The 288,358-nt window shown below is 40.5% G+C and overlaps 2 protein-coding genes and 6 long non-coding RNA genes across 17 annotated transcripts in view; 6 read left to right on the top strand and 2 right to left on the bottom strand.

The window, feature by feature from the left end:
- Nucleotides 1–7,393, top strand: part of LOC135291422 (uncharacterized) — a 22,726-nt gene extending 15,333 nt beyond the window's left edge. The window contains exon 5 of the long non-coding RNA XR_010354220.1: nucleotides 6,919–7,393. This is a non-coding gene — a long non-coding RNA (uncharacterized LOC135291422). The remainder of the gene's footprint in view (nucleotides 1–6,918) is intronic.
- Nucleotides 7,394–50,741: 43,348 nt separating this feature from the next.
- On the top strand, nucleotides 50,742–54,671 carry ENOSF1 (enolase superfamily member 1). The gene is given in 3 exon segments (XM_064405246.1): nucleotides 50,742–51,308; nucleotides 52,054–53,790; nucleotides 53,793–54,671. Coding segments are annotated over 3 exon segments (3,183 nt in total).
- Nucleotides 54,672–73,177: 18,506 nt separating this feature from the next.
- LOC135290470 (uncharacterized) lies at nucleotides 73,178–88,676 on the top strand. 3 transcript variants are annotated; one of them, XR_010353246.1, is made up of 3 exons: nucleotides 73,178–76,979; nucleotides 77,832–77,931; nucleotides 88,316–88,676. It is a non-coding gene; the product is annotated as an uncharacterized LOC135290470 (long non-coding RNA). The 3 variants fall into 3 exon arrangements; XR_010353247.1 differs by having other exon boundaries at nucleotides 86,722–88,676; XR_010353245.1 differs by lacking the exon at nucleotides 88,316–88,676 and adding an exon at nucleotides 79,609–82,425.
- A 2,930-nt stretch (nucleotides 88,677–91,606) lies between these two features.
- On the top strand, nucleotides 91,607–199,382 carry CPLX1 (complexin 1). The gene is made up of 4 exons (XM_064402670.1): nucleotides 91,607–91,828; nucleotides 92,626–92,728; nucleotides 157,528–157,703; nucleotides 194,576–199,382. The coding sequence occupies exons 2-4, from the start codon at nucleotides 92,698–92,700 to the stop codon at nucleotides 194,771–194,773; spliced, it is 405 nt and encodes a 134-aa protein (XP_064258740.1). The 5' UTR covers nucleotides 91,607–91,828; nucleotides 92,626–92,697; the 3' UTR covers nucleotides 194,774–199,382.
- Nucleotides 199,383–203,199: 3,817 nt separating this feature from the next.
- On the bottom strand, nucleotides 203,200–205,611 carry LOC135289225 (uncharacterized). The gene is made up of 3 exons (XR_010352006.1): nucleotides 204,936–205,611; nucleotides 203,878–204,169; nucleotides 203,200–203,611 (listed from the first exon to the last, which is right to left on the bottom strand). It is a non-coding gene; the product is annotated as an uncharacterized LOC135289225 (long non-coding RNA).
- Nucleotides 205,612–244,807: 39,196 nt separating this feature from the next.
- LOC135289227 (uncharacterized) lies at nucleotides 244,808–251,640 on the top strand. The gene is made up of 3 exons (XR_010352008.1): nucleotides 244,808–244,873; nucleotides 251,025–251,110; nucleotides 251,406–251,640. It is a non-coding gene; the product is annotated as an uncharacterized LOC135289227 (long non-coding RNA).
- A 534-nt stretch (nucleotides 251,641–252,174) lies between these two features.
- Nucleotides 252,175–258,377, top strand: LOC135289226 (uncharacterized). Its single transcript, XR_010352007.1, has 2 exons — nucleotides 252,175–252,313; nucleotides 254,148–258,377. It is a non-coding gene; the product is annotated as an uncharacterized LOC135289226 (long non-coding RNA).
- A 6,202-nt stretch (nucleotides 258,378–264,579) lies between these two features.
- Nucleotides 264,580–272,563, bottom strand: LOC135289223 (uncharacterized). Of its 8 annotated transcripts, none has more exons than XR_010352005.1 (4): nucleotides 272,215–272,563; nucleotides 271,128–271,233; nucleotides 270,684–270,775; nucleotides 264,580–266,763 (listed from the first exon to the last, which is right to left on the bottom strand). It is a non-coding gene; the product is annotated as an uncharacterized LOC135289223 (long non-coding RNA). The 8 variants fall into 8 exon arrangements; XR_010352004.1 differs by lacking the exon at nucleotides 272,215–272,563 and having other exon boundaries at nucleotides 264,580–265,473; nucleotides 265,837–266,763; nucleotides 271,128–271,811; XR_010352003.1 differs by lacking the exon at nucleotides 272,215–272,563 and having other exon boundaries at nucleotides 264,580–266,434; nucleotides 266,665–266,763; nucleotides 271,128–271,811.
- Nucleotides 272,564–288,358: the final 15,795 nt, after the last annotated feature.

The following is a 288,358-nucleotide window of genomic DNA, read 5'->3' as shown; positions in this document are numbered from 1 at the left end:
GCGTTGAGGGAAGTGAAAGAGCCCTTACAGCATGGAAGAAAAAAATCAGGGTAATGATGGATGCTGAATCAGCGTCTCTTATAACTGCAGATGTTCAGGTGTGCTCTGCACTATAGAGCTGTGTAGCAGGGCCACAGGAGTGTTGGTGTTAAGAGACAAATTCCAATACTTAGGAATCTGGAGGAAGGTTGACTAAGTACGTCTTTAACTGTCTTGATATTCAGAGTAATTAAGATCACTGCTTAATCAAAGGTTTTTGAGATAACAATGAAGCCAGCATAATTTAAAGAACACAGGATGGTTAGATCCAGATGGGGGTGTTCAGGATGGCTAGAGGGCAATTCTCTCCAGATTGCAGGATTAAGAAATCCCATAGGAGTAAGAAGGATCATAGAATAATAGCAAATTTAGAGTTGTAAGAGACATTAAAGACCATCTAGTTCCAATTTCCCCACCATGGGCAGAGACATCTTCCACTAATCCAGGTTAATCAGAGCCCACATCCAACCCAGCCTTGAACACCTACAAGAACAGGGAGTGTCCAGCTTCTCTGCACAATCTGTTCATTGTCTCACCACTCTAAGAGAAAATAATTTCTTCCTAACCTCTAATCTAAAACTAATATATCTTAGTTTAAAGCCCTTCCACCTTGTCCTGTCACTATGTGTCCTCTCGAGCTCCTGTAAAAGCCCCTCTCGAGCCTTCCAGTAAAGCCTCTTTAGATACTCTATGGGTCAGGAAGATTTTCATGACTTTGCTTAAATCTAGGTATGTCTGTTGCTGCAAGGCATCAGTAGAGGAAGAGGCATTTTGATTTCTTCCTTTTTTAGAAGCGATGTTGAAACCATGCTAGAGGTCTTCCTGCCTCTTACCTGCAGCTTCCCCAAGTCACTTCCCCCACTTCACTGCCCTGCAGGAGCATGTGGCATTGCAAACAGCTATCTGTGCCTCATCCAGCCTTCTGGACTTTCCATCCCAGACCCTTATTCTTCAAGAGAGGAAGGCTGGTCTGAGAGCTGCCAAAGATTGTTTTATGCACCATATAATTTGTTCAGCAGAGAAATTGTGATGGAAGGTACAGTGTACAAAACAATCTAGCTGTTTTATGCTGTTCTGTGGCTGTTAGGGAGTGAACTTTCCTTAGAGAAGGGAAGAAATCTGGGACCCCCTTGTCTTCATTTGAGCATCCCAGATTAAGAACTCTCCAAAACATCTGTAAATACAAGTATGTACCTGCGCACCTTTAAATCCCAATTGCAGGCATTGTTGAGTCTGCAAGATTTTCTCAAATCTGGCATTGCTTCCAGATTATCGTTGGATTTGGCAGCAGGCCAGGTAGATGTGTTTAGTGGAGGAAGATGTCTGCAAGGCTGCAGCAAGGCTGTTACATAAAACCACAAATTCCCATGCAAGGAAGTGGAGTCTGCAAGCCCCAGTTAGGGTGCTGCATTTAAAATGAAGTCTGCACTGCCTTGTGTGCATGGGATCCTCCTAGTAGTGTTCCCACTGAGGAACATGGATCTGTGCTGCTGTCAAAAGAAATAGAGACGTGGCTGAATGCTGAAATTCATTTGGGGGGCTCCCTGGGGAGTCCCCAGAGAGCTCCCTAAGCTGTGAATTTGCTGACAGCAGCAGGCAGGCAAGGAGACTCCACACGGCTTCTGAGGGTGCTAATTAGGTGAGGGTTTATTAGGGGTCCCACCCCCAGGTGCAGCATGGATTCTGAGGGAGAAGGAGGGAAGGGAGAGGGAGCGGGGAGAGAGGGGGGGAGAGCCTAGGGAGAGAAGGGCCAAGAGAGCGTCTTGTCTCCCTCGCACAGCTTAACAGGGAGATTCAAAGTGGGTGCGGAATAAGACTTGTGCCAATGGGATTACAGATACATGATACTTCAGGGGAGGATCACATGCATAGAATAAACTGTCCATTTTCAAGGGGTGAGACAGAGCACACCATTTACCTAAAATGTAACACCACAATTCACCCTTTTTTCATTAGAAAGAAAAGATAAAGACAAATATGACAATTAATTTAAAAAATGAAGCAGTAATTACAGAGTTTTGCAGCATAAAAATAAATACCATTGCAGTAAGGATTATGTCCATTTGACTTGATATTTGCCTTTGGTGGTAGGTATTAAGATAAAATGAGCATTTAATTGTGATAAATGGGTTATATGAGTCTATATTGCAGTTTTTAAATGAATTTAAAGCATGGGCGAGTGCTTAAAGGCTTCAGCCTTTGGCACTAAGCTCATGTGGGAGTTTTGGGATTGGCCTTTTTAGCGTGACTAGCCCAGTGGTGTCTAACCTTTTCCAACTGGCTTTTCAGACCACCACAGCCCCCAGTTTAGGCTGAAGTGCCGACTGCTGCTCCCCGTCTCGAGCACCCTGGACTCCAGGCAGGTTTGCAGCCTCAGATTCTCACCCTTGGATCTGAGCTTTAACACTGCTTTCACCTTTCAACCAGTTTAACACAGAAGACCTCCAGTTTTTTAGGTCATTAAAAGAAAAACAAAAAGAAAAAAAGAAATTTGGCTTCAGCTACTACCTATACCCAGGGAGCATTCACCACAAAAACCATCAAAATACTTTCCTAGACACTATTTTATGTTATCAGTCACCCTCAGAACCCATTGAGGACAGCATAAACCCAACAGTGATATGATTCAGCAGTCTAATACTGTCTGAACACTTGCTATTAAAGAAACAATCGAAAACTGCTTCTCGTTGGATTTATCCTTGTGACCTGACAGGCCCCTGCTTTCTAAAACTGAAAAAAGGACAATCTGCAATATGAACATACATTTAAACTAGACAAGCATAGCTGTAAAAACTACTTCATGGGGATGGGAGAGAAATGGAGAGAAGACAGGTACTGGATAAGAATGATAAAAAGGGTTAGAGGATTTTAGGATAAAAGTTCTAGCTGATGAGCTAGAACAAGTGGATAGGGATTGGGAATTGGGGAGGTTACAGGGAGCCAGAGACTCTGCGAAAGAACAACCTTTTCGGGGTACCCAGCGCCTTCCAGCAGTTTGCTCCTGGTGAACTACCCAAAATAAGGAAAAAAGGGGTATGGATTGCAGAGAAGGATATTATCCTGCTCTTGGAGTAACAGGGGAAGAAGATCATAAAGTAGAACTTTCAATTCAGTGAATGTTGAGGATTAGCCGTGTGGCCGCTGTGCTGGGTTTAGCAGGACTGAGTGGACTCCCGGGGGTTTGTTAAGGGGAAGGAGGGTTAGGGATGGAGTTAGGGAGAAGGAGCAGTGAGGGGAGAGAGAGTAAGACCGAGGAAGGAGGTCATTGAACTCACAAAAGCAGTTTTGCGGGGGTGCGGGGCTCGGGCAAAGTTGATAACTGCGTCTTGGTGGTCTGGTGGCTCCCCAAAGAAACTGGGGGGCTTGGGTTCCTTCTTTCGCCGCTGCTGTGGTCCAGGGCATCGGCTGCTGGGGCTCGGTGATCCTCATGGCTGCTCGCTCTGCGGTGTCCCCTGCTACCTCTGGGCAGGCTCGGCCTGCCACGGCGGCAGCTCCCAGCTCCCGGCAGTGGCTCCGAGCAGCCATGTGGCGGCCACGCGGTGTGGGAGTCTGCGATCTCGAAAGCTGCGAGGGCTGCGATGGTGGGATGGCGGCACGGTGCCTCGTGGGGTCTCTGCGCGGTGGTGGCAGGGCTGCCCAGGGCTGTGAACGCGGCCCACGCGGCCGCCCCATGGTGCTAAAGGCGGCGCTAAAGTGGTGTTCCGTGGGGTTCTGCGATGTGCCGGCAGGGTGATGGTGACTTTTGTCTCAGGGCTGTTGGTGCTCTTGCTGCACATTGAGAGCCATTTGTTGCTGTTCGTTTGGCGGGCTCTCTGGGGAGTCCCTGGAGGGTTCCCTAAGCTGAGTGTTTGCTGATATCAGCCAGCAGGCAAGGAGACTCGACAGAGCTTCTGAGGGTGCTAATTAGGTGAGGATTTATTGGGGGTCCCACTGCCGGGAGCAGCATGGATTCTGAGGGAGAAGGAGGGAAGGGAGAGGGAGGGGGGAGAGAGGGAGGGGGAGCCTAGGGAGAGAAGGGCCAAGAGAGCGTTTTGTCTCCCTCGCACAGCTTACGAGGAAAATTCAAAGTGGACGCAGAATAAGACCTGGGCCAATAGGATTACAGAAACATGATACTTCAGGGGAGGATCACATCTTGGAATAAACTGTCCATTTTCAAGGGGTGGGACAGAGCACACCATTTACCTGATGTGTAACACCACAGCTGAACTGTTTGTAGTTCTTTCTCCAGGACCACACCTATGCTTAAATTATGGGCAGGAAATGAGCAGAGAAGCTTAATTTGTATCTCAGGTGTTGGGTGGTGTACATCACAGAGCATAGGTCAAGGTTGCTGCTCCAGCTGCTGTCTCAGTTCTGTATTGAGATGAACTGTGCTGAATTCAGAACAAAGGTGTTGCTTCTGCTCTTGTGGAAAACCTATGCCTTCCCTTTGGGCACAAATGGCTGAAAGTGTGTGGGGAAGGATGTGCCTTTGCACACCTTCCTTCTCAGTCTTCTCTCCCACTGCACAGTGGACTTTACACAGATTCCTTGCATCATTCCTTTAATCCTCCTTTTACTGTACCATCTGTTTCTGAGATGTAAAATTTCATGAATCTTTTAGAAGACTCTGGTTCCATATTCCAGGAGATACCTGCTGTAAATTTAATTAGCATATGACATAGCTTTTTCTTAACCGTCCAGAATAAAATAAGATCTTGATCCTGAACAACTGTTGCCACCTTCATAATACAGTTTTAAATCTATTTTAAAAAATGGCTAGAAAACAGATTTTTTTTTTCAAAGTCTGTTGTAATTTTATAATGTTGCATGCTTGGCAAGTGTGATTGTGTTGCTATAGTGATCTTAAATTATGACCAGAATGAATTTTTACTCAAGGCTTATTTAGAACTCATCTGGCTCAAAGCCATCTTATCTGGTTCTCTGAGCCCTGGAAGAAACATTTGAATCTCCACAAACATTTTTTCTGAGTCTTCAGTTTTACAGTAATCTTATTGGTATAATTTTGAAATAATAGTCTTTAAGTGGGTTCCTGAAATGCATTTGAATTAATCAAAATTAAAACTTCTGAGAGGTACAATACCAACTTCGAAAGTGTAGCAATCAAGGAGTTTTTCTCCTCTTGTTTACAGAGACCATGAGATGTTAGTCACATCTTCAGATAGTTCTGAAGTCAGAGCAGTCAATCATTTCATTGGACAATAGGAAGTGGAAATAAGAAGAGTCCTGTTTTTTTATAGAGCCTTGGTTCTTAACTGTATAATATAGAGGGACTGTCTGTATCCATGTGTAAGGATCCTCTCTTTCATGGGACAAGGGAGTGAAAATAAGTCAGACCTGCTCTTATAAACTCCATGCAACTGTGTCCTTGGCTTATCATCCAACACTGAGATCCCTGTCTCCCTTCGTGACAGTGATAACTGGATTGTACCCGGAGTATTGGATGCTTGACTTTCACTATCATAAAATCCTTGTATGAAATCTCAAATGCAGAGTCTGGCAGCTGTTGGCCTTTGGAAAATAGGGAGGACTAAGGAGGGTTGTACCTGCCGGTGTATTGGCATGGACCTGGACAGTTCTTTAAGTCTTACTGTTCAGAAAATGCTTTTTTACATGGGATAGAGACCATCTGAAAGAAGTTTTATATCACAGGGCTTTTCGTCAGATGGAGGTCTCACTTATATTTTTACTGCAGTGCTTTATGATGCTGTACACTGAAATAATCTTTTCTGTTCAACAGGCTTTTTAAATTTCCTTCTTGAGCTGTAGGCTGTTTGCTTCCTAGGCCAGAGCTTCTGGCAATAACTCTGTTCTGCATGGCTGCACTGCTGAGTGTATCAAGGTGTCATTAGTTCTGCTAAATTCTGCGCATAACATTGTGCTTGTTACCATGTTGGAAAGGTCAGTTTGACAATATGGGATTTGTGAGGGATAAAATGCAGAAACTATTGACTCCTACCACTTCTAAACAAATGTATTCAATCAAGCATACCTTGCAAGGAATACCAAATACATTGGCTTACTTACAGAAGCTGCATACCTGATAATGTCATTGATTGCAATTTGGGTTTGGTCTTTATTTGTGTGTTCTGTAGTATATCTGTAGGACATGAAGTAGCAACAGATTATGTACAGATACAGGACCACTTACAGCCCACAGTAAGTTTAAATGTGCATTTAACAGACTGTATATCCCTAAAGTCCCTGGCATGGAAAGGAATTAGTTAAACACTGTATAATATATGGGAATACTGTTAGCTTTCTTAGCTGGACTTAGCTACATTCCCCTTTTCATCAATTAATATTCATATAATATAATTTATGATCATTGAAAGGAATAACTTCAGCAGAAACAACATTATTTTGTACTAATGCTGTTTCTTCTGTTTCTTTAGTTAAGTTCTAACACTGAAACTGATTGACTGTGAGTGAACTTGACCATTTATGGGTAGATTGAAAAATCAATCAAACAATCATTAATGGTTTTGTGAAGAAATAAAATTGGAGATGTGGAGTGTTAGACTTGGCTGGCTGCCTCATGCCCACAAAGACACTCTTTCACTCTTCCATATCAAGAGGACAGAAGGAGAAAACAAATAAAAAATCTTGTGTGTGGCAGTGGGGGTTTGAAGATATTTGGTCTCTCCCTGCTGTAGCAGTAGGGGTTTGAAGAATATGTTTGGTCTGTGTCTGGAGTTGTTTATCCCCTGTGTCACCATGGCAGTTATGAGAATTCCAGATTTTTCCCTGTCTGTTCTCAAAAATCCTACCCTTGTGGATTATCTGTCATTGTCTGTCACACTCCTTTATCTAGAGAATTCCCTGTCAATTATGATTTTTCCTTTCTGCCATTGGTCTATGCCTTTCCCACTCCAGGTTATGTTTACAGTTGTCATCCCAGGCCACTCCTATCCAGCCACTGATTTGCTACATTTGTCCTCCCGGGATTCCACCCGCTCCTCCATAAAAGACGCTGTTTTTCACTGTTTCCCTGCTCTTTTGCTGCTGCCCGCTTTGAGCTTGCGTCTCGCCCGGCGCAGCACAGTGGTCTGTAGCTTCGGCGTGCTCCTCCACTGCAAGAGAAAAAACACCCACGCAGCGCAGCATCAGCAGCCGTGGCTCCTGCCACAGGAGAAAGCTTTGCCACTGCCTGCACTGCCCTGCTCCTCCCGTGGGAGAAAGCTGCACCACTGCCCGCGCTGCCCCACTCCTGCTGCAGTAAAGATAGCGGCCGCTGCCTGCACAACTCCTGCTGTGATAAGGATCACCTGCGTGGCCAGTCCCGCCTGCGCTGCCTCTGCTGCCACCACTGCCCATGTGCTGTTGTGTCACCTGCCTCGCTTTAGCGCTGCTCCCGCCACAGGAAAGAATAACTCCTGTGCTGCACTGCCGATCCCGCGTGGCACCACCCCGGCACCGCTTCTGCACGGGAAAGAAATAAAGGCAGCTTGGAGAAACAAGCATAGAGCCCTTCCTTTTCCTTTGTCCTGTTCCTTTGGTGTGGGTCCACATTTATTGGCCACTTCTGGTGGCCTGGGATCCCAGCCAGTGGCTGAACTGCGATCCCACCTGCTGGCAGCAGTGGTAGGGTGCGACCACACCTGGCTGCATGTGCCATTTGCCTCCCGCGACCGGGATGCAATGTCACTTGTGTGTTAAGACAAAGACAAGGAGAGATCACTTAGCAATTAGCCCTAAACCCACCACAGAAGGAAACGAAATATTTAAAAGTAGATGTTTAGAACTCTCCTTCTTGTTTTGCTGTTTTTTTAACTGGCACCTTCAATAATTTTAGGTTCTAGTGTCAGAATTGGTATTGCCTTACATGCTCATGCTTAAGTAAATGGTGAAATACAACAATTTTAGATGAAAATAGGGGCTGGATTTTCCTCTTTTAAATGCAGAAAATTTGGCTTTTGGTGGATTGTAAGATCATGTTTTGGACAGGCTCTTTTGGTCCACTCTGGCTAGCTATTGACCCTAGCCCACACGATCTTATGTGGACAAAAGCAAAAGAATGAGAAGCGCTCTTCTCCGTATGGAACATTCTCTCTTTATTCCAAGAGACACACCAGGCACACAGACACAAAGGAGAAAGAGGGCGTTCACCAGTGGCAGGGGACTTTTAACCGGGGGGAATGGGGGGGGCGGAGGAAGAGGCCCACAGCCAATGGGATACCAGTGAGGAATGGTGAGGAGAGGGGTAACCCAGGAGGAGACCACCGGGGTGGGTGAGGGAAAGACCATGTGATGGGAGAAGGGAATAACAAACCACGTGATATAACATAAACTATTCAGTGCAATATAAAGACTGCCCAGTGCAAACTCCTAATCACCCAGTGCAAAACAGCAACTAAATAAACTATTTAGTGCAACACAACACTGGATCTTTTGGTGAAGCTTTACCAGTTACCACCTAAAACGTAGCTTTATGTAATTTAATATATTACTTTATGTAATGTTTAAACTGAGGACCCAGACAGTCCAAAGAGGTGTGTGCCATGGAGAGAAGCAACAGTGCTCATGTTTTGGATAATGAGGAAGTCTGGGCTCTGAGACATGCAAAGTGCACGCAGCTTAGACATACCCTACAACCAGCAGACAGAAAGGTTTAAGCTTAAAGGTCTTGTCCAGGTTGAAATATGAATTGTATTACTACTGTCCCAGCACAGACTGCTGCAGGCCTAAAAATGGTGTAGCAAAGACTTCACAATTCAAGCTCAAGCAAGCAATACATGAACCAAGAGGCATGCAGAAATTAAGTGACTAATCAAGGTCATCTTGGAAGTTGGTTTTAGAGCCAGGGATTGTAGCCAGTTCAACAGACTGAATTGCAATGCCCCTGGCAAAGTTCTTGAGTTTGTTGGCTGAAGTCTAGACAAGGACACTGCTCCCATGCAGTCTCCTTCATCAATATCACACATAAACTGTCGGCCTGGTGAGAGGTCAAATGGTGGATCTCTACCAGCTCTTGCCAGGTAACCCGCTGGTTCAAGAGGTGTCCCCTGAGGTATTATTTACCCTGAAGACCAAAGCCACTGCTTTTGTTACTTGTTCTTGCTAGCTGCTACCTGCCATCTCATCTTTGCACTTGCTTTACTCTTAACTTCTTAGTGAAGGAAGCATCTGTGGATAGCAATAGCTCAATAATGATTGTTGTTTGTGCCTTTCAAGCAAAGAGTCTCATCAACAGCTCATTCAGGCACTTTCAGACTGGAAGCTTGTAGTTGTATAACACCCATTTTACAAGTCGGGGAAGAAGTGTGGGTGTTGAATAGGGAAATCAATGCCTTGACAAGAAAGTATTTTTTCCCAATGCACCAAGAAACTCCCATTTGAGTCTGTGCTTGGTATAAGAAGCTGCCTTGTGTCAGACAGGTCAATCACGTCCCTTCTTTGAGAACACTGAGCAGCTGTGCTGGTCCTACTCACCATTTTGGACAGTTTGACTGCTACTTATTCTCATGTCAATCTGAGGTAAAAGGGGGAGACAGAGAAGTAGAAGAAATGCCCCTATCAACAGAGAAACAGTTCCTATCTGAAACCCCAAGGTAGAGAAATACTCAAACATTTTGGTATCTCACTTTAAACCCTGCTATCACTTTCATATTTTGCAGAAAATATGAAGGAAGAAAGTTGCACAATGAACAAAACACAACAAATGATGAGCTATTAACTGAGGAACTTGGCACATCCTAGTAAATTGTTGAGCAACTTTTTCCTAAGAGTATGTTCATATTGCGACTTGTTGTAGTGCCTTTGCTCTATTATCAAATGGCTTACTTTAGTTTTGCCTCTTAATTATCATTGTAAATTGTTATTGGATGTTTACAATGTTTATTTAACTAGCAGATTGAAAAGATATGTAAGGTCTGCAATGCTTGGGTAGGTGAAGATTATTCTTCTGTAAGAGTATCCCACTTAATTATCTACTGTTAAAAAACTTTTACCAATAGAAAAGCTAATTGCTAAATGAGGACAGAAAATGAGCAATTTTTTTACTGAAGGAAATGCAAACTGTGTGGAGGCCTCCTGTAGGGGCAGTTTGCTTTCAAAGTGTCTGCCTTTCATCAGAGATGGGACAGTGAATAACAGTACCATGTGCCTGTCCTGTGTCCATCCCTCTGTCTAGAAGGCAATGGATTGTCTGTCTTTGGACATTTAAGTGTGAGGTAACCACAAGAACAAAACCACACCATCTGTGACATATACTTAGATTTTCAAATGGGATGCAAAAAGCAGAAATTGTTAACAGTTTCTCTTCTTGGCACTGCTATTCTGTCATAGACACACACAACTGTGTAGGTGTTGTGCCCTCCATTCCAGGCTAGGCTGACACCACAGGGGAATTGATGCTTGTGATGATATTCCATATGCTTGGACAATGCTGGGCAGCACTGTGGGAACAGCCCTATGTGTGATGCTGAAGGTCTCTGTTGTCCACTGGAGGCTCTTGATTTCACTGGGTCTTGTTTTCTGATGTAGTGGGCCTTGATCTCTAGAAGCTTCTTCAGTAAAATCCTGTACTCATAACTGGATTAAAAGTAATTGTCTGGCTGTGTCCTTGTAACCTCTAAATTCTGGTGAGCAGGTATCCTTACCTCTGTTTTCTTGAGACATATTTCCAATTTTGTCCAACAGTGCAATAAGAAAAATATAAACATGGCAAATCTCACTTAATCCCATTAATGCATCAGCTGTGACTTTAAAGAAAAGCAACCAAAAAAAAAAGAAAAAAAAGAAAAAGAAAAAGAAAAAGAAAAAGAAAAAGAAAAAGAAAAAGAAAAAGAAAAAGAAAAAGAAAAAGAAAAAGAAAAAGAAAAAGAAAAAGAAAAAGAAAAAGAAAAAAAAAGAAGACACATAATGAAGAGCTGAGAAATTAATAGCCCATCTACCACTACCGCTCACAGAAAGCATGGGGATGTTTTCCAGCTAACTGGTCTACAGAAAAATCTACTGTCTAGGTCAATTTTTTTAGGGCTAGATTCTCACTAAAAACATACATTCTCTTTAAAATTAATTAGATTTCTTTTTTTCCCCCTGGATAATAATCTTAACTTTTATTGTGATAACCAATATTTATGTTCTCTAAATTTATGAGTTTTACACCTCTGGGACTAATGGATTATTTTGTTCTAGTGGCAAACACAGAAACACTGAAAAATAATTGTTTTCTGTGTGTCATATGCATTTTCTTCATCATAAACTCTACTATTCTATTCCCTTTTTCAAAGTATTCTACAGTATTTTCCTTATCCCTTTCTCCATTCAAATTTGTTTTAAAAGCAAAATTGTTTGCTCAAAATCAATGTCTGGAATATTTCCAGTATGTTAAGAGTATGTTAAGACAATTATGATTTCAACCAGAATTGTGATGTAATTTCAAGCTATACTTAAAAAATACTCAGAAAAGCTGTGTATTTCTAAGAATGTACTTTGCATTAAATTCTCTCTTTACAAATTCTTGCCCAGCTGTTCTCTGTGCTCTCTGACCTTAGAAGGGAAAATGGAATCGTCAACATTGCTGTAAAGTGTGACTGCAGTGTGGTTTACAGTGCAAGAAGAGGTCCTCAGCATAGTGTTGAAGGGACACAAGGACATCCAGCTGGTGAGGTATGGAGCAGGGTTGTAACCCCATGAGTCATCTATAAATCTGCAGCACCAAGTTATTGTTGCTTGATAAGTTACAAATGCTGTCATGGAAAATGCATTGCCTCAACAAGGATAATAAAACTATTCCCTCTATGTCCTTAAGGGAAGATCTTTTGCTCTGTGATGTCTTGGTATGTAAACATGGCTTTGGGATGGGGCACGTCTCTAGCACTCCAAAGTGTTGGGAAGAGTGTTTCCTTGAGAAGAAGCCTGTCACTCAAGACTTTGAATGCTTTCTGTCTCAAATAAATGAGCATTCTTCATCACTGCTTTGTTTTTGGCAGTGCTGTCTCTTACAAAGCCATAAAGAAAATCAACCTCTTCTGCACCAACAGAAATAATGTGACCTATTACATGAGAAGATAGAAATTAAGTGTTTACATATAGCGTAAGAGAAATGAGTTAATCCCTGGAAAAGTTGATGATGTGTCTGTTCCAAGACTTGGGGTCTCAACTGTGAAAATCACTAGGTGAACACATTTAATCATTTGACTATATAGATGCTCAAACTTAAAGACAAATCCTCAGCAGACACAGCAGTAAAATAATGCTTGGTAAAAGAACAAAGCTGCAGCTTTGTGGGCTGCAGCATTCCCTGCTGCAACACTGAGCTGCAAGAACCAGTTTGGAGTATACCATTACCTTAAGGCCCTTCCCCAGGCAGAACTGGAATATCCTGCAAAATTTTTACCCTGTCCAGTGCTTATCTTTTCTCAAATATTTCTAAATTATATCAGAGGGGTAGTGTTTATTCTCTTCTAAAGAAGAAATCTGAAATGAGGGATGTTTGGCATACTGTATATGGTCTTTACTTAGGAAAGTTTTGAATAAAACTGGCTGATATGTTGTGCTTTTAGCTTTTATATAAAGGGAAAGAAGCAAAAATGAAGTAAGAGAAGGAAAATTAATGTGGAGTGATTGTAGTCATATTAGTCAAACTGGAAATCATAGGAGATTTGTATATATGCCTGCATGAAGAATCTTCTCTTCAAATTTATTCAAAGGAAAAGCATTAAATCATGCAAAATGAGAGATGTGGAAATGGCTGAAATTACACTCCTTGTCTATTTTGCTTTCTTTCTTAAGAGAGAAACCATATGTTATGTCAGACAGTGAAAGCTAACTTAATATATACCAAAGAGTAAAATATGACTGCTGTAAAAACCAATAGATTATGAATTGTATTTTATAATGTGATATGAAGAAAGTAATTGCTTTATATAAACTACAGAAACATCAGACACTATGGTAAACAGTACATAATCTGTTAAAGGGAAGAATCACTTAGGGTTCTGTAGCTGGGATGTAGTTATTTACCCCTGGTGGCGCTGGCAAATTTGTATGGATTTAACCACAATGCATCACCCTATCAGGTGCACAGGGCAAAGAGCAGAACACCTGGATAAAAGCCACAAAAGTGCTTCAACTTGGGGCGTTGTCTGTCTCTCCCCTTTTATGTTGCTTCCACCATCTCTCCTAGCTCTGGAAGGCTCTATTGGCACATACAGCACATTCCCTCCAGGCACTCTTGAATCAAAATGGTTCCCTTGTCAGTTGCTGGACAGCTATAGAAGTAGGTCTTCTGGCTTTATGTTTGCTGATGTTATCCGGGGAAATCATCACAGGGCACCTGCACCTTGGACATCCTGCGTCCACAAAGGCCATTCACAGCAATATCACAAAGTCCTAGCAATCGTCAGCCTCCAGCTCTCCTTTTTGTCTTTCAGCTGCTGATAAGCAACATCAGAGGTGATCAGTGTTCTCCTCTGACAGGAGCACTGTGCTCTTTCTAGAAGGTCTTTGGTGCTGTCCACTGCCAGAGCAGCTAAAATTTATTTTCCTCACAAGAAGAACTAAGCCTCTCTGAGAGAAAGAGCTGTGTGAGCCAGCATGCTGGCAGTCTTGAATTCATGTTGTTCCTGGAACAATAGGAAAAGCAACTTGGTGGGTTCTAATCTGATTTCTCTCCATGGGTATTACTGGAAAAAGCGATCCATCAGGAATCTAGGAGCATTATGATTACAGCAAATGATCTGTCATGACTTCCCCAAAGGACTGGATAGGCAGTGACTGCCAGCTTCTCTTGCTACATTCTTCCAAGGTCAAACTATCTTATTGCAAGAAAAGGACAGGTTTTCATCTTGCTCAGATTTCAACTTCTTCTGAGTTGAAATGTGGACCAGAAAGATAATCACCAAAGCACACGGCTGAACAAAGATATGAATCCACATTCTTGAGTATGAGGCTTCCAGATAAACCTCAGACCAATTTACCTTTTCTTTAACATATCTAATATAAATTAAAATTATATATTTTGTGAAAATAATACAGGTATTTATTTAAAAATTAAATCATGTGGTCTCATCAGGAACATTCACAATATGAAGAGCAGGGCTAATTGTTATGGAACTAGCTCAAAGTCACTTTGGTAGAAGAGTTAGAGTTCACTGTTAAAAACACCAGGTTTGTTCTTTTTCTGCTGTTCTCATGATTCAGATGCATCTTCCTGTGGAAGTAACAGAAGAAAATTAATTCCAAAAACCAGGAAAAATATTTTTACCGCATGACAGTGCTGCAAAGAGACAAAAAAATAGCAGTAAGATGCAGTTTTTCTTCTGTGGTATGATGGTGTTGGTGACCTGCAGTAACAATTGCTGAATCCCAGTGGTCAAATTAGCACTGCCTGATGCAAATCCCACCTTGCTTATTTGGGTGACTGAGTGTTGACCTGAGGGGAGACACTATAACTTGCTGAATCATTGTATATTCCTTACAAATCTTCATCATGGGGACCCACAATGGGTCCCCACTTTTCCAGACATTTATGGCCATAGACTGGTCTTCTTTGGTACAACATTGCAGTGGTCATTTACACTACCATAGGTTCTTACAAATTATTTTGACCTTTTGCATTCTCTGTGACACTCCTGAGAGTGTGGAGATTGGCTGTTCCCTTTTTTCAGTTTTTGAAATGCCCTGCTTAGTTATTAGGTAGTGAGCCTCAATGGTAAAGACAAGCTAGAGTAACTTTTTATAGCTGTTGAATTTTTAGAACGACCAGTATTACACCAGTCCCAGGCTCAGGAAACAGGAACATTTCTAGCTTCAGTTCTTAGTTTAAAAATGACCGAATGTCCCTCAATTCAATAGAAGTTGTCAAACCTAGTAGCAGATCAAAAAGAAATGGAAATCAGGATGACTGTTTTATGTTCTGACTTAGGCAATGAACGACAGTGGATATATCGTGATTCACATAATGGATTTTTACTCTTAGTCATCAACACCTTGCATTATCCATACTATGTTTTTTGATCCTTGGCTCTGATCTACAGTGAACGTAATTGTTCTGCATCTGTGAATTTTGGCATAGTCTGAGCCATCACAGTCCAGACAAAAAGATGGATGCACCTCATATTGTATTGGCCCTTGCTGCAAGTGAATGGTGCCTCTCCTCTCCTCTCCTCATTATCCCCTTGGAGCTAATTATGCTCATTTATTTGTATGGTCACAGTTCTGCAACAGTCCATCTGTTACACAGACATGCTCATATTAAACAACCTGCTCTCCTGCATTGCCTGGGAGAAATTTAGGACTCATGATTCTTTACCAGAAGTTATGTTCTGATTTGAGAAGAGCCCATGTGCTTTGTATCTTTAAGAGAGAGGACATAGAAACAAATGAAAATCTTGTGTGGAGCCCACTACAGCATAACCAGTAAAACACCTTCCTGAAGGTCAGCAGATGCTTTCTAATGAAATATGGTAGTGAAAGGAAAATGTTGCAGCAGAAAACTGCTGAGAAAAGAAAGAAGGATTTTTCTTTCTCTGTGGATAATGGCAAGCAGGATGGGGAGAAAGATCTTTCAGACATTCTACTGGCAGGAAGATTTGAAATAAAAAAATATTATATATGAAAATTTAGTGCAAATGAGTATGTGGGGACTAAGAGGGTGGTGAAAATGGGGCTTTTAACAGTTACCAATATATATTGATAGGGGTTTCACAGGGGCAAGTGACATATTACATTGACGTCTTTAATAGGTCACCTATGGGCTGGTATGATTTCTGCACAGGCCAGGTTGATTAACAGTGAACAACACTGGTAGGGTGGATAACACAACAGGACTGACCCCATTTGCTTCCAAATCATAGTCAAGGTCACCACAAAATAGCAGGTCACTGTTTAAAACCAAGAAAATGGTGTATTAGTTAATTAAAAAAATTACTAACAAAGTTATTATTTTCAAAGCATGCATTCCTGTGCTGTTCTGTTAATTATTCCAGGACTCTCAGGGCTAGAAATAACCTTTGTCAAATGGAAGTACATAGTCTCATATAGCTTCAGGAATCTAGAATCTGGGTTAGAGAAAGGAGCAATAAACATTGTAAAGTTGATGACACATCATAAATCCTGACAGAAGAAAAATTCTCACCAGGAGAAGTAATACTAAAATTATTCCAATACTCGCTGTCAATTAAGGTGAGGCCTCCACCTACACAGAATTTCAGGCTGCTGCTTTGTAAACACCTCTTCTCCAGATGTTAATGCAATCTGGAATGTCAAAATCAAGTAGGTATTATGGACATCGTCAGACATATTCTTGCAAAGGCCAATGCTTGTATTGCCTTGAATGCCCATTGCCTGTAAAATTCAGCATGAAATGAGATCATGTGACAATATCCAGGGGCAGGATACCAAGACCTTTATGGTAGCTCAGGCATTAGATCCTATGCAACGAAGAGAAAGGATGATGCTCTCCACCACCCAGTGCTGGCCACAATACATTCCCATGAGCAGTATGGAAAAGTTTCTATTTAAGTGTAGATACAGAATTCTCTCAGACAGAACAGACTTGTTTTTGGACTGTGTCCTCAATAATACAGCCCATGATTTTCCTGCCTTGAAGATGGTAATGCATGGAATAAATATCCAAGATGATGGAAAAAGACCCACTGCTTAAATGACTTTTAAAGTAAACCTGCTTGAGGTAAAGCTGCAGATTCCTACCATCAAAATGCTTTGCTAGAGGACCGTTGTGGCTTGACATGTGCTCTGGTCCCAAGTGCTGGGACCAGCAATCATCACCTCACAGTTCCTATTAGTACTAGCTCCGATTCCTGTAAGGATATGTGGACGTGATGTTGGCTGTTGAATTGTAGTCACTCTTCTCCTTTATCTTGGTGATGATTTTAAAGACAAATTAGTATCTGAAACTAAAAATACATAGTTCATTTTGTCATGACTGCAAGCGGACCAGCAAAAAACCATTTTTTATGAATGTTCTAAGTGGACATCATTTTTCTGTTCCTCTTTTTGACATCTTGTTCAGAAATATCTGTATTTCATAAATAAACAATAAAATTTATAGATTAATATCTAATAGGTAACAGCAAAAGATGCGTGCAAGCGATAAATGTTGTGTCTCTCCAGTGTGGAGGGAAGGTGTGGTGTCTCCCAGTGCATCCACTTTAACATGCAAGATCTTCTTCTCCCCTTTCCATATTAATCATATTGGAGTTTCTTGTTTGTTTTCTGATTAAAATGTATGTAGAAAATCCAGGTTCAATGCTAAAAAAAAATTCAGTCTTATATTTTTATGCTACCTCCCTTCAACAAAAAACACCCCATAAAATGAAAACCAAATAACAAAAGCTTGACAAGCTGAAAACATACAAATATTTTCCTAAAAGTATTTAATTTCATTGTACACTTCTGGTCCTTGTGTCCATGCAGGAGGTGCTGAATACAATTTATAATTTAGGGGATGCACAAATAAAAGTCATTAAATCTGTTTGGACACTGCCAAGTTGTGCCCATGCTTCACCTGCTGGTGTGGGCCCATTTCTTGTTGTGGCTCTCTGCTGCTCTCAGGCTGCTGCACGCAAAAGCGTGTCATGCACAGCAAACAGCTTTCTTACGAGACAGATTGGCCTGCTCTGGCTAGCTGCAAAGCGCAGTATGGTCAAACCAGCTGTGCACTATAATTCTAGCTGTGTTCCAGCACATCAATGAGAAACTTATGCAAGCTCTCTCATGATGTTCTATTTATAGTTGAAATCTCTTTTATGAAGGTCTTTTTGCAGCCCACGTTGCAAATCTGACACTAAATACCTCTATCTCCGCACTAATATTTCAGCTGCTTTTAGAATGCAAACCAGCTCCAATTCATCCAGATATCTGTGTTTCTGTCCTGTGAGAACAGAGAAACAGGGACTGTGCCTAGGGCTTGCGGAACATATTAAGACATTCCTGTTCTTGCCTTGAGTATATCTACTTGAATATTGAGTGTCATTGTGGTCTCTCAAGTGAAGTGGGAAGGTGTTTGTGGTCTTCCTCAGACTTCCACTTGATTGTGCAGACTTTGTTTCCTGTGAGGTAAGAAGACCTCATCTTTGCATCCTGATTTTTACTGTCTTCAGTCTGGGATGTAGCTGAAAGGCTGGCTTTTCACAGCAAGCCTTGACGAGGTGACAAAAACTAGTAGCTATGAGCTAAGATAGCCACTGGTTTATGACCCACATACTAGAATGCCATGGCAAACGCTGTCCTTTGGAAACAACTAATTTTCCTCAATGTCTGAATTAGCCTTTCCTTTCTGTCAGCTAATAATTAGGCAGAATTTTTCTCACCTTGTTCTCACAGAATAAAGGCTAACGAGAAGAAATTATTTCACTTTTGCAAGGTATATGCTAATCTTCTTTTTGTAGTTTAGGAAGTAATAACTATACTGATGTCTGGTTACTTTAATCTCTTACAATAGGAGTAGAATTAGTTCATACTGCACTAAAATGAGATTTCCAAATTCTCAATATCGTGCCTGGGAAGGAGAAGGCGTTTGCAGAAGAGGCTGCTAGAGCAATCTTTTCCTCACTTCCTAAGGGACTTCGGAGAGGACAGAAGGTGAAGCATTTTTTTTTACCTACTGAGGTTATGATGCTTCAAGAGCAAAACCAACCCAAATCCCAGCTGTGGAAATTGGCATGCAAAGGCTGTGTGTGCGCCTGACTTTGCATTTTCTAGATGAAATGCGTGGCCTACTCAGCCATAGTAGGAAATGTCAGGTATTTAGTACCTGAATAATGCACTAGGAAAAGAAAGAAAGAAAGAAAGAAAGAAAGAAAGAAAGAAAGAAAGAAAGAAAGAAAGAAAGAAAGAAAGAGAGAGAGAGAGAGAGAAAGAGAGAAAAAAAAAGAAAAAGAAAAAAAGCCATAGTTGACATGTTTCGCATTCACAAGGGACTGCAGGAATATTTAGTTAGAGCTGTGTGGAAAGGGGACCATGATTGGATTTGTAAGTAGATTACACTTTTTTTTTTTTGGTCAGAGTACTTCCTGATGCTTTCATGGTGACTTGCCACCTCCAGGCAGAGGCAGTCCCACATCAGAGTACCTAGTGGTGGTGTTACGCCTGTGAGACCTGGCTGGCAAGGGACCTAGCTGCCTGGAACTCTTGTCACCACTGTAGCCAATGGACAGGTAAGTGTCATCAGGATCTTGTAGGTGGGACATCAGTGCCAGTGGGAACCCATAACTGCTCTTTTACAGCCATGGAGAATTGTGAGTCTAGGTCTGGATGATCTTTTGCTAGAGATGAAGTTTTACATTATATTCGCCTACAGTGAAGCTTAGACACCACTTTTTTGTACAGCTCTGTTGTGGTGTCGTGGTGTCCTTCTGGATCTCCTTACTATGGGATCAGCATTTGTCCACTAAGTGTTGCTGTTTTTCTCTATCAAACATATATATTTTCATAAAATAAAGCTTTGGGTAGTGTGGACACCCTGGAGGGGGGGGAATTCCCTGTTTTTTAGGAGACACAAAAAGCTTCCCTCAAAAAGCTGTTAGACCCCATTGGCTTCTTCCCCTGTTCCTATGTCTTGTTCCTATGTCCCTGAGCCACTCCTCCCTATTCCCTGATTGGCCCTCATCTTTGTACTGGCCAGAGACCAAGTTCATCCCCAGGCACCTTGGCCGTCAGGAACTGAGACCCTCTCTGTGTGGGTGCTGGGACATGAATATGTCACCGTGCGGCTGAATTAAGCACCTGTGGATATTATGCAAAGGTCCTTTTTGCTTCCTTACCCTGGACTGTGCTAGCAGCAATTCAGCCTGCTACAGTGTAGTGCTTTCCTTCTTGGCTGTTGCATCACTCAGAGATAAATCTGAAGTGAGCTGCCTGTCTCCAGAAGGAATAGGCAAGAGGAAGATTTGATAGACAGATGGACACAGAAACAACCTCACTTTATTCTATTATTAGAGAAATAGTAAGACTATATCTGAGTAAGTTTAAGATGAAAGGAACTTCTTGGGAATGCTTGGTGTAGAATGTATTTTTAGCAAGCGTCCTCTTACAGAAACAACTATTTTCTGCTGTTGAGATTCCAAGAATAGCTACGGGTAAAACCCATTGGATTTTATGCTGTCTGCAAAACAGGCAAAATATTAGTTTTTCCCCTTTGATTCATCTAACAAGTTAAAGAAAATGCACTCTCTGGATCTAGAGAAAATTAATTTATTATTGTTCCCCCGATGTTATAACAGCTGAAGGGAGGAAGCTAATTGGAAGAAAATTAATACTGCTCAAATTTCCGCAAGAAAAGTCAATTTTTAAGTGAAAATACAGCAGAAGCTAGTTAAGTTTCAGTCCTTTAAGACACACGTTTTTCCTGAGGCAATAAATGCATAATTAATATTAATTTTCATTAGCTGTGTAGTAGGTTGGTGCAGGAGCCAAACACCCACTGAACCACTTGCTCACCCAGCTGGAAAAGAAGGGAGAGAGAAGGAAGAATGGAAGTGAAGCTCATGAGTGAAGTAAAATCAGGGGTAGTTTTCACCAGTTGCCATTATGGGAAAAACCAACTCAGTCTGAGAAAATGAGCTTAATTGATTGCCAATGTAAATAGATTTGCTTGGTTTTTTATATGCACATACCTGCAATATTTATATTGATATATAAATTAGAAATAATTTATATAGATGTATATTATTATTATAAATACAAAAATACATACCTCATGCAACTCTGTAGTATATATAATTATTTGACTATAACATTGCTATTAGAATACAATTTTGTATCTATGAAATATATAAATAAACAGTTATGGAATTATTGATTTGACCATTGGAAAACAAACATGAAAAAGAATCAAGCATTTACCAGACTGGGGAAAACTCTAGTCTTTCTCCCTTTCCCTGACTCACCTTCATTCCTTGACCTGTGTCCTGGAGTGGGTCTGTTGGAGTTGCTTGCAAGTGCCTAAGTCTGGGACAGGGCAGCCCTGGTCTCTCCTCTCACCAATCGTGTTGCAGGCCACTGCTGCTGCCAAAACTTGGACACCTGCATCCAATACTCTTGGCAATGTAAAGAAAGTTAAAACAGACACATTTCCTCCTATAAAGCTCCAGCAAAAGCTTTTAGTTCTCCAAAGATTATGGAGGTTCTATGGAGAGATACATGGACCTGTTTGTTATAAAAATTGCTAAAAAGGTCCAAGTATTTAAAAAACTGGTAATTGCTAATAAATCTGTAAAAGAAAGAGGAAAATATGGTTTACATAGCAACTTCATTCCCTAACAAGTTTAATTAAACTCATAGACTAGCCAAAATTTGTCCTTTTTTCTTTGAATATATTTTCAAAACATAAACTTCCACATACAATCAGAAATATTGGAAAGAAGTGTGTGCACAAACTGATTAGATTGAGCAGAGATTAATAGAAGTAATAAGCCTACTGCACAACTTCTAACTTAATTAGATTTTTGGCAAGATTGAGTTTCAAGGGAGAGAATAATAGAAGAGGATTGGAGATTTTTGAGAAACAAGCAGAGGTAATATTAAGCGCTCCAGGAAAATAATTGACTCAGGTTTTCCTTGCTGTTATTTTTGATAGGGAAGAATGTAGTATGCATTTGAGGAGCTGTTGTTTTCCACCCATATCAACCAAAATTTAAGCCTCTTCAGCTTGCTTATTCCTTGACTGGCACTGGAGGGTGGAAACTAAAAATTGTGTGGTAGGGGAGTGGTGTGGAGTTTGAGCACAAGCTGGATCAAAGCATAAAACTGATATTCAGAGACAATGAGGGGGGAGGAAAAAAAATAAACAGGAAAGAGAGACAGACAGCAGGATAAAAGCAAGGGATAATGTTGTGGAGGACATCTTTTACTGTGGCAGCTGAATATTACAATATGAAGTTCAAAGGTGAGCAATGTTACCTTACTCAGGATGCTGCTGTCAACACATGGAACCAAGAATAGCTTGGATTTTCATTCTTCCTTGAAACTTAGCAAAGCAGGCTCCTCCATGCAAGTGTCTAGGCTTTGGTGGGAATTGCATTCTCTTTCTCTGAATGCTTATATGTCCTAGAGGTACCACTCCAGGTACCTGCCCAGGACAGGCACAATTATTTGATGTTTCATGGAGGGTATGCTTTAACCCTTTGCCAAAGGAAGAGTATTCTGTGCTCTTTGGGACTCCAAGTGCACGTGCACTCACAGGTTTCAGGGATGCTTCAGGACTATCTGATTTTACAGTGGTGTGGGTTGTTGGCCAATGAGATCTGAGCCAGGGCTGAAACTCCAATATTATCTTGGATATCCTAGTGGAAATAAATGTGCAGTGTAGAGAGATTATTTATCCAATGTAAAATGACTTCCTATCATGTGGCTACATCCAAGAGGTGTCTGAGAATTATATAATTCAGGCGTACTGGAAGTCCTTAGTGTTGAACAAAAAAACTTTTCTGTGCCTCTCACTGATATGTCATTTAAGTATCCAAATTTTGCATCTGAAAATGTAAGATGGTAAATTTGTTAATTTTCTTTTCTGCTGATGAGTTCTGCACAATGTTAAAACAAACCCATCCCAAAGCACTGTTTCCTAAGCTGGAGTTACTTATGCAGTGATGAAGTTATTACTCACTCTTAGGCACTTTTTAAAACTCTCAAATGCATGTTTCCCCTTATTTGTCAATATATTTGAACAAGCAGAATGTTTCCTTTTATTCAGATCGATTCTTATCTGTTCCCTTTTATTTATTACAGGCAAATCTGTAATATGTCAGATGAATTACTTTAGCCATTGCTATTTCCAACCACGCCTCCAATAGGACACATATTTTTAATGGAAAATTATTTATTCCAAGAAGATTTCAGCATCTTAGAGACAATCTTGTACAGGCCCTTCCAATTATTTTGCCTGTATTTTCCATAAAAAGACAGATTCTCTTCTCTGCAGGAGTTTTAGACTATGTCTCTAAATAAAAGATACTGCTCTCTAAGGCCTGGCAGCCTAGTTCATGTACACATAGGCACTATCCTCTCATCCCAAACCAGTGAGCATTCAATCCTTGCTAATGGTACATTTCTCACAGTCCTTCAGACTGGTTTGTACATACCATCTGCCCTACCACTGACTGCCACAGACCATTCTGTACCCTGAGCAGGAAGACTGGCAGACAGTGTGCAGCTCCTGTCATTTTTTTTCTGGCACCTTCTTGTGATGTTCCTGTTTCTGGCCTTTGAGCCAGTCTCTGAGCCTGGCCACCAATGCTAGTCCTGTTGGGCAGCCCCAAACTAGGGTCTTGGCCTATCATGCTGCTGAATGCCCATGGAGGTGACAGGAGCATGCCAAGCCTGGCTTGAGCATGTATCCAGGAGGCAGAGGGCTCTGGGGTCTGCTGTCTTCAGGATCTTGTGGCTGTGAGCTGTTGGTTTGCAGAGCAGGCATCCAGCAGAACTGCCTTTCCTGTTCTCATAGAGGAGACACAGAGGGAATGTCTCAGTAGTCTCCCAAGAAAGTAAACATGTGCTGTAAACAGCTCTACTGAAGACTCCTCCTCTTCTCCACATCATTGCTGTGTTAATCCAAGTATTTTGGTCTTTGTCAAAACAAAAGTGAGTACAATGAAATGCAAATGTATTCCTGACATTGGATAAGACACCACTGTAGGAAACTTGTCTAGCATTAGCACCGCAACAGGTTAATTGTTCTGCTTTCAGTCAGAACTGATGACACCATGTAGGTTTTGTGGCTGTTCTGTGTTGGGGTACTCCAGTATTTAGGAGTACTTGCAGCTACAGGGAGAAATTCCTCTCAAGGAAGGCATTATGATTCTCCTCAGAACTTGTTCACACAGCTTCATTAGTGAACACAGTGAACATTTTCAGGACGACAGCTTGACTTTGAGAAATGTGAGGTAATTCAATTGAATTGAATGTGGAAATGTGCAGTTAGTTTCTAACAACTATAAGTACTTTTTTCTTTTTTTTGCCTTTTCTTAGCATTATTAAGGTTAGTGCTAAGTCATCAAACTCTATATTTCTTATATTTCATCTACTTACTCTTTTTCCATGGTAATTAAGTGAAAGCCACCTGTGTCTAAGGAATGATTGGAATTCATACTTCTGTTGTGGAACTCACTGTCACAGGATTTGGTCAGAATTGTAAGACATCTGAGAATGGGATTTAAAACTCTTTGTTCCTGAGTACCCAGGAATATGCTTATTCCTGTATACTTTAACAAATGTATTATGATAGTCCAGGTATTTCAGTGCAAGAAAAATTTTTAAGGCTCTTCTCAGCAGAGGTTTAGGATATATAATGAAATAGTCACTTTGCCCTTCACTTATGGAGCTATTGTAGGCTGCAAGTGGGGACAGGATGCCCAGGTAGCAGTATTAATTTGATTCAAGAAGGCTGGTTTTGTGTTCACAGATGGGTGGTCGCAGCCCATTACTTTTTTACTGCAATATATTCCTTTCCTGAGTGTGTTACATTATGGCTACGTATTTTGAACTGATATTACAGAGGATTGTCTCTGTGCTCTGCGAGCTTTAGGTTTGTTAGAATTCTTCTCAATGCAGACTTGGCATTTAAATTTTTATATCAGTATCTCTCTGTACTATGGCTCTTTCACAGTCTGGATAGTGCATGGAATTTCATAGCTCATGGATATTTGCTACTGCAATAAAGCAGGAAATAGTCTTCACCTAGTCAGGAACAGTGTTATTATGATATTTTCATACTCAAAGTTCAAAAAAGGGATCTGCTTCTTTTTCCTCTGAAACAATCAGCTGAAAAAAGGGTAACTTTTCTTCAGGTTTGGTTTGGGTGTAGTGCAAAGAAAGAATGCAGTGGAAACAGTGAGATCTTTCATAATTTCCATCATTGCTCAGACCTTCTCATCAAACGGAATTGACAGTAGGCTGAAAATTGTATAGATATATGGAAGCGGCCTCTCAGAATTGTTATCAATGTTGATCACATATTTCATTTATTTTTTCAACACCAGAAAGAAACAGAGGAAATTCAAGGGTACAGGACTAAAAAAAGCCCCAGAAGATTTTGGTTTCTGATAAAGAAAATAAATATGATGGTGACATTCATAAAGTAAATAATGAGGCATCAAACAATTTTCTCATTTATTATTTAGATATAATCTCTCTCTGTGATGAACTTAACATTTGTCCTGTCAGGTAGAAAGACAAGGTGTCCTGAAAGAGTTTTCTGATTTTGGTTGCTCCATGTGGTAAGATAAACTTGCTCTGGACCCACAGGAAATCCCCCAAATATTCAATAGTCTTCCTGCCATCTTCAGTACTTTAGGAAAAACATATTTATTATACTTCTTCTTCATGGGCATGGTTTGTCTTTACTGTGAGTCCTTGAAATAAAGTAATTCTGAGGCCTTTTTGGGAGAGGAAAAATAATATATTTCTTTTTGTGTTTGATCTCTATAGCAAAACATCAAAAATATTAAAACCTGAGAATTACAGGGACATCTATCTCTTCAACACATTAATATGAATTGTTTTTACTGTTCAATTCCCCAAAATCAATTAATGCTTTTCATGAAAGACTCTTTATTTCCTCCCCAAAATATAGATCCCACTGCAAAAAAGTGAGTTAAGCTTCAGTTTTCACCTTGGAGAAATGATGCAGAAGATTCTGCAGTAAGAAAAGGCTCCAGTTAGAAGTGTAAGATTCTTAGTTTCAAAGTGCTCAAAAAACCCCATATTGAACTAATGCAAATGCTTTTTTTAGATTTTTATTCAAGACTATTTATTCTTCACCCTGAAAGTGTCTGCATGTATGCATCACATGTCTGCATGTCATGGTTTTGCTTCTAACACTTTGATCATTCAAAGGCATTTGCTTGGAGATTTTCCTGACAAACTTCAGTCCACTTATTCTATTCTGTGTCCCTTTGCTTGTTCTTCACAGGATGTAGCCACAGCTCTGCTGTTGAGAGGATGTTCTGCTGACTGTCACTGCTTTCCTACCCTTATGCTGTACAGAAGAGGTGATTTTCTAGAAGCATATGACTGAACTGGGTTAGGGAAGGTATGCTGCATAGGAAAACCCAGATCTGAGGTGCTAAGCCTCTTCGTTGGCCTTTCTAACGTGCTTTGTCCATGTCCTTTCAGACAGTGATAGCTCCAGCAGCTACAAACATCTTCATGAATCAGTGGTATTTAAAACATATGTCATTTGATTTGGTAGGGGGAAAAGAAACTGCGCAGGCAAGAGAACTGTCTTGGGGATCACAGTGTAAGCCAGAAAAGCATAGGGGTGGGAGGAGAAAGTATAGTCAGCTATGCAAGAGAAAACTTGGAGTAGAAAGCAGGGCACCAGTACCCCAAATTAAATAGGATTGTAGGCAGCCTGCTGCATAATCTATTCATTTTTCAGCTACATCCACAAAGATCTCTCCTTTTGGGCTAGGTCAAGTTTTACAGGACTGCACAAGGTCTGCAAAACTGGACAAGGTAGCGTACAAAAGACTATGAAAGGGACTGGCCAGTGCAGAATTCAAGTGCACTCAGTAATTCCGGTGCAGAATGACCAGAGAACAATAAGAAAGTCTGTACTGAATTATGAGAAGATTTTCTGGGCTGGGAATCAGAAGGCAAAAGAAACCAGAAATCTGTCATCCGCAGAAATCTCTGCACATGGGAAATAGCTGATATGTAGTGAAGCTGCATTACCAGTTGCCAAACTAGATGACTGACCAGATCTGTTGCTAATACCCTTCACAGCTCTTACTATTTTCTCTCTGCCAAAATGTAAGCTGGGACCCCAAGCTGCTTGCTCAAGGAAGGATCTTCATTCCTACTTCTCAATAGCACAAAAACCACAAGAACTCTGATAAACAGCAATATGTCTTTGGGAATTTTTTTAACTTCCATCATACCTATGTCTGTGCTACTGACAAAATTATTACTGACAAAAGGAAGAGGTGGTATTTTTACTCTAGCCTGTTATCAGACTTTTTAAAGAAGTTGCTTGTTTTTATTTTCATGAGGAAACTCAGATTTTACATAGGATTTTTATATCCTTTCCACTTCAGATTCAGATCCTTGCAGGAACCACATGATAAGAATATGTTCTCCTTGGCTTTAACTAGAACTGGACACCTCTAGTTCTACACCAGAGGACCCAGACTGGTGTACACTCTGAACAGTTCTGCTGTAAATTTTCTATGCCTTGTGTCTGCATCTGCCTGTGCCCTCTTTTGTCCTCGGAAGGCAGAGCATATGTGTATGTATAGGCAAGTGTGTTCTAATGGTAGATATAGGTGCAGCTGCTACAAAGGCAAAGAGAACACGCCAGCCATCCTCACATGGTGCTTTTGCCCTGTTTGCCATGTCCATTTAGTGGCTTAGCTGATCTGAGGGACAGCATCAGAGCAGCCTGCTTAGATGCTAAGCTGTTCAGTCATTTGTGAGGAAGTGTGAAACAAAATTGGCTTAATCAAAACTGAGGGATATTTTCCTTTGTGATTTTAATAGATCTAGACTTCTTTCAGGAATAAAAATAATTTCAAGGATATTTCCCATGGGACACTGGATTTAGGCAATGGGAGGGAAACGTTTCCTGCTTCTTTGAACTTTGCTTTTTTCCCTGAAGTTTCCCATTCTATCTTTCAGAGAGTAGTTTTTGAGAGCTTATCATCCACAGTGAAAGACTCATATTCCTGAGTGATGCCTGGTCTGAAAGATCTTTGACATTTTTCCATAGTTGCTTTTTAAGATTTTTTTTTTTTTACTTAGATTGCTTGTGGTTTATATGGAATGACAGCATGGGCTTTTTCCATCTAGATCACTATCCCAGTCTGTCTTGTGTCAGGGCAAAGACTGTGTGATATTTTTTGAAAATATTCTTTTCTGCTTACATCTGTTGCTCTACTAGTGGATCAGATTCCACCTGACAGCTGTGTGTCAATGACATCACTCTATCCCAGCAAAGTCTCTATTGCTTTGAGTTCTTCATTACTGGATTAAGAATAATGGCCATTTGATTAAGAACAACGAATATTTTTGGTTTCATTATGGCAGTAAGTGCTGCTTCTGTAGTTTCTGTTTTCCTTCACTTTCTAATTTTTTGAGCAATTTCCCATATTTTTGCTGAAGACTTTAAAGGGTATTTTTCAGAAAGAATGGCTTCCAGCCTAACTTCGCCTTCCCAATGAAAAATTCCTTTCTTCTGGCATGAATTGATTAAATACTTCCCAATGACAAGAGTCACCGATGGTTTGGGAAAAACTCATGAACTCAGAAAAAGGAAAATTGTGCCTGTTTTTGAGTCTTTAGATAGCTCTGAGAAGCATTTCTTTTTTCATATTTTTGTTAGACAGAAAAAAGCTGCAATATACAAAGCAGCATAGATTGAGTTATTAGATGTACTGACTCTAAAGTAAAGACCTTGATTTCAAAGACCTTACCATCTTCTTTGTATCAGAACTGGTCCTTTAATGTTGAGATTCCTTGAGCTGTACTTAGTGGACTTTACAGGACTGGTTGTACAACTGTTTCAGTACTCTCATCTGACTTGTCAGACAGCTCTTTACATTTCAAACTGTTTGAATTGTATTTAGGGAGAAACAGTCAGAACTTGTAAACACTCTTTTAATAGAAATTTCCAGTATTCAACTTCTTGCTCTCCACCTTCACAAGAACATTACAAAGTCATATAGAAAATATAAAACATATAAAGCAGAAGGAGGTATGACACTTGGAAACTACTCCTTTCCTGAGTCACCAGGTTTCCTTACAGACAGCTCTCTAAAGAATGCTCATAAAATGTCTGTGAGTTATATCAGCTGACTTAGAGTGTTTTGTTTCTTTTTCTTAAATCATGTGTCTTCAGAGTTCATTCCAAGATTAACCAGCAAACAGCTACAGCTGGGGAAGAAGAGTGACTATGGGGAGGTTGTGAGCTCACTAAAGAGGAAAAAGTTGAATTGTATGGAATGCATCATCCCATGTCTTGTCACCACAAACTTAAAACTTTGAAAGAAGCTGAAAATAAAAAGAGTTAGTTATCATGGACTGGCAGAAAGCTGGCAGATAAAGCTTTGTGATTCCTAACACTCCTGCTTGCTGGTGGAGGGATCAAAGGCTGTCTAATGATGATACAGGAATAAACTTAGGACAAGACATTTAAAAAGTTAAAATTTCTTCTTTATAATCTGTATGTCCTTTGTGTGCTTCTTTTGTGCTTGTTCCCATTTGGTGTAAACGTCTGTCACAACCCTCCTATTGGCAGAGTAAAATGCACTTTAAACCTTCAAGCCTTATGAAGAATAAAATTCCCTCCTTGAGACAAGACACACTAAGTGCCCCACTTCCTACAAAGTGGCAAAAATAATGAGCAGATACTGAAGTACTCAGGAATGCTATACACTCTCCCAGCAATTGCATATTCCCAGGAGTTAAAATTGCATGCACATCATATGGAGAATTGATAACATAGATTTCCAGGTGTAGGGAAAGAGATTCATTAGTAAATACTATCTGGCAAACAGAAGAAAAAGGGGAAGATGTCTCATAATTTCCACTGCAAGTCTGTGGAAGGGACTGAGAGCAGGACAGATTAGAGAGATGTCTGAAAAAAAAGAAAAGCTCTTGATCAGCCTATAAATGAGGATGTGAAGGGTAGCTTGTATTGCTTCTAATCTGAATCTGGACAGATATCTCAATGGAAAGCTGGTCAGTCTACCTAATTTTAACCAAAGAAAATCCAAGTGGTTTATTGATTTATTAAGTACACATAATTAATGAGGAAATTATCCATTCAGAATCCAGCCTTGAGCTTCTGGAAGGCTTTTTAAAGTACATAGTGACAAAAGGAAGGCCAGTAAAAATGTGGGCCCAGCTCTGAATGACACGGGAGTCCTGCTATGATTGGTCATTGCAAAATGTGAGTACTTAATGCCCTCTTTGTCTCAGACTTTACTGGTGACACTGCCCTTTGGGAATCCCAGGGCCCAGAGACCAGGCAAAATCTGGAAGAAAGAATGTGTGAAAAGGTGATCGAGTCGGGGAATACTCATGCAAACTGGACAAAGATAAATCCTGATGTGATGGAAACACCTGCAAGTAGGTGGAAGCTGGCTCAGTACTGTTGAGACCATACCAGTGCTGGAACTGGGTGCCAGTTGTGGTACCACCAGTAATAGAGAGACACAGACATATTGGGAGGGTCCAGCAAAGGACCACTGTAGCATTAAGGGACTGGGGTATTTCTCATGCAAGGAAAACTTTAGAAAGCTGAGACTGTTCAGCTGGAGAGATGGTTCAGGGGGAAATCTTACCAATGAAAGCAGAGACTGGAAGGGAGGTTGAAAAGAGGTGAAGTCAAGCTCTGTGCTGCCCAGTGAGAGGCAGTGGGTACTAAATGAAACACAGGAAGTTCCTCCTGAATACTGGGAAATAATTTTTTCACTGTAGGGGTGATAAAACATTGGCACAGATCACACAGAGAGACTGTGCATTATGCCTCCTTGGAAATCTTCAAAAGCCACTTGACATGGTCCTGGACACTTGACTCTTCCTGGCCCTGCTTGAGGACAGGGAGTTGGACCAGATGAACTCCAGAGATCCATTCCAGCCACCCTCAGCCATCCTGTGAGTCTATGATACTGTTATCAGCATTACAACAGATAAACTACTAAATGTGTAGAAACACTTTCCAACCTCCAAAATAAGAACCTCCAAAAGCCCTCTCCTACTCCAATATTCACAGAGTTATATGCAATTCCCTCCTCCACTTTTAGCATGTCAGTTTCATGCATTTCTCTTTCCTGGCAAGGTGAGTCTCATACCACAGTTCTCTTCTGTGCCATAGAAGATACGACACTCAAAGTTCAAAAGTGCTTGGGCTGCTCCTTAAAGTCCACCTATCCTGCTCCAGTGGGAAAGGTGTCTTGTGGTCCCAGTGCATACCCAGGGCTGGGGCTGCATGCTCTTGAGGCCCAGCCAGCTGGAGTGTAGCTGCTGGCAGTGGGGAGGGGATGTTCCAGGCTATGGAGATGCCTTCATCTGTGATGGAGGGTGTGACACCAGCAGTGCTGTTTCTTACAATGCCAAATTGGCATGACTGCTGCTCTGACCTCACTGCTCCCCTCCAGGGGTGCTCCCTGTCCAGCTGTGGTGCTCCAACTCCACCACAGTTCCATGCCCCTTTTCTGTTTTTCTATTTGGCTCTCCCTCTGTTCAAAAGTTGCTTGGTAATCTCCGGGTTAAGGTTTGATCTGTCTGAAGGTCATCCTTCTCTTCAACACCATCAGCTGGGGCTCAAGCCATGTCAGGCAATTTTGAGTGTGTCGTGCATGCACTTTACACTCATGTTTGCATGTTTCGACTTTTGCTAGGGTAGTGTGTGGTCCTGTGTGATCCACTGTCACAGAAAAATATAGAGAAGATGGGGCAGGCTTTTTCTGGATGGTGAGAAAATAAAAGATGATGACCATAAATATACAGGAAATCCTAATCTAAAATGTGGAAAAACTTCTTTCCCTTGGCAGCTGTGCAGCCCACAAGAGGGCTGGGGAGATCCCTGAAGATATTTAAAATTTTTGCTGCAGAAGTGCCTTAGCAAGTTTATGCAGTTGACCCTGCTTTAAGCAAAGGGAGAGTAGTGGAAATTGCTAGAAACATCAACCAGGCTATGTTTTTTGTGTAAATTGCAAACCTGTGGAAAATGTCAATGTTGTGAAATATTATTCTACAGCAAATGATAGTGATGGGTCAAAATATTTTTCTGCTTAAAAAGAAGATTTTCAGCATTTCATTTTATAATTGATTCAATATTTGGATTTGATTTGAACAGAGAACGTGTACTGTCAGACTCCTTTCTGTGCAATCTGCCAAAACACCCCATTCTGAAATTCTGAAAAGAAGGGTTCCCAAGATGAATAATGCCTTTTTCTTAGAGTTAGGTATCCATAATCCAGGTGGAGAACTCAAATCAGACTGTGCGAGAGAGGCAGGGCAGAGTAACAAGCAAACTAAAGGTCTGAAAAATTGCCATACTCATACAAAAACAAACAGAGCAAGCAGAACTGGCTCAGACAGAAAAAATTTGGCTTGCTGAAGCAAGCCAGAACATTTTCATGTTACTTGGAACCCTATGTAAGAGACATTTTTTTATCCTTTTTGAAAGAGAGTTGATAGGAGAATGGAGTTTTCTGAATAATTACACTGTTATTTTTTTTCACCTTCCATGATGGAAAAAATCCTGAGTATATCCTGCAGTATATACATCACCCTCTTAAATTGTTTATTAATGTGTCATAATTTTAAGAGCTTAAATGCATTCTAGCAGTCTAACAAGAAATGTTAAAATATCTTCATCAGACTGCATAATACATAAAATGTGCAGGGCTTCCAGATGATTATTAATGCCTCCAGAAGAGTTGTGACCGATGTCAGACTGGATTTGTCAACACAGAAAATTGTCCTGTGTTTTTAAAGCTGAAATTAAAATGAAAAATAAAAAAAAAACCTACTCAGCTTTTAAAAAGCATTAATTAGCACCAATTTTCTCACATGCTGAAAGACCTTGGAAATTGCCACTTGACATAAATGTAAGCCAGTGTGAAGAGCAAAGCCCCTGTCAGAGCTGGCATACATGTTAAATGTAATCTGCAAGGAATTTAATCTTCCTGAGTCCCTTGTAAAATCTTTTTCAGGATTTGAAAGTAAAAATTTAACGTGTCTTTGTGTCAAATTAAAGCACAAATAATCACTTTCCCATTTTGAAATCTCAAAAAATATTTCATAAAAATAAATTCCTATAAGTTTTTCTATAGTGGGGTTTTTTTGTGTTGTTGGGGTTTTCTGTTAGTTTGTTATTGTGGGATTTTTTGGTTGGTTTGGGTTATTTTTTTTTCTTTTCTTTTTTTTTTTTTTTTTGAAAAAGCACTCATTTTTTTTGTCATCATTGTATTGAAGGTTTTGCTTGCAATAAGAAATAGCCTTAAATTCTATCTTCTAAACCATGAAGTCAATCTCTGGTGCAATGAGTACCAGCCATTCCATAAGAAGCTGGTGTTTGTTTCACAAAAATTCAACACACTTGCTATGCATGGATCTCTGTGATGCTTTGAATCTGCTCGATATCTTCTCAGTAATGGAACTGAACCAGAATTTTCTATTTATGTAGAAAGTCACTGTTGCAGAAAACCTCTGACTCACACAAAAACAAACCAGAATTTTTAGCTCAACATGTTGGTGTTTACTTTCTCTCTTTTAGGATGAAATCTCAGAGAATTCAGAGTTGCCCAGAAAGGATTTCCATAAAATTTAATGTATCAGTCTCCAGCATTGCAGTAAGAGCAAAAGTATTTTTATAAATATCTGCTGAGCTGTCTTCATTTACATTATGGGAGAGTTGGATTCATTCTCTAAGGACAATGTGGCAGTTTGTCTCCAATCTTAACTTCCTTGAAAAGAGAAAGTCCTGTATATTTGGAGTTTGGGAAAATTACAAAGGAAGACTCAAGTCAATCTTCTCAAACATTACAACGCTGTCAGTTGATGTCTTCTACGAAGAGAAATCAATCTATGAGTGGTGTGTTGTGCTTGTGTAACTTCATGTATGCCCATCATTCTCCTTCTTCCTCCCTTTTTTCCTTCCCCCTTCTTCCTCCCTCCCTCTTCTTCTCTATACTTTCACCTTTATCTTTCCTGTCAGATAAGCCAATATGTATTTCTCAACCTATATTTACCCATGTGTGTGTTTGTATGTGTTTGTTTTCACACTATGCCTTTGAACAGAAGCACAAGAGCAAACCTGGTCCTGAAGACCAATTTCTATTGCCAGGGTATGCCCTGGTTTCCTGTTTCCTTCGGTCCTGACCACCTGTTTTCTTGTACTGAAAGAAAAGGTTTTTCCTTTATCTAGCACAAGCACTGCGTGTCAGTGGCTTTGAAGAGTTAATGATGTCCTAAATGTTAGGCAGACCTGACTGAAGTACTGTCTTTTGTAGCAACATGCTTGTGGATTATTGTAGGACACACTGTCTTTTGTATTTGAGGCTTGTCTTGTTTTCAGATAAGTGTTTAATGCTGGATGTCCCCAGGACCGTGATGCAGTAAGTGTGAGCTGAAGGCTGCACATTGTCTGCCTCGTAGGAGAAGAAAGCTTTGTTCTACACTGCTCGCTATCAAGGGCCCTAGGATGCACTTTATGTAGTCCAGACAGCAGTACTACTCTGTCTTTTCCACACTGAATATACCTCACACTTTCTGGAAATTCTGAGGTTAAAGACCTTTGGAGAAAGCTTATTTTTAGCAGCCTATCTTCTCTCAGGACATTTACAGGAAGAAATGTAAAGATGGACTAGAGGACCCAGTGAACTTGATCTTGCCTCTTGAGTAGTACCACCATAACTGAAAAGCAGTATGTTCTGCTTTGATTGTGCTGTGACAATCTTGCAAAGAGACAAATCGGCGAACTTTGTATGGTCAGGTAACAATTTCTACATGGGGAAACACATGGTTCATATCCAGGCTTATGTGGCAGGCACGAAGCTAGATCCTTTACAGAGCATCCAGTAAGCCTTCTGCACCCAGGTCTTGTACCTTGCTGGAACTAGCTCCTATTCTGTGGTGCTAAAGAAATGCAGGACATAGATGGGTCCTGTAGCTGAAGGTGATTTTTTTTTTCTGAAATGCATAGTCATTTTAACAAGTCTGGAAATGCAGAAATTTAGAGGAAGAAGTGTGTCTATTTTTGGCCTTTTGTGTCAAGAAACCCTAAGGCTGCTCAGATGCTCTTTTCTCTCTTGCGTGACTAGCTAATGGTTCTTACAAGGTCACTTGGAAGTGGAAAGCAGCTGTTCTTCTCTTGGCTAAGCACTGAGACATCCTGAAAGAGACATGTAGGTGGTGTTAGTGGAATGAGGAAAGTCTCCACTGCAAAATGGCCACAAGAGAATGCATGAATCCAGAGAAGAATTTCTAAAAAACTCCATAGATTCTGATTCTGGTAGTTGAAAGATTTCCAAAATTGCATTATCATTTCTTGTGGAGGAAAACAAAGATACCAAAAAGATGGATAATTACTGTACAGGGGTTTTTTTGATATCTCATCTACTGGTTGTGACATATAAAGGTCTGCTGCTCTGCCTAATTTCTGTTTCTGCAGAGGAAGATGGATATCCCTGCCTGAGGAGAACTCTGTTGTCATTCTCAGGCTGTTGTATTTCTTTGTAGCTCCAAATGAATGCAAATTTTCTTAACAATTTAAAGGCTAAAAATTAATGTAAATATAGAAAACCCCTTCAACAGATATAATTTCATAATATAATAGACATTGAAAGTAACTACGTTTGATAACATCTGGTTAAGTGATTTACCTCTATTATGCATTTTCAGGAACAGAACATGAATAAATGTGACCCGTGAAAGGGTGTATTGAAAAACCCAGCCATATTGGTGCAGGAAGGAAACTCAGCCTGATGTCCATGTACATACTGAAGCAAAAATGCCCTTGAATATACCAAAATTGCTAAATTGCTTCAGTGACTGGTTTACTGGGAGTTGAAGAAACTGGATGAAGTTTGGAGGAAAAGAAGCAAAAGGTATTTTTCTGGTGCAATATGAGTGAGAGCTTATTTTGAGATCTTGAAATACATTGATGGCCTTTAGTCTATTAAACGCATTTGCTCAATGTTTTTGGTAATTTTGTTTGAAAAATTAGTTTCAGGATGCAAACCTGTTCTGATTTTCTTCCTATGTATATTCTACTTAAAGCAGATAATATAAATAAAGGTAGATTTTTAAAGGTATACTACAGACTTCTCATTAATTTCAATTTCTGTTGAAGCGTAACTTGATCAAATAGTATAAGTACAAACCTCTTTTGTGTTAAGAAAACTATGTATAATTGTTGTCTTATTAAAATGAAGGGTTTCTTTTCATGTATTGTATAATTGCCGTAGCTTCCTGATTACAAACAATTAATTAAAATTAAAAATCAGACCACAAACACACATTTCAAAAGCTAACAACTGTTTTTAAAACCATCATGGCCAGGAGGGCAAGGGAGGGGATTCTGCTCTGCTCTGGTGAGGCCCCACCTCGAACCCTGCATCCAGCTCTGGGGTCCCAGCACAGGAAGGACATGGACCTGTTGGAGCGACTCCAGAGGAGGGACACCACGGCAGTCAGAAGGATGGAGGACCTATTCTACAAAGAAAGAATGAGAGAATTGGGACTGTTCAGCCTGGGAAAGAGAAAGCTTTGGGATAACCTAACTTGTCCCTGAAGGGAACATACAGAAAAGGAGAGGGATTATTTTAAAAAGTATGTAGTGACAGGACAAAGGGGAAATAGTTCAAGCTGAAATTTTAGATTAGGTATTAGTAAGAAATCCTTTATTGTGAGAATAGTGAGACACTGGGATAGGTGAAGATGTAGATGCCCCATGTCTGGAAGTGTTCATACCAGGTCTGATGGGGCTCTGAGCAACCTGGCCTAGCCATGGCAGAGGTGTTAGAACTATATAATCTCAAGGTTCCCTTCAAACCCAAACCATTCTATGATTCTGTGGTGCTATGGTAAATATAAAACAAGGGTGATGCATGCTTACAGCATTATGTCCTACTTCCTCATCCAGAAGATTCTGCTCCATTATGCTGACCCAGTCCAAGTACAAGAACTAAACTGTCTTGGCACCAAAGTCTTCTATTGGTCCCCGGTGAAGCTGTCCAAGAAAGATTGCCCAAAATCATAGGAATACCATTTGAAATATTATGAATTCCTAGAAACTATGAAGAATGGATCAAGCTTCAAGAAAAGAAACCTAGACCTGAGAAAATAATTCTGCAATAAAGATAGTGGGGTACTGGGATGGAGTGGTGAAAGGATGATGAAAGTCTGGCTGGAGAGCATGCTAACTACATATCTTTCTCAGGAATATCTTACATAAAGCTAGCTCTCAGGATTTCAGAGTGGGAGGCAAGCAGTCACAACACTCCTGTATCTCTTGTCAGTATTTCTGTAGCACGATAATTTAGAATGGCATAAATATTTTAATTTTGTGAGTATTGAATCTTGATTACTACCTCATACGTAAATGGGTTTCAATAGTAAGGTTAAATTACTCTGTTGAAAAATATTTGGAAGATCTATCCCTCAGAATAGTCATGTCCTGCACATGTTGTGAAAACCTTAAGACCAAACCAGCAAACAACCTTAAGGCCACACCTACCAAGCCACTAACTCCTCAGAGGACCTCATTCCCTGTCCCCACAAAGAGCTGTGCAGGAATTGGGTTTTATATGTGTGTGTGTGTGCTGTGTATGCTGAATGGAACAGGCACATGAGAATCCTTGCTTGTAAGCATTTGGATATTTACAGTGCCAAGTATACAAGAAGGGAGGGAATTGTTCTCTCTTCTGGAAAGAGTGCCTTGTGGATGTAGGTGGTTAAGCCCAGAACAGCAGGCCAGCTGGACACAGGCATTTCTGAAAAGTCAGCAGTTCCTGGTAGTGTGCTGTTAGCATGCTGAATGCCTCATATTGTGAGAGATGTGAGAGACTTCAGCTCTTTAGGACAGGCCAGTGAACACCAGAGGTGTTTGTGTAGCTCCAGAAGATGACTTAGTTCACTTGTTTTAGGATGACAGCATGGACCACTTCCCCCACTGAACTTTGATGTATCTCTGAACTGAAACATTTCTTATGAGGGAAAGTTTCAAATAAATCCTATCCATACTACTGTAGCTCAGAAATAATTAAAATCCCTCTAAATATCAGCTGCTCTTGTCAGGTTTCGTTTATTCCTGGAGCTATTCTTGTCTCTGCTAGGCCAGGCATTTAACAGAAGCTGATGATGCCACATAAGTAACTGATAAATCAAGAAGACTCCTAAAGCTGTGGACAAAAATGAAGGCAGTCAGAGAATTAAAAGCAATTTAGAAACCATCATACTCATGGAATTAGAATTATTTTTTCCCTGACTGCATCACAAGAAGTTCTCAAAGATTTTCTTTGAAATGTATACCTAGTGACAACTGTGTCTGTCATCTTTATGTGCTGACTTGCATTACAATCTTCTTGGGAGTACAAGCTACATTCATAGGGGCAATAAAAAAACCAACAATTACTAATTTTTTTTACAGTTGATTTTTAGATTTCAATTTGATTTGAAAGAGTATTACAGTGATGTGTGCTACATTATTAGAGATAATAATGGTTCTGTGACCATTTTGAGTATAAAGTCTGATTTTTAGGAAATTAACTCAGCTATACATATTTATACTGGGAATATTATAGATAAAAGTAATCCTGAAGGAGTAGCCAAAGGAATGTAAATAAAGTTATTCTTATGCAGGTGTAGTGATGAATTACAGCCTGCTTCTGACTGTCTAAATGATTAATAGTGCTTCTGTCACACTGTATGAGCTCATGTAGATACATTGTAGAATAATGCTCAGTGCAGAACTGCTGAATTAACAGTGCTGACCTCATTAGACAACAAAGAGGTTTTGGGTGCACATCCAGAGCTGTGGTGCTGATACACTGGTGTTCTGATGACTAGAATCACAGCTCAAGAAAGGCCAATCAAACAAATCTAGGGAGGCTGCAGAGAGGCAGAGCACAGAGTCCCTAATCCAGCAGCAATGCTTTTGATGATATTAATTATGGTTCTGTCTAGTTTGGACCATACTGAACAGAACAGAACAGAAGCTAATAAATTCTGTCCCCTCCCATGTCTTCTATTATTAAGTTTAGAGCAATAAAGGCTTGCTCCCCAGAAAAGCTGGTAAATTAAGTTGCAATAACTTTTCCAACATATATTCCTGGCCACTTTCTTTTTGCATTCATGTTAAAAAACCATTTACCAAAATTCCTCAGGCAGTTACTACTCAGAGCCATTTAATGAAACCAAACAATAATTTTGTGAAATGTTAATAGCATCCTTAAGTGAAGTGAAGTGTTAATAGCATCCTTAAGCTAGCAGATCTTTTTCTAGCCCAAGTAAAACATGTGAGCAGCAGGGTGACCAAGAGCGTCTCATATGCCTTTCTCTTAAAATATTCAATAGGTCTCTAGAACTGCAGGCAGCACATTCCTTCTTGCAGGACTTAAGTACTTCATCAAAGGGGTAATGGGCTTTATTTTGTATTGTACAGAGTAGGCTCATAATCTCTAAGGAGGCAACAGGTAGTTTGAACCTGTGCTGATATGTATGACTAATTGGATGTGTGTTATCAGGCTGTTACCAGCACTACAAATCAAGTAGACAGATGCCACTCTATACAATGTCTACATGCACTTCACAGAGTGATGTGGGCCACAGTCAATCATCTGGGCTGCCAGACACATTCAAAGTTAATTCAGATGTTAGGATCTAGAAATGGCTAGAAAGACTTGCAACAGAGCAATCCAGCACTGCAAGTCTTACAGCTTTCCAGACTACTAGGGTCCACTGAAAAGCACCTTTATGCCTAGGACTTTCACAAGAGATTCTCACTGAAGAAGACAAAATCAGCAAAGGCTGTCTTATTTCCAAGGACTGAACTTAGCAGAACCATTCTATTCTTCTCTGATTTTTCTCTGTGCTAAGCCAGTGCCTCCAGACCAAGTCACCAAGCCAGCCACAACAGGTAGCAAAAATGTTCATTAGGTACAATAAAGCTGCCTCTTGAAGGCACTGCTGTAAGTAAGAGGAATTTACTCTTTCCAGAGAATTCTTATACTATTGAGTAATATCAGTTTTTTCAACTGTACATAGCTTCCTAGGTATCTCTAGGTAGCTACCAAGAACATGCTATGACTGTAGTAGTAAATGATTTTCCTGACTGTGTCAGGAGAAAAAAAATTTCAAAGTTCAGCAAAAGTCATTATACTCTTGAAAAAATTGAATCTACATCCTGTTGACAGGTTAGAAACTTCCAAAGTGTCTGGTATCATCAGTCACAACAACGATGTGTCATAAGTTCTTTGTTTCTGAATTAAGCTGTCTGTATTTTTTCCTTCCATCTTAAACAGTAATGCTCCTATGAAGGATAATAATGCCATAAAAGTCATACTCTTTTCTTCCTGTATCTTAAACCAAGTGCTTTTTGTCCAGCTCCACACAACTACCTTTGAGTGAACATGTTCTTCCTAGTGCAGTGTTTGAACAGGCTCAGTGCAATGTTTCCGCTGACTTCCACAGCTCTTACTTCAGCCCTTATATTTGGAGCTTAGTTTCTAAAAAAAACCCCCTTTGGCAAGCTTTCTACTTCTGTCACTTGAGATCATTTCGTCCCATCTTCTTTTCCTCAAGAATGTTTTTTTTAACCCACTAAGATACACTCATATCAAGAGGAGGCTTGAATGTTGAACACAACAGAGAAAAAAAAAATGGTGCCAGTGAAGGGTTACATCTTCAAAAGCATTATCTTTCCTTTTGGTTTTGACTAAACTAATTAACTGTTCACTTGTGTCTCTTGTAAAGAAACAAAACCACTATTCTGAGGCTGCCACTCAAAAGATGCCCAGCTGTGCTTCTGGTTATTGAATTATTTTTACTGCCTAACATTCCTTGGGATCTAGGAGGCACTAAAGGTGCATGTGTATGTGTGTATGAGCTGAATCTTGCACCAGTTGTAAACAAATTTATGAAAATACAGATGTTCTACTGGTAGGAGAACTTTTTGTTGAGTATTTATCTATGGCACTAAATTAATGCTACCATTTGTACAGATTCTATCATAACAAGAGACATGATACAGCTTGCTGTTTGTACCATATCAGGTCAAAGACACTGGACCATAATTGACTCCATATTCACTTTCTCTGACAAGGCATTAGCATCAGCCTGTAAAGTACCTCAGACTGTGAGCAGAAGTTCATAGTCCCTAAATTTAAATTTGTGTTTGACTTTCTGGTATTTCCTAATTTTGTTAGACCCTTTGAAAGTGTCTGAAATTGGGTGCATAGGATGTGACTGGCTGTAAAGCAAATAATTAGGTGAGATGCTTAATGTGAGCTCTTCACACTCCACAGCTCTGCACTCTCCAATTCCAGTGGGTTGTGAAAAACACTCTTTTTCTCTCTGAGAAACTGCATCACCAGAATGTTTACCCTTCTTCCTCACTTTTCTTGAAAATTTTAGAAAGCCACATGTGGGTTTATTTTCTCAAATTGGTCTTTCAATTCTGACTGGGATCCTCTAGAGAGAGACCAGGGATTCTCTAGAGAGAGAATTAATCAAGACTGAAAATATAACAATCAGCAGCTATTTGAAATCTCAACCTTCTTCAAGTTATATATGACAGCAGGAAATAACTCCTGCATCAGTACGTGCAGTCTTAGACTCTTAGTGCATTAGAGAACATCTTTTATCAATATTCAGTGACAAAATTTCACACAAGACTTGTAGATTTTCATTATAAGCTGCCTTTAATTAATTATTTGCTCATTATCAGCTGTCCTGCTTGCTGTAAGTCCATATGAATGTGGAAAATTCTTAATGTGACAGAGCATTACCAGTTTTGTAGGTTTGTCAGTACTGTACTAGAGAAGGTAATGATGAATTTAATTTCAGGTCTTGACTCCCAAGACAGACTACAAAATTTGGCTATTCTCTTTCCTAATCTCATAGGAACATCTGGAATATATCCTGGGCCCAGCACATTTGAAGTTTTCATGATACACCACACTTCCTTGGGATCTGTCTTAATGGAATTTGTGTGTGAGGAAAGCAATTGCATGACACTTGGACCATTCAATAGATGCTCCCTCAAATTATGAAGCCAGTAGATGGGAAATGTGAATGATTGCTGGAGTTGAGAGTCCTGGCAATTAGAGCAATCACAGGTGGAATTCCTGACTGATCTTCAGGAGTCACTAAAAAGAGAGGGAAAAGCAGCATTTGGTAGGCAGGTGCTGTGCATTTCTGAGGCAGTTTGCCAGGCTTACTCAAACTGCCTTAAAACAAAAGCACAGCCCTACTCAGGTGAATTACTTGCATCCTGGTTTTGAGCAAACCATGCCTGTGACTCCTGGTCCTACAATTTCCTGTTTTATGGCTTCCAGAACAGTGCTAGAACAGTGTCTCTTCCAAGACTTTACAAGAAATGTAGACAAGAATAATTCCAAGTGAGGAAGAACAATAGAAGGATATAATTTGGGGCATTCTGCCAGAGGAACAGGTTGTACCCAGAGCTGGATTTGCATGAATACACAGAAGTAAAGGCCTGGGTTGTGCAGGAAGCCAGCCTTTCTGGATGATGGCTTGATGACTACAGCAATAATTTTTTTCTCCCAAGAAGTAGCTACATTTCTGGTTCAGTCTTTGGGTCTTTCACTATGCTGGTAGTGTTGCTAGAGGATCAAGCAGTTGCCAGAGAAATTAAGGAAGATAGAGGACTTTGGACTGTAGATAAGAAGCAATGGTCACCTCGACTACATGCAACAATCAGCACAAACAGATGGACTGTCCAGCACCAAGTGGGACAGAAGAAATGCATCTGCCCTTGAAACAGATGCCATTTATTTGAGAAAACTTGCTGTATGACAAAATGTAGACCTACGTATTTGGAGCTAAAGTGCTCTACTTCTAGACTTTGAGACCCTGTGCATGTCCTGAGGGAACAAATTTTTATAGAAATAGAAGGCTTGACAGGATTCATCAGATCCTGGTCTTTCCTGTTTAGAATTCCAACAGGAATTCCAGGACCCATGCTAGGAAGTTCAGCTAAAAGAGAAGTTCCAGAGTCGGTCCTTGTGGAAACATCTGTCAAACAGTTTCAATAAAAGTGGGTAATGAATAAAGAAGCTGTGACATGACACACTTACTACTATGGAGACTAAATAATTTGTGTTAACTTTGGATTTTTTGCTATCAAACTTGTATTTTGTTTGGCTTGTGTGAGATGAATTCCAGGGACACATTTGCAAAATTTCTGTTTCTCATTTAGGATTTTGACTTGTGGCACTGCTTTCAACTTTACTGATTCTGCTTCACACCAGAGAAAGGGTGTGTATATCCAAAATCCAAAGTATATAACATGAATTGAAGATGTCCTCTTCCCCTTTTTTCAGCAATGACCCTTTTGTAGAGTCTGATCCAAGGTTTAGGGGAGAAACCCTTCCTGCTTCTTGGCAACTGGAGAAGCAGGAAGGTTTATTCTGTGAGGGCTCAGGTGGAAATTCCAATTGCTGATGGAATTGTCATCTTTTCACCTGCACTAGTAATAACCTAATTCTTTCTGTCTCTTGGTTTTATGTGTGATCCTTAATGTGACATTAATTCCATTTTGTTGAGAATCTAAGAATAAAATTTAATTTCTGTTTTTGCTCAAATTCATTTGTGCCTAATAAATACCACTAACAGTGAAAGATATTATTGTACAGAGATAATTGTGCCACAGAAGAGAATTAAGAAATAGACAGAAACCTTTCCATCTTTCAAAGGTTATGCCTGTGTCTTGATTATCACACATGCCCTGAGACTGGTTAATTGATATTACTGAAACCACAGCTAGCAGGACAAATTGTATTTCTGATGTGTTAATGAAAATGAAATTAGAAACTCAGAAAGTCAAAAGCCTGTTTCAGTTCACACACAATTTACTCTTACTCCTATTTCAGCATATTCAGTAGCTAATCATCATATTCTCTTCCTTTCTTACAGACAGTTTGATGAGGTCAATGAATGGACAAGAGAAGTCCCCATATTAACATTCAAGGGAAGACAGTCTTGGAAAAGGAGGCAGCTGTAAACTGGAGGTTTTTTCCCCTGTTAAACTCAGTTTAGTGATTAGCTCTTTTCACTGCTGAGATTAATAAAATAGGGTAGTGGTATTCTTTAATGAAGATGCCCACATCTTTCTTCAGCTGCATTTATTGCATTTACACGTGAAACTGCTGTTCAAACCCTGACCTAAAATGATCTGTTTATCAAGATCATGTTTCTTGCACTTGCTTTATATTTGATGTGGTGAGGTTTTTATCTGATCTGACCCCACTTTCTTCTTTGCACTAGTGAATTTAGGCCTTTCCTAAAGAGGGCCTAAACACATTCGCAGGTAAGAACCATCTTTCAGATATCTTAAAACCAACTTCTGCAAGGCAGCATATACCCTTGGTCAGGTCCTGACACCCAGAACTTCTTGAATATTGCTTGAAGGATGTGCAGGTGATATTTCACAGAGTGGGGCACACTTGACAGACACTCTCCTAATTTAAGAAGTTAGCCATGTCAGCAAGAAGTTGCAAGCATGTGTGCCTTGAGATGTTATCTCTGTGGAACACGCAGATGCTCTCATCTTTCTAAAGACACAACCCATGAGCTTCCCTTGAAGATATGACTGAAGCCTGCTGTTGGATGAGGCACCAGGATAAAGGTCAGAACCTCAGGTGAGAATCTGTGACCTGTGAGTGCTTTTCCTTGCTCCTCACTAAAAAACCCTAGCACATGTGCGTGTTCTACTAAGTAATGTGTGACTGAAAGACCTGAGGTCATGGGGGGAAGTGAACCTAGACACTCAAGCAGTTTTGACTAAGAAGAAAGAACTGGGTTTGTGACAAGTGCAAAATGAATGTGTAAACCATGATTAACCTCAGACACATGCTGAATTTGCTAGTAAGAAAAATGTGTCTGTGGCTTTAAGGGTCTAGTGGTTTGTGCTTTCATTCTTATAATCTTTTCCAAATGTTGGAGTCCTGAGTCAGCTGGGCAGGAGGTAGGCAAGATGGTGAATGATGACTGGTTGGCCACTCCCTTAATTTTCCCATCATCTCTGTTTACCTTAGGGAAAGGAAGGGGACAGTGCTAACCTGATTAGACTTGATCCAGGAAGGGGAAGTGGAGCTGTAGTAGGTGTGCTGAAAATGAAGTGGTATTTCTATGACTTTGCAAAAGTCAAAGAAATTCCCCTTTTCCATATATAGTGTCACTGGAGGTCTGATTGGTGAACAGTTCACTTCTGGACTTCATTCTGTCATTGCATCTGCTCTTTGTATGTGAAATGTCTCACAAGATGAGGTAATCTGAATTGTCATTCTAGAAGATTGTACTAGAAGACTGATGCTTCTTCATAAACAGGTGTGTGAGGAAGCCTGATTAACTGGCAGATATGCAACAAAATACTTGTGATCTCTAAAGCAACAACTGAGATACCCAAGCACTCAAAGCAAGCAGTTCTGTATTCTTCACCTTCCTGTTGGTATCAGTTATTTTTTCATCTAGATTCTTGTGCTGGTCAGTTATCATATTTTTTTCAGTTTAATAAAATATTTGTGACTCCTTCTCTTCACTGATTCAGATGGGCATCACAAGTCAGTGTCTTCCAAAAGAACAACTTGGCCATTAATTCTGCCAGGCAGATGCTGCTCCTTCATGTCATACTTTCCACTGTTTAATGCCAGGAAACTTCCAGCAGTGACCTGTACTACAAATCTGCATAAAGCTGATTGTGATCCTGCTTTCCTTGCGTCATACTCTCATTCTCGGACTTTCTTTACCTCCAGAACTACATTTTTCAGTTTCTTTAGGTTCATAATTAGCTGCTTGCTTGTGATTTCCTGTGCTTGTTGAAAATCACATGACAAAGGTATTGTCAGTAAGTCTAGAAATGCAGGTTGTCTTCACGTAGAATTCCTCAAAGCTAGGAAAGTCACATCTGTAACCTAGCAGCAATTAAAAGATGAAAGTTGTTCATTCTCTCTCTTGCCATTAGTGGAGAAAGAAGCACATGCATTTATGAAAAACACTTCAAATATTACCGATTTTGCAGGTGAAATTGAAGGCAGATTTAATTTAATACTTTTTTCCCTTTTCTCCCTCATAGTGTCACTGTAAGGCAAAGATAAAACTCTTTGACTGCTTTAACTGCATGTTCATATATTAAGATTTCATTTTAAGTGTAACACTAACTTCCCTGTGTTTCTGATTCTTATTTCTGCATAATTACACCATCTGTGCAATTTAATTCACTAAAACATACTCTGCCCTTTAACTCCTTTTAAATGTCACTCATGTGGGAATTCAAAGTATACTTTAACACCACAAACCACCTGATGGCTTAAAATTAAGGTTTTTTTCCCTGCTGCTGCTTTATAAATGAGCAATTAAGTCACTTAACAACTGCTCCTAGAGCTGATTTCCCTCTACGTTTGCTTGCAAGGGGAATTAACTTGGTCTTAATTTCTAGAGCAGCCCTTTCCCAAGAACTGCCTTCTTTTAGACCTGTGCAAGCCATTAAACTGCTTCTGGTCAGCTTACCAACATTGTGGAATAAGTTGGTGATGCTTTCAGGCTGTCCTGGTACAATGTTAAGTGTAGTACCACAATTACATCTATTCTGTCATCCACAATCTAAATAGATTGCAGGGGCTTTTACGGTAGAATTTGACCTATGTCATGGAGAAACAAGTCCTTCCAGTAATGAATGCACCCTTAGGATACTCTGATATCTGAAAGAAAATCTCGAGACAGTCTCAAGGACAAGAGATTTAATTCTGCAGTGGCAGCTGCAGATAGTGGCAAGCATTATGTTCCTGTATTAATCCCTCTCTACTAATAGATCTGCTTGTGAATTCTCTCTTTATCGGGATGAACTTTTAATGAGCTTGACTTTTGCTCATATATAGTAATATACATATTTATTTATTTTTAAAGTCTATCAGGAAAGTAAAATATTTTTGATTGTTTATAATAACAAGAATACTTCCAATCCAAGCATTTGATGCTCCATGATCTCTGCAATGGGAAAAGATATTACTTGTGCCAGCTGAATAAAACAAAATCAGATGGGCTCCTTTCCTCCATTCTTTGCTCAGCTAGCATGCACTGTCATGTTTGGTGCTCTCCTTTGGACACATTTTAGTATTTTTTATATCTTTCCTATGTTGTGAAAGACTGCACACACCTGATGTGAAGCTACACCAATCTGAATATCATGGGACAATCACTGCTTTGGACTGGTTAGATACAGTGTGCTTAATGAAATGCTTAAAGCACTTTTGGGCTCCTGGGCACATTGTTGACTCACACTGAGCTAATCATCAAAGAAAACCCCTAATTCCCTTTCTGCAGTGCTGTACTCCAGCCTCTAGTCTCCAAAGCTGTACAGACACTGGGGATTACACCATTGCAAGAGCTGAATCCAGGCATTTATCTTTGTTAAAATCATATAGTTGGTGAATCCTGGCACTCTAATCTATCAAGATCTCTCTGTAAGACCACTCTATGCTCAAGGGAGTCCGCTGCTCATCCTAGCTTAGTATTGCTGCAAACCTGCTTTATGCACACTAAGCTCTGGCATCCAGGTCACTGACAAAAGCGTTGAAGAGAGCAGGGCACAGCAGTAGTGACTGGTCACCAGATGTTACCCTGTTTGCTACACCTCTTTGAGCCAGAGGCTTCAAGGCAACTCTTCATGCAATATGTGGATGCTGGACACTTTGTCCAGAAGGATACAGTGAAAGTCAGAGTCAAAAGCTATTCAAAAGTAAAACCGCACACACTTCCACTGCCTTTTGTTTGTCTACTAGATGTGTAACCTTTTCACAAAAGAATGTTAAGTTAGTACAGCATGACTGTCCCTGCACAAACTCATGTTTGCTTTGACTAACAACTGCATTTCCTCCCAAGTGCTTTTCAATAAACCCCAGAATAATATTCTCCATAATTTTACCAGACTGAACCGAGACTGACAGGCCTGTAGTTACCAAGGTCTTCTTTCTTACCCTTCTTGAAAACAGGAATAATATTTGCTAGCTTCCCATTGACTGAGACCTCATCAGATTCACAAGACTGTAGATAAAAAATGAGGTCCTGCAAAACCATCAGCCACCTCTTTCAGTATCCTGGGATGAATCCTATTGGGTCCCATAGACTTGTGTGCATTCATCTGCAGTGGAAAATTCAGCACAAGTGCAAAGCTGACTGGGAGCATATAGTTTCCACAGTTGTGGTCCTCCACCTGTAGCTCCAGAGGTCACAGGCCCTCCAATGATGTTAGAGAAAGATGTGAAGAAGGAATGAAATGTTGCTGCTTTATCTCTGTTTGTGAGGTGACCAACCTCCTCATGTAATGGAGAATTTTTTTGCTGTTAAAATACAAACACTTTAAAAAACCATTCTGCCATCTACCATAGTATGTCTGTCTTCAGCTCCAGCTGAGCTTTGGCAATGTGAATTTTCTCTCTACAGCATCTCAGTAGTCCTGTGTAGTCTAAAGTCTCTTCCAATGTCCGCACAATTTTTTTTCCTCCACGTACCAGAAGAAAATTCCTGTCCAGCCAAGCTGAACTTTTGCCTTGCTTGCTTGAATTTTTGCACATCTGCTCTTCCATTCTCAAACAGATCAGCATTTATGGACCCAAATACCCTTGAAAACCAGTTCATATGGGACTTGTCTAACTAGTTTCCTGAGCAATCTAAAGCCTGCGCTTCCAAAAGCCATGGTAGTTATTTTGCTGACAGTTTTCTGCATACTACCAGTCTTTAAACTTAACCATTTAATGTTCACAGTAGCCAAGTCAACCACAGATCATCATAGCACTCACAAGACCATTTTATTTACAAACAACAAATGTGGGAAGTTGAATTTTCCAATAAGAACAACTGATCTAGAGGTTTCCCAAAACTCTTGACAGAATAATCATACATTACTGTCACCATCCTGGTTGTAGACCCCCAGAATCACTTCCACTTTGTTATTTTGTTCATTTTTTCTGCTATTCTTTACCCAGAAAGCCTCAACATGTCCCCAGTTGTGAGTGTTGTAAAATCCAACCCCTGCCTTACACTAAGTGCTATCCCTCCACCCCAGCTTCCCTGCCTATCTCTGCTGAAAATTCTGTTACTGTTCATCATAGTATTCCAGTCACAGGACTTTTCCCACAAAGGCTCACTTGTACCACTGAGATAATCACAGGCCCCTCTCCAGTAAAGAATTTGGCTGAGGAAGAAGGAAAAAATAATCAAGCCTGATTTTGGAGGCTGGCAATTGATCCCAGGATAAAGACTCTAGAGTATAAGGCCCATGAGAGCTGGGGAAGAGCCCTGGTTATGCAGAGATGTTTTGCAGCATGTCTGGGGTGAGACATCTGTATAATGCATATTACTGCTGCATCTGTGAAAGCTTATGTAGGGAGGACTGACCTAGGGATAGAAAGGCTGGTTTTGGGCTATAAAAGAATCTCCTTTCCCTGAGGTTTCTCCCATGTGCTTCCAATGACATGTGTGAGACATGACCAACTAATGGTGGATACTATGGATCTTTTTCTTTCACTGTCATTTCACCTGATTAGCCTACCTTCTTTCTTAGTACTTCCCACATTTTCTCCCTGATTCACTGGAGACCTTGTTATGTCTAGGAGGAAATTATTTTCCCTTCTTTAGCCACAAGCAGTTGGAGAATATTACATTTTCAATGGGGTTGACTCAGACTAAATGCAGACTTGCAAACTCAGCAAACAGCAGTTTGACACACATAACTTTCTCACCATTTTCAAAACATTTTGCAGGTATCTTGCTCTAAAATCGTGTATGCAGTGGTTCATGTTCTATAGTTCTCATGCCTCCAGTGTTTCTCATTATTTTCCTTTAAATTAGCACTTCTGGCAGGATCCAGGAAGTAGGCATGAGCTGTGTCTCATGTAGTTCTTCAAAGCTGTGAGCATGATGTCACGCAAAAGAGAGATTGCTCATATCCAAGTTGCAGAACCAAGGTATGGCCATTATCGATTCCTTGGGTAAGATGATTGGTACACCGAGTAACGGGATAAGCTATTCTCTGTCCTCAGTGGAAACAAAGAACTAGAAATGTGTTTTAAAAGCCATAAGGGAAGTTTAATTCATGAAGATATTAAGAAAAACTTTCTGGTGGCAAATAGATTTCTGTTTATGCCACTTGTGTTTAGAATTCTCCACATGCTCCTCCAGCCCCCAACCAAAACTTGAGCAAAGCCCTCACTTTCTGGATCCCGAACAAGTGCAACAGCAGCTTCTTTCATCCTGATCAGAGGTCTACCCTGATTTTCCAGAGGAGCACTCAGGCAATTGCATAAACCAAATAGTGTGTTAGGATTAATGAAAGTTTAAAAGAGTGCAGAAAGCTGTGTTGCATTTATTCACTCTGTGCTGTGCATCAGCTTTGTGTGCTAATCAGGAGAATATTAAGACCATATATTTCATGTTAATTATGATAAAGCAAGAGGACAATTTGATTAATGTTAGCAACTTAGTTTTGCCAGGTGATCTACTTGCTTAGAAAATAAATAACCAGAACCTAATAGCCTTGGGGCAGATTTAATTCATTCTTGTAGAAAAATGTTTTAATCCTCCTTACTGATACTCAAAATAATAATCATGTTACATACAATTCACAAATGTGCTGCCAAAGCAAAAAGGATTGTAATTAAAGACTATTCTTTCAGGGAATTTTATGACAACCCATGATAAACATAATTAAACTTCTTGGGAAGTTGGATACTTAAAGTGAGTTAGAATCAGCCTGTGAGATTTCAAAAATGCTGCAGCTGGCCATTGTGAGCGAGGTGCAAGGGGTGGAGCTTCCTGAGTTGCAGCTGAGTGGCTGATTATAAGAGGTCTCAGGGGAGCGCGGCGACCCGGAGCGGGCAAACAGGGGTGTGGTGAGTCTCTGGGGCATAAACAGGGCAGTTTGCGCGGCAGTTCGCGCAGGCAGGGCAAGCAGGCAGGGTTGCCAGCTTTCTTGCTAGTAAGGAGTCCTCTCTCTTCTTTGAGGTTTTCCTGCTGCCTAGTTGTGGTTGAGGTGTCTGTTACTAATGGTTTCTACAAGGTCAAAAACTGTGGCTGGTGTAAATGGGGAAGTGGAGCCCTCCAAAAAGGATGTGTCTCTACAGACCCATCCGTGCCCAGAGTGTTTGAGCTTATCTGTGGCTTCAGGGAGTGTTGTGGAGGAGACATGCCTGCGATGTGAGCAAGTGAATGACCTCCTTTCATTGGTGGCTGAGCTTAGGGAGGAAGTTGAAAGATTAAGGAGCATCAGGGAAAGTGAAAGGGAAATAGACTGGTGGAGTTCAGCCCTTCCATCTTTAAACGAGGCCTCTGACCGAGAGACTGAGAACTTATATGCCTCCCACCCTCAGGCAAGAGAAGTGCACCTGGTGGATGAAGAGGAGTGGAAATTGGTCCCCATTCGGGGAGGTAATAACAAAAACTCCTCCCCATCCCCATCATCCAGCCAGGTACCACTACAGAATAAGTATGAGGTCCTGGAACTAGAGACCCAACTAGATGACTTAGAAGAAAACTGTCTGCCCATTGAGCCCCCCAGTTATGATCCATCTGTAAGATGGATCACTACCTCTAACATCAAGAAAAAAAGAAGGGTAATCATAGTAGGTGATTCCCTTCTGAAGGGAACTGAGGGTCCCATCTGTCGACCAGACCCATCCCACAGGGAGGTCTGTTGCCTCCCTGGGGCCTGGGTACAAGATATCACTGAGAGACTTCCTGGGCTGATTCAGCCCTCTGATTATTATCCACTACTGATACTCCAGGCTGGCAGTGATGAGATTGAAAAGAGGAGTGTCAAGGCAATTAGAAAGGACTTTAGGGTACTGGGTCAGGTAGTTGAAAGGTCAGGAGCTCAGGTAGTGTTCTGCTCAGTCCCTTTGGTGGCAGAGGAAAATGATGAAAGAAACAGGAGAATCCGCATCATCAACAAATGGCTTAAAGGTTGGTGTCATCGGCAAAATTTTGGATTCTTTGATCATGGGGAAACTTTTACAGCATCTGCTCTGCTGGAACCAGATGGGGTACATCTCTCTGTTAAGGGCAAAAGGTTTTTAGCTCATGAACTGGCAGACCTCATTGAGAGGGCTTTGAACTAGGTTTGAAGGGGGAAGGGGTGCAGCTGGGCTCTCTGGAAGCAGGCCCAAGGGTTACAAGGCCAAGTTAGGGGTGAAATCAGCAGCCCAGCTGAGGTGCATGTATACCAATGCACGCAGCTTGGGCAACAAACAAGAAGAGCTGGAGGCCATGGTGCAGCTGCAGAGCTATGATGTAGTTGCCATCACAGAAACATGGTGGGATGACTCACATGGCTGCAGCGCTGCACTGGATGGCTACAAGCTCTTCAGAAGAGACAGGAAAGGAAGAAGAGGTGGAGGGGTAGCCCTTTATATTAAGCAGACTCTTGTTGCCATAGAAATTGAAACTAAGGAAGATGGAGTTGAATGTCTATGGATAAGAATTAAGGGGAAGGCCAACAAGGCTGACACCCTACTGGGAGTCTGTTATCGTCCACCCAACCAGGAAGAAGAGGTTGATGACTTGTTCTATAAGCAGCTAGGTAATGTTTCAAGATCATCAGCCCTTGTTCTTGTGGGTGACTTCAACCTACCAGACATCTGCTGGGAACTTAATACAGCAGAAAAGAAGCAGTCCAAGAAATTCTTAGAGAGTATGGAAGACAACTTTCTGTCACAGCTGGTGGGTGAACCCACCAGGGGAGGGACTATGTTAGATCTGCTGTTTACAAATAGAGATGGGCTGGTGGGAGATGTGATGGTTGGAGGTCGCTTGGGTCAGAGTGATCATGAAATAATAGAGTTCTCAATATTTGGTGAAGTCAGAAGGAGCACCAGTAAGACTCTTGCACTGGATTTCCGGAGGGCAGACTTTGGCCTGTTTAGGAGACTTATTCAAAGCGTCCCTTGGGAGACAGCCCTTAAAAACAAAGGAGTTCAGGAAGGGTGGACATGCCTCAAAACAGAGATCTTGAGGGCACAGGAACAGACTGTCCCTGTGTGCCGAAAAATAAGTCAGCGGGGTAAACGTCCAGCCTGGCTGGGCAAAGAGGTTCTAGAGGAACTCAGGAATAAAAAGAGGACCTATCAGCTTTGGAAGGAGGGTCAGGTCTCTAAGGAAGTATTCAAGAAGGCTGCTAGAGCATGCAGGAAGAAAATTAGGGAGGCCAAATCTCAGTTTGAACTTAGAATGGCGACTTCTGTAAAGGATAACAAAAAATGTTTTTACAAATACATTAATGCTAGAAGGAAGGGTAAGACCAGCCTTAGTTCCCTATTGGACAAGGCAGGGAACTTAGTATCTGCAGATGAGGAGAAGGCAGAAGTGCTTAATGACTACTTTGCCTCAGTTTTTAGTGGGAAGATGACTTGCCTTCAAGATACCTGCCCCCCTGGGCTGGTTGATGGGGTCAGGGAGCAGAATGGTTCCCCCTTTATCCAAGAGGAGACAGTCAAAGAACTACTGAAATGCCTGGATGTTCATAAATCTATGGGACCTGACGGGATCCACCCCAGGGTAATGAGAGAGCTGGCAGATGAGCTTACAAAGCCACTCTCCATAATTTACCAACAGTCCTGGCTCACTGGTGAGGTTCCGGAAGACTGGAAGCTGGCCAATGTGACACCCATTCACAAAAAGGGTGCAAAGGAGGATCCTGGTAATTATAGACCAGTCAGTCTGACCTCAGTACCTGGCAAAATAATGGAACAGTTTATATTAAGTGCCATCATGAAGAATTTACAGGATGGCCAGGGTATCAGACCCAGTCAGCATGGGTTTAGGAAGGGTAGGTCATGTTTAACCAACCTGGTCACCTTTTATGACCAGGTAACCCGCCTAGTGGATGCAGGGAAGGCTGTAGATGTTGTTTATTTGGATTACAGCAAGGCCTTTGACACTGTCTCCCACAGCATACTCCTAGATAAGCTGGCAGCCTGTGGCTTGGACAGGAGCACTCTGTGCTGGGTTAGGAACTGGCTGCATGGCCGAGCCCAGAGAGTGGTCATGAATGGTGCTGCATCCAGCTGGAGGCCAGCCACCAGTGGTGTCCCTCAGGGGACACCCTGGTGGGGCCAGTTTTGTTTAATATTTTTATTGATGATATGGATGAGGGTTTAGAGTCTTTCATTAGTAAATTTGCAGATGACACTAAGCTGGGAGCATGTGTCGATCAGTTAGAGGGACAGAGAGCTTTGCAGAAGGACTTGGAACGGTTGGATGGATGGGCAGAATCCAATGGGATGAAGTTCAACAAGTCCAAGTGCCGAGTCCTGCACTTTGGCCACAATAACCCCCTGCAGCGTTATAGGCTGGGGATGGTGTGGCTGGACAGTGCTCATGTGGAAAGAGACCTGGGGGTACTGGTTGACAGTCGGCTGAACATGAGCCACCAGTGTGCTCAGGTGGCCAAGAAGGCCAATGGCATCCTGGCCAGTATCAGGAATAGTGTGTCCAGCAGGAGCAGGGAGGTCATTCTTCCCCTGTACTCGGCACTGGTGAGACCACACCTAGAGTACTGTGTCCAGTTCTGGGCCCCTCAGTTTAGGAGGGACGCTGAGATGCTTGAGCGTGTGCAAAGGAGAGCAACGAGGCTGGTGAGGGGCTTGGAACACAAGCCATATGAGGAACGACTAAGAGAGCTGGGTTTGTTTAGCCTGGAGAAGAGAAGACTCGGAGGTGACCTTATCACTCTCTACAACTTCCTGAAGGGTGGCTGTAGTGAGCTGGGGGTCAGTCTCTTTCTCCGAGCAACAACAGATAGAACAAGAGGACACAGTCTCAAGCTGCGCCAAGGGAGATACAGGTTAGACCTAAGGAGGAAGTTTTTCACAGAAAGAGTGGTCAAACACTGGAATCATCTGCCCAGGGAGGTGGTAGAGTCACCGTCCCTGGATGTGTTTAAAAGGAGACTAGATGTGGCACTTAGTGCCATGACCTAGTTGAGGTATAAGATAGGATGGGTTGGACTCGATGATCTTGAAGGTCTCTTCCAACCTAGAGATTCTGTGATTCTGTGATTCTGTGAAAAAGAACTTTGGATCTGTGATATCTGGATACAAGGGGGACTTGTATAAAAAAATTCCTTTTCCTGATTTTTCTCCTATCTGTCTTATCAAATCAGAGGAGAAAACATTTATTCTTGTGGATGTTTTCCCACCAAGAGAATTATGTATGGTGGAGAAAAATCTAAACACTGACAGTTAATGCTGCCTTGCAAAAATCAAGCTGCCTTGCAAAAATCAAGCTTCAGAGAATACACAACTTCCCTGGAAATCCATTTCAACTGAGATTCTTATTTTACTTCATCTCTGTGAAATCCCCATGTGCTGAAAAATGGATCTTAAAGGGATCCTGAGAGACCACCTCCATCACTCATCCTGAATAGACACCATTTTAAGAAGTGCTACTTTTTCCCTCTGTGCTGTCACAAAACCTGGACAATTCTTCCCTGCTACAACACAGAAAAAGAATCCAGCCAGATTCTGATCATCCTTGAACTCATAGCAGAAATAAGCTGCTAGCTGCAAGTCCAGCTAAAACTAGATTACCGCCTCAAGAATGAAAGGGTTGTGAAAAATAAACACAAGAAGGAATGGCTTCTTTGAGGATTGAGAATTAAAAGTCTGAAGTTCAAGGAAGTTTTCTTTGGTTTATTTTAATAAGCAGGATTGAAAAAAAATTATTCTGTAGATGAAAAGAGCATTGCAGAAAAATGAGCCAAGCCCCCTGGAGAGGCTGGCTGTCAGAGTTGTCTTGATGTTCAGCAGATACTTACAGACAAATCTTTGGAAAACTGGCTTTCCACTACAAACTGTCATGTATATCTGTCACTCTCAAAGAACTGCCAGAGGTCCCTGAGCCACCATGCTCTATGGGTTTCTCTTCTCTGTCTTGCACTGACCATGAACTAAAGCATGTGATGGGAAAACTGACGACAACCTTGTCCATATCAGAACTTCTTTGTTTTGCTTTTTCTCTGCAGTGGCTGATCAATGCTGAGAATCCAGAGCTTTCACATTGTAGGCCTTTTGTGAGGTTGTGATCTTGTTCCTAACAGGCTGCTTTTCCAGTTCAAAGCTAAATCATCTTCTCATCTGAACCATGCTGTTTAAGAGTTTCTGGATTTTGTTGTTTTTCATTGTTGAGGGAACTAGGTGTCGCACAAAGAAAGTAGCAGAAAAAATACATAGTTCATGTAAATTTCTGCTTTTGCTCCACAAGACAGTGTCTAATTGTGTAACATATTTTTCTACTAGTGGTTTCACATAAACAGAAGATTAAATGCAGTATGGAGATCTATGTCTGTATCAATTCAGAATGTCTAATGGTCTTAAGTCATGAAAATGTAGGCTAAGATTTGCATAGCCCCTCTAGCTCTTAAAGCTCCAGTGAGAGTCCCAGCCACATGTATTGAGTATGAAAGATAAGGGGCACTAATCTTGAAAATTTAATTAATAATCTGGTTTGGATTAATTAGTTGTACATTACCCAAAAAGCATATTTAGTGTAATGACACTGTAATTGAAGTTTGACTCCTTTGTAATCACATCCTGTCATCTGATGCAAAGTGCTGGCTCATCTTCAAAGCCCTTTCTAAATACATATTTTACAATAGATCTGGGCCTTTCTGCTCTGTTTTTTCTAGCAAAACCATTATCTGCTTTGCATTCTGTCTCCCCTAGAATCTCCAATACTATAATGAATAGATTAAATTACCATTCTGGTTTGCCAGGACTTCAGACTGAATGAGGGTCAGCTGTTAAAAGCTGTAGTTCAGTGGTGTAAGAGCTTTGGCACCAAGAAGGGTGGTGAAGGAGACCTTACTCTTGGCACAGTGTGCATGCGAACACTCATGGTGCTCTGAGGGGGAGGAGCAGCAAGGTGGAGTGAGATCCTTCTTATATTAGCACTGGGCTTGCAGGGATCCCTGGGAATCAGCAATCCAATCAGAAAAATGGCTCTGGTCAGGAAAGGTTGAGACCCCTTGCCACAGCTAGCAACCTGCTTCTCTGAAAGGGCAACAAAGCAGTGGTCTGTGCAGTGTAGGCCTGGTTTTGAACAGGCTGCTGCTGCCTTCTCTTTAAATGGAAAAGGGAGTGCTACTAGCATGAGACAAAGTGCCTGTACCAGGTCTAGTTGTTCCTGCCAAGTCTTGTTGAGCGCAGTTCTCTACCGAGCTGATAAGGAGACCAGGGTATATTTTTTTCTCATGGGTTCTGAGTAGCCTGGAAGAGATGCAATTCTCAATATTTCCCCTCTTCACAACCTTGTGGAATGTAAACATATTGATATTGTGTTTGACTTTCTAAAGAAATTGTTTGAATGACCCAGCTATGCACGTCAATCCACTCTTAAATCCACTTAGTCACAGCATGTAAGTACCTTTTGAATGTGGTTTTGTTTTTCATAATTTTAGCAAGTCCATACATAGTAATGCACACAAATCAGGCAGTTGTAAAATGGGACTCGTTTTTGGTTCTACATACTCAGTATCTTGGTCTTCTGCAAGCTGTTGATGCTCTTGAAGGATGGAATGCCATGCAGAGGGACCTAGAGAAGCTCAAGAAGTGGGCATGTGGGAATCTCATCAGGTTTAACAAGAGTAACAGCAGGGTGGTGCATTCAGGTCAGGGTACCAGCACAGGCTGGGGATGAACAGATGGAGAGCAGCCCTGTGAGAAGGACTTGGGATGCTGGTGGGTGAGAGGCTGGACATGACCCAGCCATGGGCACTCCCAGCCCAGAAAGCCAAACGTGTCCTGGGCTGCATCCAAAGCAGCGTGGGTAGCAGGGGAGGGAGGGGATTCTGCCCCTCTGCTCTGCTCTGCTGAGAGCCCACCTGGAACCCTGCACCCACCTCTGGGGTCCCAGCACAGGGAGGACATGGAGCTGTTGGAGTGAGTCCAGAGGACGGACACCAAGATGATCAGAGGGATGGAACACTTCTCCATGAGGGAAGGCTGAGAGAACTGTGATTGTTCAGTCTGGAAAAGAGAAGCCCATTGTGGCCTTTCACTACCCAAAAAGAAACTTAAAAGAAGATGGAGAGGGACTATTTACAAAGTCATACAGTGTGACAGGACAAGGTGGAATGGTTTCAAACTGTAAGAGAGTAAGTTTAGATTACGTATTAGGAAGAAATTCCGTACTGTGAGGGTGGTGAGGTGCTGGAACCCATTGTCCAGGGAAGTTGTGGATATCACTCCCCCAGACGTAGTGAAGGCAAGGTCAGTCGGGTCTTTGAGCAACCTGGTCTAATTTAAGGTGTCCCAACAGAGGTTTGTAACTAGATGATCTTCAAGGTCCCCTTCAAACCCAAACCATCCTATGATTCTATGAAGCCAGGCTCTAATCTGGAACATACTCTGAAACATGACACTGTCTCCTCACAGTCCTCCTTCCACACCAATGAGCTGCTTTGGCGAGCTATTGAACATTTCTGTCAATGGGAAAGAATGTCTGGTGAATGATGCTACTTAAAACTTAATCTGTTCATTCTAAGCAGGATGCTAGCAAAATGCGCTGCAGATGTTTATGAAGGAGAGGAAGGGACTAGTCCTTATTTATAAGACAATGTTTCAATATTATTTTTTGTCTTGGTGTGACATGACAGAATGAAGTAGGAAACAATTCTGTGTCCAGCTCTGTCTATCCAATAACGCAGTAGAAGCATACACATGGATAAATCTGCCAGGGACAAAACATTGTATTTAGGAATGTAGGATCCCTGCAGAGTGTTGCATACAGAAGGGTTTGTCTGTGTCAGGTTCCTTCTCATGCAGTGGTGTTTATGCCACTGTAAATTGGTTTGTTGTGACTAGCAAACACCTACTTGGTAAGCGCTAAACTTAAAATCTTCACTTGAACATGATTTGAGCCTCTTACTCTGCTTGGTCAGTTGAAGATGAGTAGGGAAGCAGAATAGTTTGTCACTGCCAAGGAGAAGGGGACAAGGACTGAACTCTGTCCTTGCAGCTACCTGTTTAATGCAAGGTATTAGAGAGTATAAGAATGGGAATTGAGGGAGTAGTGTGGATACTAGGAATGAAAAAGTCGGCAAATGAGATGTTGGACTTCTATCACACCTCCTAGGAAGACAGATACTCCTCCTCAATTGCCTACAGTGTCTTGCTGCCCATGGACAGCTGCTCCAGTGCAGTCCAGCTGTCTTCCTAGATGTACACTATAGCATGCCAAAAAGCAATGATAATTGAGAAAGCCTATTTCTGTCCTGGAAGCAAGCTGTTTCATTTCTTGATAAAACCCTGTATTGTGGATTAACCCACCAACTGCTTGCTTGCTCACTCTTCCCCCAGGAGGATGGAAAAGAGTATCTGGAGAATAGAAGTGATAAAACTCATGGGTTGAGTTAAAGACAGTTTAATAGGAAAAGAACAAGCTGCCTAATCAAGCAAAGCAAAATTAGAAATTATTTTCTACTTCCCATCAGCAATTACTTAGGCATTTCCAGAAAAGCAGGTCTTTAGCATTTTAACAGTTAATTGGGATGACAAATACTGTAACTCTGAAAGTACCAGTTTCTTCCTTCTTTTTCCTAGATGTTTTTGCTGTATGTGGTGGCATAGGGTATGGAATATCCCTTTGGTCACTGGGATCAACTGTCCTAGGTGTATTGTCTTCCAAATTCTTGTGCATTCCCAGTCTGCTTGCTTGTGGGGTGGCATGACAAACAGAAAAGTCTTTGAAGGTTGTTGTGAATGGCTGGTTAAGATCGCTTAAAGAAATTCTGTCAAAGGTATCAACAGAAGCAATTTTATAACAAATTTGTGAAAACACGATTAAGTTCTCTGGCAAGGTTTGCTCTGTTACCACATAGATAAAGCACACAAAGGAGAACTGGATTAGGATCAATGGAGTGACACACAACAGAGACTGGGGATGCAAAAGGGTGAGGATGGAGAATGTAAGGATGCAGAAGGGGAAGGGAGATCCTCTCACAGGATCACAAGTTTCACAATGAACCCCTTGCCAAACCTACCCTTGGAATTGCTTGGTGCTTTATGTCTAAAGGATTTGGCAGCACTTAATTATTAACTGATTTGACTCTTACAGAATGATTCTGTAAGATTTACCACATTCACAACAGTAACTTAATTTTGAATCTAAGATGGTAGCACTGATGCTACACTTGCAGTAAAGTGTTGAAGTCAGTTTTCACACATGCACACAGACACATGCATGTATATATTCAAATATTCCTTTGTGTATGTGCATTGTACAAAGCCCCTGTTTAAAGCTCCCCCAGAGTTCAGTGAAATGCACACATGGGATGCCTTTGCATCTCCCAGTGGGCGAAGGCTTCAGCCTCAAGGAGGGGGTACCAGCCCAGGCCCCACTGTCAGTTTTTGATGAAGCTCCTTTGAGTCCCAAACCTGTGGGTTGATGGGCACCAAGAGGCACATCCTGCTCCAAGAGACATGCTGGCACAGCCACTGGGGGCATGGGACCTCACAGGGCCTCCTGTGGGACCCCCGTTCACAGGGCTGTGAGATGCTGGGCTTTACTCTTCCATCAGATTACATCCTGGACTCAATCGAGGTCAGTAATTTTCCTCAAAAGTCCAGTAACAATAATATTATTTCACTCCAGCTGTGATTCAGACAAAAACAAGTTCTCAAGGCAATTCATTAGAAAACAGAAGTTTGTTAAGCAACAGAAGTTCTGGGGAGCAGGCAATGCTATTGATATGCTCAAGGGGAGCTTAATGATCCACGGTCATTAATTAGGACCAAGGCTTTACAAGAATTCCTGAGATCATAGAGCAGCCTGAGGAGATGGGGGGGAAATGATCACAACTGCAAGCACTGCTCAGCAATAACAAAAATGCTTTTATCCTGCCAACACTCTTTTGATCACAAATCTAAAATATAGCACCACATGAGCTCCTATAAGGAAAATTAACTCCATCACAGTCAAAACCAGTATTCCCTACCTGCTTTCTTTACCATCTCTGCTGAGGCTACAGATGGGTGGCACCACAACTCACCAGAGTGAGAGTGTTCTTGACAAACATCAAAGACATTTGACTTTGTCTGGGTTGGTTGGAAAAGATGTTTGACTCTTCTTCTTTTTTCCTAATCAGCGCCAGTGGTAATTCTAACAGAGTCTTCATGGTCTGTGTTCAGTTGGAAATTGCCCTTGATAACACTTTATTTCCTTGTGCTTTTAGTTAGCTTCTATACTTTCAGGCAGGGATGTAAAAATACATTCCATCTTCCTTCTTGTACAGTGGCTGTTGGAACTTTTTATACTGCCATCTATAATGCTAGGCTTTAAAAAGAATTAAATTTAACTTGAAAACCAGTTATATTTTGAGTTAGTATTTGCACATCTGTGTGCAGAAGATCACTTCCTTGGCCCTCAGTGATTTCTGCAAACTGCTCAATTTCTTTGTCTTGTCAGCCCTGTACGGAAGTACCATCTCTGTGGTGTAATTCTCCAAGTCACATTTTCTGACTGTCTTGGGTTCTGTTTGGAGGGTACTTAATTGATTCCTAACTGATATGAAGTCTTACACATCTACTTAGCTCTTCCAGTACTTTACAGTGCAACCTCTGAAGACACTGGTAGATCCATGCATGCAGATGCCACCTATCTCCAGTATTAATATTAGAAGACAGCAATTCCCTGCCTGTGCAGAGATGAAACTGTAGACAAACTCAGACTAAGTACATGCTCATGTAGAGAGATTTTCTCTTAATGAATAGCTGTGGCTTTTACAAATAAAAGAAACAACACATGTGGAACTTGTGGCCTCACCTATAGAGTCATAGAATGTCTCAGTTTGGAAGAGACCCATAAGAAACATTGAGTCCAACTTCCTTTTCCTTACAAGTCCTAAAACTAAATCATGTCATGACTTAAAGGATTGTCCAGATGCTTCTTGAACTCTGAACACTCTCCTGGGGAGCATGGCTCCTTAGATTCTCAGTAAGGAACCATTTCCTAGCAGGCTTGGAAGGAGAAAACACACTCCCTTACTGAATATGAAAGGTGGAACTCAGTCTCATCAACCCAAAGGAGCAAGTTTCTCCCACTAGAAGTTACATGAACCATATTAAAAGCTGTTTCATATTGACTGACAAAAACCACTCATGGAATATCACCTGCTTTATCTGAGCCACATTCATAGCTTCAAAGGTTACTCTACCCACTTTGCCATTTGGTTGAAACAGAAATTGTACAAGGTGATGTTGGTATCTTTGAACACTAGTTGTATAAAATACTAACCCTAACTTCCCAGCTCCAAGAAGTAAAGAGATCCTGAGTTTGCTGCTAACTTTGAAATACAGCAGAGGAAAAATATCATGCAAGATTTTTCTTTCTAGAAATAGGTTTATCTAGAAAAGTTATCATTATAATTATTTGATGGTTATTATGAAATACAGGTGGCTATGAATGATATTGTCCTGGCTTATCCTGTTAACTCATTTTTCTCAATGAATTTATGGCAAGGAAAAAGAGACAGAGTTCTCACTCTTCCCGTGATAGCTTGGTGTGACAGGAAGAATGTATTAGAAATGTGTGTTGGGTTCACATGTCCACATTTTGGTAGTGAATGGACAGGAGAGGATTCAGGTGATCTGTGAGGGGCTGCTGTGTGCCAGACTCACTGCAGGGCAGAGCCAAGTCCCACAGCTGAGCCCCACAGCTGAACAAGGACATTTCTGGGAAGGCAGTTAGAAAATGGCAGAAAATGCTGTACAGCAGCTTTAAGAGTAAAGAGTTGCAAAAACATGTAAGAAACAGCCCTGTAAACAACAAAGGGAGAGAAGGAGGAAGGGCACTAGAGCAGACAAGAGTAGCTGTGGAGGACCACAGTGGATCAGGTATCCACAGCACAGCCCACTGAAGGCCCCACTGTGGCTGGTGGAGATATCCTGAAAAAACTCCATCCATGAAGAGCTCACATCACAGCAGAATCTTGGCAGGAGCTGCAGTCCATGGGGAGGAGCCCACGCAGGAGCAGGTTTTCTGTCAGGAACAGGTTTTCTGGAGCCTGTGGGGAACCCACACAGGAGCAGTTTACGAAGTCTGTGTCTTGTGGGGAGGGACTCTGTACTGAAGCAGGAGAAAAGTGTGAGCAGGAGAAAGGAGCAGGGAGGATCCATCATGGGCTGATTGTAACCCCCTGTGTGCCATTTTCAAGGCAGGGGTAAATTGAGAGTGATGGCGAGAACTTGATCATGAGGATAGGGGAAGGTGTTTTAGTTTTGTCTTTGTTTCTTACCATCATGTCCTATTTCTAAATAGCAATAAATTTTCTTGTTTTTTCCAAGTTGAATCTGTTTTGCCTGTGGTGGTAATTGGCAGGTGATCAACCTGTCTTTATTTTAAGTGAGGAGCTTTTTAATCTAATTTTCTCCTCATGTCCTGTTGAGGAGGCAGTGTGAGAGACTGGCTGAATGGGAGTCTGGCAATCAGTCAATGCTAACATGCCACAAAAAGAAATACAAATACTTGGTTAGAAGATTTGCAATATTGATCTTGGTTTTTATTTGCTTGATAAATTCCTCTTCCAAAGATTTTCTGTGGACCAATACTTCCTAATTATTGTGAACACATGTTCATAAAATTCTCCATTGCTGCTTCCAGCTATATTTAGAAAAACCTGAAGGTTCCAGATGGAAAGAAAGGAGATAATGTGATTTTCTGAAGAAAACAGTTCTTAGCTGGGTACCATGAGATAGCTCTGTCATTCTGATGCATGTCACTGTCAGGCTTCTAAACATCTTAACTTTAAGCCAGCCTCAACTTCCCAATTTGTTAAGTCATTCTCTGCCTCGTGGAAGAAGAGGGGCATAAAGACATGGGTTTGGTCTTCCCAATGAGGCCTTCAACAGGAACAATAGGAAAGTAGAGGGAATTGTGAAGAAACTGGCTAAGGAGAAGGTTTGTGAGTGTAAGCAACTCAAACTCCAAAACAGAGGGTTGTAGAAAGGCTGCATGCAGCTGAGGGAGTGATCTGCCTAGAGTCACAGGGGACTCTTGTGATCTGTCACGAAAGGAAGGGTGAGTGGACAACTGAACAAGCGACAGGGCAGGACAAAGTTTTCTCACACAGAAACATCTCTGTTTCAAACTTGGTCTCTCTGTGATGAGACCTCCATACTGTACATGAGACATAGTAAGCTTGGCCTAGGAGTAGGCTTGAGAAACACTTGTTTGGTGTCTAGCAAACTGTCATACAAGTAGGACTTGGGGCATTACATAATTTACAGAATACAGATAGATTGTTGTTAATTTTCATTTTTGTAGCTGTAGGTAAAATAGTCTCCAATTTTAAGCAAGAGGAGACAATAATAATAAGTTAAAATGACTCAGTACCATATGCTTTGGTCAGTATTTTGAATGAAATTCAAGATGCAGGAAAGCTCTAATCTGTTTCCATATTTCACTTGGGACAAAATCACCTCCTAAACTTTAATAGATAAGCATTTCTGGATAAAATAAACTCCAACATTTTAGGAGGGTTACCAATCTCAGAGATTTCTCAAAGAAACTACAAACCTCAGAGATTTCTCAAAGAAACTACAACTTACCATTACTGTTACAACTCATATTATTTGTGCATTATTTGAATTCATGACAGATTTTAGATACATCAAAGCTGCGAGCTGTTTCTGAGAAAGGACAAGAGCAGCTCAGAAATGCTATCTGGGATCCCAGTTTTGTGTCAACCTTTCACCTGGCTTTTCCTTGTAGAACAATTTTGGAAGTTGAATAGTCATAAAATTAAAAGTGTGGTCTGATTTTCAGAGCAAAACCCTCCCTTTCTCCTTGGAGGCATCACTGACTCCTCTTTGTCAAACTCAGCTGTGGATTTCTGTGCTCTGTAGACCTTGTCGTGGTGTTGATTGGTCTTTGTTGTGTGATGATAGTGCCTCTGCTGCTTTTTTTCATCAAGCCAAGTATTCAGCTCAGTTTTAGGAATCTCTTAACATGGCTGTGACACATGCCTGGGATGAAAAAACACGTCTGTGTAAAATTAGTAATACCAGCAGAGCAAGGCAAAGAAGCCTTCTTGAAAGAAGAATCAAGTAAAGGAAGCTATTTTGGAGAACTCTTGTTCTCGTTAGGGAACTTCAGCTCTGGCTGCCAGCTCTATCCCATTTAGATAGTAAGCTTTTGAATGAGGTCTAGTGCCCTGTGACACTTAATGCACTGCCCTTAGCCTCCAGATCCCAGAAATGGCCCATATTAAATTATTTTTTTTTTCATTTCAATTCCCTTCCTTCCCAGAGGAACAATGGGGTCTCTCTGCTTTTAGAGACAAAAAAGGAAAATAAGCCTATAAAGGTCAAGAGAATGCAGCCTGCATTTATAGACTATAAATGCAATAAACTAGGGCCTTTGCAGGACTCCAGCAAATGTAGAGACAGTCACTAGTTACTATTACAGGTGATGTGGATCCTGTTTTGCCATTGTTTTTATCAAGAAACACTCAGGCACTAATAGAAAATGTAGGTAAAGCTGAATCTCCTCCTGCCCTTGAAATGGAACACAGATGTAATTTATTGCTGTAGTACCTATACCTGCTGTTGAAATTAAAATCTTATTAGCTTTCCTCTTATAAAGCAAATTAAAAAAAATAAATTAGCTGCAATTGAACCCAGTAAACACTTGATCCATCCAACATGGCTTCTGTCCCAAATATCATGTTGGACATCCCAGGCACAATGAGCTTCTTTAGTGCATGCCTATTCATGACCTGTTAATAATCCTGCCAGAGTTTTTATGATGCCTGTGCACCTGCAATCCTCAGATCCTTGCTTGGTCCCCAGTTGCCTCTACTAACACTTTCCAAACTCAAACTGGTTCCTTCAGCTGCAGCTGGAGACATTGAATTTCCCATGAGAGTGTGTGTGGTCAACATTTAACTGGAGAGACATTTGAGTCACAAGGCAAAAGCATGGAGACAAGGCTGGCTTAGGGGAGATATTCTTGCCTGCATCAAGCAAAACTGACAAGTTTTTATGCATTTGCTGAGAAGTTTGCCCTCTCTCTATTTCTCCTTCACATACATCCTATTCTTAGGAATTAAAACTTTTTATTTAAGTTAAAATTTTAAAAAAGGCATTTGATTGGTTAGAATCTCCACATTTATGGCCGTTTATGAAACACTATTTCTAAGCCATCTTTGTGAAAAGATCTTTGAAAAGAAGAACAGAAATTTTATGAACTTTCTGCTGCTCTGAAAGAAAAATAGCTAATATTTTAACACAGTCAACAACTGTGGACAGTTAGGTATGGTGTAACAAATACCTAATTTTTTAGTGTGTTTTCCTCTCTCTTTTGGCCAATTTGGTTTGCCACAGATAACTTTTGTGGCTCAATTCAATGCCAAATTGCAAGGCACCTGGTGTAGAATTGGTCATAAAATTGGTCAAAACATCTTGACTGGATTTTTAAAGAGAAAGATAGGTTTGGATATTGTTTTTCCTTTTTTTTTTTTTAATGTTTTATTTGACCCTGATTTGTGTGGGAATAATCTCTTGCACAGAAATCAGCTGTCTTTGAAATAGCCAAAATCACACTTCATTAGGATTGCTTAAGTTTTAGGCTGTGTGATATTCTATAGCATACAGATGTCTTTGGAGAGATAACATTATTTATGTATGCTGTTTTTTATTTCTGTTTGTATTCATGCATGATAGAGGAAAGAGAAATACTATTGCTGGCTGTGGCTAGAATTCAAAACTACTTGGACTTGATTTAATTATAGCCAATATTTAAAGTTGTCTTTTTCTTCCTTGTTCAATTTAAATTAGTTTAGGCTGACACTACTGTCACCATGATATTTTTATGAAAAATCCTTTGCCAGGATTTTTCTCCTGAGAAGCTGAGAAGCCTTAGAAAAGAAATCTAAACAATTAACTATCTGATGGCTGTGGAATGTGATCTGGAGATGGTTTACCGACAGGTGCATCTTTGATTGGTGTCATGTGGATTGTTTTTACTTGATGACCAATCATGGTCCACCTATGTTGAGGCTCTGAGGAGTCACGGGTTTTTATTATTCATTCCATTCCTTTCCTAGCCTTCTGATGAAATCCTTCTATTCTTTTTAGCATAGTTTTAGTATAGCATTTCTATTATAATACAATATCATAATATAATAAATCAGCCTTCTAAGAAATATGCAGTCAGATTAATCTCTTTCCTTGTCCTAGGACCTGCAAACACAATGACACACCACTACTGATTTGAAGACAACAAATGGTACATTTTTCATCTAAATATTTTAAACATTTTTATTCTTTTATGTCCTTATTAGTTGGGCAAGCACATGTATATAATTTTTTTTCACAAAAGGCTATGAGTTAGTTTACATGTGAAGAGGAAAGCTTTAAATAAAAACAGATCATAAAAGTCTTAAGAGCGACCAAGCTGTGCTGACCAAGCTGATCATATAGTTAGCATGTACTTGTACAAGAGGTGCAGAATTAATTTATTCCTTATAGGATGTGATGTTTCTCAGATGCAAATGTATATTCTAAAATATTTTATCTCATGAAAATATTTATTTTCACCTGGCACTTTGTAAGGACTTTTAAGAAACAATTGCAGAGATTATTCTCGTCAGGTTTCTGTTATACAATACTGGCATAGGGAGAAAATGGAAAAAGAAAATATTAAATTTGAAAGCTGCTGAAGGAGGGTTTCTGAGCAATTGTACCTGGCAGTCCACAGAAAGTACTGAGTCCTTCTAGTACTTTTAAGTTCTCTGCTTCCAGCCATCTCTCATCAGAAAATCACAGAAGCATTTAGGTTGGAAAGGGCCTCTTGAGATTAGCTGCTTCCTCCTTCTTTCCCTTCTTGAAATGGGAGTAACATTTGCTTTCTTCTCATCTTCAGGGACTTCCTGTCTCTGTGTTCTTTGCAAGATAATTGAGTGGCCTTGCAGTGGCCCCAGCTCAGCTCCTCAGCACCTGTGTGTGCATGCTGTCAGGCCTCATGGCCTTGCAGATCCAGTTTAACTGCTCCCTAACCTGCTTCTCCTTGCTGGGTATGAGTTTTCCTTGCTCAAGATTTTTGTTCTCAAGGGTGTGAAGCTCCTGGATGTTGGTTTTACAAGTAATGATTGAGGCAACGTAGGCAGTGAATACCTCAGCTTTTTCTATGAACTTGGTCACTATGGTCCCTCTCCAGTTAGCGGAGGAGGCATATTTTCCCTACTCTTACTTTTTTGTGTTTGTATACTTGTAGAAGGCCTTTATGTTGTACCTCACCAGATTCAATTCTTGTGGGTTTTAACTTTCCTGACCCCACCCCTACACAACCTGAGAGTATCTCTGTGCTCCTCCTCACCTGCACCCACTTCCACCTCCAGTATATATCCTTTTTATGTTTGATTTCAGTCTTGGGCTCCTTACTCATCCATGCAAGCTTCCTGCAGCATTGCTTTCCTACTTTCCAGGAAGGAAAATTTTATAAAATTATAAATCATAAAATTATATGTATTATAAAATTTTCGGGTGGATCCTTAAATGCACACCAGCTGTTATGGATCCCTGTTCTCACCAGAACTGTATTTTTAGGGCTTTTTCCAAACAGATACCTGAAGAAATTAAAGTTTGCCCTCCAGAAGTCCATGTTGGTGGCCCTACCTTTTACTTTGCTCCTGCCTCTTAGAATCCTGGAATCCATAACCTCATTGTTTCTCCAGCCAGGATTGCCCCCAACTTTCACAAATTCACAACCAATTCTTCCTCGTTCATAAGAATCAGGTTCAGCAGAACACCTTTCTTTGCTGGTTCCTCAAATACCTGTATCAAGAAGTTCTTATCAACATGCTCCAGTTTTCTCCTACATATCCAGCACTGGAGCCTCCAACAAGTAGCACGCCTTCCCCTGAACAGAAAGTAAGCTTGGGTGCCTTCAACACCTGTAGCAGAGTTGGCTACCGCTCCCACTACCACTCACTGCTTCCATCTAGAGGTCCCAGGAGGCTCAGGCTCATCTGCAAGCAAAGATCATTTGGCATCACTTCCTCATCAGCAAAGAAGACAGTGACTATATTGCTGCAAGTCTTTGAGTGGGGCAGGACCTTCCTCTTAAAGTGAGTCATCATCAGCTTCCAGCCTTCATCGTGATCAGAGTTTTCCCTTTTACTTCACAGGCACAGTCTATTTCGGCTACAGCTGAAGGTTCAGACTCTTGAAGCTGCAGTGTGTTAGACATGATGTGGCTCATGTCTTTTTTGTCCTTTTTGACACATGATATGCTGACCTTCTCTGACAGTGCTTTCAGGGGGTTGGAGTTAAGCACTCAGATGCTCTTGCGAAGCTGAATGAAGTACTGCTGCTGCAAAGACACAATGTAGATGTCAAATCCCACACTGGTGGAAAGTGTTTATTTTATATTGATAAAATGCAGGAGTTCACTTCATGGTGACATTTGGAAGGCTGGTTAACCAAGGTGCTGATCTGCAGTTGGACCTATTCTTACATATACAGAAATTATATCTTCTCTTGTAGCTGTTACTATGTTTATGAACTCCAGGCTTTTGGATTTTTCAAAGTTGTGATACATCTTTCTATAAAGATAAGTCCATCTTGTTTTTTGGCTGTCCATCATTTTTTTGGCTATTAGTGCTATATGACAGAGATATGACATGGCTTAGTTGGGCACTTCTTCTTCAGAATGATTTCAAAATGTGTCTCTGTTTTACCTTCTGGATTGATCCAGCAGGGCCAGTTAGAACCCTGGAGCAATGTCAAAATTACTGGATGCAGTACCTGCTCACCTAAAAAGATACAATAATTCAATCCAAGGAAAGAGATTGCAGAATACATGCAAGTTACTCAAGTAGCTCATCTACCAAGAAAGACATCAAGGATGTGGGAATTGTCCAGTGAGGGCTCTGATGTGCTATGCTCAAACCAAGATGGGATTCATTTAAATGGAAGATTATGTGTTAAACAGATACTTGCCTAATTTCTCTAAGCATTTTGAAATAACTGTCGTCTATGTTTAGGATTTGGGTTTTTCTAGTAATTTAGATTGGAATTGAGACCATGGTATTTCAGCAAAGGGTTTCTTGCTAGAACTGGCTACATCCTTCAAGTAAATGCTTTCATTTTTTCTGTAAATCATTTGCAAGAAAGAACAGTTTCTATCCTACTATTTTTCCTTGGTGTATTATCATCATTACTTCCTGGGTCTTGACTGAACCAATGGACCTGTGTTAACTACGTCACTTTTCCTATGCAGAAGTAAATTGAGACTATCATGAAAATGTAAGTGCATTTCTGATGTGCACCAGTCAAATTAAAATGTGTGTAGCTTAGGCAGATTCAGACCTGCTTTCACTAGCAAATGAATTGGTATCTCACCACTGATGGGCAACAAGAAATTTCACAAGGCTTAGGGGGGAAAATAATTTTCTGTACTACTGGAATAAGTTCCAGAGTTAAACAACAGGGAACCAAGAAAAAAAATCTTTTCAGTAGAACTCAGGTGCAGGGCCCTCTGTTTTCTCTTACAAATGACTCCTCTTACCTCATGCAAGTGAATCTTTGCTGCATTGCTTCCTATTTATTCTCCTGATACAGCTGGAAATATTCTTTCATGTTATTATCTTGATAGTGAATAAGCAAAGTGTTTTTCCCAAGCTCACACAAATTATGGCAAAGCAGGGCATGAAGCCCACGTTTGCAGATGTATGAAGATATAGTATCCTCAGAGGACTTTTTCCACCCACCTTGGTGAAACAGCAAGCATTTTTAGGAAAGTAGAACATGAAGCAGGAAAAGACAGGGTGGATAGGATGACATTTTGCTTTCCTAAAATCCATTAGTGAATTTTCTTTATAATGTAAATTGGACAGGTTCTTATTGACATTGATGACATACTGAATCTCATAATAATTAAATGCTTTGCTCTGACATCCAGTGGAATCAATGGAAGAGCTTTTAGTAAAATTGAATCCTCTTCTTGGCAGAGAGTAGCATTCTAACCTACAAGTTTTGGTTCCTCATCCTCTCTTGTACAGTAAAGGTGTCTGAAATGGGATTTTGCTGGCTGCTCAAGAGTAACTGAAAACTCTCATCCTTCTATTTGCAAATCTCAATCTTCTTCATGCCAGAAATCAGATTTAAACAAATATAGTGATTATAGATAGATCATAGATACAGTATAAGAATCCTTTGCATTTCTACAAATCTCAGATAAAAATGTAAGTGAAGAGAGACTCCTAGCACGGTGAAGAGGAATGCAAAACTTGCAAATTAGCAGCAAGTTTGCTCATGATCAGATTTACATTGGACACCCTGAAAGAAGGGGATTCTATGTGAGAAGAACACATAATTTATGCTACTGCAGCACTCACAGCACTCAGTACATCAATAGGCATTTCAACTACTTTGAGTTAAAAATACATTTGTTGCCAGTGTCAAATTATATTAATTAATTCTGGTTTTTCATCTGAGTGCACCCAAAGGTTGGCTGATATATTTGGTGTCCTTTAAAAATGATTTCTGAGTTTGTAATTTCCTTTTCAAGAAGTAGAAAATTTTCATGGCAAATATATAAATAGATATGTAAGCATAGGAATATATGTCATGAATTATAAGTTTGATAGGTGATGTGATGTGAAACATAAATGTTTCAAAAATCTTGTGGTGCATAGGGTTAACTCATAAAACAAGTAGATTAATTCCTGCTTCTGTCACTATGAGTGACATTGAAAAGCTGCTTCTGTGGTTTTTTAATTCCTTGAACTATTGTGCCCAAGGAGCCTATGCCAGTCCTTGTTGAACTCTTTGCCTTTGCTATACTGTCTTTCTACCATGCTTAGGAAAAATATTCACAGCTTTTGGTGCAGGGATAAGAGGCAACATCTGCAATGGAGCTGTCAATTTTTATCATTCTTGAGCACTTATTTAATCCTTCCTCCTTCCTAAGAAGTGCTACTGGAAGAAGGTAGGTTAGCAGCATGCTGATAGGTCAGAAAAATGCTGCTTGGATATGAGCATTCTAACCAACAGGTAAAGACAAATGTACTGCCATGCCCTGTTTTTAATGTACGTTGCACAAAGTTGCTCATGTCTTTTTTTACATCAAAAGCAGATCTAATATTTCAGTTCCCAAATGACTGTGATGGAGACAGCTTTGAAAATGCAATGGAATATTCAGAGCCTTTGCCAGCTTTGTCTCCAAGATGCAGAGTCTCTTCTCCATGTGATGAGCTTTGTCTGACCATGTTCAGTACATCAGCACATCTAAGTCTGGAAAATCTGGCTGGGTGGCCCATCACGATGTGAGCACATCCCCCTTCTGCTTTAGGTGGGTCAGTTAAAAAGGTCTGATTGAGACCAAGATCAGCTCATTCACTGTTAAGAGCTCTGTTGAGGTAAGGTAGAAACAAGAGCATGCCCCTCTTTTGCCTTGGGAAATATTTTAGTGACGTTTTACTGCAATGCCCTGCCTGCCATCCACACCACAACTGTGCAGCAGCAACATCTAATACTTTGTCTGTCCTGACCCTGACACAGATCCAACAGCTTGGCTTCCTAGCTCGGGGTCAGACCTGTCTCATCATTACAGAAGTGCTGTTTGGTCAGTGGATTGTATTTGATCTTCAGCAATGTCTCAGGCCCTGATCCTGACCTGGACCTGCTGTTCTGCATCCTGGCTCCCTGCAGATGAGGTACCAGCTCATGTCTGCCTTGGTGTCCTGCTCTAGTCTCAGCTCACTTTTCCTTAGAAGAGTAGCCTTTTTGTTGCTTTGTAACACAAAGTTGCTAACTAATATGAAATGTAAGGGTAAAACCGATAATACATTTTCTTTTCTGGTATGCATCAAGGGATGTTAAGCGTGACCTTGCTGACTACACAGCACTTATGCACTTGTCCCACAGGCCCCCCACACTCACATGTCCTCCAAATCCCAGCAGGGACTGTCCACTTACCTGATAGCCCAGCTGGGAGCTGAGTCTCCCCTGCTCACACAGACACACAGGCACACACACAGACACTCTCTCTCTCTCTCTCTCTCTCTCTCTGTCCACTCACAGCAGGTTTTGGGGCAGGTACAAACACTCACCACCCCGTCCGGCAGCTGGCACCTGTGTGTGACCTGTGCTCCAACTCCAGCTGACAGTGCTGAGACCAGCACCGGCACTGGCCACCCAGAAGCTGGTTTTCAGCGTACGGACAGTTCCTGCCCCAGTGGCTGGGGGTTAAAGACCCCCCTCGCTCCAGCTGCTGGCACTGGGACCCCCCTGACTCACTCTGGAGCCAAGGCCCCCGGCCAGAGGCAGCCACAGCCCCGCTCTGAGCCCAGCAGCCGCCCCGCTCCTCGCACGCTGCTCCCCAGCAGCTGGCACTGAGTCCTTGCAGCCCTCCCCTGCCTGGCACCAGGATCAGGTGGCTGAGGCGAGGAGGATGAGAGCAGGCAGGGCACACCGTGGTGATCAGGGCAGGGCTCTCCCAGACCAGGCACTGAGCAGCCGCAGCCCACAGGCAGCAGGCCCCTTCTGCACCCTTGTCTGCCCATCCCAGCTCTTTGCTCCTCCCTGCTCCCTCTTCCCTGCACACCTCCTCGGTGCCTGGCATAGTCTCACTGACCCACTGCAGCATCCTGGAGCCTCAGCTTTACATCCTTATCCTTTGCAGATTTCCAGGTTTGCCTACAGTCTCTTTGATTACTCACCAGGCGGTGCGGCTGACTAGGTTTGTTTGCATAAGGACCTCCCTCAGCCTGCTTTCTGTCTCTCTATGTTCTTATTTATTGCTCCTTTGACCAGATACCCTAAAGCAGCAGGGATTCTTCTTCTACATACTCTTAGAGCATTTAGCTGAATGTCATGAGAATTATCCCAAGAAAGTTTATTGAAATAAACCTACAGAGTATAATGTTTCCTACTAGGAGAAAAAAAAAAAAGTTTGTAAAGTAACTGGAGGTCAGTCATGGGACAATTCATTTCTACTGTGTTAAAAAACTTGTAATTTTGTATGGCAAAGCCAGATGTCTTCACTTCTACAAGTAATTTCATTTTAATTAGCTTTACATTCACAGCTACCAAAACCTGGCTTTCATATAGACTTTGAGAAACCAAAATTGAGGTGAAAGGTCAGCTTTATAAACCCCTGAGTAATTTGGTAGTGATCAAAGCTTTGTATATTTATTCTCTACTGGCTTCATTTTTATAATAAATGGTTCTTTTTAGATTGTCAAGCTTTTTAAGAGAGGAAAAATTCCCAGGATTTTTTGCTTGTTTTGTAAAAGGTGATATTTTAAATATAAAAAATCCTCTAAAGCTCTAGTTCTTTGGATAATAAAGCTTTCCAGTAGAAGAACTCATACAGAAGGTTTTTTCAAATGTAATATTTAAAAATAAGCAGGAACTTGCCTTTTGTTTTGCCTATCTTCCAGATTAAAAAAAAATCCAAATAAAAAAACCAAAAAACAAACAAACAAACCCACCACAAATAAAAAACTCCCAAAACCAAACCAAACTAAACCAAATCAAACTGACCAACAAACAAATAATCAATCAATCAAAACTAAAACAAAAACTCAAAAAAACCTAAACCCAAAAACCCAAAAAACTCAAAAAAGAACTGACCAGAGTATTCCTTCCTTCACATTGTCTTAGCTGATCCATCTAGACATCTGTATGATGATCTTTGATTTCTTTAATCTGCATTCAGATGGAATAAAATATCACTTTCCTTGCACAATCTTTGAAATGTGTCATCTCAGCAATATGCCCACTTCTAGCAGTTTATCAGAAGGGAGTTAATGGGAGTGGGATCTACGCAGAGGTGTTTCAAGAATGGACAATTAAAATGGAATCAGTTTAAGTTTTGAAAGGGTTAGAAACAAAGAGAATTTCACCTCTTCTACCACCAGCTTTTGTTTGTCAGAAACATTTTGTAGTATATAGTTTAATTTCTCTTCAGCCTGGTGAATCAAACAAGTGTCTCATGCTTGCCACTGCCATGTTAAGAGTAGATATGTACAGAAACACCTCAGTTCTCAGTCTTCTCAGTCCTGTTTTGCTGGGAAGGGAGCCTTTGTGAAAGAAACAATATGTAGACTTAACCATTCTTCCTCCCAAAAAACATTTCAGTAATTTTGTCTCAATACAAGACCTGGAAAAGTCTTCTGTATCTTTAGGAGGGGCCACTAGAAAAGTTCTGAAATGGTCCAATGTTTCTGGTTATTCTGCTCTTGTGTCAAAGTAATTGGCAATATTTGACCTGATGGTTGGGTGCAGGAGCAGATGTGTGTTATCTTGGTGCATGGGGAGAACCAGTTTTCAGCAGGATCATTGAACAGGACTCAACTGAGCACCTCCGCAAAACCAGTCCATGGTCTTGAGCACCAGGATTCAGCAGGAAAGAGGAGACAACAAAGTTTGGTGACATCCTTGAGAATTGTGTACCTAGAAAATATCATCAGCCTATCTCTGTATCTCAGCAAACTCCTAGGCAGGTGGGCCAAAGGATGGGAATGGCTGTCTTAGAATAGCTCAATTGTCCTGGCGACTGTGAAACTGCTTCACTTTAAATATTCTTAGATGTCTTACTGACAGTCCTACTAACTGAGGCTCACAGGCTAAGTGAATCCTTACCAGTTTTCAGATGAAACAAAATCTGGGAGGAATGACTGAACAGCAAGTGGTTGTGTGGCCATTCAGAGGGACCCTGACTTCGATAGCTACTGACACAAGTGTGGCTTGTGCAGGGCCTGTGTGAGCAGCACAGCACATCTAAGCAGCAAACGGGCAGTTTTTATATCAAGACAGAGGAGCAAACCTCATATTGCCATTGCTTATTCTCATCAGCACTGAAAAACTCAGAAGTGTATGGAGCTCAACTCCGAAAGAGTGCGAGGACAGGATTCTTCTCTTGTGACTGCAGCTCTTAGTTCAGGGCAGAAGATTTCAAGGATCTCTTGATCAGCTCTCTCAGGAGATGTGTGACCTTGGGTCATGTGGCACATAAGAGCTTTCCTTTGGCTACAAAAAAAAGTTTTCTGAAAAAAAACAGAGAAGACAGACAAGGGGGATGTGTGCAGCAGCACATTATTTGCAGCTGTGGAGAGGCACTGGCCCTGAAACTGCAGTGAACTTCCAGCACTAGACTACCTTTATGCATGCAGGTGATACATAGCCAGTGCAAATGGCACTGTGCATGGTAAAAGCAGAGAGTTGGTCACAGACCTCACAACATCAGGGTTAGATGATTTATCCACATTTGCATGACCAGCTGTAGTGGGTTAGCCCCAGTCCAACACAGCCACTCACTTATTCACTCCCCACTAATAGGAATGTGAAAGGGTATCAAAAGGGTAAACATGTGAAAACTTGGGGGTTGAGATAAAGACACTGTAACAGATAAAACAAAAGCTGTGCTACCAAGTAAAGCAAAACAAGGAATTCCTTCACTGCTTTTCAAAGGCCAGCAGGTGCTCAGCCTCCCCTAGAAGATCAGGGATGTTTTCTGTCCATTACATGTAATAGCTGTTCAAAAGGCAAACAGTACAACCCTGGACATCCCCACCTTCCTCCTTCTTTCCTGCAGTTTTTATTGCTCAGCATGGTGTATGGAATATTCCTTTGGTCATCTGGTGTCCACTGTGTCACCTCAACTTCTTGTGCATTCCCACCCTGCTTCCTGTGGTGTAGCATGGCAGAGAAGTTCTCACACTGTGCAAACATTGCTCAGAAATAACAAAAGCACCACTATGTTACCAACAATTTTTTGTCACAAATCCAAAATATTGCACCATAATAACTGCTATAAGGAAAATTAACTTCATCCCACCCAAAACCAGCACACCAGTAGTGTTAGCCTGGAATTTGGCCTAGTTACCCAAAATCCAGGAACAGAGATTTCTTAAAGTAGGAACAGGCCTGCTTCCCTTTGACATCACACTCAACACATGTTCCTTTATTTACGGTAACTGAAAATTTCAGCAGGTTTCTGCATAAGCTTTAGTGTGTGCCTTGCAGCAAGGTCTACCTAGTTCAACAAGGACAGTTTTCCCTGTGACACATAACTGCACTGCTGTTTCTTCCCTATGGATGTCTGGTGTGCTCCCACCATGGAGCAAGGACTAAGAGCCAACCTGCTACTAGATAGCTTTATATGACAAACATTCAGTGTTGTGCTTCTGTCAGAAATAAGCCACCCTGGCAACGTGCCACCTACCGCTTTTTGGATGGATGACAGATCTAAAGGAGGTTTCATTAAACAAGGCTCTGCTCATAGTAAGTATTGTTTGATTTTCTATTTCCTTCTCTGCTGAAATTATTTTTGTTTTGAGAAATGGAGTCTACTGGGCGCTGATGGGTCCGTCTGAGAAGGGGAAGAGCACCTTAAGCCATAGATTTGCCAGACGGATGAGGAGGGCTTTAAATCTAGGTGTCAGGAGATGGGAACTTCTGCCCACTCCAACCAGTTTGATGTCAGTGTCAGCAGGAGGTCCCAGAGCTTGGAGTGGGATCACAGGTCAGAAGGAGAACATCTGAAAATCCATAGAGGAATTCCTGACACACCAGGCAATAAGCTGTCTTTGTTGGAAACCAAGTTTAAATGCCTTTGTGCAAACACACAGAACATGGGCAATGAACAAGGGGAGTTAGAGATGCATGCCTGCTTTTAGAACCATAATCTTATTGGCATCACTGAGACTTGAAAGGGCTACCTCCATGAATGGGTAGTTGGAATGGTTCAGAGAGTTGGAATACAGGTTCTTCAGGGAGGACAGGGACGCAAGGGCATGAAGTGACAGGGCTAGAGATAACCTCTAACTTAAAGCTACTCTCCTTTAGCTTCAAGCTAAAGGAGAGTAGTTTTAGGTTAGAGGTTAGGAAGAAATTCTTTACTGTAAGGGTGGTGAGATACTGAGTAGGAAGCCCAGAGAGCTATGGATGCCCCATCTCTGGAGAGGATCAGGGCCAGGTTAGGTGTGGCTCTGAGCAGCCAGGCCTAGTGCAAGGTGTCCCTGCCCATGGCAAGAGGGTTGAAACCAGATGATTTTTAAGGTCCCCCCCAAACGAAACCATGGTATGATTATATGATGAACATACAATAAAATATTTTTGTGTTATTCCTCCCAGCCTGCTGCAGTTTTGAACCTGATTAAAATGCTTCTGGCAAATCAGATGAAGCAGACTTGGATGTGAGAGACTGGAAGTTTCCTTAGAATTACTACAACAGGTAATGTATTTCCATTTTTGTGATATAAAGGAATTCAGAAATTCTTTTCCTACTTCTCCTGCTGTTACTTCCTTCCCCAATAAAGGTCAGGATCTGATCCTAAGATTGGATTTAACCTCAGATGTGACAATACAGAGGCCTTTCCACCACAGCTCAAGTGTGCTACATCACATAAGGCCTTAGCTGTAACTTCATCTTCAAAATTTTTGGGCCAAATTCTTTCCAAACTATGCTCCAGCCTCCCTTTAAAGCCCCTAAAAGGGGACAAGAGAACCCTCTGTTTGGAATTTTTATGGCAATTTCTCTTTTATATATTATATCTTCTTATCTGGTTGCAGGAATATACAGGTGAAAATATCACGTTAAATTCCTTTGAGAAGGGCTGGTAACATGATCATCTGGGTGTGCTGCCATCTTCCCCCCTTTCCTGACAAACTGACAGCAATCTCAGTCCTGTTTTCAGGCCTGGTTTTAGCTGACAGCTGAGGGATGTTACTCGCCTATGCTGCTTCATGCACCATAAAAAATGAGCTCACACAATCCATCCGGAGCAAATAATCAGTGTGCTATTTTATACTCATGAAGAAGCACAGGGCTTAAATATTAAGAGACAAAAGTAAAAAATCCACAATCATGAAAACACACAAGGGAAGACACTGTCTGCTCACTGTTCACTCACTCTAGAATTGCAGGAGTTCAATTCTCCAAGCTTCTGGTGGTGATTTTTTGTGAGCATAATTGCCTTTGTGAATCAGGAAATCACATGATGCAATAAGCAAAACAGTAAATCAGTTCAAGCAGTGATGTACCTTATAATTAAGCAATGCAAGTAATCAACCTAAAATAGGACCCACATGAAATTGTAGTGTCATCAAGCAATAACTCAATCACAGCTCTGTATCCAATGTGGTAATCATGTGGAAAAAGTTGTTTAATTATTAAGCCCCTCAATTTTGAATTTCCAAGTAGGACCCGGGCAATGTTAAATGCCCTGTCAGAAAACAGAACTACTTTCCAGTTAGTAGTTTCCCTTACTCTTGAACCCATAGAAGACAGTTTTATCTTTCCTGAAGCCCCAGGAGAATTGGCTTCCTAAGAGCGGCTGTGTCTTTGCTCTGAAAGCCTTTATTTTAAAAGGAGGAACACTGTGTTCCTATCCTTTTTATTCCTCTCCAAAAGCTCATCTAGTCTCAGAAGCTGACAAAGGGATCCTACCACGTTATTTTGCAATCTTTCCTAGGGAAAAAAATACCGAACTCTTACCTTTTGCTCTGTGGAAATCCTTTTCCACAAACAGAGCTGCTTTAGACTCCTTTGTGATCAAAGTAACTTCTTGTAAAATTAAAAGGAAAGCTTTTGTGAAGCAAAATTTCTTTTGTGATTGAAAACATTTTTCTTCTAGCAACTGGAAGCAGAAATGAGCAATAATTTTTGAAGTCATTAGGTTTTATCTGTAGCATTTTCTGCTGAAGATTTTGATTATCAGGTGGTTTTGATAGAAATGTGTGAGGTTTAATTTTTTTTAGTTTAACATTTCTTGAACTCTGTGAAAACTAAATCTAAAATAATTTGAAGAAAAAAGGAAAAAAGCACAACCAAACTAAAGATATCCTTTTATAGAAACTGTCATGAAAGATATTGTCATAATGTGGGTTTTATTTCAATTCTCTTTTCTAGGGCTGAGGTTTAACACCATTCTCGCAAGTTGGATTCATTTCCTTGGGAGTTAAGTTCTTGGTGTTTGCTTGGTAGATGCTGCTTCATTTATTTCAGCTTCTGCCTTCTGTGTTACTTTGAGCTGCAGCCTCCATGAAGTCAGAAGATCTCTAGTCTCAGCTGCATCACAAGGAGTGTCCTTTTTAGACAGCTAAATATATCACCATGATTTGAATTTTCTTCTAGGATTTGTGAATTGAATAAATGGGTTTTCCATTCCCTCTGCACTGACATGCAATTGAGAAAGCTTGACCTTTACCTGCTGAATACCCATTGAATAGCCTGACAATAATTCAGTCCTCAGAACTGTAATGAGATTTCCCAGACTTGTTTGTCTGCTAATTACATAGTTATCCTATGCTGGGAGTCAAAAAGGGAGCTGGTCACCAATTAACCATGACATTGCTGCTGTTTTTCTGTCCCAAAGTGACCTGACATGTCCCACTGATCTTCTCCTTGGGTCTTCAGGAAGCCTACACTATATTATTCTGTACTTTTCCACTAATATATGCTGTAGGAGACAAATGTAATGAAACTCAGTGCAAGACCTTATGGGAGGGTGAGGTGCTATTTTTAAACTGTCTCTAAGTAGGTTAAAGCTTGGCACTTACACGTTCACATCAAGTCACCAGCACCAAGAGGAGTGTGCCCAGCTGCTCTGACTAAGATCAGTGATGTATGTATGACACAGAGGAAAACGGATGCTTACTCTTGAGTTTCCACTGTGTCTCTTGGGTTTGTCGTGATAGGCTCTTGGATAAACTGGTTTTCATACACTTCATGAAGCCTCAGCTATTTTACATTGACACTTACTTGAACCTTCATAAACAAGCCCATTGTCCTAGTTTCCTGATTTTCAGACAATTTTAAGAGTGCAGTGTGTTTTCCTGTGGAGATAGAAGGAAAATAATCAGCATAGGATATGCTATAACTGTGTTGCTATCTTTTCTTAAGAAAGGTGTCAGTGACTGGTCATGCATGAGCTGTGACCTTACAAGAGCAGTCATTTTCTGGGGTCAATTAAAAAATATCTGTCTGCCAGTGTTTAGCAGTTTGATTGTTTCCTATGTCCTTGGTTACCAATGCAGTCTGTTCATGTAAACCTCCTCTGCTGTTTCTTGGGTGCATGCACACACACACACACAAGTGTACGCTTTTTAAATATTTCATCTTTCAGACCAGTTGTTCTCTGTCTATTAAAAATCTTCTTAAACTCCCTCAAAACCAGTGCTTCACTGTTGAAGCCAGTAATTTTTTCAGACCTTCAACCTCATTCACCTCCAAAAATACAGGACACTACCAGGAACTGAGAGTCAAAGGACTCCTTATAAGACGCTGGTAGCACAGAAATGAATTATTTTTATTATTTTGACTAGGAAAATCTAAGCCTTTGTAAGGATGAAGCTATCTGGGAAGGAACTAGTTCTGAACTGCCAGTCATTCCCACTGCAACATCCCCACTCTACACCTAGCAAATATTGACCCTATCAGCATCCTTTTCTGCAATCCCTGGGAAGTGAGATCAGCTCTTTAGGGACAAGAGCTCTTCCCTGGGTATCCAAACATTTCTGATTGATAGGAGAGATATCTAGCCGTGTAAGTTGTACTAGCCAATGGATGAACACGGCAGGTACAAATGTTGGGTTGCAAGCCAAAGTCCAATGTCTGGCTCTGGTCTGGCCTTACATGGGCATGGAATTCCACTTGCTCATGAAGTCTCGGTTCAGGAAAATATTCCATCCAGGCATGATCAGTATTTCTCTGAAAAAATCTCCTAAGAGGATCATATGGGACTGATACCTCATCTAGAGCTAGGACATTAAAAATCACATTTCTCTTTTGAAAGTGAAAGGGAAAAACCAGTCCAGAGAAACCTGGTCGTGTGCTTGGAAACCTGGCTTTGATTGTTCCTGCTTCCATCCTCACTTTGTGAGTTGGGATAGATCTTCCTCTGGATACACTGCTGTTCTTCTCATGGGTCAAACTTCTCTCATGCCCTCCTTTAGTAATGATCTCAACAGATCTACTTGACCTTGCTGGTGAACTTCAGGTGTTGTGGTATGATGCCGTACTGTTAATATTGGACCTGCTGGTTTGTATTAGGAGCAAGGGCTCACTCTACATTCATTTCCAGACACTTGTGTTCAAATTCTGCTCCTGCAGAAAGGTGATGACTTTCTTGTTTTGCTTATCTTTTCTCTTCGTGGTGTAGGACTGTCTTCATGGGTATATCTTTATAAGGTGTGAAAGAAATACATGTCCAATGAATTTTCAATAAATGAATAGGGCACTTTGAAATTCATGCACACAACAGGCAGCAGACTTTTAGTGCCTCCCAGAGTTCAATTTCTAGTTTTTATTTAATTTTCTAGCAATAGTGAAATCTCGTATGGCATGGAGCAAAAGGCAAATCTCATATCCACAAGAGTATATTCATTTAAAGTTAGCTTATGAAGTAATTTTATAACAGAGGTAGCTCCAAGTGGAAAAAAAAGTGTGAAGATTAATTCAGTTGAGTCTCTCACCATTTAAAATTGAATGGGAAAGAAACCCAAACATGCACCAATTTAATATAATGTCAATTCCTTGAAAACTCTCCTGAGTAGATTCTTTATTTCCTAGTAGAGATTCTTATTACAATTAGTCTCTCATGAAGACTTAATAAAATCTGATTCTCCTCTAACAAGCCAACAATTTCCATGAAATTAATCAAAACTAACAATATGAGACTTTTGTGTTGCTTGAGGTTTCTGATGGATTAGAAAGTCATGGAATGGATAGACAGTACCAAATGAATGTGCAGGTGGGTTATATATGCCCTATTTCCACATTAAATAACTTTGATTCTCTCATACTCCTTTGGGGTCTACATCTGTTTTTCGGGTGGGTTGCTTAAATACGTGCTTAACCTCAGAGCCCTAACACATTACTTGAGTGTTTCACACTACCCTACTGTGATACCTGAACAGGGAACTCTCTGAAGTGAGAGGTTTAGTCCAAAGTGGCAGAGATTGAGTGGGAGCAAAAGAAATTATGATTTGTAGAGGAAAGCCCAGCAGGAAATTTGCCACCATTCCCAGACAGCTTGGAAACCTGAGAAATAACACAAATGGAATAGAAAAACAAAGTTTTCTGTGTGGTTGCTTAAACTGACTTTGAACACACAAATGGGCCAAGCCTGAAGCAACACCAACCAGGCCTCCCCAGCTCAGCTCACCCAAACCTGGCACTCCATGCCGCGGAGTCTCAGAAAGTGGGCAAATTTCTTCATTCTTACTCACTGTTACTGGCACATCAAGAGGGAGCTTGGACAGAGGCATTCATGTTTATGCACAAGAATAGCGACCTGCTTTTTTTGTGTGCATCATCTGTTTACTGACAAATGCTGTAATTTGAAGGCTAAATATTACAAAAGGAGATAGGTGAGAAATAGAGTGCAGCTAATTAGCGAAAAGCAATGTGAAATAAAAAGGCACAGGAGGACGTATGGAACAATGTTTGTATTTCACAGAGATTCACATATGTTAGTGATTAAGCATTCAAGTTATTGAATCCTGAAATTCTTTGACTGTCAACACAGGACACTTTCCTCTTTATATTTGCATTTCCCAAAGATTTCCTAAACACAGTGAATTTTATCATTTACTTTGTTACTAATTTTTAGCAAAAACTGATTATACAGGAAGGCCCTATGTAAGAGTTAAACTGACAGATCAAGTTTACAATCACATAATTTCTATTCAGATGAACTCATCATATGAGATATTCAGGCTTAGAAGAACTAATTTGGATTCAGCACACCTGCACTAATGGAGGTGTCAAAGTCCAGTTATTTCAGTCTATTAAGCTTAACTCTCCAGTGCTTTAGCTTAAATCAAAATCTGTGTTTTGGCCACACTTGTCTCATGCTCATCATATTTAGTTGTAAGATATTAAGGCTACTATTAAGGCTACTCATTTCTCTTGGCCAGTGGTCAGTCACCCATTTTGTGACTGTTTAATATGGTCACAGCTAATGTGTTCCACTGATATTTCACAGCTTGGTTAACTCTTCTCCTTTTTGTTAGGGGTTTCACTTGCATGAACTGTACATTGGGAGGATATGAAAATCAAAAGAAGAAAATCATAACCTATTTTTTAATCAGCTCTAGATATAAGAATTATTAGAGGGTTAGACTAAATCCTTGGGGTCTGAGTAGTCATCCCCTGAAGACAGTGGGATAATAATGCAGGTCTAATAGATGAGGTGCAAAAAAGATGCCAGTGGGAGAAGAATCAATAAAAGATGCAACATTTTTTCTCCATTGCATTGACTTGCACACAAAAGGAGAGTACTTGCAGTCAGAGAGAGGAAATGCAAAGTATTGTCAGAAAGCTGTGGCATTTGCTGAAGGGAAGAAGTCTTAAAATAAACAGAAGGAAAAAAGATTATGGGAACTATGATATATATGATCAACTGGCAATACAAGGATGAAGCAGGAAAATGGATGGCAGTGTATGTCCATGGAGCCATACGGAGAGAAGGTGATGAAAGAACAATGTGATGTATTAGGCTGTGGGTGCCCTGTTAGATGGGTTTCCTCACTGCATTGTATTCCTTGCACTTGGTTGTGCAATGCAAGGGGATAGAATCTCCAACATTGCTACCTGCATGCAAGCTTGTTCCCACAATGCTGTGGCACCGTTGATTCACTGACGCTCAGTGGATCGATAGAAGAAATGTCATGCCAGTAAAGGCAAGGAACAAGCTGGCTAGATACTTTAATTTATGTGACAAGTTACTTTTTACAGTTCCACTGAGGTAAAAAAAAACCAACAAAATTGAACAAACACATTCTAAGGTGACATATATGTCTATTTCTTGTGGATTACATAAATTTATTTTCAAGTACTGCTATTCCTCTAATCTCATTCAGCAAATGCACACTACCTAGAAAATTACTTCATCAAGAGTTTAGGTTTCTTATCAAAGTGAGGCAGTGGAGATCAAGTTCAAAACTGAACTAAGAAGTTATGAGGATTCCTGAGCTTTCACATTTTGTCTAACTACCATGGTCTCTTCAGAGTGTAAAGAGCATAATACTGTAACAGCCTAATTTGACAGCATCTGCATCACATCTAAGAGTAATTGCTCTACATTTATGTGCAGTATCTAAAGATATGTACTGTAGTGGTTTGACATTGGCCAAAGCCAGGCATTCAAGAAAAAAACCTATTTAATCACTCTCCTCTGCTCACCTACAGCAGAGGAGAATGAGTAAATTTTTTTTTTTTTTGGTGGGTGCCTGGCTTTGGCCAATGTTAAAACATGACAATTTTAGTGGAGAATGCAGGCATTCGGTTCCAGGTGTGCTGCACACCCCTCCAGTGAAAGCAAACTGCATTCTGTTGCCCAGAGGAATGGAGAAAAATGCATTGGCAATGTCAACAGTGGCATACCACTTCGCTGCCTTGGACTCCAGCTCGTTCTGGAGTTCCAGCATGTCTGGCACAGCAGCACTCAGCGGTGGAGTCACTTCATCCAATGCGCGGTAGTCCACAGTCAATCTACATTCTCTGTCAGACTTGCACACAGGCCAGATGGGACTTTTGGAGGGTGAGTGGGTTTTGCTGACCACCCTTTGGCTCTCCAGCTCATGGATCATACTGTGGTTGGGGATTATGGCATCTCCATCGAGTGCACTCTCGAGGTGGCAATTGGTACTTGTTACTCTTCCACCTTCAGAAGTCCTGCTGCAGAAGGATTCTTGGACAGCCCAGGCAAGCTGTTCAACTGCCTAATAGATCTCTGCATCCCTCTCTGCACTTCATGAATTACAGGAGAACAGTCTGCTGTATTATAATCTTCACCAGGGCATGCAAAACAATCTCAGCTCTGAGGTTTGGAGCAACTCCTCCTCCCCCTCCCTCCTTTTCACCGACCTTAATGTCGCTGTGTTGTTGTCCTCACATGCTTTCATCTTTCCCTTTTCTCTTATTTGAGAGAGAATAAGTGTTTGTACGTTTATTTGTTCTCAAGTTGTATCAATTGAAAATTTCTTACAGGGTTTCACAGCACTGAAAATTTGACCCCATCCGGGCTCCACAATGGGGAATTGCTCGTCATGCCCCTCACTGTCGGCCACATGGTCCCCCCAGCAGCCGTGTGGTGGTGCCAGCCGCCGCGACATCAGCGCGTTCAGCGCCTCTCTGTATGTGGGGCGCCCAAAAGGAGAAGCTGCTGCCGCCACCCCTGTCCTTCTGTTTGCAGCATGGCTGGCTGAAAGCAGCTCAGCAGGCAAAGTTCACTGCGTGTCATGCCGAGATGGCTGCATGGTCCTGGCTGCATGGCTGCTCATGGCGCCAGGATGGCGCCGGTGGCATGGTCCTGGCTGCGCCAGCATGGCCTCCATCAGCCACCTCCCCACCCCGCGGAAGAAGGAGGAGTGTGCATGTGGTGTTTTTCCTACTTAAATATGTCGTCACAGAAGCATTACCAACTTCTTTAATTGTAAGGAAGAGCTAGTAACATGTCCATTTTCAGAGCCTTCAGGGACTGGCTCTGCTAGGTAAAAGTTGTTTGTTGTTTTGGCTTTTTTCCCCAAAAGATGCCTCTCTAGCTTCTCCCACCTCCCACTGAATAGGAGGCTGTGTTAAACTAACATAAGCACACATTCATTTATGCTTAATGAAAAGTTTAAAATGTTAAACAATTAAATTTGTTGTTATGGCTCAGAGATTGAAATTTTGAGGTGAGGGCCTCCCTTCCAAAATGAGATCAGAACTTGAGACTACTCTTTAAACACAGGAAAAGAACTACAGGCCACAGCATCTGACACCAAGCTATCATTCCAGCCAAGTACGCTGCTTCCCTCTGATAATTTTCTTTTCCAATACAGATTAATAAAAGAACACAAGGCACAGAATTACCTGGGAAAATAGAAATTCTGTTGTAAATTGTGTTTGACATTTTGAATCTTGCTTGCACTTTAAATTGCAACAAAGAGGAAAAGTGTGACCTCTTTTTCCCTCTCCATGACAAAAGAATTCTGAAAAAAAACAATTTACTCTGCTATGATTTTGTTTATTTTTCAGACAGATATGTATTGCTTGAAGCAAAGAGTCAAGACGAAGTGATTTGGTCATGGAAAACGTGCAGCACTTTTGATACCTCAAAGCAGAATGTTTCAACAGCATTAAATATAGAGCAGTAAATTTTTTTTACCTCTTTGCTTCTAAACTCCTGTATAAGCTGACACAACACAGAATGCTCTGGTTTGGATGACTTGTTCACTGGTGGAAAAATTCCTGCCAAAAGTACTTGAAATAATAATCTCATGACAAAAACTTGATATGCTTTGGATAGAAGCATCTTTATTTAATCACTGCAGTGGTAAAGACGGATTCTTGGCTTTATGGACAACTTCAGTCTGCCAAGGAAGCCTTGTAATGTAGAAGTGTAAATCCTGGAGATAAGAGCTGCAGGATATTTATCTGATCATGCCTATCCACAGGAATCAGAGTCCTGGTGAGAAGGGACTCTCAATCAGTCTGGTAAGGCAAGAACTTGTCCAGAGAACAGGAAACAAAGAAAGCAATGGAGATACAGGGACTAGGGGAGTAGAAAAGGTAGAAAACAAACAAGAAGTTGTCAGCTTAGGCGCTAGAGGCTGTAAATGGCAGCCTACCAAGGGGCTTATTAATAAAACAGGCCGGGGCATCTCTGTTCATTAAAATATAAAAGAAAAAAAAAAAATATATATAGTTTGCATTCTTGTGTTCACATGTCATTAAGACAGAACAATCAATACATGTTTGTTTCAGTTTTTCTGAGGGTGGGCAGCTAAAATTTGGTCTTGTGATAGGTGAAGCAAATGCTCAACTAGAAAGTTCATCTTCAAGCAATCTCAAGGGACCAGAGCTTCAGAGCTATCAGAAATGGCTGAAAAACCCTTTTATAGTTTTGGCTTAAGGGAAACACATTAAAAAGGATATTATGTTGGGTGTTTTTTTGTCTTTTTTTTTTTTTAATTTGGTTGGAAAATAAAGACCTTACTTAAAGCCTGTTGAATGGAACAACAATAAACAAAGCAATACCTTTGAAGAGGCAAAAAATGCTTGAATTCTGAAATGCTTTGACAGTCAGAATTGACAGTTGAAGAGAAAATGAAACATAGAGTAGGTTTGTGTTCAGTGAACTAAACCATTTGCAACTGATGTATACAAACTACCATTAGAAAGTACCTGACTCCTCTGTCTCAGTAGCTGTGTTGATAAAAAGCTAATCATCTTGCTCCTGTGCAAGTCTTGCTGGCAGTCTACTAAACAGTGCAGCAGCTCCAATAGTGAGAGCTCATAAAAGATAGGGGGGGTAAAAGGAAAAAAGAAACAAAGTATGTTCATTTTGGGCAGCTGCTTAAGTATTTTCCTTAACATTTACACTCTGTTTGTGAGCTTTCTTATTAGTACAATTTTCACATGGCATTGGTTTCAGTTTAGTAGTCAAACACCATATGGAAAGGAATAATCAAACACTGTGTTTTAAGATGTTGAAATGAAACGTCCTGACTAATTTATTTTTTTTTCTTCTGAAAACAGACCTTTCCTTCTTTTTGAAGATCCAAATTTACATTTTTCTATGGAAAATGTCACCAAACCAAATTACTGACTTATTCTGCTTCTTACACAGATTCCCTGCTGGTGGCCAAGGAAGGAATCTGAGTTCCATGCACAAAACTCAGTGGAGGAGATTTTTGCTCAGTTTTCTGTACTCTTCATCTGCACCATGCAAGGTCACAATGTGGATTCCTACTGTTCTGGTTCTGCAAGGAAGAACAAGCCTATTCCCACAATGAGGAGCAGGCATATGTCAGCTACACAGTGCAAACCAGACTGTGAACTGGCTTTGGTATTTGGGGAAATTTTGGACGTGTCAGGGCATGTTCAGCTGTTTTCCTCTGTCCATGGTGCTGGGATAGAGCCCATTCACAGACACCAGTCTCTGTCCCTCACTCTAGTGAGAAAACACTGCTGTTTCTGAGATTTGTTACTGTCCAGTAAATGTTATAAAATTGCATTACTGCTAGATTCATACTCATAAATTATTATGAACCTAGGATATTGTTATATGTCATGAGAAAGAAGATGCATGTGGCATTGCTCATATCATTACCATGGCTGCAGGAGCTGTTATTTCTCTTGTAGCGGACATCACGTATAGCAGGTAAATCACCTAGGAAATCCCTATGAGTCTATCTTTCCAGCTGGGTTTCTTGGAAAATTGAGTAAAGGCTCTGCCTCCGAGGTAAAAGCCTTCTCAAGAAGCCTTTCTGAGACTATGAATAGACACAGATCTATAGACTACATCATCTCTTTTGACTGTGTCCTTTCCTGCCTCTGTGCCTGATCCTCATGTGGTGAGGAGTGTACTGGTGGGAGCTTTCCTGACTGAATAGTTAGGGTATCACCTGGTCAGGAGGTACCCAAATCACGCTCACAAGTGATTGGATTTTCATCTGGAAGGTACATCCTGTGGGAGTTACATGGAATCTAGTGCTTCAGGCAGGGTAGAGATGCTGAAGTTAGAACTCAGAGTACCGCAGTGGAGTTTGTGATTTCATGATGATGTGCCTTGGTCTCCTGAAGAGGAGGGAACTGTGAGGTAGTCAGCTAAGAGCTATGTTTCACTGTCTCATGTATCATGATTTTCTGTCTCAGCTGTGTAATCTGGAAAAGGTGGGCGCAGTCTGGAAACAGAACCACAGGTACATGACCCTTGGAGAGTCAGCTGGCTCTGGAAACAGAACAGCAGCTCTAAACAGTTCAACAAGAAGCTCAAGGGATCTCTCAGGGACTTCTGGATGTCCCTATTGTTTTGTCTGGCTTCTGAAATCCCTGTGGATGACATCACTCTGCACAGAAGGGAGGATATTCGCTATTGCAAAGCTTGTAAGGAGTCTATAAACAGGAACAATGACATGTCTCAGCAATCCCACTTGGCTATGCTGACCCTCAGCTGCTGCAGGGGCTCCTTGATGTAGCATGGTCCAGGGTTCCCAAAATAGGAAGAAGAAAGCTGATTTTAGGCAATTGGGTGTTCTAACTCTTAGCTCACACTTTTCTGATCCTTCTGTTTGAGGGTATTTGAATTGTCCCTTCCCAGACCCCGGGAGATGAGCAAGGTGTGTGTATGGAAGTTTGGTAGTCTGGGGTGGGGACACTGTCCTTCTCTCGAAGACAATGGAATGTGAGGTGTGATATGACTGACCCAAACTATAAACCCTGCTCAAAGTCATGTAGAAACTTCGGGAGACACCATAGATCTGGAAATACTGTGATAATAGCACAGAAACCCAGGTACAGAGCTCTAGCAGGCTCCCAGGTTCATTTCTTGGGCACAGTAATCTGTGCTGACACACGTTATGTGTGTCATATTATGTATAAAAAAACATCAAAAATACTGCATTATGCATTTTGAATGGTAATTTCTGGGGGTAAGTTACAAGAGGGTTTTCCACCCTGTCTTGGTATTATTTTTTCGTCTCTGAAACTTGTTAGAAAAAGTGCAGCACATGCTCACCCAGGTGAATTTCTTAGACTAACATTAGTGTCAGCTGCAAAAGTGGTTTTCTGGGAGGCTATAGAATAGAACCAAACAGTTCAGGGGAAGGGACCTAAAAAGGCAATCTAGTCCAATTGTCCGATCACTTTAGGATTATAGAAAATTAAAACGTGTTATAAAGGGCATTATCCAAATGCCTTTGAAACACTGACAGGCTTGGGGCACTGAGGCAGACCCAGGTGGCAGACACTGCCCTGAGTGCAGAAACTTGCGCTCCCGCATCTGCAGCTGGCATCTGAAAGCTCTGCAGAGCCCCGATGGTCGGCTCGCTGCCCCGGGAGGCACTGGCTGGCCTGCCGTGCCTGCTGGATCTGCGTGCTTTTCCGCACGGCGCCAGGTGCGGCCCCGGCGTCCTTCGTGACCTTCAGACGACGTCGCCCGCGGGCCGTGCCAGCGCCTCCCCGCTGCTCCCCATCCCCGGCAGCATTCCTCTCTAGCCCCCTCCTTCCTTTTAGACCCATATAGGTTACTTTGGGGGTTGTTGTCCCACCTCTCCTGCTAGCGACAAAAGGGCGGATCAGCAGCAGAACTCGTCTCCTCCCCATCCAGCCCCAAGCCGGCTGTCGGCATCCCTAAAGGTGGGCGCCGGTGCTCTGGAGTGGATATTGCTCTGCTTTGCCACGTAGCGCTCGCACCGTACACAGCTGCTTCCTCCTCACCTTCAGATGCCGTCCCGAATCCGGGCTGGACAACGGACCGCTGCACTCGCGTCCTTCAGCGGCAATCGCAGGGAGACGACCTTCCTCTTTCCCCCCAAACCGCCCCCCCCACCCCATCCCTTCTCCCCGGCCTCGTCCCCCCAGCCTGGATAGCGAGAGCACAGAGACAAGCAGCCGGCGATTCTCCTCCGGCCACAGTTAATCCGAGCCGAAGCAAGAGGGAGGAGAAAGTCTGCTCCCTCCCTGTCTTCTTCCTTGCCTCTCCAACTCGTTCCAGGACCTAGGGAATGAGAGGGGATCTCCGGGAAGGACTCAGAACAGAGGATGCAGAACGCTCTCCCACACCCTCCCCCTTTTGCAGGAAGCCGTGGTTGCAGAGATTTCCCCTGGCACACACACTGACTCCCGAGGAGAGGCAAGGAACCAATTGCAAAATGCAACAGCGGGCTGACAGCCACCCCTCCTTCCCCCCACGGCAAAGCCCAAGGACACCTGGTTGCTGGAGACAGCCGGGGATGGGGTGGGGGACGCGCATGCAGGCACCCGCACCCCTCCGCGGGGTTTGGGGACGCGGCCGGCCTGCTCGGCGGCGAGCACCGAGGGGCGAGGGCGGCGCAGGGAAGGGGCGGGGGAGCCGGAGGCAGGGGGAGGGAGAGAGTCCAGCTCCCGCAACGAGGGGAGGAGGAAGGAGGGACCGTGTCGGTGGGATGGTCCGGAAACGCTGTGATAAAAAGAGGGGCGCGGGGGAAAAGTAGGGAGAAGCTGTGGACTCATTCCTTCTCCCCGACTCCGCGCCCGCAACTTCCCCGGCAAGGCTCGGGCACACGGGCGCCGGCCGGAGCCCGTGCGAGACGAGAGGAGCCGCAGCAGCCGGCACCTGCCGCAGCCGCCTGCCCCGGCACAGCGCCTGTCGCCGAGCGAGGTATCGGCGCCGGGGCGGGCGGGCCGTGCCGAGCCGGGAAGGGCAGACAGGAGAGGCGGGGTGCGGGCGCACAGAGACGGGGACAGCTCTTGTCCCTCCAGGGGCTGGCACGGCTGTGACCCGGTGCCCAAGTCGGGCGGGGGGTGGGATGTTGCAGCCGGAGCTGTGCTGCACCTGGGGCCGGCCGGTTTCAACCTTGAGCCGTCCCGGCTCACCCTGAGGAGGTGCAGCCCTCGCTGGCATTGCGCTGGGGGCTTTCCGAGGGGCTCCGGTGGGGACTTTCCATCCCGCCTCCCGGACTGCATCCGCATCCTCATCGCCCAGCATCCCCCGCTTGTTCTCTCGGGCACTTGCAGAGCGCTTCACCTTCAAATGCCCCCTCGGCGGTCCCGGGCGGACTTGCCACCTCGGAGCAAACCCTCTGAAAACCGAGAGGGCGAGAAGCAGGCGGGGAAACGAGAAAGTTCAAAGGTTTAACTCCTTCCTGCCCGTCTGCAGGAAACAAGCCATGAAAGGGGACCGCATTGCTCCTCCGCACTTGCTCCCGGGCACTTGCCCAGTCTGGGGGAGCCGCCGTGCACCCCTGACCCCCCACCCGCTGACCGCTCGCCAACATGCAGCCCTGCTCCTCGGGTACCCTGTCATGCAAAGCCGGGTCTGAAAGGATGGAGGGCTGGAAACTTGTCTGCACTCAGACAAAGGGAGGAAAGCTGTGGGGAGAGAGCTGAGGAAAATCAGGCATTAGCCTTTTCTTCTCCTAGAGACACTATTCCTGTTTTGATTGTGCCTCTTTGCAGGCTGCCTTCCAAGGATTCCCAGTCTCTGTGCATGTGAGGTGTGAAGGTGGGCAGGACCCCAAGCAGCAAATCATGGATTTTGTTATGAAACAAGCTCTAGGAGGTAAGTGTGATTGGCAAAGAAGGGGCCTTGAATCCCTCCTATCCCTCCCCTTTGCACCCAGAAAGAGAGGGGATGGTCTGCTATGGTAGGGTCTGCACCTAGAATAGCTTATTGAGGACTTGGAAGAGTATGCCTGTCTCTGTTTCATGATCCTGGAGTGGAGTGTTTGGAGAGTCTGAGCAGGAGAGGGCAGCAACAAGCAAAGACCAAAGCCCAATGTCAGAGAAGAGACCTCCCATACAGGGTGTGCTGGCCCTGGGTCATGCCTAATTGGCACCCTACCACCTGGATGCATATCCTGCTGTGAAGTGTGCCAGTCTTGATTTGCTTCATGCCATGTCACTGAGGCAGGTATTATAAAGGACAAAGACTAGTTTAGGCAGACTAAGCCCAAAGAGTGACACTTTGTCTATGTGTGTAAGCCTTCTTTCTTCTTTGCCCCAAATACTGGCTAAATCCTGAATAAAAAATGCCCAGTGCAGAAGTTTCTGTCTCTGATATTTTGAGAGTTATTTTAGTAAGAACACTGCCACAATGAGGAGGGAAATGATAATAAAGTATTCCTACACACTTTGCCTGGATTTAAGGCAAATCTTCTATGGGTTTCTGTATATTAGCTTATGTGTGTGAGGAATTGTTGTAACCTAATGGTGTAAAACAGAAAAAGTAGGGATGTGTGTAGGAGAAATTGAAAACACTGAACAAGTATTTGGGAATGAGGTTCCTTTATTCTGCCACAGTTACTTTCTAGGCTGCTTGAATTGGACATTAGGTCTAAGCAATGGTCTAAGCATCACTGAGGTGATGCGGGATACTGTTGGGAACTCAAGTATCAGCCTCAGAGAAAGGTGGTCATTCTCTCTTGTATTCTATTGCATTTGTGCATTTTTCATTATTTTTTCTTTGAAGAAACTGTAGAATCATGGGGCTGTGTAAATGTTTAATGGGTAGTGATATTGATGTCATATACAACTTCAACATTTACTGCAGGACTCTATCCCATGGCATGAAATAATGTTTTCATTTCTGAAAGTGGTGGGTGTTTTTCACCAGAGGAGTGAAATTTTCACAGTTAAGAACAGAGGAAGCAACCAAAGTTTTAGTTGGGGTATTTTGAATAGGGAAATCAAACTAGAGAAGAAAGGGACTGATTTGTTTGCACAAAGTAGCGAGGTAAGAAGACATCTACGTGAGAAGGTAGCGGTTTGTGTGGTAGCAGTGCTATGTTTCATTTCACTCTTCAGTGCCTGTTTTGAAGGAGAATTAGTGTTAAGATGTGCAGGCTTTGCACTGTTTGCTGTAGTGCAAGGTTGCTTGCACAGAATTGAACTAATATACCTGCAAACTGGAGATACAGCCACTACAGCTGGAGATCCATGAATCCAGTAAAGGGAAATAACTGCTTACAGACTGCAGTTAAAGGTGGGGGGAGGAGGACTGCAGCAAAGCAATAACATCTACGATGGCTGCTTTTTTCTGCACCTTGGTGACTTAACATGAGTTGGAAGCAGTGTCTGCCTGTGCTTAACAGCATTCACCCTGGGCAGACCTTCATTCTAACAAGATGTTGTATGCCAAGGTCAGGATTTGTATGATAATAGGACTTTCTGGGAAGGTAAATTCAAAAAGCATCTTTTCGTGAAGTCTGAGCTCCTGATGTCTGTCGAGATGCTGTCCAGGGCACCAGCTCTTCTGCCAGATGACTTAATGTGTCTGGAACTTACCCACTCACTCAATAAAGGAGAAGTCTCTGCAGAGTGGTAAAATCCAGGAAATGCTAATTCATTAAGCAGAGTCCTATTTTTAAATTACAAATAATTTCAACAAGATAAAACAAGATCTCCCAGTGCAAATATAATACAGAAAATAAAGCTGGTTTTGGACACTGGTTTCTCCCTGGAGTTAAAGCCCAAGCTGATGCAAATCATCCAAGCTCGCCAGACTGGCACAGCAAACCAAGGACTAAAGGTTATAGTAAGGTTATAGTTTGCTTCCTTAGTTTTGGGGCCAGAACACTTTCTGTCTGCCAGTTCTGATATCCAAAGGGAGATTTACTTAAGAGTTGGACTCAATGATCCTTCTGGATCCCTTCCAACTCAAAATAATCTGTGAATTGTGTCCACAAAGATGGTCAAACTGAGCAGAGCACCAATCCTCTAGCTGACAGGCTTGCTTTAGGTAGGGTACATGGTCTGATGTGCTAGTGACCATTTTTATTATCCTCACTTTCTGGGAGGTCTTTGGGTGGATTTCATGGCTTTTTTGATTTTAGTTTAATATGGCTTTTCCCAGAGCACCTCTGAATTCAATGTTCTGTTTGATAGGATTTTTTGAATGGTGCTAAAGTTCTTATACCATTCTCATAATCTCTTATGGTATTCTTAGAAGAAAGGAAAAAATACTGCAATTTTTTCATTAAGGTCCCCTCTAATTTACAAAGAATCAGACCTCCTATAGATTCTGCTTACCGAACACCTACAGCTAAGGTAGCTTAACCCTTCAACTATCTCAGATGGTAAAAATTCACAAAGGCTGAGGGCCAGTTGGATGTCCTTGGCAGAGCATAATGGGTATGTCATTTTCATAAGTCATTTTTTCTTCCCAGTGTACAGCCGTAAAATGAAGCTTAGGCCAGAGCTTATGATAGCTGAGACCCTGGATTTGAAAACCTTTCTCTACTGTACAGGCCTAGGCAGGTCTCTGAACCATTGCAGGAGTTTGGAGCCAGGTTTTGTCATAGGGAGTGGTCAAATGTGGTACTGATAGAAAAACATCATTCTCCCGCCTCCTCACTCACCTTATTGAAGAAGATGCTCACTCCTGCTGTTCTCTAGCAGTAGGACTAACCTTAGCAGAATGCTTCTGTGGGAGTTTTGCCATTGCCTTTGAAGCAAACTTATGAGGATATTAGCCTTGTCTCTAATGGCACAGAATGATTAGATTTGCTTTTCCTTGGAGTTTTGTCCATAGGGGAAGAAGGACACAAGTAATTTTGAAAGATAGGTGAGCTAAGCTGGCAAGTTAGCAGCCAAGGAAAGGCAGTTATGTGGTGACAAGTTGCTTTGTTTGAAAGTTTGATTAGGCTATTTAGGTTTTGTGAAATCCGTTTGACAGGTTATTGCATTGCTGAAGTAGAATGTATCCTTTCCCTGGCTTGTTGTTAAAGAGGGTGTGCAGAAGTCTACTGTTCCTGTGCAGTGGAAGGTCATCCTCTGCTGTGCCAGCACTGGGATTTTGCTGCTGTGTTGGCAGTAGAGTTTCTGCCTGAAGGTTGACCAGCTTGAAAAGTGTCTTTTTAAATCCATGGCCTCTTCATGGCAAAATCCTTGACCCTTTCATTAGCAGTGGGGATTGTGGTCCAGGAAAAACAGTACAAAATAGTAGGTTATTTGGTTGATTTCTTTCTGTAGCTGTTTTTGGTTTTGTTTTTGTTTTTGTTTTTGTTTTTTTTTTTTTTTTTTTTGTTTGTTTGTTTTTGTTTTTTGTGCTTCTCAGAACTTTCAACATCCTATATGGAAGTCACTATTTATTGTCTGACAGTGACAGAAGCGGTGTAGAAGTAATGACGCTTATTAGCTGTGTGAAACAAGAAAAAAGTAGCAAGAGGTTAAAGGCTTAAAATTGCTGCTTCTTCTCCCACAGAAGTAACAGCAAGGGGATATTTTGTACCTCTGATCCTGCTGCCTCACAGACATTGACAGAGGTGTGTAGCCAGGGTGATTTGTCACTTTGCTGTTCCTGTGACAGTTCTTTAAATGAAGACAATCAGAATCATTTAATGACTATATTTTACAAGCCAGGTAAGAGCTGGGCTAATGTTATCAAAACCAATGTATATGATTTCCCAGGAGAGAGCAGGAACTGGAGGATCTGGAATGGGTCCTGAAGGAGTTTAGCTGTAATACTTTTCACTGTGCATTGCTTATTTCTTGCTAAGTTTGTGTGAAAGCAAATTGTGCATGAACACCTGACTCCCATGTTGTACTGCACTGTATCACTTCCTCTGTCACTGCTGGCCCGGACAAGTAGGGAAACTGGTTGGAAATAATGACAATGAACTTCATTAAGATCTTATGGGTGTCATTCTGTTACTGGATGATTTGAGGGCCATGGTCTGAGATATTTTCTTATGGAAAAGAAAAGAGAAAACCTATGGAAAGTGAGGAGAATTTACTGGAATGTTGGATTGTGGTGTGTTTGAAGAGAGAGATTTCCTACTGCAGAAAGCAACATTCTGCAGACCAGAATATTGTGAAATTGTGTTATACAGAACACAAAGTAGCTCTAAATATGATGCTGCAGAGAGCCCTTTTAATGTGCTACTTTTATTGCCACGAATGGGAGAAATTGCAAGAAGTGTATGGTAAAAGGTTGGAATGTCTGCCTTCAATATTGAATTCTTTTAATGTCAGCTTGTGGATAAATAATGCAAATCCTTTCACATGTAACTGCACATATGAATAGTACTGTCTAAATTTCTTCTTTGTGCTTCCAGCACTCATTGAATTCGTAGTGCAGTGCAACTGCACTAGGAGGAAGGGTACATCTGTGTTTCTGGATAGATATTCACTATGATAGATAATACAGGCATGGTTTAAAGATGCAGGTGTTAGAATGGCAGGTGCTGATCCACTGGCAGCAGTTTAGAGCAGGGACTTCTGCTTCACGTCTGCTTCTTCTGTCAAGAATCAGTGGACACTTGTTTTGGTTCAGAAGGATTCTTAAAATACTATAGGCACAAGACAAATGCAACCAGATTGCTGTCTGTAACATGCCAGCAGCGGGACACTGTCTACTTCATGTCCCTTACCAGAACTTTGTTTCAGGTGAGTATATCATGAAACAGTTCAGAGGGAGTCCCCTTGTTCTTGAAGACAGACAGAGATCCAAGCCCTCATGAAGATAATGGGATTTAAGTTGCTGTGTGACTTAAGCTCTGAAAGAGCAGCTCCTGTGCTAAGCTTACATTAGGGAAGATGTGAGGGTGTGTGAATGCCAGATAAGCCTGAATGAAAACCACACTAGTGTTTAACATCTTAGCAGTGACCTTCTGTATATTCTACTGCTGCATTTGCCTGACTTTAGTAGCTTGTGAAGTGAGGATGAAGTTCTTAATTTTTCCTGCAGAAGTCAGCAAGATGGAGTGCAGACAAAGGCAATACAGGCCTGTTCAGGGTGGAACACATTGTGAAATAAACACAGAGGTTTCTGTGCTCTCCTTCTCCAGCTTACTCTCTTGTTTCTCACATTTCCAGTTCTCTGCTGAGCCTCTGTGCTGCACTGGGACCTCATGCATCAACTAGACCGTGCTCCACTGCTTATGTTAATGCGTGAAGTTCTGGAGCAGGACAGAAACTGTAATGCAAAACTGCAAGTCCTAATGCTAACAAATAGTGCTGGTATTGACTTCTGGGATCTCTTTTGTCTGTAGTCCTTGAAACGTTTAATGCACGAGGTCTTTCATTTTGCAGACAGGTGCATCCAAATCACAAAGACTAGAGAATCTGGCCAGAGACATGAGATCTCAAGACCACTGTAGCATGTGATAGGTGTTGGGAGGCCACTTACTTTCATTCTCAGATAACTTCCACCTGTGTTGTGTGTAATTCTGGGCCCCACAAATTAAAAATATTTTAAAGGGCATCAGATACATCCAGAGGAGGGCAAAAAAGCTGGTGAAAGGGCTGGAATTAATGTCTTCTGAGGAGTGGCTAAGGACCTGGTTTTTCTGTTTTGGAGAAGAGGAGGCAGAGGGGTCACCTCATTGGTCTCTACAGCTTTTTGAAGAGAGGAAGTGGAGAGAGAGGTGCTGATCCCTTCTTCCTGGGATCCAGTGACAGGAGGCAGGAACCTGGGGTAGGTGGCATATCTGTTACATACATTTTCACAAGGAATGGTATTGCGAGTGTTTTTTTCCCTAATGTAAACTGGTGGCAAAGAGATTTTCTTTGAGATATTTGTTTAAGTTGCAAGATGTCTTCCAAGGAAGCAAATGGTTGCTGTTGAGATGATACCAGAGAAACAGCTACAGTGATGGTCAGCTGATTTATTGCATCCATGCTCCAAACCAGGAGATGAAAAACTGACCAGGTTCATTTTTCCTGTTCCTTTCTGGAGAAAGCTTCCTTTCATATTTGCTTGCCTCTGTTTGGCCTGTTGCTGTTAGAATCTCACAAAGCTTTCCCTTGTGTCTGCTGGGATCTTATGTTTGTCTTACTTGTAAGCAGGCACTGCGAGCAGTGTGCTTACTGAAGTGTCCTTGGAGGAAATGTGCAACCTTCAGCTGATTGTAGAGGTAGGCCACAAAGAGCTTAACTAAGATTTGTGCTGCAGGCCATCTGCTTCTCAAAAGCCTGCTTGGAGTGGAGTGACATGGATAACCAGGAATTTTTCTCTCCCAGAGAGGAAGAAATAACAAAATTTCACATATTTAAGTAGTTGGTCTAGGATTGATTCACGGCAGAAAAAAAAGATTCTCCTTGGCTTTTCTGTCCACTTTGAAGGAAGTCCTGCATGCTTTTGATTTTAAAATATGTTGCTATATAAGTGCATCTTTTTGACTTTTCTTTTTTTTTTTTCACCTTTCATAATAGAATCAAAGTGGTGGTTTCTTGCCAGCTGCATGGTTTTGGTGCAAATAGGATTTGTCAGTGCTGAAATTTTAGCCTGCACTGCATAGGAAATGCTATCTGCAGCAGTGGATTTGGAGCTGGGCAGGAGCCTAATGGATGATGCATTACAGTTATTGAGATCTTCCTGGTGAAATGGGATGCTCTAAATATAAGCTACTGGCTTGCCTTTGTGTTGGTTCTTAAGGAGAGGGAAGTTCAGGATGTAGTTCAACTGTTAGCCGTGGAGACATACTCACTCACTTGCTCATGCAAAAGCACAGACATTAGAGAAGACTGATGTATATGAAGGCTGATGTACATGGGAGGGCTTTCTTCTCTCACTAGAAGGGTAAGGTTTGAATTTGTAAAGCTGTGAAATCAAATCTATGAAGGCTACCTGAGTTTAGAAATCTTGCTGGATTGAAGTCAAGACTGTATGGTCTGTATTTGTCAGCACTGGAGTAAGTACAGCGCTCCAAAAGCTCTGAGTAACCTCTGCAAACACTCTCCACTAAGGGAAGAAAGGCATCCTGCCCTTACAGAAATGGGAATGTCTCTTTCATCCTGGGGCAAGCCCCCAAAGGCAACAGCACAGAAATCCACGCTGGCAACAAGATGGTATCACAGGAAATTACATGTGGCAGTTGAATGGAGATGAGAAGTCCTCCAGCAGTGTTTGAAATCTGCCAAATTGTTGAGAAAGTCTGGAAGAGGAGTGGCAATGAGCAGGGAAGGCTGTCAGAAAGAAAGGGACAGATCTCTAGTGTTTTGCCATTGGCTTGTCTCATGTCAGAGGGCTATGTGCAAAAGGCACGTTCTTCTGTTTCATGGCCAAAGTCCCCTCTCTGAACTTTATGTGATAGTGTTCAGACAAGAGAGGGAATAGACACTGGTGCTGAGACTCAGACACAAGTACAGGCTCTTGTGTTACCTAGGGTGAGAATTCGTAGTTTTTCAGGCCATTGGAGAGAGGATATGGTTCATGAAGTGGTAACTGGTATGTTAGCCCCTCAAAACTGCAGAGTTGCTATGCCGACTTCCAACAACTGTAAAGACCCTCAGCAGCACGCTGAAAGCTCTTTCAAATTGTCTCTGCTCCTCTTTCAGTGGTGGGGCAGAAAGTACTCTGCCTTAGCTTTGGATGCTCTTATTTGAGGTGAGGCTGCACCTCTGCACTGCCTTTGTATATTAATTCCATGTGCTGAAATAAAGTGCTTGATCAAGGCAACACAGCACCTTTAATATTTGCTAACTTACTGCTTTGAGCACTTTGCTGGTTGCCATCATACTTTCTCACATACAGTCTGATTGTGAGAGCTTGGAATAGTCAGTTATGTTTCTCTCAGGTTAGTTTTTGGGTCTGGAGTAGGTGTCTCAAGATGTAGAACATTGCTGAGAAGGCTGAAAATTTCAACCGATTGCTGAACACATGCTCATGTGGTTTGTTAAAGGGTAACAGCTGCAATTACAGACATGGCAAAGGCTACTAGTGATCTGTCACTGGTACAAATCACAGTGCATATTAGAAACAAAATACTTCAAACAAATTGTGTCTCTCTGCTGCAGACAAATTGACAACGACCCTATGCAATTTGAGGACTATTTTTTTTGTTCCCCTTTCTCCTGTATTTTTAAATGAGTTGTTTTTGAGTTGGGTGGATGCTGTCACTGCAGAAGTGCATTAATACAAAAAACAAATTTAATCTGCTGACTTTGTGCAGCGTTTTGCAATTTGAATTTGTCATTACCTACAAGAATGAATTTACTTAGTAGCTACTTACATTTTTGCATTGTGATTTGAGTCTCGTGGTTATTTGCAGTGATACTGACCTTGAAGGAATGTCAAACATAGAACAACATCAACATACATTTGGGATTCAAATGGCCGTGAATTACCTTCTGTGGAAAATAAGGGAAGAAACAAACAAACAAACAAACAAACAAAAAAAAAATCCAAGTAGGGAATGATGGAGCTGTTTTGATAACTTCAGTCTCCTGAGAAAATTAGAACAATGAAGGGGAGGCAGACAACAATTAAAGGAAAAAGGATGGGAAAGAAATGTGTGTCAATGCCTATGCTGACAAATAGTTGTGCCATGTCTCTGTGTCCCTGGATCTCTCTAATTTTTTTGTTTTTGCTGGTGAGCTCAGGCAAATTTGACCAGCAGAAAAGACATTTGAACCTTCTGTTGAAGGTAACTGAGTGTGAGATTGTTGTCTCAGTTGCTGGCCTTGTCTGTGGGAGAACCCTGGGTGTGCTTGGGAAGATCACTTGATCTCTGTGTTAAATGGTGTCTTTCCCAGTCTCCTTGCATAGAAAGCATTACAGGACACCATTATCCCAAGAAAACAACAGACTCAACTGGACACATGGTCAGCTCTGAACGCTGACCTTCCCTTCATGGGAAGTGAACATTGTTCTTCTGTCCTTCTATCACTCCTTCTGCTTCTTAGTGCTAGACAGAGCTGAACTTAATGGACTTGAAAATTTGTCCTTGACTTGATATTGGTAATGGAACTTGCTGTTTCTACTTCACTGCCGTGGTGTTACTGCATACAGTGTGAGACTTTCTGCACACTGCCTGAAGGGGCAGGAGCTGTGTGGGACTGCCTGGCCTCTGTACCAGTGCTGGTCCTAGGTGTGCCTGTTTCTTGAATTCTTTGAAAAAGCATATATTAATCAAAATCTTAATTTGCAAGACGACTTTGGAAAGGTTTTACTAAGGCTGTGTTGGTTTTTTTTCTAATAAAAAGATTTAAACACCTAAGTTTGTTTCTTTTTTTTTTTCTCAGCAATCAATAAAACAAGACATCTTGCAAACATGAAAGACTACATGAGACTAAGACCTCATGTCCAAACCAATGTATTTTCTAATCTCTGGCAGTTATTTACTTTATGTTGAAGTTAAGTTTATGCATGTTACTCTTCCTTGAGTCTGAGTGAAATGTTTTGCTCTTTGTGAATTAGAATTCTCTTTGTAATTTCCCTCAGATTTTAAAAAAATCCCAAACAGAATACAAGTAAGTAAAAAAATTGAAGAGAAGGAGAAAGTACTCAGAGATTTTGCAGATGTAGGTATATAGTTCCTCCTCTCCACAGTTGTAGCTGGGAATAAAAGTGATTGGAAGGATATTTAGAAAAAAGATCTTCATTTCATTAGAAACAGATGAGTATTTTAAATTTTTGATTTGTGTTTTTGTTTGTTTGTTTGAATTTTGTATACTTAAAAAAACCCCTTTTCTTGACAATTGTAACTTTCTCCTTTGTATTTTCCTTTAAATATCAGATGATTCTGTTCCATGTCACCCAGGCTGCAAAAGGACAAGATTAAAAGGTGCATGAAAGAAAATTTATAATTGCATGGAGATAGATTAAAGTGCTGAGGAAAAAGGTTAAGCAGGGACACCACTACTCTCTCTAAATACATGAGAGAGGTGAACACTGCAGTGAAGGAAGAACTACTTAACATGAGGGACAATATTGGTAAAAGGATAATGTGAATAAATTGGCCATGAGCATCCCTGAGTCAGTAATTATTGTCGCTTGACTTGTGGGAGGGAAGAGAGGTGCTCTCTCTGGGGAATCCTGCTGCTGCAGCAAGAAGGAAGAAATGGAAGCTGAGTCTTGGGTGCATTTGAAATAATTGTACATGCTCAGAGAGGTAGGGCCCAATGAAGCAGAAAATAATTATTGGTCCTGAGTATCTCAATAGAGAGTTCATGTCTTTGAGTCTTCATTTGTAAGATTGTCCATAATAACAGAATTTACCTAAAATGTGGTTTAGTTTTTACCCTAAATTTTGATTTTTTTCCAATTTGTGATAACATCTAATGGTGTTAGAATGGAAACCTAGCTTAGTGGGAGCCAGCATTGTGTTCCTCTAGGTGAATTACAGAGCTGAGGTAAATTTTCCCTTTTCTGAAAACATTTTAGCCCCTTTGTGTTTTTATAAAAGAAGAGGTTAGCCAGCTATATTATGTCCATGCCCATGGATGATTTGAAATCAGCTTTTGGATTCAGATTGAAAGTACTTTTATTTCAAAGGACTTGGTGGATTTACAAATTAATTTCTAGAACAGATGGCTATACTGGATATCTTTCCAGCTGTGGTGTTTCAGCCCAGGTAAGAATTTTGAGTTTCATATTACAAGCATGGCTTGAAATTCCCTCCATGGTGACTTCTACCTGCAATTTACATGGAAACAGCTGTTTTCGATGCATTTTGTAATTTTTTGGTTTTATACTTCAGTTGAGACCAAAGTAATTTAAGAACTAGGTGTTTCTCTGGGATCTCTCCCTGGTTTTGAACAGTTGTCTGAAAATGAGGTGTTCCATCTTCCTCAGTACCAATATTTACTATTTTCCTGATTGTTAGACTCAGATATGCTCCATAGTTTGTTACCTGCTCTCTGCTATCTCAATATGCAAGATCCAGGCTCACATTACAGGATGACTTAGGTCATAAGTCACTCTTATCTAGGCAGCGATTTCAGAGGGTGCCTTGTGCTGGCCCAGCACTAGGAGAAAGATTCATGTTTTATATACACGACTGAATCTCTTGGGCTCAGATGTCTCTTGTGAGGCTCCTTCCCCATGGCTGATAACTTTTCAACCAAGTCTCCTTCAAACTGCCTGACTGTTTCAGGAGTGCCTACCCAACCAAAACCTTCAGCAAGAGCACGCAGGTGAGTGGTAGAAAACAGGTCACTGCCATTGCAAGATGTTGGCTTCTGGAAGAGGATGAATGTGCCATCCCATTCTTCTGATTGTGCATCTTATTATATTGCCAATGAACGTTGTGGGAAGCAGAGATCCCACATCTCTCTGAGCACCATGTCCAGGTGTCTAAAACATTTTTTGGTCATGTGGCTTGTCCCTGCTGAGGACTTGCCTCATGGCTGAGGTACTTGATTGGGGCTTCTGGTTTTGTGTTTTGAATGTCATCTGGTAGAACTTTTCAGGTGGTACTCCTGCCTGGTACTCAGCACCTCTCCTCCAAAACAGTTGCATGTGCTCCTGCTATGCTGGCAGATGCAATAACAGCAGCTTAGAATAGGTGGGTAAAATGCATCCTCTCGACTGCTACCACAAACAAGAATGTTCTGTTTCCACACAAGAAAGTGAAGTCAAAGTGCAAAGTTTTGACTTTCCTTCACATAGTGAATCCGCTTGCTGGTTTAAATGTAGAGTATGTCAGTTTCAATCCTGTTTTTACTCCAGTTGGCTGCCCTGAGTTAACAACACCCATTAATTTTTTCACTCTGTTATGGGCATCTTGTCTTATTATTAATTCTTATGTAGTTATTTGTCTGTTTTTTATTTAGGGATCACTTTAGTGTATATTTTGCTTTGTACTGTACAAGATCCTTCTATACTGGGTAATTTTCATGTGCTCAAAAAATCAGTTCTAACTAAAAGACAGTAGAACTAATCTAGCCCAACAGGGATGGTCTCTGGGTGGCCAGGGAAACTCAGCACTCGATTCTGCACAACAATGTCCTGGGCACTCACAGGCACTTCTTTAATACAGCAAAATGTAATTTAGAAATTTCAGCTATTTTTCTTGACAGAGATCTGTCAATCTACAGCAGCTGAAGACTAGCATTTTTATTAATTCCTTGCAGATGCAAATGAAATAATTGAAGGAGTCTTCTTCCTCTTAAAAACTCACAGAATTCCCATCAAAACCTCATAGCTTGGAATATTTCTTGTTTTCACACAGTCTGAAAAGGATAAGTCAGATCCATCACCTTCGTGTGCATGGAAGAGATATTTATGGCATTTTATTAGGGATGGTCTGGCTAACCTAGGGATGGTATTAGTTACATAAGATCTCAAACATACCTCAAGTGCAGCATGGATGCTGTGGAGTGAAGCAATTATCTATTTTGCTGTCTTCAGAACAGAGTGACCTAGATTCTCTCTTCTTTTTTTTCCTCTCTTTTTCTTTTTTTTTCCCTCCGTTTTTCCTCACAGGGTGGCCCACTTAGTTGATTAAACTGCAACTCAATTATAACTGGTTATGTTACAGTTGGGAATAAAGCAGATGTAAAGAGAGTGGAGCTGATAAAGTAATTTATTTTTTGCCTTACTAGTTAGTTGTAAATTATGATTAGGATTAAGTAACAAACATTTGGTTTAGTAGCTTTTGGGTGACAGATTTCATAGTAGCCTTGGCTGGCAGAATGGAATGCAAAAGTGATTCAATGAAAAGGTGTGCATTTAATTGCAAGATAAAAAAATGTTTGTAGTCTAGTTTGTAAAAGATTTGAAATAAGCTTTAAATCCAAAAGAAGTCCAAAGTCAGCAAATGCAAGGTCACGTGGTTGATATTTTGTTTGAAGTGAATACATGAAACACATTGACTCTTTTGCATTATTTATAACTTTCATGCAGTGCAAATTCTCTGATAAATCATTAGAGGCATTAGGAGGGTAAATAAGTCATCCAGGTAGGAGGAGCTCCCATCCTGCAATCTTTGGTAGTAAAATTGCCCTTTAAGTTAATGACAGCCAGGTAGCATGTGGTCCATGCTAAAAACACTATAGTTAATGAAAACTGACATTGGCTTAGTGTTGTGTAAATTTCTTCATCTCTTCTCTCCTCTCCCTTAAGGCACAGGGAACAAACCAAAAGCAAATCTGTTCAGTGCAGGACAGCCTGGAAAGCAAAATTCCTCTTCCCATAAAGTTTAAAGAGTGAAAGGATCCAGTAAGAACCCACACACCCTGAAAACATATAGAATCTATTACATTTTTAGGCAAATATCTCTGGGGAGATATCTGCAGCAGGGATGAAGTTGTGATTGGAACCCAGCATCAGATTTATGCAGGGACTCCAAGTGCCAGGAGGAGAGTACTTTCTGTCTCTTTGGGCTGGATGCTGAGCATGGCTTGTTGCTGTGTTATGGCATCACTGTTGCCACCTGCACATTCAAGCATGTGACTTAACCAGGTGGAAAAAAACCAGTGGGAATTCTCCTGGTACTTCTGTCTCTGACAGTGGGGAAAACTGATTCTGTAAATACATTTCTTGATGGCAGGGCAGGGGAAGCCAACCCATTCCTCTTCTGAAAATCCCATTACCCAATTTAAGCTGCAGTGTCTTGCTGCTCACTTACCACTTCAGTTTTTGAAAGCCATCTCAGAGCTGGAGAGTTTGGTCTCTGCAGTGTGAGTTAGCTGCTGTCCTTATCTGCCTGGCTTCCCATTTGGCTTCAGCAAAACAGGAAAGCAGTGCCCATCTATGGCAAAATCTTCCTTTCATATCTTGGACTATAAGAACTTTCTCAGGGAAAGAACAGCTGATGGACAAGGGCCTTCGTAAATCCTCCTTCTTGCATTTGTGCTGAACAAAATTCCTTGTTCCTATCAGGAAGGAATGGGCTGGTAAGGAAGCAGTATGGAGATGTTCTGGGAGACAGTGTACAAGGCTGATAACTCAGTTCATTAGTTATCACAAAGGCCAGATCTGCTCCAAGTACAGTTCACTTGGAGCAAAAGAGAAAGATCACACTGCTCCATCTTCAAATATTTTATATGAATAAAGTGCTATTTGTCTTTGTAGGGAATTTTTTGTCTGTTGAGAAGGATTAATCAGAGATACCATAGAATATATATATAATTTGAAGACCTTGAAGGTTCTAGAAGGCCTTGGCTTAAAGATGGCTCACATTATGGGGAAGGCCATACTTAATTTCATATGGTGTGAGTGCCATTTGAAATGTGAAAGTATCTGAGACACACACATGATTTCATATTCTTTTCTTTGCCTCTTCTTAACCGTGTTTTCATAACAACTTTAATGGTTAATTTTCTTTCGTCTCAATAGCTCGCAGGCACAGACATGGACTCTGTCTTCTCTTTCAGTCTCCTTTTTTTTCCTCATGCCAAGAATCCTCATGTCAGAATGTTATCTCTTTGATTTACTTTTCTGCTAAGATAGCACTACAACCGCTTAACGGGAGAGCTTAGGAACTGTCTCTTGAGATGCGTCCACCAGGATCAGACTATCCTCATCTAAAATGTGGTGCCTAACAGGAGGATCTGATTGGCATCACTTGTCTCAGCTTCAGCACTGCTGCAGTGTCTTGAAGGGACAAATGGACAAAGGGGATTTTGTTTGTTTAGTCATGCCCGGGATCAAGAATGCTTTACATATTCCATATAAGATGAGCATGCCTTAGACCTCATAATGCTTTCTTTCCTGTTTTCCTCACCGCACAAACTCCAATCTAGCTTCTCTCTGAAGGCACCGGGTGGTTCATGTCCATGCTATCACCCTGCACAGAGCCGTAATCACCCCTTGTCTACCTTCATGGCACTGTTGGGCATCCCTTTCTCATGTTCTCCTTATGAGCAGACACCCTTTAATGGTGCAGCTGGTGGGTGGTAACAGCATGAACCTACTGATATTTTGCTGATGCTGTTTGTTGCAGCTAGAGCTTCTGTCTGTGCTTCATAGAAATTCTGGGGATTATTCTTACCAGTCTTCTGTCAGGACCATCACAATGATGGAAGGAAGGGAGTGAAACAATAATTCTGGTTTGAGGGCTCGGATCTCTACTTACCCACCAATAAACCCATTACCCTTTTTTGGACTGCTACAACATTTTTCCTGCAAGCATGTGTCTAGATTCTGATGCTTGCCACTATTTAGACCCAGGTGTTTGCTGAGCCCAGCAGTGAGGACAGAGACGGAGAAATGATAGCCACGAATTTGCACAGCTCACAGATTACAGGGCTAATATTCACATGGTGCTGCTGAAAGAACTTTTGTAACTACCAGTGGAGCATTTGTGTAGGGGTTAATGTGCCATGGTTATATCACTGACAGTCTCTGAGTAGTTAAATTCAGTTCAGGGCTCAAGCGCAGAAACCTAAGGTTCCCCATGTTCTGTAAAATGCTCCCTGTTCATGTTTGCTAACCTTTTAATTAGAGAACGAAATAGAGAAAGTCATAAGAGGTAACTGTCTTGAAATGCAAAATGCTCAGTAGAGCTTTATTTTAACAAGGTTCCTATTCCCAGTCTCTTTAACTACAAAGCCCTTATAAGGGAGTCAGCTCATGAATCAGTCTTCATTAAGACGTGTATTAAAACTGGCAGTAATTGCCCTCTAAAAAAAACCAAACTAGTTGTGTTGGGTAGAACATGATTTGCTGGGATTTTTTTCTTCTCATTTAAATCTGGTTCCATGCCCTCAAAAACAAAACAAGCAATGTACCTGGGATAGTGAGAAGAGAGAAGAGTAGTGTCACAGTTTGTCAGCTCCTTGGAGAAGCTGGCCTGACCTTGCTGCCTTGTTGCTTAAGGATAGAGAGCAAAATGCTTGTAACTAGCTACTCAGAAGCCTGGCTGACTTTAGCTGACTCTGGTCACAAGCACATGCTAGTATGATAAATGAGACAGATTGTCTATCTACAGATTTTTCTCTTATTTTCTGGCCCATAGGGTAATTTTTCACAGGTGATATGGGAAGTCCTGTCTGTTTTCCAGAATATTCTGGGCCTCTGGAGGATATTGAGGAACAGAAGGTGTGAGCCAACAGCTTTCTTCTCTCTTCCCATGATCACCTCAGCCCACTATCAGAAGCAGAGCTACTTCTTTAGCTCTCGTTCCTGACATGTGTTGACCTCTGGTCTTGGATGGTAGTCAATTGTTAGACATTTTTTCAAGGCTGCCATTGTATTTTCAACAGGCCTCTAGGTTATGAGAAGCTCAGTGTTGTTTATGCCAAAGGGCAGGATGTGTGTGTGTGAACCCAACACTAGTTTCTTCTGAGATTGTGCCTATAGCAACAAACGTGTGAGAGGAAACCAGCTGGACTGGCAGTGGTGCTGCCACTGTTTTTTGGGTCAGGGTCTTTAGTATTCCAGTTCAGTGTCACAGCACAAGTAGGCTGGACTTAGCTGTCATGGTCTATCTGAAAAAATTGTTCCCCTGCTGTGTGATCTGTGCTGGTGAGCATAAACACAGATACATGGCTATACTACATACCAGTTAAGCCACACAATATCAAAGGATGCAGAGACTTGGACTCATTTTGGTGAAAGGATGTATTTGTCATGAAAAGCTATTTTTTATCTCAACTTCAGTTAGATTAACTTGTCTGTGTAATATTCCAGCTGAAGGTCTTGACCAAGTTCATTACAGAACTCAAATGGATAGATGAGTTTGATATCAGAAAGTAACATGTATCATTTTAACTAGAGACTAGTATTTTATTATTTAACATCTAAAAAGTGTGTCTTCCCTAAGCACATCTCTGGGGAACATTTACAGATTCTTCCTATAAATAAGCATGTGTTCCTTCTCTGACCCAATAGGTGATAATGTAGTGATTAAAAGGTGGTAATTCTTTGCTAGAGAAGGATGAAATACAGCATTGGCATATATTCTGGCTACTAATAAAAAGAGCAAGGTAAAGGTTATAAGGTCATTAAAGCATTTCCAGCAGAACACAATGGTTCAGAAGAGTGGGAGGATTTTCTGCCTGATATACTCACACTATGTCAGGATGAGGAAGAGCTGTATTTAGTAGCTCTGTTCTTTAAACTCCAGTATAGTTATTTCCTGGCACACTGCATTGATCTTCCTCTCATCATGATCTGGTAGTAATTGTAGGGGCAGGGAAAAATGTAATCTCATGTATTCCATGCCTTAGTTGTGACAGTAATTTAGATATCTGCTCTCACCTTTTCAGCAAAACTGCCAGTGATGTCCTTGCAGGAAGTGTTCATGTACTTGTGCACTCTTTTAGTAGCTACTGCTGGTTTTGCACTTTGTCTGTTTTGTTCCATTCTTTGAGAAGACTTATAATGCTAATTTTGCTCTGTGTGGCAGCCCTTTTTTGCTTGCCTTCATCCAGATACAGAACTGTGGAAAGGCCATTGTTCTTGAAAGCTGTTCTGTTTTTTTCCCTGGTAATGCAAAGTATTCTGTCTCCTAACAAACTTTGCATCTGTTGCTTTGTTACATCACCTTGTTTGCACTTCACAATGGGATAAGTGTCCATGTTGTCATTCAAACCATTAATTAAAATGAAGGATAAATCTTGCAGAATATTCTACCAGCAGCACATTCTTCCAACCTGACAGCAAATCAATTGTGCATCAGCTTCCATACTTGACAAATGTAAGTGTTTTCCAGAAGCCTTTTTGTGGTAGCTTCTACAAACATACTGATGGCTACAGCTACTACTGTTAACTGGGAAATTTTGAGGTTCCCTCAAAGAAACAATATTTACTGACCTTTTACGGAACTTGTGATTGGCAATGGCTTCCCTTAAGGTGGTAGGAGAGAGCATCAGCAGTGTTTCTTTACCATACCTGCTGGATATCCATGTTAGCTGAGATTGCTCTTATCAGGATTGTCTTCCTGGCAGAAGGTAGACAGGTCACAACTACAGACCCAATTAACCTTGGCGTGGAATGTTTGCAAAAAGAAGAAGAAGGTCTGTAGTTGCTTTCAAATCTCCTAAACAGCAGTCAGCTTTATTGGTTCATTGCAATGGTTTACTCTTTTTGTTTCTTTGCTTGCTCCTGTGAAAGTTTGGTAGGGCAGTGGAATTAGGAAAGGTGCTATGGAGCTAAGGAAGGTTTAGAGTAGTGTGAGGATGTATCCTGGCAACAGAATATGGTGTCTGACAGATCTCATTATCTGCCTCAGAGCTGGTGGTATCCTTGAACTGAGACAAGCTCCTAATCTTCTAGATTTTAGATAGGAATGCTAGCAAAGGATCTATGAGATTTGTGATGGAAAGAAGACATAACACCAATAACCAAGTTGTTATTGGTGTTATGTCTTCTAAAGTATTGGATTCTTTATAAGTGCAAAGAACAAGTTATTGCTTATTAGCAGTGTGCTATTACCTCTCCATGTACTCCAGTCTGCTTTGCAGTTTGATGGCTGTTGGTCTTTTTTGGAAAAAACTAAAGCCTTCTATGAGTATGGGGGTCCTCTCAAAGGAGTACTTTGTTCCTATCAGAGCAGGAAGCATGTGACCCTTAATTCACTATGCAAGAGGCAGTTTGCATGGTGATATGTATTTCAGGGATGTTGCTTTGTATTCTGTTTGAAAGGAAGACACAACTAGCATGAGCCGTTTTTATGTGCTGTGGCTTCCTTGTCAGAATCAACAGGAGGCTGGTCTTTAAAAAAGAGCTAACATAGTGAAGATGAGAGGTGAGGATATGGGGGAAAGTAGCTGAGATTGCCATGTTCACAGGAAGAGAAGTAGGATTTGCAGCAGCTGAAAAAAACAGTACAGTGGCATGTGCTGGGAGTAGGTCCCTTAAGTAATTGCCTGAAGCTGCTGTGAATAAAATCTGCTGTCCTTCTTTCTGACTATCCATGCACTTTTCTTGAACAGGAGTAACTGGCACAACCTTACAACTGACACATGAATTTTGGACATACTTACCAGTCAAAAAACACTTCAAGTTTCCCACCTGAAGAGGCAGACAATTCTTCTTAATTCTGTCTTCCATTCTGTAAGGAGAAAAATCCAAATGCATGGTGGTCTTCAGGTGTGCCAATTTAGGACCATATTTGAGATTTCTTCTAGCAACACTGACATTTAATCATTGTTTCATGCCAGCTATTAGGAGGAGGTCTGATTTCCCAGTGATTGTGGCCAATGTAGTAGCCCCTTGTGGGTAGGTTGCCTGCATGGTGGTGGGAAGAGTTGTTTTTGCACTGGAAAGCAGTGTACTTAGTTCTCAAACCAAGATAACCCGGTCTGTTCTTTTTAAATTTTGTAACTGGAAATTCCTTGGTGGTGTTTGCAAAAGGAAGAAACACAGTGGAAGTGACTCAAGAATTAATCAGATTGTCCCATTTGCAATTGAAGCATGACACTCAACAGAAAAGTTTTCCTCAAGAGCATTCAGATGTTTCTCTATTCTGGTTTTCTCTCTTTTTCATTATCTTTGAAACTGGGACTTTGTTTTAGTATCTAAGCAAAAACCATGTTTACAAAAAGTGCATAAAAATAGTGCTTATAAACATATTCTCCATCTCCCCCCATCTCTCAATCTCTAAGTCACTATCTGTTCACCTTGCCACAAACTTAAAAGGGATGGAAAAAATCATAAACTTTTAAACAGTTGCATTGATTATTGCCTTAACAGTATAAGGCTTCATCCAGTGTTAAAACATGACTTTTTCTACAGCTGAAAAATTTGGATGCTTAGCATAAGAAGATGTAGATCAATGGGATTGCTCTGATCCCAGCTAATGATTTGTGTCTTTAATCTCAAAAAGCTATAAATAATGGTTAGCAAAGTAAAAAGCATGAGCTGAAGTTAAGCATATGTGTTATTCCTTTACTAGGTTGGGGCTCTGTTGTTTTCTGTACATCGTGAGGAAACTTGTCGAGCCTTTATACTTGCTCCTTCTTTGTTGTCTTGGCCTAGACTGCAATCTCTGCATGACAGAAAACTGAAAATGTGTGCAGAGCTATTGACAGCTGGCCAGAGCATCAGTGAGAGCTATGACATTTTGAGGCTTCTAAGGAGATCCAGGCTACAGTCATCAGTTGATAACTTTATGTATAAGACAGTCCTTAGGCCTTGTTTTATGCAGCCACTGGCATTTATTCTTGGTAGCAGAAAACTTTGTTCACCCCTCATTTTAAACATTTGGTGTTTGGCCCATTTGAAGAGTGTGAAGACACATATTTTTCCAGCCATGCTTCTAGGTCATGTCCCATCTTTCTTTGTATCAGTTCTCCAGTATTGCTTCAGATGCAGCTGTGATTCTGGATTCTTTTGCATAGCAGATTTTAAATTGTGATAAGCAGCTGCTAGTTGGAATTGAGGCTTAGGGGCTCATTAGCTCACAGAGACACATATTTTCATTTGCATTTTGGGGGAGCTTATGATACCCTGTAATTACAGTGTCTGAAGGCTGTCCATCCTCCTGGAGCTGAGTAGCCACTGCTTTTCTGCTAATTTGATAAGTAGCAGCAAAATGAACCATTTGTTTAGAAAGCAGATAGATTTCTTACACTGTTGTCTGCCACAGGGGTGGTACCCTCTTAATCCCTCCTGCATGCACTGGAACACCTTTTTGGTATTAGCAATGGATCCTGCTTCTTTAGAACAGCCAGACAGTAAGTTATTTTCCAGAGGGTGGAAGGATATTTACTGTTTTTTCACAGAAAAGTGAATTAAAACTCAAAGGTAAATACCAATCCCTGAGATGTGAAGTGGGTGAATTTGCATCCTGACTAGAGCAATTCTCTTTATTAATAGAATTGTAACAGGTGATATATGACTGTGAGAGTATATTCAAACTAATATTGATTCAAAGCAATACACTAACAAGCTCTAATCCCCCCCTTGAGATAATAATTCTGCAGGAGCAGAATATTTTCCTTACCCAATAGGTGGTCCTGTGGGGTCCAGCATATTGACAGATTCCAGAAGTTATGATGGAGTCTTCCCCATAACATTTCTCATGGTTCCAACAATTTCTCTATTTTTGACTAATTTTTTTACTGCTACTTTATGTTTAGGTGGAGCTTGAGTGACTTTAGTCATACATCATAGTCAGTGAGCAGGGGTTGTACCTTGAGGGTGGGTACCTGAGATAACCTTGGGATAGGGACACTGATTCTGGTATCTATTTTCCTACCCTGTTTTGTGATGCTTGCTCTTTCACTGTGTCTTGATGTCCTGAGGAAGATAACTTTGATCTGATTGGGGTCGTGGGGGGCTTGAATCATCAGAGTTGGAAATCCTTTGTCAAGTTCTTAGAATCAGAATGTTTTGGATTTGAAGGGAGCCTCAAAGATTATCTATTTGCAATGTCTCTGCCCTCTACTAGATCAGGTTGTTTCAAGACCCTTCCAACCTGACTTTGAATACTTCTCATGGTGGAACACCCACAACTTCTCTTGTTAACCTGCTGTTATTACAAGATTACCCAAAGGAAGTACATGCATATGATCACTTTGTTTTATACTTATCATGTTTATACTGTGTGAGAGGTCTTACCTGTACAGCGCTGACCAATCCAATCCTAGGAGTGAGGCTAAGCAGTCATGGAAAAAGGTCTCTGCACAGGTGATCCGCATAATTGTATTTTTAAAATTTTATTTGAGGGAGGATTAAAGTATTGAAAGAGTTAGTATTTTGTTTGGGGTTTGTAGATGGTTATTCAATGTTCGTATTGGAAATTGTGGTTGGGGTTGTGTTAGGATTGGGTGTATGGTTGGTTTTAAGTTTTTTTTTTTTTGTGGTAGGGTTAGGGGTTATTTTGTATAGGTTTTAGGTTGTTTTTTATTTTAGTTGTATGATTTTGTGTGGTGGTTGTATTGGGGGGAGGGGATTTGGTGTTAAGATGTTAATAGTTGTGGTTTGGTTTTGTTTTGTTTAAGGCTTTTTTGTAGGTTTTTTTTGGCGTTTGGGGTCAACCAGGCATCCTCAGTGAGGGAGATGTCTTATAGAGAAGCTCCCCAGAGAAACTTGTCTTGGGCAGCTGTTCATACACACAGGTGAGCACAGGGCATAGCTCCCAGCTATGAATTTGAGAGAAGGCCCAACTCTCATGTGGAAACTTAGAGTACTGAAGAAGAAAATACATGTCAGCAGGCAGTGTCCACAATCTAGTTGGAAAGGATTAAAAATAATAAAGTGGCAGGTATTAAAAAAATACCAATATTTTTACTGATAACAAATGATCAGGAAGGTTATCCCAGGAAAGATATATACTTGGTCAAACACTGATTATTACAGTGAACCAGTCCCAAGTTTTATGCAACAAGGACACATGCCTGGAAACAGGTTTATTTTCTGAGGATGAGCTACAATTTTGACTTTCACTGTGCATGTAGGTTACCTGTCCTGCACTTCTTCTGACATATACCAAAATAGATTGCAGGTTTCTAATCACCAGGGCATATTCTCTATTGATATGACTTCGCAGAGATGCAGGCCAGTTCACAAAATGTAAGAACTCATCTTTTAAAGATACTTCTCAAAAGCAGCAGCTTCTATGTCCCCATTACGTGCACTTACTTATTGGTGATGCCAGCTAACTAATCTATGCGGGAAAAGAGTGCTGCAGTATACACATATCTGAAAACAATGAAAGATTGCAAATGGTGCAAATCTGCACAGTACTCTAGGTTAGAAATGTAAAGACAGAATAAATTACACAGGAATAGAATTTCTGCCTTGCAGTGAGTGGGAGCAATTTTTGGTATTTGGCATAGCAGGCCTATAGGAAAGCATTTGTTATAAATAGATGCAGGATGAACACAGAGGGGATCCTGATAGGAAGTGAAAAAGTGCTGAGCAAGAAAGATACCACCTTGTGGCACTCGGTGCTGCTCAGTAAGCAGTGGGATTGGGCTGGCTCATTGAAAACAGCACAGTTCCAATCATATAGGCTGAAATTCTTCACTTCAAATCCAGTTAGAATAAGCACTGGGTAGACAAATCTTAATACAGAAAATTCTGTTTCTGTGCCCTAGCTCCTGTTAATTCCTAGGAGCTACTTTGCACCTATGATCCCTGAAATTCCCTCAAAATTAAATTCCTATTGTACACCCTCATGCTGTAAGTTTAATCTTTCCTTTTGAACAGTGAGCACACCAGAACTATGTGCAGTCTGTTTCACTATAGTCAGTTCAAAGGCATCTTAGAAGGCAGGACTTTGTCAGATCAAAAGTAAGGACTGCTAGCCCAGTGTTGCCTCCAACAGTGGATGTGTTGGGAAGGCAGCAACTGTGTGAGTCCAGTGGTGCTCTACCCCAGAATGCTATCCAGCCTGCAGTAGCTGTGGCTTTCAAGTCCTTGCATGTTATCTCTGTATGTACCTGATAGTCACAAGGGTTCTTTGAGTGCAAGTGTTTATGTAAAAAATTAATTAAAGATCATGTTTGAAGAAGGACAAAAATTTGATATTCATAAATTTTCTAAAACTGGATGTCCATCCCCAAACCTGCAGTTTGTATTGAACTGTATTTGCCTTTCAAAACAATGTTCTGCCATTTTATAAGCTGTCCAAAGTAAGAGGAGAGCTTAAAAGGCTGTGAAAGTCATTGTGTGCAGCACGCTGTGCCTTCCACTTCTCTAAGGCCCAATCAGATACTTTGAATGGGAAGCCTGGCTGGTGTGTGATTTAGGGTGAATAAAGAATTTTGACATATATTCTCTCTTGTGATAATGACGGGTGAGAGCTATTAGCATAAAATTGCGATAAATCATGCTCATTGTAAAGATAAGGGTCTTGATTGCAGTCAGCACTGAAATCTCTAGCTCATTTCCTGTAAATCACTCACTTCAAAGGTAGAATTAAAAGATCTTGTGCTAGGCAGGCTTTACTGGGGAATTTGCAACTCATTGGCTGTCCATTTGTGTAATTAGGATACATAATATTTAGAAAATCTTACCAAAAAGCTGTTGCCTACTGCCATTTAGATGCTAGCTTTGGCTGTCCTTTTCTGCAAAGAGGTAGGCAGATTTCTGCCTACGTCCTGTACCACTGAGGTTAATGTGTAGGTTTTTTAAATTTCTGAAAAGGCTGAGCAGAGAAACACAGACCTTTATGATCCTATGTGTGGTGTGGGCAGCTGACACTGTTTGTTTCACCAGAGTCTCACATCATCTGCTTGCTGTAGGGCCTTTTTACTGTTCTGGGATCCAATACTCCAGAAAGGTGTGTAGGAGGGCAGGTCTACACTGTATCAAACCAATGGTCTTTTGTATTTCAGCATCCTGTCTCTAGTACTACCCAGAGGAATGCTTTTTTTGAAAATAGAAGTACAAGGCAAAATAATAACTTCCCCTAATATTTTCCCGTCCCTCTCATTCTCTACTTTTAGTCCAGCAGCTTTCTGAATATAGGCAGGTTTTCTGTGTTTAATGATCCTCACTGGAATTATCAGCAGTGAGCTTGCGCAGCCTATCCTTGAACCTTTGGAACCTTCCAGTGTCTGCAGCACTACATGCAGTTGTTCCACCAGCCTGCTGTAAGTTGCCTGATGATCCATTAGTGCATGAGGGCTTTCTGTTTTGCTTCACATTCCTTCAACTTGATCTTTCAGCTGATTTGCTGGAATTTAAATTGGAATGGAGAAATGCAGTGAGATCTGTTATGACCCCACACCTAAAGGAATTCTTCTGAGGTGCATGATTCCCAGGGCACATTTCAAATGTTCAAGAAGGTGTTATTGAAGGTGGTTGCATAATCAAAATGGGAACTCTCATTCTCAGTGGCACAATCCACATTGTCTCCTGGTACTCTAAGACTTGTGAAAGACATAGGGTACACTGCTGTGCTGTTGAAGCAGACTCACAAAGACTCTTGAAAAGCACTTGTAGGAAATGGGACTCTTAAAAGCACTAGCTCTGATCCTGAGCAGTAATTGAATCTGATCAATCAAGAGCACAGCCTCTGTACAGTTTTCTTGCTCTACAACAGTTGCTTAGCCTTCATAAATTAATGGACTTTATTTGTTTACTTACGATAAACCTTTCTAGTTCTGTAAAGCTGTCTCTAAATATTCTCTTGATCAGTTAAGGAGACATAGAAAATGCTCTCTCACTTGAATAAATAGTTATTTTTCTGATGTAAGAAAGAAGAAGCAGGATGAGTTCTGAAAGCTCCATCACTTGCCAGTCATCTGCCTCTGATCTGCTGTCAATGTGAAGAATGAACAACAGCAACCCAGATATTAAAGAACATGGAATAATACGGCTAAACTTGCAACAACATAACAATTTGTAATAATTATATTATGGCTCACTTATTTGTTCTTTCCCAAATTTACTCGGGTATGATGACTTGATTTTGTAGAAGTTGATGAGTGTGGCTTTAGATAGGAACCCAGGTCACTGCCCCACATATTTGATTAGAAAGAAGATTCTTAAAGAAAAGCAACAACAAAAAAAAATTAGCTTTCTCTATATTTTTTGCTTTCAGGTGAAAAAGACAGCTCCCTCTGGTAATTTCTAAGTATTATTGCTATTATTATTGTTGTTGTGTTTACTTAGTTTTTAAGCTAGAAAAAAATATAGTTAATTTTAAAAATGGAGAAAAATGCTCTAATGCTGAAAACAGATTGGTAAATCAAAGGTTGAGGCAGAAGTGGGAAAATTTTTATAGAAGAGCAGAAGCTGGGCAATTGCACCCTTTCTCTTTACTGGTTTTGTGAGAGTTTTAAATTGAAACAAATTTAAATTAACAAATCTAAAGGTAGATGCTTAGAAATATCTGAATCTCAGCTTTAGCAAAAATGGAGTGTAAAAAACTGCCCACCTTTTCCAGGATAATTTTTTCCATAACTCCCTCTGTCATTTGGTAAAACCAGACACATGACTGGTTTTATATGTACAAATATTATGTTGGTGGCCATGAGAACTTCCAAGAGACTTTCTAGTTGATTAAATCATGACTTAAGCCATTAAACACTTTCACGGGCTGGGAATTCAGACTTCCACTATTATTGAACTCAGTATAATAATTTTAGCACAAGATATCTGTAAAATTGTCAGAATAAAGATCGGCCTTGGAATATGTCAACTCTTGCTTCTTTTTTGCCTGAGATGGCAGTAAAAATTCTTCTGACATTAAACTGAAAATTCTGTGTACAAGTGTAATGCACAAGTGCTTTTCTTGCTGTGTTTCAACTTTCATTTTTGTTTTGTTGTTGGTTTTTTTTGGGCAGGGCATTGTTTGTTTCTTTGTTTTGTTTTATTTTTTTCTTTTCCCAGGAGCCTTGTATTTTGTGCAGGTTACAGAACTGGCTTGCTTCTCTTGCCTTCCTCTAGCAAAAATAATTTTGCCTTACAACAGTTTTGCCTATACCTGTAGCCAAGGTATATTAGAAAGGGTTTACCAGGATGGTGTCATCCTGCTAGTGAAAACACAAATATTTCATTGTCTGACATGAAGAAGTTGTACAGAAAAACTTAGTTCAACATATTAACATGCTTCTGTGGTGTAAACATTGATGGTTTTTGTCTATAAAACAGCCATAGTCTGTAGTCCACAATTGTCTTTGTCAAACTGTTGGAGGGTCTCAGGTAAACTGTGTTGGCTGTACCTTTGCATTTGGTATTCTCCTCCAAAGAAAATCCCATTAGTGACACATTGTTCTTCAGGCCACAATATCCAGTGAAAAATTAATTTCTGTGGGAAAAAAATACACATGTGGCTGCTGATTCTCTTGAAGCAAAGAAGTTCCTTAATATTTTGCCTGTGGATATGAGTTCTAGCAGATGAAATTACTGGCAGCATTCTTTTACCTGTTGCCCTTGTCTGAGTAGTTTTGGAGGAGAACGGTGAGTTTCTTTTTCTTCACATGATGCTAACCACATTTCATAGGATGCCTTGATTGGAGAAAAAGAGTCAGTTTATGGTTCAATCACCAGAGTGCAAGGGAAAGAAAACACCATTTAGATTTGATGATAGCAGGAGAGAGTGGGATCATGAATAGGATAAGACATTTGAGGAAACATAAGTATCCAGCTTTTAATGGCTTCCTGGTATAACAGTTATTCTCATCTACAGCTTTTCATGTGTCATCCCAAATAAAATTTTGCACATTCAGGAAATTAAAATCCCTTTTTGATATTTCGACACTCAGCCTGCTCATAATTCACTGTGGTGAGAGAAAAATATCCTATAGGAAATATTGCTGTTTTTGTGCTATTTACGTTTTCATGGTAACTGATCTAAGTCTTAAAATGCACCTGAAACTGGGAAAACAACTAAAAGAATGGAGGCCTTGGGAGCTTTTGCTGTTGTTGCAGGCACACAGCAAACAGAAAACTATTGTTTGTGATTCAACCAACAGCCCAGAATTTCCCTAGCACTCAGGAAAAAGCTTTATGAGTCTTTGTTTGTCCTTCAGTTGCTCTTGCCTTTTCAGCTGTGAGCACAGCTGTCATCTGGATCATGTGCTGTGTTTGTTTTGTGAGGTGAGGTGTCACAGCAGTGACAGCAGAGTCTCTTGCTGCACTAAGTGGACATAGAGATGATGGTTGCATTTTAGAACTCAGTTTTTGCTCTGTACCATCACAATATCTTGTATTGAGGCAGATTCCTGAATGAGCTGTCTAAAATACATAAGGACAGATCTGTCTGACAAAATTTGTCATGACTGCCAGAGAAAATGAACTAATGAAGTCTTCAAGTAGCTTTTTTCCATCTCAGAAAAAAACCAGGCTGGTCTGTCTTGGACCAAACCCTTACATGACAGATAGTGCCTGCTGGTTTGGATATTTCCCATTTTATCACAGAAGCAGAGAATATCAGGAACTGAAAGAGACCTCTTGAGATCTTCAACTTCCCTGCTTAAGCAGGGTCAAATTAAACTACCCATGACTGTACACAGACAGGCTTGAAACATCTCCATATTTGCTACTGAAGGAAGAGATGACTATTCTCCATGCATGTGATGGCAAAATTTATACTGGTGTAGGGAGGGGGAGGGGAAAAGTGGACATAATTGAGATACCTTGTAGAGAAAAATCTGTATTCCTTCTTGGTGATGGGCGGGGGTAGAATTTCTTTCTCTGAAGAAATAACAGTTTTTATAAAATCCATCCTATAAAATGATAAAGAAACAGCTTTCTAGTCAGGGTAGGAGAATGGAGTGCTTGTTTTCTTTGGGATTTTTCCAGCCCTATTTCCCATGGTTGTTTTTTCCTGATAAAATTCTTCTGAGTTATTGCTTTAATGAGGAGCAAAGATTTCTCATTTTACATTGTGATAAATTATTACAGTATTAATTAGAACTTGCATAGCCAATTTAATTTTTTTCAGAGGTTTTAAAAAATGTTAATTACTTCATTAGTAATAATTAACTTGTTCTTTGGGAACTGCCAAATTTCTTTTCTTTCCAGTTGTTTGTTTGTCATTGATTTTTTTTCCCTTCAGATACATTTATTTTTCTCACTGTGCAGTTTGGATGATGTATTTTCACCTGGTCTGTTCAAGTTGCACTAAATTTCCTTGCCCTAGCAAGGAAATTTGTTTCTGAGAAGACGAGTTATGGTGCAAAAAGGAGCATGAATCTATGATGAGATCACTGTTAAAATGAGGAATGACTTCTAAATATCTCATTAACAGCCCTATGAGTGGGAGTTCTCTCGCTCTGATTGTAGAGCTAGCCTGAGTTCTGCCATACAATGCATTTGGTATTGCATGTTTTTGCTATCCTCAAACATGTTTAAAAAGTGTTTTAGGGCTTTGGAGGATGGATGGAGGTGGTGTTGTGTTTTTTCCTCTGGTAGACAGCTATTCTTCTGGAATGTGGTTTGATTTGGCATGTTATCCCCAAGACTTTTGAGTGTCCAGTATATGGGTCCATTTCCAGGGTTAATCAGGGAAGTCTGGTAAGTCATCGTGATGTGAAATCAAGGATCCAGCTTGGCTCCTACCACAGTTGTTTCTGTGGCAGCGAGTGAAGCCAACACCAGTCGCATGGCTAGCTGATAATGAGTGGAAACATTTCCTGGCTTCATTGCTAGGTAGATTTCACTTTGTCTTACTCCTAGACAGGAAGGTAATATCTAGCCTAATTCCTTGATGTTCTTAGGAAGTACTTTCTGGTGGAAGTAAAACTGTTCAAAACAAGGCCTCTGTGTATCATAGCAATACTGCTCAGTGATGTCATGGTAAGTCTAGAAGATACTTGTTTTGTAAAAAGTAGAAGATAATGAGCACCCACAAGGACAGAGATGGTGATCTTTACTATCCCAAGAGGCATTGATCAGAAAACCAGTCTGCATTTCTTCAACTACCAATGCTGACCGTACAGATGGGCAATATAGGAAGGAACAATGGAAATGAGGAGTGGTAACAAAGAGGATATGAAAAGTAGCTGGGATAGTGTTAGAAAACTACTTCTCATGGCCTGCTCCCTGTTATCTGTGCACAACTGGAAAACAGGGCTGAAATTGTTTGTGTCCCTCTGTCAGTGGGAGAGAAGAAAGAAGAATGGTGTGGCATAATTTATACCACAGGGTGGTGTCATATTAATAAGCTTCCAAGGAAGCAAGCTAAAAGTCAGGGAAGATTCAAACCTAACCAAACAGATCAAAACACTAACCCAAAAGATGCAGATGGTAATATAGTTAATATTTTTTTTCTGAGGAAATAAAAATGTCCTATCCAGCCCTGCCAAGAGAGTTCTTTCAGAGAAAGACAAGAAAGATCCAACTATTCCAGTTTATTTTTACTGAATGTAAACTGGGTTTTGATAGCTTCTCAGGATTCCCCTGGAAAGCAATGCTTTTGTAGTAAGTAATCACTTAAAGATGTAGAAAAAAGCCTGCAGATGAATAAACCATCTGTTTTATTAATATCGTGCTAAGAAATTGATTGAAATATTATTATTTTTGCAGAGATTTGCTGTATTTTGGTTACTAGGACCCTTGCTGCAGGGGTGTTCTTTGAACATCTGGATATACAGAAGTCTTATTATTAGATTGTGGAGTTTTCCTTACTAGTTTTACTGCTCTCTTTCCCATTAAAAGTGGAAAAAGGGAAAATCTGCTACTTTGAATTAAGCCAGGTTTTTCCGTAGTGGGAGAGACTGAAATCAAAGTAGGAAGATAATGAGAAAAGCACTTCAAGGGCTCACAGCCTAACCAGGGAATTAACTGATCTTGCTCAAATCTTCAAGCTTGGTCATTAGGTTTACTGAATCACAACCTTCATGCCACAGAGAAATGTAAGGAGTATGCCAGACTATAATTTCTTTTTCCAAACTTGAAAGAGAAACTAGGTTTCATCCAAAACTCAGGTTCCCAGCCTGCATGATCAGAGAAGTAAAGAATAATTTTACCAGTCATAAAACTTGCAGAGTTCATCTTCTCTGTGGTTGGTTTCTTTTGTCACAAAACCTAAGAGACAACCGACTGGCAAAATAAGCTCAAAAGACAGAACTGGATTTGTCATTGTGCCTAATGCTGTGCTGTCTTCCTGGTCTCTTTCAGAGGCATGGAATTCAGCTCTGGAGGATAATTTTTTCCACTGCTACAAAATAGGTTTTACTCCCAAATCCTCTGAAGACCTGGGCTGAACCTGTCTGTTGGTGGAAAAGGGAAGGTCTGACTAATACATGCTTGTTTGGTCGTGAAGATCAACACAAGCCATTAGAAAGATGGCCACTTGAGCATACTGTTGTGCTCAAGTGTAGGAGGTGCTGGGGAAGAGAAATGCCTCACTGGAGCGGGTCGTGTGACCTCTGTTACGTGGAGGCAGATAAAAGTGTCACAGATGTTTCTCAGATAATAAGCTAGAGAGAGGACTGACAGCCACTTGCACATTAAAACAGGGTTGAAGTCTCTTCTTGTCTGCACTAATGAACAAATGAGTTTCTACAAAACTATTAGCCTGCCTTCCACTCGTGTGTGTGTTTTTCTTTATATATAGAGAGCAGCAATTTACTTCACAATCCCCTATCAGTCTCCTGTGCTGGGAAAGCTTGCAGAAAGTGCTGGTAGCAACCTCTACTGACAGCACTGGCTCACCTCTTGGTTTCTGCAATGAGCCATAAGAGCATAAAGTCAAATAGAGTATGTGTCATACCTGGGTCACTTTATCCTGTTTTGAACAGTTTTTAGGGGGTTAGAGTGTACCTGCATTCCTTTATGCTCACAGTGGTATGGGCACTGCTCTGCTCAACCTCTTGCCCAGTCTAGCTGCAGTTCTAGAGTCCAGATGACCTCTGCCAATGCTGAGGGCTGAAATAAGTAATACCTTCCCACCATTTTCTAACCTTTTGAAAAATACAGGGAATCTTCTTTCTGATTTTGAAAGGAGCAGTGCTGAGTGAGGACAGAGCCAATATGGATCCGTTTGTTTGGCAGCTGAAGGAACATCTATGATCTTTGTCAAAACTCTAGTGCAATGCTCAGCTCTTACTATCTTTTCAATCAGCACATTCCAAAGGCAGGCATATTCTGAAAAGCTTTTTTTCCCCGGATCATACCTCCCATCTACTATTGATAAAAAACCAGCTTTTTTTTCCCATTCTGGTCCTGTCTCTATCTAGGATTTCAAAGCTAGGATGTAAATCCCAAGTGTTTAGAAGACAAAGTGGTGCAAGAATGGGCAAGGCCATTGTGCTGACTTACACCTTAAGCCTTGTACAGGCTTGGGTGATCCACTCAGCTTACTTGGTGTAAAAGTGTATGAGACATTGACACAGCCCAGCTGGAAGACGGGGTGCTGAAACTTGGACCTCAGACATTCTCACTTTTGTTTTAACCTTTGTGTTTTCTCCCTGCTTGTAGTGGGCAGAACGGGAGTTTCAGACAAAGTTGGTTAGAGAAGTCCTCCCACTGAGTCACAAGGTGCGGAAAGGACTGCCTTGCTGTATAAATTCCTTCTCAGGGAGGAGTGTGTGTGTGTGTGGCTGGATCCACTCTTAGCCCCAGACTTTGTCAAAGGTTTATGACTAAAGTATTCTATAGGTGTAAATGAATCCTCATAGAACTTCTTCTTGTGTGTTTAAGGCTGGCAAACCAATATATTTATATAAATAGAAGTGATTTATTATGATACTGGTTATTATGATTATGAGATCTTAATCGGAATTACTTACTACACAGCACAGGTAGCTAAAGCTACTAGTATAGTATAGTGCATTATTTTTGAAACAATATTGATAGAATTATATTAAAACAGTTATATTGAAGCACATGTATTAAAGTTAGCAAAATTTTCCATACACATCCTAGAAGGGGTATGTTTAAAAAACTGCTCTTAGAAAGTGGGACTGAGAAAATTGACTGTCAGTCAGATGTCTCCAGGCCAGCTGCATCACCTCAGCATCGTTAGGTAAGTCATCAGTAGTATCACTTGTTTGTTCCTTTTCAGGTCCTTTGCCCTCTCTGCCACATGTTCACCTCACTCTCAGTATGTTTAACTTTTGGATTGATGAGTCAATCACTGGCTTCAGCATTATTCCACACCAAAAGCAAAATGACACCCCCTTCTCCACTGGCCTGTGCTGAAGGCTGTTCTGTAGTTATTTATGTACCAAAGTCTGCACAGCCTTCTGTCATGCCCTTGGAAGGTGCAAAATAAAGGAGAAATGAGACTAGCAGAAGGAAAATATGTGGACATGAATGACTTGAGATAAAAAGCTCTTCTGCTTAGGCAGGACTCTCTACTCTGTGAACCCTGATTGCTTGTGACCAAATTCAAGAAGCCAGAGTGTTTTTTTGGCCACATCCCTTGTCAGCAGACCTTCTGTACTGTGAGACCTGAGATGAACCTTTGCAAGGGTTATACCTGGTTGCAAAGCAGTCTTTGAAGAAGACTGAATGCTATGAGGATGAGATGTGTGGCTGGAGTCTGATCAACTCTTCCCACATCCATTGTCAGCTTTCTGGATGGCTCCTCATACAGAGCCCAAATCCTTATATTAAGTTTTACTGTATCTGTGTTGAAAATGGTTTGCTTCCCCCTACAGTACCTGGGCCTGCTTTGCTGCACAAAGAAGACACACGTTAGGGATGGAAGGCAGGAAATCTGCCTGCTACTGCCTCCCTAGAACTTTTAAAGCTTAGTCCTTTCTTAGACTCACACCTAAACAGTGGAAGAAATTGCATTAATATGATGGAAGGCCTGAAGTTAGTTGTAAGAGTTTCCTTTTCATGATTGCTATGGAGCAATGTGGGATCCATTTCTTGTTCAGCCATTCTTCCTTGGAAACCACAGAAGAAAATGTAATGTATCTACTTAGTAAAGTTCCAGGGAATGAGACTTTGGTAATGTTCAGAAACACTCTTTTGTGGACCATGAAATGATGAGAGCTTTTGGAAAGCCACAGAGACACAGAACATATTTTCATGAAGTAAACCTTCAGCAAATTTCAGATAGAAACATATGTAATAGTTCTATGGGTTTTTAAGGGTTGGTTCTTCAGTGGCTGGTATGATATTTGGTTTTTCAACTCATGCATAATAGGTCTATGCTATAACAGAAAAAAACTCCAGAAAACAATGCCAACCCATGCTGCTATTTACTAAGGATTTTTTTTTTTTTTTAATTTAAAGAGAATGAAGTAAAATAAATAAATTTTCTTTATCCTTCCAGGGTACAGTGAATCTTAAAGTGGGAAGAAAATCTGACCATTCTGCTAATATTTAAACATAAAATTGAAGTCAGGCAGACTTTATGTTATTGGACTAGAAGTACTTAATGCAAAGATGAAAGAAAAAGGCTGCAAAGAAGCCAGAATCCTAGAGAACATGTGGGTTGTTCTCTTCTGAGCCATTTTGTCAGTTCCCAAACAAGTGTTACCTCTGGGGCATTGAGTATTTAAGTAGTTAACTGAATCTATGAGGCATGTGATACAGTACATTGTGTGCTGCTATTTACTGTATTTCAGGGATGGCAGAATGTCTATGTCACCATCAAACCATATCTGACAGAAATAGGCGGCAAAACTGAAAAGAAAGACTCTTTCCTAGATCTTCTCTTTGAAATACTTAATTTATCTACAAAGCATAAAGCAAAGAAAAAAGGACAGAGGCAGAGCTGGGGAGTGCATTGGATGACAGCAGTTTCTTGAGGATGACAGACAGGTGTCTAGGATAAAAACAAGTAATGTCACTAAATTATAGCGGGGGGAAACAAGGGTGGGACACAACAGTAGCAAAACAGTCCTGCAACAGAAGGGTGAAGACCTTTGGAAATAAACCAAGGTAAAGAGTCACCCAGTCTGTTGTAATTTAGAAACAGAGCTTCACAGTGCTTTTCCAAAGGGAGTCAAAGACATGCAACTGCCAATGAGCATGATAGAAAGTGGGCAGATAGAAACATCTCAGGGCATTTTTGAAGATCTTGCTATGATTCTATATTTTGGTCAGGGATATTAGGGGTGTGAATGTTGAAGAATACCAGACATCTGGATGAGGAAGAGGCTTTGCCTTCCAGTTATTTTGGGTGAGCAAACACCCTCTGTAAGCTTTTATGATTCTTGCACTTTCACTTAGAAAATAATTTTAAAGGGAGAGGTTGTGGTATTCCTATGCTTGGAGATTTCCAGATCATGAGTGGGCAAGGCTCTAGATAGCCTGATTTAACTTTGTAGCTAGCCTTGCTTAGGGAAGGCTTTTGTTAAAGGTCCCCTGAGATCCCTTCCAGCTTGAAATATTCTCTGGTTTAGCCACTGTTAGTCATGGGAGGATATTCTGGACTTTTTACTGTGTGTGTGTTTTGCTCTAGATGCCATACTTGGAGGGCCTTGGCTTTCCTGAAGAATATCTAACTCAATTAAAAAAATAAATAAAAAAAAAGAAAAAAAAATCACTGGTACTGGAGAGATTGTGAAATTGCCAAAGTACAGTAGGTGAACACCTGAAGACTTCTTGTCTCACATCACCACTGAACAGAAATATATAACACAGAAAAAAGAGACAGGGTGCAGGGCAGTTCACTGTACAAACTGTACCTTTGTCCTTGGTGGAAAGCTGATCTTAGCAGGTAAGGCTGGCAAAGAAAAAGAATATAGATTTGGATTTATGTTTTCAGAAACAACCATTTCTCAAAAGATAGCAGAAAGCAAGGGACTGCAGAGGTTTATCAGTACCAAAATGAAAAATTTTGATGGTCTGATCTGTCAGAGCTCGATGCTTGAACTTAGAAACTGGAGGTATCAATCATTTAGTGAGCTTTTCAAAAGCCCCAATATTATTAAAAATTTCTGAACATGATGAGACTTTCTGCTGATGTCTTCTGTACTGAGTGTGAAATCTCAGACTCTGTCCTTGACATATATGTAATAAAACAAATGATCTGGGACACAGACAAGAAATAGTGCAATTAAAATCAATTTAATTGCAATTTTGGGAGCTCATCAAGATCTCTTTGCTGCCTGTGTGACTCTGACTGTGCATGCAGCATAATCTCCTCTAGAGCTCCCAAATGCTCAGCATGATGGTCTATACCCACTGCCAAAAGATGCTACACTGATGCCTGAAGTGCTTCAGAGATTATTCTTTCAGTTAGTGATCCAGACCTGAGTTTACTAGCCCATCCTGTGCACTATGGGGATGAGAATTGAAGCACAGATCAGAAATGAGCAGATGGTGTGCATGGGAGAGCTGGTCCTAGAATTCCTTCCAAACCCTTGTCACCAAAATCCTGCTTCAGTGCCACATGTGTTTCAGTAGCCAGCTTCCCTATATTGTCTATCACTGGAGGAAAAAGGAGGAAAGGAAGAGAAGATAAAGGTTGATAGACCAAGCCATATTCAAAAGGCAAGGTCTAGCACTGCCTCAATTTACATTTGTAGAGGTTTAGGAATGGTATCCCCAAATTTAGTGCCCCCCTCCCTGACACTCCAAAACCACATGCTGCTCACTCACTTCCTCTTCCCTTCTCTTCTGCCCATGGGTGTCTGGCAAGAGGATTTGGAGGCAAAGATCATGGGCTGAGATAAGGACAATTTACTGGGAAAAGCAATGAGATAAGAAATTGAACCGAAACATCAGCAACAATACTAATAATAAAAGTGTACAAAGAGAGGGTGATTTATGTGCAAAATGCTCAACAAAGCCAGGACAATGGTGGAAGAGCCTATACCTACCACACTTGATTTCCTGACCAGAAAGAGACATCCTTCTTGGAAGAGAGACAATCCCTTTTCCCTGCACCTGCCAATGATGAAAGACCAAATAGCATTTGTGTCTTGGTCATGCCTACACAGCTCCACGTTCCACCCCCTCACAGGTATTGTGAAAAATTAACCCTGTGTTTGGCTGAAACCAGGACAACATTTTACATCAGTTCTGCAGGCTTTATTTTGACCTGTCCCTGTTATTCTTCTTCATCCAGTGTTAAATCTTGTTCTATTGGTCACTGTAATGCAATAGCCCTTATCAACTGCTCTAAGGTCACCCATAAAACTTTCTGTTGATTTATTGTCAAGGATCTCATAATAGATCCAGGGACTGGAAAGGTCCTTGCCTTTCCTTTCTTGTGGGCAAGCTTTTAATTTTTGATTCAAATTAGACAAATTTGTCATGGAGCTTTTCTGTAGAACAGATTTGATAGAGCCTCGTGTTTCCAGGTGATCATAGGCTTACATTCATAAGACTGGAGACCTACAAGTTCTTTTTCTTCCAGCGGCTGCTGTAGTTTAGAATTGTTGCACTTTCTCTTCTGTACATTTAGACCTGGGTTTGGCAGCTCCACTGATATTTTCAGTACTTCTTAGCATTCGGGTGACTGTAAGCAAACTCTGCAAATTATTAAAAAGAAATGCAATCAAACCAATCTTCTCTTAAGCTATAGTTGAACATTCTATTTTCAAGAACAATTCATCTGGGAATATTTGTGTATCTAGACATGCCTGTTCCAAAATCAGTATATCTTAATTCCCTTTCAAAGATTTTGAACTTGACATTTTCTGTTTCATTTTATGTGAAGGATGGTTTGGGTGAAATATGCCATATGCCAAGTTGCGTTATGTAGGACTGTTGACCATACTAGCACACAATTCTTACCAGTGATTAAAGGAAGTTCGTGGCTGCTATGAGAATTAGCTGCTGAAAACATGATGGTAATAGCCACTGTGGGGCTTTTTTGTGTGTGTGTTTTGTTTTCTTTTAATAAAAGCATTTATTCTTAGCAATGGAAATGAGATAATATGTGTGCATTTTAGAGTGATACCTAGGCAAACAACTATCTACATACTGGTAGAGCTGTAAAAACAGTAATTCAAAGCAGTTTTTCTTGGAAGAGCAAAAATACTTCTCTTAGTGTCAAAGTCATGTTTCTTGCCTGATCACCACTCACCCATATTTTTTAAAATTGTATGTGTGTGCTTTTGGTATTGAGCAAAAACTTCCAATGAAGCAATATTTTTCTGGCAATAAATTAGTTTGAATTATGTGGATATATGAGCAAAATGGCGCAAGCTAGCATAGAAAAGAAAACTCAATCAGACACAAAGAGAGGCATGAAAAATTACCAAGTTACACCTAGTTTCTTCAATGACATCTGGTCTTGGAATGTTCTGCACAAGAAGGAATACATTCAGTAGGTATTTCTATTAGAACAAATGGTACAGTCACAATGCATGAAAGTGGTGAAATATTTCCATGCTGAGATAAGGAGAGCTTTTACAAGGTCTCAAAATTCCTGCCCAGGAAAATCTGAAAATGTAAAATTGTGTTTTCATAATACATTATGTGAATACTGAGGGAAGTCCAGAAGAAAACTGGTATTACTTCCATAGTTAAATGTTGAAAAGGAAAGAGGATGACCCCACTTCCTCTGTATGTTGGAAAGATTGAGCAAATCACACAAGGAAGGTAAGTGCTACTACAACATGTGTGATTTAATCAATGCCAGTCAACATATATTTTCTTAAAATTGCGTCATGTCCTACTAAACCAAATCCATTTGGAAAAGGGATGACATGCAAGACAGAGTTTCAGTGTTGTTGCAACCCAATTGCCTTAGGTTCTGGGACACAGAAAGGTAAGCACTGCATGGTATAATTGAATATATAAGGATATAAAATATTATTGAATACATTAGGACATATTCTGAAAGACTAAAGCTAAATCCTTGGTCTGTCTCATAATGTAATTCTAAACAGAAGGCATGAGTTTTGTGTGCTCTTAGGTGACTGGCAAGGGAAGGGCTGGGGAGCCTATACCGAGTAGACCGAAGTAGATGTAAGTCACCATGCTGGTGTTTGTTCAGCTGATCTCATAACCCTGCGAGGTGCCACAAAAAATCTGCATTGTTTAGATGGCACGCTTATGCCAGGTGCTGAGTAATGGCTTAATGATTTTCAGGGAATTAAGGCTGCTTTTACCCAGATTTGCCAAAACTGCCCATATTATCTGCAATATTCTTTCCAGGTGTATGATGCCCAATTGCTTTGTAGCTAGTATTTTCAATAAGTGAATTAGTCAGGAAAGGTTTTGCAGCTTTTCTAGGATGCTGCAAGTGCAAAGACACATGATCTGGGAGAGGTGCATAGCAAAGTCTTAACAGAAGTTCTAGATTCCATGTTCCGTATTGATATGTTCATTTTGCTGTTGAACTGATTGCCCAGCCTGTTCCCTGAAGAGAACCTGGACTGTACCTCCCAATGGCTCCTTGGAGATTTGGGGGAAACATAAAAATGATCACTTTCTAGTGATGGGGTATGATTAACTACGTACTCTATAATGACAACTTAATCAGGCCTGGCATTCTTCCCAAGGGTGGCACTCCTGTATTCGAGGGCCTGCCTGTGCTTTCTGGTGGAAACAACTGAATTCTGTATCAAATTTAAGCTGTGAAAACACAAGCCTCATTTAAAATGAAACTGTACTTCCAGCGTGGTCAGAATTGGACAGCAGATAAGCAATCCCTGTCCTCTCTTTATGTTCTTATTCACCTCTGTGCAACATTAGAATGAAAATGTGTTGTTGACCAGTATGACAGTAAATATTAGCAGCTTTCTCTGCTTTGGGCTAGCAGTAATGTGGGAAAGTCCATGCAAATGTGTAAGAAGAGGTCTTCTTTCCTTGCTTATCCTTTATCCTATATGACAAATCCACAATAGACTCAGACCAGACATTTTTCAAGGTACCTGAAGAAGTATTCAAGAAAGCTAGAAATACTGATGGAAGCAAGGGGCCCTGTCAAAAAAGCTGTGCTTTACATATTGTGAGCTGCAGCCCAGCTAGTGGTGGATCAGGCTGCACCACTGCAGTTTGTTGACTGATGACTTGAATGCAGCCTGAAACTCAGAAACGAGATTGTATTTAGAGTTATTATGATAGTTAATTTATATATTATATATAAATATTGACTAGTTCATTGCATGGATTTTTGGTCTTAATATGTAAGCTGCTGTACCAATATATATTTTTTTAGCAATAAATTTTTAGCAATATCAGATTAACATTCAGAGTAGATTTCTCTGATGACTGCATACAAATTTAACATTACCTACACTGTAAATAAGGCTCTTGCCAATTCTCTCTTAGACCTTATTCATATTTCGTATTACAGACAAGAAAAATGACAGAGGGAGAAAAAGCAAGCTGACATTGCAGGGAGATCAGCAGAAAGCCTGGTGGAGCTTGCCAGCTAAATGTAATGTTTCAGAACTGATAATTAGTTAGAAAGATCACAGACAACCAACTTGGGCAAATCAGGAAAAATCCCTTCATTTCAGTTTGGGTGAAAAGGAAGGTTTTGATTTTTCCTGCATTTGTTAACAACAGCTACATTTCGAGATGTGTCACTAAATGACAAATGGAGTCAGTATGTCAAGCCCAGAAGATGTTCAAGGCTTTGAACATTTTGCCAGAAGCAGATGTGGTGGAACATAAGAATAGTGCTGATCTGCTTGAGAGTAAGAAGACTCTGCAGAGAGTTCTGGGCAGTGCTGAGGCCATTTGTTTGAGGATCCTGCTCTTGGGTCACAACAACCCCAGGCAGCGACACAGGCTGGGGGCTGAAAAGCGATCCATCTGAGAAGGACTTGGGACTGTTGATTGACATCTGGCTAAACATGAACCATCAAATGCCCAAGTGGCCAAGAAGGCCAGTGGCACCTGGCCTGTATCAGGAATAGTGTGGCCAGCAGGCCCGGGGCAGGGATTGTCCTCCTGCACTTGGCACTGGTGAGGGCACACCTTGAGTGCTGTGTCCAGTTCTGAGCCCATTACTACAGGAATGACATTGAAGCGCTGGAGCACGTCCAGAGAAGGGCAGTGGAGCTGGTGAAGAGTCTGGAGCACAAGCCTGATCAAGAGTGGCTGAGGGAACTGGGATTGTTTAGCCTGGAGAAAAGAAGCCTCAGAGATGACCTTGTCTCTCTACAACTGCCTGAAAGGAGGTTTTAGCCAGGTGCGTGTTGGTCTCTTCTCCCAGGTAACAAGGGACAGGAAATGGCCTAAGGTTGAGGTTTAACTTCGATTTGTGGAAAAATCAGACCAGTGAAATGTCAAAGTCCTGGAGGTCTTTGAAAGATATATGGATGTGACATTTAGGGACATGGTTCATGGTGGACTTCAGAGTATTAGGTTAGTAGTTGGAGTTGATGATCTTAAAGTTCTTTTCCATTAAATGATTCTGTGATTCTAAGAAAAAAAATTATGAATGGACTGGAGAGGGTCCAGAGAAGGATAACAAAGAGGATCAAAGGGCAGGGGAACCCGTTATATTAGGAGCCGCTGAGAGGGCCAGGTTTGTTCATCCTCAAGGAAAGGAGGTTTAGTGAAGACCTTAACACCATGTTCCAGTATTTACAGTGGGACTTCAAAGAAGATGAAGACTGTCTTTCTACAGTGAGTCGCATGGAAAAGATGAAAAAGGGTACAAGGTACTCCTGGTGAGAACCTGGTGAATTGGCCATGGGAGGAACATTTTTCACAATGGGAAAAAATCAGCAGTTGCAGTAATTTCCCCAGGACAGTGGTGAATACTCCAGCATTGGTGACTTTTAATAGTCATCTGGATGGGCTTCTGGTCCATCTTGTCTGTCCTGTGCTTTCGTCAAGGAAGTTTTGGACCAAATAGTATTTGAGGTTACTTTCAACCTGGTGTTCTATGTTCTCTGCAAAGCAAAATGCAGGAGAGTACAGGGCACGTATGTCATGGTAACCTAGAAACTAATTAAAAGAAACTCTTTATCTAAATTCTATGTTATGTGCTAGTTTGAAGGGTGTCATGTCCTCTGATGAGTAATTTGTGGTCAGGGGAACCTGTGAAGGGATAATTGCTCCCAAGGCAGGAAGTACTAAGGTCTCCAAAGGATTAGAGGAAAAGTTCAATACTGGCAGCTTTAGTCTAACCCAAAAATTGTGTCAGAAGTTATCACTTTTGTTTCCTCTCAGAATCCTATTCAGCTGATAAGACATTGTAAGCACTAAGCTTCCTGTTATTAGAAAATCTGTAGTTTTATTAGTGCTCACAGATGGAATCTTTTCCACTGTGTACTGAAGTCAGTGTCTCTTCACTGTTTTTGTTGCAACATTTGCTTCAGCATGAGTCAGATTTTCTGTAGCTGGAATACTCACTCTGGCCTGAATAGGTTAGCAAGTTCACTGCTTCTTCTAAAGATTGTCCCAGTACATCACAAGAATCTTGGTACTTCTGATGTTTCCCCAGTTTCCTTAAACAAAGGCCCTCTGTGAGAGATGGTCTCTATAAACCCTATCTCTCCATACAATTATGGAGAGATTTAAATGTTTTGTTTGTGATATTTCCATTTTGGAGCATACTACATGTTTTCTCCTTGGTTAGCCTGGCAGGGATAAGAATGAAGATAGACGTGAAAAATCTTGGCTTGATAGTCTTTAACAATCTAGGTGGAGCTGGAAAAGATATACTTACTGCCAGGAATGGTCTGTGGTGCTACTGACTCTGAGACTGGATGTTCTATTATGGAGCAGTCTTATGGAATAATTTTACGTCCTTTTGTGGCTGTTAGGGATGTTTGTGTTGCCTGGGCCAGCAGGAAGTCATTTTAACTAGCAACAGTAACTGCTTTTGAGAGTACTCACTTAATACTAAGCTGTAGTCTCTTATTATTGTAGCCTGAACTGTACATTGGGTAACTCAGAGTCTATTATTAGGCAATTGTATTTTTTTATAGTCCTAGTACTTTTGTACTAGGCAGAGTGGTCTCAAAGAAAAATTACTAGACGAATATGAAAATATACCAGTATATATATTTAAATAATTATGCTGATAATATGACTGCATTCAAAGACACAGTCAAGCTTTGTATCAAAGTGCCTTATACTCTTTTAACCTGGTCTTTTCCTGGCCTGAAATCAATTAACAGTGGATTGGAAGCACCTTTATATTAGTGTGTATTATTCATAGCAAAATTCCTTGTGCAACTGAATATATTGAAGGGTCAGAAAAGTGTCATTCATCTGCTTCATTTACACTGGAGGCCTCACAGACCAATCAAATTGGCCAGTTCAATTTCATAGTCATCCTGGATCACAGCCACATGGTTGGAATTGAAGACTTTAGGAAGATAATTTCTGGTAGGAAAAAGAAGGGACAGGAATTAATGCCTGAACATAATGAATCCTAGTAGTATGTATGTGGTCTGTACACAGCAAAGAGGATTGCTTTTTGAAAGGAGCTAAATTGCTATGGGTTTCTTGAGGCTTTTGAAAAATGGTCTGGTTTTATGTTCAGCCTCACATGCTGTGAAGCAAATAGTGCAAAATGTGCTTCCAAGGATGTTGATGTCCTCAGTACAGCAATGTCTTCTGTCATGGGTTCCCATCCATAGAATCATATTATATTTAGGTTTGGAAGGGACCCTAAAGATCCTGTAGTTCCAAGCCCCTGCCTTGTGCAGGGACACCATTCACTAAGTCAGATTGTTTAGGACCCCATTCAGCCTGAACTGGGATATGGCCAGAAGTGGGGCATCCACGTCTTCTCACTGGTAACCTGTGCCAGTGCCTCATTACCCTCACAGTCAAGAATTTCCTCCTAACACCTAATCTAAAGCTGTCCTATGTCAGTTTAAAATTTTCAGTTTATTGCCCCTTGTCTGCCCATATAAAATGCCCCTCCCCTACTTTCTTATAAACCCCCTAAAGGTACTGAAAGGCTGTAATGTGGTCTCTTTCACCTCAGCCTCTTCTCCAGGCTGAACAACCTCAGCTCTCTTGGTCTACCTTCATAGGAGATGTGCTCCATCCCTCTGATCATCTTTGTGACCTTTCTCTGGACCCACTCCAACAGGTCCATGTCTTGTGTTGAAGAACTCAGACAGTACTCTGGGTGGGTCTTCTTGGGCAAAGTTGAGGGGGAAAATCGCCTCCCTTCACCAGCTGGCCACATTATTTTTGATGCATCCCAGGATGCAGTTGGCCTTTTAAGCTACACTGATGTCTTGTGTCCAGCTTCTCATGCATGAGAAACCCCAAGTTCTTCTCTGCAAGGCTGTGCTCAGTGAGTTCTCCCAGTCTATATTTATGTCTGGGATTGCTGATCCAGGTGCTGCACCTGGCACTTGGACTTGTTGAATTTCATGAAGTTCATAGGCTCAGTTTTCAAGTTCGACTGGATCAGTTTGGATGGCATCCCATCCTTGTGTTGTGTCAGCTACACTGCTCAGGTTTGTGTCATCTCCAAACCTGCTGGGAATGCATCAATCCCACTGTCTGTGCCATTGACGAGGACACTGAGGAGCAGCAGTACCAGCAGAGAGCCCTGACAGACATCACTTGTCACCAGCTCCCACCTGGGCACAGAGCACGACCCTCTGGTGGCATCCATCCTGCCAGTTCCCTATCCACTGAATAGTCCACCTGTTAAATTCATGTCCCTCCCATCTAGAGATAAGGATGTGATATGGGACTGTATCTATGTTCTTACAAAAGTCTAGGTAGGTGACACTCATTGGTCTTGTCTTGTAGACCATTGCCATCACTCCATCATAGAATGCCACCACATTGGTCAGGCACAATTTGCCTACAGTAAAGGTAAGTCAGCTGTCTCAGGTCGCTTTTGTGTCTTTTATATGTCTTGGTATATGTGCAAAGAGGATCTGCTCTATGATCTTCCCTGGCATGAAGGTGATGCTTGCCATCTGTAGTTCCCTGAATTTTCCTATCTCCCCTTTTACTTTTTCCGGTAACTGGGAACTTAGCCTAACCAAAATGACTTGTCAGATTTGAGGTATAATGGCTTGGCAACAACATCAGCCAGTTTCCTCATGTATGCCATCAAGTTCTATGGACTTGTGGCTATGTAGCTTCATGAAGTGATCCTGAACCTGCTCTTTGCTTATAGTGGGAGGGACTTCCCTTCCCCCCTCACTCAGAGGATCAGGGATTTGAGAGAAGTGGAAAGCCTGACTACCTGTGAAAATTGAGGAAAAACTCATTGATTACCTCAGCCTTCTCCATATCAGTTGTTACCAGTTCAACCTTCTTGTATATCAGTGACAGTACACTCTCCTTGGCCTTTCTTTTCTGGCCTGTATACTTAATCCCTTACCAAGTTCTGTTCCAGTATTGCCTTGGCTTTCCTGAGCCTATTTCTACACATTCAAACAGTATCCATTTACTCTCCTTATGTCATATGTATCTGGTTCCACCATCTTACTCGTCAGTTGGAAGAGAAAATCCATGCTCAGCCATGCCAATTGCCACCCTGCCATGCTCAATTTCCTACACACAGGAATAAAGAGTTCTTATGCTCTAAGTGTGTTTAAAGAATTGCCAGCTCTAATCAGCCCCTCTGTCCTTAAGGACCTTCCGAGGCAATCTCATCCACTAAGCTTTTAAACTGGAATCTGGAAATTCACTCTTCCAAATTTTAGGGTCTGGAGTTTCTCTTTGCTGCCTCATATTCCTTGAGATCCTGAACTCGACCAGGCTGTGCCTGCTACTTCCAGCTACAACCTCTTCAGTGAACCCCTCTGCACCGTGAGGGGCAGGCCCAGGAATGCCACACCCCTGGCTGGCTTGCCTCATACCTGCACCAGAATTTGTTCTCTACATACTCCATGAGTCTCCTGCATTTCTTGCAGCCAGCTGAGCTGCTTTCCCAGCAGATGTCCAGGTGGTTGAAATTTCCCATCAGGATGAGAGCTTGCAAGCATGATGCTTCCTGTATCTGAAGCAAGAAGGCATTGTTGGTAGCTCCCCCTGATCAGGTGGCCTATAGTGGATCCCAGTCTTCAGAAGAGCCCTGGAAAGATTTGCACAGGGACATTTGGGATTACATTGCAAGGATGGAGTAAGAGGAATGAATTGGGAATTCATCAATTTTTGTGACTGAAGGAAAAATATCAACCAGTGTGTATAATTTGATGAATAATATCAGAAATTACTAGCCTGGCAGGAGACTCTTTACCTTCTTCTAGAAAAAAGCAAAGAAGATTTTGGGCACCAGACTCTTTCATGGCAAGTTTTTCTGCATCCATATATATCTCAGCTACACTGTGCAGCAGCATTTAGCACAACAGTATGATCACAGGCAAACTTCAAACACATGCACAAAGTTAGAACCTGGAATGTAAAGAAATGCCAAAATAAAGTACAGAATAGAAAAATGCTGAAGAGATATATTTCCCTTCTTCCTTCTTCAGGGAACAGCCCACTAACTGTAAATGCCTCTTTGCGGAGAGTTTGTATTAGATAAATAGCTCCACAAAATTTGCAATTCAATTAAGAAGTATTTGTGTTAGTGTTTGACAAAGCATGACCAGTGGGGTGCCCTGTAATTCTGTCACTGAGCAGATGGAGAGATGAAGGATACTTGTGTGTTGTATTCCATACAGAAACACACTGTACATCACAGATGAACCCTCCCAGCTGAAGTTTGACAACTGCTCATGGAAAAATACTGATGAGGTAAAATGCAGAAATGCAGCCTATTGAAATAGTAGGCCTATATAATAGAACTTATTTCTTTTAATTGTACTGCTTTCAAACTTCTGGACTTTGCAGGATTAAAGAACATATATCCATGTCCTGCTACAAATTCTGATGGTGTTCTTAACTTCATTTTAATGTCTGTTGTGACCTTCAGTTTTACATTGAAGTACAGTGTTAGTCTACATACGGAATTCCAAAACCCTTGGATTTCAATATGTAGACTTAACACTGTACTTCAAACTTCCAAAGTATTCTTGGGTATCTTGTTGATCTAGTTATTTCAAAACTGCTTGTTCGAAGCATGTTCCACATGTAACAGAGAAAGCGTTAACTTTCAAGGCAAAACAAAATCATTACAGAAATGGCTCTATTTGGTTTTGGGGGTGCTATCTTCCAGACACTTTTCCTGAGTGACTAGGTTGCTTGTGTACTTAAATTACTAGCAGAAATAAATATCCAAATACTTAATTTGAATGTCTGTAACCAAAGAGGTGATTGCCTTGAACAATATGCTTATCTTCTTAGACTCATAAGCCAATATGTAACATGCTCCACATGCTAAAGGATAATATTCTTTTCAGTCTAGATCTATTTTTTGCCTTCACTAATAATTACTTGACTATTACATGGTTTAGACCTCATTTATCTACTTAGTCATCCACAAATGCAGTTCATATATGTGAGGTAGAAAAAAGAACGCTACAAGGTTATTCTTAATTACCCCGAAGAGATGAGGTCCATTTTAGCTATGTAATGTCAGGCTGTCATGATGCATTTTGCATCCTTAGTGTTGGATAAAGTTTCTTCCTGAACAACAAGGACAAAATAATCCCATTAGAAGTGAGTGTATTTGAGGGACAGAAAGCACTAGTTCAATTTTTAGCAAGAGACTTTGTAGCAGCACTCAGTTCATCTGTAAAAGTGATGTCAGCATGATCTTTCCCTTGACAAGAGTCCGTTCCTGTGGCCTGGAGGAATGTTTCCCCATCTGGGGAAGAAATGTAAGCAAGCATTTTACTTACTGAAGGATCTTTCTGGTAGAACAGACATGGTATGTCAAAGTGTTCTGATGGTGACAGCCCTTCTGAAACTTCCAAACACCAAAAAAATTATCCATGTCAAGTAGCAACATTGTAAAATACTCACACAAATACCCACAGACTGTTTTCACTTTGGGAAATAAATGGCAACAAAAAAAATAATGTATTGCTAGGACATTGGGAAATATTATGTGCCTCAGCTTCTGTAAATGGTAATAGAATTTGTAACTTCCTTCCTTCCTTCCTTCCTTGGACATAATTCTCAATTTTACATTAATTATATTGTAGGCTCAACATCATGCATGGAACAGCAGTCCAGGAGGATCAAAACACAGGTCATTTGAACTCCACATGTTATTGCTGCTTGTGGCTACTCATAGTGAAGGCTGTAAGAATAGAGGAGGCTGTAAGAATTAGAATGCTGTTTCCCAAAATATTTTCCCAGTTTCCAACCATGGTTCAGGAACTTAGATAGAAAGCAGGTTTTTTTTATATTTACCAGCCCTCTTTTTTTCTTCCAGAGCTTTTCTGTTCTTCTCTCCATGCCATGATAGCTTACTGGAGTGGCAAGGAGCTTCACAGGGCAGTTACTTGCTTGAAGAACAACCACATTCTTCTGTTTCTTCAGAGTTTTCCTCAGACTGTTTGAAACTCTTTGAAACTTGCTTTCTCCTTAGGTCCTGTGTAGGTCTTTTGCTTAAAGAGACAATGAGAAGTCAGTCCTTTTCCCAGTCATTCCCAATTCTGAGGAGCTCCAGCAAGCTGTCTGTTTCCCTGACTGGAAAGTTCCATCTGTTAATAGTTTCTTGTAGCCAAGCTGCCATATTCCTATCATTCTTGATGACCTACTTTCATGGCATCTCACCTTGACAAGCTGCACAGACCTTTCATAAGGAGTAAAAGGAGTCTAAGTTACATATTTACGAGAATGTGCACCTATTCATGACAGGTACTATCTGCTTACACACTCCACAAAATCCACTGTTCTTCTCTTAGGTTACTCCTACAGATTATTGCTGTAAGTGAATTCATAAACTTTATTCCACTGCCAGAAGATCTTTCCAAAGATCTTTGATTAGGATGCATTTTTTCATTCTATTTAAAATATGTTCACTTCCTATAGCTGAGGATATATTAACTTTAATTTTTTTTATTCACTTTTTCCCCCAAGCATAGAGTGAATGGCGAGCTCTTCACTTTTCATGGGAAAAATGGATGGCTTTTCAGTATTGCAGCCCATCTGTCTGCAAAAATGAGGTTGAATCCAATTGCAGTTGTAATCACAGACGGATTGAAAATAACAGTCCTTCTTCCTCATCCTTCTGGAGAGCATTTATTAAAATATGTCAATGCTGAAACTGTCCTTTTGATATCCCTCCTTATGCCTGCAGTTCTTGGTTGTAAGTGAGGATCCTAAATATATTTTTTTGGCTATTGGAGTGACCAGTACTTGTTTCTCTATGCAAAGCTTGTAACTGAGCTTTTCCCTCCTTTCCTCTGCATATGTCTGTGTGTATGACTACAGCATTACACGTCAGCTAGTACAGCAGGCTACATGTTGGATTATGTTTCAAACAGCAAACAAGCTATAGCCATGAAAGGGTTTTGATTGTGCTGTCATGTCAGCCTTGCTCCTGTGACCTTTGATTCCAGAGCAAGTAATAAGAGTACAAAAAAAATTAAACCTGAACAAGTCTCTTTGTAGCAAATGATGCATTCTGCTTGTCATCACTGTGGAAGCATGGGTTTACTGCATTGCTGACAGTGGAGTTCATACCAGTCTCTTCCAGCTGAAGCATGAGGGCCTGAGGTCTCTGTTTGGCAAGGAAAGCTTTATATTTGGTCCTTGTGGTCCCTTGGGTCTCAAGGTTAGTGGACGTGGATGGACATCCTACAAGGATGAGGGGGTTTTATAAGATGGTATTTCCACATCCTGCCATAGTAAGTAGGTATTAAAAATCCAGGGCTTTTTTTTTCTTGGCCTGGGGTAGGGAAGGACATCACTAGTATTGTACAGTGAACACTCTGGTTCTGGATCTGATGAGTCTGTAGACAGTCACAGATGTGTTGAAATGCTCTCGTATTTCCCTGCTGTCTTATGAAAGTCTTGGGTAGCCAGTGGGCTCCCAGCTGGCTGGGGATGCCTGGGTTGAGCAGCACTGCTATCAAGAGCTTGGAAAGGAGCCTGTTAGAGGACCTGCCTTGAATATGTCTCATCTGGGTTAATTTAACTACATCAGCTACTACTGTGAGCATACATCTAGAGCAGATACAGGAGAAGTTCTGCACACACCAGAAATACTGTTCTGACATTTGATGACAGTTTTCTCTCCCCTTACCAACTGCTAATGCTGCAGTGCTCAGAATCACAGCAAGGAGAGTTCAGTGTAATCAATGCATGTGTGTGTGGATTATTCCTGAGTCTAGAGGACAGGTGAGAGAAACATCAAGCAGGACCAAATTCAGAACTGCAGAATGTTCTATTCAAGGTAAGCTATTGCCAAAAGTCTCATGTTATCTTCCAGTTAGTCCATTCTTAAGTCTGAATAAGACTATTTCTGGTTCCATTTTGGCAGTAATGACATATTAAGTCATATTTACATTCAATATAGTCCACAGAGGATATACTGTGAAAAAATGCAAAAAGATAATTTGATAGTCATCTTTCCTGTAAATTAGAGACCCTGCTGTGATGCCTCCATAACATAATTAAGCTGCTTGACAAACCACTGAATACTGCACATTTGCAAAACAATTGGTTTGGTAGTAATTCAGATGTGAATCTGTGAATCCAAAGGACCAATGTGTCTGAATAGAATATCTATTTGCCACAAGACAAAAACTGCTTTTTAGCATGGTATGGGACACAGTCATTTTATACACCAAATGAATATGGTTGTCCTTTCTTCATGGCTCTGAGGGATTCTGCTGCCCCTACCTTAAAATGCTTAGAGAGAGCAGGATATAATCCCTCTTGATTGCGTTGGATTTGATGTTGAGTATTTAGAACTATTTATGATACTTCCTGCCCTACCTATACCACGGTGTAGTATCAAGTTTTTGAGCTTCTCCCTCAGAGGCTCTTTCAAACTCTGACTTTTCTCTTGCTCAGATAAGGCAGCAGGTGTGGCTGTGGCTTGTAAAGAGTCTTGTGGAGAACTGTTTTTTATACTCCTACTGTACATTCCATTCAGGAAAGAAGAGGGAGGGAGTGTGTTTGGAGAACAGGTTTAGTACACTTAAAACAATAGACAACATTTCTCAAAGGAAAAATAAGTGCTTGCTTGAGCTATAGCTGTCTGAGCAGCCCTGACCATTATCTGGAATATCTCCTTTGGAGCAAGGGAGAAGGTGATATTCATACAAGTAATGAATGCAGTGTGAATGCAGCTGTGTTGCTTACATAGTAAGCTTTCTCCATGTAAATCCAGGTGAATTGAAGGAGTCAGAACAACAGTCAGAGCAACTCTTCCCTTATTCTTTTCACTAGATAGGCATACATAAAAAATATGTTTTGCTCTAGTACTGTACTGTTACCTTTTCATTTATGTAATACTTCTCTGAGTTGAGGTTAATATAGAATTGCGGACTCTTGAAATCTTGTTTTTGTCATCTTTTTTCCTTAAATGAGGATGCGAAATCTCAAATTAGGCAACAGTTTAAAGTCTTTCATAGAAAAGTTTTCAAAAACCATTTTCTTGTGGTTCAAAATTGTTTCATGCCCTTCAATTTTCTTTTGACTCTCCTGAAATAAAAAGTAAAAAGTACATAAATTACATCAATTATTTTTCTTGCTCAATTATCTCCTGATCCCTTGAGCTTTTCTGAGTAATTCTATAGACTGAGGTAATTCCATACTATGCTGAAAAATGTGTGGATCAATAGCAGGCATGTCCTATATATTAAAAAGGGTGAAAGAAGGAGCTACTGATGGAAGACTGAAAATAGAACAAGCACATCTTCTTCAGTCAAGGCTACAAGGTGACTTACAGGAGGTCTGCTCCCTGAGTGTTCACCAGCCCTGTAGGGCTTTTGTCTCCTGAAGCAAATTACTATAAAATTCTGCAAGAAAATTTACCTAACTTCCTTTAGGAACATTTGTATTGAGATCTGCATATTCAAAGTGGGTTGTGCAGTTCCCACTGTGATGGAGACTGAGCAGAACACCAGGATATGAAAGAGGCACCAAGAGCAAAGCTGAAGTGCAGGCTTCAGTAACATTAGATAGCTGGAGTGGCCTTAGACTTGTCAACAAATGATGAAGTCTACCTGGGGAACTCTCACACAAATCTGTTTCTGCCCATGTAAAGAAAAAGAGCAGCCTTTGTTTTGAGGGTGGGACCCATAGGGGTCTTCAGGACCCAGAAGGACAAATGGAAGGGGAGAGAAGGCTTACCTACAAGGTAGGAACATGTGCAACAGAAAGATACACGCCTGAGTTTGGGAATAGATGTTTCTCTTTCCAGATATTTTAAGGAAATGGACTTTCTTAGTCTGAGAGATGGTTTTTCTGGGTGTCAGATTAGATTTACTATTCACAATCTATAAGGCCATTTTTCTGCTGAGGTGTTCAAAGGCCTGAGTTGCAAACTGTGTAATGAGTTCCTTGAAAAATATTTGCAGGCAGTGAAAAAAGTATGAAGTCACTTTCATAGAGGGGAAGATAATGATGTGGAGTTCAGAGTTGTGTTAATCAACACTAAAGGCTAAACCAGAGTGAGGTGTGCATGAAAAGAGACAATAGCCACAGGTCAAATATGGGAGCTGTGTTTCCTGAGTCCAGAAACATAGGGATTTATGTTCTGACATTAGATAGCTACATGCTTGTGAAGGCAACTTTTTTGTGGAAGTTTATGCAGAGCAAAGGTTTCATACTGAATCTGTATCTTGCCAGGAAAAAGATTTTCAGGTTTGTAGGTGAGAAACAACCACCACATAATAACTAAACAATGACAACTTTGAAAAGAACCTCACACATCTTACCTAATTATCATACTTGAAGCATGAGCAACATTTCAGCAGATCTTCCCTGTAAGTTATTTCTTGTTTTATTTTTATCCTCTATTTTAAAAAAATGTTTTCAACTTTGCATTTGCATCTATAGTCTGTTAGAATATAAAATAATGTAATACATTAATGACTGCATTGCACTGATTTTTCTTATTACTTTGTTTCAAATAAACCCCTAAATCTTAGACTGAAAGTGACTTATGTTATTTTCTTCTCATGTCAGTTTTGGCATGCCAGATCTCTTGAAAACTTTGAACTTACAAGGGACCAAGAACTCTAGCAATGCTTCTTCTCCTATTTTTGGGTATTTCTACTCACTTTTGCAAATTTCTAAAAATAATCCACGAAATGGTATTAAAAAAGAATCCTCAATGATGTCTCGTGATGTCAAATCTGTTAATAAGCCTGTGGTGGTTACAACGCAAATTATTTGGGAAGTCACATCTCTGAAGTGATTTTGTTTTTTTAATTAAGGGAAGGTAATGACTTTTTGGATAGCTTTTGTTCTTAAAGTCCTGGAGGCACACTTAGGCATGTAGTCTCTAATTATTTCTTCTGGATAGATTGGTCTGTTCCATCAGTACTGCATCCTAGATGGAACTCCCACATAGAACTAACTAAGAAATAACTCCCACACAGAACTAACCAAGAAATAACCCAAGCTGCAGAGAGAGGAGAGAGAGCTACTCTGGCTAACAGATACAGTGCTTGTGTGTGTGTATGTTATGTTTCTGTCTGTGGGTGTATGAAGAAACCACTGAGAGCAACCCAAATTTAAAGAGTTCCTCCTGGTCACAATGTGTCTGCAGTCACTGGTGTTGCTTCATTACGGAAGTTCCACAGCTTCTTATGAAAACCTTGTCTCCTCCACTCACAGTCTGCCTACTGGCCCTCAGGCTTGAGAAAACATAACAGATCACTGGCACAAATTATGTCAACATTTTTTCAAAGAAAACTTGATTGTATTCAGTACGATGGGACTTACAAGCTCCTGACTTAAGGCGCATTCCAAATAGTGTTTTTCTCTGGTATAGTATCATCCCACTGAATTCACTGCAGCTACCAAGAGCCACCACAGCACCAGTGTATTGCTACACTGCTGTTACCAAGGATCCACTTGAAATATATTAAGAAAATAAGTGAAGGTGAAGTAATTATTTCTAAGGAGTTCCTATCTTTCCTGTTATGTAAGTATTTTTACCAGCTAAGCTGATTAGAGCTATTTAAACTTCTCTTGCTGTTGTGTAGAAATTCTCAATGACATCTCATCATAAGAACTCAACTGCATGGGGAAAGCTCATAAAGATTCTTGAAGATTTGACTGAATCTCTTTAGAACTTTCCTGTGTGAAGATGTTGTGTTTCAGTGATGGTTTAGCTTATGGCTCATCCCAATGCCCTTATGCAGTGTCATTTCTTCCTGCCAACGCAGTGGTCAATTTCAAGGAGACAAGCTTTCTTAGAAAATCTTCAGAGGGCCAGTGGAATAGTCTGCAATCTCCCATCCAAGTCCCTGAGGAAGCAACTGAGGCAGCCGTAATATCTTGCTAACGTGTCTTGTCTTCTGGTTTATTTTGTATTGTTTAGTTAGCTTGTTTGATTTTGGTTTTGGTTTTTTTTTTTTTTGGTTGTTTGTTTTTTGTTTTGTTTTTTTTTTTTTTAATTTTAAGAAATGTTTTCTTGCTCTTAGTGCTACTTAAAACATTCATCTGGCTTTGGTGCTAATATATTATTTCAAGGCATCTGGTAAGAAATCACAGAATAGTTTGTTGGAAGGGACCTTTAAAAGGTCATCTAGTCCACATCTTCCTCCACCCCTGCCCCAGGTATAACATAGCTAATCTGGACCTTGGAAGTCCATATAGGAGCAGCATTTGCCCCTCCATGGCAAGAGGGATAGGTGTCTTGCTTCCCACCAGAGAGAGGTGTCATGTTCTTCTGACTTCCTCGGTCTCACAGCTGTCTTCAGATAGGTTTGTGCTGGCTGCCAGTTGAGAAAAATTCTATGTACATGTACTAAACGTGTCACCAAATGTACTGTTATGGTGTTGGTTCAATCTCTGTTAGCCTTCCTTTAAAGCAACAGGAAGATTCCAGTCAGCAGGACTATCTTACAGACTGATGTTTCTGGGCTTTCTAAACAGACTTATCATCCTTGTCAGTCAGAAACCGTGGAGAAGACCATCATTTTCCAAGGCAACAGAGAAGGTCTGGAATCTATCACCAGGATGAATTTAGGAAATCTGTTAGAGCAGCAGACATTTACACAGTTAGCAATTATTTTTTTATTCAGCTGTTCTTTCTGTGCTGAAGTGAATAATTTCTCTGAAGCAGAAAAACAGGACTGAAACAATCATAAATCACAGGCAAATACATATTGTGGCAAGCAGATCTGCTGTCAAGTTCTTTTTTTTTTTTTTGTGCTGGAACCACAAGCTGCATGTGACTAATGCCAGAATGCTGCAGTGCAGGTGGGCTCCTGTGAACAAGATGCCTACATTCATTTCTCCATCAGTAGATATCAGGCGAGCAAGTCCAGAGGAGAATTCTCCTGCTGAGGTAGGTGCTTTCCTTGGCCTGAAGAATCTCATCCCAAGATCTGTGACTAGCTGGAGTAGACCTCCATGAGCTAGAAGGGGAAGCTGTTCAGAGATCATTTACAGCTACATCCTAGCTGGGTCATAGTGATTAGGAGGACAAGACAAGTATTTTCCAGGGATTATTGATCAAAACTGGAGCAAGAGGCACTGCATTTAGGTTACACAGGACGCATTTCCTGCTTTATGGTTGTGGGGTTTCATGGAGTGTTCCCCTGAAAAAGGGACTGCACCCTTCCAGGTGTAGATCTGACTCAAAATCGCCTGCATCCAGCGGCTTTACAGTGTGAACAATGAAGATGAACAAAATTCCTGAGAAGGAGAAATGGGAAAATCTCCCAAAGGTGCATGGAGTAGCTCTGGAGCAGAGGCAGTAACAGAAACTTACATTAGTTTAATTGCTGTAAATCTTCTTAGTCTTAAAATGTCTCTTAATCCCTTACCAAGTAATAAAAGGCATCACCTTGTGTTTTAGTGAAAAGATTTTTGTTGTAGTTCAAAAGAACAGTGCGTGGATTGCTATTCTTGTGTAGTGCATCTGGAAATGCATTTATACAATGTGCATGAAAACAAGGCAGAGTGTGTTTTAGCTAAGGTTGCACACACTTTGCAGCATAACTAGGCTGTGGCACTCCAGGTATCTTAGAGTAGTAATGATCACTCCAAAAGCAGAGTCAGATTTGTACTCTTCAGCTGTCAGCTCAGTCTGGTACCCCAGAATCACTCCCCATTATGTCTGCATCATTTTCATTTGTCTCCCTGTGCAAGCTGCCTGTAGCCAGTGGGGGCACAGTGCTTGAATATTCTCTTAGTGTTTGGTACTGAAGACTGATGATAGCTTTTCTTTCCAGCTTTTTAAATTTTCCTCTTGCTGCCTTGTAGCAGGGTTTAACTGGCAGGAGGTGGGTAAAAGGAGTCTCAGGAACCTGCTTGCTGTGAGCGTTGGTCTCAGGAACAGAGATACCTCCTCCAGGACCCTCTTTGCACAGCTGCAGGATCTTGAAGACTCACAATCTAGTGCTCTTCTGCAGTGGGCACAGGCAACAGTGTGGAATGGGGAAGGGAAAGTGCTCCATCACAGTGCCTGTTTATTGAAATATCTGTGTGAAGTATGTGTGAGAGAAAGCCTAAGTTCCATATGTGGAGGTATGTGAGAACACAGTGTGATGAGCTGCATTTTTTTGATGGTGTGCCCCCAGCCCAAGGCATTTTTTTGGGTCAGGCTGACCCAGACACATTGACACTGCTAACACTGACCTTTGCATGTACATCATCAAGTGTTTCCTTGTATGGCAAGTTTGTAGTTATGGGTGTGCTACTTAAACACAATCCACACCGAAGTAAAACCTTGTATAACAAAGCTGGAATATAAATTGTTTTAAAGTTCTATTATTTGATCCAGTTGTCTGTTTTCATTTTCAACAGGACTTGCTTATGTGAACTCGTGACATTTCCAGATAATCTGTTTCCAATCAATGCAATTATTACTTTTATGAGTGACTGAAGCAATAACTTGTCCTGACGGTCTGTGTGTCTTCAAAGGCAGTGGTAGAAGTTCTTCACCATGGTTTCAGTTGCAGAATGATGCATTCAGATGAAAATGAAACCCATGCAGAATGTCAAATGGATTTACGAATGGAACTGAAACTAAGTTTCTTTCTTCTGCAAAGCCTTACTCTACCCAAGCCAGACATAGCTGATGACTTTCTTGCGGCTTCTGTCTTTGCACATTTGTGTTGTATGTTTGTGTCAATCATCTCATAATGTACCACCATCTTGTAGTTCTCAACATGAAATGGTGTAATCTTCTGTATTTGCTGTACACTCATGTATCAGAAAATAATTGTTCATGCTGCCTGGTAGGCTTCATGAAAGGTCACAGAGCAGAAGGAGAACGAAAGAGTCCATCAGAGAATATTATAAGAATATATTTAATCTAGGGAGTATGTGGTTTTTTTGGTTTTGGTAGGTTTTTTTTGTTTTTTGTTTTTTTTTGGGGTGGGGTGGGGTGTGATTTTTTGCTTGGGGTTTTTTTTGGGTGTTTTTTTCAGCAGAAAGTTTCACAAGCTAATGAATGAACTGAAGTGAATATCTTACTCCTCAGACATATTAGCTATACTGAATCAAAAGTGCATGGCACAGTATGAGGTAAGAAGAATGCTAACTCTGATGCATACAAATCAGATACAACTGACAGGACATCAAGAGTGTTTGACATTTTTCAGAAACTGATTATAAAATGCAGTACCTGTTTCAGCCTGGAAAAACACACCTATATGATCATATTCAAAAACAGATATGTATTAGCCCAGTGGTGGTTTCTCTGTCATTAAATGGAAATTGTGGTTGGCAGTTAAAAACCTCAATAACAAATGACAAAGTGCTAGGTCCTGCTGTTCAGTCACAACAACCCCATGCAGTGCTACAGGCTGGGGCAGAGTGTCTGGAAAGCTGCCCAGCAGAGAAGGACCTGGGGCTGCTGATTGATAGCAGCTGAACACAAGCCTGGAGTGTGCCCAGGTGGCCAAGAAGGGCAGTGGCACCTGGCCTGTGTCATCAATAGTGTGGCCAGCAGAACCAGGGAGGGATGGCAGCCCCGTACTTGGCACTGGTGAGGGCACATCCTGAGTGCTGTGTCCAGTTCTGGGCCACTCACTACAGGAAGGACATTGAGGGGCTGGTGCATGTCCAGAGAGTGGCAAGGGAGGTGGTGAAGGGTGTGGAGCACAAGTGCTATGAGAAGCAGCTGAGGAGGCTGGGAGTGTTTAGCCTGGAGAAATGGAGACCCAGGGATGACCTTATAACTGTCTACAGCTGCCTGAAAGGAGGTTTTAGCCACTTGGGTGTTGGTCTCCTCTCCCAGGTAGCAAGGGACAAGACAAGAGGAAATGGCCTCAAGTTGTTCCAGTGGAGGTTTGGCTTGGATATGTGGAAAAATTTTACCAGCAGAAGGGTTTTCAAATATTGGAACAGACTGTAACAATAGTAGAGTCAGCATCTCTGGAGGCACTTAAAATACATGTAGACATGGTACTTAGGGACATGGTTGGTGGTGAACTTCACAGTGTTAGGTTAGGGGTTGGAGTTGATGATCCTAAAGGTCTTTTCCAACATACATGATCCTATGATTCCATGAAAAATAAGAGAGCTCCAAAGGTCCAGGATATTGGACTACATGTCTAATACCACATGAAATGATGTCTCCACATAAATTTCATGGGGAACTGTATTGTTTTAGTTGAAGTTGTATTAAAAGAACACCAGTGCAAAGAAATAAATAATATACTAAGTGAAGAATTCACTTACAAATATGAATTGCTAATTGTAAGCAAGAAGGAGACAATAGGAAAGGGATTTATTTATTTCTTACACAAATGTGCAGGTACTGGAGATTGATGTTGGTTTGTGTGCAAGTACTATACTGTCCTTTGTAGCTAGACAGTATCTGTCACTGTGCACAGATGGAGATTGCAAAGATAAAAATGTGGTGACTAAGATTTTAGCTAAAAAAATATTTTAATGAGGCTGACAGGGTCTTGCTATAAAAAATGTACTTTCCATTATCCACTAAAGAAGACTATTCAGCAGCTTATAAGGTAAGAAAAACCCTTTTTCTGTTAAAGTGGCTGTCTACCTCATTCATTTTTGTCTTCAATATCCATCTACAGAGTGAAATACAGTTCTTGCACATGATACAATCTATATATAATAGTATAGGACTCAAACAATGTGGAAAAAAATTCTAGAAAATTCAAAGTGCCTCCATTTGGCTTTGTACCAAGCTGCCAAAGGTCCCTTCAACGTCAGCTTTTAAAGTCTACCTTGCTGTCTGCAAGGAAAATGACAGATTACCATAGTGGTGGTGTTTCAAAATAGTTGGTGTTCTAAATACCTCCAAATATACTTAAATATGTCATGTACCTTTAGAGAGAATTTGCTCAGTTTACCAGTCTGTTTCCCTGCAAGAAAAACAGTTTTGTTTGGCAATATATTTTGTCTGGGTTGGATACAGAGGGAGAGAGAAAGATGAAGTGAAATACCAGAGACAGAGGAAATTGAGTCTGGGGAAGGGGAATGGCTGAAGTAAAGGTCCCAGGAGCTGTCCATTTTTCAGCAGTGTTAATTTATAAACAAGGTGAACTGAAGCCTTGAGTGCTCGTTTTTTACTCCAATCTCTTACCCGTTTGTGTTCTGCCACTACATAACTTGCACAGGACACATGATCCATGGCTCATCACTTGACATGTCTAAATGTACCTTTTGTAATCCTCCTAGTGTTTTTCCCATGATATCACAGAAAAGGTAATGCTGAAGTAGATAGGCTTCTCACTGACCTCGAAATAAGCATCAACTCATAAATTGTCCCAGGAAGAACAAATGCGTATAAATGCATCCTATCTGAGTTGTGTTAAGATTTGTGATGAGTGGATCAGGAAAAGTAAGCAGAGAGAGATATCTCTGTCTACTCTGAGCTTTGAATGTCATTGGGAATTTCTTAATTTAATAAAATGTTAATGGTCCTTGAGATCCCCACATTACCAAAAAAACTAGAAAACAACATTCTCCAAGATACTATGATTTCTCAAATGAGCTCCTCAACTGAACTTGGCATCAGTTCTTTGTTTATGAAAGGAATCACAAATCCATTTAGTTTGGTGTATTAATTTTAGTTAATTGATAAATTGTGATGGTTTCTTTAGAGCTATTCAGTATTAATATTTAAACATGTTTTTTTTGTTCATGGAAGTACCACTTTTGAATGTTACACAATACCTTCCTGAAGAGCTGTTTCACTTTTAATGAAGCTGTAGCAGAAGGAATTCAGATGTTTCGGTTGTTTTTTCCAGACATAAGCTTTATATCATAGCCTTGATGATCTTCAGTGATATCAGTAAAACGTACTTAGTTCTGATTCTGAAGTGATTCTGCAAAAATGAGTGACCCATTCCTGCTCCAGAACAGTACTCTGTGATTAGTTCCTTATGTTTGGATGAAGTGATAAAGAGACATGCTGTGATTTAGAAACTCTGAGGAATCTGTTGTCCTGTCTGTTCAATCTAAATATGGCTCAGCCACAAAAAGTACTTCCAAAAAAAATCTCGTAAAATTCCCTCAGTGCATGCCTGTTTCAGGTAAATCCCTTGCTGTTTCCTGTGAAACCTGTGTTTGAGAGGGAGAATTTTGCACCATTCTCTGATCTAAGCATACACACATGCGCACATTTGAGAGACAGGTTTGGGTACTACTTGTCTACAACATGAAATTAGATTTAGCTTTTGATTTCACAAAATTATCTTACCTGAAACAATGCTGTGTGCAAATTTCCATCATTCTTTAATTAATTAAGGAGGTCTAAGATGTTCCTATTTCTCTGGAAGTCATTCTTAGTAATCCTAATCCTGTAGCTTTCCCAGCACACGACTTTGCCTGCCATATTTAGGACTTTTTTTTTTTTTAATCAAGTGGCAAATTCAACAGCACTCTTGCAAGTTGGTTTTGCGAGTTTACTTTTTCTTCATGAATGCTGGATTGCTCCTCTACAAGGATTGTCTAGTCCAATCTCATTCTTAGACTGGGTTACCTACAGCAGGTTGCTCAAGGCTGTGGCTCATGAAATTTTAACATGAAATTTTAAATAACTCCACAGATGGAGACTCCACAGTGAGTTTCTGCAAATAAATTTATTTTTTTCTAATATTTAAATTGTGTTCCCTGTACTTAAGTTTGTACACATTATCTCTCCTCCTGTCACTGGGTACCTGTCTGTCTCCCTCATATTCATTCTGTTTCATTGGTGTTTAAACGTACTAGTGGAACCCCTTGAACCTTCTCCAGGCTAAGCAGTCCCTGTTCTCTTGGGCTCTTCTTATAGCAAAGATCCTTGAGCATCCTAAATGTCTTCATGGCTGTCTCACTTCTTTGCTGTCTCATTCCAGCAGCTCCATCTCTCTTTTGTGTCTTGAAGCCCACAACTGGGTGCATTACTCCAAATTTAGTCACAACTGGGCTGAGTAGATGGGAAGGATCTTTCATCCTTTTGTCAACAGTGCTCCTAATGCCCCCCAGAAGGCAACCTTCTCTGCTTCAAGGACACATTGTGAGGTTGTGGTCAGCTTGTTGTCCACCATAACCCCAAAACTGCTTTCCAGGCAGATGATTTGCTGTTTTGCTGAGGAATGTCTCCCATAGGTACCTGAACAACCATATTACTCTTTTTCAGGTGCATAAGGATGATTTAACCCAGCAAAACTCACAAGAATGTGTATGCCATGCTTCAACCCAAACCAACACCAAGCACTATGCAACTGCTCACTCACCTACCCACCAGCTAGAAAACTTGTGGGTTTGAGATGAAGGCAACAGGGAAAGCAAAAGCCATGCATACAAGTAATGCAAAACAAGGAATTAATTCACTGGTTCCCATGAGCAGGCAGGTGTTTTGCATTTTCAGGACAGCAGGGCAATTTCATACTTCAGAGCAACTTGGGAAGACAAACTACATCACTCAAATGTTCCCTCCTCCCTCCTTCTTGCACCCAACTTTAAATACTGTTCTGCAACATCCTTTTGGTCAGTTTTAGTGACCTGTCCTGGCCATGTCCTCTCCCAATTTTTCATTCACCCCCCAGTTTCCTCACCAGTGTGGCAGTAAAAAAAGCAGAAAAGGCTTCATCTCTGTGTAAGCCCTGCTCAGCAGTAACAAAAATGTATCTATCATAACTGTATTCAGCACAAATCCAAAGTGCAGCCCATAAGTAGGTCTCTGTGAAGAAAATCAACCAATCAACCACCTTGGCCAAAACCAGCACATCATATCTGAGTGCACCCATAGTATTTGGCTTAACACCTGATTGTTTAGCTATTCAGTCTGTATGGACTAAGGGAATTGCTATTACTTTGAAATAACTGCCATGCCACTTGTTTTCACACCACTTCTGGGATTTTTTTTCATATAGAAGTTTTTTTGTTTTTTTTTGAGGGCAGGGCCCTGTTTGTAACCAGAAAAGTGACAGTTGGCAAATGTTGTCTTGGAGCTTTAGATGTTTCTGTTTCCTTTCTGTAGCCTTGTCTAAAGATGTTAGAAATAATGTTGATTGAAACTCCATACTGATTAATGAATAGTGTGTCAGTCTCTGACTTCTCTTTGTGTCAAGCCATTTGTCATGAGTATTTCATGAGTGTGAAAGACAAAAAGACAAAATAAAGACAAAACCCCCAGTTTTATCATACAAACAGATTCAGTGTGTCCATCCTCTGTTTCCTTGGAAGCTTCAAAAGTGGCTTAAGGACAGAACAACTACTCCTTCCTTTTGCTTGTGGCCATAACTGATGCACCTCAGTTGCACGTAGATGAATTCTTTGGAATCTTTCCTGCTGAACTTCTAAAACCATAAGCTGTTATCCAGGGAATGTTAACAACAACGTGTTTAGGAAGAAGAACAAAGGAGATGAGAAAAAAAAATTCTAAAAGTAACACAACAGTTCTTAGTTAAAATTTTGGTTCTCATAACACATTTCCTTCCAATTAGTTAACAGTGATACCACAGTGCAGCATTTTGAACACTTAGAAGGTGACTTTGAAATCAGAGATGAGGTAAGAGAATCTATGAGAATCCTGATCCATTCTTGTTCTTCTAAGTGTCCTGTGTGCTGAATGGCTGCAGAACAAAATGTCTTATGTATTTAAAAGCTTAGTCTTGCCTAAAAAATAAAATAAAATTATGCAATTTCACTTCTTATGTGATGAGCTGAGCTGACATTATAGCTTAATGATAGCCTGGAAGTAGTGCTTAGAATGGAAAAAAATAAATCTCTGTTGCTGAATTCTGTTTCCTAAGTAACTAGAGTATTGTGCTGTCTGGTTAGCTCTAACTGGAGAGAAGCTAAAAAGGGATAAACTTGATAGATTATTGGACCCAAACCAGTTTGATCATCAGTGGAGAAATCTTTTGAGGGGGACCCAGAAGTTAAAGGTGATAGTGAGATTTGTGATCACTGGTGTTTGCACAAAAAGGCTGCTTAGAGAGATTCCCACAATAGCTATATGTGACACAACAGGACTGTATTTCCTTTTTGCTTGCTGTGAAGTTTTAGCTTACTTGCAATTTCAGTTAGCCTTCCTTGCACTGCAGGAAAGAAATTGCCAGATGGTCTGGGTAAATTTTCCATCAATATGCAGGAGTTTCTGTGTTACTCTGATTCTGCAATGAAGGATGCAAAATGGTGGTAGAGGAAGGCTGACAGTAGACAGGGACCATGAGTATTCCAGGTAGGGTTTGTCTGGGGTCCCTAGGAGTCTTTTTTTATTTTTTAAGCCACAGATTTCCTAGCAATGGAAGCGTCAAGAAGTTTGTGGTTAGGCAGCTGAATACAGACATTCATGTTTACTGTTGTTATTTCCCATCTGGCAAAAAAACCCCAACCCTGTGTATTACAATCAGATCTTGTAAGGCTTAAAATTACCTGTTTCCCCATGCTTCTCTGGGAGATGTAAAGGGGACATTTCTCTGTCACATTTTGGGGGATTGGAGCAACCAATCAGCAACCCTGAATTAAAAACAACCGTTTTTAATTCAGGGTTGCTTTCAGCTTAGGGTTATGGGAAAACGTTTAACCTGGAAAAGAAGTGTGGAGAAAAAAGGGATCTGCTTATCTCTTTACAAATTTCTTGGTGGTTATTAGAAGCAATAGTTGATCTGATAAGTGCCATCACTATGGCAATTCAGGAGGAATCATTGTGACCGGTTGCGGGTGTTTCTTCCATTAAGGATCAAGGTGTCACAATCACTATCCCAAGAACTGATGTGGAAAGCAAGAGCAATCGCAGTCCTCCAGCAGTGTTGACACACGAAGAGTAATTTTTAAAGGGTTGTGAAAACTTCTTTCCTTCACTTAGACTTTGATGAAACCAACAATTACTTGGCAGGTCTTTGATACTGTCTCCTTCCAGCCCAAGCTTTTGTAAAGGCCAGAAATCTTTGCTTTATGGAAAGCAAGAGATGTTGAATATGTGACTATGTGTAAGAACAAGGCTGTCTCAGATTGAATCAGTTAAATCTCAGCCAGTGACAAGCCGATATGGAGGTGTCCTGTCTCAGCATCTAAGGACCTACAGTGTTTTTCCAGGATGAAGAAACCTCTTTTAGTAAAAGTTGCAGTGTTTTCCTGCTGCAGACAAGGTCCAACGCTGCTTCCAAAGGGTATGTGTCTTCTCTTCATCCATGTAACCAGGCTTGATCCTTCTGCTATCCTCCAGTGCCCTGATGATGTTGCATCACTGTTCATGCTCTTCCCCTTTCCTCAGTCAGTGTTTTTATTCCTGGCTGGATGATTGACAGTCATTTGCTAATAAAATATCTCTGAAATACAGGATAAATTGATTTATGCAGCACTTTGGGGATAAAAGGGCATGGAAACCTTCTCCTCATTTGCATGGTTGTGCAAGGGCTTTGCACAACAACAAAAAACTGCCTCAGGAACACACAGGGAATGAAAATTTGGGAACAAAGTGTATTCAACAGTGGAACAAGACAAAGCCATGATCTCACCTATGTACCAAGTATTAGAGGTGGTGGTGTCCCAGAATTGATAAGAGACATGTAGAGATGCTGCTTCTTTCTGATGCACAGTAGGAGCCTAGAATTCATCATCTCCAACTGTTTGGTAATGCCATGTGGTCCTACCTGTCATAGGATGTGTAATTTCTGACAACAATTAAGAGTGTGATTACTCATACCTGCAATCAAGATTTCAAATTCCTTTCCCAGCCCTGGTGTAATTTTGTTCTGGATGTATTACCTGACTATTACATTAAAGACCCTTCAAAAGCAATCTTCAGTCACTTGGCTGAGCTGATAAAGTGAAAACATGGTGTGGATGGCAGCTTGTCCTTTTCAGGACTGCAGACAAACTGTCTGCAGAACATCATGCAAATTTACAAATTTGACCTCTTCCTTTTGCTGTTGTTCTTTTCCTGCCAGTGCCAGGTAACTTAGCTGATCAGGTTAAGTGCTTTGCCCACCTCCTGCCTGGGGGGAGAGTGTGCTGCCTCCCCAGTGAAAGGAGAAACCTTTCCAGATGCAGAGGGAATGACAGATGGCTCTGAGTGTAGGGAAGGAGAGACTTGCCATCCGGTGGGGGTCTCACCACATTCTTACAGGGCTGATTTTCTCTTGTGCTTTCTCTAGGGGCTACAAAAGACATGGGAAAGATGCTGGGTGGGGATGAGGAGAAAGACCCAGATGCCGCTAAGAAAGAAGAGGAACGACAGGAAGCCCTTCGGCAGCAAGAGGAAGAGAGGAAAGCCAAATATGCCAAGATGGAGGCTGAAAGAGAAGTTATGAGACAAGGGATTCGAGACAAGGTAGGTAACTGGCTTTCAACACACGCTGGTCAACTTGTAATTCTCAGTGAAGAACACCTGTTTTCAGCTGATTTGTGACTAGTTCCCTTCCCTAGGCATCTGGATAGAACCAGGTAACTGCTCTGCCACACAGAACTTTCTAATTTTGTGCACTCTCCCTCAAGCCCTGTTTCTGTTTAAACACACCTCCCTCAGAGCAAAGCCCTGCAAAGCTGAAGCAGAGAGTGAAGTTGAGGGGAGAAACCCACCTATTTTTCTCATAATCTATTAAGCACTCACATAATATTAAGTATTAGAGGCTTTCTTGACCATTTGAGGATGCTTTCCAAGCTTGCATTTGTGGTTTGTGAGAAGAGTCATAATTCAGTGAGTTTCTGAGAGTGAGTTTCTGTCGCAGGTATCTTCTGTATTGATTCCAAAGCTTTATTGTGTTGACCAGTGATATGGGACAAATCTACTCTACTGTTAATATTCAGGCTTCTATCACTCACATGGGATTCATCTGAAAGGAAGTTTTTATACATTAACTATTAGGGATTGATGTGTGGAGGGACAAGACAGTTTTGATGCCTCACCCTCAGGGCCAGGTCAAAGCTGTTTCTTTAGACCAGCTTTGTAAGAGGATCTCCTGGTGTTCAGATATCTTGGAAAGAAATGTGGGTAATGGTTGGACAAGGGGTTTCTAATGATGAAGACCTGTCAGGTGACTTACATCATGTGCCAAAGAAAATACCTGTAGATTAAACAAGAAAGTGTTGCTTAGCATAAGAGGTGTTCCCCTGTGCGGTTCCTACCTCTGTGTTCTAAGAACATGTCTTGGAACAGATATAAGCATCGGGCCAAACTTCTGACCCAGTTCTTATGATTCATGATGGAAGCATGAATGAGGATAAATTTCTCTGAAGGCACAGTGCAGCTTGCAAAGAGTTACTGCAAATGGTTCTGCAAATTAAGAAATTTGGAATTACCCTTCTAAGAAGAGAAAGAACTTGAAGGGAATTGTCTTCCTTTGACACTGCCAGAGAAAGGTAACCATATGACCATTTAAAAGAGGCTACTGGTTGACAGAAATGGAGAACCTCTACCTATAATCATGGGATCATAGACTTGTCAAATGGTTTGGGTTGGAAGGACCTTAAAGATCATCTAGTTCTAACCCCTCTACCATGGGTAAGGACATTTTTCACTAGATCAGGCTGCTCAGAGCACCATCCCACTTGGCCTTTAAGACTTCCAGGGACGGGGCAGCCACAGCTTCTCTGGGCAACCTATTCCAGAGCTTCCACATCTGAGGAAAGAGTTTCTTCCTGATATCTAATCTAAACCCATCCTCTTCTAGTTTAAAAACATTTCCCTCATCCTGTCACTGTGTTCTTCTCCCTCCTTTTTATAAGCCCCCTCAAGGTGTGGAAGTTTGCAATGAAATCTCCCTGAAGCCTTCTCTTCTCCAGGCTGAACAACCCCAGCAATAATTTATTTAATGAATATATATCTAGAGAATATCAATGTGTGATAATAATATGTTAAATGTATGTTTACAATAGAACTGTTTCTAAGCAACGACAAAAGTCATGAGGGAAAGGATAGAGAGTAGTAAATTTCTTAGTTGCAGACAAATGAGCTAGTACCCAGTTTTCACTGGTGACTGTCTCTTCTGGACCACTGAATTGTTCCCAGATGTAGATAGGGGTTGCCTTTTCTTGCTGTTGGGAAAACTGCTGTGAAAGCATTAAAAAAGTCTGAGATGTTCTGTGTTATAATTTCAAGGTGATCTCATTCATGAGTAGGATCCATATAGCCTGAGCTAGAGCCAGAGGGGACTTCCCTATGATACTGGCAACTGTCTGGACTTTGCTGAGCTGGCTGAGCACTAAGTGGCAAAATCTCTTAGAAATGCACTGAATCCTTGAAAATTTGTCAAGGAGTTTGGTCTGAAGGAATGGAGAACAGGATACTTGGAGGAACATTATTTGACCTAAGTCAAGGCTCTGGACTGGTGTGGTGGAGTACCTTTGAGATTAGCATCAGGAAGTCCTGATTTGGACAGGGCATCTGGATTGTGAACTCATTTTCCTGTGGTTTTCTTTTTCTTGGGAATAATCCCAAGTAGCATGCATTTGAAAGACAAAGGTGTTTTCTGCAGAATCAGAAAAAATAGATAAAGCTGTAGAAAGGAGCTGTATCTCTTCCTCTTCCTCTTTCTCTTCCTCTTCTCTTGTCTGACAAAGGGATGGATTTGATAATATGCAAGACTGTCTTCTAGCGTGATGATTGGTTGTTGGAAATATGAAACAAATGTTGAAAGAATTTGAAAAGATTATTTCCTTCATTACTTGATTGTTTAGGAGTTGCTTTCATTTCTTCTCTAACTCCAGTAAAAGCAAAAGTGCAGAAAAGAAGAAAACTGAAACACATGTTCTGTCTGCTACGTATGCAAGTACAAGTTGTTGTTAGCAGGTATGAATAAAATCAAAGACATTTTAAGTTAGAAAGCTCCGTTATGATATTTGCTCATTTCTTGTGTGAGAGAGTGAAAAATGAGCAATTAGTTTGAGCGAATGAATAGGAATAGATTATTTACACAGAATAAAAGTTTGAAAGTGTGTGTCATAAGTTATGAATCCACTGTCACAATTGTTCCTTAGTGCGGCTGCAGGATGTTAGGGAAGCAATCTAGGGAATCACATCTTCACCAGTGAGTTCATATGGCCCTAGGTGAGGCTGGCAGAAAGGATGGAATCATCATGTTTGTTGTTTTTGACTTTTTGCATTGGCTTTCCAAGAGGTGTTATGAAAGCACTCTCTTGTTTAGGGCTTCAAGAAATGTGGGAGCTATGGTAGACTTAAAAGGAAGAGTGACAGGTATTACAGATACTTTCCAGCCTGTGTTAACTTTTAAATCCAGTCTGTTAAATTAAGACATGTATGTTATCAATCCGGCATGGCAGCTGAGTATAGAAATTACTTGGGGAGAAGGTAGTATGAATTACACAGAAATTAGTTGCTTGGGTTCCCCCCCCCCATTAAAAATATGCTGCATTTTCATTTGGAAATGAATTTTTTAGGAATAACATTTGAACATGACACTTTGAAATAACAGGACCACCAGTTGTCTACTGAAATTGAGCTACTACCCAATTTCAAAGTCCAGCATCTGGTAGCGAAAATGGATTGAAAGAATATAAAGACCATAGCTGGGGTACACTCCAGCTTCCTCCTTCCTCAGGAGGTGTGCATGCAGCTATCATTCTGATCTGATCTGGTTTTGGTCTTAACACTAATGCCTCAGATCTTCTGGGACCTATCCCAGCTGTGTCTGGGGAGAATTACCACACCTGAGCAACACAGGCATGACTACTGAGAGGCCTCCAGTGCCCCTTTGTCTGGCAGGTGAGGCTATGGATAGCTAATATCCCTGTTACCTTGCTAATAGCAAGTATTGCTTGCCATGCTGCAGCAGCTTTCTTGTTTCCAGTGCTCTTGGGTGGAATACTGCCTTCTATAAACAAATTGTTTGTGTATGTGCACACCTCAGCAGTGAAAGTGAATTAATTTCTTTGTGTAATAATTAGTTATTTACATAATTAATTATTTCTACCACTGTGGTAAAGCACAGTCCTGATGACCCCCTACTCCATGCTCTGGCTTAGTGAGACAATGTCCACAGTTTGTCTTCCTGAAAATCTCACACATGTTTTAAGCAGTCAGCATTGCTGAATCCCTGTTGGGAGGTAGCAGAAGCTCAGAGACGTCCTTACAATAGTGGGTTTAAACAAAAAGGGATGGAAGCATGGTCCAAATGGCTTGACTGCAAGACAGAATTTAGGTTTAGGTCCATACTTGAGTTGGAGCATGAGCTGCTTCAGTAGTTTTTATATATACTCAGTTCTCTGAGGGAAAGGGGGGAGTGTCTCTGGCCCAGCTTGTCTTGAACCAGCCTTACATACTGGTCATATGCTATGTAGCACATGGTTTGTAACACATGAATTATGTGCTATAAAGCAGAAAATCAGTTATATTAATAAGGATTCCTGTGCTTACATTATTAAGGATTCATGTCCTACAGAGCACATGATTTATGTCCAATAAAGCAGAAGTTTGATTATATTAATAAGGATTTCTGCCCTTCCAATGGAGCAAGAAATCTGCATGAAAAATATGGAAAAGCATCATATGGAAAATTCTAATGTGGAAGAATTAAAATTGTCTCTACAATTGTAATTGCCCTTGTTGGATGCTGTGTAAAGGTGTGACAGTGCATGATCGTTTGTTTATACTTCTAGGAATCTCAACTCTCTCACTGCATAAGGCAAAGTTAATTGTTTTAATAAACAGATGTTGTGTCTTACAACATGTATTTTCAATCTCTTTTACTACACAATATCAAAATTCTGATGGCAATATAATGAATTTCCTCATCTGAGTGTTTAATTCTCTATTGCTGTTATTACTATGATTTCACTAACATAGCTCCATTCATCTTAAGCAGGATTTCTTCTGATATTTATCAGGGTGAGGGACAGAGTTTTTTTAGATTTTTCTGTTTGTGAAGTATGAATGCAGAAGGATCATTATGTGATCTAAGCTTTGGTGGCAGAAGAATGTTAACAACTTGTTCCATCAGTGAGCCTTCGTGGCACAGCAAGAAATGCTCAGAATTGCTTGTGCCTTTGCAGGTAATAGAGGAGTGGCAAAATCTGGGTTTGAGGTTTGTTCCTACAGGCAGCATATCACACAGCAGGAGAATGTGCAGTCCTTGCTCTGTTTGAGTCCTTTTTGTGTCTGGGTGTGTACCACTAATTTTTCCCATATTTCTTATTGGGCCATTTAATGCTTTCAGTGGTTAGGCAGTAAGATTATCTGCAATATTTGGAATTGTCCAAAGGATCATTGAAGGGTTCGAGTGAGAAGACCCATTTAAGATCATCAAATTCCAGCTCCTCCCTGTTGTGGTCAGGGGCACCTATCACTAGACCAGGTTGCTCAAAGCCCCATCTAACCCAACACTGAACATTGCTAGGGATGAGGCATCCACAAATTCTCTGGACAACCTGCGTCAGTACCTCACCACCCTCACAGTACAGAATTTCTACCTGTTCTGTAATATAAACCTGCCCTCTTTCCATTCAAAGCCATTCCCCCTTGTCCTATCATTCCAAGGCCTTGTATATGTCCCTTTCCTGCCTTTTTGTTGGCCCCTTCCCGCCCTGGAAGGATGCTCTAAGTGTTCCTGAAGCTTTCCTTTTTTCAGGCTGAAGAAACCCCAGCCACCCCAGCCTGTGTTCACAGGAGAGGTTCTTTTGGCCTTGTTTCTCCTCTTTTTGACTCTCCTCTGGATTCTCTTCAGCAGGTCCATGTCCTTCTCATGCTGGAGGTCCCAGAGCTGGACACAGCATTCTGTGACCCAGGAAAACTATGAAAAATATTCAGTTTATTGTGGATATTTAACTCATGTAATTTCCTGGTCTTCCATGGCTCAAGGTAGATGATATTAGAATTTACTTTTTTTTTAGGAATGTAGGAATATTTTTCTCTTTTTTTTTGGTTTGTTTTTAAATCTGCTAAACTTACTTTTAGCACTAAATCACCCAGACAAAAAGGCAATCAGGGTTTGGAGCTGCAGTCCTAGATTTTTGTGTCAGATAATCAAGATGTAACATCATATAATTATTTAATTTTAATATTTCATTAGCATATTTCCTTATGTAACTGGTGCATAGCTCCTAAAATCCTGTTTCAGGGTAAGAAAAATAGCAGAATGTGAATTGGGTCTCTTCTTCAGCAATATAAGAGCTTTGAAATTAAACTCCCAGCTCAGGAGTACAAACTTAAATTTGATAAAATGTTGTTGATATAAAATAGCTTCACAGTGTTAGCTAAACTCTTAGACAATATTTGGTGTTTCATTCTTGTATAATTTCAGATGCAGATATTGCCAAGGGCTTTAAAAATCCCTGCACAAAGGATTGAAATTTTACTGCCAGAAAATGTAATTTTGATAGTGCAGTTTTGCCTTGTGAGCAAGAAATATAATAGTATATCTGTCATTGGAGACTATTGGCAACTGAAAAATTGTAGAAGTTGTGTGATTTGCATGCCAAAAATTAAAGGTCTCAAAGAAAATATTTTCTTCAGCAATGAATCATGTTCTGTAATTCCAAAGATAAAAATCTTACTATGAACATGAAGATTCTGTCTGATCTCTTCCCTTTTAAATCACTGATATTAAACCAATGATGTAAATTTTTATCCAGCCCTTGTGATCTAATGAAGATGAGTCTATTGTTCAGTATTGGGGAAATAAATAGATTTTCAGAGATCTATATGTATTGTGCAGGTGGAGAGATTAACCAGATTCTTCTGTATTACAGTGGATTTTTATAATTCAGGACAAAAACAAAGTAAAAATTATCCTGCTTAGTTCAGTTCAGTGCAGATTCTCTTTGTGGTATAGACAGAAGTGTTTACAACTGGGTCCACAGGTTCCCTGGCTATAAGAAAGAAAAAGACTTGGCGGTGAGACTCCCAGTGTGATACTTTGCAAGGTGGGGATTACACTGTGCCTTCCATGAAGTGAAATGGTTGAGTGGGATGATTGGGAACAGTCATAACAGCACTAACGGTGAAAACTGATAACAATTGCACTCTTTGCAGCCTTAACTCACAAGCTGTCGTGGAAGAAGAACATTGCAAAGGACAATGTCCTTTGGTGTTCTGTCTGCATTTGATATGCTGGTTATTGAGGACAGGCTGTAGGAAGTCCAGGCAGATTTGGAAGAAAGAAACACATTTGCGTTGTGATTCAAGAGCATTTTACCCCCAGCCACTTGTATGCAAGGATGTCCTGACTGGCCTATGTTGCCTCTGAGTCAGATTCTGGAGTTTCTGTTATCAGTTTTTTACATAGACTTGAATAGAGATTTTTACTATCAAACTTGTTGCCAAATTGCAGCCCTTTGCAATTTTACTAATCACCCACTTCTTTGGAACTTTCTACCCTTGGAAATACCAGACAAAATTTAATTTTCTGGTTTGTATCTCCAAAAACATCCCCTTGTCTAAAAGGCAGTCACTGTTTTTTGTGAAAGGGTGAACCAACTGGCCTACTCCAGTAAGAGGAAAAATTGAAAAAACATTGATGAAGTTATCTGGGTATTCCCAAGTTTAGCAGTCTCTCTTGCAAATTGAGAGGGAAGTGGTGCCTTCCCAGATACGCTTTTCAACACAGAATAGGAATTTAAGTTCCTGCCAAGGACCTCCAAGTCCATTATTAGACAAAGCTGTCTTCAGGGGCATTTTAGAGAATCTGTTTTTACCTGAACTGAGAAGTTTCATCTTCATATTTCCTTAGAATCCCAGGATATGCATCATGTCTCAGTCTTGGTGAATCCAACCAGGTAGATCTATAGAATTCCATAGGTGGTCTGAATAAAAATGTGTGTTCCAGGCCTTATCTCTTGGCATTAAACTAACAGAACTTCCCTTATGGGAAAACCTGCAAACATTACTTCCTGTGCTGTAGCTGTTGGGCCATTTTAATTTTTAAAATTCGTATTGGGAAGGCACCTTTAGCAAGCCATTGGAGCTTGGAAGAAAATTGGCATCATTTTCATCTGCTTCCATAATAGTTAGAGGTTCAATTATCCAGCACAACCAGGTGCTGACTACACCACTAGTACATTTGGGGCTCATTAGTCTGCTTCTTTGTGCAGCTCTGCCTTGCTCTAACTTGATTTCTGTGTTTTGCGCTAGTCCGAATCTGCACCAGTAGATGTCACTTTGGATACTTGCTAACAAAATCCCACTGGGTGATGCTTCCGAAGTTACTGAAATGCAGCCTATTTTACTGTTACTCACTGACTAGGGTGTCCTTTACAGTGATTCAGCTGAAATCCTTACTTAAACAACTTTTGTCTTGTTGGCTGACAGAAGCTGTGCACATTGCTGACATAGCACTGAGAAGTTCAGTCACTCAGGACTGGGTGCAAAATAACCCCAAGCATATGACATACAGTTAGAAGTGCTGTGATTCAACTAGGAAGGGTATCTGAATGGTGTCTCAAACCTTCCTGGGTGTGACTCGTTGAAACTCCAAGCATTTGGCTCATGTACTTGGAAAGACACAAAATATATACCTCAACAAATGGTCACTTGCAAGTTCTTTTCCAGTTCCAGCAGAACTTTACATTCACCTAAATACCATTTAGCTCAGTTTCTGGCTTTTTGATGCATCTTTGTGATAGTAAATGTGGCTGAATCTTACCACATCAGCCAGTAAGACCCAGCGGCACGGAGGAAGGGGTTTGTCCCAAGAGATCTCCAAAATCTAATTTTTAAGTGATTATTAGTTAGTTTAATTATTTCTATTTATATATGTGTGTATATATATATATATATATATATATATATAATATAATGTATAATATAACACAGACTATATTAAATACTATTTATTAATTTAATTAATAATGTGATTAATATTAAATTTTGTGTGTGATTTACAGATGGAGAAATTGGGCAGTCTGCCCAAAATCATGCAGTGGTTGAGTGGGAAATCACATTTCTGTGTTGAAGGACTAGGGATATAGTCTAACCCATGTGTAAATAGGGTTTCTTCTCCTCCTGAAAACATGAACACCTCCACAGGGAGCAGAAGAACTTAAAAATTAAGGCCATCCCAGAGTCTGTGTGACATATGTTCCCATTGCCACTGGTCTCTAGAATTGTTTGCCATGCCCACTCCTGTCCACTTGGAATTCCTTTAGCCAGTAGAGCTAACACTACACGGAATCTGTTCTTGGTTAAAACCCAACAAGGGAAACTATCAAAAAACAGAAGAGATTATTTGCTGCTCTGCTGCTTTGAGGAATAAAATCCTGTTTCCTTGATGGAAAAAAAACTCAGGATGGTATAAAATTTGACTAAGTGGCTGGAGGAGCTCTGAGTTTTTTCAAACACAGCCACTTTAAATCTTTCATTCATCTTAATTTCAAAAGTAGACAGCTCTGTCCTTTGGATCCTTCTGGATCATACTACCTGTGTCAGCCTCAAAATGCAGACAATTACAAGAGAGTAATTTGATCAGTACCATTGCCTCTATTAAGTACAGCTGCACCATTTTTTTTCATGTAACCTTTCTTTTCCTAGCTTACAAATCAGATGCAAGGGGAAGGGCTTGTGCATTTGTTGATTCTCTTTTATGACAAACTAATTCAAGGACTGTGAAGGTCACCAAACAAGATTAAAAGGTCTGTTCCATTTTTGCTGTAGCCAAAGAGCTCCCATTAGTGCTTCAAATCAGGCAATAGCCACATTATGTCTCTTCTTTTGGCCGTTTGTTATCTGAGTCCTGAATGATCAGATAACTCACCAGGAATTAATGAGACCAGTGGAGTTATGCCTGCTTGAGAATGCAGCCTGGCACCTTCATGGCTCAGCAAATGGATGCATCATTCTTTTCTGATGAAAGTCATCAGAGCCAGGCTGAGCTTTTGAAATGCTGGTGCTTCCTTAGAGCAAGATGTGACTTTGTCCTGGCATCAGCATGAAGTTGTGCATCTGTTCTGGCAGTGCTCTCAGTTACACCAGTTTGGGATTTAAGACTGTCAGAGGGGATTAGTCAGCCCATGCCTGAAAGAAGGGCTAATCCAAGGCAAGGTCTGAGTTCATGCATGGGACAGGGTGATAAAGTTTTAATGCTTTCCTTGTCATAGTTGTGTAGCCTTGCCTGCTCTGTGTCTTCATGCCCCATAGACTGTTATTGCTTGTGGTTAAGCTGGGAAAGAAAAGGACAGTTTGAATGCCCTGTTCATAGTAATTAGAAATTCATATGGACTTCCTGAGGGTCTCAAGAGTTCTCTTCCTCACTGTCCAGTTTTGAGGCAGTAACGAATAGGGCCAACTTAATCTTACCAGATTCCAGTGCAAAGTGCCCTCTCTGGGGCCCCAGGAGAGAATACTCCTCTTGCTGATGCAGAAGGAAGGCTGTCACCTTTCTCTGACTGTTTGGAGAAGACAGACTGGCTGCTGCCAGGAGGGAAGCAGGGAATTTTTTGGGGAAATATTTGCTTTTTCATAATTTCTGTCTTTTTCATCTTCTGTTGTCTTCTGTTCTCTCCTTTCCTTTTCAGTACAGTCTTGAATCTTCTCACTATGTTTGCTCCTGTTGGAAGGAACAGACTCAGGTTATTCATTTGAAGGCTTCATGGAGGAATTTCTTTTCCTTGGTTAGGATGGAGGGAGGAAGAATGCAGCCTTTCAACTCCAGGCCACATGTTCAATTTTCCCATCATTTCCTGAAACATTTGACATGCTCTTCACAAGAGTACCAGCCTAAACCAAGTACTGTGGAGTCTGTACACTGCTTTTCTGCTGTGGGTCCCAAACCAGACCTCCCAGCAGCCCCTTAAGAATTTAGGGTCATAACTGGGCTGAGCTTTCTTTTGAAACTGACACCATATAATTTTGTAGGATTTCACTATTAATTTTACAGCTTCTGGATTATTTCTGTCATGCTCAGTTATAGGGATGTAAATTCTGTCTTGTTTAACAGACTGACTGTAATTTAGAAGAAGGATTCTTCAACCAGAGATAGAAATAGTTCAAGGCCTGATGTAAGAAAAGCAGCTGATAAATTGCCCCTTGAATAATGCAGAAAGCACAGTGGGGTTTCTAGGTGCTTTTTAATCAGGACTTGCATGCCTGATTGAAAGTTTATTCCAGCTGCTGCCAAATTGTTTTGGGGATAGAGGCAACCCAGTGTACCTTTCCTGAAAATCCCTCAACTGTTCTCTCATATTCGGAGGTTTCTGATGAATCCCTGGATGTTGACTAGTGGATGGTGCTGAAAACATTTCTTTCTTCTATTTAATGAGTGACTAAGATGTTTTAGGCAGAACCTACCAATTTAAACTATAAACCTGATCTGCAAAGGTGGAAGTGGAAAAACAGTGTTGCAGAGAAGCAGAGAATCAGCTTCTACATGTCTGTGTGCTCGATACAGCTGCATACCTGGCTAGAAAATTCTCACTTCCTACCTTGTGGTGTTGTAAAAAGTTTTCCATACACTGCAGTTTGCAGGGATGATTAGGTTTGTTTAGAAGGAAAGGATCTAGTAAGCTGCCTTCAATGAAGTAAGGGCAGGACCACCAATTTCTGCAGACAATCTGTGTTTGAATGACAAGGAAGACATTTCTGTCCCTGTCCATTTTGACTTGGTTTAGCTCAAGTTGGGAATTCAGATTTGTGGCTCAATTTTAGCTGATTTTTAATCCAGAAGCAAGTCTGCAAGTTTTAGAAAACCAGATCTTCTGAGACAGTCTCTATCCATATCTCATTGCTAATACTGCAGCTCTTCTCTGCAGCGCTTGTTCTTCTGATCAGCTTTGATATGAGATGAATGGAAAGTTATAAAGAGCAAACAGAGAAAGATATTTTTGAGGCATGCTTGCATCTCAACAAAGCCTTGGACATGACACAGAGCCTTCTGGAAATATGAATGAACAGTTAGTTCTCTGAATTCTCACAGGGCCCTGTCAGTCTGATACTGTTTAACAAAAGCATTTTAGTTAACTCCTGAAAGTTTGATGGTGCTTTGTAAATTAGGAGACACATCACCACTTCCTCCTATCCATGTGCCATCTCTCTTCCAGTCTTTTCAAATATGTCCTTCCTATTACAGAGAGTTGGTTTTCATCCAAACTTTCAAAAAGAAGGCAATAAACTGTATGTGGTTCTGAAACACTCTTCAGTCTTGATGTGTGCTTTTGCTCTTCATTTGTCTTTCTCCCTTGCCTTAAGAAAGAAGATGCATTCCAAACAAGGAACTGAGGACCACAGATTGAGCTGAGAGCTGCAAAGGGGCGTTATGTTAAGGTCTTGCCAGAGGAGTGTGATTTGGACAGTAGGAATGCTGTACATCTCTATAGAGATGTTTGAAAAGTGATAATACCATCCCAAAACAATAACTTCAAATACAGGGTTAGCGTAAGAATATATGTTATGTTTTTTAAATGTTTTTACAAGCTTCTCTAATTAAAATCAAACCAAAGGAAAGCAATGCGCTGTTGCCAAATTTCAGTGCATTGTGAAAGTATTCTTTCCACTTCCAAGATACTTGCTAGGGAAGGGTGATCTGCAAACAGAAACAAACAGAAAAGCACTGATCCACCTTTGGATGAATGTCCACTTTTTGCCATTCAGGCTGAGTGTCTGGCAAGTGGTTTAAGGCAGTTCTGTGGTGCCATATGCTTTAGGTGTAGATTTGGAGGTGAGAGAGGTAGAGGGTGCTTCAGGTCTTCCCTTTGAAGCTAGTGTGAGAATGTCAAGCTGGCAAGCTATGCCTGTTCCTGCAGGCATCTGACACTGTGAGGGAAGGAACAGGAATCTAACTGGTTCAGGACTCCTCTGAAGGCTATTTCCCATGACGGGTGTGTGCAGTCCCTTGTTTCAGCTTCAATTTTCTCAGAGATGTAGCACGCGACCTTGTTTGACAGGCTCAGTGAGTGTCAAGGAGAAAGGCCTGTCACACTACTCATAAGCTGCCTCTCATTCTGACATGTCACACTGGAGCCTGGTAAAAGGCATTTTGTATCCTCTGGGCTCTTCCAGAAACTGGAGTCACAGGTCTGATGAGAAATATTTTTTACAAGAATCTGTGAGCAAATTTGGTTGGCATAAGCCATCACAGTGATAGGGAAAAAGAAATCACAGATTATGAGAGAACTCAAGAGACCAACATTTGTATTGATTTTTCTCTTTTGCCTTCTGGCCATTCACTTGTGTGGTTCAAATAAAACGGTCAGTTCATGTTTCCAGCTCTGCCTCTGATCTCTTCCTGGCTCACTAATGCAAAATCAGATTTCCAAACAAACAAGATGTGCTCCTTTCCTTCTCCTGGCTGGTTCTGGGTTTCCAACAGGCAGCTTCTCTCTGCAAAATACAGCTATTTCTCAAGAGCAATCCTGGGATTTTGGAATACTGAGAGCACTTACAGGGGCACCAGGAAAGGGACAGAAGGCAGGCCTCAGGTTCTGCACTCCCACACTGTGTGGCTGGCAACTGACCTGTCTAAACTCTATGTCTCTTTTGTTCAGTTTAATGATCCATACATGAATGCATGTATGTTAGGGGTGCCACATAACAGGTAACAAGAGAAAATACTCACTAAAATAAATTAAATCTGTGTAAGACAATTATTAAACCATGCCTTTGATAAAACTTCTTCAGTGAAAGGTTTTAAGCTCAGTGACATTATGTTTTTTAAGGAGTCTCATTTCTTGGGCAGTTTTGAGACAATTTGTTTTCTCGTCCTGGTGCTTTGGGCACCCCTTGTGTTTTTTCCTATATTATTGAGGCAGACAAAACCAATATTTTAAGTCCTAATAGGACGAGATAGTGTGAAGCTCCACCTTGTCTAATTCTGCAACGTGTATTTTGGCAAATGTGTTAACCACAAAGCACTGTAAATAAGAGCACTGGCCTAACTACAATAGTTATATGAAACACTGTCTTTGATTTGTCTTCTGCTTTTAGTGAGAATGCCAGAAAAGAAAAGAGTATACCTCAAGTTCAGTGAAGTTATCTATTTGTCTTACATGGACTGTTTACCTCTAGTCATGGAAAGTAGTTCAGAAATAAATTTAAATTTTTGGTTCAAAATCTAAATGTAAAAATTCTTAAATTCCACCCAAATCTGATGTGATATGGAGTTGAGGAATCAACTATTGATTTACATAGGATGGAGGTAGTTGAGATGCAGAAAAACCACTGCAGGTGTTTTTGTCTGTCCTGATAGCACCAAACAGTAGGAAATCCATTCTGTTAACCCACTGGTACACCCTGCAAGTTTTAGCAACAAATGTAACTCTACTGTTTTTAGGAGAATTTCTTGACATTTGTTCAGTGATGACTCAGAAGCAATGTGGTAAGCTCTGCACTGCTGTGCGCATATAACTTAGTACACAGTTCTAACAAAGAAATCCAAAATAATATCCAAGATAATAATAAATTCAAAGCTTAACTCTAGGTAACCACAGCTTTGGAGGAGTTTGGTAAATGCCCCATAGGACAGAACTATGGCTCTTTCTAGTACAGTTATCTTACAAAAGCATTGCACAGTGCCTGTTTGCCGAGTCTTCTGTAATCAGAGCATCGTGATTGTGCAGTAAAGAAGTTGCTTAAAAGATACTAAAAATGTCACAGCTCCTCTAATTAAAATCAAACCTGAAAGCTCTGAAGTGTTGGCTAAGTGGAATAAAAGTTATTAAAGCACCTGGGTCTCACTAGGAGATGCCAGGCCTCCCTAGCTTTACTGTTCTGAAGGACACAGTGAACAACATCACAATATGAATGAAAAATCAAACTGGAAGCTGCACAACATGATGCCTGTGAAATAGACTAATTTATAAGTTGGTGCAGAACTAACAAAAGGCTGTGTTGGACTGTGTTATCGTGGCCTTGATAACAGAACACAAAACTGTTACCACAAGTCTAATTAAAAGGGTAATCTATGCACTTTCTAGCAATTATGCTATTTAACGCAGCTCAGCTCCTTAAAAAACCTCCAGTCTTGCATGCAATATGATCCTAGTCACAGTGGCTAAAACTTCTGATGGTTTCTGGTCTACAAAAGAAAATTTAAAGGAAAGAACCTCATTGGTAACTACAAATTATGGGCAATTTAGCATTATGGGTAATGCTTGTGAAAATTCAGGAATTGCAGAAGCTTTATAATCTGGGAATTGCAGTAAATTCTACCCCAGTAAGCAGCCTCAGGCTTTCCAAAATAGAAGTTACAGTGACTGCAGCAGGGTGAAAGTTGAAGTAACATTTATGTCACATTCCTCTCCTGCATAGCTCGGGGAAGAGGATCCCTGGAAGTGTTAAACAAATGTGTGGATGTAGCAGCTGAGGATGTGGTTTAGAAGTGAGCACAGTGGTGCTGGGTAAATGGTTGGACTTTTGATCTGGAAGGTCTTTTCTTAATGACTCCATGATTCTGTCATCTCAGACTAGCTTCTGTTTCCATCTCTTGTCTGAGATAAGGATATAAGATGGTTGATGTGGTCTTCCCAGTCCTTCAGGGAAAGGGCAGCATATGCTTTGTGTATGCCCACAAGGTTCCCACTGTCTTGTGGGCATTCCTAGAGAGCTGGGAAAAGTGACAGGAAAAGAAGATGCAGAGACAGGGTGTGGTGTGGTCTAGCTACATGACAGGGCTTTTGCTAGAGATCAGTGATTTCTTCCATCCTGCTTGAACCACTGGTTTATGGTGCTGCAGGCCCTTCTCTGGCCCCTTTATTTAGCTGGTTGCCTTCAGCTGGGAGGCAGAACATTTTAGGAAGATGATACCACAGCTAAGAGCAGAATACCGTGATACAGAAGTGTTATTAATCATTCTACTGTAGAGTGTTATCCTAATAATGACAGCAGAACTTAAATCTGTCATGCTTCCTATCCCTTGTGCTACACCATTCATTTAAGAAGACATCCCACTGTGGAGACCATCACAGAGCATAGCAAGAACAGGTAGAAGCTTCTTTTGAGTCTATGACTCTTATCACATTTGGATTCCACACCACCCCCACAGCAGGAAAAAAAATAAAGAATGCCAATTAATTCAGAGTCACAGTAGGTTGCTGATTATAAGCTTAAACAGGATAATAAATGCATGGATATTTTTCCACTTAGAAAAACCGGCCCAAAATGTTATCTACAATTCAAAGTAACTGACAATTTTATTTATAATTTTATTTAGAAGCTGCAGAGAAATGTCCTACAGTATTTAACTTGTTTAAAGGCAAATTTATAGATCAATACATGAACTTTTTAATTGTTATGCTAATTCTAATATTTTTTGTCTTTTCAACTTGAAGGCTGTTTTTTCCCGTCTGTTGAATAAGAACTGCCTGTGTTCTGATCCTTTGTTGTGAAACAACATATTCTTTGGGAAAAAGTGCAGGATTGTTTTGCCACGTACATTGCATGCTCTGCAAAGGAGGAAGCTTTGCAATGCTTTCTGTGTGGAGAGTTGAACATATTTTGTTGGTGTATGTGTTCAAGGGATGGCTTTTTATGGTTTATCTGACACAAGATACCTATCTTGCTGCTCCATGATTGTTTTTCACACAGTCTGTGGGTAATTTCACTTTTTTGATATTATAAATCTCAACTGATAATAAAATGTCATAACCTGATATTATATGTAATATCTTCTTACATGATTGGAGATGTTCTCTGTGTATTAAGAAGAGTTGCCAATATTTTCTCTGTCCTTGAACTCTTGAAGTCCTGATGAATTTTACCTTACTTGTGTCATTAACTCAGGCAAGAAACTTCAATATGTGTGGAAATGGTGGTAGATGTCTGCCACTTGTTCCAGAACCCAATTCGACAGTCCCAGGGCAATTCCATCTTAAGGCCTCATCTTGACAGAAAGGAATCCATCTGAATATTGAGGGTGGATTAGTCTCAGATTCAAGTGATTATGTTCTGAATAGGTTTGCAAGACTAAGTTTAAATATTCTGGTGGGTGGCTTTAGAAAGTTCAAAACAATAATGGGCTAAGTGAGCTAGAACATCATATGTAACTAGAAGAACATAATTAATAATTTGAAGCTGTTGAAGAAATGTTTTCATGTGCATGCCCACATTATACAAAAAATCCTGGCAGTATTGGAGGGGGAAAAAATCAGTATTAAAAATAGAAAATACACTGGAGTGAAGAAAACGTGAAAGAATAGTACCATCAAGATTATTACTAAAATGTACCAGAACTTGTAATGGAAGAATAAGAGCAAAAGCAGAACTCTAGAACAGGCAGAATTAAAGACAATAAGATGTTTATTTTTTAAAAAATCCAGTCCTCAAAAAGAATAGTTCCAATAATATTGACTATTAAATACAATTTTCACAATTGTTTATAATACTGGAAGTTTTTTTCCAGGTACAGAAAACACAAAGAATATGTGTGAGACAAAAATTTTAAAAAGTCATTCACAGCCAAAGATGATGCAAGCTAACAGCACTGAAGTGAAAAGAGGAAATTTGAATGACTAAGACTGTAGGTACTAGATATCAGGCTGTCAGGGAGGGTACATCAGGAACAGAAATAAAAATACATAGAGGCAATAAGACTGCATTTGATGATATGAGGTTGGAAGAATTGATTCTTGTGTGAGGTTAGAAGTTTGGTTCACACTATAATAGGATATTCTTAGACTTGGTGTATTATCTCTTCCAAATTTTTAGCCTGAAATACTTACTAAAGAAATAAAGATTTTGCCAACAGAATCCTTGTCAAATAGGTAGCTTTTAAGTCTTTTGGATGATTAGTCCTTGGCCCTAGACCTAGTGAATGTTTTTATTAAGGGCAGTTGTGTACAGAAAGAAGAGAAAATCTGTTCTCTCTTCTGCAGGACAGATTAAGTGCAGGACAGATTAAGAGCTGTTATGTCCCATGAAAAATTCATCTGAATCATCATGTGACATAACAATGGCTGTGGATTTCATTTCAGCAATCGAGCCTGTGTTTCAGTGGTGGAAATAAAGGCAGATCCAATTATTTCAAAAGTTGCAGCTTTACTGAGAACCATTTTTGAATCTCATTAAAATGATGTATTATTTTTAAAAGAAAGAAAAAGGGGGGAAAGGCATTGAATGATAAAACTGTTTTCTACAGTTGGAAATGCTTTGCATTCTTTCAGAAAAATAAATGAAAGAATGAAACACTTAATTATGTTTTGGATGATGTTAGGATAGGAGACGAGCTCTGCTTACTGATGACTTCGCTTCACGTAGCTACCCCTAAGCCATTGATGCTTTCAGCCAGAATTGAATCACCTTTCTGAAATATGAATGGATTTCAGGTTGCTTTTTCCCTTTCCCGGTAGGAGTACTTGCAGGTTCGTTGGCTCAAATTCTTTGCCTGTCCCAGAGGAACAGAGAGGTGCAGGATGAATTTTAGACAAATTTGAGCTGACTGCCAAAAGCATATCTCTACTCTGGTCAAAGGACCATTAGAGACCTAAAGCAAAATCACTGTTCAGCAAAAAGAATGTATGCAGTGGGTACCTCTGAAAGTTCCATCAACCCCTTGCCAGAGCAGAAAATGTTGCTGAAAGCACTGATGTTGAAGACCCTTGAATAAAATACATCAGTTTGAAAGAGGTTTGATCTAGTAGGAGAAGAACCAGATGCTTGTTGCCTGATGATGCATCCCTGTCTCAGGAAACACTTGTTTTATGTTACACTGAGGTAGCTCTTCAAAAAAGAACTTGTTGACAACAAGTAAAAAGATCAGTGTAAGTGGAATGTCTTGATTTTATTAAAACAGATCAATTCAAGCTCTGAGAAAGAAAAAAAAATCAAACATGGAAAGTTATTTTTCAAAACTGCAAAAGTTTGAGGATTTTTTTAAAGCCAAAGGTAAAGCAAAGTACCATTGACTTCTGTGGTGTTAGCAAATGTAAAAAAAATGGTCATAAGGAGCTCAGGATAGCTGAGAAAAGACAAAAGCATGGAGGCAAAATGAGTTAAGTGGTATCATCAGGATAACGCAGCAATTTAGTGGCGAAGCTGGAAAAACTCCATATTCCTTGAACACCTATGCCTACTTAATTGTATGGCTTTACAGCATGAGTCAGTAATGCCAGTGATATCCAATACTGTAAGGAGAGAAGGAGTCTGATTGAGACACCATTCATGTGGTGTGGAGAAAGGCAAAGCACTCAGGTACATTAGATCTTGGCAGACTAGGCTAAACAGAATGCCTTGTGCAAGTGCTCTGAAGAAATTAGCAGAGTAATATTTGTGAAAATTATTCAACTGAGCAGAGATGAGAAGAAGAAATAGGAGAGTCTCAAGACTGATCCCTGCTTAGAGAAATCACTGAGAGCTTTAATTAATGTTAATTGGAATTAATTGATCTTTTTTGAACATTAAGTTAGCTTGAAACCACAGTTGAAAATGCAGTCTTATATTAAGAAATATATTAAGTAATAAAAGTTTGTGTGAAGATCAGAGGACACAAAGTAATAAATAAAATATGGCCCCAGTGTCTTTAATATTTATAAAATGTAAATTGGTAAAGGATATGGATGGGGTTACCTCAGAAAAGAGTAAGCATAGCAATTAGAAATCAGTACATCTGGAAAATTAGAAAGCAATTTTTGACCTGTGTCTGTGTCTTCAGACCAGTTTTAAGTTCAATAAAGTCTTACTATAACAATTATAAAGAACAGCATGGTAAGTCTATAGAATAGATTTTATGATTACTTGATATGTATTTACTGTAATGTAAAAAAGTTTCGGGTTTGTTTTTTGGTTTTTTTGTTTGTTTGTTTGTTTTTTTTTTTTTTGTTTTCTTTCTAATTATACATTCCAAAATATAGAAAAGAGCTGATATGTTTCTGAGCTTTTTTTCGCCAAATTTAAATTACCAGTATTTGTGACATGCATACACTGGAAAATTATTTCAGTTTTGCCTAGAAAAGAGACAGAGAACACAAATGAGGAATCGGAAAGAACTGATTTCACTAAATATTTAAGTTTCACTTGTTTTTTTAAAAAGTATTTTAAATTTTAAATATTTTAAAATACACAGAATAGCATATGTCCAACTCTGCACCAAAGCTTTGAGCGAGAGAAACCAGTTAGAAGACATGTTCTCCAGGACTCAGTCTTGCTAGAACTCAGATTTCCATGTGGCTGTAGAGTTAGCCCTATGCATATATCTTTGAATAAATATAATGAACTATTAGCAGGCTATCTAACTGTGCTACATTTGGTTGAATACTTTTTAGTGAACAAGTACTCCTTCAGATTAAAGAGTGCTCACACCCACCCACAACACTCGCTCCCTTTCCTGCTCTCTGAAATTTAATTTTAATGCAGTAGTGCAGACTCTAGCTGTTATTCAAAGAGGACCTGAGAGATGATGCTGCAAAGTGAAAGCTCAGAGGAATGTATGACAATTGCACCCATCTCAGCCAATTCTCGGAGATGCCCAGTAAGAGTGGGATTTGGCAAATCACCCTAGCAGCTTATCAGAGGAGGAGGGATGTAAGGCTTTGCAGATCTTATGAAATCCTTGTCACAGTTTCAGGTGTGTTGCAGTGGTACTGTGTGCAGGTTGCATCTGTTTTCAAGCATCATTTCTGAAGTCTTTAAATAGAATTGAAAATGAGAAATATAGCAAGATTTAAAAAAAAAAAAATTACATCCATTCATGGAGAAGAAATAAATATGACAACCCAAATGCAAGCTTGGTTTCATGATTACCCTAAACTGCTGATGGTTGAAAGTAGTTCCTGCCAGAGCAGAATCCTTTAATGTCATCTGAATTCTTGCAATCCTCCTCAGAGCAGCAGCTTCTTTTGTAACACAGTATTTACAATTTTCCTGTGCCACTGTATTCCTGCTACACATTTTCAAATGTGGTGGGTTTTTTTCTCCTCTCTTTTCCTTCTAAGTCCAGACAGTGTTTTATCCCTACTGCATATAAAGAAGCAAGAAAGTTAACACTGTTAACTTTCTTGTTAACACTGGTGACTGTATGTCCCCTCCCCTCCCGTTTTGGTGGGCACAGAAATCACTCTACCACAAATCCATGTTTTCTATTTCAAATTTCCTCCTTATTCATCGTAAACCTAAGGAACATATCTGAGTACTGTAAGGTAGAAAGGAAGGAACCTGAATGGGGTCCATTGTTCAAACCACAGCACAACTGCTCTGCATGAAGCCCAGCAGAAGACCTTGCTATGATTTTAATCTTCTGCAGTGAAGGAAACAGTTGCTAGGGGAGTGCCAGGACTGGAAAGAACTTGGGATGCTGAGACAGGGCTATAAAATTTTAATGTAATGGCTGGAAGACAAAGTCAATGTAGTCTTCTAGATAGTATATACCAGAAAAATACTAAGGGAATAATATTTTTTACACAGCATTATGCTCTATCTTTCTGCATTTGACTCTGACAGCTATCGACCTTCACATACTCTGCCCAAGATTCCTTTCTCTTTCAGTCTTATTCACCCTCTGCTGCAAGAAAGACACGGTATGCAATTTTACAGATTGTTCCAACACAGCTACTGGCATAATTTCTTCAGATTGTCATAAAGGGGCATCTAATGAAACCTCATTCTTGGAACAATATCTTAATTCTCACCAGAAACAGAAAATTTTCTCAAAAAGTCTGACTAGCCAATGAGATTTAAATACCCTGCAGCCATGCAAAGATTAAGACCCACTAGCTCCTTTGAAGGAGGCATTGTTGGGGAGAAGTGGTGGCAGGCCAGAAGACAAAAAGAAGAGGTGCTGGAAGATGGCTCTTACTGTGCCTCAGGATGTTTAGAGAAAAACATACCAGGCTCATTCCTAGACCTTTTCCTGGAAGGAATTGTCCAGCTTAGCCACATCACTGAAAAAGGTCCACAGATTATAGGGGAAAACAGGAGGTTAGTGGGGTGGGGCATCAAGCTTTGACATTGCTAGAGCTCATCTATTCCTATTGTACACTCCCCTGCTAAAATTATAATTGTGAGCAGGTAGTGAATATTATCATCCTGACTGGAAATCCATTAACTCTGTGGAAGGTCTTTCATATTAGTCATCAGAGATAGTGACACTTATCTTTGGTCTGTTCAAAATGATAGGCACCACATTTAAAAAGAGCTAAGTGTCTGGTATGCAACAAAAAGGTCTTGTAGGGAAATGAGAATTGCAGGAAGTCTATCTCACTGCGATTACCATTAGCTGAATCCAAATTTATGGTTGTTTCCATTTCTTTTGAAGGAATGGGCTATGCCTAAGAGGAGGTGAGGTGGGGGAGAGAGAGAGAAAGAGGGAAGGAAAAAATGGAAGAATCTAAATTCTTTCTAGTTTTAGTGAATCAGTCAGAATGAGAATGGGTATTTAAGTATCTGTTTTTTAAAAAATTGAAGGACTTCACAATAGGCAACTGCAGAGATCAGAGTGAGAGATGAATTCACGTGAGAAGAAAGGTTTGGGAATATTTGGGATCATTATAGGGATAACCAGGTTCACCTGATGGAGAAGGAAGACTTGCTCACCATATGATGATTGACAAGTCTCGTCTTTATTCCCGAATCACCGATTATTATACACCTTTTAATTAGCTCATGCATAGTGCAAAATCCCAGCTTACCATTGGCTAATTAGTTATCAGCTATCTACGTGCTGTTTTGGTATAACTACTTATTACTTTCCCAGGCTGTCCCGTTCCACTACCTGTCTCTGTGCATTACTTCATCCGTGGGCCAAGGACACACAGTTTAATTGGAATGGCAACTCCCCTCATTCTCTGTCTCGGTCAAATTAATCTCAATGTGAGCTTTAGCTCGGAGCGAGCTTGTTACAAAGCTCCCAACATTCACCAATGATTTGCCTTACCAACCTTTAGCAATCAAACTGTTCATTGTCTCCACCTGAGTTGGTAGTAATTTCTTCCTTGGTACCCAGTAGGGAGAAGTGCATACCTCAGAGCATGATGTCCCAGATGCACACCTTGGAATGGAATGTACTGCTGCCCACAGTGTATGCCTCTCCCCACTGACTGGAAGGGCTTTGAACAGATGCTTAACTTGTAGCTGTCAAATTATTGAGCAAGTGCTCACTCCTCATCTTCTACTGCTAGGTTCATTGCAAAGCCTTGTGCCCAAAATGGGAGAACACCATGCTAAATAGGAAATTTAGTTAATCTTAGTCATGGCCTTAAGCCAGTAAGCAGTCTGTTTCTCTCTTTCTGGAGCTGGAGATGGCTGTGTCTGGCAAAGGGCAGCCCCTGAATTCTTGACACAGAGGCCACCCCTGTAAGACCCCTGCTGTCAGCACCTGGACATGTGAACCCAGTGCTGTGTAGCTTCCCAGACTTTGTCTCTTCTGCTGTAGAAATGGCCTGCATTTCTAAGGTAAGGTTCAGAGGGTAATTGTTCTAGTGTCTGGACTTTTGCTTTTTGTTTCAAATATACTTTTCAGATGATATCAAAGCAGGAAGAGCCACAGGGCAAAGTGGAAAAATATTGTTAATGTCTCCTAGTTAAATTCATTGAGGCAAATAATCTTTTTGCTTCCTACATTCTCCATTGTCTGCAGTGTTTCTGTCTCTCTTCCAGCATGAGTTGGCACCTTCTTCTCTTGTATCTTCTTTATCAGAGCACAAGAGCACATACTTGCTTTGATAAAAGCTAGTTAAGTTAGTGAAGTTAGAAAAGTTATTTTCCAAACACAAGGCTGAATAGTAGAAAAAAAAAAAGCATTACTGAATAATAACACAGAGTCCTCAGGCTTGCAGTAGCTGCACTGGGAAGCAGGTGAGAGACGGAATGTTGATGAGCAATCTAGAGAGCAAGGAGGTGATTTTAGAGCCAGCTATGATCATGGCATGTCATTGAGTTGTGCTTGTTTTCAGACAATCAGAGTCTGTGTCTCTCTAAAACTTACTTTTTGCCTCCTGACACATAAGTGGGAGGGGCTAGTTTCTTTCTGTGGTGAGAAGAAAGTCAAACAAGAGCAGGAACTGGAGCTGAGGAACCTGCCACATTGAGAAAGTGACAGGGAAGCTGTTACCAGTAAGGATGCCGAGAATGCATGAATATATAAATAAAAGGGAGTTTTTCTATCAGCAAAGAGATGCATACCATGTTTCCCACTCTTCTTGAAAGTACTCCAGAATTAGAAGCTTGTGCCCAACTTAAAAATCTGCACATTGGTTTTTTTGCCAGTGAGCAAACTTCCTACCCTCCCACACTCTACAAATCTCTCTGACAAAAATCCTGCAGACTTCCACCCATGAAGCACATAAGGTCAAGAACAATAAGTACCTGAACTCAGACACATCAGCATCTGCTAAGCAAGATCTGAAAGGTAATTGCAGGGTATACACTTGCTTGACCTGTTGTCATGGTGCCAGCACCTGTCCATCAGTGGGCATGAAACAACACCTCTTTTCATGCCTGCAGCCCAGACAGCTCAGACATAGGGAAGTGTTTCTACTTTTTCTATTTGTTCTGCCCAGGCTCTAGTGTGGGCTGAGCTTATTGATGGCTTCACTCTTCTGCATACATAGAGCCCTTTCTTTCAGGTGCATCTCAAAGGCCACAGTGTTCCTTCTCAGCATCAGAGTTTGTGCTAACTTCTGCATGTACTTGCATGGTAGTAATTTTTAAAGAACTCCACTGTTAGTAAAAGGCATGCTTCCACTAACACAGGACTTCTCTTATGGCTGCAAAGACTGAGATTTGAAAGGGCTTTTCTCCAGTTTCTTGGGAAAAACTGTTACATCAAAAAAGATTCCAGATTTTAGCAGTGATTTGGATAACTAGAGCCATTACCAAAAAGGCTGAGGCTTTGGCCAAAAACTCCAAGCAGCTGATGCAAAAAAGCTCATGTGATCCCAAAAAAGCTAGTCAAGTGTATTCTTACTTGGCGTTTTTAATTACTTCTTTTTTGGATTTGAAATATAATTGTTCATTAATGGCCTGAAGCAATATAATTTTCTTAAGTAATAGGATTCTAGTGGCTCATGCCACTGCTAGGCATGTACAGATATTTTATGATGGGAAGGTGATAAATAGTGGTTGGGATACAGAGCAGCATAATCAGCTGAGCGTGTTGGTGATGTGCATGGTCACATTTATGTCCGGGCTCAGTTATTGATGTGCTCCCTTCCAACACTCCTTGTCCCTTGAGGTCATCCAAGGTATGATTTAAGGTCCCTCTGCCCTCTTGCTCTGCTTTCCACACTCCACCTCCAGCTAGCTACTGGAAGTTTCATTAATGACATCAAATTGCTCACAATATGAAAATAAAATAGACAGCCAGCTTCCCTTTGCTTAGCTTGTGGAGGATAAGATAAGCATGGTTGGGTATCAGCTACCCTATAAGTTCTTTGAACTGCTGCTTTTTGACACGGTCAGAACAGAAATCCAACATGATATGTGCATTCCATCCACTACTGTGGCAGAAAATCCCCACCCAATTAGATCAAGAAAGAGAAAGAAAATGGCCTTCTTACTCTTTCTTGACTCACTGTCTGGAAGATGAATGCTTCCATGCGTTGAGAGGTGAACACTTCAGCTGTTCCATACCCTTCTGTCTTAATTGCTATGAAGTCCTGTTTGTATGGAGAGAGCAAAAAAAAATGGAGACCCCAACCAAGACCTTGAGAAATTTTGAAATTTATTTAAATTATTAAAGAGCCATTGAAAAGGCTCCTTTTGGTACTTTAGTAGATGGATGCCAGTAAGAGATGAAATGTGTTTGTCTTGTCGCTGTAGGACAAAGGTATGCCTGGGAGAAATGTACAGTAGAGACAGCAAGCTCCTCTGCATAAGGTTTGTCTTGCCCTTCTGCTGTACAGCTCTTAGCTTGATGTGGGCTGTGAGCTCTGTGGGCTCTGCCCTGCTCACAAATACCTGACAATACAAAACATTTATTCTCTGGCCATGGCTAGCTAAGAGAAAGGACAAGCAAAGCTCAACAGCTGATTCCACATAGAGGAAATAAGAAATATGCACCTCTTCTCTAGAATGAGTTTTGAGTTATCAACCCAAGCTAGTTGCTTGCTGTTGCAATGGTCTGAGATTTTTTTATGCCATGGCTGTTTACAATTGAAAATAGTTCTTCAGGTTTGTCATAGCAACCTAACTGTAGCAACACTGTACAGACTGAGTGGGTCTCCCACTTCAACACCATTATTGCTGTTTGGTTGGATTGTTAAGATGAACCAGATATCTTCCCTTAACAGCTTTCAATACAAACATATCTTCTCTAGTCTCTTGGGAGGCAAGAAAACTACCTCGAATTATGGGAGGAGGCTGGTGAGCCAGTTCAAAAAGGGCTAGAGAAAAAGAAGTGACTTGCCCTTCATTTTTTCATGTCTTTCTGAAAAGCTGCGGCATATGAATTAACACTCATAATTTCCTACTTGCTCTTTTGGATGTCAAAATTTTTCTTCCTATTTTTAAAGCATTTTGATGTCAGAGTTCTCACTTCTGTTGCCAGTTAATGAGATTGAGAAATAGTCTTTGTACTTCAGAGGCAAGAGTGTGTCAAAGGTTCGAAACTAATTGATTAACTACCTTTGATTTTACTGAGTCTTGGCTCAGAGTTTGTGACAATGCCTTCGTCTCCACAAAGGTACTGGCAGGGTGGCTGTGCTAATTAGGTCATAGCTTCAATGGCAGGATTTATTCCACACAGAAGAATCTCCAAGGAATTGATGACAACAATTAAATAGTCTCAAAGCAAGGACTAAAGATGATCACCTAAGTAATATTTCCTGATCTCTTACTATTGCTGAATTGCATTACCTTGTGCTGTCAACAAAATCGGCATTTACAACTTTGGTGTTGGTTGCCTTAAAAAAAAAAAAATTTCTTCCTGAAAACTTAGAGGCAGTTTATTGTCCTGTCAAATTAATCCTATCAACCCAGGGAAGTTACTGAGAACAGTATGACATATGAAAATGGCACAGAAACAACTTTTTATATTTCAGTGTGGCATCATTGTAAGCAATGACTGTGTTTCAGAGCAGACTCTGTGTAACCCCTTTAGACAGCTAAATCTTACTTAAATTCTCTGTTTGCCAAGAATAAATTAATTGTCTCCCATATGGTCACATGGAAAGCAGAGAAAAATTGCAGATGCATACCTAAATGTTGGTCTAAGGGCCTCTTTTCCTCCCAGGTTAATTCCCAGAATACTTAGCAGTAGTGATATGAATGCTCCTTTTATAACTGGGCCTGTTAGATGGCTCTGTTCTAAATTTTTTATTTTGTGTGTGTAATAATGTATATTTATGATCTGTTGAATATTTTTAGATAGAAAATGATCCTTTTAATTTTCCTCAAAACTGCTGTCTAATAGAAGACTGCAATTAAATGCAATTGCCTCTCACTGTAGTGCTATGTGAACTACACTAGTGAACTCAAAAATAGTGAATCTAGACTAGTGAAGACAAATTTACCTGGAGCGTACTTTCAGTCACGTACAAGGGTACCACTTCCACAATCCTTTCTAAGTTCCTCTTGCTCTGCTGTGGTGAGCTCTGTTAACCTTATTACTTTGCTGATAATACCATTCTACATGTTCATGAGCTCTTTTTAGTGTACTACAAAACACCAAGGATTACCTAAAATATCATAATATCTACAGCTGATGTGTGCACAGAGAAATGTTCTAGCAATATGCTAGAAACAAAACTGACAGCAAGAAACTGTTTTCTAAAAAATCTTCCTTTCATGGCTTCCCAAAGATTTGCAGACATGAGACACATAGGGCTCACACAGTTTACCTACTGAAAGCTGTACTTAAAATGAATCAGCCACTTAGGGCTCAGCCTCTGAATTTTCAGCTGGCTTCAATCTCCAATCTGCAAAAGTGCTTGTGATCAATAAGGCAATGAAATGAATACTGAACCCCACCAAGCACAAAACTAGCAAGGCAGGATAATAATTAATTTTTAAGCTTCATGAACTAACAATGAATTTCCTATTGCCTGGGAGAGTACAAACTATATTTCTTTTGGCAGTTATCTGGATCTTCTTCATGCTTTGCACTCCAAGAAAAAATAACACTTTTCATCGTGTGGTGAACCACTCCTTATCCTCTGGAGTACTTGTATCAGTTTCTTTTAAGAACATACTGACTGGACTGGAGCTTTCAAAATAAGATTTAGTAGTGCAAAGTTTAAAACAAACCCAGAAAACCTAAACCAAACAAAACAAAAGAAACAAAACAAAAAAGAGCTGTCACACATGGTAAACACAGGCTATAGAAAAGAAATAGTTGTGTCTAATCTAAATTGCTTCGGTATCCTGGGGAAATAATTATACCAGCCTTGTACTAAAAGAAACACTTTCATTTGCCAAAGGAAATAAATGCAGGAGGCAGGAAGAAGGATGAGCAGGCTTATGCTCCATGTTCTGATCTTACATAGCACACACATAAATAAAGATATATCCTATGGATTTATTTATGCTATCAGATACGTAGCTATAACATAAATTCTTCTAAACTCATACAAGAAACTGCATTGATCCATTTCCAGGGTGCTGCCATTGGCTTCTGGGATGATTTTCTTGTGGAAAACTAAATGTAGACTTTGGAAACACAAGAAACTATAACCTGCTTTGGCTAGGAGCACACCTACTCTGCATCACTGGAAAATGCCTCTGTTCTCATGGGAACCTTCTGCAGCTTGATGTCATCTTGGTGATCATGGAGCAAATATAAACTTTTACTGTAACCTATGAGCAATTAAACTGCAGTCGTTACTGTGGAATATGTAAATTTTCTTTCTTCTTTTCCTGCCTAACTGCTTTGAAGAATAAAATTGACCCAGATTTTCTCAACTGAAGCTGCAAGTTGGATTCTGGGGGAGAAATTTTTCCACTGGACCCAACAGGTTTAGGATTTCAATATGTACTGTATCTTGGGCCCTGTGGTCATGAGTCAGTGCACTGATTTCAGTCCACCCTCCAGGTACCTAAAATCAGTGTTTTGGACCCTCTGATCCTATGCTCTTCTTCATGAGTCAGATATTCTTTGCTTACTCTGGAGATTTCTTCTCTGATTACAAAATGGAAGAACTTTGCTAGTCATCAGTAATTTAATTATCTCCATTCCTGAAGCTTTCAAGACCTCATTCTCCTTCACTGAGGCAGACCATACTGCAGAAAGGCATTGTTTTAATATGGATGCTGTACACACAAAAGGAACAAAATAAACATATTTGCAAACACAGACAAAATGAAAACATGCTTTCTGCTGAGCATACAGAAAAAATCATGGTATATGATACCTATGTCTGTTGTTTCTCAGAGTCCTGGTTTCCAAAGGGTACCAAATTTGTTCACAAATTGTAGTTCACACTGCCGGTGTGTAGTAATGGGAAAAAAAGGCATTTGACTGGGAAAACTTAGCACAGTCCTGCAACTTGAGCAGTGAGCAGAATGGCCAGTGTATTTTGGCAGAGTCAGCACGCATAGTAGATAAAGCCAAAATGTGTTTCCCTTCTGCCTCTATGCAAACACACCCAGCATGGGGGCAAAAGAAGAAGAGTTAGAGACGCACGTATGCCTGCAGGGCCAGGATGTTATTGGCACCCCAGGGGTGTGGTGGATGGCTCCTGTAACTGGGTACCAGGACAGCAGACCGTAGGCTCTTCAGAGGTCTGCTTGGCAGAATACCATGGGATAAAGTTTGAAGTGAATTGGAGTCCAAAAAAGCTGTTCAATATACAGGGATCTCCACCTCCAAACTCAGGAGCAGTGAATCCCAACAAAGATGCCCAGCAAGATCGTGGAGCAGATCCTCTAAGCTGGAGAGACACAGATTTGATGGCTGGACCACTTGGTGGTTAAGGAATTTGTTGGATGGACATGAAGAGCTGTGGTGTAACATCCCAGCCTTACGGAAGAGGGAGCATGTGAAATTCCAAAATCCTTGTGGTCAAAAGTAATAACAGAAGTCAGAGAGTCCACAAAAACTCACAATATTTTATTAGTAAATTTCACTTGGTATGGAAATTGGTATTAGCTAGTCCCTGACCTAACATATAAGCACATGACAGTGGATTTTGGGTAAAGGGTTGATATGAAAGGGAAGAGAGAAGGAAAGAGATGAATTAGAGAGGAAGTAAGGGATGGATGGATGGATGGATGGATGGATGGATGGATGGATGGATGGATGGATGGATGGGAAAGAAGGAAGGGGCAGAAGGAAGGGAGGAGGGGCGGAAGGGGCAGAAGGGGCGGAAGGAAGGAAGTGGCGGAAGGAAGTGGCGGAAGGAAGTGGCGGAAGGAAGGAAGTGGCGGAAGTGGCGGAAGTGGCGGAAGTGGCGGAAGTGGCGGAAGTGGCGGAAGTGGCGGAAGGAAGGAAGGAAGGAAGGAAGGAAGGAAGGAAGGAAGGAAGGAAGGAAGGAAGGAAGGAAGGAAGGAAGGAAGGGTCCTTGTCTTCTAGAATTCTACATGTGATTAAGGGTTTAATGTCCTAGTGGACACCAAAGATGAGTGGTGTCCTCAGGGTTCCGTGTTGAACTGGCACTGTTTAGCATCTTTGTCACTGACAAGGACAGTGGGATCAAGGACACTGGGATCAAGCCCTCAGCAAATTTGCCACAGACACCATGCTGTGTGGGGCAGCCAACATGCTGCAGAGAAGGGATACCATCCAGAGTGGCCTGGATAGGCTGGACAGGTGGGGATGTGCACACCCCATGAAGGTCAAAAAGGCCAAGTGCAAGGTCCTGTACCTGAAGCAGGGCAATCCCAAGCAGAGACTGGGCAGCGGATGGATTTAGAGCAATTCTTAGGAGAAGGACTTGAGGGTGGATGAGAACTTTGACATGTCTTGGCAGTGTGCACTTGCAGTCAAGAAAATTACCATATCCTGGGCTGCATTAAAAGCAGCTTGGCCAACAGATCTAGTGAAATGGTTCTGTCCTTCTGTTGTGCTTTCATGAGACCTATCTGGAGCTCTGTGTCCAGCTCTGGGATCCTCAGCGTAATAAGGACATGGACCTGTTGGAGCAAGTCCAGAGGAGGGTAACAAAGGTGATTAGAGGGCTGGAGCACCTCTCCTCTCTCCCATGGCTGGATGGGACTCTAAGCAAACTAGTCTAGTGGAAGGTGTCCCTGCCTGTAGGGGGGTTGGGATGATTTGGATATATTTGTAAGGTCCCTTCCAGCCCAAGCCATTCTATAATCCTATGATCCCTTTCTTTTAACTGGGTTTGTCTGGGCTGGTTTCCATGGAAACCAATGAAACAATTCCCCTTGATCTGAGTTTGCAGAAAATTCAGAGACAGCTTCTGCAATAAGGAACTTGTGTAGTTCTGGTTTTCACTTAAACAGCAACAATGGACAGATATGATGTTGTTTTCAATCAAAGTAAACAAACAATATCTGTACGTCTTGAGTACAGATCTGATCTCCTCCAGAGAGCAGTGCTTTATCTTGCGCTCCATCTGTTGTGGAGCAGCAGAAAAGCAAATTTCATATCTATTGTTTAGGGTAGCACTGCTGTTGGATGCTTAGGGCACTGGGTGTTCCCATAGGATTGTTCTGCAGTTCCACAGTTAATTGGAACAGAAACCAGGGATGTGGTTCTCAGGCAGCAATATTGCCATGGGGGAGAAGGAGGATGGATGGTAGACATAGATTCACCCAATGTCACCAGAAGAAGGTGCTGATGGGAGGCTGATGAAGATCAGATGAGCCCTTTAAAATCTGCATCAGCATCTGATTTGTGTTTGTGGTGCGAGAAAAAACCTGCAGGCCTCTGAGTTTGCTGTGTGAGCCCCCTGAGAGAAACAGGGGGATAAGACTGAAGAACATGCTGGAAGACCTGAAACAAGATAGGTCATGCAAGAAGTATTGCTGTGATTTTGACAGAGCTGAAAGCCTGAGCTAGCACAGAGTAGCAAGGCATGTGTAGCCACAGGGAATTTATGGGGAAGCGGAACCTTGGATGAGGTAAAAGATTCAAAGGACATAAGTGAGATTTACAAATAATCATTGCTGGAAAACTGCCTGGAAAATTCTGACAGCCCCCAAGGAGTTGGTTTCAGAACATCTTTTCCAGGAGAGATGAGGCCCTGGCTTTGCATCTCAAGTGTCTCCTACCTGAAGTTTAATTGTCCTCCTTTCTTTCTGTCTGCCACCTCTCTCCTGAGCTGTGCTCCTGTTTGGCTCACACACAATTGAACAATGTAGTTTAGGACTGCGGTTGCCAGACTTTGCCTTGTTCTTTTCCATTATTAATCAGCTGTCTTCTTCTAACACATTGACAGGGTCAGCAGATCTGTGCAGCAGCATGTAGAAACAAGAAAACACCCACACCTACACTCACTCCACACAGAGCCCCCACGCACACCCCCACACACCCTGCTGGTGTGTCATGGACTGAGACACCCTGCATTATCTCTCATACCTTTCATTCCTTGCCACAGCTTGAAATTGGCGTGATTGCCCGTATGGCAGGTTGTGATTCTTTGTTCCTTACTCCTCAGAAAGCAAAGAGATTATCTAGGGTCAGCATGTCTGAGTTGCCTCAAACAGTCTGTGTAATTCTAACTCTGCATGGCAGACCTTGCACTTAAATGGGTTACTTGAGAGACAAGGAGACTGTCGTCCTTTCAGTTGTGTTAAAAGGCTCCCCCACAAGTTTTCTGGGGACTAATCCTCACTATCAAGTTCAGGATGAATGAACTGATTAGAAAGACAAGTAGAACAACAAAAACAAACAAGAAAAAAGGGCCAGATTTAGCACAAAATGAAATCAGCAGATTTGAGGTGAAGGAAAAGCCAGGGCATATTTTTGGGCAGATCTACATCAAAGTAGGCTCTGTGCTTTAAACAGTGGTGAGAACAGTGTACCTGGAGCTCTGGGTTTCAGCACCCTCACCTCCTGTATTTGACAGCCTGTTCACTCACAGAGAGACCAAAGAAATCATGTAGAAAGACTTCCAAGTTTGTACAAATCAAATAAAAGAGGAGTCTTTTTCTGTACCTTAGACTCTCACAGTTGTGGAACTAAAGGTCAGTGCTGAACTCTACCTATTGCTCTTGATTTGTTTCAGTCCTACATATCTCATATATTCCTAGTGGAAAATTCCATGCATTAATGATGGAAAGATCTAAATTGGGCTGATGTTCTCTTTGGTAATGGCAAAGACAAATAAGAACTTTGCACAAGTGATAAATAATGTCCAAAAGGACAGGTGAAAGATAAATCTTTTTGCAGTAGCTGCATATTTTCCAGATTTTTTAAAGGCAATTTATGAAAAATCACATTAGACATGAGGAGAAATATTTTAATTGCAAAGGTAGTTAAGTTCCAGAACAGGTGAGAGGTTTTCAGTAGTTGGAGTCTAAGAAAAACACTTATTCAGGTCAAGTTAATTCTTGAGATAAAATGGTATGCATGTTGCCCTTCCAGTGTTTTTTCTAACCCTATGCTTTGAAGTCTGGCTAATTTATTTTTTTCTTTTTTGTATTGAGGTTCAAAATATGAATGAAACTTTACAGACAGAGTTGTTAGTATAGACTAACTTTTATATCCCATAACATTTAGGGGAAGTAAGATAAGGAATAAGCATTTAAATCTCTCAGTAGCTTTTCAAACCTTAGCTAGTAAATAAAAGAGTAATTCCAAAGATGGCTGTATCTGCTGCAGCTGTTTATACAGTTTCAGCAGTGCTCTACCTGCAGCTGTGCAAAACCACTGTGAAGTTCAATTCCCAGAAGAGAGATGAAACCACTACAATTCACACGCCAGAAGACAAAGCTCAGTGTTATGTGATACACAGTATTATTTCACACAGTATTATTTCATATGCAGTAATAGTTGGACTGAGGTCCGGTTTCAAGCTCTCAGAGCACTTGGAGGGAAGAGCTGTTTCCTGACTTCTCTTGTCCCACCATGTAGTCTTCAAGTAGTCTTTGTATCCCCAATAAACCTCCTCTTTTAATCCTTTAGCTTTTTCAGATAAATTACTTGTTTCTAAGTAGGCAGTTCCAAATCTCATCCAAGGAAAACCACTCCCTTGCACATTTGTTGCTGCTGTCTTCCTGCAGAGTCAGTTCCACTCCTGACCCAAAGACACACCATTACTTATGCAAGTCTCTTAACTAGAATATTGCTGTTTATTCATTCCATGGCCTAGATATTTGCTAGATAAACATGTTCATTTTTAGTAGAAACTGTTGGCTTGTCTTAAGAAATTATAACTATATTTATTATTTTGGGCTGCAGATCTCGTTGGCTCAACAGCTCTCTACCCCCTGACAATCTTACTGTCATTAGAGCAAATTTCCAGAATGTTTCCAGTTCATGTGAAAAACTGGAGGAATAAGAAAGAAAAGGGATGGGAGGAGGTTGATGTTGTATGTTAGTATGTTAGTCTGGTCTTTTTCTGACATGCAGTCAGTGAGTGTAGGTTAAGCCAAGGGCCTGGGTATTTTTTCTCTACTCTGTCCAGCTGATGACTGAGGACTCTAGGCTGACAATATTTCTCTAACATGACCCTGTGACAACAATCCCCATGAGGCCACAGAATAATAACTTTAGGAGTGGCAGGAGGGCACACTTACTAAAAATGTTTCACTATCTTCCTGGCTTAGGTCCATAATTCTGCTTATAGTAGAAGATATGAATATGTGACTGAAGGCCAAGCAGGTAATGACACAACTTTTGACATTAAATTTTGTGGGGTTTAACCCTGAATGAAAATGAAACTATTCTCATCCCTCAAAATTTTTGGAAGTAATGAAATATTTCCTATCCTCAGGAAAACCAGAGCACCAGGAAGAATATTTTTAGTCATATTTTCAAAAATAATTTGTTGACTTCACACAAATGGTTTCATGTGAAGACACTTCTTTAAAATTTTTCATATATAAGGACTTCCATTTCTATAATTTTATTTCCTCTGAAACAATTTCTAACCTAAAGCATGTAATTTTATTAACCTATGAATTTTCACAGCTTGCATTTTTGTTAATGCAAAGCATTACAAAATGCTACCAAACTTAAATTATAATACTGGATTCTCATGACTGGTTGGTTTTGTTCCACTCACTCCTTCTTGTGAGCTGAATATTTGTTCAGCAAGTTCCTGAGATAGAGGATCAACACATCTTGAGCTGAAGGATGGAGGATTTGAGATGGAGGATTTGAAAGCCTGCAGAGTACCTGTGTGTTACTATGATTTATGGTGTCTCCACTACTGTTCCCCTCTAGCTGGAAGGGGGAAGGAAGGTGAAGGAAAGCACAATCTGTGTATAAATTACACTGGGAATCACCTAGAAACATCTGCCTGTGGCCTGAGAGGGAGAATGGTGCAGACTAACTACAATCCAGCACTGCATGTCATTCTATCTGCATCCTGTGTTGAATCTCCTTTGTGGGGTACAGCCCTGTAACTACAAATTGGTCAAATTCTTTCTTTGTCTCACACATAAATGGAGATATCATTTGTCTTTAATATCTTTCCCATGAAATCAGGTGTGACCAGCACCCAGTAGGTATAAAAATTGTAAGACAAATGTCCTTAATGAACATTTTGGCATGAGAGAATTGATTTAGAGAGCTAGAGTGTTTTGTAGCCACTGCTTTCAACTTTGCAGGCTGTCATCTTAAATATAAATGATGATGGAGAAAGGAATAAAAAATAATGCCTTTGCTCAGAAATATTTAGGAGGAAAAGTCACACCCAACAGCCCTCTGAAATCAGAAAGTTATGAATGCAGCAGTGCACTTTCAGTTTTACTGGTTAACAATTTGTACTAATTTTAGAAGTAGAAAAAATGAAAAGAAAAAATAATGAAAATAGCTCTAATTCATGTCTATTCAGCAGTAAGGTTTTATTGGTACTTGAAAATACTGAGCGCATGGTACCAACTTAATTCTTTGATGTTTTTGCAATCATATATAATTTTCTTTTCAATGTTGTTTTCAAGCGTATTCTTGCAACACGGATTGTAAGCAATTGAGTAGGTGTGTGTGAGGTAACTGGTGGCTGAGGAGCTGATAGTGAGCAGCCATTAAGGTAGCTTTTCAAAAGGTAAAAAGGATAAGCAGAAGAATACTGCTTCCAGACAGAGAGCTGTGAGCTTGGGGACTGCAAGTATTCTTGAAATGTACAGCTGGTCTCTTTGAAGCACAGCTGGGCACTAAGAAATGGGACACTTCCTGCGTTTTCATCACGATCACAGTACCAAGAAAGTTTAACCTCCATTTATCATCAGAAAAAGTGGAAGCAGTCTGGGAAATTTGAATTGATCTGAATAAACTGAGCAGATCTCTGAACAACCTGACCTGGTTGAAAATGTTCCTACTCACTGCTTGGACTGGATGGCCTTGAAATTCACCTCTCATCCCAATCCATTCCATGATTTGATAATACAGAGGATGGCCTGCAGGTAGACTTTTTTGCTCTAGATTTGCATGTGTCAGTTTGAATGTTGATTTTTTTTTTCCTTATGTATCACCCTAATCTCTGAAGCAGTGCAAACACTTAAGGAAAGAGCAGCATATGCATATGTTTAGTCCTGTATTAAATCTAGCCGCTTGAATGTAATATCATAAAATAAGATTCTGGTTACTCTTGTAATGTCTTAGTGGCACGCTGCTAATTCTTAGTGGAAGTAGCAAATTTCAAGTACCCATTCTACTCACAGGGTTCAGAGTGTTTCTCTTCAAATAGTATGAGTCAGCTGATTTTCTCATGATGGTTCATTTTCACAGAGGTTTTTCTGTCCCACTTATACAAAGAGAACATGAATTCATGTTATAGGATATGTCCCACATGAGAATATCTAAAACTGTTGTCTTCACTGCCATCCTGTCTGTCCTGACCTGTTTGCTTTCTTTTGTTGGTAACTAATTTTTCCGTGAAGTTTTGCCACATCTGTAAACTATAAAATGCCTCTGATGGATTTCAAAAGTATTGCGGATGATGGACCTAAGCATCAGACTTGTTAACAGAAAAGAGGAAGATCAACATCAGTAGAATGCCACCCTAACACTTCATTAACTCATTATAACATTTATAATCTCTTTACTAGCGACCCATGGCGGCACAGTCCCAGCTTCTCCCCTGTGCTTGCTTCTGAGGGATCTCAGCACCTTGTCTTGTGAAGGCTATCCTCCACTGGGCTGTCCTTTGTGGAGGGGTGTTAGTATGGATATTTTTAGTATCTGTGTAAAAGAGCAAAATGAGAATATGTGGTGTTCTTACTGCAGAATATGAGGCACCACATGCAATGGCTGGCTTCATCAGCCATCCTGTTCAGCAGATATGTTGTTTCTCATATTTTGATTCAGACAATGTGTTGTCTCTCCCCTGCAGTATGGGATAAAGAAGAAGGAAGAAAAGGAAGCAGAGGCCCAGGCTGCACTGGAAGCTAATGCTGAAGGGAGTCTGACACGCCCAAAGAAGGCGATCCCTCCTGGCTGTGGGGATGAGGAGGAGGAAGAAGAAGAGAGCATCCTAGACACAGTCATCAAATACTTACCAGGGCCCCTGCAGGACATGTTCAAGAAGTAGCTGCAGACTGTTAGATGGGCATAAACAGTACTGCAAAGGATTTCTCTTTTGCCCAATGGGGATTTACAATCTTGCCATTCGTCCCGCAGTCCTCCCCACCTCTGCCCTCTACTGCTCAGTAGGAGTCCTTTCGCTTCCCATTCCCTTCCAACTGCCTCTTTCCCTTTCCTCTGCCCCAAGACTCATCCATTCCTTAATTTTGTACATAGTCACATCCAGTAGATGCCTCTGAATGGATGTAAAGATTAAAAAGCTGCAGACTACACAACTTTTATTATAAGCCATAGTACTATGTATGTTAAATACGGCACTGCACATCAAGCATAGAAAAGGAACAATTTCATTTCCATCCAATGCAAGAAGGAGTGTTCACTAAGTATGAACAGTGGCCTCTTTAATTTTTTTTAATTATATTATTTTTATTATTTATAATAATTAGTTATTATTATAATGTTCCTATTGATTGGGTCACAGTAGCCATTTTTTGTTGAGCAGATCTGCTCTTGGAAGGGATATCTGAGTTCTCCCATGGAAACAGAGCTTTTCTGTTTTAATTCCATCTGTGACATAAATAAAAGATCATTTGGAAAGTAAATCATGCATGACTTACACAGCTGACATCACTCAGAATTGTGGAAGAAATGAGTCATCTGCCCTCAGATGCTGTAGAAGTTAAATGCCTCAGAATCTAAGCAAGAGTCATGTTACTTTGGGAATTAGCCATACATTTACCTTGAATGAGCAAATTGGTCAGGCGCTTGCCGTACAGAGAGCTGAAACCATAGAAGAGGGCACAGTGCTCTGGTAGAGGACCTCCCCAACCCCTCTGAAGCCAATGACAAGTGTATTTGCTGCTCTGTTTAACCAATCTTTCTCTTTCTGCCATATTCAACCATCCTGTTTCCAGCAGTGCTTGCAGGTTGGACATTTTGGTTCCAGCACATTGTCATGGCTGTGTCCTGCCCACCCTTTCCTGCAGTGTTGGGAGTTTGTGGTGGTCTGAATGTTAGTCATGGCAGATCCATAATTATCCATTTTGTTTATTGTGCTAAATTACTACATTGCCTTGGGGAGGTCACTTATTTTCTGCCCCACTGAGATTCTGCACCTGTAAAATATAGGTTTCAGTCTCTCCCTACTGTAAAAGCATAAAGTGAGTATGCTTCCTAGTGCTGTGCAGGAGCTAATGAATATTACAGAAGCGTGTGATATCCCTTGATGCTAGCAGGGTGGGAAAAGATTTTTTTCTCACCATTATCTTTGTGGCCTTTTGCAGACACAGGTACAGAGGTCTCCTCAATGAAGCACTGTAGATATCACATAATTGCATAAGAAAATCCAAATTCTTTGGGAGACATTGACTTGGTAATACCTACATAGAATCACTACATAGATAGACCTATTTTGAACACAGGTCCTCAGGATCAGGTATCTGGCTTGTCATCTGAAGAGCTAATCCTGAAATTTTGCATCTGGCTAGGTCTCTGTAGTTGATGCTGTAGACATACCATCTCAGTCTCACAATTTTGTCAGGAGAATCAGGGCTTGGCTCGCATAACTAGCATTGCTTGTCCCTGTCCTGGGAACAACAAAAATTTCCTAAGTACATGGATGAGATATGAAAGCAAATACACTCTTTCTGCTGGCAACAAAAAGGAGGATAATATTAGACACTTCGTTATGTACCTAAATTAAGCATTTTACTTCAATGGATTTTCTTTTCACTCATTCAGTGAAACTGAGTTTAGGCAAACATCTCAATATTATCCTGAATAAGATATTTTAGAAGACATTTATCACCTTTCCAGGTAAGCAGAAGAAATCTGTACCATGGTTAAGGAATTGAGCATAAGAGCTCTGTACCTTCCAGTAGCATCTCTTGCAATAGGAAAAGAGTATTTTGAAAGAGAATAAATATAGTGTGCCCTCCTCACACAATTTTTATTCAGGTGTTATAGTTCTCACTTCTTCTCAAATAATTTCAAACATAACTTTCTATTGAATCCGAGACAGATGCTGAAGAGGTTTGACTGATATACAAGTCAGAACAAGTTGATAAAGATGCAACTTGTTTCAGGCTGTGTATCTATGAAAAAGACTTGTTTGTTCAAGTACAAACTGCCAAGGGCTATCTAGAAGGCAGGTTTTACTTATTTGGATAATGTCAGTGGGACTTTTGTCTGCCTAACTTTCGTTTAAAGCAAGATGACTGCTTCTCTCCTGAGACTTTCAATAAACCCAGAACACCCAGAATCTGTGCTTGGGTACAGCATGGTAGTGTTGAACAATTTACTGTTTTCTAGGAAGAGTTTCTTACTCACCCTATGCAAATTTTGCAACTAGTAATTTGAGGCTTTTAAGTAAATCTCACAAAATTGGAAACCCTCTGTCAGAGGGTCAGCAGCTCATTTTGATGCTCTGCTACAGAGTATCCAACATCCCCTAAAGCTAAAAGGCAGAGCCTGGCTCTTAGTTTCAGCCACTCGCTGGTCGCTAGATCACCTAACCTAGATCACTGACATACAGATGTCAATACTTTTGAAATGCCTTGATTAATCTCCTTGGCACACATCCTCTAATTCTTAAGTAAAACCAGCAGAAATGTGCCTGTGCTAAAATGAACACATCCTTTCATATATTGCCCTGGCCTTGTGCTGGAGAATTCTACCAACAAACAAACAAATGAGAAGATAAGTTTATTCCACTTTGCTTCAGATTTTCTCTACCATTTGCTTGTGACCTTTCCCCAGCCCCCATTACTGATTCCCTTCCTCATCCATCCAAATACTGTTCTTGATATAAGATCAGAATTTTATGCCTAGCATTCTCCTTGCAGAATGTTAGTGCTGATTGTTTTCATAGTCTCTCTGGCAGCTTGGTGTGTGTGTTTGTGCACACATCTGTGGAAGGTGGGGAAATTGGAGAAGACGGTGAGAAGAGAGAGAGAAAGGAAGCCTGTTTGGTACCATTTTATATAATTGTGCCTCAGCAGCTGTGGCATTGAATGACTGGTCTAAGTCAGGATCTTGTGTAGACTATAGTAAAATTTCTAAAGCAGGTAGTGATATCCCTGGGCTCAGAATACTAAAAATACTGCCATTGTGAGCTGACCTCCTGAGCTATGTGATTGAACCCCTGAAGAGGGCCATAGAATCACTATACCGAGTTATATAGGCCTAATTCCAGATTCACAAAGCAGGAGGGAAAGGGAAGGTGGTTTATTAAATAGTTTACTGAGTCTTTTTCATTGTGGGGGCTTCCCAGCTAAACCATTTCATCACCTCTGTATCTCAACTAGCCGCACCTGCACCAGCCCTTCCTCCGCTGACAGGAGAGAGTTCATCCAGGTGTGAGCTGCTAGTTACCATTTTCCTTTTCTTGCCATAAGAAACATGACAGAAGATCTACCACAGGTACTGGATAGGTTTTGCTTGGTTTTGCCTCACTTAACTTTGGCACATTGCATGAGAGTGGACCTCTCCTCAAGTCATTCCATGGTCCTGAAGTGCCTAAGCCATGCTGAACAGACTCGAGAGAAAGGCACTCTCCCTTCTCTTCTGCCCATCTATTTCCCTTCCCACTCAGAACTGGTAACAAGGGACACAGACACCTTTGACTCATGTGTGGAAGTCGGAAGCATTGTCTCACACACTTTTCCCCTTGGCACTTAAGCAGGTGATGAAGCACTTAAACAAGAGACCAAAGAGAAGCATGGTTCATTGTTTGGATTCTGAATCTCTTTTTGTCTTTCATGACATTGTTTTATTTGCATCACTGGTCTGTTCAATCTCAGGTAAATGAGGTATTTTAGTTTTATAACTAGTTTTTATTTACACAGAAAGGTTGTTGGCTAGACACTGCAGTCATTTTCCCTCACAACTCCAAGACCTTACAGGTTAATAAAAAATTAGTCAAAGGGCCTTCTCATTTGGAGGGTAAATGATTTAGTTTGCCATTGACCTTGAGAACTCACATTTATATGTAGAGAAAGCCATATGAAATCAGACTGCAATATTAATTATCAATGCTACTCTTGTGTTTAAAATGAATAAAACAAAATATAAGATCATGTGCTTAATCACTTTGGAGTTCCTCTGTCTATGTTTCTAGTATCATACATTGGCTTAGATCCCTCCCAGCCTCTCTCCTTCATCAAGAAAACCATACCAGTGCTGCTGAATACATCTTTTTGCCAAGCTTTGTGTGCTAGAGCAAGCATTGTTAGAAATTAGCTGTTGTGATCTAAATGTAATGTCTTCTGTATCTGAAAGTTGTCTGTATTTGTTCTGAATATATGTTATCAAGATAACTGTTTCTTCATGCACTGAGTAAGTAAAATGTTTCACTACTGTCATTAAAAAAATTGCTTGTTTCTCTCTTTCATACACAGAGCAAAATTTAACTTAGTCATGCATTTTCTAGTAGAAATGCTCCCCAGCTTTCTTTCGGGTGCATGCAGTACTTGAAGATGATTTAAAGTAGAGACATTGTGAATGTGATTTTAATTTGTTATTTTACTGGTATTTTTTCCTGCATGATGTGGGTAAATGGTATGATGTTCTTTTAAAATGGAATCACAGCCAATAAAAAACCCCAGTGATTTCATAAATTGTTTGCAATGCTTTCCTCTGAAATTCCTATCAGGATACATTTGGAAATCAAAGCATGGTTGCTCATATACAAATAGAATGATAACAGAACTGAGGAGCAACATGGACATTATTTGAATAAATATGGTCATTTTTTCATTTGTCAGAAACACTGATGATGTTTGATGTGTACAGGTGATTATCAAATTTTAAATAAGGTTTGCTACTAGGAATTAGTTTTCCTTAAGAAGAGTAGAACAACACTCCTTTGAAAGAAACACAGTCATTTAGCTATGGTGTAGTGAGAAAATGTTTGGATCTTAAGACAAAAAATGTAAAACACTGGTTGCAATGACATGAAATGTATCTCAGGATCCAGAATTCGTGATATGTACAAAACTCTTTGAATGGCAAGTTCCACACAGCTAAGCCTCATTTTACTTGCTTAGGCACAAATCATTAGCTGTTGTATTCAGCATGAGTGTTGTATCACATTAGAAAAAGATATTACCATACATCTCATAGGAAAACCCATACCCTTTTACCTACCCTTCCTTAGGACCATTGTTTGATCATTCAGTTTTTTTGGGGTATTTTACTAACAGAAGCAGCCACAGGAGTGTCACAGAGAATCAACCCATATTATTTATGTGCCAGAGCGCCTACTCAGAATGTGAGACCAGCACTGCTAAAACTAACACATGCTAATGCTGCTGCAGCCTGTGAGTTCAAGGGCAGGCTCTCCATGTACTTCAGGTTCCAGGCGAAGTCTGTGTTTGAGGAAGATAACAGGGCAAGAAAATATTGTTCACTGGTTTCCCCAAGAAACAGACAGCTTAAGGGAACCAGAACTATCATATCAGACAAGTGCTGGGGACAAGATCCAGATACTAAAGAATGAAAGCAGGAGATTTTGAAAGGCTTCATTTTGCAATGGAGGTAAATGATTCTTTTTAAACAGCTTCGGCTTTCTTACTAAAAAAAAGAAGGATAAATTCCAGTGGTTAGGCTGGTGCAATCTACCTTTTCCCATTTTAAAAGTACATTTTGTCAGGTAAAATCCTCTCCAGACAAAAAAGAAATCAGCAGGTACATCATGAGGGCCTCTGGAGTTAAAAATTACTCCAGTTATGAAGATGCATTTGTGATTTTTTTCTCAGACACTGATACTGAGATTAAATGATTAGCCCTACTGCAAGCTTCTTCTCTTCACTGACAGCAGTGGTGGCATGGACTACATACTTGGGGCAAATATTTAACTTCCAAATGAAGTCTGGGTGGAAAGGTGCTCATCATGGTCCTGATTAAGTCCATTTTAATTTCATTTTTTTTCAGAAGTGCCACAGATGAACTAGGGTCCATAAAGCTCTCTCTGAAAATGTGATTTAAATTAAAGCTACAGAGCAATCCTGGCACAATGCTGTTCTGTATATTGGGATCTCAGGCAGTTTGTGGCAACATAAACATGCCCAGTTAAAAAATCCCAGCTGAGATTTTTATTTCTTCTGTAACTGACTCTCCCCATTCAGTAAAAAAACCCAAAAAAACCCACAACCAAAAAAACCACCAAAAGCCCCACATCAATAATGTAACTGCATTGGGGTATCCCTTGTGGAAGATAACTCTGCTACAGCCTGTCTGCTATGATTTCACAGACAGTTTGAGATAGATGGTAAAAGTATATCTGAAAAAGACAAATGGCTAGAACATGTGATGTCAAACACCCATGCTTTCCCGAGCCCTTGGTGTTGTGAAGCTAAATTCTGCTAGTGCTGTGAGATGGAAACAATTATTTTATTTGAGATTTGTTTTTCTCAGAAAATCTATTTTTGTATGAGAGGGTCAGATATAACATTGTATTTGGGAACCTCGAGCTGCAGCAGCTGAGCATATTTTGAATTAGAAAAGGACTTATTTAAAACCTGTGTGGTGAACATTTCAGCTGGGCTATGAGAGGTTTACACCATCACAAAAAACAACTGTCTGACTGAAAGTATAGTTCATTTCTATTAAATGTTTTAATTAAAAAAAACTGCTTTAAATTTACAGATAATATAATGTATCTTCCCAATTTGTCAGCTGCTGGTCAAAAAAGTCAAACCCAAGAAAGGCCAGTCTGCGCAAAATGGGAGAACGTGTACTGAAATGTAATTAAGGTATTCATACTTCATATTCTGTGTAAATTTTCACTTTACTTTTGCTGAAAATATCCAAAGTATGTGTATGATCATTTCTAATTTGTTTATGTGTGTCATCAACCTGAAGCCGGTGTATGGCTGATATGGGACTATCAGTTTCATAGCTGGATAAGCTGTGAATTTTCTGCATATAAAAACCCAATATCCAGCAGCTTGCTTTTAAATTATTGAAATTGAGACACATTTTCAGGTTTCCATATCTTATCAAGACCTGAGCAGATGCTCATTAGACATTCAGCCCTCAGCCACAAAGAAACCACTTTTTGTGAAGACTGAGCATGGCAAATCATAGAATCATGGAAGGAAAAGACTTTTAAGATCATCAGGCCCAGCCATCGATGTAGCTCCACCACTATGCTTACCATTAAATCATGCCCTCAAGGGCCATATTCAAGTGTTTTGAATGCTTCCAGGAATGGTGACTCTATCCACTACTTCCCCATTCCAGTCTGTTTCAATGTTCTTCCCAGGGGGAAAAAATAAAAATAAAAAGAACATCCTAATATCTAGTCCAGACCCTACCTGGGGCAACTAGAGACTATTTCCACTCACCCTGTCACTTGCTACTTGGGGAAGAGACCCACTCATACCTGGTTACACCCTCCCTTCAGGCAGCTGTAGAGGGTCATAAGGTCTCCCCTGAGTCTCCTTTTCTCCAGGCTTAACCCCAGCGCCCTCATCCGCTCCTCACAGGGCTCCTCACTGAAGGATCAGTGCTCCTGATCCTTCACCAGTTCCATTGCCCTTCTCTGGACATGCTCATCCAGGTATCAATGAAGAGGACCAGCCCCAAAACCGAACCCTGAGGAACCCGACTCGCGAGTGTTCCGCAGCTGGATGTAACTCCATTCACCACCAGTCTCTGGGTCTGGCCATGCTGACAGCTTTTTATCAAGCAAACAGTGCATCATGGAAACACTGTTTAACCAGGAGGCTGCTGTGGGAATCTCAGACTAAAGCTGAACATTTTAAATTGAATGCACCTAGAAATAAAGAGATTAATAGAGATTGATTCTCTGAAAAAATGTCTTGCTACTGAAACTCATCTGGGACACTTGGGGACAAAACCCATTATTATCTCTTTCAAAGTAATATTTGAAGAAATTCCAACACATGTATTGCCAACTGACAATCAAGTTACAGATTGAAAGCCCTTCTTATTTAGATGATTTAAAAAATAATTTTTTTCACAGTGCTAAATTGTTGGAGTAAATGGAAATGAGATACAAGGCATTTGGAAATTTTTCACATTTTGTTATAGTATAGTGTTAGGAAACTCCTAATGACCTCATAGTTTTACTTTTATTTTATTTAAAAATAAAATAATTTCTTTCCCTGTCGTATTGCAGCTTTTTTTAGAGTGGACATGAGCCAGACTAGCTTAATAGGCTATGACAACAAGAGGAGGAAAAAAATGCCCACAACACATATAAAATAATGGGAATAATGGGTAAGCTGATGGTAATTGCTTATGAGTTTGGGTTGGTGTGGTTTTTTTTTTGTGTTTTTTTTTTGTTTGTTTGGTTGGGTTTTTTTTGGGTTTTTTTTGTTGTTGTTGTTGTTGTTGTTGTTTTTTGGGGGGGTTGGTTTTTTTTGTTTTGTTTTGTTTTGTTTTGTTTTGTTTTGTTTTGTTTAACTTAACAGAGCTCTGCACTACATTTGGAGGAAAAAAGGAGAAAAATGAGAGTAGAATATTTTAATGGAAATTTCCTAGGCAGACTATACAAGTTTGCTTATTTACTGTGGTTATGAAGGGCAGCTCAGCATGAACACTAAAGTCATGCACAAAAGCAGGTTGTGGAGATCCACCCTCCTGCAAAGCAAAAGAGAGAACACTGACCATTGTCAGTTCACTTGCCTGAGTAGGGGAAGCTAGAGTAACAGAGCTAATAATTTTCACCCACTGGTGAAGTGAGAGTAATGATACTGAGCCATCTTTGAGCTGTTCCAGCAAGCTGTTCCAGGCTTATGTCCTTTACATGAGCAGCCTTCTCTGAGGACTCTTGAAACAGATGTCAACAACATAGAAGGAATCTATGTCAGAGAGACTCCTGGGAACAAAGAGATGAAACAAGTTAAAAAGATATCACTTACTAAATGTTGCTGCAGGTTATAACACCGAGAATATTAATTTGAGCAACCTAGCTGACAGTCAGATATTTAAATACATATATTTTAGATGGAAATTTATTTACGTGCTTTAAACTCTACTCCATACTTAAGTAGCGGAACACAAGGAGTGCTCCCTTAGGGAAGCTTAGCAAACAGGGGAGACATAGTTCAATACAATTAAATGTTCATTGATGGTAAATCTTACCTGTTGGTGACTTTTTTCCCCTCTGCATGAGCTGATCTAAACCTCTTTAAAGGTGACCAGAGAATTACCATCTTTCTCATAGAAGTTTCTTATTTCTCAGGGACTACAAGTGTTTTCCACTCAAAAAATTTCTTTAAGTCCTCATTTCCTCTTTGAGTTGAGAGAAGACAGTCCTGCACCACTCAAGGAATTCAGCAGATGCTGTTTGTTGTTAAATGGTTGTTAAAGTAAGTCTCAGCAACAACAGAATGTCAAGTACCTCTACATGAGTTCTTCTTCCAAGTCAGGGCATCTTTCAGGAAGAGCAAGAAGACAAAATTCTTGGCTTTTTAAGAATTTTTTTTTAGTCAAAGCAGATAAAGAATAAAAATCAAAAGGCTTTACATATTAGTAAATAATATAAGAGATAATAAAGAGCAAAACTTTTGCAATACCCCTTTCTGCCTCTTTCCCATTAGTAGCTCTGAGTGAGGGTCCAAGAGAGGCTGTAGTCATCATGGAAAACAATGCTTAGTACAGAACAAAAGCCAAGTTCATTGTGAGTGATGTTCCACAGTCCCGTGACTGGTCACGGTCACCGTCAGACTGGTGACAGGAGGTCACCCCATGGAAGCGGCCTGGGCTGTATCCAAGGTTTCAGATATCAGGTACCAGCTGTAGTTTGGATAGAGTCACAGGCCTGTGCCCACTGCCCAGCAGATCTCCTGAGCCAGAACATGATTGGTCAAGAGAGCAGAAATGTTTGTGAGAGAGAAAGCATTGCATTGGGAAAGTGGCTTACTGTGCTAAGTACGCATTATGTTTCTCCACTGATGACCATGAAAGCCCTGGGTCTTAAGCCCCAACTGCCCTAGCTTGTAAATTCCTGCCTTGCTTCTTTCCAGGATGCACAGGTTTTGTGATTAAATAAAACCAAAAGGTGTGAGGAAGGCACAAACACATACTAATAGTGATGTGGCATGTTATGGAACAAGGAAAGGCTGCTGAGCAAGGCTGAAATGTTGAACATTTCAACATCTTCTTGAAATGTTCTGGAGAGACAAGACTAGGGTACATACCTCTCTGCAGTTTGTGAGTCTCTGCACAGTTTCTCTTGGCAGTACTCCTGCTTGCTGACAGTGAAGGACTTGCAGTTGCTAGGGGAAAGGTTTCATAAACCTGATAAGCTCAGGGCTTGGCTATGGAAATATTGGAAGAGCTTCATAGAGCTGATGCATTGTCTGCTGATCTCTCATGCAAACTAATCTCTGCCAGAAAACACATTTTCCTTCATTGCCTAGCAAAGAAAGCTGTTTCCTGCTCTGCCTCAGGATTACAGAGAAGCCCATGGCCTACTCCAAATCCCAGACCTACACATCACATAATTGTCTTTCCAAACCTCTCTTTTTTACCGGGAAAGAGAAAGGATGAGACATTTCCAGGTGAAAACATTTTTGGCTAGCTCCACCCTGGCATTAAATGACTCATATCTCTCATTGCCACATTTGCAGGATTCATTCCTTCTGTGTCTGTCTGTTGACGTGGAGCTGGGACCTCTGCCCTCACTACCACTGATTCACAAGATTAGTAGCTTCTTTCTTCCCTTGTCAGTAATGCCAGCCATGTCAGGCATGCTAGAAGCTTTTCCCAGGCAAAAAGAAAGCTGGTGAGAAATAAGTTTCAGGCAGTGGAGCAGGCTGCACAGCCTGGCATTTAAGGCAGCTTGGCAGACTGATGTCCACGTTTGTCCTGGGAGACCCCAGAAACTGCAGCTGTCACTGGAACGCAAAAGGTAAGTGACAACACAAAACATCTTCATACTTTGCTTTCTGCTTCTGTACTTCTTTCCTTCTGCCTAATGGCATCCTGATTATTTGGTTATCAATACGTTTATGGAGAACCTAGAACCTTCTCAGAATTCTGGGCATTAGTGGGCCAAAAAGGGAAATTTGAAACAGATCCTTTCCGTCAAATAGGACACCTGAGTTCTCACCAAGCTTCCTTGCTTTTGGGGTAAAAATGCCAGGACATTCCTTTTGTCTAGGAGCCTAGGATTTGTTTATTGTGAGCGGTAGGCTTAAGAAACATATTTCTCTGCCAGGCTTGCTCCATTTCTTTCCTAAGAATGAGAGCTTCACCCAGGTTTTTGCAACATTTTTAAGTGCAGTAACCCCAGAATGTTTAAATAACAAAAAGAACAGCCACATCTGTAAACTCGTATTTGGAGGTAATACACATCCACTTTTCCCCAGTGTGTTGCTGTTTGGCAGAGAATATCTGGCTCTGGTCCACCCTAGGTCTCTGCTGGCATTTAACAGTGCTCTGGTTCATTAATTTGTGGAGACTTAAGCTTACATCTTTCACAGACTGCCTTGCTATTGCCAATAGACTTTGTCAGTTGACAGTGAAGAAACACTATTTATGCTTCTCCAAGGAAGACCTTCATGTTCTAGGGAATGAAAAAAAAAAAGCAACAACTCTCATCCTCAACAGGATTAACTATACTAAGCTTCCCATGCTCTTGGGATGGTATTAATGTGATGAGAAATGACAGATTAACAAGAAATTTACCCATATTAATAAGCCCAAAGATGGCTTGGCTGTGGGGAAATTAATTTTAATTCATTCATCAAACAATGCACATTCCTGCCATTTCCCAATGGGATCAGAGATACTTACCTGACAAAACCTTCCAATACCTAAAACTTTGAATTGTCTTAACAAAAAATGTGGTGCACCCAAAGCCAGTTCTTTAGGTTCAAAGCAATTCTGAGTGGCATTGAGGTCACATGAGCAGGCATCATCTCAACATGACTATGTCACTCTCTCACCCTCTGCGATGAGACTTTATAGAGAAACACGTTCCTGCTGGCCCATGGGTGCCATGTGACTGTAGCATACCCTATTTGTGCCAAACAGAAGCTGTAATGTTTCGGCCACTACTGCAAGGCAGCAGTGTGAGCAGAATATGGTACAAATAACATTGAGATTAATGGAAGGGAGAACCAGACAACACTGGGAAACTACCTGCCTTTGCAGTCTAACTGCTAAAGACAGATTGCTTTCCAGGGACATGTTGCTAGTGAACATATTTCAACTGTGTCATGAACTCTTGTGAAAAGTTAAGGCAGAATGTGCACAGCTATTGTACACCACAAAAACTTGACTCCACAGAGTAGGGATTCCCTCCATACTCCCTACTTCTAATCTCCCCTTCTGGTCAGGTGTGCTGGGGAAATGTCTTTTTAAGAAGATAATACACTATTATATCTCTGTGAGTCACCAGATACAGCTTGGATCTTCTTTTTCAAGAAGAAATTGAGAAAACAGAGCAACCAAATGTCCTTATGTGAAGTAGCAGATGTCTTCCAAAAGAATATGAGATGGGATGGAGCACAGGACAAGGAAATTCACAATAATAAGGTTTCACCTTCCTTGGAGTCCTGCACATCTTCTCCAAGCTCATGCTCTAAAACTAAGAGTGACAAATTGAAACCCCAGTTAGCAATATTTCCCCCGTCATTTCCACAAAACCACATCTATCAATTTACTTGGCAATTACTCACCAATTTTGTCTTAAATTCAAGATTGGATATAAAGCACAGGATGATTTCTAATAACATTTCATGTAAAATGGTAAAATTAAATTAATAGATTTTTCTTTTTACCCTCTGCTTTAGACCTCTTCCACATAGAAAACATGCCATAAAAGGAGTGCATGTTCACAGTCAGATTGTTGGGTAAAACACAATAACCAAACCATGTCCACTCTACATGACAATATCTTCTAAATGCAGTAGTCACTACCAAGCACTGGTATTTTAGTAGCAATCACCACAGAAAAGAATCCAGTGGCACCACAACATTCAAGCTAGGCATTAATTTGAATTTTAGCATTTACACTTTACCAGTACTTTAAAAGAATGCCCATTTTGCATTTTTTACAAAAGCTAAACTCTTCAAGACAAAGGGGGGAAAAAAAGGCAGGACAGACCAACAAATGAGGTATGGATTTCACTGCAGTCACAGTTTTGAGGATGAAAACTTGTAGGCAAGTGTAAATTTGTCACTGTCAAGGAATTGTTTGAAAATAACAATTACAGCTGATGGGAGAAGTGGAGGAACTAATCCCACAGCAATAAACACAGCCTTGAAAACCTCCCTCCCATACTAAGGACAAGAAGTGAATAAACACTGTGGAGCTAATAGGAAGCTGCAGATGAAAGCACTTATCAGAGCTGGCTATGAGTGAGTCTGACCTATTCAAATTATCCAGAAAGTCCACAAGCCATGTGAAGTTCATGGGAGAAAAGGCTGCTATAGAATATGCAATCAGTCAAACACACTCAGATACACACATATGCCAGACAAAATACCCCAGCCCGCTAGAAAACCTGCTAAAGTTGTGTCACAAGCACTGAGCTCTTGCTAGCAAAATTCTCTTTTCTCACTGACAAACATGACATGAGTGCTTATTTTCCCTTGAACATTTTTCTTTATTTTGAGACCTAGCTAGCAAAAGGCATCACTAAAATAAGATGGAGATTCAGTATTTGGTGTCTCATCCTTCTCTTAGGATACTCTGTGGCTGAGACAAAACCAAACTGAATGAGTACAGGGTGACAGAGGAACAATGCTCTCTTCTTCATGCTCCGGGGAAAATCTGGCTTGTTCCAGAGGAAGAATGCTGGAGTGTGGGGAAAGTCACTAGTGTGGAGGAAAAAAAAGGTGGACTAGGAGCCAAGTCATCAGGCTTGTGTGGCTTTTCTCTGCCTTTTCTTTTTGTTTACTTTCATCTTGAATCTAGAAATTTTGCATAGATGTTTTTTTCAGGTGCTGTATGCCAGTGTGGCTTAAGGTCTCGGACTATGAGACACACCTGGAATATAAACAATTATATAGATATTTATTTATGTTGAAGAAGAAAACTGCCAAGACAGAGCTGAAGCTGCTTTCAAAGTAAGACAAATTGAAATCCATAGAAACTGGGTGTTTATATCCTCTGGTATGGATTAATTATTAGATTTATCTTGCAAGGAAAAAAAAAAAAAACACCTTTCTGAGACTCCAAAGAGATTTCCTTCTGCAGAAACTTCCAGAAAGAGGCTGTTTCAGACTGAAATCTGCATGAATTAAAAATGTAAAATGTATGAGGGTATCAAATTTTTAAAGCTATCAAAATGCTCAAGGGTATTCTTCCACATATAGAAAAATGTTCTTTCATGTTTATGTTACATGCTGGAAGATGGGACTTGTACAAAAGAATAAACATAAAATTTAGATCTATAATCAATAACCATCAAGACTTTTTAGAAAAAGAGAGATCCACAGACAATAAAAAACTTTTTCTTACAAAACTTGGGCAATACTGGATTTTAACCACATGCTTATTGTGCATTTCAATGTGCTGCAGGTTAAGAAATGACAGTGCTATTTTAAATGGATGAGAAGACCAGAATAGAGTCACGCAGCTTAACTGCAGCAGAGCAATGAGAGGATCTTTAGCTAACGAGCTAAAGAATATGGGGTGACAAAATAGAAATAGAAAACCTCTTGCATTTCTAATGGTGCAGAGAGACATTAACTTACTCAAATTTTCCTCTTACTAATCAATTTTTATTTAATTTTTGTGTCAAATATTATTTTGGGGGGGTGCTATAATTTATAAATTTATGCATATCTTAGTAAAATAAATGACATAAAGCTGAAACCACCTCCAAATTTTGTAAATCTTAGATAAATTTCATTCTACAGCTTTTCTAAGTGTGGCTTATGATGCTGACAGATTCCATGCAGGAGGTTAGCAGAATAGTAGTTTTCCATGTTTTTGGGCATTAACTGAATTAAATACGTGAACAAGTGTACAGGGCTTAATAACACTATTAATCCCCATTGCTGCTAAGTGATTGCTCTAATCTTCTAATCAATTAATTGTTCATTGCTTTTCAGAGCTGCGTTTCTGCAGAACAAAATTGGTGAAGGATTAATACTGTCTTACATCCCTTACCTTGTCTGTACAGCTCTCAACTCCTGCCTCAGCAGCTGCGGTCTTCAGGTCTGATATGTGCTCTTTCTGAATCCCTTTCCAGTTCTTCTTCCTCATGGATAAAGTCTGATGCCTTACTAAGAATTTTCTGTTCTCTCCGTCCTCCAGTTCTGGGTTTGCAGGGGATTTAACATTGGTTTGTGTTCATGCTAGGCTGAGTAGTGGTGACTAATGCCATTTCTGTCTCAACCTGGACCCGTGCTCAGTTCTCATTCCACAACAGAAGGAAGAAGTCGTTATAGAGCAAACTAGGATGACCTACTGTCAAATTCGGATTAGCATCATTCCCAAACTAATCTCACTAATCTGAGACAGCTTTCTGAGGGTACAATGAATCACTACACTCCTAGTATGTGAAAATTAATTCCAGATAAGCATTTATTTTCTAGAATTAATGGGTTTAAGCAGTGGCAGTCCAGCAAAGATGCAGGTAGTCTAAGAACAACAGTTTAAATTGGAGTTTAAAAGGTGTTGTTTCAACACAGATGAGAACATTTCTTACAGATTCTCAGCTATCTTTGGAGGAGCCTTTTTTTGTAATTGTACTTCTCAAGAAAATGGTTAGCAGAAGCTGACATCATTTAATTGGATGAAAGTTACTTCATATCATTTAGGAAAGACATTGGTTTAATCTGCCTTTTTTCTTTCTTAATTAAATTTGTCACAGTGATATATTTGCACTATAAAATCTTTTTGAATTTGCAAGAAGATTTAAAAAACAATGTATTTTTAGAATGACTCATTTTCAATCAATCTTCTGAATGGGCCTGCCAGGAGAAAGCAGGGCATGGAAGGCACAGCAGGGACAGTGTCCTCCCAGAAAAGAATATATATAGTTTTTTGAAATATGCACTGTGTTAATCCCCCAGCTCAGCTAAAGTAAGGCAAAAGTTAAAGCTGAAAAGTAACTTAAAGTGTCTTAAGACCATCAAAGGGAAGGATATTTTCGTTGTCTGATAAATTGTTTTTTAAAAAACTTATGTAATTCTTTGCTTTCTAGATCTTTCATCCAAAATGTGAAAGATAATCATGTATCGGTTTTTTAAGTAGTTCAGTAGTCAATACTGCTTGGATTGTCCAACAACTCTACAGAACTGTTGCCTGTTATTAATCACGTTTCTTGTGGAAATTGGAGACCAGTGTATACTGGTTTTCTGTTAACTTGTTTTCCATGGTGTTCATGTAAAAAAACTGGTCTTGATATCCCTTTGAGAAAAAGATTTTTTTACCTTGGATTTCCTTGTTCTGCTTTCTTCCCGTAACCAGAAGAAATTAGTATTTGTTTTCTCACACTTTCACTGACACCTTACTTCTTGCTTACAGATGTGGAGAAAGAATGAAAATCTACCATTTTACAGTAGTGTTTAACTTAATTTCTGTCTTATTTCACACTTTTTTAATGAGTGGTAGCACTGAGATTTTAAATGAAAGCTTAACAGATTTTTCAGGCAAGGTAATCAAGAAAAAAATTCATCATTTCTTAGATAGCTTTGAAAATTACAGCCTTGAAATGCTATTCAGAATGGGCTTTACTGCCTCCAGGTATTTTTTATAGATGGTAACATGAAGTTGCCACTTCACATTAATGCTTTCTTTATAATTTACATTTGTCTGTGGCCTTTATATGTAAAATGAAACAATTAATAATATGTTTCCATCAAAATGAACATGTTTTCATTGAAGACAGGAAGTATTCAAAGGACAAGGGAGAAGAGAAGAAAATTCAGCTTTGAGCCTTTTGTAGTTCTGCTGAATTAGAGCCTCAATTGTAGAATTCCTTGATTCTTTCTCTTTTTGAGTCCTTTTCAATACTTTCTTTTGTGATAGCCATGATGATGACCAGAGTGCATTTCTATGTTGTCTGTGAATTGCTTCTCTTCCTGCTAATGTGGATGCTTGCATTCCTGAAAGATTGGTAGTTTCTTAGGAGAGACAGACGTTTTTGACCCCTCAGCATCTTAAGAAGTAAAACTACAGGCAGGCTGTAAGAAGGTTGTGACCAAAAGCTGGCTGTATTGCACAGCAGCTGAAGGTAAACTCTCTTCCTAGGTTTCTTCTCATAGCTTCTCATAACCCCAGAGACTAGAGAAAAAAAAGAACTCACACACACTCAGCCCTAGGCCGGCGCTCTAGGAATAATATTATCTATGTGGATGGTAAAATAAAAATACTTGTGGTTATGTGATGCAGATCTAGAGAAAGAGAAGGGTTCTTGTGATGTGTCCTGAAAATCAGTGTATTTCTTGTGATTTGTATGAGCTTTGCCCAGTTCCTTCTGACAACATTTTCAAAGTATGTGTTCTTATAGTGGAGCTGCTAACCAAGGATTGTCTTGTATTCAGGCCACACAGAATAATGCTGTGAACTGGATTACAGAGCATGGACCCTCCTACCTGGTGGCTGTGGAAAAGTCCTTAGCCTTAGTTTAGCACAGACTACTAAGTAGGCCTGCTTCTTCATGCAGACAAAGTTACTTCCTGGTCCTTCTGTTGCCATTCTTTATTCCCATTCATTAATTTGGTATCATTTTGACTAACAAGGATGAATACCATCATAACCAAAACCTGATGCAAGAGTTAATATTTTGTACATGGTTTTAATAGTGGTACAGAGCAGGCAGATTCATCACTACATAGAAGATACAATTGCAAAAAATGATTTTAATATACCTGCTTTTATAAAAATTGATACTTAAAAAGCACTCCTGGAAAATTGATTGCTTAGTTCATCTTGTACAGAACACAGGTAATTCTTTGAACCTTACAGCATTACATGGAGAGGCAGTGAAGTGTAAGTCTATACTAAGTAGTGAGGTCATTTGCTGACATTAATATCATTGTGGTTTGCTCTGATCTTTCAGTACAGGGAAGCACAGCTGCAGCAGAAGGCTGATCTCTTCCTTGAGCAAATACTAAGTGGAGTCCCTAATAAACTAAGCTTTTAGAGGCTTTAGGGCCTTTATAATTTTCATGTCAGTTGGGGAAATCTGACCCTTTTCTGTTTGCAATACTGTTGTTTCTGGGGGTTTGTACATGTCAGTCTGTCACTACCAAGGTTGTGAAAATAAAATAAAGGGTTTTTTGTTCTTTAAATCCAAGTACTTTCTTCAGTTTCGACTCCTGAACTGGAACAACTCAGGTAGGAGACTTTTCAGAGTACTCATCAGGACCCATATATTTCTTAAAATTAATATATTAAAAAAACCCAACCTGCTACATCAAAGTAATATTAAACACAAACAAATATTTTGGGAGCATAGCTGAAGAATCGGCTGGTGCCACCTGTTCCTGCTAGGTTCCCTAAAGACTTACCATCACAGAATTTCACAGGAAGGAGTTCTCAAAGATACTGGTCTCAGAGCGCCTGTGCCAAGCTGTATAGGGAACCAAATGAATTAATCACATTAGCTCACACTAAAAGACTTTATCAGATATTTATCCTTGTAAATCCCAGTTGTACTGGATAATAAATTATCTTAGGGTGCTGCTATGCTCAACAGGGCCATTGCAGCCCAAGTGGGACATCTGCTTCCCAATTCAGGCTTATGATACATCTCCCATTGCTTCAGTTCATGCTTATTGCCAGCAGTAGATTGTGCTTAAAGCAGATCTGGGGGCAAGGAGAGGTGGTTTGGAGAAAAAAAGAAATCCTTAATTCCTGGGTAGACTGTTTTCATTTTCCAGTTCCATAGTGGAAGAAGATGGTCTTGGTGAGCCCATGTTGAGTGATATTACTTTAGGCCCTCATTTTCATGCAAGCAAGAAGAAGCAGTGGGCAATTATCCACTGATTCCTGCATAGGATACCACTGGACCTTACAAACCTGAAACATCAAAGGCATCAGGATAGGCTACCTCCCAGATTCCAGTAAAAGGGCATGTACTGTGTCCAATTCTGAGCACAAGAAAGAAGGAGATGGAGGTTTCTCTCAAGACATGAAGCATGGTAGAATGCCCTCCTAAGTGAAGCTTGATCATGGGGAAAAGAAAAGTAACTTTATAGCAAAGGCATACTGATGTGAGTACCTTTCAGGTCCCCTTCAGATCCCCTTTCAGACACGTTCTGGTTTCTGTGAAGATGGAGAAAGTCAAAGAACTAACTAGAGGAGCTGCAAGTGCCCAGAGATTATTTTCTGAACTCTCCTGTGGCATTTTCAGCAGAATTCATTCTGCTGAAATAAACTAAGCATGTACTCTTCCAAAAATTCAGGTGAAAGACTGTTTAGCACCATAGGTAGTTTGATTAGCTCTATAAAGAAAACCCAGGGAAGGTCCTCTCACTTTGGCAGATTTATCCCAGAGACATCAATGTCTTTGGAATGGTCTGAGCTTGTTAAAAATATTCACTTTAGTATGAAAGAACCTTCTGGATTTTAAAGTAAGTCGAAAGAATCTTATCAGAGGCAGTGAGAATTCTTCCACAATACTTCTTATTCTCTTGTGAGTTTTCGGACAAGATGAAAGAACATGAAAAGGGAATGTGCTTGTTGCAGATTTTTAGCAGCAGCATCAAAAATGTTCTTGTTCTTTTGCTAAATATTTCATCTTTATTTTGGCAAATATTTCATGGCATTTGAGGGTTTACTGTGTCCTCTTTAGTGAGGAAACTTGCCAGTCAAAAGTTTCTTTCTCCCATATATTGGAGCAAAATGAAATTCCCCTCTGGAAATTGAAAGTGAAAGAAAATGCTAATTTTATCAAGACATTATACAAAAAAACCTAAACAAACTAATACTTAATTCTTTACTGTTGAGAAGAAAATAGTCTTTTTTCTTCCATTAAGACAGTTCCATTAACAGGGGAAGAAGCTAAAAGCAAACACCAAAACCAAAACAGAAATTACTCTCAGAACATCTGCTAATTGTATAGAGGCCAGGACTTGCCTTATCCCCTTTGAGAGAACAGAGAAATGAGACAAAGGAAAATAAAATGTAGTTTTCCAGAGATCTGTTTCAGTACACAATAAAACATCTGGTACAGTGTTCCTCAGCAAACCTGACAGACACACTTGACTAGCCTGCTCCATCCTCATTTTCATTCACCCACTTCTAGGAAATAAGATAGTTCTTGCACAGACATGATCAGTTATTTCCTGCTGCTTCCACCAACATCTAGTCTCAAATGTGTGATTTATGGCTGTCTAATTGGCACAATTGTTTGCAATCTTTATCACAATCAGATAGCAACGGCACAGTCAATATATCCCAATCTCTTTATATAAAGTTGTACTGCGCATTGTTCCTGGATAAAAGGCATGTGAACTGTTCTGTCTTGAACCAATTTTTTTTGGCAGGAAAGCAGTCTTATTTTCCATGTCTTGATGTGATTATACTTAACACAATGTCTGGTTGACCTCTCATTTTCACTGTGCTGTACCTTCAAAATACATTGAAATCGTGGTGATTTATGCTGTTAGCAGAAGCACAGTGTTCAAAAGACACAGTTACATGGGATAGCATTTTGGTTTAAGAGTATGGAAGAGAAGAAGAAATCAATCTCACTATTTTTTAGCTACTTCTGGTCAGGAATTTTTTGATTGCATGTTTCTTCCCCTAGCAAAGGCATACAAATTTTTCTAGCTGTTAACAGAAAATATTTTCCATAAATAGAAACCTGTTTTTCATTCAGAAGCAATTTGCACTTGGAAATATCACCACTTCTGATGCAAAACTGAATTCCTAAAACATTTGAAGTTTTAAAATTCTTCCATCTCAAAAATATTTGTGCTTCATCCCATTCCATTGCAAAGCTGTGATGCTACTTTTTTCTACATGTTAGTGAAAGTACAGCATTGAGTTAGAGATGGTTTAATTACCTTCTTGTTCATATCTTCCTAAGGATATCCCAAAAGTTTCTTTTAACTTCATATATTTATGAATGCATTCCATTGGTGCTAAAAAATGAACCGCTGTAAAATTAATGAAGTTTTCATGACCAGGTCAACACATTCTGTAGCAAATACTGATTCAACCACCCTACCCTCTTCAGAACTTGGTATTTCAAGATATTCTTCAGCTCTTTATCCCTGTGAATGCCTTCATCTCTGTCCAAAGCTGTCCCTAGGGTCCTGCTGCTGTGCCTTCTTTCTTAGAAAACTGCAGCATTGCCTTCTCTACTTACTGTGCATTGTTACCACTGCCTTCAACACAGGTGCTCTGATGTGCCTTCCCAGTGCTAATCATAAATAGCCCAGTATAATCTGCACTCTGTCCCAAACTGTGTAAACCTGTTTGTTGTGAAAGATCATACAGGGAGTGCTGGACGTCTGCATATGTTGGTATAGTGCTCTCAGCCAGAGAAGTGCAAACCTCCCTTTATACATGAACACTGGGTCCACGTTCAGTTGCAGAAGCAGTGTGGAACTGCAGGACTATTTTTCTCCCCCTTAATTCTTCTACCTTTTATGACCAAAGCTGTCTGGGTTTTTGATGTGTTGAGTCTGACAAACAAATAAATGACTTTAATACTATCTTTGATTGTGCAATCTTTTGATATTAAAGCCAAACTTCAAAGAAACCTCATAGCTTAAAAATAATGTTTCAATTCTCATATGTACCCTTTCTCTTGACTTTTCTTTCATTTCTAAACAATGATATTTATCAATTAAGCATGAAGAGGTTTTTATTCCTTGGTAACTGCACTTTTCTTACAATGTTTGTTTTGTAAATTCCTTTCTCACCGTAAGACTTTCTTGTTCATCAGTAATAAACAGAACACCTCACATCCAGTTTTATGCTAAAGATAGTCTGACAGTCCCACATGGATCCAATCTGCAAGGCAGGAGTCTCTGTAACTCCAAAATTTACTTCTCAATTTCCTCCCTTCCTGTTGAAGCATACTTGGTAAATTGTCCTCAGGGAACCTGGAATGAAGCTTGTCACCACAGATGTTATGAAGAAATATGATAAAGGGGAACATTTCCAGAATAACCTCTTTTTCTTCTATTATGATAGTGTAATCAAGAACTGTTTTTCCTTCTTGACACATTCCCATCCAGTTGCTTTGGGATAAATGGGACTGAATACATAAATTTTTGGCAATAACCAAGGGCTTGATGGAAGAAAATTAGGAGAATTGGAATAAAAAGAAAGGAGAAGAAATTGGGAAACCACAAAGCTTTCAGGGCTCTAGACTGGAGGAAGAGGATAGTCCTTTAGGGAGCAAGCATGAAAAAAAGGTTTTCTTTAGTTTTGTTTCACTTCTCCTTGGTCTCACCCTGCAAAACTGCAGAAAAATTAAGACTCCCTAAAGACAAAGTCAGGACCAGAGACTTAGGTGTCTTTTGGACTTTTTCTGCCAGAAGAGAAGAAAAGAAGTGCCTACTGGTTGAGCAGGAAGAACCAGAATTTACAGGTTGTAACTTTTCATTGTACTCTCCAGACTAAAACCAAATAATCTGGAACTTGGTGAAAGCAGAAGCAACAGCCATGAGTGGTGAGATGTGCTGAAGGAAATAAAGAGAAGCTCCAGGACAGAAGACTGCCTATTCCAATGGAGAGAAATTCTAGTAGAAGGGATATGTAGCTTTGTGTAGAAAACTGAGGCAAAGCTGAATAGGTTAGATTCATAGACTCACAAATTAAGAGGTGGAAGGGACCTTAAAGATCATGCAGTCCCAACTCTGCTGCCTTGCGCAGGGACTTCTCCCACTCTATCAGGTTGCTCCAATCCCTGTCTAACCTGGTCTTCAACACTGATGGGACGCCCACAACCTCCCTGGGCAACCAGTGTCTCACCCTCCTCAGAGTAAAGAATTTCTTCCCAGTATGTAACCTAAATTTCCCCTCTTGCAGTTTGTACCCATTCCATTACTCCTTGACATTGTACTACAGTTCCTCCAATACTTCAAGGTTGCTAGGAGGTCTCCACAAAACTTTCTCTTCTCCAGGATGAACAGACCCAACTTTCTCAGTCTGCTTTTATAGGCAAGGTGCTCCAACCCTCTTAGCAGATTCATGGCCGTGATCTGAACTTGCTCCAACAGTTCCATATCCTTATGCTGAGGGCACCAGAGCTGATTACAGCGTTTAGGGTGGGGTATCATGACAGCAAAGCTGAGGGACAGAATCCCCTCCCTCCTGCAGCTGTGTCTGGGGTTGCTCTGATCCAGGTAGAGGACCTTGCGCTTGGCCTTGTTGACCTTCATGGGGTTTGCACATTCCCCACCCTTCCAGCCTGTCCAGGCCCCTCTGGATGGCATTGCTGCCTGCCAGTGTGTTGAGTGTTCCACAGAGTGTTGGTGCCAAACTTGCTGAGGGCACCCTTGATCCCAATGTACATGCACAGGCAAGATGTTGAACAGTGTCAGCCCCAGTACTGACCCCTGAGGAATGCCAATGACCACTGGCATCCACAAAGAAAATGAGCTGTTGACCACAACCCTCTGTGTGCAGCCATCCAGCCAGTTCTTTATCCACCAAGTGTGCCATTCTTCAAATCTATATCTCTTCTATTTGGAGATAAGGATGTTGTGTGGGACAGCATCAAACACTTTACATCTTGTCTCTAACTTCCTGTGTGCACTATCCAGATCCCATTATACAAGTACCAATTGGCTTCATATTCAATGCAATACTTGAAAATGGGGACAGGGCTCTTCTAATTGAGACTTCAGAGTATTTTTTCCAAGCAGGCATGCTGTATATGATTAACAATTTTCCATGGTGGCAAAAGACATCCTATGCATAATATTACTTTACTGGAAGAAATATTGTAGGAAAATGGTCTCTGTATAATTTAGATCAGTTACACTTACATGTAAACATTTCTTGAGTGTCACTTATAGCTTGTTTCTTGTCTAGAAAAAATATTAATTATTCAGAGAAGTATCTTCTGAAGTAAAAACACACAATATCTCCAAACTTGTTTAAACCAAATAGGCCACACAGTATCAGTCGCTTAAGCACACACATGTATCTGCTGCCTATTGCCTACCCGATACACATGTCACACATGAGCAAAATCTTAATAAAAATCCTGAAGGAGGCCATCTGGATGAATCCCCATATTTATTCCCAAGAAATTAAAAGGTCAGCTTCTGCTCATGTGAATAAGAACACAGAGACAATGTGGTCACACTCCGGAGGGTTACATCTGCTTGTCTAAAAAGCTGGTAAGCTAACCTTTTAATAGAAGAAGACCTTCTGATAGAAGAAGTCTTCTACATGCAGTCATTCCTAATCATCACTGTGGTATATGCTGATCAGAGCAATTAGGTCAGAATTCCTAAATAGGGAAGCACATGGCACAAGAAGCTGTGACAGTCATCTTCACTAAGAAAAAATAGTTTTCTGGTGTTTCATCAATCTGTAGTGTTTGCAGACATGTTGGCACCTAGGGAACGAGCACTGTAATGGTCAAATACTGTCACTCATACCTTCACCCATTAGGTACCAAGCCAGTGGAAATTCATTTCATAGCCAGTTTGATAGGTAATGACTAGTCTTGCAATAAGAAACCCCTAATCAACAGTAGGAATCTGAAACTGTTCTCCAGCTCAGCCTTGCAATTAATGCCAATTCTCTCATACAAGATTTGCAAGCCATCTGTGCTGTCACTTTGTGGGTGTTTACTTTTTAAGATTGGGCCAACAACAAGATTGGTCTTTAATTTTCTTACATTAGTCTGAAAAACTGCAAATATTACTTCTCCATCAATGTCATAGTGCTAAAATCTTCCAGTTACTCTGATTAACAATTTGTACTTGAAGTTCCACAGGCTGCAATATGCATTGGCCTGAAACATCACATTGAGAGAGATATATATAAAATGGTTATTCCAACAAGCCATTTAAGATATTCAGCTGTCTTTAGAGAGCAACTACATGTGATTATTCCTAATAATCTAACTGACAAGAGCTGAGTCTGTGGCCTAGAAACATGATACTAAAAGAGCAAAAATAAGTGTACTGTCCAGTTGTCTAGGTTCTCTTATTTCCCCATCTATTTCTTGATCATATCAGCCCACACCCCAACAAGAGGAAAGTAGGTAATAAAGCAACACAAAGGGAATGCAAAATTGTGAGGCTGTATTCTTGTCTTATCTCTGAGTCTTACCTCTTACTAGTCTGTTATGACCTTACGAGCCACACTTAATGTTTGCCCCATCAGCTCATCACATTTTGCATTTTTATAGCATCACATCTGCATTTTTATTGGTAATCTCATCTTCAGAAGAATTTCCTTTCCACTGATGGAATTCTTCACATCTGTTACTGCAAATGTTGCCCTAGAGGCTCAAGAGCTACAGTACCATGATATAAACAGGGAGTAATATGTATGAGACATGTGAGAAAGCAAAGAAAAGCTCTTCTTTAGAACAACAAAATATTTGAAAAAAAAGGATATATCTGTTGCTACATGAGAAAAAAGAGCAAACAATGGGTGATATGAACAAATATTGCACTTCTTTTTTTCTAACTAATCTTCACTAAACTGTCATCAGACAACATTATAGCACAAAAAACCACCGGCTAGAGTAAGGAAAAGAACAGCATAAAAATACCGTGAAACCTGGCCAAGTTTGGAGAAATGTGAAGGAAACAGGCAAAGTAATCATAAGGATTACTAGTTTTGAGAAGTAGTAGAGGGAATGTGAAGCCCTGTGAAAGTGTAGGACAAATATACACCCACTTTTGTAAAAGGAAAGTCTGAGAGCTCTGGGGTAATCACTCTAACTTGAGCCACAGAAACCACAGAATTTGGGACTAAATAGCGCTCACTGTAGAGGAAAAGAAGACACAGACAGGAAGAAGGCATTTGTCAAGGATGGAGTAGCTGGCCTTACTTGTAAGGGCACACTCAGTGGGTGTAATATATAACAGTTTCAGTAAAACAGCACATCAATTCCTTATTAGCACACAATGAACCTATGGTTCTAGAGAGCTATCTAGGGAACTGAGACCCAGCTGGGTGGTGGTCTACATGTTTCTTAGAAGACATGCAGCATAATTATTGAAGAGTCACTGTTATTTGTGGGAAGAGATGCAGATTGGTTCCCATGGGGGGGTCTGTGTGAGCCTTGTGTTATTCAATTGTTTCATTAATGACTAGGAAGATGAAGAGTAAATGCATTTACAGTATTTGCAGATGACCCAAACTGAAAAGTGCACTCAGGAAGACTGGAACAGCATTCAAAATGACTTCTACAAATTGGACCGGTGACCTGAGGTCAACAAGATGAAATGCCACAGAGACAAGTGATATATTTTGAGAGGAAAAAACCAAATGTCACATATGAGAAAGGCAACCAGGTGTCTAGTGTAATGTTAGGGATGTGAGGGTGAAACTATCTCACAAAGAACAGCAAGATTCTCAAGATTCTGCTGCACCTCTTTTGGGATGTGTCAATAGGACTATTGAATCCACACTCCAGGGGAGGGGAAAAGATTTCATCTGCAGTACTGTGTCCAGAATGGACCACTATATTTTGAGAAATATGTCTGGATTAGTTCTTGTCTGTAATGTGATTTTAAGAGATGTTAGAAGACAAGGCAGTCCTCACTTGACCTCCAGCTCAAGTCATACAGCAATCCACAGGTATAAGACTTGGCAAAATGCAGTATTTCTGCTTCCCTAAATTGTACCTCTTTGGACATGTTTTTAATATCATTGATCATTTTAGTCTTGCAGCTGGCATAAGGATGACTTTAAGTTGCAAGCTTCAATAAACACATCATGTTTCTGAAACCTGGAAGTCTTCTGCATTCTGAACCCCTCCCTTTCGCTCTTTTTCTAAGTCTTGTCTTGTCCTAGAAAGAAGTCTACAAAATGTTACTCTTTCCTTGCCATATGCTCAGCAATATGCATTTTATGTCTGCCTAAGAAAAGTACACTTCAAATAAGTTCAAGCAGCTTAGCCCTTCTTCCTTCCACATGTACTTTTCATGACTTCTTCTTTTTTGCAAACAATCCTACTGCTTCACTTTCATTTCACTTCCAACAGAGGATTGTGGTTTTGTAGAAGCAAGAACTTCAATGGCACTTCAAAGCTACTCAACCTGTTGGTCTGGGACACTACCTTCTTTTATTCTTGCTAGACAATTAATCTTTATGGGATTTGTTTTCCTTTTAATAACACATCACAATTTTGGGTTTTTTGTTATTTTCCTGGAGCTGAGCATGATCACAGACAAAGTTTCCCCTGGAAGAAGAGCTGGATACTCAGAAAGTCTCTGTTTTTTTGGCTGTTAAGTTTTCGTTTGTTTGGGGTTTTGAGGGGGTTTGTTTTATTGTTTGTTTTGTAAATTCTTTTCCCAGCCTATCACCAATCATGAAAGCCAAAAACCTTATATTTCCATCACCAACACTGAGGTTTTTGAACAACTCTGAAGGCTTTGCAAGAGCAAAAAAGAGGACTTTTGTACCAAGACAAGCTGCCCTTTATATAGAGCCCAGTATTTGTTCATCTGTTTTTTACTATCCTTTATTATCAGAAATCTAATTAATCAACAACATCACAAAGAATATATGCAGCTTCAGTGAATGCTAGAGACACACTGAAGTGCCAGATATAACCAATCTTTTCTGATGCTGTGAGCAAGTATTAGAAATTACTCCCAGCAGCTGAATCTTAGTTCGGTTTTTCAAAAGTGTAGGAATTGCTGGTAACTCAGAAGTTATTAGAGTAAGCCTGTAAATTTTCACATCCCTCACATCCTTCTCTCCATTTAACACAGAATACTTCAGTTCTATGGAACTTAGTCTGAAACATAGTTTGTCCCATTTATTCATGACTATACATTCTACTTGAGTCTTGATGACTTGGTGAAAACTCCAGGAATGTCTGGAATTCAGATGCATGTGTATTATAATTTCTTGCTACCGTGATTTCTAGCTGAGCCTTCATAAGACTTATAGTAAACACTTTGCATGTTTGGCTTAGTTTGGTTCTTGTGCGACATATGCTGCATGGAGTCACAGTATAGGTATTGGTATTGTAGCATCTTGCATAGAGATACAGCTCAAACAGAAATATAGATTTGGATAAAGATATGAAAATAGAATGTTTTCTTGCACAAAAAGAAAAAAATAGCACAGTTGCAAATTTTACCTACTCTGAACTTCAAAGAGTTTCAGTACTTGTCATCAATAATATCGCCTCTTCTCCAAGAAGGTTTATCATTCACCCATCCTTAGAGAAAAATGGTACTGACATGAGTACTTAGTATGAAACTTAACCTGGTCCATGGTGCTGCACTGAACAAATTGCGCCTGTTGATTCCTGCTCCAACTTCTTTGGGGTAATTTTGTACAGGGGGGTAATGCCACCACAAGAAGGGTGACAAACGCCTCATTCATACCCATCAACATGAAAGATAGATATGCCTCTCAACTCCCAGAATAGGTGAGGTCCACAACCTGAGGTAATTATTTCAGTCAATGATCTTCAGTGTCTCATTCACAACAATCACCATTTCAAACACGTGTATTGGAATAATGTTCCCAAGTTTTTTTAATTAATTTCTGTTCCCAGCTGACATGGAATGGTGATACATCCTAGTATGTCCTTCTTAATAATCTTTCACAACTCTGAACAATCTTCAGAAAATATTTGCTTCTTCTGAAGATAATTAGAAAACAGCTTGGGAAAACCTTTCAAACAGCTTGGGACCACAGGTTATTCCTGTCTTATTTGTCTGGAGTAAATCAAATACATCTCAGAGATGGATCTGAAGATCCTGTGTCATGTTGCTGTCATCATGTTCTGGGTTTTGTATTCTCCCTTGAGAAGTGGTCCCTGACTGAAGTCTCCCCAGCAGCTCTACTCCTTCTCTCAGGACTAGGGAGACTTGTGCATTACCCATTTTCATTTCACCCTCATATTCTACCCTCTATAGAGAACTCCAGATCTGGCTGGAGAACTACATTACTACATGTAGGAAGGGCAACTCTTGGCACTCTCCATCAATGGCCCAAGAATGGCTCTCTCACTCCTGGTTACTGCAAATATATGAAAAACTGAGGGGGAAAGCATACTGCATTGGGTAGACATTGGATATGCATCTTCATATAAGTAATGAATATTTTGGGAATTTGCATCTGTCAGCAGAGTGATGCCACAGTATATAGAGGACAGGATGTAAGTAAAACTTGGTAAAGCATAAGGAATGAACAGAGAATGCGTTTAGATTTAAAGGACAAAAAGCAAATAATTTCAACAAATACTTTCGTCAAAACCAATTTGTATCACAGGCTCACAGAATAGGTAAGATTGGACATGATCACAGTGGGCCATCTGATCCAACCATCCTGCTCAAGTTTTAAGAAGGGTCATCCTACAGCACATTGCACAGGATTTCATCCAGATATTTTTTTAATATCTCCAGTGAGGGAGACACCACAACCTCTCTGGGCAACCTGTTCTAGTGCATGATCACCTGCATAGTAAAAAAACTTTTCCTCATGTTCAAGTGGAACATCCGGTGCATCAGTTTCTGCCCATGGCCTCTTGTTCAGCATCTCTGAGAAGAGCCTTGCTTTCTCCTCTGGCTCCCTCCTCTGACACCCTCCCTTCAGATACTGATAAACACTGATGAGATCACCTCTAAGTTGTCTCTTCAGATGAACAGGTCCAGCACCCTCAGCCTTTCTTTGTAAGAGAGATGCTCCTATCCCTCAAACATCTTCATAAGCCCTCTTCTGGACTCATTCCAGGAGCTCCATGTCTCTCTTGTACTGAGGAGCCCAGAACTGGACACAGCTCTCCAGATGTGCCTCACTAAGGCTCAGTATAAGGGCAGGATCACCGTTATGTTTTCTAAGCAAAGTGTTGTTTTCAGTCAATAGAAATCTTCTACTGTTAGTGTTTTTTGTGCAAGTAAAAGAGATTTCTTTTTTTACATGTGGTGCTTTTTACCTATCTTCAATTAATAGGAGAAATAATGCTTTACAGAAAGGCTTACATAATTCAAACTCTTATGAAACATCAGAAATCTGTAAAAGACAGTCTGAAGTTACAAGGATCTGTGTTCCCATTTAGGAGATAAAACACTTGCTCTGTTAGATTCTCTGGATTTTTCTTCCATTTAATTGAATCATAACCTTTGAGACAAAAATGGTAAAAAGTATCCCAAAGCGGTATTAAAAAGTTTCATCTCATTAGGGAGAAATTGAACAATAAAAGTCAAATGAAAAAAAGATTGTCATTTGCATAAAGGAAACCCCTAAGGACACTTGAAATGCTCACAAGTAGAGGGCACAATGATACTGGGTCCTGTTATTTTCATTAATCCATTAAAATGTAAGACAGAACAACTGCAATGCCTAGAAAATGAATTAGCTGTAAAAAGAAATCTAAGTGTTATCAAACAGGCAGAAATATATAATGAAAGTATGTTCTGGATAAACTGACAGAATCTGTTCTGGAAACACCAGAACCAGAGAGACACCACACATGGCTTCAAGTAGGCATGACTGGGGAAACTAAATACACATCTCTGTATCCATGCATTTTAATAAAATCAGTTGTAAAGCAGACTGAATTGGCCTAGTGCCTGTAAACTACTGGAAATCATAATGATGTCCCAGGATACCTACACAGAGATAGCACTCTGCAGGTCAGTGACTGGAGGCAAAGACCTGATGGATTTGGAATGTCCAAAACTCAGTTTGGACAAAAAATCCCACAGAAATAGTGACAGTGCTGCATGTAAGTGGGAGGGACAGAGAAAGAACAAGAATGGGGATCGCCTGAAGTGTGTCAGACATGCAGAAGACCAGGTACATGGTGTTCCATACAAAGATTGCCATCTATCTTTCAGTGCTCCTGGACTGAAAGCCCAATGAAAAATTTAAACCATTTTTTTCAGTGAAACCCTTCAGATATTTGAAAAAGATTTTGATCTGGAACTTTGAAAAGCAGTGGCATTTTTATTTTTCAGGAATTTTGCTGCTGTTTCATACAGTTTTCATCTTGCTACTGCTTTGAGGAAAAAGAAAAAGAAAGGGAAAGAGAGAGAAAGAAAGGGAAAAAAGAGAGAAAGGGAAAGAAAGAGTGAGAGAAAGAGGGAAAGAAAGAAAGAGAGAGAAAGTGAGAGAAAGGAAGAGAGAAAGTGGTGGATGGAAGTGGTGGAAGGAAGGAAGTGGTGGAAAGAAGTGGCAGAAGGAAGGGAGGGAGGGAGGGAGGGAGGGAGGGAGGGAGGGAGGGAGGGAGGGAGGAAGGAAGGAAGGAAGGAAGGAAGGAAGGAAGGAAGGAAGGAAGGAAGGAAGGAAGGAAGGAAGGAAGGAAGGAAGGAAGGAAGGAAGGAAGGAAGGAAGGAAGGAAGGAAGGAAGGAAGGAAGGAAGGAAGGAAGGAAGGAAGGAAGGAAGGAAGGAAGGAAGGAAGGAAGGAAGGAAGGAAGGAAGGAAGGAAGGAAGGAAGGAAGGAAGGAAGGAAGGAAGGAAGGAAGGAAGGAAGGAAGGAAGGAAGGAAGGAAGGAAGGAAGGAAGGAAGGAAGGAAGGAAGGAAGGAAGGAAGGAAGGAAGGAAGGAAGGAAGGAAGGAAGGAAGGAAGGAAGGAAGGAAGGAAGGAAGGAAGGAAGGAAGGAAGGAAGGAAGGAAGGAAGGAAGGAAGGAAGGAAGGAAGGAAGGAAGGAAGGAAGGAAGGAAGGAAGGAAGGAAGGAAGGAAGGAAGGAAGGAAGGAAGGAAGGAAGGAAGGAAGGGGCTGAGAGGAAAAAAAAAAATTTTGAAAGAGATAAGCCATTATTTGATTGGTAAAAAGATGTCCAGATCCACTCTGAAGGTCTGCAGTGGGTTAAACAGAGAGAGACAAATGAGAAAGCAAAGATCAAGAAACAACATTTAATTACACTGGACACTGTAGTTATCCCTAAAGAAGACAAAACAAAATAAAAGTATCATTCAAAATACAATTGTCTTGTATTGAAAAAGGGGCTCTGCTGACATTCATTTCAAAAATCTGTACTTTCCACAAAATATTTACTGAGTTTTAAGAGTTAGAAAGAAGCAATTTGACTCTGAATGTCTGGAAGCTGCTTCTGCCCTAAGGTTTTCGTTGATTCAAAGTGTTTGTATACAGAGCTCTTGCAATTTCCCAAACCAAAGCCCTGTCATTTGAGTCCACATTATATGCTCTGGGTTCACATGACAACTACATCTTGTAGTTGTTCAATGAACAACTTTACCTTTGCTCAAAGGTGAAGCCAGGTCCTCTACTTGCATCTCTGTATGTAGAGATGGGATTGGCAGAGGGGTAACATGAGGCCCTCTAAATATTGTCCCAAGACACCATAAAGTAATAATTTGTAGGGAGTCAGATGCAATCTTCAGATCTTAATTTCACCTGGGTATCCCTGTCAGTCTAGTTTCACAGAATCTGGTAGTCAAGGCAAGTGGTGCCCTTTAAGCTCATCAGAGTTCCTTTGGAAATGATCAACCATACACACTCAAGAAATGCTGTTACTGACTGAAGTGTCCAGTGGGGGTCCCCCAGTAAAAACTGTATAAATATTGCAGTTACATGTTAAGATAAGGATGCTGAGGCTGCAGAAAGGAAAAGTATGCATTGAGTTGCCATTAATTAACCAAATTTATGCAAGTTATGGAGCACCCACAAAAAAGAAGTGGTCTTTGCCCCAGATCTACTATAGTAATATTATTAGTATGCTGAATTCATACAGAGGTTTTTGTGAAGAAAAATATTAATATGCATACTAGAAGGCCCCTGGCAATTTCTTCTGCTAAGAAGACCATTCCCACTACTCACAATGAATTTCTGATCATTACCCTGACAGGTACTAAAGGATACAGAATGGGTAGTTATTTTCCTGTGCTTAATATTTCCCTGCATTAGAAATGTCATGATGCCTAACAATTAAGTATTTTTCATCCAATTCAGCTCAGTTCATTAAGATGCTTAGCTAGAATCCTAATTCTTCCCTTAGCCATGAATCTGCCAGTTTTAACAATACCCAGCTAGTTTCCTCTCCTTGACCAATATTTTCCTGAATATTTTTCAGTTGCATATTTTCAGTGAGATTACACAGAAAACTCTAGAGATTTCTGATGGCTGAGAGATTTTGTCTGTGATAAAAATGCATACAAAAAATGTGGTTAATTCCTCAGTATGTGACTATGTATTTTGCAATTAGCACTTCACCAAGTTTCTGCAAAAGAGATCAAGACCAAGAGTAGGCTAGAAAAAGGACTTTTCAATTCTCTGGAAAAAGCTCCAAGTTTTCAGATACCAATTTATTCTATCCTGAACTGGAATGAAAACACATATAAGCAATATTTGCAACGGGATTGGATTGGTTTAATAATTTAATTTGTGGAAAAAAGCCCAGATAGTTGGGAAGACTGGAAGTCCGGGAGCTGTGCAAACTAAACAACAAACTAATCTACCTGATGGCCTGACCTGGCAGAGCAGATGAATAACTGGAATACCTACTCCTGAATTTTTCCATTTGTTTGACAAATCTGCTGAAGATAACTGCTACACAAGACTGAAGTGTGAGAATTCCTTGAAGATTTTCCAACAAGGGCCTTTGCAAAACTGGTATGACAGAAAGGAGCAAATGGTTGTCTCATGGGACAGAAGTCCTGATCAACTGCTGTGAACAAAGACAATGGCCCAAAAGAAGACTGCTCAGTTGCACTAACTGGTAAGGAAAGAAGTGGAGCAGAGAATTTTATACCAGAAAAACACTGTAAGGATGTTAATGCATTGAAACAGTTTGCCTAGAGAATGCCTCATTCCTGGAATTGTCCAAGATCAGATTGGATGGAACTTTGAGCAGCTTACTGTAATGGAAATTGTTCTTGTGACAGTAAAGTGCTAACAACTGAGTGATCTTTGCAGTCCTGTCCAACCCAAGCTGTTCTCAGACAACCAGATGGGGAAAGTGAGGGTATCAATAGAGTTGTACAGAGATATAAGTGACATGCAGGGGAAAAGGGCAGAATACAGGGGTAGACAGAAAAGCTTATAAATTAAATGTTTTTATATGGATATGTAGAGTGTGACAATCTTTATTTTCTCAGCTGTGGCAAGAAATAAAGGAAGAGAAACAATTAGACTCAAATCTGGGCAATTACCTTTGCTGAAAACAATACTAGAAACAAACCTGGTCAGTGACACCAGCTAATGAGCTATGAGAATCTGTAGGCAAACCTGGAAATCTGCAAAGGATAAGGATGTAAAGCTGAGGCTCCAGGATGCTGCAGTGGGTCAGTGAGACTATGCCAGGCACCGAGGAGGTGTGCAGGGAAGAGGGAGCAGGGAGGAGCAAAGAGCTGGGATGGGCAGACAAGGGTGCAGAAGGGGCCTGCTGCCTGTGGGCTGCGGCTGCTCAGTGCCTGGTCTGGGAGAGCCCTGCCCTGATCACCACGGTGTGCCCTGCCTGCTCTCATCCTCCTCGCCTCAGCCACCTGATCCTGGTGCCAGGCAGGGGAGGGCTGCAAGGACTCAGTGCCAGCTGCTGGGGAGCAGCGTGCGAGGAGCAGGGCGGCTGCTGGGCTCAGAGCGGGGCTGTGGCTGCCTCTGGCCGGGGGCCTTGGCTCCAGAGTGAGTGAGGGGGGTCCCAGTGCCAGCAGCTGGAGCGAGGGGGGTCTTTAACCCCCAGCCACTGGGGCAGGAACTGTCCGTACGCTGAAAACCAGCTTCTGGGTGGCCAGTGCCGGTGCTGGTCTCAGCACTGTCAGCTGGAGTTGGAGCACGGGTCACACACAGGTGCCAGCTGCCGGACGGGGTGGTGAGTGTTTGTACCTGCCCCAAAACCTGCTGTGAGTGGACAGAGAGAGAGAGAGAGTGTGTGTGTGTGTGTGTGTGTGTGTCTGTGTGTGTCTGTCTGTGTGTGTCTTTGTGAGCAGGGAAGACTCGGCTCCCAGCTGGGCTATCAGGTGAGTGGACAGTCCCTGCTGGGATTTGGGAGACATGTGAGTGTGGGGTGTCTGTTGGATTAATGTGTGAGTGCTGTGTGTCTGCAGTGAGCACCAAGCTAGACCAGCAGTAAGTCAGGGAACCAAGGGCAGGAATGGGGAAGAGATGCTGGGTAGGCACAGAGACCATGAGGTGGTCACACAAATGTGTATATGTGCGAATTGGGAGAGTCTCATGTTAGCAAAGCCACCTAAGTTGCTGACAGGCTAATGAGCACTGATCTGAGGCAGTAGCAGTCTAAGGATTATAGCTCCCTCACCACAAATTGTACTAGCCAACAGACTGCTTGCTGTTGTGGATGTTTAATAATTCTCTAGAAATGGGAGGCAATCTTCCTGCAAGACATGTGAGTTCAGAATTGTGGGATTTTAATTATATCTAGTAAGTCCTATTATATTGTGCCATATCATGCTGAAGAACACCTCAGGAGATATTAAAAATTGAATTTCACCTGGAGAGATGAAACCAGAAAAAAACCACACATGAATGTGAATATTGAGTACTGTTATTAAACTTTTTCTAACTATGTTCCTCTTGTCTGCCACATATTATTGGACTTTAATTTAGTGGAGTTAGCAAGATATCTTTGCAAAGAATTTTCAGGATTATTGAAAAATTTGGGGATAGGCTATGAGAAAATATCATAGATAGGAAATTGGTATCAGAATTAATAGACAGGAAGACTCCATCCCAATAAAGAAAAATAAATCACAGGAGGTCCAATGATCTGTAGTCTCTGCACAGCTTTGGTTGTTGTCACGAGTCTTTCTTTATTAAACTCATCCTTGGTAGATTTTTAAATATTATGACCTTAGTTAGCTTGAAGTGGAATGATTGCCACCAGCTGTGCTATCTGTATGATGAGAAAAATGACTCCTCCATTTATATGTGACATTTAAGATATTCGTGATCCTGCATGCATATATAGACAGCTAAAAATATATTCAAGGTTGATAATAAAAATTAAATGTAGTTACAGAGAACTGTATGCTTAAGGGAAAAAATAAAAAAGTAAGTCCTGTTAAAAATCCCACCACATTTAAAACATGTTTCAATTTGAGAATAATTTTAAGTCTACAAGTTTTGAAAGCCATATCCAGCATCTAGACAGAGATCTAACAAAATCCTATCCTGAGTAAAATGAAAATGGAAAGAGGGAATGGAGAGCCTCTCCTCTCATAGGCTAAGAAGAATAAAAGGAGCTTCTTTGAGAATAAATCAGTAGTCCTAGAGCTCTTCCTGGTTCTCCTGAGACTCCCTCTCAACAGACATCCTGTGATTACCTGTAATAAATAAATCCTTTGCCTTAATAACAAAACTGACATGAATGAAATAACCTACTAATCCATTCCTTAAGGAAGAACAATTAGGCACAGCTATTTCATAAACTATATACAGGTAAAGCTGAAAGTACCTCTCAGAGGAACCTGAGTGCTTATTCAGTTTATAGAGCAAAAAACTGGGGCCTTGTGAAATGAAGTGACTTGACTGAAAAGAGTGGCAGGCTGAGAAACACCTCCTATATGACTATTGCTGTAGTCAGACTATTGTCTGACTACAAAAATAATTTTTTCCAGCATTTTTTTTATGCAGTGGAGTATGCAGTTTTAAGTTGTTTGACTCCTAGGAATGTCACGGAGAAATCTCATTTATGGGTATGCCCACTTGCAGAAGATTTTTTTTCTTAAAGGCCTTGTCTTCTTGAACATGCTATACAGCACTCTGACTTTTACTGGCCTAGGCCACCTCCCTGGAACCGCCAGAGACCAAACCTCTCTGTGGTCACTTCTAGAATCCCAGATATGGCAGCTCCTTTCCTCTGCCATAATGACCCTGTGCTACACAGGCTGGCGACATCTAAGAGAGTGAGAGATGCTTTTGTTTCTCATTTGCAATCAGCGAACATAGCTTGAATTCAAATGCAGTCAATAAGGTTGCAAATAGCAACCATATTTTTCATTATTTTAACCTTATTTTTCAACCAAGTATTTTCCATCCACGAACTATTGTATAGACCACTGTTACAAAGGCTGCTGCATATGCATATGCGCACTTAATTTCCTTCCTAACTCATAGCAAAAAAGCCACTCCTACCTCCTTTACAAAGAAAATAATATTAAGGATTGCAAAGAAAATTGGTAAAGAAATTTACTTTGCTCTCAAAAGCTCTATTTGGTCCCTACTGTGCAAAGACATGCCTCTTACATTTTCCATAGCAACAGAAGTTCTGTGCAGTCTGCTCCATACAGTTCTTCATGAGGATCAACAAAAGCTAGAGGCAGGATGCCTGAGCCAAAACTATAGCTGCTTATGTTTAATGCACTAAAAGCATTCTTATGGATGCTGCTGTAAAGGCATGAATTGGAATGGTAACTGAGAAGAACAGCAGAGAGGAGAAGCTAATGCAAAATTTGGGCTGGTAAATGTATGAAATGGCCTCTGGGCCATCTGAATACTGTTCACTCAGGGGTCACTTAGCCCTCTGAGGGAAGCAGACAGCCTAAAAGGGGATGTGAAAGAGCTTCCCTCTGATCTTTGAGAGTGCAGAATCTAGTAAGACATTTCCAAGCTCTAGCTCCAGCCCACCCGTGCTCAGAGGGCTCTGCAGACAGAGAGAACTGAGTCTGTGGTCTTACACATATTTGCAGAGTCAGCTGATGAAACATAGTCTGCTTGTGTGAGTGGGAAACAGTTCTGCAAGGAGCTTGTCCCTGCTTCCATTCCTCCCTTCCCACACAGATCTTCTCTTCACCTCAAGGGCATCAGCAAGAAGAAAGAAGGTGATGTCTCCTGTTTTTCATTATGGTAATGTGAGGGGTCCTTAGATTGCCACTGCTGCAACACTGCTTATGGCACATCCTTTTGTCTCTGTTTCATAACATCATTACCATTAAGCCATGGTAGTGTTACCTTTCCCATCCCTGCTTTAAGAATGTGATTTGAAGGCAAGTCAAAAGAAATGTTTCAGATGGCAATTCAGTGTGATGTGTTGCTTTGCACAGTGCCTGGTCACCAGGCACCTACAGCAGCGAGGCTGCAAAATAAAGTCATCACCACAGGCAAAGACCCAGTTACTTTTGCTGTCTTGCTACAATTTTGTATGTATGTCTGAAAGATCACAGATGACTGACAATAGCACCTCCAGACAACTAAACAATTCTCTATTTCTTGCCTTCCACCCTCTCTCTCTAATACTCTTCATAGGATTGCCAGAAATGGCATTCCATAATAAAAGTCTTTCAGCAGATAAAAAGAATAGAGCAAGGGATAATGTTGAAAGAAAGCCACACTGCAAACACCTTATTTTAATTTATTTATTTTTCTGTCTTTGAAAAAATGTTAAAATATTTACTTCCAGGATGTCCTCCCTAGTCCCTCTGATGAAGCAAAAAGAATAGTACAGAACACACTGGGCTGACATCTGAGCTCCACATCTAACATTGTCTCAGTAACACCCACATCCCCAGCCTACATAATACAACTTTTGTAAAGCTGCTTTTCTGCAATGGCTCTTCCATGTGCCTTTGCATGGCCTCCTGCTCCATGTTCTCAGAGCTCCCTCACCTGACGAGTTTTCCTTTTTCCATTCCTACCACCCCTATCAAGAGACAAATCTCTATTACACCTTAAAATCCACCTAACTATTTAGGCACAGTGGGCCAAAATGAGGGAACCTTTTCTGCTGTAGCCTAGGTTTTGGCCTGTTCTGTATGAGTGAGAGTGTGAAGATAAGCTGAAAATAGGTAAGGTGAAAAAGAGTGAGATGGTGCAGGTCTTTTTCTGGTCTTAGTAAGAAATTTCTGACAAAAAAATGGCTTCATAAAAGAACTGCTTTAATAAGACAGAAATAAGGGAAAAATATAGATAGCAAGTAAATCTTATGTCACTTGAGATGCTGAGAACCCCATGGCTGTGCAGCATTGAGTGACCCCTGGATGCTCAGGTTAGCTGTACTGTGGAACACTAACTCCTTGAGGCACAATAGTCTCCTCAGCACAGTCATGGAAGGATCCTTCCAGAAGATTTTCTTATCATGCTGATAAGTACTCTATACTCTTCTTCCACATTTTCCACCCTCTGCTTTGTAACATCTGTTTGGCTCACAAGCTTCTGTAGCAAGCGATATCTTCTTTGCATACTGATTATGTGCCAAGAATAAAATCATTGCCTTTAACACAGTCTGTAAGATTTCTACTGGACATAAGGTAGACACCTGATTTCACAATTACCCATCACTAATGTGAAGCCTTTAGCTTAGTCCTGAATCTTAACTAGACACTAGAGCAGCCCTAGTTTTGCAGTGTGCATTTAAAACCTGGCAAAACAGAAGGTGGTGCATGAGTAAGTTACCCTCTGTAAGGGCTCTGTGCCATGACAGGAGCACCCCATTGTTCTGAAGATGTTTCATGCAACCACCGTAGTAAGTTTGGTGGTGATGAGCTCATCCTCTCATTTCATTTGTTATTGCTTTGTTCTCTAGAAATTTTCTTTAGCATACCAACAACCACTCGGATTTTGCTTTGTAAAAAAACAAAGTACTGCTTTATGTAGCTTATTGTGAATATGAGTGCCTTTGGGGTGTTTTTTTTAAAGCATCATTAGCAGATTTATTTTTATAATATTTTTAGGAGAAAGTTACTGCTTGACATGGAAGTTTTTACTCTCAAAAGGGTTATTGCTACACTGGGAATCATAGTGACCATAATAAATTTGAAAAAAAAAAAAGTCACAGACGAAAAGTAAAAAAACATACAAGGTTGAAAATTTAAACTCCTTTCTGCTGCTTGCATAATACACGTATGTTAGATTTTAATAGTTCTTCTGGAATTTTCTAACTCTGGCCTTGCACACTCTAAAAACCTGAGCCATGTATGGTTGGATCTGCACGTGTCTCATTGAAAGTCACTAAAATATACTGTGTCTTGTTTCTCAGATGTGGTGCTAGTTGTAGCATTGGTTTGGAGTTACGCTAGGCATTCAACAGACAAAATAAAGATTGCCACAAAAATTATCTTCCTTTAGGAGTACAAAATCAGAGGTACTGTAGAAAACTCAGGAATCAAGCTTGGCGGGGCCTGAGGAAAGTAATGGTTTAATCACCATACCAGGTTCTGGTTGTTTTCTAGTACATATTTGCACAGAAAAAGCCAATGAATCCCCATAGACTTCAACTGAGATTTCATACAAGCAAGCAGAAAACAGATACAGGGAGGTTGCATAAACCATCTCCTTTCCTCACACAAACATTAGCATGGAAAGAAAATATTTTTCAGAGAGAATTCATAAATATCTTGAGATAAGCATTGAGTGAGTGAGAATCCAGAAAGCTATCAAGACCATACAATGTAACAAAGAGTGCCTGCCTACAACAGAGGAAGAGAAAATGGAAGAGCTCACATTTAGAGAAAAGTTTCATAAAAAGTTTGAATTCTAGATTTCTAGACCAGTCAGAGCCAGTGCCAAAGGACAGAGCATTAAACATAGTGACAAGGAATATAAAATTCATGGTACTAGAAGGCAAGAAGAGGATATTATGCAGTAGTATGAATTAAGGAAAGATTTTTGCTATATATTTTAGTATACATGATGTCTCTCTAGACATCGCAAATCCCAAGTGACTGTGACTGCACATAAAAGAGCAAGAACTTCCCTTGTATGTTACAGGCATGTTTGACTGAAAAGAAATGACTGGAACGTATCAGAGGTGTATCAGAACAGCACTTACACAACAGTTTCTGAAGTCCATCGCAAGACAGCAAGACAAGAAAATTACTATCAATACTGCCCTTCTCACAACCCTTAGGAGCTTCCTTCAGCCAGTACCTGCGCATGAAAAAAACATGTATCAGATATGAACAGATTAGAGATGGCTGCTGTCAATACTCTCATTACAGCTCACCTTTATCAACGCATCTATCATTGTTTTAGATGTGCCAAAAGATGCAACACTGAAGAGGCTAAAATTCAAGAAGGACAGATAGAGGGTGAGATCTGATGGCATTACACTTCATCTCCCACAAAGTATGAGGTAAAAGTCAGGTGTCTCTATTCTTTACAGTGAGACGGAACAAATCTGGTTCAGTGGTGTGCAATATTGAATTAGGACTAAAAATCAAGCAGTTAAAACTATATGTAAAATAACAAGATGATCACTATAGTGATAGTCCACTAGGTTTGCCTGGAAGCTGATGTAGAAATCCAGCCCCTATAAGAACTAGAAAAAGGATTACACCCCTCACTGGTGTAATAAATTGTAACAGTATCTTCTAAAATACAAGGGGTATTTTGATCCTCCAAGCACAACAAAAATACTGTAAGCAAAAAAATGCTTCAGGAGAGGCCTCGTCAGAAACATTTACAGCAGAACTGGACACCACAACTGCACATTTACAGTTGTGATTACAGTGCACTTAAAATGTGAATTTAAAATTGTGAAATTACAGCAACACTAGCAAAGAAATTCAGAACTCTTAAGCCTAAACACCAAAATGATGGGATGGAAAAATAATATCTTCACTTATGACAACAAATATTCAGAAATCCACTGCTTGTTATTTTAAAGAGACCAACAAATAAGTTTAAGTCTAGCATCTGCCCTATGGTGTTCTCCACTTCTCCTCTGCTCCTTTTTCAGCCTCATATCTTATTAAAGAGAAAACATGAATGAATTACAGGGAGTTTCTGAGGTGATGTGTGGAAAGGAGCCTGAAGGAGAGCTGAGGGTCAGGCAGACAGAGAGGGAGAGGAGCTGCAGGCATTGCAGGCATTGCCAAAGGAAGAGAAAATGAGATTCAGAGAAGTCAGGTGTTACCAGTAGTCACTGTGTTTCAGCAGTAGAGACCAAATTATTATAACCTTTGTATCTCCCTCTCACAAAAACAAAAGAACAAACAAAAGGAAAAAAACCAACAAACAAACCCAAAAAACCCCAGTCAATACAGATGTGGTGGGAGTAGATGGTAAAGCACACTGTTTTGATTGAAAACTAGTTCCAAAGAGAGATGAGGGAACACACATTGCCTGCCACTCACTCCTGAGCTCTGCAACCCAGACACTGCTTACAGATGTAACAAGGAAGAAGCCTGGGTATGACAACATCTTCATCACAGCTTCATTGCTTTAATTTCTTGCTGGGTTTTCCTTGCAGCTTAGGCAAAGTAATTTGTTTATACTTGCTCCTGCCACATTTTCAGTCTGCTGGGATGAGCAAGTTGGTTGCATTCACACAAAAACAGAATCATTAGACTATTAATTCAAAAGGCATCTTTAAACTTCACCTCCAAGCAGAAATTCCACCACATGAGGCACTCTTTAGTTTGTCATTAGCTAGTAATGGGTGCGCATTAAGCATGAAATAGAAGTCAGTAAAATCTTTATGACTGTAATATTTAAAGCCAAGGCACTCATCACCACAAATTAGAGAAGAGTGGGAAGAGTAATTTTTTAGGAAGTTCTGCTCCCAGACTGGCTTTTAAAGCTGAACTTTCAAGAGGAGAGTAGACAGCTAATAGAACATAAGAAGTCACCATCTCCTGGGGAAGTATTGAAATGCACTGTGGCTCTTTGGTCACCAACACTGGGTTTTTGAAAATTCCCATTTAAGTTTTAAACATTCAGTGGTAGCCAATTCCTCCCAAAACTATCACTGACAATAGAGGGAGCATGCCTAGGAGTAAAAGGTACATCAGCACTGAATTTCAACAATGTTCACAAGCCCTTCTTCTTCCAAAGTGAACCATTAAATGGTGGTGTGGCCAAGGACACTCACACCTCTGTCACAGTGGATTATCTGGAGGCATCTAAGCACAGTGTTCTCCCTGCTGCAGCACAGATGCTTTGGGGACCTGCACACCAGGAGAGCTGGCAGTTTTCTCTGAACTGTGCCTGGTTGAGCACCCTCAGATCTGTTCATCTGCAGAGAGAAAAATCTGTATTTGGTCCTGTGATACTCTCAGGTAAACCTTGTATCCTACAGAAATAATTAATGGATATCAATGAGGAAGGGGATTCAAAGCATGAACACAGAGAGGCCCTTTCTCTTTCACCTCCCACTCTTCAGCAGCTCAGTTACCTGGTCAGGGCAACTTATGGTTATTTCAGAGCAGATCAGAAAAACACGGTCCAGTCCTACTCCTCCTGGGAAAACCTTCTATGAAGTCCTTCAGGGTAGATCCACATCAGTTCCTTTCCAACATGACAAAGGTGCTCTCTGATTGGCTGCAGGATGTTTTCTATCTCCATCATAGTTCTCCAAAAGCAGAACAGAAGCCCTCTGCTTAACTGGATCCCTCCGCACATGCTCATGAAGCAACATTAAAATACTTGGCAGTGGTTGTTTCCTCCTGCAGTTAGCTCAGAGGGAGTGCACTGCAATCAAAACAACAGTACTTGCACTCCAAGGATCACAGTAGAGCTGAAAGAAACTGCTATGTCCTTAGGCTGGATACTAGGAAAAATTTCTTTACCCAGAGAATGATTGAGCACTGGAACAGAATCCTCAGGGAAGTGGTCACAGCACCAAACCTGACCAAGTTCAAGAAGCATTGGACAACATTCTTGGGCACATGATGTGATTCTTGGAGGTGTCCTGTATAGGAAGGATAAGAGTTGGACTTGCTGATCCTTGTGACTCCCTTCCAACTCAGCTCTGTGGCTCTGTGATTCTGTGAAAAATAGCCAAGAATTGTCATTTGGGCTTTGGATCTGGAGGGCAAGACAACTTGACTCTTTCCTGGGTGCAATATCCCAGTTAAGACTGCTTGAGACTGCAGGCAAAAGCAGGCGCCCCAGAGCACAGCCACTCACCAGGCTCTATCTCTGCTCTTTGGGCATGCTGAGCAGCAGGAAACAGTGTTGAGACCACCTGATGTCTTAAACTGCTGTGAGCTAGCTGCACGATCTTACCTTATCCTTGCCCTCTAGACCTTCTGAAAGTACCGCCACAAGTCCTGCTCCCACAGTTCTTGACTTCCCACAGAATGAAGGATATCTTACACCACATCCCAACAAACACCTAATGCCCATCAGTTACACATGGGACCTGCTAAAGGCCTTCCTTTATACCTACACCTCACAGCAGGCAGGAAATATTGTGCGCTGAATTTTCAGGGCATATTGCAGCTTATTGCAGTCCTGATACTTCCAACCGACAATCTAATGAGAGTGTTAGACATGAATTCACCTGAGCAATTTACCATCCAAAGCAAGAAGTTATTTCGTGGTGTATTTATGAAGGAAATATATCCCATGTCACGTAGTATTTAATAAGTACACTTATTGTCCCCCAGAAATTCTACAAGTAAACAACACTTTGGGGGTCCATTTTAAGATTAAATTTTTTAATATATATTATAAATATAGAAATATAGATTATTTCTAGATATAGAAATAATATTAATTAATATTGATTGATTTTAAATATAAAGTTATAGATTATAAATGTAGAAAATAACTGTCTTCTGCAATGATACTAGAAAGTTTTTTCTAAGTTAACAGTATTTTGAAGGCCATCTGATTACAGGAAAGAAAATATCTGATGAAATAGGGCAGAAGAAAGGCAGATGAATTGGGATATAATGCTAAGATTTTGGCTCATTGCTCCCGATTTTTATGGTAAGTTGTCCTTAGTTCCAAATCTCAAGAAGCCACTTATCAAAGATTCCTGTGAAAGTGGGCCAGGTCAAAAAGAAATGTAATCTGCTCCTTATGTATTGTAACTTGCAAGAAAAGTCTGTGGCTGTTTAAAGGGCTGTTAAGAGAGTCCTACAGCACAATGTCATACTATGAAGAATCAGACAGTGTAAGCTGTGCTGGGGGGATGAGGTCAAAAGAGACAAGAACTTCCTTCCCATGTTTCTACCTTCCTCTTAATGCAGTTTGTAGAATCACAAAGATTTTAATGGCAGATAAGCATATTTGTATAAACTGCTTTTGTTTACTAAAATCCAGGGAAGTTCACAAAGGTAGAAGTTAAATCAAAATAAAATAACCCAGTTAATTTTTTGTCCACTGAACTAAGTTTTGCCCTCTATAGCATGGACATTGTCTTAGGGGATGTGTAGGTTGATACCTGTTTTTGAAGCTGCAGGAAAAACCAGGTCTGTAAGGTTGTTTGGTTATCCCTGATGGGGTTTTTTCTCAGGTGCCAGCCCAAAATTGTGGTGTGAATATTAGAAAGGGAAAAATAACTAGTGTATCTGAAATACTTCAGATTTTTCATCCATTAGGGTTATTTAAATAACCCTAACATAAAAAATCAATATGAACTGCCGTGCTCTTGATGGGATTTCCAAAAGCTTTCAATTCACAAAAAATCCTGTATCTTTCTGTAACCAAATTCTTCTGGTTTTTTTGGTTTTTTTTTAACATTAGTAATTTAAAAAGCAAAAATGTTTCCTCATAACTTAAAAACACAAATTAAGACATGTTCAATGTAAGAAACATTCAGGCAGAAATAGCATCGTTTTTAGGATTTCAGCCTCTCAAAAGGAGACACACAGAGATGGCTTCTTAATAAAGACTCATGGTTGCCATGGACACACAAAAAATAAACAGAACAATAAGAAAAAAAGCAATTTGGAAGCATTGAAGAATCAAGCAGCACACAAACAAAGGACATAGTTCAACACCTAAACACTGAGAGTTTAGGTGTTTTTATCTTCACTGCCCAAGTACTCTCCTTTCATATAAATCTATATAAATTTTTATATCTATATGTAAGCCTCAAACAAGGCTTCAAACAAGACTCTACACATTTCAGTGCAGCTTTTCTGGGGGATGATAGATCTGTCACAAAAAGTTTATAACAGTTTTTCAAAGGAATTTTGACGTCTCTATCACCAGGAAAAAATGTCCAGAATAAACAAAACTGAGTATTCTAACAAAGAGTTTGAAAATCTGAGATCCTAACAAAACATCAAAAGGGATTTATGAACAGTGAAAAGCCTCTTTTCTCACCCTGTTTCCTGAAGAACCAGCAATAGCTCCTGCTAAAGTCAGCACGTTAGTTTTCTTGCAATTATATTGTGGAAATTGGTCATTCCTGTGCTCTCAATGCATCAACAAGAAGCATTATTCATTAAAATTATAAATTACTTTTGAAAAAACCTATCAAATATTTAACTTTTACCCAGTTATTAAACAGCAATGAGCTATTTTAACTTGTTTCCCACTTGAAAAGCGTTCACTCTAAGAAGTCCCATTCCTGTATGTTTATTACCAGCACAGCTGTCAAGTCAGGCTTTAAAAGAGGAAAACCTTGGTAGTTCTTTATTCTTCAGTCAGCTTACCAAGCAGTACGGCATTTTGAGACTTGGTCAGCTTTCACTGGCTACTCCTACAGGGAGTTTAGCTTCTTGTGGTATATGATGTAGACCCCTAGCACCTAACACATCTGAGCTTTTCTAAACCCAAATGACACTGACTAACTCGAGCCTCCCATTCAGAGTTTTTGTGGTTCTTTGTTGACTTCAGGCAGTTCCAAACCCAAATAAAGCTAGTACAACACTGACAAACAAAGACGAACTCAGCCATATACATTTCATCAGATTGCTTGACATGAAAGGTTTTAGTCCAGATTTTTTCAGTTATCAAACAGAGGTTAAAGAAGCAGCTCCAGATGAGGACTCTTCCTCCAAGGGGGCATTATGCACAGTACTGGGCTAAATTCAGCCTTGTTCTCTTCTCCTGCAGCATGCAGGTTGTTTTGGAATGTAATGCTGAAGACCAGTTTTGTTGTTTCTGCCCATAGCCACATATCAGGAGCAATATGCTGGTGATAACTGGATGTCCATGCTCTGGAGTGCCCCCCAGTAATGTTCCAGAGCCAAATTGTCAAATACGGTTGGGCAGCAACACAGCATTCCCTGTTCCCAGGGTGGAGATGGATTTACCATCCCTGGAAATGTTGAGGAATGACTGGACATGGCATTTGTTCACATGAAGGTGTTCAGTTGAAGATTGGACCTGAGGATTTTGGGGGCCTTTTCCAACCCAAATGGTTCTGTGATTCTGTGATATCCAGCCCTCCTTCTCTCAGCGGGATGGAGAGAGCCTTTGATTCCTCAGCAGAGACTTCAGGGTCGGGAAGAGACAGGCCTTGATTTTGCCAAGTGCCCTTATCCCAGGGTGAACGCGGTGTTAACTGGCAGTGTTGCCAAGGATCTGCACTGTCACACATGTCACTGCTGAAATGCTTAATAAGATAAAAGCCCTGCAAATCCAAATAACTGCACAAAACAGTAGGACAGAGGAACTAATCCCTGAATAAACTTTGAAATAAACTATGACTTTCAAATAGGCCTCCAGAGTAGAAATTAAGACCTGCAGTGTGAATGTCATCAGACAGACACAATATACAAGTCGACCTAGTGGACAAGGTCTGTAAATGATTTAATGTGGTTTAATGTATTTTAGTTCAGTGTAGCAAATCAATAATCATCTGTGAAGAGCTCTACTTAAAAAGGAAGGACTTCAACTGTGACAGCTGGTCAAGGAAGGGCCTGTACTAGCAGAAACTTTATTATTCTAAAAAGAAAAGGTTGACAGTTTTTTATATGGTTCAGTATTATGTGCAAGTGTACCTTCAATGGAGAGGCAACATTAACGCAGACAAAATGTCATGAGGCTAAAAGAGGAAAGAGCTCCAGATATTGTTTTGGTAAATGAGATGGTGTCAAGGAAAACATAGAGAAAAAAGACGGCCCTCATAAAAATTCTCTTTGTCAAAATAGAGACTGCATGAAGGAAATCCTTCTCATGCAAAACAACAAGCACAAGACAAGTTCAAGACCAGTTTGAAGTGGGACTTCCTGTCTATGTATATTTTGTGATGGAATAGGAAATTTTGCAGAAATTATAAGATCTGGCATTATCAAAAGAAGAGCAAAAGCATAAGTAATCAGCATGAGATTTCCATAGTACCGCTGAATGAAATTAATTTGGTGTGTTTCTATTTCAATTAGCCACTAAGCAGAAGCATTTTGGTCAAAAGATAAAAGAGTTTGCAGTATGAATGTTAATCCCAAAATGATCTCTGCAACAGTAGTTGTCTAAGATGCTTCCCTTTCATAATAAATGACTGTTCTCCTCTTTCACAAAAGAGGAGCAATGGGATTTTATTAATTTATTAGCTTTTTCTTTGTATTCTAAAGAAGGAGGACATTTCTGTAAGAGGAAAGCTGGAGTTACAGAGAAAGCTATTTTTATGTCTCCCAGCAGAAGATTTTAACAGTCAGTCTAGCTCTCACGAAATGTCCTCACTTTCCCTTCTGACCCATCCTCTCTGCCATTTGCGTGTCTAGCTTCACTTACTGCGAGAAACACCCATGGAAGCCAGCTGTCAAAGAGTGTGCTGGCTGAGGAGGACGATTTTTACTCTGACAGAGCTAGGATTTGTGCTGAAGGTCCTTCTAAAACATGTCCCATTTCCTCCACCATTTCCAGGACTGTTGCAAGAATTGTCAGGTGAGTTGATCTCCTGTGTTACACAAAAAGTCCACTTAGGAGACCACAAAGGACTCCTGCTCCATCCTCTCTGCATTTCATTACAGAGGTCTGAAAATCAGGGTTGTGACCTAAAGTTGGACCTGACTGAATAGAAAGCCAGCACAGAGAGCAGGATTATGCGTTCTGAGATTGTTTTTTTCCAAAAAAAAAAAAAAGGTAGCAATGGCATTGCAAAAACAGAGGCACCTAATGAAACAGAAACTCTAGTACAGCCAGTGGGACCACATACCACCACAAATCCTGTTGTGAAAAGAATTTAACAATTTTGCAAGAGGGAAGAACAAAACAGCTCATACTCAGACTTTTCTCCTTTCTGTTTGTCTTTTGTAAAAACAAGCAAATAATGTCCTGGAGAGATAATGATAGTTCAGACCACAAGGTGATCTCTGCTCAGATTAATGCACATCTTTTGTTTTCTACAGATCTAGGATCAAGTTATATGTTTGAAGAAATAGGGAGAGGCACAAAAACAAAACATAAGGAATATGGTATTTACTGTGTATGGTTATTGAGAAAAAAACCCATTGTGTGGAACATTAGAAAAAAAGGAATAAGAAACTTTTCCCTCCAGTGCTTTAATAGCACATAAGTAAACTAAGTTGAAGAAGGTATAACCCAACACAAAAGCATTGCTGCAATGAGGCAGGAAGTGTCTTCTGGAAAGGATGCATTTACTTACGGTGTCTCTGCAAGATCTCAGGTCTTTAGAACTTATACGCAAATACATATAGCATGCTAATATACAGCAGTGGATAGAGAGTCAGAACATTAGCAAAGAAACAACCCTGGTTGACAACTGTGCTCCTGTTTTTGAGTGGTTTTATTTTATGAAATTTACATTTAAAATTCTTTAAAATACTTAATACTGCATAGTTAAAATACTTTAGTAGAAAGGGATTACCTTCCCATCCTTTTCAAAACTTCATCCTTTGCCTTCTCAACCCAAGAATCAGCCTTGGCACAGCCTGTCTCCAATTACAGTGAGACAGTGCCTTTCATCACCACAAACAGATGATCTTCCTTCTAAATGCTGAAGCCAAATAAACAAATGGAAGACAAGTAAATACCTGTTGTAGCAGACTTGCTACACAATCTCCAGATATGACTGTATACACCCTTGAACCTCCTGCACTGTGCTTACACATGTGTAAAATGTGCAGTGCAGACTCCACGGTGTAAGTGCTGCTGCATTTTCTCCCATACACAGAGAAGTCAAAACGGAAAGTCACATATGGAGAGAGCAGGAGTGGGGGAGGCCTTTTTGTACTTTGAATGTAGTACAAGTATCTCCAGCACCCACAAAACAGAGCCTAAGTGAGCCAAAATACACAGCCTGGGTGCTAAGCTTGAAGCAGAGTAGAAACTTGGTCTTAGTCAGACAGTTCCGAGGAGTCCCACAAGTTGCAGTGGTCCCCTGCATTATATAAATTGTTTGAACTGCCAGTGGCACTGCATTTCTCCTGTTTCCTCTTCACAGAAGCTCAGCCTGAACTCAAAATTCTACTGGAATGAGAGAAGAGTGACTGTGCAGCCCCAGTTGTAAATCCTGTTTCTGAAGATCTTGAGTTTCTGATGTTCTATGAGCAGGTAAAACCTCCCCCTTCTGCTGCTGGGCAGTGTTGCAGGCTCTTCCTCAACACTTGACACCATTCAAACATGCATTTTGGGTGGATGGGGTCAGGGTGCTGGGGAGGTTGGGGAAGATACAGAGGGTGGCCTGTTACAACAAAGACTGTATGTGAGGAATAGGTAAGCCCACAGAACTACAGCACAAGCAGTTTCATTAGATCATACATCCCTGGTGACATGCTTTTCTCCATAATTCTGATGATGACTCATATACAACTTCAATTGGTCTACATCTTATGTAAGATATTCTGAGACTCTATGGCATAATTTCTAGGGAATTAAAAAAAAAAATCATATAAAATATAAGAAAGAAAACTGTCAGCTTTAGGCTGTTGGCAAGAACTTCAGGCTACATGACATAACAGGCCTTGGGAGCGTGTCTGTGGCTTTACCATCTATTTGAATTGCACCTGGTCCAGTAAGGCACTGGATCTATTACAGAGACAATAACGCAATATTAATTTGTGAAACTGCAAGCCTGTCTTTCAGTCAAAGAAGGAAATCCCTGAGAATGGGTTTATGTTAGTGCCAATGAAAGTTCAATGCACATCCAGCCCTCAAAAAAAATTACCTATCAGATACTTACTGCCAGGCAGGTGGGAAAACACAAACTAGTAGAGATAGTAGGAACTATGTCCAGGAATTATACAGTTTTACAACATGAAAAAAAATCTCCTTGGTCTTAAATTACAGCACAAAATATTGGCTGATGAGTCTGTGAATGGATAGGAGATGCATAGCTGAATTATTAGCTGCATATGGTTCCAAAAGACCTTCACATGTCTCATGGTACTAATTTCTCAGTCATTAATCATGACCTTACAACTAAGTCATGAGACTGAATCAAAAGGTTTAATCTGATTTGAGAAGTCATCCTGTTAATCTATGACAATATGCTGTGTTTCTATTAAGGGATTAACGTCAGGATTTTCTGTTACAGTAATTACAGAAATTCATAGTTGTTTGAGGAAAAAAAGATATTGCAGCACTGAAATAGTTGACATTTCATGAGTTTTGTACATGAGCTAGTAATTGTCATATGTTTCTGCCAGAATATTTAATGTATGGCTAAGTGCAATGAAACAGATTTCTCAGTAACACTCACACATTTTTTGTTCTGACTGTGGAAGCAATGAGATTCATTTGTCCTAAATGAGTGACCTAGAAGTTTGAGGTATGAGAGTGGATTAATAAAGACTTTCTTCATACATTGTGTTTCTACATACATAAAGGGAAAGAATAGGACCATCATAGACATTTTCCTCATCAAACAATTGTTCAAGACAGGTTTGGACACGTTTCTTTGTTGCACACTTCACTTCTAAACATCTTAACAAAAGAGAAGCCAGCTCCAATACAAATGTTGAACTCTGATTCTTTAAATAAAATAGGAAGTCTTCTCATTGCATAGTTTAAAATAATCCCCTTAACTAGACACCCACATATACCTACCTAAAGATAGACAAACATATTAAAATTAAAAGGAATTTCTAATTCAAGCATCACAAACTGGAAAACATGTGAAATAAGACCAGTAAGACCATCATATCATAAGTATCAAACAACTATGATTTATACTCCAAATTTCCAGGTAAAACTGCAAACACTTGCTCAGTTGGACATTCTTCCTTAGGAATGGACAGTCCAACTTCATTTGCAAATCTGGCTGAAACACTTCTGTGCTGCTGGTCACCCATCTCTGCCCATAAATCTTCTTCAATGTAGTACAAAACAGACCAGAATCCTGAAGAAAAATTAACTCACATAGTAGATTCCTAATTGATTTCCTGGCTTCAAAAAGAGAACCTTACCCAGTGACTTCTCCGGAGCTCAGTTCTACTCAGTTCTAGCTGACTACAAGAAAGAGCAGGGCAAGACTTTTTCCTTCAACTCAACTGGGCGCCCCTTTCAGAAATTATTAAGCCCAGTTTTATTATTGTTATTGTTATTGTTATTGTTATTGTTATTGTTATTGCTATTACCACAAACCTTGGTCTGAGTTGAAAGGTCACAATATAGGTCTTCCCTTGATCACAACTTAGAAACATTACTATATTTAGCAGGCATTAATAATAAGAAATCATAAGACTCAAACTTCTCATAACCACCCACAAAAAATTTGGCTATGTGTTTAAGAATGACATTAGAAATGCCAGATTCTTAAATCACAAGCAGGTAGGAAAAAAAGAAACCAACCCTGTTTGTTCTTCCTTAGAAGTAAATTTTGGCAAAAAGAAGGAACTTGAAAGAAGTCAAAGGCCATGCCATCACAATGCTGCATTCACATATGAACTGCTTGTGTTTATTGTTATACAAAAAAAAAATTCAAACAAGACCAATGGTACCTCACAGAAAATAGAAAGCTTGCTCTTAAAAGGGATGACCTTATCAAAGCACTGTACTCTATCCTTTTCAAGGAAATTTCACCAGAAAATTTTGGTAAAGTTTTATTCTGATGAAAAGGTCTTTTGTAGATGAAAATTATTCAGGTAGGACATTTGCAAATGACTGCATAAACAACCCATTCATGGAAGCCTGCTGCATCATTGTCTGCTTGAAAGATTAATTCATTTTTTAGATAGTCAGTGTACCAGCTATATCAGTGTGTGCTCCTTCTGGAGTCATACCTTTTCAGATTGAGATTTCTTTTCTAAAAAAAACCCATGGAGCTAGACTGGATTTATATAAACTGAATAACTACAAATTTGCAGCTATAGCAATTACATTAAGGGAGCTATATTTTGAAGACATACTGGAGATGTTAATGAAGACATACATTGAATCTGAAAGGTCAAACTTAGAGCACTTATAGCTGGAACCTTAGCTTGCCAGTGATTCCCTTTCCTGCCTGCCCACCAAGGAATTGCATTTCATATTTATAATACTGAATGTAGATAACAGGGACTCTATTTAATTGATGTCCTGAAAACATGGGCTGTGCTCTGTTGGTGACTGCCCAGTTACAATTCATGCCATATGTCAAACACTTGCCCTTTGCAAAAGCAGAAAGACCCCCTGAAAAACACAGCCTGTGCTCAGTCAACATGAGGAAGCAAGAATAAAGGGACAAAGCATTCTCATAGGCCAGGGACACAGGCTACAGGGCAGAAGTGTGGCAAGGTTCCTAGTTAAGAGGAGAGAGTCATACATGGGAAAACAAAAACACTTCATACTTCTGCCCTGATTGTTTACCACCCTGTCAACTGGGAATGAATCCCGCAAGCCATGAAAGAAAGACACCTCAAGGAATTTTGCGTGCAAGTCCTTCAATTAAGAAATCGTTTTCTTTAATTCTTTCCTTTCTACTACCTCTTTTCTGACAGATGGGGCAGGAAAATGGCTGGGACAAAAAATAGCCCATGGAATGCAATATATTTCTCAAAATGGTGACCAAACCCCTTCAGATTCTTGTAGCTTGTGGAATAAGTTTTTAGAGGCTGTCCGGGGCATCCAGTTGTTTTAATTTCATCAATTCCAAGAGAAACTATTGGTCTATGGTAATTTTTTTCCCAACGGTGCTGTCTCAGAAGTCTATGGAGTTGTGCTTCAGGAGAAGAGGACTCTCCAGCTTTACATAGCCATTAATCCTGACCAGAGCACTACAGTTAATGAGAAACTCTGGCTCCTTGCCTACAAACAGATGCCTTTTCATCTTTCAGAGTCAGGGAAGGGAAACAAATTTGCAGTGATTCTTTGAAAAGAGTATTAAAAATACTAGATTTTCACTCTTCCAGTCACATGAACATGCCTCTGCCTATAGAAATAGGGAAACAATTCATCTCGCAGTAAAGCAACACATTTCAGGAACACAATGAAGATATTTTTAGTATCTAAGCAACTGGCCACAGTGGTGTCTTTTAAAATAACAAATTATTCTCTCCCGAACTGAAGCTTGCAGAATTAACCTGAAAAATTTCAGTCATGTTTCTCCCACTTGTTGGTCAGCTATGAAACTGCTCTCTTTTTTTTTTTTTTTTTTTTTTTGTTTGCTTTTGCAGCTGACATGATTGAGCCATTCTCTCTTCAGCTTCGGGGTTTTCAGAAATTTTTTAGGCAGAAATTTTTTCCCAAATGGTATTTGAAAAATGCCTTACTTTGGAAAACTCAGCTAAGAGAAAACCTACCTTCTCCCTGAACCAAAGTAATAAATATTTCTCTATATACAAATTAATTAGTATCAGTTATGCAGACTGTTTTCATTAGAGGATTTATTTGGTGAAAGGGCATGTCTGTAATTCCTGTGAAGCAAACCAGTTTCCAGTCATAGAAAGTGGTGGCTTACTGCTGCACTGTGTTCTGGCTGAGAGGAAGTTACGAAGTTAAATTTCTTCTTAACAGCTAATATAATGCTGTGCTTTGCACTTGTGACTAAGATAATGTTGATGACATACTGCTGTTTTTATTTATTTATGAACAGTTCTTGGACAGCAGGAATCCTTCTCTGCTTCTCACTTGCCCCTGCAGAGAGCAGGCAGTTGGGTGGGTGAGGAGCTGGGAAGGGACACATCTGGGAATGTAGTGGACTATATGACCTTCTGCTCAGCAGTAAAAGCTGGAGGAAAGGAGGAAGAAGAATGCATGTTTGTGGTGATAACATTTGTCTTCCAAAGGTGCCATCACATGTGCTGAGGTCCCACTTTCCTGGAAAGGCAGGATGCTTTTGGATAATGCAGTAATTTTGTAGTTGCAATGTAACAATGTGGAGAAACAACAAGAATTCAACTTTGATTGTGTGTGTAAACTGTCCTTCTTTACTAGGTTTGGGATGAAGTTACTTGGATTTTCAGGTGTAGAACTTTTTTTGTGGATACAAGTGAGTTTTTAAGGAGTATATAATGAATATATAATTTAATGACAATTCAATTTCACAGAGACAAGAGGTGGAAAATATTTTGTGTAGGTGTCCAGGCTTTGACAGTGGAGGGTCTGCAGCACTGGCCTCTGTGAGAAGAGGCCAAGAGATAAGTTGCGGTGGACACAGATGATTCCAGGCACTTCCAGCCGGTTCCAACAGACCCAACACTGGACATAGCTGAGCCCCCCCAGTCAAGCTCACATCACCTCTCAGCAAAGGTCACAATGCTGTGAATAGTGAGATTAAAAAAATACAAGAAATGATCCTGCAAACACCAAGGTCCGAAAAGGAGGAGACGGAAAAAGCTGTCCAAGCTCCAGAGTAGTGATTCCCCCTGTGGGCCACGGAGAGGATCACATTGGAGCACAAAGCCACATTACAATAAATGTAGATACTTTCTGTCAGGAACTGTTTCCTGTGGAGAGCTCCTCTTCCCAAAAATTATGAAAGCTGGGCTGTGTCATGCTTGAAAAAGCCTCTTTGTCCACCAACTATAGAAGGGGTCTAAACAATGACTGTTACTACCATGAAATATTGTATTTTTAGGACACATGGGATCCCTTATGTCCTTTACATTTGAACGCTGTCTTGTTCTGGAATAACTGTGCCTTGCAGGCAGAAGGACATGATGAACTTAGTTATGACTCTTCTCTTTTTGTCCTCCTGGTTCTTGACTTCTGCTTCCATCCAAGACTCAGGGACCACTGAGCAATGAGAAAAATTTCCTATTACTAGGGGTACCTTCTGCAACTGAAAAAAACAGGAATGAATCCTGCAGTTAGAAAGCATAAGCATTGCTGAAGTTTTGTCCCTGTGACAGAGTACAAGAATCAGGGTATAAGTTCCTTTCATACAGCTGCATAGCACTTTAACTATTCAATGCACTATACACAGGATAGTAAGCTGCTCTCTGTGAGTATACACTGCTCTTTAACGCTTTATTGGTATTTAAGGGGAATGCAGACTTGTCCTGTCAACAAGGCAGGTGGAGTGAGGTGATGAATGCTCCTACCATAATTTCTGTGAATGCATGCCCTTGTGTCAGTAGAGCTAAACCAGTAGCCTGCTCAGTTACAACAGAGAAATAAGCACATATGTTTCATACTATTTTCCTGGGCCAAGAATCCCTTCACATTATCACTGCGCTGAAGTCCTTTGGGAAATAAGTATCAGGAGAGGATTTTTTGAAACACAAGTTCAAAGTGGCCTGAAATACTGTAATATGGAGCTTGCTGTTCCCATCCTGTTCTTCAGCTATATCACAGATGACCTTGAACTTTTGAGTTCTGAGCCTGACCCCAGACTGAGGAATGAGGATTTCACAAGGAAATTCTTTTGTGGTAATAATTTCCTGAAGCTTTTCTGTACTGTGGTATGTTTCTCACTGTGGGTTTCCTTACTGATAGAAAATGGGAGGTAAGCATTGAAAACTGGGTTCTAATGACTCATCCTTACTTTGTTTTTCTCAGATGCAGTGGTTTTTGGGGTTGGTGTGGGTTTTTTGTTAGTGTTTTTTTGTTTGTTTGGTTTTGTTCTGTTTTCCAGGGGATTTTTGGTGTCTTTTTTTTAGTAGCAACATACCATTCCAGAGAAGAAAAAAACCCAAACCACTATTTCCTGCTTTCTTTATTGTAGTCTGTCAGCTCCTGGAGAAAAAAGATCTTGTTTCCTGATCTTTCCAAAAGCTGTGAAAACTCCTGCTGACCCTCTCTTGAAAGTTCCAGACTACTGAATTGGCTACAATTCTCTGTGAATGAAATCCAAGAAGCTGTTTTCTGGCCAGCTCATCCCTTCACAGCCCTGTGAAAGCAGAATTACACAGGTGTTTTTTGCCACATACCCATTATTTAGAGACTTTCAGATGCTAATGCCACTGATTATACGAAGAGATTTCCCCTTATATGGCTCCGAAACAAATTTTACCTGTACAGTATTGAAGAGAAGAGAGAGAATTTGCTACAAGAAAATGGAGTCCTTTCAGAAGAATGCTTTGTGAACATCAGTGCAGGAGAGAAAGATTGTGCATTGAATGAAGATGATAAATTAATTTTTTCTTTCAAGGAAGAATAAAGGACATACAAAATTAAAAGCACTATTGCTTAAAAGGCAAATCACAACACATACAGACAACAATAACTGCAAATTCACACTTCATCTGCTTAGAAATGACTATTAGGGCAAAACATGGTAAATTACTCTATAGAAAATGCAGAAAAAAGTACCTTGTGCAAAAAAGAATCATTTATTTCTTTACATGATTGTTAACAGTTAATGCTCCCCCTTCTTGAATCTACAGAGATTCCAACAGTCTCTCTTTCTTTCTTTCAGCAGGGAAGGCTGAGATTGTTTGAGCATTAATGTTTAATACTGAGTACATTGCAGCTGAAAACAGAGGAGCGTACAAGCGGAATGTCCTGTCCTGCCACAGGATTCCTAAATGTCCTTGTGCAACTCATGTCAGTCAAGATGAAAGAGCAGGACAGTTCTGAGATACAGATATAAATCAGAGCATGTGCAACTTGAGGTGTCTTCTATAGACACAGGTGAGAGCCCAGCACATCTCAGCTGAGATTCATGACAAGCTCATACACTAGACAGTTCTCAGGTTCCCAGTGCCATCAACTCTGCCTTTCCGTCAGGATCACACCATTCTTCTGTCCAGAAGCACTTCCTTTTTAACTAAGATGAGAAATTCATATCTTGACCTGATTGGATATCCCATTCTTCTTTCTGTGTCTCTTGGGAACTATCTTAAGGAAGGTGACCAGCAGGCCAGCAAATGCCAAAGTAATGAGCTTCACACGATCATGAGTAAAGCTTCAGTCAGAGCACACAGATAAGGTCTTACAAACCCACTTATTTTGTTACAGATTACAACATTGGTCTTCTCTGTAACTGCTGCCTGCGCATTCTGTAGTAATAGGAGCTTCTTTTTCTATACAGTTATCTCAAACCACTGTACATGCATTCCTCCCTCTGTTCAGCTTTGTGAGCCCTTGTCTTGGTTTGATAAGACAGGTGTCTTCTCAGGAGGGCAGGAGCCCCCCTTGAAATGGAAAATGTAAACTCCCTCCCTCCAAATTATTATAATTAAGGGGCTCTCAGGAATAGATGTAGGAGTAGCAATAAGAGTTCTTTACTAGGAAAAAAAAAATTAAAAAGCAGAATATGACCTGACACCCTGTGGATTATGGAGCTGGTAGCTGTCTGATGAAATGGTGGCTGCAGTCCCCCTGCAGTGACAGGTGTGGTTCTGCTGGAGCAGTGATCCTGTAGAAGGGTGCAGTTTTCCTCTGAAGGTCAACTGGTGGTGTAGATGGGCCTGGTATACCTCTGGAAATCCAGTGGGAAAAGGCTCACTGTGGTGTTTGGGATCTCTGATGATATCCAGGTAGGAATGCTTGGCTCCTCCCTCTGGGCAGAACATCTCTCAATGGGATTATGGAATTTTATCAGTCATGCATTAGCCCGTTAACAGAAGATATCTCCTGAAGGGAGGATTGGTTGTGGAAGCGATAAAGAAAACTGCCCCACCTGGTTTTAACAGGTGGCCCAATTAACAGAAGATAACTGCCCCACTTCTAACAGATGGCAATAGAATACACACCCCCAGCCACATCTTGCATTTGCAACCCAGGACAACCCAGATTTATCTGTGTTGCTATTCTACACATTATCTGGGTGTTTCATTCCATGCGGGGTCATAGTGAAAGACAAATACAGTGCAAATGGCATGAAAATGTTTGGGAAAATGATAGGTGTTATCAGACATTTATTGGTTGCTCACCCAAATGCAAGAGTCCAGCAAGTCTCTATGGAGACTAATTTCTATCTAAAAAGCTTCTAAGATACATGCTGGCTTATTGTTGCATAATGTGGCAGCTACAAGGATTATAGCCAGCAACAGTCTTTTATAGTAGCTTGAAAGAAATTACCATTACAGAGTAATCTTACACCCATTTTGACCCAGTGTATGGATCCAACCCACTGACTGCAAAATACTTTAGTTAAGGAGTCATGCAGCCACTGAGCACACCCAAAGAATATGTTTCATCTATAAGATGTGTGAAATTTCAAGCAGGCAAGCTGACTGCTTGAATGCCAGAATAATACAGACGGTTTCAGGCCATTTCAGTCTGATCTAAATATCTGCCTTTTATGAGAGTTCTTTTAAGTCCAGAAATCAGACTTTGCCTTTCTTCTCCTTCATCTTTGAATACAGCCATCGTTTCAAAAGGCATAATGAAGAATGTATCATGTTGATACTTTGCAGTTCTGGAAGAGAAAAAAAAAAAGCTGTTATCATCACTGTCAGCATTAATAATTTTTATTTTTATTAAAAAAACCCATTTATAAAATGAACTTTTCTCTTTACAGAAAACAGAAGCAGAACAGGAAAATGGGCAAATGTTACAACCTGAAGCTGTCACAACATCTCTCCTGAGAATTTTGTCTGCCAGACTTGTCACAATCCATCACACTGATTGCTGTGTCATCTTGCATCTTGAATGAGCTGTTCTTGGCAAGAAAAAGCTAAACTTTCTTCCAGGGCTTTGCAGCCCCTTTCCCTGCAACAGTGACAAAGAGATGGTGCCATTTATCTGGGCCTTCCACAAGTGAGGAATGTCCCTACCTTTCTTTCACACTGAGACTCAGAAAACAGCAAGTGTTTAGTTAAGCAGTAAAGATGTACAGCTGAGGCCTTGGTGTCTCTGCCATATCATACATCAATTTCTGATTGCCGGTTTGTAAAGTGGCACCTTTCCACTCTGCCCTTTCTCCTTGCTCTGGGAAGAAAAGATCTGGCACGTGGGGTTGAAGAACCAGACGGTGATGGGCCAGATATGTTTGCCCTGCATGAGACAGAACTGGGAGCAAACATGTGGAGAGGACAGGTGATGTGTAAGACATGGCACGGCCATGATGAGGAAAGCAAAGACAGTGAGGAAGCCAGGAGCACTGCTATCCTTTTTGGTTAACTATTTGCTTTTACAACAAGCTTATTTTCCCTTGCTGGTGTGCTAGCAAATGATACACATCCATTCTCCCCTACAGCTGTCTTTAAAGAAGGAAAGAAAACTATCCTTTTCTACATATGGAAAAATTAATATACTCTAGGAAAGGCAGCTCTGCCACTGTCGCATCAGTACTTGGAGCAATCACACCATACATGCACAGAACATATGGATGCACTAGGTAATCCTTGTAACTGTTTTAATATTACAAGACCACAGGGAACCGAGCTTTGCAGTTGAACAGCATGGAGCAAATCAATAAAAATTTCAATGTGAATTGCATATCTAAAGGCTAAAAGGCTAACGCCTTGTGCCAAGATACAGAGCAGTGGCAGAGGATGGAAAATTACTTACTTTAATTAGTTTAAAAAGTAAAGAGGAAGGTTATGAAGATTTCTGGATGATTCATAAATGCTATGCTTCTTTTAATCTAGTCATTACAGGATTGAAAAATGAACTCCATAGGAATTTTCCTTTATGCTCTGAAAATTGGTGATTTTTTTTACAGCTATTTCAACTATCAAAGCAATCCCTGATTTACTGACCTGGAACTATCTTCTGCCTTATTAAGAAACAATGTCTGAGACTGATTGCTGTTGCTGATACAATTATTAACTGACAGCAGAAAAGCTGGCGAGAGAAAGGAATCCTGGCTGTTTAGATTATATGGGCCTCTTTCCAGATTATCCAGTGCATCTGGATTGGACACATCTCATACACTCATACTTTCTCACCAGAAACTTCTTTCTCTTTACCCTTCTCCTTCCACATTCAGCCCATTTCTTTTGGATATCAGGCAGCAATATGCCAGTGAAGATATTCCAAGTCTCATTCAAAACAACTGAGCAGGTTCACCTGAAACTTTCTAAAGCATTTAGCCAGAGCTACACACCTGGCATGGAAAAGTAGCCGAGTGTATAGAAAGCTGCTAATTGTATAATGGAAAACATCTATCCCCTAGCACACCATCTGCTTTCCCAAAAGTGACAGAACCAGTCACCATGATTTGCTTTCTGTCCAAGGTCATTGTAGCTCTTTTTCTTTGAAAAGCATATGTCAACAAGTGGCATTTCTAATTACACCTCAGCCTCTTTGAATACATTTGTTTCACTGAGATCTTAAGAAGAGGATCTGCAGTGAGATATGTCTGGGAAGTCAGTAACAACATACAGATAAGAAGTGCTAGACTAAGCAAATGAAGTTACAATTTTAGAACCTCATTACTGGTAAGTTTGTGCATATTTGTACCATGCTGAAAGAGGTTCAGTCAGATGGAGCAGGCACATTTGGGGGCAATAGAGACGTAAATGACATACTAAATTTTGTCCCTAAATTAGATTTTCTGCTAAAATCTAGGTACCTTCTCTGTGGCACTAGGGAGTCAAGAAGAAACAAGATGGATGCTGTCAGATGCATAATATAATCCTAGCAGTCCTGACACTTTGGAAGACTTGGAGATTTCCCTGTAGCCTGTTCTCCTTCTTTTCTTTTGTGGTTTCTGCTACCTTTCCTTACCTCAAGCTCTTGGGACCCATTCCAGGTGTTGGTAGAACATTCCTTTATCCTGACTGTATGCGAGATGAAGGAGAAAATGCCCTATACACAGGACTGAATTCTGTGTACTGAATCAGGGGGAACTGCACAACTGATTTTCCAGAACTGTTGGCAAATGAAGGTAAAATTAAAAGTTCTGTGCAGATCTGAATGTCTCAACAAGTGAGGACATCATCATTTGCCTGTCTGAAGCAAGTTTTCATGTCTTACCTTGCTGTGCTGTGAATGTGTTTTCTTGTGCAGTAATTCTCACAACACTGCTTGATAATTTCTAACAGAGCAGGAGTAATAGCCTGGAAAAACCTCCACAAACTGAAATGCAGGTGAGAACAGCATGTCTCAAGTGCTGGTCTCATTCTGATTTCTGAAACACTAAAAAAAAGTTTGGTGCCTTTTTTTTTTTTTTTCTTTTAACTGTGATATGCTATTTGGGCTCAAATTGCACTTCACTGACAATCCAAGACCAAGTCTCAGAAGGATAACAATTCACTTTCTTTCCACCTGCTGTCCCTGGGACTCAGCAGCCAGGTTATAAGCAAAGTTATGATTTTATCTATTTGTCCCTGCTAGCGGTGGTAAAAATCTGTTAATCTAAAGGCAGTTATCACAGCCATATAATTTCAACTTCTCAATTTTTAGAGAGGAGAGTGAAATCTTTGCTGAAGGACTACATAGCTCATGGTTTTACCAGTTTGGCTTTACCACAGAGCAGAATCTGGCCATTCAACCTTAAGAAATTCGGGTGTGGACAACTACTAGACTAGACTCTACTGCCCCAGTCTCAGTCTGTCCTGGCCTCACCCCCTGGTGATTTTTACTCTCCTTCTGGTGATTTTTTGATTAACTATATTCCTCCCCCTAAATGGACAAATTAATAAAAGAAAGATAATATAATAATAAGATACAAAGAAAAGGGAAAATTTATTGTAACAAGAGCTACCAATTATTTTGTGGTTTTGGGAATGTAACGACTGCACATCAAGCGCACAGTTCAAACTTCTTGCACCTCCTCATCTAGGGTCAGGTGATATTTATCCCTTTTCTCATGGAAAATATCACCTGTGCTGAAAGATAGGAAGCTAGGAACTGCTGCAATAGCTCACCAAATGTATGATTAGTAGCAATTCTTTACCTTGACAACAGGATGAGAAAGAAAAATCATCTGTGTGGGTAAGATAAACCTCTGGAAGCAACAGTATGCTGAGGCATCAGCATCTTCAGTCTCCCTCCTACCAGCAATGTAAAAGTGCAGACTGCAAACCTTCTGCTCAATGAATTACTAGGAAAATCTATAGCTTGCTCCATCTTTGTACTTTATTTCACCTATAATCATAAAAAATTTATAAGTATTCAACATGTCAAAAATTGTGCTCAGGTATACTGTATTAAAACATCTCCTTTTTATCTCCCTGGATTTTCACAAACAGCCCTCCAGCTCACTAAATTAGGGAACCTGAAAGGCTAATCTCAAACACATGATCACTCACAGGTTTACATTATCAGCTGCTCACATGCTTAATTATACGTTTCTTATTGCTTTTCGAGCTTAAAATATCTCTGAAATTATAAAAACACATAAAAGACGGAGCCATCTATTTCTGCAAGAACTGGGTTGAAAACTGACTGCATGACACATGAACCACCTATTTTGGAAAGACATTATCAGAAAATGACACAGAAGAATGTGTTTTAAAGAAAAAGCATAATTTCAGAAATCCCTCATTGTTTAAGTAGCAACAAAACCAACAAACTAACAAAACAAAATCCCAAGTGAACACAAAAGAAAGGGAAAAAAATATAGGCATTTAGACTACAGAAAGTAGTTTTGATTCTGAATTTCATTTTTTTTCTGCCCACACTGAAAAAAGGTTATGCAACTTTTTCAGAAAAAAATCTGAAGATTGTGCATTAAGAGTTCTCAATGTGTTTATGTAGCAACAGTGAAGTTACTTCTGGCAGAACTGGCTGAGCCTGAATCAGCTAATCTCAGATATTTCTGGAGAGCACAAGAAGGAATAAAACTCTATTCTTGTCCTGAGAGGTAAATGAATGTTTCTCTAACTTGTAGTGTCTTTGAGCTCCTTATTTTCTACTGTCAGCTATAAAACTGCCCTGACCCACTGGTCAGCTACTGCAGATTTGGGCTGTGGAGGAGGAATTTGAACAGTCAGGTCATCATACAGCATTAACAAAAACATGGAACATTTCCATGGACATTCATACAACAGGGTTAAAATAAAGTGGACCTGAAAATTAATCACTTCTCCATGGCACAAGATACTGAAAGCAGTTTTAATACAGATTTCACAGTGGTTTTCAGGCCCTATACAGTTAGAGCAGTTAATGTAGCCTTTCAAACTTCTCATACACAAAGCTAAACAAGTGCAACATACATTTATCTTCTTTCTTGATTTAAAGACTTCCAGTTTTCATGTTAACCCTTAGTCACTCTCTTTTGTTAATAGCTTTTAAGTGTAGAACATGGTCTGTTTCCCTGTTGTTTTTTAGCATTATTCTCCTACTCTGCTTGGAGTCAGTCAGTCACCAAGGGTAGCTTTGACATGACTCATTCTATCTCCTGGATGATCTAACAGATTGTAAATATGAAGATTTGTGGGAGAATACACTAGAGAGATTGCACCTGGATGTTTATATCATTAAAAATATCACTACCTTGTGTTGTTCCTGTCCAACAAAGGAGACTTTTATATGTAAATCTTTCCCTAAGCATGCTACTGAGATACATAAAACTGCCTCGTTCTTCTGAGCAGCAAGAGACCATGAAGAACTCCCTGTTTCAACTGTAAGTTATGAGCACCCTGGAGGATGCAGTAACATATCCAAAGGAGCCTTCATCTTTATGGAATACTGACGTCTCCCTTCCTCATGGCAATAAGCTCACTTCCAAGTCCTTCCAACTACAATAAAAGGCAGAAAAAAATTGAAGGTATTTACATACTTTTGAGTAAAGACCTCTTCATTAAAAAACTCTTAATTAAAAACCGCCATCTATGCCTTCTGCTTAATGAACATTCCTAAGTGTCACAGGTGCTCCAGTGTAAACATGAGAAGTTTGACTCCTTGTATGGACACACCTTAAGTGCTCTGTGCAAAAAAGCAGTGACTAGAGTGGGATGAATGCACATTCTTGAAGGAGTTGGCATAGGTGAGCAGACATTCCCAGTGCTCTTGGAGCAACACAAAGGCTTAGTAGGCATCAGTGAGTTTCTAACACAGAAGGCAATCTACCATAAGAGGTTTCGGAAATCTGTATGTTTCAGTCTGATCTTATTCTGTAGGGCACACCAACTCACCTTCACAAAAAGGTTTTCACAACACAGGCTGTTGTTATGATCCCTGTTATGATCCACACAGATTGGTTCACCATTTAATTCTGCTTGCAAGGACTTTAAACAGACTCAAGATCCTCTCATCAAAAGGCCAAACTAACACAGCAACAAGGCACTGTGGGCATGTAGGCGTGAAGGCTCAGGATGGGTCAACAAGACTCACTTCTTGTCTCTGATTATATAACCTCTCCATTCCTATGTCATACCCCAGCACATCCAGACCTGAATGGAGTGCACCAACTGCTCAGTAATGGCTTCTTGCATTCCAGGAGAATTTGATATCCAAACTAGCAACTAGACTGCCCTCATGGGGCTTAGGGCTGGTGTCGCCCTGTTCTTCCAAGGTCTTCTAAGCCTTCTGACGTTTACATTCTTGTAATGAACCTTCTCACACACTTTATGTAAATAATTAATTGTTTTAAATTCCCTTCTGGAGGAGGAGAAACTTGATGGACTATTGGTTTGTCCAGTGTCATTGGAGAGGTGGCGCTTTCACCCTCCAATCCACTGTCACTTTTGAAAATCTACAAATGTTGGAGTCAGAAATTAAACTTCCCTTCTTTTTACCTCGGAGATTCCAGTGTCTGTGCTGTTTTATTTCGTGTCCTATAGTGACAGGCGGGTTATCCTTTTTAACAAGACAACAGCTACTTCTGGTTCCCCCACCTAAACCAAATCTTTCTTAGGCTGTAAGAGCTCCATGACATTGTACTGCAGTCTGCAACACGCATACAAGCAGCACAAGGCTCTCAGCTGGAGTAGCCAAGGAAAGAGGTAAAGGGCATAAGACAAACCTCTTGCTCATGAAGTGATAATGCATCCTTAAAGCTCCTGTGACAAAAAGGCTGAGCGGCACAAATCAGAATGACTTACGTCATGTGCCTCACTGGTGTGTTACTCACCCAAATGTGCACTGCACATCCTAGCCACTATCATTAAGAGGGCTGACAAATGGAGTTTTGAGAGCAAAGAACCCTTTCACACTGGAAAATAAGATGACGGTTGAAAATTTTTTTTCTACATTTGCAATTACTGATATAAGCAAGGACCCTATACTGTAAATATTGAGACATAATTGGTAAGGCAGGTGAGAGTAGGGAAGAGTCCTAAATTATGGGTCAGAGTACTCACATTTCTTTTTGTGTTTAAAATGCTAAAAGAAAAATCCTGGATTTGTTGGAAATTAAAAGGTAAATGCAAGTCTTGATCCCTGTAGATAGCAGTGGAACCATTGGAATTTTAAAACAGAAACATCAAAAGACATGATAGGGGGAAAAGCTGAGTTTCATAAAGCAGAGACTTAAAGGCACATTAATTAACAAAGAAAAAACAAGCAAAATCAACCTATCCTTTAAAGGAGTTCTACGAGCATGGGAAAAAGCTTTAAATGTCTCTATTACTGAACATGTCCAAAAGAAAGGCAAAAGAGAGTAACACTTGAACCTCTGGCTGACCAGAACAGATGCAGCCCTTCTCCCAGCTGCCTCCTTGTCATCAGTTATGTCAGTTAGGGCACAACTGGAAGGTGTTCAGGGAGCAGGATAAGGGGGATATCATCCCTCTACCTGAGTATATTTTGAAGAGGGGATGAGACAATTGTTTTGTGTTTGTTAAGCAAAAAATGATCACATTGCAATCAGCAACATGGCAAGAGAGAGCGAAGTATTGCACCTTATTTCTCTACCACAAATAATACCCCGCTTCTGAAACTTGAGGAGACCTGCAACATTGTGGAAATCTTAAGGGTTGGCTTATGCAACACTGTCCCCACAATCTCTTCTTTTAACATAAAAATGGCCATTTTTGGTCTACCTCAAAGCACTATTTATCCTAGCTGGACTGTAACACTAGACAAGACCAAATATATTGAAGAGAGCAGAATAGGGTAAGCCTGCAGCAGTACTCTCCTCATCACAAGCAATTTGCAGTTCAAGGACTTCCCCAGCCAAAGGAGATGTTTTTATATTTAAGAGGCCCCAATTAATTTCTTTCTTATGAATTTGTCAAGTTGCCTTCTGAATCTGTGTGAACTTTTAACAGTCATCCTGCAGCAAGGAGTTATAATGACTAATGCTAACCTGCATGAAGGACAAAAGAAATCTTTCTGTTTTGAAACTCATTCCTTCTAATTCATGTGTTGCTCTGTAACTTTGCTTTAAAGGGACAGTAAATAGTCAAACTCCATTCACCTTCGCCAGACCCCATAAGAACCTACAGAACCATCTCATATACCTCCTCTGTTTTCTCTTTTTCATGGTGCAGTGTATTTACTATTTTCCATAGTAGTAGAAGTATGTTTACTCATTCCCAAAGCCCTCACAGATCTCCAGTCATTCCCTTCTCTGTAATGTGCTTTGCACTGAACAGATCCTATGTAATCCTATGAAACAGATCCTATGTAGTTCTGCAGTTACAAATGGCATGCTTCTTGGGCATGAAAAGCACCTTACAGAGACTTGTGAATTGTAGGGCTTGGGTAGACAGGAGTGAGTGACTAGGTATCCAGGAGCTCAAACTGTTACCTGAACCTGGACCAAGGGAAATATTGCTAAGTAGCAAGAAGTGATCCCAAGGCAGGAGAGAGACAGGCCCCTGCCTTGTCCCTTTCCAATCTGTAGCAGATATGTCGATCTGCTTTTAAGTTGATTTCTTATTGGTAGAGAAATTGTGTATACAGGATCAGGCATTTTCTCAATTTAGTTAAGAAAACCCAGTAGTGGAACAGACACCATCAAAAATGACACACAGACTTCTAGAAATGCCCATCTGCTGTCTCTCACTTCAAAAAAGAGACCTGACAACTTCAAAACTACTTCATTCCCCCCCACCACCTTTTTTTTTTTTTTTACCCAAGCTTTTATTTTTTGAACTTTCAGGGCGAGATTTATTAGACTAATTCTCAGACTCACTGACATCTCTGAGAACCCTAGAAGTGATGTCTGCAACTGCTGACGGCTCTGTGAGAGTTGCTCTTTTCTCTTAAAGCTGCTGAACTTCTATTAATACATTAAAAATCCAATTTTACACAAATTACAATATTATCCATCCTTCAGGATCATAGCACAGAGCCAGATAACATGACTCAACAATATGCAAGAGCTCTAAAGCCATAAGGCAAATAAAACTAGGTCGATGTCTGTCAAAGTTGCAAACCATAAGCCAGTCTTGTGATCTCATGGAGAAGGACACAGGTTTGTATATTTCAGCTTAGCCATGCATCCAGCTGAGTTTCAAAGCCGTGAATAAACACTTCCCAGAATAATAGCTGAGAAGAGCATAATTGGCAGTGACTACTGTATGAGTACAAAAGAATATATCAAGAAATATAAAAAGATTTTCCAGATGAGAACTGTCAGAATCTGAAAATGAAAGGGCAGCTCCAAACCCATCTTTTCTAGGACAAATTCAAGTATACGGCTTATTAAATCCTCTCACAGCAGGAATGCTCAAAAGAAGAGAAATCAAATGAGAAGCACTGTCTGCTCTAAATGGATGAGAAAATTTAAAGCTTTACAGTAATATCTGCTTTAAAAGAGCAAGTGCCAACTTATGGCAGCCATGAGAACAGCTGAATCATTATTTCAGCCTATCTATGAAGCCCGACCAACACACGCAACAAAAAAGATCTGTTCCTTCCCTAGGCATGAGTTGTTTCTCAAGAAGAATGAACCCACCAACATCAAACAGTACCAAATATTATGGGCAGTATACAGGCTTGTATTGCTCTCTTTTGGAAGGTATTTAGAGGTGCTTTGCTCACTCAGGGCTCCAGTCTCCCAGGAACATGCATAGAGTATCTGAGCCATCACTGAAGGCAAACCAACTCTTCCAGTGTTGATACACACTGGAAGAGCCCCTCAAGGCCAGGCTTAGAGTTGAAGCACACTGCTTCTGCTTTTGCTAATCATGCAAAGCTGAGGGTATTCCAGAAAAATACTTTAATCCTGTTGGGATTTCAGAAGTCTGTCTGGAATCTCAGATGACTACTTCAGCATGTGAAGAACAGATCTGAAATTCAGATGGACAGCTTCTGAGAGATTCAGTTCTATCCTGTTCTTTTTTCTGTTCTTCTTTTCTCTTCTGGTTTTCTCCCATTAGTCTACCACAGGTGGATCACTCTCACCTTCTCACAGACTCCCAGACTCCTGGGAAAAGGCTCTCTTTCTTAGTCTGTGCACATCTCCACAGGGCCACTGGTTGAGTCAGAGAGTATATTTAAGCCAATGAGTCATCCACAGCTCTTTCAGGAAGAAATTTTTCCTAAGACTGCTATTACTGACACAAGCTCTACTGTGACTATTGAGACATAATTGGTAAGACAGGTGACAGCAGGGGAAGTCCCTTATTATGGGTCAGAATAGCCACATTTCTAATTGAAATGCTTTAGGTAAGGAAGAACTTGTTCTGGAGAGAATAATCTTAGTGCAATAAGTGACGCTCTTCTATTTTTTTTTTTTTCAAAATTTCATTTTCTTTAACATCCAGAAATCCACTCATCTTTTTAAGGGATTGTTGCCATAACTAGAAAACTGTAATGAGTTAGGTTCATTTACAGTCACATACAAAACTAAGCAGAACTAAACGACTAATTATTCCTAACCAAAAAAAAAAACAACAAAAAAAAACCAACAAGCCCCAAACTATGCATACTGCCAATTAACAAACATTTCTGACACTCAGTACACTAAGAAACATTTTTCTAAACTATAACTGAAGATGGGCATGGCAATGTGTTAAAAATTACTCCACAAAGTTTGTATGTGTTTGCAACTAAAAATGAAAGGAAGACAGCATGTTTCAGAATGCTTTAATAATAAATATTTCTCTGCTTCTGATGCAAGAGAACTTTCTTAGTGAAATTTAGTCCAAGGTAAAATCACATAGGACAGAAACACAAAACAGAAGAACAAATTAAATCAGCAGAAGTTTCCAACCTGCAGAAAAAACATGTAGTGATAAAACGACTCACCAAAAGGACATGACAGTAATTAAAAGAGAATATAACTGACAGTAATTCACCATAAAAATTTCCATATCTGTTCACATGCAGTTTCAAATAAATGGTTGTTCTTTATTTCTTTGCTGAGCAGGAAGGTGTCATAATTGACAGACAGTCCCATTAGGTATTGTTCCCAACTGTCAGACTTCAGGAGAAGGTTGCACATTATCACACAAAGCAGTAAAACTCAGTTCTTTAGAAAGTTTTTCAGGGAAAGGAACAGGCTAAAATTAAAATAGAAAGAGGTTTTTACAAAATTGAAGACTACATCTTTCAATCCAGGCTAGCACTTTAGACTTTCAATAGAACAACAAGAGTAATTTTGACCTTATCTTTGACTGTATCCTTGGAAGACAGCTAAAGAAATGAATGTGAGTCAGCACAGAGAATTGCTTGTGTTTTCTAAATTCCCAGTCACATAAAAGAAAGAGGAAACACAATTGAATCAAAGGAAAGATACCCAGTCAGATCAGATGTGGGGCTGTTAAGAGATGAATAAAAAGTAAATAAACTTACATAGGTATCTCTAAAAAACAATTTAAAAAAGTTTAAGGATATGAAATTCTGTTTACAACCTATACAGACAACTTTCTTTCTCTATACCTTAACAATTGGTTCTGAATAGACCCAGCTCATGAATAGTAACTTCTCTTCCTAAGCAAAGCTGGTTCACAATAATATAAGTTCTTGAATTTCACCTTTTCTGCAGCATAATGGAATAAAGTTCCTGCAGATTCCAGGGTTCAAAAGCCAGCAATGCTCTAGAGAAATCAATCCACCTCAATCTACAGAAAAAAAAAATCTCTATGAATATATGGCATATGAAATAATGAGAGACTGAAATTAAATGGCAGTTTCTCTCATTAATATCATTCCTTTGCCAGCAGAAAAATCACACAGAACAGGCCTAATGAGGACCAAGTTGATGCAGAAAAGGAGTAAAATATGAAGCACCTGAATTAATTAAGAAGTAGGATGGGAAATGAAAACAGTAGAGGTCAGCACAGGTTGATCAGCATCTCCTCTCACTGACTGAACTTTATTACCACAAACATAGTGAATCTGCTTGCTACACACTGTGTCCATTTTGTTGAATAGCACAACCCTGTTTCTGTCATTTAAAAGGGTTCATCAGAGCCTATGCTTACCTACAAAGTTGTTTTTAGTTTAGGAGTCACTTTTCTCACTCTAAGCATCACAGATCTGTTGGTCATGGATCATTTAGGGTTGACTGCCACAAAAATTCACCTGTACATTTCTGAAGGAAATTGAAGCCATATCAGGAAATAAGCAAGTGGCATACAAAACATTACAAAAAGTTGTGTTTCTTTCCTGAGAAATACAGTTTTGTACAGCATTCGTCATTGAAGTATTCTCTGTTCAGTTAAATGGAGGAAATTTTATCCCACAGTTCTTTATCAAAGTACTTCCCCTAAGCTGAAGGTATTCCAGGAACAGGATACTCTCTGCATAAGCAGATCTCTAAGTCTCACAAATTCTTTCTTCCCATTGTGGCATGGACCCAAATCAACAGTTTAAATTTCTCACTTACAACTGAATTTCTCCAGGGAACCACACATGTTGCTTGCGTCTGTGTATATACCACCTGCAGAATTCTTCAGCAGAACTTCTCTGTCTGCCAGAGCTTGTTATCACTGCCTTTTCCATGCTGACTATTTCATATTGTCTTTTTCATGAGTCAGATCATTTCTTCTTTCAGACTGAGCTTTAGACCCTGTCAGTACTCTGCCAAACAGGAAGAGAACAATGCAGGCAGCACACCCTGGTTAATCTGCATGGCTCACAATGGTATGCTACTCCCATGGATATAAGGGTATTATGGGAAGGGTATTATGCTTAAGATATGACTCATAAAATTTAATTAAAACATTTGCTTAGTCTAGCACAACTGGATAAATTGAAACCTAAGAACATGTGTATAATGTGCAAGTCTCAGAATACAGGAAGATACAGACCAAGTAAAACCTGCAACAGCTGTTTTGTCGGGCTGTGAACTGTGCTGGAGGGCCACCATCCGGAGGAAACTGGAGGAAGCATTGAACTCTGTAGAAGTGCTGCAATAGAAAAAACTTCTGTCATCACATCTAGTCTTGCATGGGCAGGGAGAGTCTGGACAAAGGAAGCTGTCATCTAATAGAAGGTTACTGGGAATGGAACATGGGCTGGATGATATCCCACTGATGAATGCCTCAGGATGTGGAACTTGACAGGGCAAACGTCTTGCAAGGAGGCATTTAATCATTGCATCTACAGAAACAGAGAGTCACCAAAGAGCTGAAAAGTGAGTAGAGCTGTAGCCTGTGCAAGGAGCTGGGAGACTAGCAAAGACCTGTGGGTACCCTCTGTTGGTTGCTTCTAGAGTGTGGAAGGAAAGCCCTTTGCAGAATGATGGGCACATGGGGGGACAAAAGGAAAACAAACATTATGCTATGCTTCATTGGGCACTAGCTCCACAGCTGAGGTGCAAGTAAAATCTACTTTATGACAGCCATGGAACTGTGTGTGGATGGCAGGTCCTGAGGACCCAGTACAGTAGGTTCCTGTCTCAGACATTTCAGATGTAAGCACTCTTTCGCTGGCACCTTTTACCATGTCTCAGTTCATCACAAGAGACACATGTTGCAGGTTTTTGAATTCACTCTCTATCCCAGTCTTACTGATCACCCCTTCTCATCTCATCTTTCTGCTCTGGCTTTGCTTTCCTCCTCTCTTAGCTCAAAGAAGGGGGTAATGGCAGAGCTGCTCTCTCACTAGATTGCAGGATTCATTTGCACAGGGCCTGCTGTGATTACAGTTACATGGAAGCACTGTCATTGCTTTCTGAATCCTGTGCCTTTGCTTCTGAGGCACAGCTGGTGAATATCTAGAACAACCTCTGCTTATCATATCTTCTAATTAAGATGATTATCCATCTTGGAATGGAATTATTTAATTGGGAAAAAAAATCCCTATCAAATGGCAGAGCTTAGAGGAGATTTTAAATAAGAGAAGAAAGGAAGAACAGACAGCCCTACTCTTTCACTGTGAGGTGTTCTCCAGTTTTACAGGGATATCACTCAGTTAAGAAACAGCAACAATATCACGGAAGTCTAACACTTCCAGTGCTGACAATGGGGTATGCAAAAACAACTGAGTGTTTAGGATTCACTGGTCTCACTCAGCCTAAATGGACAGAAGCTTCTGCAAGAATCCCTACCTTATGGTGCTGAGAATTTAATTTCAGGTTAAGCACAAAGTGCTTTTTATTCTCTGATGTAAGCTTAAGTGTGCAATTGCCATCTGGTGAGGGTGCTGAGAGGTAAGAAGACAGCTTACTCTGACTCCTCAGCACTATACTGCTGCCTGTATGGTAAGCAGAGCACACCTGCAGCCAGGTATGTGCAGTGATCAGTAGAAGAAGTAAAATGGGAGTGCACAGGAGACAGTGCTATGGATGTGCTTTCAGAGTACATCTGCCCTGATGCAACTCTCTACACCAAAGAGATATCACTTACTACAAATCCACATAGCAGCGAGATCTGAACACTCCCTGTGGAAGAAAACCACCATTATAAGCTTAGCTGTAATAATGGAAGACATGAATCACAGTGATTTGGCAAACCTGCATATGGGAGAGGAAGATAGAAAATAGTTACTGTCCACAGGTGTTCCAGCAACAAAAACACAACCAAAGGTACTAGGGTTTTCAGGGCTCATGGGTCTCAGATGGCAGGAAAAAACAGGGAGGTTTCAGTAGCAAAACTGTGGAGATGTGCAGGTTCTGGACCCAGTAGGCCCTTCATGGATTACTATTATTGATCTTGAAAGCTGTTTTTCTTTTTTTCAAAGTGAAACAAATCAAGACACAAACAAAAGAACAGGCCAAGGAGCACACCTAAGGGGCAAGGATAAATCTTCTAATTGTCAGGGAAAAGACTGAAAAAGTTCATCCCTTATCTGTTTGAAGTATTGTAAAATTTGAGGTGGTGGGCTTCCAAAATCCTGCGAGCATATCTCAGGACTGAACTGTTCCAAGGAAGCGATTCAAGCCAATCAACAGGACCCTGGCACACATCACAGCTTTTGGTTTCTGTGCAAGTGATACTTCTCCAAAAAATATCACAATCTGAGGTGACGTGAACAGACATCACATGCTAGGAGGACTGTCACTGGAGTGAGAGAGATTTTTCTTTTTTACATGAAAAAAAAGTCCCACTGCAGTAATAGAGCAAAACATCATGCACAGAGGAATACATCACTGAAGTTTGCTACACTGGTGGTAGGCAGCCCTGTGTACTCTACAATGTGCCTCCCTTAGTGAAGGATCATGATCTATTCCACCAGGAGCATGCCATCATTAAAATATCACAGAGTGGCACACCATGAGGATCATCAGGGGATCATAAACCATGCTATGCATACAGAAAAAGGACAATACTCCCCCCCAACAAAGCCACATGATTGCTCTGTAAATCTCCTTTTCAAAGACCTAAGGTCTTCTCTAATTCTCTTCTTAGTCCTCATTTCTTACCTCTGAATCAGAACCATTTTAAAAGAGGGATAGCTTGAGCATCCAAGATTTATGATCTCGTGGGCCTAACTGAAAAATCTTATTTCTGTACTTATCTTCAACTCTAATTCATGCTTTCAGCATAAGACAGAACTTAAATTAATTTATAGTTGCTTATTTACAGGGATGCCACTACGCATTATAATTTTGTTACTGCTTCGTGTAACTCATATCTGTCTAATGGTCTTTAGTCTGTTTATGCAGGAAACAGCAAGAGACCACATTCTGTCAAAAACATTTAATATGACCATGAGATTGAAAGTGCACTTCCCTACATACATTAATTTCATAATCATGTTTCTGCAAATGCAGAAAAAACAAAATCAAGCAACCAACCAAAACAAACAAACCCCAACACCAAACACCTCAACCTCCAAACACCTCAAAACCCCAGCCCTCTCAACCTAAAAGCTACAAACATACAAACCAGAAAAAAACCACACACCACCCCGCCACCACCACTATCATCCTGTCCTTTTTAGAGCCTGTATTTCCTCCTCCAATCACAATCTAGAACCAAAAGAAGAGACTCCGCTCTATGCCTTGCTGATGGCTGGTTTACAGTCTGCTGGCAGACATTAAAGGCTTATATTTCAACAAAAGAATAATATTCCTTACCACTGTGGACAAAAAAAATTGTCTCCTGGCAGGCATTCATCAACTGCACAATTTTTAAAAATAATAAGCATTAGTTAAAAGATAAAGAGCATGCCATTAACTTCCTTAGAACACACAACATGTGATAAGACTGGGAAATGCTAAAAAAATTAATAACTGTCTTCCCCATTTCACTTCTAAAAAATCCTTTAGTTGCATGCTTCACTTTCTGCCTTAAGCTCTAGGTGAAAGGTAATGATGACGAGAAATAAAAAGTGGAAAGTCACTGTTGTGCCTTATTCATGCCAAACTCAAGCAATTAAGGCATCCCAAGAGACTTCACTGAAGCCTACCTTGCAGTCCAATCACAGTTAGTTCCAAAATGACTTTGTGTGAAAGGAGGTAGAGGAGGCAACCTGAAGACCTTTGATTAAATGTAGCTGGGTTTTTTTGTTGTGGGTTTTTTTTTTTTTTTTTTTTTTTTTTTTTAATGTACAATAAATCTACACAAGAACTAAGGTGTCTCAGGATTTGTTATATGGATTTTCATTGTCAGAAATGCAGAAAAATCATTTTTCTTGAGAGACAAACAGTGGCAGCTTAAAATCATACTTGAAATCATACCAGATTCTATTCTACTATTTTTTTTTTGTACCTTGGAGGTATCCTTGATTGTCTGACAGAGTGCTACAACTCATTCATAGTTTTTCCTGCAGTGCAGGTGCTAATAATCTCTAATCCCTGTGTAGTTTCCCAGAGCTGGGATGTTTCACTTTACAGAACTTTAAGCATCTAACAAGTAGGTGACTCTTGGTGAATTAGACTCACTTTATGATCAGCCTAAAGTAGCAAAGTAGGTCAGATGAACTGTGTCCCAGAAAAAAATGCTGATTTCTCTCTCATACTCCTTTGGAATTCTGCTGGTAGAAATTATGGAAATATGTCAGTTTCCCAAGAGACAGCTTGAAAAGCAGTTAGAATCAAGAGGTTAACAGCTTGAATGGCAAGGTAGGGCACATAGAAGTACTACATTTACAATTCTTACCCACAGGCAGTCACATGCCCCAAAGGTCCCTCCCCTCTTCCAGTCATGAAGTTTGTGTGTTCCACCCCTTTTTGCTCTGAGTATCACAATTTGGAAACACGTAATACCTCAAGTGCTCACAGGCTGCCCTGTGTCTGGTTGGCAGCACGAGATGTCCCTCTATTCCTATCTGTTCCATAAGAATTTCATAGCAAGAAAGCTTATACATTAAATATTCAAAAATCTACCTCTTTCAGCCACAATCCATAGCAAATAGCTTCCATTTGGTTAACTGCTGTGCCCCAGGTGTTTTCATACTGGACTGTGATTGCCTGTGTCTTGACTCCACCATGCCTGTATGTAGCACAAATATATCAATATATAGATGCATAAAGACATTAATTAAATGTGCATGAATATATTTATAAAAATGTAGAAAAGTTATATCCAATAAAAAATGATCTTTAATCAAAGCTAGGGACATTAATAAATGAAGTCTGACTGTGAATAAAAAGCAATTAAAAGTAAAAGAGAGATTAAGTCCTCAACCTGCTTTACAAGGCAGCTGGACAAACCTTTGAAGTTCAAGGGGAAGGGTGGAGGAGAGTGGGCATTGTGGGAGTGGAAGAGCATGATAGTGAGGATAGATTGTGAGCCCATCCTCAAAGACCTCTCAGGTTCCCTGTTGTCTTGGTTTGGCCCGGAAATGTGTTTCTGGAAAAGTTGTGGTCAAACCAATCAGTGGCCAGATTTGAAATTGGCACCTGTGGTGGCCACTGAGGATTTGGATACGCCTCTGAGAACACACAGGGGTTAAAAGCAGAAGATTCCCAGAGAGACTTCCTCTTTGGAGTCCGGCAGGTGAGCTGATGTGACCTCTCCCCTGCCCAGCTGCCTCTGGGTGGGGGAGGCCATGCGGCCTGTGGGGAGGAGGCCGGAGCCCTGCAAGGAGACCGGGGTGGAGGAGACCGGGGATGTTTGGGCAGCCCCCTCGGGAGAGAGTGATAGAGACTGTGCTGGCTTGGAATTTGATATCTTGTGCTGGCACCATGGCCAGGAGGAGAAGGGGGGGCAGGGTGCCCGGCCGCTGGCAGACTGGGCTGAGCTTTTAACTCTTTTGGTACTGAAACAATAGAAGCTGTAAAAACACTGATCCTCCCCAGCTGAGAGTTTAGAGGGGATGGAGGATGAGCAGATGAGAAGAAGGCTTGAGTGAGTGAGTGAGTGAGTGAGTGAGTGAGTGAGTGAGTGAGTGAGTGAAAAAATGCCAGCAGATGAGAAGTGCCCTAGATGGAGGAGATGATTGGAGTGGCTTTGGCTGGACTTTTCTCTTACATAGCCATGGGCGAAACCAATTTCTTCTGATAAGGCAGAGATTGCACCTTGGGTGAGACGGTTGGCCAGAAGCCAAGAATGATAAGGCTGCAAGGAGAGTTAGAGGGAACAGAGACGGATGGGGAGGGTGTGGTGGAGCTCTCTGCCTTCAGCGGAGAAGGATCTCTGTTCCTGAGACCCCTTGGCCCCAGGGGAGTAAAAATATGGGGGGGACAGGTGTCCCAAATGGTGAGAGAAGGCCACTTCTTGGAACTGGGCGATGCATTCTTAAAAGGACCCAAGGAGCAGTTTGGATCCATGGACAGTGGTGAGAGCGCTGGACATGGAAGGAAGATGGTCACCACGGCAGATTCTCTCCGGGCAGCTGCCACGTGTGACATGGAAGCACAAGAGGTTCCAACTGTGTTTCCGGGGGAGGCCCATGGTGTAAGAGGGAGACTCCTCTGTCCTGATGAACTGGGGGGAAGTTGTGTGAAGGATGGTATTGGATTGAGAATTCAGTGTTAGAGGGGATGGGGTGTTAGAGGGGTGGAGGGGGGAAGAGTGTTTTGGAGGTATTCCATTGTGGATTGTTGTGTGTGTTTGTTTCTCTTTCCCTTTTGTGTTTTATGTTGTAGATTAATAAAGTGTTGTGTTTTTCCCTCCATCCCCTGTTGTATTGTGCTTTTTGTTTTATTAGTAGGTTTATGGTTTGATTTGTGATTTGGTGGTTTTCCTTGGTGCTGTTTTCCTTTTGTCTCAGCCTTTTCCCAGTTATTTTGTCAGCTACTTTCTAGTTTCTATTTCTCCAAAGTTTAGCTGTTTATTGAAACCGCTTTTCCTCCCTTGGAATTGTATTGGTTCGCTGCCATTATGTCTGCCTAGATTTTTCTCCCAACTCTTCTGATTTGTTGAAAGTTGTGCCTACCCCTGAGACCTGCCCACACTTATAAGTCTTTGTTTGCCCCTTGATCGGGATCCCAGGAGAGGAAAAGGGGAAGTTTACCATCAAATAAAGTTTCCCTGGGACCCGTGTGCGCTGCCTGTGTTTTATATTGCGCCGAAACAATTGACAACTGGGATTCAACAGAGCTCCAGGGGGAACCTGCCGCCCTCCCCCTCTCTTGTCATCAGCTAGCCGGGGAAAGAGAGGCAGCAATCCCCAAGTGGGAGCCTGCTTTGTTCTGTTTCCGGGTCACATCTCACAGTAACCATTTTGGAAATACACCTTTCATGGGGGCCCTGGCATTGTGCCAGGGTCAAACCATGACACCTGTGCAACCCCAGGGTAGCATAGAAGCAATCAATCCCATGAGCTGAACCAAGAGCCCAGCACCCAGCCACAGTCCAGACTGGCGATTGTACAGCATGGCTTGGGCAGGCTTTGTGGGTTTCATACAGACCACACTGCACATGAAAACAGAAAACAGAAAAAATGCAGTGTCAGAGGAAGGGGAAAGGGGGTGGAAGTGTGGGGGGGGCGGGGCGCAGGACATGCCACAACAAAAGCCCTTAAATTCTCTGACACAGACCACACAAATTGGGAGAATGGCCAATGGGCCTAAGAATGGGAAAGTGCAATTTTCAGTAAATTTCACACAGACAGGGCAGGTGGTCCTGATGAGCTCCCTTTGCCTATGTTGCAGGTCATTCTTAAAGCTACCTGTAAGGCTACTGTGCAGGCTTGTCCAAAATTTGTTTCCTTTTCCTTAAGTTGGGGAGCCTGTAGAAAGTTTCAAAAAGCTCCAGATGACTGACTGAGGAAGCAGAAGTAAGAAGTGTGGCATGATCTGCTGATATTCACATCTGGGGCCTGACAGAGTAAAGAAAGTTCCTGCGGCGAATGCCCCAAGTGTGAGGACATGACGCTTGACTCCATTTTGCTCAGACGGCTGATTTATTATGTTATATAATATATTAAAATACTACATTAAAACTATACTAAAAGAACAGAGAGAGAGGAAGATCAGAAGGCTACAAAGATCAAGAATAGAATAAAATAGAATGCATAACAAAAACTTGTGACTGCTCACAGCCTTGGCACAGGTGGCTGTGATTGGTCACTAATTGAAAACAATCCACATGGACCAATGGAAGAGGCACCTGTTGCATTCCACAGGCAGATAGTTATTGTTTACATTTCTTTCCTGAGGCTCTCAGCTCCTCAGGATGGGAAAAATCCTAGCAGAGGATTTTTCATAAAATATCATGGCTACAGAAATCGAGTGGACATAGATGGGACAAAGACCTTCTGGAGGAAAGCACTGATTAAGGTTAACAACAAACCCCCCTTACATGCCATTAATAAAGTTTATCTGTACACGAGCTCAAATGATAGTTGAACACTGCATTTCTAACATGGCTGTAGTAGCAGTAGGTTGCATGTAGACATGCCTGCATCACTGCTTCCATTGAAATACATTAATTGTGTTCCTGGAAGGGCTGAAAACTTGGGAGATAGAAGTTGTTTCTCAGAACAGAGGGCAAGTAGCAACCTGGCAACCTAGTTTTTGAACCAGGACTTTAAATATTATTCAAGGTGACAGGAAACCTATTTAGAGGACCAGGTGATTGTGGTAGAGGTGAATGTGCAGTGGCAGGCAGCCTTGATAATATGCAACCTTTTTTCACCTATAACAGTGGTGTTAAGAACCTCTTTATAGTGCCATACATATTGGACAAACGTGCCTGAACATCGGTTCAAAAGGTAAAACAAGCTCTGAAACACTCAGGGCTTTTAAAACTGTTTTAGCTGGTGGCTGTGCACTTCAGAAATTCAGACTGACAAGAGACAAGAATTTCTAAATGAAGCTTTAAACAAGCTGTTAAAGAAGTACAATATTCACCATTTTCCTACTAGTAATAGGCATAGTAGTTGTAGAACATAATTTCATCTTGATGCTTAGAATGAAGATGTGTGATTTATTTTATCATGTGCAACAGTTTTGTGCTGCACTGATGCATTATGCGGGTTTATGAAGAGTTGTAACTATTATTTCCTCAAAGCCAGTTCTGGGAACATGGACCCTTTCAACTTGTGGGAAAGGATGTTCTGACAAGTGTCAGCAGAAACAATCTGGTGGGCCCTGTGTTTCTAGTGGGATGGCATCCTGTGGTGACATCATTATGAGGCAAACATGGAGCTGTGGCAGCTGCTGGCAGCCAGTCTCAGACAACCCATGAATATCCTACCATATCTTCCCCTGTTCTGGAAAGCCTTCTGCTGACACGCATGGATGTTTCATGAATGCTGGGTCCAAGCTTAAGCCACGCTACAAAGGCCAGTTCCTGGTTACAGCTAGGGTAGAGCCACATTTTCTCAGTAGTTGTTACAGTGCTGTGTTTTGATATTGAATGAGAATGGTGTTGATAACAAACTGATGTTTTGGGTTTCAGCGGTTTCAGCTAAGTCTTGTTTATTCTAAGTACTTTTTTCTCCTTGTCTGATGCTCTGCCAGTGAGGGAATATGCAGAAGGAGCTGGGTGGGATCATAGCAGGTGGTGAGCAATTGCGTTCTGCACCGCTTGTTTTTCCATTTTTTTATCATTATTATTATAATTTCCCATTATTACTGACTCTTACTTTATTTTCAATTATTAAACTGTTCTAATCCCAAGATACAAATTTTGTTTTGATTCATCTGCTTGTTCCACTGGAGAGGTGGGAAGAGATGTGGGGTTGAGTGGGTGGCTGCATCTTGTTCCATCTCCAGCTGGGCTTGGAACCACAACATCCAGCTACCAGGCATTCTGAAGGCAACACTCAGGAGGCACTGTGGGTGATAGTGCCACAATGTGACAGGGTCTGGGGTAGCAAAGCAGTTCTTTTTAAAAGGGCAAGACAAGAGCAATGAAAGCAGTGCAAAATGAAAAGGTTTTCTCTCAATGCCAAGGCAGGCAGCACCCAAGAATTCACCAATATGGTTTAAGAACAAGTTTAGACCCTTCAAGCAAATTGCTAGGATGGCTCAGGGTCAACTACCCACCTTCATGCAAGTTACCAGACAGCACCTGAGAAGCCTATCCATCACAGACATTGTGTATAGAAATAACACTGTGAATTTCATTACACGCTGAAGTGAAGGCTTGCTCAAGACCTTAACTGCAAAAAGAAGTAAGAGCTAAGACAGGCAATCACAACAGAGACACAGATTATTTTGAAAGAAGCTGAAAATTACTTGGAAAAAAAATCTGTTCAAACAGGAAATAATAGGTGGGTAGATGGGGGAATGATGATAGATTGTAAGTTCGCATCCAGTGCTATCTAGGGATGGAGTTATGAATTATAAAGTCATTTATTGCCTCACTTTTCTATATTCAGTACCTCATCTCGTGTTATTTCTCATGGTCAGTTTTAGATAACTGGAAGTAAAAATCTGTTCTGTTTTCTAGAGAGTAGGATAAGCTTTCAATTGCTTACTTAGTTGCATCAGAGATAAATAAATGGAGTGGCTGGTGAGTGACCAGAAATAAACCATAGAACATTTGGAAGAGATCTTTAGAACCATTGAGTCCAACCATGAAGAGGGGTTAGGTGACGAGTTCCATTCTGAAAGTGTTGTTCTACACACAGCTTAGCTGGGCACACACACAGATGTCACAGCTGTGCCTTCCAATCTTTTCCCAGCTTCTTATTTTGTCCCTTTAGCTTTGTCATTGGAAATGATACATTTCCAAAGGCTTGGTACAAAAAGCTCTTCTGTCACATCTGCTCAAGAGGGTTTTATAAATTGACCTTAATTGTCAGGTTCATTCAACTGCTTTCAGTAGCCTCTTCTTCCCAGATTTTCCCTAGAATTCAATGCATCAGAAACAAGAAGAAATACAGTCAGGCTGAAAATTCCATCAGCTCAAACAATAAACTGAATTCAGATACTCACATTTAAAGCTGCACTCCACGTCTGCATGAGAAAAGCTGTTTCCTTAGGTTATGCCCTGAGATTCAGTTCCATCCCTTGTCTATAAAAGAGGAGCCTTTTGGAGGCAGACATGCACTTGAAAAAATGCCAGCAGTCTGAGATAGCGTCAAATGAGTCATCATAGAATCATGGAATCACAGAATCTTTTAAGTTGGAAAATATTTCCAGGATCATCCAGTCAAATTGTTAACCCAACATTGCCATGTCCAGGACAAAGCCACGTCCCTTAGTACAGTATCCACAGACAGCTTTTAAATCTCTCCAGGGAAGGCAACCCAAACACTCCCCTGGCAGCCTGTTCCAATACTTGACAACCATTTCAAGGATCAAAAATATTTCCTAATGTCTGATCTAAACCTCCCCTTATGCAACTTGATGGGTTTTTTCCCTCTGATCCTGTCATTTGCTATCCAGGAAAATAGATGGACACCCATCTTGGTACAAACTTCTTTCTGGTAAAAAGAGAAAACACTTTCCTTAACTCTCAAAGGAGTTCCCAAGTAGAAGCAAATGGTGAGTACCACAGCTCTACCACAATGTTAAAATGTCATAGACTCAGCAGTCTGGATACATGAGTGTCACACTACCATGGAATTTACTGTCTAGGTACTCTCAAGAGATGCAGAAACACCACCACTAACTAACCGGATGAAGAGATAAGCTCATGACCTTGGCCACATGTCCAGTCAAATGAAAATTAAAAAAATTATGTTTTCTGGATTGCTGCCTGGTGTTTTAGACATCAGGTTCTCTCTTGATTCTCTCAGCCCATGTGCTGCATGAAAAACATCAGCCTTCCTGATATCTGGAACACAAAGTGCAGGCTTTACTGCAATTAGCACCTTTCCACTGGCCTCCCCAACAGACTTCTCTCCATAAAATTCCTGCATCTTGCCATTAGAAAGGTGCTAATTTCTGAACAACATATTCTCTGAGCACTGAGAAAAAGGGTCCATGTTCTGAAAAAAGGTTGTGAAGATGTGATGTGTCACAGGCTGAAGACTTTCAAAGAGTACCTGGAAACATTTTAAGATCTCTGCTTTGCTCCCACTGCTGTGTGCTTTCCCACTGCCTTTGCAACTGCTAAGAAATCTTGTGGGCAACTCAAGATTCCAAACTGCTCAATGCAGCTAAAGAGATTTCAGATACTCCACATCCCAGGTGACTTTATTTGACACACTGGCAAGCTAGAAAACAGCTCCATTACTTCCAAGGTGTCATTTCTCTTCAGTCTGCAGACAACTACCTCGCACCAGACTCTCATGTTTGTCTTGGGTCTGAGAACTGGCCACGGGTGAATGATACATAGTCTTCCTTACCTGAAGAAAAATGTGGAACTGAAATGCAGACTTCTGCTGTTACACATTGCATTGTTTTCTCCAATCTTTTTCTCTCTAGCTTTCTGTTTTAAGGCACAGGGGTTTTTAAAAGCTGTAAGTTGAATGCAACATGTCAGCTGGCTGAGCCTGGTTTAGCAGTCAGCTAACCTCAACTGGCTTCTGCAGTCAATTCATTTCCATAGGACACCTTCAGTTCCTAATTTCCTGCCAGTTTTATTAATTTAGACATATATACTGCCTTTTCTCATCGCAGATTTTTCTCTGTAAGAATGGGCTAGAATTCTATGCTGAACTCAGGGGTCCCTCCCATTCAGGTGTCACAGCAATGCTTTAAGTAGATGTTTCCAACACTCCATATCTTTCCAGGCTCATAGTACTGCAGGGAGCAACACCATTATCTTTGTGGGAAACAGCCATGGAAAATTCAGATCCAGAAACACAACTTTAGTATAGTAGCCTCATGCATCCCCTGTGTGAGCTGTGTCACAACCACTCACCCTGTTAACCTATTCCAATATGAGGGAAAACCTTTTAACTTGGGCTTCAGTAAAGAAGTTTTAAATAGTCATTTATCTTACCCACAAGATTCAAGAAAATACACACAAAAAATGAAGTGTTAAGCACTTCCTTGGGCTAATATGAAATAACATACGGTTGAGCTAATATGAAATTATATGAAAATGAAATAATATGAAATAACTGTAAACATCAAAATTAAATTATACCTGAGCTGTTAGACAAAATTTTCATTTCTTGTATAACTGCAGATATTGTTTTCACCATTTTAACAGCAATTCTAACTACCCACAGCATCTTCTCACTGTTGAATAGGTTCTCCTGGCCCCCACGTCTTTGCATTCCTCATGTGGGTGCATAGGCCAGTTTCTCAGCTCAGAAATTACTTTTATGTTGGTGAAATGATGCAGATTTATGCTTAGTGGTATACTCAGTTTATCTACAGAGAAAGAAAGAAGGTTTTCAAGTAAAAATTTTTTTTTCTGTTTTTTTTTCTGCTTTCTATCTTCTACGGGCAGAAAAAATTCATTTATCTGACACAAATATTTTATCAGTTGAGCAAGGAAAGAAATTATTGCAGATGATCATACTTTGTTCCTCAGTGGGACCATATGTCCACAGCAATTACAAAGCACTATACAAAACCATACTTCTATGTAATTTCTGACCTTCCTGAGCTAACACAATCTATAGATGCATGAACCTTGTCATGCATTTGCCTATGCATGCCTTTAACTCTGCTTGTTCCACCTCCATTGTCTTGATTGCAGCTTCAAGCCAGGCACAATGTCACCTCTCTCAAGGAACCAAATGTATGTAACCACTGTTATAATTCTTTGCATTTTAATCCTATCAGAAGCTAAGATAGCAAGGGGAAAACATTAATCTCATCAGAAGAGGTTTACCTGAAATTATACAGAATCTTTCCCCCTCTCATCATAAAGAAAACAGAACCACAAACAAAAGGATGGCTATTAAATTACCTTTTCCCTGGTTAGTGTTATTTAGCAGATCTACAGACTTCAAACCCCCTTACAAAAGGGAAGCAGGTGATCTTGAAAGATGCCCTCCAACCAAAACCACACTATGATTCTATTCCATGAAGACTGATATGTGCTGGGATAGACATGCTGTTGAGAGATGAAACCTGACCTTCAATTCACATGTCACAGACTAGCAAGTTATGCCCATTTCCCTGTACTTGCATGGTGAGTTCCTGAGAAACTGCAACTAGATGCAGTACTCAGAGCTCATGTCTTTCAAAGCACAATTGCCATGACAGAGACATCTGTGTATTTTACAGTGAAAGGAGTCATGATGTGCTTGTGCCTGTATTGTCCTCAGCTCTGAGAGTAGAGTACAAGAATTTGGATAGAAAAATTAAACTAAGAACTCTGAGGACAGCTGTTCCTTCTTGCAGGCTGCTAACCATCAGAAGATTCTTCTTTCCTTTCTTCATTTTTTTTAATGAAGGGCTCATTACATGCAGAAAATGGAAACTTGTGTGTATTGTGCAGTTGTAATACAGCTGGAAATTTCTGAAATACACAAAGAATAACCCAATACTTTAAATTTCTTGCGTGTTTGTTAGTAAAATCTGTCACCCTGGGGCAAAAATCACAGAGAAGTTGAGTCAATTCATATAATGTTCTAGATGTCTTTTGGTAAAGATGCTGCCTGGGGAGATCAAGCTTCCAATTTAATCTTTTCTGGTTTTGCCTTCTTTCATGAATGAAATCCTTTTTCTTGTGTAAGTTTAAATACATTCCTCGAAGATTCCTCCAGTTTCCTGGAGTCTGGGGTCTTGCTACACTGATTTTATTTATGATTTTAATACTTTTATCAGTTCATAACCTCAAGACCATGCTGAAACATTAATCTTTCCTGTTTCAAGGTTTGTTTTTACTTTAGCGATAGATTCATTAATTACTTCATAAATACTTAGTCATTTACCACAAGTGAGTGTGTTTCTATTGTTTCTAGGACTGCTTTCCTGTGTTTTGTAAAAATGACGGTCTATTTCACTGCCTTTCCCAAAGGCGTAAGGCTTCTGTTGGCTGCTCTTGTCTCTCTGTGACCCTATGTACTGGTTCTGATTATGTCTTAAGAGCTTCAGAGCTACTCACTAGATACCCATTTAAAAGGACGTATTTTGGTGAATGTAAAGCCAGATGTTTACAATTTATTATTTGTAAATTATTATAGGCTTTGTATCAGGAAGAGGCTTCCCTTGCATTTTGTCTGGGGTGATTCCTGCCGGGAGGAACAAATACATTCACTTTCAGGGACATTTCCCAGAACCCAAGGGGAAAACCCCCTCTGTGTTAATTCTGCTGATAACAAAAAACCATCAGAAATAGGCTTTTGTAAGCAACCTCCTCCCAGGCTGCGGAAGAATTCACTCCATGTGGTGTACATGCTGCATACCAATACAGAACACAGCACTGTAAAAACACAAAAAAAGCTAAATAAATTGTTTTGGGCTTGCAAGCACAGAAAAAAAATGGAAAAAATTCAAACCAGAACATAATGAAATAAACACAAAGGATTTTATTTTCTACTTCCCACCAGCAAGCCATGTCTGGGGAATACTTACTGGGAAGCAAGGCTTCAGCACACATAGCAGATGGTCCAGAAGGCAAAGACCATAAGCAGTGAAACCACACCTTCCTCCTCCTTTGCCTTAGGTTTTGTACCTGCACAGACATCCTGTGATTGGAGTACCCCTTGGTCAGTTTGGGGCTGGCTGTCCCAGCTACATTTCCTCCCAGGATTCTGCCCACTCCCAGCCTCCTGGCCTGTGTGGGGTGGGATGTTGGAGAGAGAGGCTGGTGCTGTGCCAGCACTGCTGTGTTGACAACACCTTTCCAGCTACTAATGCAAAGCACAGCTCTGGGGGGGCTGCTGTGGGAAAATGAACCCCCTTCAGCCAGACCAAATACACTCTGACACAAGGAGGTGGTATCTTTCTGAGGAGAAAAGGAGAGACAGTGCATAGGGATCCACTGGAAACTCTTTAGATTAGGCAAGATGCTAATGTCTGGGCTGATTTTTTCCAAAGAGAATTAATTTGGCTACTGAGTTTAAATAGCTGCCTGCATTTATATCAATATGGGAATTTGTGCTAGTTGGGGATTAGGCATAAGAAAAGGTAGAGAAAATAGAAGACAAAATATGAAGGAGGCAGGAAGGCATGAAGGCAGGCAGGCAGGAAGGCGGGCAGGAAGGCAGGCAGGAAGGCAGGAAGGAAGGCAGGAAGGAAGGCAGGAAGGAAGGCAGGAAGGAAGGCAGGAAGGAAGGCAGGAAGGAAGGCAGGAAGGCAGGAAGGAAGGCAGGAAGGAAGGCAGGAAGGCAGGAAGGCAGGAAGGCAGGAAGGCAGGCAGGAAGGCAGGAAGGCAGGAAGGCAGGAAGGCAGGAAGGCAGGAAGGAAGGCAGGAAGGCAGGAAGGCAGGAAGGCAGGAAGGCAGGAAGGCAGGAAGGAAGGAAGGAAGGAAGGAAGGAAGGAAGGAAGGAAGGAAGGAAGGAAGGAAGGAAGGAAGGAAGGAAGGAAGGAAGGAAGGAAGGAAGGAAGGAAGGAAGGAAGGAAGGAAGGAAGGAAGGAAGGAAGGAAGGAAGGCAGGCAGGAAGGCAGGCAGGAAGGCAGGAAGGAAGGAAGGCAGGAAGGAAGGAAGGCAGGAAGGAAGGAAGGAAGGAAGGAAGGAAGGAAGGAAGGAAGGAAGGAAGGAAGGAAGGAAGGAAGGAAGGAAGGAAGGAAGGAAGGAAGGAAGGAAGGAAGGAAGGAAGGAAGGAAGGAAGGAAGGAAGGAAGGAAGGAAGGAAGGAAGGAAGGAAGGAAGGAAGGAAGGAAGGAAGGAAGGAAGGAAGGAAGGAAGGAAGGAAGGAAGGAAGGAAGGAAGGAAGGAAGGAAGGAAGGAAGGAAGGAAGGAAGGAAGGAAGGAAGGAAGGAAGGAAGGAAGGACTTAAATGATGGATGAAATGATAATAAATCAAAATATCTTCTTTCAAAGTAAAGAACATCTTTGTAATGTCCAGGGGTGAGATAGCTTCTCCATAATGAGCAAGTGTGATCAAAATTGGCTTGGATAAACTACCAAGGCCCAGAGGAAATTTATTCCTGTTCCTCTTCTTTTTACCTCCTAGGAAAGCAGAGAGCAAAGCAAATTGCAACAATTTGTGACTGTAAAGCAAACACAGAGTTCTAATTATATTGTTTTTGACCAACAGTTGCTTTAAATACACTGTCCTAGCTTGTATTTGCTTTTCTAAAGCCCATTAATTCTGTCAGTAGGGTTTTTCCCGGAGGAGAAAGTTATTCTAGCTAAGAAGCCTTTGATTATTTTCATTATTATCTGAGACACTCACACAACTGACAAAACATTCTCTATGGCCTCTGGCCTCTTCAGATGCTGCTGTCTCTCTTCAGCATCCCTTGATTTGGTTTAAGAGTTTCATCTAATTCAACTGACAGAAAATAATTCAGTCAGGTCTTAAAGCAGGTTTCTTTCTTGACCTACAAATCTAATTTCCAATCAGCAGTTGCTCTTTGATTGCCTTAGAAATTTAGACATTGACAGACAGATGGACAGATGTGCTATATTCTGGTGCCCCTTTATTTACTTTGCATTCTAGATGTCATGACATGCTCACATGGCATGTTCTTGCACATATTTTGTTTTTCACTATGCTGGTTGTATGTACATTCTGAACAGTAGCTGGTTGACCATTAGTTATCAGTCTTGGTGTTAAGAGGAGAGCACCAACACCAAAGATGTTTCTCTAAGGCTGACTAACAAAGTAGGAAAGCAGATTTAGCAATTTTAAGTTAATGTCTGTGCTGAGTGGCTCTAACAAGCTACAAAAATAAGATACATTTTGGGAAAGTGTCTTGTGTCATAGCTTACATGAATATCCTTTTCTTTCAAATTTTTAAGCTGCTTCGATCTTGCTAAGGCTGGAAGGGATTACATCCTTGGTCTCCATATGTAAGAAACCAGGAGAGGAAGGGAAGAGACCACCATGGATGAGTCGAGACCTGCTGGTTAAACTGAAGGACAAGAAAGAAATAAACAGGCAGTGGAAGCAGAGACATGATGATGGTGCTTTATCATTACAATTTGCTTTGTCATGAGTTTAATGTATATGTAAATTAATGTAGATGTAAAGTCATTTCCTTTGGCTAATGCCAGATGAAAGAACACCTCCCATCAGGATATTGTTGCAGTTAACTTACAAAATGGCAGTAATTATGCACAGCTTTTCTGCCAGAGGGAAGAATGGTGCATTTCAAATGCCTCTTATATTGTGAACGTTCAGCCTTTTACAGAGAAGCTGGGAGGAGGCCAAAGTGTGACATTTCAGGTTGGTTATGAGGTTTAATCACTCCTAGGGCTGAAACACCCCTATGTGAGATGAAGACCAAGAGCCCAGGCAAGGGCTGTCTTGCTATTTACAGCCTGCTTTGTGTACCCACTGTGCTATCTTTTCAGGTGAAGAAATGCATAATTGACATGAAGAAAATATAAGATAGCTGGAGGACATAGTTTGGTGGAGACAGGATGGTCCACTTTCTGTGTTTGAAGAGCTAAGCAGAACTAAAAGAAATTGTATGACCAGAACAAGGAAGGATGCTGTGGATAAAAATGAGCTTTTGCCTCGTTCAGTATTATTTAAATATTAAAATGTATCATATGCTAATAATCTCAATGAAGTACATACTACCACATATATGACTATAATTCTTACGTCTCTGTCTAGATCATGTTGTATGCAAAGAAGTGGAGGAGGATGACATTGGGCTGTATACAAGGAGGCTGGAAATTTCATCTGGTTTGGAGGAAAACCAAAGAAGACCGTGGACACAGTTGATGAAGACAACATCTTCATCTTTGCACTAGTTCTGCTCCTGCAATCCATCTTGGATCAGTGTAGAAAATCCTCTCAGTGCATAGTCTGAGTTGAAATAAAGTGGTTACTAGAGTAACAAAGGATCCCGCAGCCTAAACTTCATATGCAGGCTCACATGAGTAAATATTAGCAGGAAAACTATGTAAGAATATGTTTCACACACAATTGCATTCAAGGCAGAAAACGAAGTAACATAATTCTATTACAATTCACCATCTCTGCCAGAAACCACAGAGAAATGCAGCAGACCAACATGGTCCTGGTATTCGTGAAGTTACTCCCTCAAATGTACAAATGTGGACAAATCCATACTGGTGTATCCTTGCAATTTTGACTGGCAGGTCTCAGGAGCAGAGAGAGCATTTTTGGGTCCACAATCACACAACTAGCCACGCATCATATATTATAGTGGTATTACCTGACACTTGGTGAGATGCTCAAGGAACTGAGCATTGTTGGAGTTCCTCTAACTCCAAGGTTCTGAAATTATTCATGACAGATTGCTTTGTTCCTCTGTAGATGAATTAAATTGGGGCCATAATTAGGAGCTTGATATAGCACCATGGGTGTGACCTTGTCATGCAGAAAATCACTTTAAAAAGAGAAAGGATCACAGATTCAGAGAATTTGTTTTCTAATTTTCTTCAAAAAAGGTATTTGAAATGCAAAACAATTGTGACTAAAGATGGAACAGTCATTCTAAGTAATGTGAGAGATGGTTAGTAACTTAGACAATGTCTTTTTTATCAGTGTGTGTGTAAAATAGGAAATATAGGTAATAATATAAATTCAAGAGAGAGGACTTATCAGTATGAGCTTTGTCAGTTTCTGGGCTGATATATTTTTGCTTTTTGATCCATAGAAATTGCTAGTGTTTTGACAGTGACAAAAATACAAGTAGCAGTGTCTAACCCATTGTCTTATTTTATTTCTTTTAAAAAGTTAATGGGAAATATCCACGTAAAGTATGGTGACATATTCTAATTACGAACAAGAATCCAGGAGTATTCTGAAGATTATTGGTAATAACTCCATAATTTGCATAAGTGAGGAATGAACAATAGCGGTTGCTTCACTTTGACATTTGAGAAGAAGAAAGAAGGAACCAGGGATGTGAATGGTGGGAGTTGCTGGACAGCACCATTGCAGAGAAGGACCTGGGGGTCCTGGTGGGCAGCAAGGTGACTGTGAGCCAGCACCCTCAGGCCGGCAGCAGCCTGGACTGCGTGAGGAACAGAACAGCCAGGAGGGCAGTGATCCAGGATGTGACCCGTCCCTTCTGTCTCTCAGCAGCGTTGAAGACATGGCTGGAATGTGGGGGTTCAGTTCCATGTTCTCCAGTACAACGGAGACATGGACTTTCTGAAGAAAGTTCAGTGAAGGTACTGGAGCACCTTTTGTACAGGAAGAGGGTGAGAGAACCGTGACTGTTCAATCCAGAGAAGTGAAGGCTCAGGAGAGCAGTACCAATGTGTGTAAATAGTTGAGTGAAGGGAATGAACAAAAGGGAGCCTGAAAATTCTTGGTGTTACCCAGTCACAGAATCAGAGGTAATGGGCACAAGCTGAAACATGAGAAATTTCATTAAAACATAAATAAAAAATAAAAAGAAAAAAATTTATTGAAAGAGTGGTCAACGAGTAGAATGGGTTGCCCAGACAGATTTTGAAGTCTGCAACTTTGCAGACATTCACAGTACAACAGGAAATGGTCTGGGATATCTCAATCCTTGAGACTCTGGTGTGAGTGGAAGATTGTCTATTGTCAGTTATAAAGCAGAATGGGAGAGCACCTAATGCTGTTTTTAGTTCAGTGATGCAAACCCATATAATTCAAACCCATTAGTAACAGGCTTCAAGGGTCCTTGTCAAAGTCATGACAAAACCCATCTATGTATACACACGCACAGGATTCTTTGCTTTTACCCCATGACACAAAGTCATCCTCAGACCAAAGGTATGCTATTCTGTTTCCTTGCCAAAATACCCAAAAAGCCAAGGAACTGCAGTAAACTGAAGTTCCAAATCTTAACTCCACAGCACTGATATTGCCTCCCTTTTAACTAGATCTTAGGATGTTTACTGTACTGTGCAAGACAGTTTGGCTTCCTTTGATGAAAGCATATGAGTCTCTCTATTTCTCATACAGATTTCTGTATAATGTAATATCCTGGGAAAAAATCGTGTCAGGAGATCCACTCTTCATTTCTATTGCACTAGCGTTTTTTTAGAAATGAAACTTGTTACAGCTAATTTGCAATAGAACAAAACACTTGCTTCTCTTCAATCAGGAAAAAACCCTAATCAGTTTAGAATGGTTCATTTTTCTTCTGTATGTTTAACTTAGATGCTGGACTGAAAGGCAGGTTTTCAGAGGAAATTTTATGGAGAGTGAAAGAAAGAGTAGAAGCTATTTATCCCTGTTTTTTGTTTCCCAAATATAGATTCCCTCTCTGGGATTCTACTGTTCTGGAAAAGCCTCTCTTAGTCCTGCAGAGTTCTATGACATTTTGTTATACTCTGACTTCAGTTTGTAAAGGATTTGTTGAAGCTTTCACTGTTCTAATGAGTAGATTGTGGTACTGCAAGCAGATCTGTTTCACAATTTTATTTTCTGGTTTGCTTTCACCTTCTAGACTCAGACACTTTCAGCTGTGTGTAAAAAAAACCTGTTCATTTCCTGATGCAGTCAAATTGTACAGTCTATAGCAACTGCCAGGATGTTGGATGAGAGAGCACGGGTCTTCTTTCCAGAAGGTCAAAATAAAAAAGGCCAAAGACAAGTTTATTCTCTTCACTGGGTATGTGGGGTTTATTGTGCTGTGGTTTTGTTGTATTTACTTTAGCCTTTTAAAGAAATTCACCTGCAAGAACCACTCCACTTGAAACTCTCATCTCCCTTTTGGAAGAAGCAAGGTCCTTGAAAGAAGAGACTGAAGAACACATTATAGATATACTGATCTAGCCTATGACATTTGAATTACAAAAAAACACTGGGAAGGAAAGTGGAATGAAGCCTGAAACATCCTTTGTCCCTCTCAAGCTTGTTTTCTTAATGGACAAATTTTGAACATTTCCTTGGTATTACTTTCACTCCATTCCTTCAGGGTCCTCATCTGGACCAGCTTGGTAAACATGAGCAGCAGACAGTTCTTTGAACACTCTACACAAACAGAGGAGACAGGAAACATTAGTGCTGCATCACAAAACCATTGTTGCTGTCACAATATTCAATTATTGTTGTTATGACTAGTTCCTCTAATTAAGTCTTCATTGTAACATTTTAACTTTTGTGTTTACCTGGAAGCATTTGAACACATCAATCAAAAGAATAAAAACCTATTTATAGATAATATCTCTAGGATAACATCAGACAGGTTGCTATCCCAGGCTTACTGCATTCAGGCTGGAAATCAAGTGCAAGTCTTACATATTTTTTCTTGGCCAGTGCAACAATCTCACCTGTCAGATATTCAGTGAATGATGGT

The sequence above is a fragment of the Passer domesticus genome, chromosome Z (genome assembly GCF_036417665.1).
Source record: "Passer domesticus isolate bPasDom1 chromosome Z, bPasDom1.hap1, whole genome shotgun sequence".
NCBI lineage: Eukaryota > Metazoa > Chordata > Aves > Passeriformes > Passeridae > Passer > Passer domesticus.
This window is presented reverse-complemented; position numbering and strand designations above follow the sequence as displayed.

Bases quoted from the DNA above. Each gene is read 5' to 3' on its own strand.
- CPLX1 (XM_064402670.1), top strand. From the start codon at position 92,698: ATGGATTTTGTTATGAAACAAGCTCTAGGAG. The intron at 92,729-157,527 runs GTAAGTGTGATT...TGCTTTCTCTAG, and splicing joins TATGAAACAAGCTCTAGGAG to GGGCTACAAAAGACATGGGA. The intron at 157,704-194,575 runs GTAGGTAACTGG...TCTCCCCTGCAG, and splicing joins GACAAGGGATTCGAGACAAG to TATGGGATAAAGAAGAAGGA.